Source organism: Balaenoptera physalus, assembly GCF_965194825.1.
Source record: "Balaenoptera physalus genome assembly, chromosome: 20".
Lineage (NCBI taxonomy): Eukaryota > Metazoa > Chordata > Mammalia > Artiodactyla > Balaenopteridae > Balaenoptera > Balaenoptera physalus.
Window position 1 is genome coordinate 63,722,719 of NC_138901.1, and position 242,990 is coordinate 63,965,708.

A 242,990-nucleotide genomic window follows, 5' to 3' on the forward strand; every position below is an offset into this window, starting at 1 on the left:
GCTATGTATATCTTATCACAATAACTAATAAATTAATTTTTTTAACTGAAATAAAATTGTAAATGGTGTGGGGTGAATTAAAACTGGCAGTCCATCACTGGGTCATGGGTGAAGGTTATGGGGTTCTCCACTCTCTTCTGCCAAGGGGAGAATGGGCTAGAGAGAGGGTTCAGTCCCAAGAATAAGGTGGGGTCTGACCACCTGTTCCTTTACAAACAATTGTGCCCTTGTGGAATTAGGAAATCACCTGTAGCTCCCAGAAGGGGCTGATCCTATAGACATTAAAGCTCATGGTAATCCTTTCATCCAGGGGAGGCTGGCCGATTTCCCCAGTGAGGGAGAGCGGGGGGCTAGCCTGCGGGCCCCGTGCCACACCTGGCGGGAGAGCCTGCCCTGAGCTAACGTGGCCCACCTGGGTGGCCCGGAGAGCCGCAGTGGTGGCTGTGGACTTGGGGGCCTGCCCGGAGTGGAGCTGTGTGTGAGCCGTCCAGGGCTGTGGCCAGCACGGCCTGCCCTTCCCCACTGCCTGGACCACGTTGCCAGCTGCCCGGCTCTGCTCAGCCCACACCGGGGGAGAGGTATGTGGACCACGGGCGCCGGGCCGGCTGAGTGCGGACAGCAGCCTTCCTGGCCCGCCATGGTCCTCTTACGGGGCCTGAATTAGTTTGGTGTCCTGGGAAGACTGGCAAGTCTTGAGCTGTGGTTGGAATAATTTAGGACACGGACAGGTAAGGGCAGTAACAGTCACCATCTGTTATCTTTTGTTATTTTGGGGCCTCTTCTCATTATTGCTCAACAAGCCCCCTTTGAGATAGAACGTTCCTGTGTTTTGCATACGGGGAAACCAAGGCACAGAGAATGGCAGTGAGTGGACAGGGGAGCGTAGCAGGTAAGTGGCAGAGGGGAACCCTGGCCGCACCTGCTCCACAGGCCTGGCACTTGTGGGCGCATCCACTGCCCGCTGCCCTTCAGCCAGTGCGCCAGGGACATACGTGTAAGTGACCACGTTGGCATTTCACTGGCCGGAGGGAAGGAAGATGCAGACGGTGGGCAGCAGGGGAGGGCTGGTGGGAGGGTGCGAGGAAGAACCTGTTACAGGACTGGGCATCAGGCAGGTGGTTTGGTGCAGCATCTAAGGAAGCCTGGCTTTGCTCTGGCTGGAGTGCTCCCAGGAAGCAGGGACGGTTCTACGATTGGGTGCTTTGTGGGTGACCTCATTTATGTCTTGTCTTAGACAAAACTATGAAGCAGCCTTGTCTTGTCTCATTTCATCCTGGTCTCTGAGTAACCACAGCAACCTCTGAGGTTGATTGTCTGTGAGGGTTTTTATGTCCCGCAGAACAAAACGGCCTGGTTGTGAGCCTCAGGCAGCCTGTGATCATACAGAGATCTAGCTGTAAGTGTCAGATCAGTTCCAGATGTCAGGGGCTGCTTTTTTTCTCTCTCGATTCCTCTTTTGGCCAGACGGGTGACATCAGGCAGCAGGACATTAATTCATGATGTCCAGATTTTTACCCTTGTCAAGATTCTGCTGATTAAGATCAGAAGCATGTGTATTACACATACTCTCTGGTTGATTTAAGGTTAATCTCTTTTTTCTTTCTGTTGTAGGATGCATTGTTGAAACATCTAATGTTCCAATGGCTGTGCAGTAGCATTTAAAACTCTGGACACACATGTATCACAGCAAAGGAAAGCACTAACAAAACGAAAAGACAACCTACTGAATGGGAGAAAATATTTGCAAATGATGCGACAGACCAGGGGTTAATCTCCAAAATTTACAAACAGCTCACACAACTCAATATTGAAAAAACAAACAACCCAATTAAAAAAATGGACAGAAGGCCTAAATACACATCTCTCCAAAGAAGATACACAGGTGGCCAACAGGCACATGAAAAGATGCTCAACATCACTAATCATTAGAGAAATGCAAATCAAAACTACAATGAGGTGTCCCCTCACACCGGTCAGAATGGCCATCATTAAAAAGTCTACAAATAACGAATGCTGGAGGGGGTATGGAGAAAAGGGAACCCTCTTGCACTGTTGGTGGGAATGTAAATTGTGCAGCCACTATGGAGAACAGCATGGAGGTTCCTTAAAAAACTAAAACTAGAGCTACCATATGATCCAGCAATCCCATCCCTGAGTATACAACTGGAAGAGACAAAAACTCTAATCTGAAAAGATACATGCACCCCAATGTTCATAGCCGCACTATTTACAATAGCCAATACATGGAAACAACCCAAGTGCCCATCAACAGATGACTGGCTTAAGAAGATGTGGTATGTGTGTGTGTGTGTGTGTGTGTGTATATACACACACACACATATACACACACACACACACACACAATGGAGTACTAGTCATAAAAAAGAATGAAATATTTCCATTTGCAGCAACATGGATGGACCTAGAGATTATTATACTTAGTGAAGTCAGAGAAAGACAAAAGCTATTTGATATCACTTATATGTGGAATCTAAAAAATAATACAAATGAATCTATATACAAAACAGAAACTGACTCACAGACATAGAAAACAAACTTATGATTACCAAAGGTGGGGGGAGGGATAAATTAGGATTATGAGAATAACAAACTACTATACATAAAATCAAGAAGCAACAGGGATTTACTATATAGCACAGGGAACTCTATTTAATATCTTGTAATAACCTATAATTGAAAATAATCTGAAAAAAAATATATATAACTGAATCACTTTGCTATAAACCTGAAACTAACACAATATTGTAAATCAACTATATTCCAGTTGAAAAAAAAATCTCTGGACAGGACATGTAAACCAACAGTAAAATAGGCAATTAACACAAACAAAATGACTTTTAATGCTTCCTATAGGTCTCAAAGCCAATAGGGCCCAGAATTTAGTTGGGTTTGCTTTAGACAGTCAGGTCCATTTCCTTCCAGGTTTGTCGCACACTGTTCTGTCTGCCCTGTTGTACTTATGTAGGCATCACAAGCAGTATTTGCTACAGCAGGCTAAGGGCAAATCAAAGGCTATCCCATCGTCCGTGACTGCTTTAGCGAATGCATTTAGATTAGTCTGTTGGTTCTTCAGAATACATGTGGCATCATTTATGACCTTCGTGAAGGTTAGAGAAAAGTCTGAACCACTTTTTCTAGTTGTTTTATTCCCTTCGTGGGAATTGTATTCTGTGGAGTGTGCATGAAAGGGGAATCAATTATCCTTTCTGGAAGTTTTTCTTAAATGACTTGTATAAATTTTGTTTTAGAAGCTTCCAGATATTCTTTTTAGGACATATGATTGACTGGAGGGGTGGTTGTTTTAAGTGTCTGGATACCTCTAACAATTACTCAGAATACACAGGATAAGTTAGAATATCCACATGAGATATAACATCCCAGCAGAGCCTGGATTATATCGGGAGTATAAACAGCATTTATTATAATAGGAGTGAGTCCATTGGACTTGTGTGTTTTTAGATTTATGGTTTTCAGGCTTCACTGATACCAATATGGTATTTCAAATTGATCTTTGGCTTAGTGCCTCTGAGATTTTTCACCCAGCAATCTGATCTGGAACTTGTAGACTGAACAATTATTGGCACTCAGGGTGAGAAGAATTCCAGCATGGAAAAACCTTGTAATATATGAGGCTGAATACTGTCTTCCCTGAAAGACTGTTGCATTTTTTCTGGAACACAGTTAAGCTTCTAGGGATCAGTTTGATCCTTTTAAGCTATTTGTTCGCAGAAAACTCCACACTCTTTAAAGGAATTAAACAACATCTTGGACCCAAAGACATAAAAGTTACAGTGTCAAGCATCCAACTAAAAATCAATAGGCATGACTAAAAAAGGAAGGGAATTCGGAAATGTGCTACAACATGGATGAACCTTGAAAACATTATGCCCCATGGAATAAGCCAGTTACAAAAGGACAAATACTGGGCTTCCCTGGTGGCGCAGTGGTTAAGAATCCACCTGCCAATGCAGGGGACATGGGTTCGAGCCCTGGTCCGGGAAGATCCCACATGCCACGGAGCAACTAAGCCTGTGCGCCACAGCTACTGAGCCTGTGCTCTAGAGCCCGCGAGCCGCAACTACTGAGCCCACATGCTGCAACTGCTGGGCCTGTGTGCCTAGAGCCCGTGCTCCGCAACAAGAGAAGCCACCGGAACGAGAAGCCCGCGCACCGCAACAAAGAGTAGCCCCTGCTCGCCGCAACTAGAGAAAGCCTGCGCACAGCAACGAAGACTCAACACAGCCAAAAAATAAATAAATAAAATTTAAAAATAAAAAATAAAAATTGTCCCAGTTGCGGCCCACAGGCTCTAGAGCGCAGGCTCAGTAGCTGTGGCACACGGGCTTAGTTGCTCCGCAGCATGTGGGATCTTCCCGGACCAGGGCTCGAACCCGTGTCCCCTGCATTAGCAGGCGGACTCTTAAACACTGTGCCACCAGGGAAGTCCCAAGGGACAATTTTTAAAAGGATCCTCATGCTGTCACACTCCCACACTTCCATAGTCAGCAGGGGAGGTAAATTTGAGAGCGAGGTTTGGCCACCATGGAGATTTGCACCAGGCCTTAGTGAGGCAAGTGAATTCGCTATTCTGCTCACCCCTGTTGCCCATCCCTAACTCTGCAATATTTATTTATTTATTTATTCATTCATTCATTCATTCATGCACGCATGTGTACACACATGCATGCTGGGTCTTAGTTGCGGCACGTGGGATCGAGTTCCCCAACAAGGGATTGAACCCGGGCCCCCTGCATTGGGAGCACAGAATCTTAACGGCTCGACCACCAGGGAAGTTCCTCTGCAACTTTTCTGACTTGATTCTGTCGTCTGCAAACTTTTTCTTTGCTGCAGTGGACGTGTGTTTTTCTTTTTTCTTTTTTTCCTGTCCCTCTGAGTCCAAATTTTCATTTGCTTTTACCTGAGAAGGAGTCCAGTGTTTATAGCAAAACACTGGACTCGGGAGTTTTTCAGGACTCCTACTATTTTGTCTCACCTGTCACAACAAATCTTAGGGAAATCTGTCCTGCCGGAGGGATCTAAAACTATTCAAGTGCAGATGATTTGCTGGCAGCCTCAGAAGCTAAAGAGTAATGCAAATACTTCGGTTTGCTACGTTCCCTCCCCGGGCAGAGGGAGCAGGATTCTCCGACTGAGATCAGATGGGCAGTCAGGGCAGTCACCGTGGAAGGCCACAGAGGGTTAGCACCTAGGAGCTGGTCAGCTCTGCAGATGAAATGACCTATGACAGAAAACGCAACTTAGAGAATTTGGGGACTAGTAGGATATTTTCCACGGCGGATTCCAGCGTTTACAAGAACAGGCGAAAAGCTCTGATGGAGCAACTGACTGATAATAGTCTAGACCCTCTGATTCCATTCCTAGAATCTGAAGAAGCTTCTGAACGACTGAAGTTGGCTGGAGTCTCTCCCCAGCTGTGAGGATTCCTAATTTTTTTTTTAATTAATTAATTTATTTATTTATTTTTGGCTGTGTTGGGTCTTCGTTTCTGTGCAAGGGCTTTCTCTAGGTGTGGCAAGCGGGGGCCTCTCACTATCGCGGCCTCTCTCGTTGCGGAGCACAGGCTCCAGACGCACAGGCTCAGTAGTTGTGGCTCACGGGCCTAGCCGCTCCACGGCATGCGGGATCCTCCCAGACCAGGGCTCGAACCCGTGTCCCCTGCACCGGCAGGCAGATTCTCAACCACTGCGCCACCAGGGAAGCCCCAGGATTCCCAGTTTTGAAAAAACATTCTGCGTGATCTTCCATGAAGACAAAGGCAGCACTACTAGCAGAATTTAAGTCCGAAATCGTCATCAGACTCCAGGCCCACAGCCTGCTTCCCGGTGCTTCTGGGTTTATCCTCAGAGCTGTGGTGGCAGTAGACACATGAAAGGGCTCAAGCCCTCTTTGGGTCACTGGACTTATCTGCATGTCCCACGTGCCCCGACAGCCCGCTTTCAAGCGCATGACACCCAGCACCGCAGGCGTGCCGTCCGCTAGCTGTGGACGAGCATTATTATCCAGCCCCGATGCTCTCTAACCAGACCCTGGTCGGCAGCCAGGCAGGTGACACAATGGCAACCGGGGAAGATGATAGGCCTCGTCTGACTCACCTGACTCACTTGAACCTTCCAAGTTCAGATTTGATCACGTCCCCAGCCGGGTCAGTTGTCGGGATGAAAAAGGCTGAGTTAAGACTTCTGTGAGGTGGTGTGTGGCCAGCAGCTCTCAGAAGCTTAGGTTTTGCCTGGAATTAAATCAGCACAAGCCGAGTTAACTACTAGCGGTCACTGGGGCCACCATTCTCAGTTCAAGACCTAAAGCAGGGGGCTTCCCTGGTGGCGCAGTGGGTAAGACTCTGCGCTCCCAATGCAGGGGGCCCGGGTTCGATCCCTGGTCAGGGAACTAGATCCCACATGCATGCCGCAACTAAGAGTTCGCATGCCACAGCTAAGGAGCCCTGGAGCCGCAACTAAGGAGCCCATGTGCCGCAACTAAGGAGCCGGCGAGCCACAACTAAGGAGCCCGCCTGCCGCAACTAAGACCCAGTGCAACCAAATAAATAATAAAAATAAATATGAAAAAAAAGACTTAAAGCAAATCTACAGACAGTAAATATCTGTAAACATCTGCTTAGGGCCTGTTTTGCAACAGGGAAAATTTGGGAAAACGGGGCATTCCCGACCGTGGTGGGAACTAAAATATGTCACAGGAAATTAAGCGCTGAGTTGTTCGGGGCTTCACGGCTCGTGTATCAGCAGATGTGGCAGCATCCACGTGAGGCTGACGACGGTTTCTAGGGGAAGCTGTTTGGCTGACCCAGTTGCAGAAGCCCCTGCTGAATCGTGGACGTTCCCCCTTGTAATTCAAGAGGTAACTGCTGTTCGTTTTCAAAAATACGCTTCATGAAAGGAAACGGACGAATGCGTTGAGAAAGGGGCCAAGATAAAAGTGACCAAACTCTGGTTATCAGCCAACAAAACAACTGCTGTGCCACACCTCCCATCTGCCTGGTGAGATGTGTCATCGCAGGGTCATGTGAGTCCGCCGTCCGAGAGGAACTTGACGGGCCCCACGCTCTTACCAAACAGATGCCAGTGTCCGCCACGTACCAGAGACGTGCTGCTTGTCAGGCTGCTGCCAGGAAAGCACAGGACGTTTCCTGGACCCGCTTCGTCAGGCTGTGGATTCCGTAGAATCAAGGCCTGTGGCAGGTGAGAGGTTTCGTCACGTGGTTTGCAGGATGTCCAGCTGGCCTGACGTCCACCGTCGTTCGTGAATCGTGCTGCGTACGCCCTGTCCCCCTGGCCCTCCAAGGTGGAGCAGATGAGACCAGCTCTGGAAGCTTCGTCCTGCCATCTCCCGGGTGGGACCGGCCTGGAGCGTCCTTCCCAGCAGCACCACTGCCCCCTCTGAACTTACAAACTGGAGTTTGGCGGGCCTGTGACCTTGGATCTGAGATCATATCCCGTGGGCACGGGCTCTTGTGCCAGCTCCTCTCATAACCAGGTCCAACGCCAAAAAGGGTTGCTCTCCCTGAAAACCCTGAGACCTCAGGTCGCAGGACCTGGAGGGACCGGCCAGAGGAAGTTTCACATGCACTCGGGCGCTGTCAACCCTGGGAGGGACCTTTTCATGTGCCCTGACCTGGCTCTCCAGCTGGATCCGTGCTTCCGAGGTGAAGGAGGTTCCCACAAGGACCGGACTCAAGTTTCCTTGAATGACCGACATTGTTCTGAACTCAACAGAGGAGAGCTTTTCCAGGGCAGTTATCACGGCAGGGAGCCCCACCGTCCTGTTCACAGCAGCAATGCCTCAGCTGCTCCAAGACTCTCAATTCACCGGCCACAAACGTGTTGTCACACTGCCGTTTCTCTCTGTCCCAGTGATGGTCTCCTCGGTTTTCCCAAATAGACACGGTCCGGGCGCAGAAGTCCAGCAATCCAATTATCCGCAAAGCGAAGTGGGGACCCTCTTTGTGAGTAATTTGTGATAATACTAAAGTGAAAGTAACTGACATGCGTCTTGCTACTCTTGAAGAAAAACACTCTCATGGCCCTTGGTAAAGAACCACAAGGCCGCCTGTCCTCCAGGGGACATCGAGGTAGGGGTGGGAGACTTGCAGTGGAGGTGAGATTGGGCTCAACTCCAAACACAGCAAGGAAAAGTGGGAGCAGGGGGGAGGCGGTCAGTGGACAGAAACTTATTAAGAGGAAACAGCAGGGAACGGGGGGGGGGATCCTGGCTGAACCAAGCTCACTGGATTCTTGCTGAAGGCTGGCCGGGGTGATGGGACATCGCCTGGGGGTTGCGGGGAGGAACACGATCAGATATCCGGGGTGGTCAGATACCAAGAGAGGGGATTCCTGCTAAACTGACTTATGCTAAAAGTGGACAATGCAGAGAGAAACACGGAAGCCGAAAAGTCAGGGCCTGGTTGAGAAGAGTTCAGAGGCTCCTGGGTTTGGTCAAGGAGCGGATCCTTGTGAACACTCAAACCCCAGATGTGATGCCCAGTGTCTGAGGCTGAGCCTTTATAAGCGGAATCGTGTCCCCCCGGGCCTGCCCGCTATGGCATCTGTTTATTAAGGGGTCTGTTTGGGGCCATCCAAGGACAAAAAGAGACCTGTGAGAGCCAATCCTTGGAGGAATAGGACAGGCAAGTTCTAGCTGATGCTTTTTTTTTTTTTTTTTTTTTGGCCGCACCATGCGGCTTGCAGGATATTAATTCCCTGACCAGGGATTGAACCTGCACCCTCGGCAGTGAGAGCACCAGGTCCTAACTGCTGGACTGCCAGGGAAGTCCCTAGCTGATGCTTTTTTGATGTTAATACTTTGACTAGTGAACTTAGTGCTTGGAGGCAATTACGAAAACATATAAACACAATTGCAATGGAAATAGGGGAAATGTGGAATTGGACTGTTGGGAATAATTTAAGGCTGGAACAAAAACACCCCACAAGGTCTCAGAGGCCTCTCAGCAATAAGGTAGCTGAGCTTTAGTACCACGCAGCTCCGAGACACCATCGCTAGCTCAGCTGACACACCCGCTGCAATCATACAACTATTGATCTGCACGGATGTGGAAAATGGCCTCTAGGGGGGGTTGTCCTTGACACTTAGAGCCTCCAGAGCCATGGAAGCTGAATCTGAACCTCCCAAGGGCACCTCACAAGGTGCTTTTTTTTAATATATAATTTTTAAAAATTAATTAATTTTTAGCTACGTTGGATCTTTGTTGCTGCGCGTGGGCTTTATTTGCGGTGAGCGGGGGCCACTCTTCGGTGCAGCGCGCAGGCTTCTCATTTCGGTGGCTTCTCTTGTTGCAGAAAACGGGCTCTAGGCACACGGGCTTCAGTAGTTGTGGCGTGTGGGCTCAGTAGTTGTGGCTCGCGGGCTCTAGAGCACAGCCTCAGTAGTTGCGGCGCACGGGCTTAGTTGCTCTGCAGTATGTGGGATCTTCCTGGACCAGGGCTCGAACCCATGTTCCCTGCATTGGCAGGCGGATTCTTAACCACTGCGCCACCAGGGAAGCCCTCACAAGGTGCTTTGATACTAGATAACAGCCATGGGTGCCTTTGCCTTTTGTGTCTGGGAAATATTATTTAGGATGGTAGAACAATTACTGAAGGGCCTAAGTTATCACGTAAGTGTGAGGCTACTTGTGTGATTGGAGGGAACTCAGGACAAATGCGTTGGGTCTTACAAGAAAAACTCTTAGAACGTTTGATTATTGGGCCCTGGAGATATTCTATCCCTCAGGTTAAGGCTGGGTGAGTCTTTGTGAGCAACAAAATGATACTCCAATAGTTCATCATATGAAAGTGCAAGCAACAAAGTGAACACAGTTTGTAAAATTAATGTATGGCAGGAGGGGAATTTTTGCACGTTGCTTGTCAGTGAGGTTTGGGACACACTGCCCCAAAATTTGATGCCTTGGCATGCTAATTTTTTGTTTGTTTGTTTTGGCTGTGCCGTGTGGCTTATGGGATCTTAGTTCCCCAACCAAGGATCGAACCTGCGCCCCCTGAAGTGGCAGCTCGGAGTCCTAACCACTGGACTGCCAGGGAAGTCCCTGAATATTTTAAGCTGAAGGAATTTGAGAAATGGGAGGTTTAGGAAGAACTTTGACTTTCCCCTGAAACCAGTCATAAAACTGTCATGTGAGAGGTGACCCCCTTCCATACCCGGAGGAAAGAAGCATCTCTATCTCCAAGGATGGAGGGAGGAGGGAAGAAAACTGCACGGACAGGCCTTGCCAAGTTCCCCCGTTCACTCCACGTAGCTCATACCCTTCCTGTTCTAGAACATTTCCACACGACTTCCCACTTGTTATCAAGCCCAGCATGAAAACGCGCAGGTGAAACCACCTCTTCAGGCCTTCATTTCCTTACCAAGGCTCCCATGTCACAGACAACTTACATTAAATAAATCTGTGTGCTTTTCTCTTGTTAATCTGGCTTTTGTTACATGGGCCCCAGCTGAGAATTTAGAAGAGCATGTTAAAAAAACAAAATTCAGCTGAGTAAATTTCAAAGCTCTTACTGGCTCTGTTCAATGATTCATGAATCCGGCAGCATCCCACCTAGCACACAGAGAGGAGCTCCAAGGAGCTGTGCAAAGTGAAAGACTTTTACAGTCAGAAGGAGAGGGAACAGGAAGTTATACTCCGCAAAAAAAGTGGGTTGGTTACTGCAAGGTCACTTCCCTTTAGGGGATGCAGGGGTCCACCAGGCAAGGTGACCTCACTGGTGCTGATTAGGGGATTCCTGATTCCCTGGCTTAAGAGCCTATTTCTGGGAGAGGCTGAAACTGTAATTAAGTGAAGTTTGGTGACGTGGGGCTCAGCGTCAGTGACCCCATTTTGGGGACCGTTGTCTTTGACATTGGTATGCATCTAAAGATTTCTCCCCACATCACGACTGTACTGAATTTTCTAATTCATCCCATTGTATTCTGATAATTCTTTACTATAGAATCACTGAATATTTCCAATGGCTGCAAAATACTAAGAGAAAGGTAGAAACAGCAAAGGAGATCATTAGAAATTGTAGCGTTACTGTTACCGACCCAGGTCCTTGGACTCTTTTTAATCAGTAGGTTAATTTTTTAAAGTCCTACTAAGTATCCCAAGGCTGGAGTCTCAGGCAACAGGGACTGTGTGTGTATTTCAAGGCTTAAGTGCTTGGCCTGTGCCCGGCAGAGATTCGCAGACGCGGCTGGACAGACAAAACCACGTAAAACATAGATCCTTTAAAATTCACTTTAAAATTCAACATGTACCAACGACAGAAATTTAAAGACTCAGACAAGAAACAAAGAAATGGTGTCACCACGAGGTGGCCTCCTGCCAGCTGGAGTTGGGAACAGAGAACAGAAAAGTACTGGAGGGAGGGGGGGAGCTGTGAAAAAGGTGACCTAAGAGGAAGTCTCCAAGATGAAACGCACGGGAGCGTAGGTGTGAGGACCAAGGGAGAGGGAAAGAGGAGGGACAGAAAACACTGAAAAAGAGAAAGGGAGACAGAGGTTGCCGTGTCAACCCGCCCCTGCGGGTGTCTATTCAGGCACCAGTCAATCTGCAGCCAGAAACGGCCAAGCACCCCGTCCACTGCCCCCGGGGGTGCTCGAGCCCAGAAACCAGCCGGTTGTACATCTCCCACCTGTTTGTCACCTGTCAAGGTGACTGCTGCCAGCCAGAGGGAGCAGGTCTCACAGCTGAGAGGAGGGATGCTGTAGCTGCCCAACATCCGCTCGCTCGGAAGGAGAGGACAGAAGGAGGAGAGGGCAGAGAGAAGAGAAGTAGAGAGATCAAGAGAGGGAAGGGACCAACGGGAGGGGGAAGCGATGCCTGAGTAAGGGTGCTGAGGCCCTCGGGGTGACGAAGGCAGACTTACCAAACGCGGAGAAGCTGAAGCAAGAGGTCTAGGCCGCTGCTCATCACCCGCAGGGAAGCTGCGTTTGGTGGTCCCGGAGGGGCCTACATCCTCTCCTGGGGGTGCTGTAAAAGGCCCCAAGGACTTCCCGCCAGAGTCATCACAAAGTATAATACTGACCCGGGTCCTTGGACTCTTAAATCAATAGAAATTGATAAGCGGCCAGACGAGGAACTCAGACAAGGCTTTACTGGCGCTTGTGCTGCAGCAGGAGGGAGCGAGAACAAGTAACAGGTGCTGCTCCCTAGGTGGGCGGGCTGGTCCCGTAAATGGGGTGGGGGGCGGGGCCGGAGGGGCGGCTCAGGTGGGCTGCCCACCCCCTTGCTGGTGCCGTGTGCAGGGTGCATGCGCAGTTCCCTGCTTTTGCTCCCGGCACCTCAGCACTGGCAGTTGGTTTGTGGCCTTTTTGTATCTTATTGCTCAGAATTGCCCCCAGCTGAGCATGCACACAGTTATTTTTAGTCCGGTGTAGATTCTCTGTATCTGCTGCTCAAGGAGACCTTTATCCAGGTGCAAGCTCTTCACTAGAGTCCCAGGTCCCAGCCTATCACACTACTATAAAATAGCAACAAGGGCTTCCTTGGTGGCGCAGTGGTCAGGAATCCGCCTGCCAATGCAGGGGACACGGGTTCAAGCCCTGGTCCAGGAAGACCCCACATGCCGCGGAGCAACTAAGCCTGTGCGTCACACCTACTGAGCCTGCGCTGTACAGCCCGTGAGCCACAACTACTGAAGCCCGTGCGCCTAGAGCCCCTGCTCTGCAACAAGAGAAGCCACCACAATGAGAAGCTCGTGCACCGCAACGAAGAGTAGCCCTTGCTCGACGCAACTAGAGAAAGCCCACACACAGCAACAAAGACCCAACGCAGCCAAAAACAAACAAACAAATAAATAAATAAATTCATAAAATAAAATAGCAACAAAAGGGAAAATTGTGAGGGTAAATAAAAATAAGATTGAATTTTCCCTTGTTATTTAAAGGAAAGAGATCTTTTCTTCCCCCTCCTTTGTCTTAGGACTTTTCCTAGAGAAAACTATTTGTAAATTCTCCCTCTGTCAGGGGCTACTGTAACAAAATCCACAGATGGGGCAGCTTGTAAACAACAACATTTATTTCTCATGGTTCAGGAGGTTGGAAGTCCAAGATTATGGGGACAGCAGACGCGCTGTAGTGGCTGGTGAGGGCCCACTTTCTGGTGCATAGCTGGCTGGGTCCTCACACGTGGAAGAGGGTAGTGGGCTCTGTGGGGTCTCTAATCTCTAACAAGGGCACTAATCCCATACACAAGGGCTGCACCCTCAAGACCTAATTACCTCCCAAAGGTCCCACCCCCTAGTCCCATCACATTGGGCACTAGGATTTCGACATATGAACTGGGGCATGGGGTGGGGGGGGAAGGGGGCAGGGGTGATACACTTCAGCCCATGGCGGGGAAAGGATGCAGCTTCCCTTGCGTCGTGTCACTGCCATTTTCAGTGCCACGGAGGCCTCAGAAGCAGGAACCACAGGCTAAGTCACCAGATCTCTAACCCGGACCTTGGAGTCTGTGACCTTCGCCAGAGAGGAGAGTCACCAGCCGGGCTGCAAGGCCTCGGCACAGTCACCTGGGCTCTCGTGAACTACAGAACCAGTGTCGGAAGCATCAGGTTTGGGACCCAGAGGCCTGTTCTCGGGATCTGGGAGGCTGTGGGGTGACGGCTCACCCGAGCAAGGAATTGGGCATCAGAGACCGTGTGTTCAAGTCCCAGCTCACCCCTGCCTAGTTTTTTTCAGTGGAGACACATCATTTCTCTGAGCTTCTGTTAAAAACGGGTACTCGATGTACTGCACGGGGTGGTTTCCAGGCTTTAGGGAGGTGCTGTTTGGGAAGGTGATTTGAGAGCTGTGAGGCACAAGACAAATACTACTTAACATGGCTCCTCTGGCCTCTGCAGAGCACTCGCCCGCCGGGCCAGTCTCCCCTTCTGTCCAGAGCAGGGGAAGCAGCGCACCGCAGCCCCTTCCAGCGCTGGCAGCGGGGGGGGGGGGGGGTGGCGGTGCGGGCTCTAGCTCGACAGCACCCTCCCTCCCTGGCTCCTCTGAGGCTCCGCCACATTCCTGAGCCTGCCAGCCCCAAAGTCTGGGAGCTTCTATAGCTCATGTGTCCGCCAGATGGCAAGGGAACAACCCAGAGAGACGATTCCAAACACACAAAGTCTGGGCCCTGTCCCCACCTCTAACCTCAACCCCAGAAGTTCAACAGTCACCCTCAGCCCTCCGTCTCCACCCCACCCATCCCCAGCCTGGCTTTGGGATTTCTCTGCATCGTTATTTTGTCCCCAGCTTGTGGGCTGCAGCTTCTACTGCTGACCCGTGTGTCCCAGACCACGTCCTTCTGCCTCTGTCTCCCGACACGGCTTCCCAGAGCTGGACCTGGAGGGGAGCGTCTCAATTTCAGCACAACTGACCCTGCGGGGGACACCATCTGGGGGATCGGGAGTTCGAGGCTCCCCTTCTGCCATCAGCCAGCTGGGCAGCATCAGCTGAGACTTCCCCTCTCTGGGTTTGCGTCTGTAATGCTGAGATGGCGACCTGGGGTCGGGGCAGAGCCGCAGGTGCTTGCCCGGCTGCGAGCCCGTGGGAGTGGTCTGGGCCCCTCCTGCTTCCGGCTCCCCAGCCACCCCCCATCAACCTCCAGCCTCTCCTTCTGCTGGGACAGATGCCAGGTGGCAACCTCTCACGGGGTCAGCTGAGGCAGGAGAGACCAGGGGAGCAGGACCCCAGGTCCTAGTGGACAAGCCTGCGCAGATGGCCGTGCCCTCAGCCTCGGGCCTGAGCCCTCCTGCGCTCGGATCCCACATCTCTGGAATTTCGGTCCCTCGTCCTGTCCACAGGTCCCCGTCACGGAGCGCCTTGGCTCACCGCCCGTCCCCAAAGCCCTGGGTAGGCTGATTCAGGAGATGTTTCAATAATTTACTGGGAAGCGGACACTCACGCACACACATTTTATTTTTCGTATGATGCACCCATTAATCCTTTGTAGTTTAATAGCCTAGAAGCCTTCCTTGTGGGGCTTTCCTGTCCTCCTGGGGGCTGCATCCAGGTCTCCTGCTAACATGGATGGAGGTGTCTCCCCTAGGCTGAGGGGGACGAGAATGTTCCATGGATGTGTCCCCCCAGGACTTTCATAGAATCTGCTATGAGGGCTGTCGATGTAGCTCAGAATGCAACTACAGGTGTTTTTCTTTGGCTTTTGACCCGTTTTTGGGATGGCATTCCACAAAGAACGTGGGCACTGACCAGGCTGGACAAAGGGCACAACCACGAGGGACACGTAAGGGAACCCCATTCACGGTGCACATGTGGGCTCCCCGGGGCTGCGGGAGAAGGGGGTGGCCCCTGTCCTGCTGGGGTAGCTTTGGAAAGTCTCCACTCGGGGGGTTAGGCCACCGTGCACCACCCGGACTCTTTGGCTTTGCCCGGTGGCCCCTCCTGTTCCTTCCCCAGACTCTTATCAGGGCTCCCAATCTTGAACACCTAGGTCACCCGTCCTGGGGCTGCTCCCGACTCTGAAGGGGGGACTTCCAGGATGGCGCCCGCTCAGCCTCCCTACCATCCCGGGAAATAAGCCAGGGCGGGGAGGGTGGGCCCCAATCTTGGCAGGAGACCCTGGGGCCCAGTTTATCTGGGAAGAGAGGCAGGTTAGCAGTCGTCTGCAACAGAAACGCCCCAGACTGTTCAGGCTCACACTCTGCCGCCGGCCCTGAGGCCTCCTCGATTCTCGGTCACCACCCGGATGGGGCGTTCAACCAGGGTGGTGTGGCACACAGGGGCCCTTGGAACAGCGGCCCCCATCCCTCCCCTCCCCCCGGCAGCTCTCCTTCCCTGGAGCATCTGGCGGGCGGTCACTCCTCCTGCAGCAGGGGCTCCCGGTCTCCCTCCTGCACTCCCTCGCCCTCCTCCTTCTCCATGCAGCCCACCGTGGCCGCCAACCCGGCACCCACGCCTCCCCCGACCACGGCCGCCCCCGTGGCCCCCACCGCAGCTCCTGCGGCCACCATCCCCGCTTCTGCGGCCAGCGCCGCGGCGGCCATGCCGGCGCCCACCACGCCCCCCGCCAGGCCCATGAGCCCCGCGCCCACGGCGCCGCCCACGGCGGCCAGGTGGCCGCAGAAGCGCACGGTGTAGGAGTCCATGAAGGCCTTGGCCTCGGCCTGCAGCTCGGCCTCCAGGGCCTCTAAGGTCTGCTCCCTCCCCGTGCACTGCAAGGCCGCCCCGTGCCGAGCCAGGAGCGCGTCCTTCTGGGCCGACAGGAGGTTCCGCATGGTGTCTGGCAGCACCCGGAGCGCAGAGAATATGCGCTTGGTGGCCACGTCCTGTGATGGGCGAGAAAGAAGGGGCCCTGACCTGGAGCCCAGGTGCCTCCCACCGGACGCTGGCCCCCCCCACCGCCCAAAGACCGGCCGCGCTTCTGCAGGGCACCCGGCCTCCCGGGGCCCGAGGCTCACCTGCTGCCGCAAGTACTCCTCAAACTCCTTCTTGGCAGCTTCCACCGTCCGAAGGTCGCGCAGCTGGGCAGCCATCTGTCCACAGCAGAACCCGGCTGCCTCCCTCCTTTCCCCCGCCGGGCGCCGCCGCATCCCCCGCTCCATCTCGGGGCGCCCAGCTCGCCTCCCACCCGCGTCCTCCCCGTAGCCCCATACCTCATCCGGAGAGGCGCACCCAGGCCCCGTCCTGCCCATCCAGCCCGAGAGGTTCTGCGGAGACAGCGTCGGGGGGTCAGGGGGCGCGGGGGCCAGCGGGTCTCCTGGGGCTCCGGGGAGCTTTCACACCTTGATTTCCTGAGCCAGCTGCTGCCCCGTGAGCAGGCGTCTGTCCCACCGGGCCGCGGGGCGCCCCTCGCTCCAGTAGCCCTGGCAGCGGCTCTTGGCGTGCAGGGGGGCCGCGCTCAGCACGTCGGCCACGTAGGCGCGGAGGTGGCCAGCATCGTCACCTGTGTCTGAGGAAGAGAGTCCTCATGCAGAGGTGCCTGGGAAGCAGGACCGGCTTCAGGAGGAGAAAGGGGTGTCGGGAGAGGAGGAGGAGAAGGAGGAGGGGGAGGAGGACGGGGAGGAGGAGGGGGGAGGGGGGAGGAGGAGGGCAGGCTGGGGAGGCTTTGCTCCTGGGACACTCACCTCCCGGGCTTCCGTGGCCTTTGCTCGCCCACCGCCCCCTGGGAGCTGGCAGGAGGCAGCAGCGGGCTCGCCTTCCTTGGAGCAGCCCCTGAACCTTGGGGTATTTGCCAGACGACTTCTAGAGAGGAGTGGGGATGCGCTCTGAGTGGGCTCGCTGACAGGACCCCTCCCCGGCTAACTGACCTTCTGCCCCGTCTACACCCCCGCCCCATCCCCTCCCTCACCTTGATGATGTCGCCTACATGCCCCTGCCCCGCCTTGCTGGGGTGGGATGAGTCACGAACTAAGAGGTCCAGGTGCTGGAAGAGAAGAGGTGCTGATAGCAGCAGCCGGGGTGTCGGAGTCTGGAGTGACGAGTCCAGAAACGGGCATCTCACCTGGATTGGCACCATCCCATAATGCCTGCCCATCACCTCGGCCACGTGGACAAACATCTGGGGACGGGGCACAGGGGTCATGGCTGGGCCACTCCAAGGGCTGTGCCTCCCCTCCCCCTGGGCCACTGGAGGACACCCTCCCGGCTCCTGGCCCCAGGACCCTCCTACCTCTCCCCGACCAGGCATGTCCTGGTTTACCCTCTGCCCCCAGCCCCCCAGTCCTGCTCCAGGTCACAAAATCCTGGGCCAGAGCTGAAAGGCACCGCTGGCCTCACGGTCAGGACAGGGACAGGGTGCAGCCCCAACAGCAGCTGTCTCCTCACCTCCAGATATTCCAGGTCTGTATCCTTCAGCTCCTGGAAGGCCGTGAGGATCTGGAACCAAGGAGAACAAGGTGGAAGAGGGTCTGTGAAGGCAAAGAGACACTGGCAAGACCCCGGTGAGGAAGGAGCCCCAGGCAGACCGTGGGGCTCAGGATGTGCAAGCGACCAGCCTGGGGGTCCGCCGGCAGCCTGCAGGGCAGGGCTGGCCTGGCCGCGAGGGGTGGAGGGCAGGCAGGGGAACGGTCCACAGACCTTCAGCTGCCCCAGGGATCTCCGACCCACCTTTAGGACCTTCACGCTGACTGTGGGCACCCCCTTGCAGGGGCACCCCCAGAACCTGCGGGGACCCCAGACACAGGAGCCTCTGGGATAAAGGGGACAGTCCCCGGGGCTTGGAGGGCCAGACCGGGCTGGGATGGCCCTGGTGTGGGTGGCGAGAGCGGAGCAGGGCAGGCAGAGGGGCTGGGGGGCCTCACCTGGTAGGAGCTCAGCATGGAGGTGAGGGCGCAAAGCCGGGTCCTCGTTTCCCTGCTCAGTTCAGGGCTCATGGCGTCCCCCGTGTCCACCAGGAACACGGCCACCTGTGTGGAGGCAGGGGTGCACACTGAGGGGTCGGCCTGCCGCGCCCCCCAGGTGTCTCTGCCCGCCCCATCTTCTCGTCCCGGCCCCCAGAGCTTTCCTGCCCAATTCCCTTCTCCGTGAGCCGGTCTGGACTCCTCTGCCCCTTCCCCCCTCACCTTCCTCCCCTCCTTCCCCAGCAGGAAGGGGTGGCTCCACATCCAGAGGCCCCTGGTGAGGCTGTTGGCTCCCCACCGGAAGCCCTGCCCGGAGCCCCCTCCCCTCGGCCAGCCGCCCTCGCCGGGCTCCTGTGGGGCAGAGAAGCAGAGCATCCGTTGGCCCATCTGGCCCCCTCCCCTCCCCAAGCCAGGCTGGGTCCCTGCCCCAGCCCCCAGCCCCCGTCCCAGCCCCGCCCTCACCAGGCCGGGCAGGCCCTGAAGCAGGTGGTTTAGGAGGAAGGTCTTCCCTGAGTACCGCTCTCCCAGGACAGCAAGGAGGCAGACGGGGGTGTCCCTGGCCAGCGGGTGCTTCAGGCAGCGGTTGATGGCCCCCATCCTCAGGATGAGGCCCCCGGAGGCGTTGACGCGCACCAGCAGCAGCGGCTCGGCCCTCACCGCGCAGGTCTCCTGGGCCCGGAGACAGGGCTCCCTGAGCACCCAGGCTGGGGCGCGTCCACCCGAGCCCCGCCTCCCTCCCGGACACCCCGATGTGAGGTCAAAGCCCCCGGTGGGGACGAGGCCTGCGCACCTGCAGCGCGGTGGGCAGCGGCCTCCGCGGCAGGAGCCGCATCCTCTCCCCCAGGCCCCGGAGGCCCTTCTTCTGCTTGCAGGTCTTGCGGCACTCGGGGCAGCAGGGCGGCCCGCAGCCGGGGACACGGTGGGTGCTGAAGCACCGCGGGCAGAAGTCGTGGCCACAGTCCAGAGAGATGGGCTCGCGCGGCCTCTCCAGGCAGATGGAGCAGGCGGGCGGCTCCCGGGGCGCCACAGGCCGGGACCCCAGCCCCAGCTCCAACTTGGGGAACGGTGCGTGGGACCTGGGGGCGGTGTGCGGGGCGCGGGGACCCCAGAGCAGCAGTCAGAGGGAGCCTGAGACGGGGAAGCCTGGATGGAGCCGTCGTGGGCAAGTTCCCGCCCGGGTCTGCCCCGTTTCTAACGGTCCAGGAGGGAAGGATGGGGTGAACAGACAAGATGGTGCACCCTGCCCGGAGCCTGGCACAGACGCCCACGGAAATCCTCCCCCATGGCCTCCTGCTGCGAGGGGAGGGGTCCCTCCAGGGGCCACTGACCTCTCCAGACCCCAAGGGGATCCCTTCTACTACCTCCCTTGGGCAGCGGGGACCATAAGGAGAGGCCTCCCGTGGGGCGGCAGGTGGCTCTTGGAAGATTCCAGCTCTGAGCTGGCATCTGCCTCGCTGCAGCACCCACCTGATTTTCCCGTCCCTCCCTCCACAGCCTGGCAGCCCCAACCTCGCGCTGCCTCCCCTGGGGCAGGCCTCCAGGCCCCAGTCCCGCCGCCAGGCCCTGCCACTTACCAACTGTTCCTGCTGTTGCCCATGAAGCTCTGTTTTCTCTCCTTGGGGAGAAATTGGGGAGAAAAAAAATCCCAAAAATGTTATTTAGAAGGGAATCCAGACTTCTATCTTCATCCTGGATTCCAGGCGCCCCCACCCTCCCTCTGCAGACCCAGTCCCCACCCCCCAGGTCTCAGGACCAAAGACTCGCCTGTTTGCCAAGCCGGTGACAAAAGGAAATGACTGACAAGGCAGACCTCGGCATGGGAGGCTGGCGTGGGGAGAGGGTCCGGGAGAGGGTCCGGGAGCAGGGAGGACACCCAGGAGACCTTTGGCGGCGCTGAGGATGGCTTTCCTCCCGGAAGGGCTGGCGGAGCTGTGGCCAGTGGAGGCTGGGGGGGTCTCCCCAGAGGACACAAGTCGGCAGGGCTGGAAAATGGATGTGACAGTCGGGAGAGAGGAGGCTGCCTCTGGACTCACCCCAGGGGGAGGAGACAGGACTGCGGGAACCAGGGCTCCGGAGGGAGGGACGGAGCCGGGCCCAGAATCCCTGGCAGAGGCTGGGATGCAGGCAAGCCGGGGTGGTGAGTCGCCATGGAGACGGAAGGGAAAGATAAGGACAGGGAGGGGGAGGGTGGATGGGGAGGAAGCCACATGGGTGCGCGGTAGACACGGGACTAGGCTGGCACTGCCCCTGCTGGCCCAGCGGGGTTCTTCTGGGGCCACCGGGCAGGGGGTGCAGAAGGCAGGGCTGTGGGAACGGGGAGAGAGCATGACCTGTGCTGACCTAGAGCCACGATGGCCTCCTTCCTCCCATGGATGGTCTCTGTACTGGGCACCTGCCAAGTGCGGGGCCCGTGATGCCACCCCACTGCGTGTGGCCTGCACGTCCCTCCCTCAGGTTGTCCCAGCTGCGGCTTTCCTCAGCACCCTGGGCTGCTCTGACGTCGGCTGTGTGTCCCCTGGTGTCTTCCTCCTCCAGTGACTTTCACCCTCCTTCAAGCTTGTGACAGTTACCCCTGGCCCTTCTAACTGCCTCTCACCCGGGCTCCTCCCATCCACCCCCCAGTTCGCTGCCAGCCCAGACCCCTGGGCACAGCTGACCCCTTGCTGCTCAAACACCTGCCATGGCTCCCTACTCCCATCGGATCGAAAGCCGAAGTTCCTGGTCTGCATCCGAGGGCCTGAACCTTCCTCGGCAGCCCTCCCTCCCCCACCTCCACACCTTCGCTCAGTGGGGCCCCCATCCCTCCTGAGACCCTCGCAGGCCCAGCTCAGGGGCCACCCCTCCCGCCTGGACGTGATCTTGCCCTCAGGTGGCCTGTGGCTTGTGGACCTGACCCGTGACGGGCTCTGGAGCTGGGCTGAGCCGGCTCAACTCCCAGCTGACCCCTGCGAGCCGGGGCCCCAGGTGCTGCCTCTCACTTCTCTGAGCTCTGAGGGGTCACGATTACATATGGAAAACCACTTGCCGGGGGCTAAGAGTTATTCTTAAACCAGGACGCAGCGGGGTGGGGTGGGACTCCTACCCTGGAGGCGGTCAGGCGAGACCACCCTCAGCAGGCGGGGATGTCCCTGCAGCCCAGGCTGGGCCTTGCTTGCCGGGGACCGGAGCGCCTCTTAATCAAAGCAGAGACTCGAGCCCTCGAGGGGTTGAGAGCAAAGCCTCACTGGGCGGGGTTCAGGGCCGTGTCCACTGCTCTCCTTCGAGGCCAAGTGGGTTTCCTCGGTCACGCGGCCCCACATCCCTGGCAGACAGATGCGGGGAGAGAGCCTGGGCGCCTGACTCACGTGCACTCCGACCCCTGCCCTGTCCCAGCGTGAGACCCGGGAAGGGACCGTCCTCTGGGAGCCTCCGTTTTCTCATCGCCAGGCAGAGATGTGGTAAAGCAGACAGCCACCCAGCCTTCCCCCAGCAACACTCCCTGGGCACCCGGCCCTCAGGGCATGTGTCCCACTGTGGGACAGGCCCCTGGTGGCCTGGCTCCAGCCCCTGACCTCCTGACCTCTGTTCCAGCTTCTGGGCTGAGAGGAGGGGGCTGGGGTGGAGCCAAAAATCCAGTCTCCAGACGGGGCCCCTGTTTGGGGTGACTCTGGGTCCCCGGATGCAGGCAGGAGCTGCTTCACCGACCCCGGTGCACACGCACACACACATATACATGCACACACACATACACATGCACACACACCGTCACACGTGCCCTTCACGTCAATTCACACACACGCACACGGTCGGCACGCTCCCCCTCACCTGCGCTGCGCACACGTGCCTTCACTGCCCTCCCTCGCCTGTGGACCCCAAACAATCATGCACACACGTGAACACGCCACACTTAGACTCACAACTGCACGCGAACCTCCGCACACATGCATATGCGCACTCATGAATGCTTACGCAAACACATTCGCGTGTGCACCAAGGCCTTCACGCTCAGGCACACTTACACTCGAGCTCACAGGGACACACACACCCTCTTACCCACAGGCACACAACCTCACCCTCAACCTCACAACCTATGAGGAGGTACCGTTTCACTCTCATTTTACAGATGACGAAACTGAGGCCAGAGAGGCTAAGTCTCTTTCCAAGGTCACACGGCTGTGAGTGACGGTGCTGGAATTCCGACCCAGGCCATCAGTCCCCCCCACCCAGCCACCCAGCCACCCCTGTACCCATCCGTCTTCTCATCCCTCAGCCTCCAGCGCGTCTGCCCATCCAGTCACCCGTCCTTACGCTTCTCCGTCCAGAGGACAGGTATTTACTGAGCACGTCACACCCGGCAGGACGCTGGCCCTGAGTACAGGCTGGTGAACACCTGGGGTGCCTCCAGTCGAGCAGGGGAGGAAGAAGGGTCTCTAGACGACTCCTGAGTGATACGCTCTCTGCCGAGGGCTGTGGAAAGAGGCGGCTGTGAGCACAGAGCCAAGGCAGGGCACTCGGATCTGGACACGTGGGGAGGCTGGGCCTGACGGATGAACAGGAGTGGCAGGCAAAGGTGTGGCGGGTGGGAGGACAACGTTTCTGGCAGGGGGACCGGAGAGGTGGAGGAGGAGAGGCCGGGGGGGCGGGGCACGCGGGCCCCCCGCCTGCGGTCTCAACCCCCAGTCCCTGCCCCGCAGCGCTCTCTCACTGGGCCCAGGAGGCCACCGCCCTGTCGAGCCACAGGCCTCAGGGTGCTGTCAGGTGTGCTGAGCCCCAGACTTAGCTGCCTTCATGCCCAGGACCCTCCACCCCTGCTCTCACCCAGGCCTCACCAAGGCGCGCCTGTGCCAGGCCGCCTCGTGTGAACATCAGAGACCCGGTCGGGCCACGTCGGGGGAAGGAGGAGCAGGTCCCGGAGCAGTGGGATGACAGAGCTGGAGGGAGGTGCCCTGTTTGGCTGCCATCTTCTAGCTTCGAATAAAGACCAAGTTGAAGCCAAGCATGGTGTGGAATTCCTGCTTTTGTGGAGAGAAAACAAGGTTTCTACTTCCTGGATGGTCCCTCCCAGGGCCACCAGTCCCCTCCCATCAAGGTGGCCCCCGCCCTGCCCTGAGACAGCCGCTGGGATTGAAAGGCCCCCTCCACGCCCCACCTCCCACCGCTGGCCATGGTTACACGTGGTGTGTAGTTTCCACCTCTGTGTTCAGAGCCGGTGGGGGGCAGTCAGCAGAGGGGCGCCCAGGCCAGCCCTGAACCCTAGGCTGGGCAGGACACAGTCCAGGCACTGGCGAGGCCAGGCCCACTGTGGCTGCCCAGGACCCGGACCCTGACCCTGACCCTGGCTCCACTCCCTCTCCTGCCAGCTGCCAGGGACTTCCCATCGCAGCAGGAAAGTCCCGAGTCCCTAGCCTCCCGTTCGGAGCCCCCAGCGTCAGTTCATCCCCGGCTTCCTGAAATAATTTTCATAATAGAACAACCATCCGGCACCTGCTTAGCAACTTAGGGTCACGATGTCTTGCCAAGAGCTGCCTTCACTGATTCCCACAGCACAGAGACAGCCCTGGCATCTTCAGCTGGGAAACAGGCTTGGGCGCGGGGCGACCGTCCAACTGGGTGAGGCCCCAAGTCTGGGCCTCACCCAGACTTGGGGCCGCTGGGGCTCAGTCTTGCAGGATGGGTGGGAGTTAACCCCCTTCGTGAAAGGTGCTGGGTGAGGGTGGGTGTTCCAGGCACGGGGAGCAGCCTGTGCAGAGGCCGGGCTGGGCTCAGTGCTGGGGAGTAGGGCAGCGTCCGGGGACCGAGGTGGCGGTCAGCAGAGCACAGACATCGGAGGGACATGGGGCAGATTTCAGGCTTTCCTTGCATGACAATGGAAACCGTAAATGATTCGAAGCAGGAGGTGTGTGAGCGGATTTGTGTTCCGGAACCATCGCTTTGCCCACACAGACAGACTGCAGGAGACGTGGCTGCTCGGGGCGGCACTTAACTGGGCCTGCAACCCGTCCCCGAGGGACAGCCGTCCAGAGCATCGCTGAGTTTTGCTGTCACAGACAGCAGTCAGAGTCACACGGCCTCCTCACACAGAAGCTTCCACGGCCTGGGGCGGCCCAATGACATGTGCTGAAGGTCAGGAAAGGAGTAGAGAAGCCAAAATTCCAACACGGGGGACAGGAAGGCGGGCTGCAGGGGCAGGACACACAAGACGGGGGCACTCATAGATGTGGTGACAGCAGGAGACAGCGGTGAAGCTGGAAGCCCCCTCAGCGCCTTTCTGAGGTTCGCACCAGTGGGTGGGCGGTCCTTGGTGGCTGGCGGCCAACCAGCCCTCACGCACCATCTCCCCCCAAACCCGAGCCCAGACCTGGCTCCCGGCCCCGCCCCCCGTGCCACCCCGTTCAGACTCCCAGCCGCCCACCAGGTCTGGAGCATCCAGGGACTGGGCCAGGACGCTGAGGGACAAGGCCACCTGGCCCCTGAGGAGCAGACGCCCCACCAGACTCCGCCCAGCTGGAGCCGGCCCCCCAGACCCCGCCACGGTGAGAGGCAGCGCCTCGCAGCTGCACAGCCAGCCAGACTGAATGGGGCCGGGGCCCCTGCATCCAAACCTCTACCGGCCAGGTGGCCTACACCAAGGCCACCCCCCAGATGGGCCGGACCAGCTGGAGGGCCCTGGACAGCACCCAGGCCTCGGCTCAAACACCAACCCTGCCCAGCTCCCCGGGCCCCGTCACTCCCCTCACTCAAGCTCAGTGTCCCGTGCGGGGTTATTGTGGAGAGCCCGGCATGCAGCTGGTGCTCAATAAATGCCAGCTGCTGATGAGCCGTGGAGGCGAGCCTGGGCTCACCTCACTGTGCCTGCGTCTCCCCAGGCGCCTGCCCCCTGCCTGGGCTCTCAGGCCTCCCTCCTGGGGCCTGACCCCTCCTCTGTGAACTAAAGAGCCGAGAGATTCTTACAGAAGCAGCACCTTCTGGGGTACTTAGGTCATGAGGATGATGCCCACAGATAAAGTACTGTTTCAGCAGTTTATTGCTGATAAGAATGATCGCACATATTTACTGGGCTCCTAAAATATGCTGAGTCCTTTAAACAACAGACTCTCCAGTTCTCCCCGATTTCCTCTAAAGGTGGAGACATTGCTCCACTTTACAGATGAGGAAACTGAGGCTACCCAGGTGCTCATAGCCACGGCCGCCTTCTGCTGGCCTCCCTCCCTGACTCTCTTTCTCTCTCACACACACAACGTTCCTCCTTCCTCTCTCAACCCCCGCCCCCCCGCGGGCAGAAGCAGCAGCTCGGAGCTCAGCAATCCACCACGTAGCCTGTTTGCTGACAAGATGAGTGTGGAGTGAGATTAGGTAACAGGGAACGACCAGCTGACCCTGAGGTCAGGAAGGAGGGTGTCCAAAGGCTGGAGTTTGCTTCTGCTTTCTGACAATGACTCTGGCAGCAGAAAGAGCAGGAGTCCCCACCCAGATCGGAGCAGCTGGTCCAGGCTGCTCGGTCCCAGTGGCCATCCTGCTGCCAGAGGCGTGGAGGTGGTCAGCTGAGAGGCCTGAGCAGGCTTGGGAGCCGCCCATGGAGCTCGGGCCAGCCCTGCCCATCCACAGAGGCCACCAGGGACAGACCAGGGCCTGAGAGCCTCAACCACCCCTCCCTCCCCCACCTCTCACATACCCACCCCTCCACCCCCAGCCAGGCCGGTTTCGGGGTTTTTTTAAATCTATCTATCTATTTATTTATTTTTGGCTGCGTTGGGTCTTCGTTGCTGCGCGTGGGCTTTAGCCGGGGGGAACATAAAATGGTGTAGCCACTCTGGAGAACAGTCTGGCAGTTTCTTAAAAAACTAAACATGCAACGACCTTATGACCCAGCCATTGCACTCCTGGGCGTTTTCCCCAGAGAAATGCTCCCACAAAATGTTCACACAAAAACCTGTACATGAATGTTTATAACAGCTTTATAAACAAAGTTTATGGCAAAACACTGGAAACCACCCAGCTGTCCTTCAACAGGTAAACGATTAAACAGAGCAGCAGGTCCAAATGGAGAGCGCAGCTCGGCAATAGAGGGGAAGGAACCAGTGACACACACAGTGACCTGGATGAATCGCCAGGGAATCATGTTGGATGAAAAAAGCCAAGCCCGAAAGGTTAGATGTTGTATGATTCCATTTATATGACAGTCTTGAAGTGACAAAATTACAGAAATGGAGACCAATTCGTGGTTGCTGGGAGGGTTAAGGAGGGGGTAGGGGTGGAGGGAAGTGAGTGTGGCCGTCATGGGGCCACAGGACGGACCCTGCTGTCCTGGAAACGTCCTGCATCTGACTGCATCCATGTGGTTACCCAGGTTGTGATACTGAAGGACAATTTTACCAGATGTTCCCATTGGGGGAAACTGGGTACAAGATACCTGGGCTCTCTCTGTATCAGTTTGTACAACTGTATGTGAATCTACCATTATCTCAGGATTAAAAGTCTAAGTTAAAAATAAAAGTAGGGCTTCCCTGGTGGCGCAGTGGTTGAGAATCTGCCTGCCAATGCAGGGGACACGGGTTCGAGCCCTGGTCTGGGAAGATCCCACATGCCGCGGAGCAACTAGGCCCGTGAGCCACAATTACTGAGCCTGCGCGTCTGGAGCCTGTGCTCCGCAACAAGAGAGGCCGCGATAGTGAGAGGCCCGCGCACCGCGATGAAGAGTGGCCCCCGCTCGCCGCAACTAGAGAAAGCCCTCGCACAGAAACGAAGACCCAACACAGCCAAAAATAAATAAATAAATAAATAAAATTTAAAAAAAAAAAAAAAAGTAAATAACAATCTAAAGGAAGGGTGTCCCTTCCTGCTTAAAATTGGACACCGGCTTTCTGTTGCCTGTAGCGTAGTCTAATGCTCCCTCCCCACGTGGCCTGCTCACCACCTCGAGTTCCCCCCGCCCCAGCCCTCCCCTCCTCCAGCCCCTCGCTCACTCCTCCCAAGCTCGGGGCCACCTTGCCCGAATCTCAACCACGGCGAGTGGCCCAGAGAGGCCCCTCAGCTGACCACGCTCCCTCCGCCGTCCAGCCGCTCTGTCTCATCCTCAGGGCTCTGCCTGGACCCCCGGCCCCCCGCGTGGCCCTCCCGGGGAAGCGGTCCCCTTGCTTGCCCAGCACGCGGCCCCTCAGGGGCCACACGCTGGGCCTGCACGGAAGGCTGCCGCCGCATGTGTTGGTGGGACCCCAGGACGATCCCGCGAAAGAGCCCCTGTCTGCAGAGACGCCCTGACTCAGTGTGGTCACCAAGCCCAGAGGGCCACCAGCCCAGCCCCCAGGCAACACACACCTAGGGGGAGTGGGGCTTTGTCCACGAACGTCCACAATGAGCCAGGCTGGAAACGACCCAAGTGCCCACCACGGGACAGGGGGTAAGCAAAGGCGGGGGGTGGGGGGAGGCCCGCACGCAGCGAGACGCCAGGGAGCACAGCTCAGACGTGAGGGTCCCCGTGGTCTCCAAGGAGCGCACGGAGCTTCATCTCTGCGGTCACGTCCACGGTCACATCCACTGACTCTGACCAGCTTAGAAAGGAAAACCGACATCCAAAAATGTGTATTTGGGGCCTCCCTGGTGGCGCAGTGCTTAAGACTCCGCGCTCCCAACACAAGGGGCCCGGGTTCGATCCCTGGTCCGAGAACTAGATCCCACATGCGTGCCGCAACTAAGGAGCCCGCCTGCCGCAACTAAGGTCCGACACAACCAAATAACAAAAATAAATAAATAAATGAAATAAAATAGTATCCTTACTACAAGACAAAATTTTTTTAAAAAACACAAAAACATGTATTCATCAATTCGCTTAAAATAACAATAACAAATCATCATGTGCTTACATAAATAACGTATTTCCATAAAAATAACCATATTTCCCAACACAGAAAAACAGTGAGAAGGACGGTGCCAGCTCGCCTGTCTGCGAGTCTCTGCACCCTGGCTGCACTGGAGCGGCCGGGCTCTCGCGTCTTGTTCTTTGTTCGGTCTTGAGAAGCCTCATGTCGCAGGCTCTGCAAACTCGATCCCACTCCCCGGAAAACCAGGGCAGAGAGTGCAGATAACACACTAGCATTTTTACTGCAAAAATCCTTCCGATCTCTCAGACACCCTGAAGGGGCCTGGGAGACCCTCAGGGACCCGAAATGACACTCTTGAGAACCACTACATAGAACTAGAAAACAACAACAACAAGCTATTGTGTTGAGCGAAAAACCAGACGCCGAAGAATATGTGCTGAATTATGCCATTCATAGGAGGTTTGGGAACAAGCAAAACCACTGCAAGATGAGAGCAGTCAGAATAGTGTCTCCCTCGGGCTGGGGAGGGGGACGCACAAACGGGACCTTCTGGGGGCTGGAAACCTTCTGTCTCCCGACCTGGGGGCGGTGACACAGCGGTTCACCCAGGTAAGACTTGGTCGAGCTGCACCCCTGCCCACATGATCGCTAACCTCAATAAAAAGAAAAACTGTAACAGTGGGCTGATACGCCTTGGACTCGGCTTCAGTTTCATTAGAAATGCCAGGACGTGCCCACCCTTCAGTTTGTAAGGATCAGAGGCCACCTGTGGGGGTCCCAGTCCCCAAGGGCATGCCCACTCCCCATTAGAGCCAAGATCACCCTGGTGCAGCCAGGGCAGACCTGGGAGGTCACGGGACACCCACTGGCAAGGCCACCGCGGGACCAGGGAGACCGGGGGCCCGGGTGACACAGCCCTTCCCCACCCCTCCTGGCCCCACTCTGCTGGGTGCTGGGCAGGGCACCTGTCCTGCACTCTCACCGGGTCTGGATCGGGCAGGGGCATGACAACCAGCTGGGGATTTTCTTCGCCCAGTGAGTCTGTCTTTTGACTCAAGACCAGCTCTCTCTGTAGGAAAAAAGAAGAACGTGCTCTTATTTCTGCCTCAGGCAGGAAGCAGACTTGGTGCAACCACCACGGAAAGACAATTAGGAACTGGGCCTTGGAATTCTCCACGGCCCTCCCTTCCCACTGTTTACTATTACACAAGCCAAAGTCCGTCCTGCATCGACACTCCTCTGACCCTCTCCTGCGTCCCCACTTGTCCTCTCTGCCTGGCCGGCCAGCTGGCACCCGTCCGGTCAGCTGGCGCCCGTCCCTCAAATGCAGCTGCACACTCCCACCCCAGGGCCTTTGCACGTGCTGCCTCTTTCACTCAGACTGCTCTTCACTCGAATATCCTCACAGTTCCCTCCCTCTGCCCCCCCCAACCCCGCGGTCGGCGCTCCAATTGGCCCCTCTCCCCAGCATCTGTCAGTGAGTCTCTATCGGGGCCCACCCATCTCGTGTCTATAGATAGCCTCGGGGGCAGAGCAGAAGACTCGCGTCTGAGCCCACATGGCTCCAGAAGCCTGAAATGTTTCGTGTCTGGTCGTTTACAGAACAAAGCTGCCGACCCAGCCTTAGTCCCTCCTGGCCTCTCACTGAGCCCTCCCGGCCCCAACTTCCCTGCCTTCAATCACCAGTTCAAGTGTGTCTTGTTTTCCCTCATTACGTCCGTCCCCACCCAGCAGGCTGCCAGGCGACCCCTGCATCCTGCTTGTCGTCTTGTGCGTCCCCTCCCCGACATGGGCAGGTGGCCCACCGGGTCTGCTCCTGGGTGCATCCCGGTCACCCCGGGGCGGAAGTGCACCAGGCACTGGAGACAGATGCCGAGAGCGCGGGTGTCCACTTCCGTCCCCCTAAACTTCCCGCATCGTGAGCGCCGGGAAGGGGCACACTGTTCCGCGTGGTGACTGGCGTGGAGCAGACGCCCCGTAAACACTGAGGGAGGCAGGGGTGCACATGCGCGAGGACGTGCGTGTGTGTGTGTGTCTGTGCTTGTTCAGAACTGACAGTGGTGACGAGGACCCTTGCTAGACAGAATTCTGTGCCCATCGGTCCTTCCCGTCAGGAGGAATGACACATGGGACAAGAGTCCGGGATTCCAACCCCACGCTCCTCCACTCTGCGGTTTTTACTAAATCATCTCCAGGAAGGAGTGTGAAGTACAGGGTGCTTCCAGAAAGCAACACCACCCTTGTTCCAGCCTGCCGGCCTCCCCGTGCTGTGTGCAGACCCCCTGCACCTGCCCTGCCTCTCCCCCTGCCATCGCCCCCCAGCGGCACCCCCTCTGGGGTGCTGGGCCCCAGAACCCAGGCTTCTTCCCTCCAGCGGGGGCCAGCACCTGGGCAGACAGCTGCTCCCGCCCCGGCACCAGCACCTCAAGGTGGCTGCTGGGGGGGGGGGCGGGGGGTGAATCAGGGGAGCGCGGAGGACCTCTGGGGTGGGAAGACTATTCTAGACGATGCTTCAATGGCGGATACGCGTCATTATACGTTCATCTAAGCCCACGGAGTGTACAGCACCGGGAGTGAACCCTCACGTCAACTACGGACTCTGGGCGAGGATGACGAGGTGTGGGTGCAGGTCCCGTCTGGTGGGGTCGTTGCTGGGGGGCCGTGTGCGTGTCAGGGCGGGGGTACGCGGGAAACCCCTATGCCTTCCTCTTGGTTTTGCTGTGACCCTAAAAGTACTCTAAAAAACAAACTCTGGTATTTTTAAAGGAGCAATTGTTGAACTGTGTGCTTACAGCGCGTGGATTTTACGACCTGTAAATTATACCCCTGCAACCGAGCAGGAAGGACCCTATGGGGCCTTCCCAGGAAAGACCGTCCCAGACCATGACCTCTGCCTGCCTCTTGTTTGCAGAAAAACTTTAGCCTCCTGGGCTTTCCCTGAATTCCAAAGAATAAATTTAATCAGAGAAGTGAGAAAATGCAGAAACAAAGGAAAAAAGTCAAGCAAGACGAAATAATATTAGTTTAGCCATAAAACAAAGTCAAGGACCTTTAGTTCCTCCTCAAGGGCAATAGATAACATCCTGAGCCGTATCCTTGAGCTGTTCTGCAGATACTGAAACCCCCCCCCCCCACCAGGTGGAAGAAGTTAACTGCATGCTGACCACCAACACGGAGACCCCAGACAGGTTGGAACCTGGAGGTTGACTGAGATGCCGGAAACATCACCCTGTTATCTCACCACCAACCAATCAGAAGAATGTCCAAGAGCTGATCACACACCCTCGACCCCCTCCCTCACTCTGTCTTCATAAACCCTCCGTGAAAGCCCGGAGGGAGTTCGGGTTCTCCTTGTGGCCCTGAAGTTAACGCTGCACTTTCCTTCACCACAACCTGGTGTCAGCAGGTTGGCTTTAACACTCGTGGGCGAGCACACCTGGGTTTGGTTCAGTACCACCCCCATAAGCCATTTGTAGACTTAAAAACGCAGATGGAAAATGTCAGAGAAAAGATGAGAACAAGTAAGGATCCATTTGGGAGGCCCAGTATCAACTAATAAAATAATCGGGAAGAGAACAGAGAAAACACAGGGGAAGGAAACAGGAATGAAGAGGTGACAGAGAAAAACTTTCCCAGGAGGAGGACACAAGCCTCCCCGCGTGGAGGGGCCACCAAGTGGCCACACGGCGAAACAGGAGGAACCACCGGACTCCTCTGACATCAGGGTGGGCACTGCTGCTCTCCAAAAAGGGCCTTCAAGCACCCTTTTCCCCCGAAGATGTGCACCCATTCATTCCATTACGTTAAAACCAAAACCCCAAAACCTCCATCTGTGTTTCCTTCCCAGCACGCAGCGTCCACACAATTCACACACCGAAATGAAGCCACGCTCCTAAGTTACGTGAGCCCCAGACACCCCAACCCCAAGGGCCTCCGGGTCCACCTCGAAGGTCTGAGCCCAGCACCAATCCGCCCCCCGCCCCCATGCGTCTTCTCTCGGCCACATTCTGAGCTCCGTCCGCTGAACTTGCCCCAAACCAGAACAAGGTGGGGGGTGGGGGGAACGACACCAAATCCCTCCTAATTTCCCCCCTTTCAAGAAGGAAAACACGGGAGGGAAGGAGCCCACACCCCACACGGCCCCCATCAGTCGGGACCCATGCTGGCGACACCTCTCCCGCGTGGCCCCCTCCCTGCCCCCCTGCCCACCACACACCTGTCATCACGGCACCTTCTCAGGTTCTCCCCTCTGGCTCCAGGACGGCTGAGGTTGTGTGTCTGTTCACCGCTGCCTTCACGGGGGTATGCGCTGGCCTGTGTCCCCCCGAAAGTCACCTGCTGAAGCCGACCCCAGGGCGGGCCTGATGCGGTCCGACCTGACACCCCAAGGGACACCACACCCTTGTCCTGCGGTAACCACCAGGGCCCTGCCCCTTCCCACGGCCTCTGGGGAGGGGCCCGGGGCCGGCAGCTCAGCCAGACCCCTCCTTCCTTCCGACAGGCAGCCCCGTCTCCCTCGGAGCGCGGCTCATTCTGCCTGGGTTGGAGGACATACCCTCTGCTGCGGGAGATGTGGGCGTCTCGTCCTCAGCTGTGGTCTGAGACACTCCACAGGCTGCTGGGCTTTCAGGACAAAACCAAAGACCTTGTGTCAACCAGGGTCCTGGCTGGAAACAAAGGCAGACTCAGCTGTTTTGTAGAGTATTTCATGAAGGCACGGTCACCCGGATGTGGGCCTTAAGGAAACCAGCATGGGGGGCGTCGAGGCGCCCGGGGCCCTCCCGGGCTGCAGGGATAAGGGGAAGAGATGGGTTGTCAGGGCCAGTGAGGCGGTTACGGGGGGGAGCCGTCCCTGGGGGTGCGAGGGAGCACAGCCACGAGCAGACTGCGGTCCTGGGCAGGACAGGGCCTGGGGGGACACCCGAACCCCTCTCCCCCCACGTCCTGCCAGGGCCTCCCACTGGCCGAATCCTGCTGGAAGCTGGGGCCACAGAACAGTGGCGCCCTGGGGACAGAGCAGGACGGAGAAAGGTGGAGCGGAGAGGCGAACGCCAAGGGGGTGGGCAAGAGACCCATGCAAGGCCCATGGGATGGGAGCCCTCACCTCCGGGAACCGGCTCTGCAGCAGACGGGCTGTCCAGCGGGCAGCAGCGTCCTGACAGACCGTCCCCTCCGTGCCCACCACTCCGCAGCCTCGGAGCCCCCTCACTGCCACCCACCCCCACTCAGGCAGCCGCCTCCCCCAACAACGCCGGTCAGAGAAGCCCCTCACCTACCGCAGGGGCGTCTTCCTCAGACACCTAACAATGGGCAGAGCAAACCAGGCGCCAGGAGGGCCGAGACCCAAGCTCAGGGCTTGCGGCCCCAGCGGAGCCAACATGACTCAGCACCTCGCCTGCAAAGTCACGGCCAACCAGCCTGGGACCCGGGACCAGAGGCCTCCGGGTGACCCGCACCCCAAGAACAGAGTCCCCCCTGCCCCTGCTCGAGTTAGCCCCTCCCAAAGTGGAGCCCTGGGCCGTGCATTAGATCAGCTAAACCAACCAACTGCACCCTCATTCCAGGCAGGGGGACCCCCAGACACGGGAAGAAATTTCCATGCTGGGCAGCCAATAAACGTGCCCACTGATACGGGCCCCTTTCCGTGCGTCCAAGGGTTTCCCTCAGACACTGTCTTCAGAGGGAGGACTGACTCACGGTACCTGTGGCCAAATTTCTTTCCCTGAAGAGTTAAACCAAGCCTCAACCACACCCAGCAAGCACAGTGCCTGCTTTGCACACCCACATACATTAAGTTTTTAAGAAAAAACTAATAGGCAAAATATGATTGATACTACATCATTGCTTAATTCTTTCTCTTTCCTTTTTTGTTTCTGGTTTGTGTTCTTTCGGTTTTGGCGGGGGAGGGGTTCCTATGTTTATTAGTTGTACTCAGCAGAAGTCTGATACTTGACTTAGGACATGTTTTATTATTTGTTTTGATGACTGACTTTTCATTATTTTCCTTTCTGTAGCCTGTGCTAAAATTAGCTGGCATTTGCTGAAAAGAGAGATGTTTTAGGATTAGATTCAGCTGTGTGTAACAGGAAACAACCAAAGAGGCCTAAACTAGATAGAAGTTTCTTTCTCTGCCACATAAAAGAGGGCTAGAGAAGGGCAGTCCAGAGCTGGCTTTGGACCTGCTCCACGAATCCTCCCTGATCACCTCCCGCCACCCCCTGAAGGGGCCTCCTCCTCACTGTCCAAGGTGGCAGCTGGAGTGCCAGCCATCATGCCCAGGAACAGGACAGAGGGCTGGAAGAAGAGGGAATAGCTGCTGCCTTTGCCCCACATCTGTTTGCATCTTCTTGGCCAAAATTCAGACATGTGGCCTCACCAAGGGAAGCTGGACAATCAGGCCAGCTAAGAATCAGGACCTCACTACTCAGGACTAAGGGAAGAATGGCTGTCGAGAGGAAGGCTACCATCTCTTCCACAGACAAGGATAAAAATCACACTTAAGGCGATCCGTTCATGGAAGAACAATCGCTACATTCATGATGATGACAGCACACGTTTACTGAACAGTTACCGACTGTGGGCCCCGTGCTAGGCACCTGATGCCCAGCCCTCACACAGGCCTCTGAAGGACAGACCATGACCACGCTTGCTCTACAGAGGAGCAAACCGAGGCACAGAGAGGCTAGGTGACTTGTCCGAGGTCACCCAGCCAACAGGTGGGACAGCTTGGATCTGAATGCAGGCAGCTGGCTCCAGACCCCCCAGGACACGCACCTACGAAGAGACAACTCTCACCAGCACCTACAGAACCGGGGCCAGCGGGGCGCACCCAAGGGGCCGCGGACTCAGGAGTGAGGAGGGGGCCCGGGGCCAGAGCTGCTCTCTCACCCTGAGCCTCTGCACATCTCATCCACTCTACAAACGCTCGTCCCCGACATTCGTGACGTGTGCGATGAACTGTCTGGTGCCTGTGTTTGCGGCTCCGTGGGCAGCCAGCACACGGCAGCTGCTCCGAAGACACCTGACCTGTGGGCGGACGCAGGCTCCACGCGGGGTCGAGACGCAGCCCCTGCCCTCCGGCGCTCGAGGCCAAGTAAGGAGATGGCAGGCGGCCCCGCGGGGAACAGAGCCGGCTCAGGCGGGGCCTCCATGCGACGAGCCTGGTGTGGCCGGGCTGTACTTTGTGAGTCACGAGCAGTCAGGGGTAAGGCCCTCGACATAGGCCTCAGCCACACTTCACATTCCTCTCAACTCCAAGGTGAGAAGTGTAGGCTCAGCCCTGAGGCCACAGGGGGGCTCGAAGCAGGGGGTGGCAGAGCAGCCCCCAGGGGAGACTGTCCTGGCAGCCTATGCCGAGACTGGGGCAGGGAAAGGGTGGCTGGAGGCTGAGGGGGCCGGACAGGAGGAGGTGGTCTTTCAGGGCTGAGGAAACTGGCTGAGAGGGGCCGAGGGGAGACTGAGGTGGGATGGGAGCCGAGTGAAGGCATTTGGAAGAAGGGGCTGTGGCACGGGGAAGAAAAACAAAGGAGGCCTCTGGGGGAGGGGGAAGGAGGGGGCCTGAGGGGTGCTGGAAGGGGCCCTGGCTCAGGCTGGCGGAGAGCACTTGGATGCCTGCAGGCTGTGCTCACGGCTCAGCAATGTCCCGGGCCTGCCAGGATAGTCTGGCCGCTGCCCCTGCCCCCCAGCCCCAGCCCCGGGTCCCACATCAGGAGCTCTGGAGCTGCCCCCCACCCCACCTTCCGCTCCCCCAGAATAGGCCTCCCCTCCCCAGAACCCAGACATACCCCCCCAACCTCAGCTTTTCCCCAGCGACGACGGCTAATGAAACCCAGGCCAGGGAAGGAGAGGGAGAAAATAAACAGACGTGGGCAGGGGGGCCGTCGGGACGCGGGGCAGGGGCTGGGGGTGCCGGGCGGGGGGAGTCCCGGGCCGGTCTGAGCCCTGGGGCGTGGACTTCCGCCCGCTTTGCCCCGCAGGCCTAATGAGGCCCAGGTGGTCCCTTGGCCGGGGCCCACCTCCCGGCGCCACTGACAGTGTAAGTGGATGCTGGTTCCCTGCGGGGGGAGGGGGAGAGGGGGCTCTGCAGCCACAGGGGCGGGGCCGGAGCGGCTGGCCGGGGGCCCAGCACATAACTCTGGGCCGGCGCAGTCTGGGGCGCAGTCTGGGGCAGCAGACACCCAGCCGCTCGGAGCCCAGCTGGCAGCATGAAGGTACCGGGCCGGGGCGGGGGCCTCAGGGCCACAGGGGACTGAGCCCACCCTGCAGACAGGGCCCTCGCCAGGCGGGGGGCTGTGAAGGGACGGGGCGCTCACGAGCCTGCCCCAGGGGAGGTGTGGAGGCAGAGGCGCAGACCAGGGGCTCCTGGCAGGGCTGGTTCGTCTGAGGGGCAAATGCAGAGGGGGCGGGGGCTCTGGGGCTGGGCGGGTGACCCTGTTCTCCTGTCGCCAGGCCCTTCTGGCTCTGCCGCTGCTGCTGCTTCTCTGCACTGGCCCCTGCGTCTCCCAGGTCTTGGGGATCCGGGGAGATGGTAAGCTGCCGCACTCCCACGGCCCACAGGCTGGGCGAGGGGGCTGTCCCGAGCATCGCAGCTGGGAGTCGGGCCCCAGGGCTGAGCCTGTAAGAGGGGGCAGGTGGGCCAGACAGTACGCGCCCCCAGCTCGGGGAAGGAGGTGAAGGGGAAGCCGGGGGGGCGGAGGTGGCTGGCGTGCCTCAGGCCCCTTCTCCTCACCCCGCCCCCAGCTCTGGAGAGGTCGTGCCTACAGCAGCCCCTGGACTGCGACGACATCTACGCCCAGGGCTACCAGGAGGACGGCGTGTACCTCATCTACCCCTCGGGCCCCAGCGTGCCTGTGCCCGTCTTCTGTGACATGACCACCGAGGGTGGAAAGTGGACGGTGAGTGGAGGGGGGGGCGCGGAGGCCAAGCCGCACGGCTGTGAGCCTGTGACTTCGTCTCTAAAGCAGGGACGATACCGCACAGTTTGTGAGCCTCTGCCACCAAAGACTCCTAGATGCTTAAGGTAGGTTAGTGCCTGCAATCCTCACAATAATCCTGGGAGCAAGGATACAAATGAGGAACCAAAACCCAGAGAGGTGCAGTAACTTGCCCAAAGTCACACAGCCGGCGCCAGACTCAAGCCCAGGCATCTCAATTCTAGAACGCCCCCTTCACCTCTTCCTGCTCTCGGTGCCAGCACGCGCCTCATCTCGGCCCCCGGCTCGGTCCTCTCACGAGCCGCCTCAGCCTCACAGGGTCCGTGCCCGGGTGAGGCCCCAGCCCCCGGCCCCTCGAGCGTCCAGGCCCATCCTCTCTGCTCCAGGTTTTCCAGAAGAGATTCAACGGCTCAGTGAGCTTCTTCCGGGGCTGGAACGACTACAAGCTGGGCTTTGGCCGCGCCGATGGGGAGTACTGGCTGGGTAAGGTGGGGCCCGGCAGGCTGGGCGCCCCCAGAGCCAGGTCCCCGCTGACCGGCACGCCCCCCGCCCCCTCCCAGGGCTGCAGAACCTGCACCTCCTGACACTGAAGCAGAAGTATGAGCTGCGGGTGGACCTGGAGGACTTCGAGAACAACACGGCCTTCGCCAAGTACGCCGACTTCTCCATCTCGCCCCACGCAGTCAGCGCCGAGGAGGACGGCTACAGCCTCCACGTGGCGGGCTTCGAGGACGGCGGGGCAGGTACCCGCTCCCGCCAGCCGCGGAGGGGCCGGGGGGAGGCCGGGCTGCCCCCGCGCCCAGGCGGCCCCGCGAGCTGCGGACGCACAGCTACCCCGCGTCTGGCTCGGAAGAGGCCCCGTCCCCAGGCTGCCCCTCCCCTCCGCCAGGCGACTCCCTGTCCTACCACAGCGGCCAGAAGTTCTCCACCTTCGACCGGGACCAGGACCTCTTCGTGCAGAACTGCGCGGCCCTCTCGTCGGGCGCCTTCTGGTTCCGCAGCTGCCACTTCGCCAACCTCAACGGCTTCTACCTCGGCGGCTCCCACCTCTCCTACGCCAACGGCATCAACTGGGCCCAGTGGAAGGGCTTCTACTACTCCCTCAAGCGCACCGAGATGAAGATCCGCCGGGCCTGAGGCGCCGGCCCGCCTCGAGACCCCGCCCCCCGCTCTGCCGCCCCGCCTCGCGGCCCCGCCCCCGCCCTGTCGCCCCGCCCCCCTCAGCGCCCGCCTCTCCCGGGGGCCCTGTGGCTCCAGCCCAACCGCTCCCCTCACACCCTCGACGCCCACCTCTCGGCCGGGCCTGCGCTCCCCTCCACCGGCTACACGCCGGCGGCCTCCCAGACCTCCGGAAGGCACCGCCACCCGGCCTGGACTCGGACCCCGTCCGGAAGGCTGCGGGCCGGTGTCCCACCTCAGCCGGCTTCCCGACTGCGGACTCCGCCAGGGCCCCGCGCCGGGAGCCCGGCGGCGCAGTCCGACCCACTCGCGGCACACGCCAGGCCACCCGCGTGTGGCCGCCACCGCCACGCCCTAGCAGTCCCGCCAGCCAGCAGAGAAGCTCCCGTCCTTCACCTCCCTCCCAGCGGCGAGCACCACGGGCCCCAGCCCCGTCTCACGCTCACGCTCAGCTTCCCCCGCCTGCCCGTCCCAGGCACCCGAAGCTCGACACCCAAACCGTATCTCACCCCGGCTACCGCAAGCTACACTAGAACAGCCGCAGCCAAGGTAGGCACAGATTGTGAGGTCCCCCCACCCGCCCCGGGGGTGCGTCTGACCATGCGAGGTGGCAGAGGGCAACCTCTGTGGGGCCGGGAGCAAGTGGGGAGTGGAGGTCTTAATAAACCTCAGGACCTGAATGAACTGGCCTTGGCTGTTGTGCACGCAGATGCGTTAGCTTGGCCCCCAAGCGCTGGTTCCCCGACTGATGGCACCCTGCCCTCAACTCCAGAAACACGCCCTGGAGACAGGCACTAAAGGGAACCTTATATTTCACAGGCTTCGTTTCGATGGCAAAAAAAATTGTGTAATAATAATAATGTAATAATAATAATAATAAAAATACAATACTGAAAATTATCGCTCGGGGGGGTAGGGGTCACCCCTCCTGCCGTGGCTCGTGCTGGCTCAGGTGGCCGCTTAAGGCCGCAGGGTGGGTCTGAGATGAACCTGCAGAATAACCCGAGCTGAGCTTCCGCTGTCAGGCCCGGGGCTCCAGCCCTCGGGAACGGTCCTGCGGATCTTGGAGCTGGGTCTGCCCCTGGCAGCAAGGCACAGCCTGCGGGCCTCAGGGCTCCTGGAGGTCAGGCAGGTCAGCCAGCAGCATGGGGGAGCCCATCTGGATCTCACGCTGCAGGGACTCGATGTCGGCAGGGTTTATGCCGTGGCCCTCGAGCCAGTCGGCGAGCAGGGAGGCTGAGAGCGAGGCTGAGTCGGCCTGGCTGAGGGCGGCAAGGGGGAGAGTGGGGTGAGGGGCTCCTCCTGTGCTGGGAGCCCCTAGCCACAGCTCATTTTGGAGTCCCGGCCCAGCTCTTACCCGTCCTGTGGCCCGTCAGCCACGCCCATGTCGAAAGACTGGTTTAGGAATTCCTCCAGGTCAAAGCCAACGCCATAGCCCGCTCCACTGCCCTTTGGGGTGCCGGAGAACACGGGGGGCAAGGGGTCCTCCACCTGCAGGGGATGATGGCAGCTTACAACGCGGGAACCACCCAGAGCCAACTGAGGTCTGCAGGGCACCCCACCCTGACACTGCCCTCGCGTGGGCCTGGACACCTGTGGTGACACGGCCCTCGCGTGGGCCTGGACACCAGCCTCGACAAACGCTGAGTGCGGGCTGGGGTCTCCAACGGCCGGCTCGTCAGCGCTACGCTCCTTCTGCGAGTGAGCAGGCAGGCTAAGAGAGCTCGAGCCCCGTCTGCCGCTCCGCTCCGTGGGACCAGGACACACCACAGCCTCTCCTGCCCCCAACGACCTCCCAGGCCCGCCTCCCCTGGGCTCAGATCCAGGCATCCCCACGGCCGGGCCTCTCCCCTCACCTGCGACTTGGACAGCTGCTGGGTCACCAGGGTGACGTCGGGTGATTCGGAGGTGGAGGGCTGAGGGGCCCCCCCGGGGTCTGGAGGGGGTGGGCCAGAGGGGAAGTAAGGCAGAACGCTCAGGGCACTGGGGCCAGGCAGCCCAGGGGGTGGCCCCAGCGACTGGGGGGCCAGGAGGCCGGAGGAGGCGGTGGTCTGGGGTGCAGCAGGCGCAGGCCCAGCAGGCGGGCAGGCAGGCTGCGGCGGGGGGCCCGTGGGCTGGGCTGCAGGGCCTGCCGGCGGGCTGCGGGGCCGGGCTGCGGGGGGCGTGGGAGCGGGGGCCGGGGGCCGGGCCATGCGAGTCCAGCGCTCCAGCAGGCTGCGGTCATTGTCGCTGAGCACCAGCCCGGCCAGGGGGTCGGCGGAGGGGCCCCCGGAGGCCCCGGCCCCCCGCTCCTTGCGCTCCCGCTCCTGCCGCCGCTTCTCCCGCTCCTTGGCTCGCTCCTGCCGTCGCCGCCGCTTCTCCTCCCGCTCCCGCTGGCGCTCCTGGGCTGTCACTGGCTTCCGAGGCTCGGGAGCTTCCAGGGGGGCGCTGGGGCCATCTGCGGAGAAGACGGGAGGGTGAAGGTAAGAGCCTGTCCAGGCCTGGGGCCCCTCTGCCTCTTTCTCCCCAGCCAGCCGCGGCCTCTGCCAGGCACCTCGGAGCCGGCTCCGCAAGGACTTGAGCAGGGCGGCCTTGAGGGCAGCCTTGGTGTTGTCTGAGATGGCTCCCTCCCTCTTTGGAGGGGCTGGTTCACTGGCCGGTGGGGGCGGCTGCAAGGTCAGATCGATGGTGTCGGGCGCAGGGCCAGGGCATGGCAGTGGGGCCGGCGGAGGGGACTCCATGGCACAGTCCCCGCTGGGAGCCCAGGGACTGGGCATCTCAACATCGGGGCAGCCGGGCTCACTGGCCACAGGCTGTAGGGAAGGCTGGAAGCGGATCTGCTGGCGGATGCCCTCGCGCCGTGCGTGGAAGTCTTCGATCTCGGCCACGATGGCCTCCTTAATGCGTTCCCGTGTAAGGGCTTCACGGTCAAAGGCAAAGTCAAAGGGCGGGGCGCAGTCAGGCTCATCATCGGGGTCGTGGTACTTGGCCAGGAAGGGGTGGCGAAGGGCGGCAGCTGCTGAGATGCGGGCACTGGGCTCAAAACGCAGCATGCGCCCCAGCAGGGAGAGGGCCTGGCGGTCGGCACCCGGGTACACCGTCTCCCAGGGCACAGGCTGGCGTGGCGGCAGGCTCTGGATGTAGGCCCGCACCCGCTCAGCCCCCACGGCCTGAATCACGGCCGGCGACGGGGTACCCAGCACCATCATGATCAGCTGCAGCTGGTGCACATAGTTTTTGCCTGGGAAGAGCTGGCGGCGGGCCAGCATCTCCCCAAAGATGCAGCCCACGGACCACAGGTCAATAGCCTGTGTGTACTCGTGCAGCGAGAGCATGAGTTCGGGGGCACGGTACCAGCGCGTGGCCACGTACTCGGTCATGAAGTACTGGTGCTCGGCGGGCGAGGTGCACAAGCCTCGGGCCATGCCAAAGTCCCCGATCTTGAGCTCACAGTTCTCATTCACCAGCAGGTTGGAGGGCTTGAGGTCGCGGTGGATGACCTGAGCCGAGTGCATGTACTTGAGGCCCCGCAGCAGCTGGTACAGGAAGTAGCGCACGTGCTCCAGCGTCAACGGCTGCGAGGAGTGGATGATCTGGTGCAGGTCACTCTCCATCAGGTCCAGAACCACATAGCTGAGGGGCAGGGGAGACAGGCAAGGGCTGTCTTGCCCACCCTCCAGCCCCATCCTCACCACGCCCTCCCGCTCCAGACAGGTCATGGCCTTACTCTCAGACTCTGTAGGGGCCACCCACAGGGTATGAAAATTCTAGATTCTCTACAACTTGTCCATTAACTTAATTGAAGTGAAATCGCTTTTCTCTCCAGATCTAGTTTCACCATCAGAGCAAAGGTCGGGTTGGACTAAACCAGGCTGGCCAACGTGTTTAGTTTGGGAGCCCTCTCCATCGTTTGGTAGTGGCTGCTTGAAAAACTATGATGAAAACTGTAAAGCCTTCTCCATTTTCTGTAGGACAGTGTTCTGTGATTGACTAGTGATGTCTGCTATGGGAATAGAAAGGTACAGATATAGAATGAACGTCCTACATTTGCCACGCTACATACCGAGGTCCTATAAAACTGTTACTTCTGCACTTTTCTAGAGGAATCACATGTATCCCTGGCAAAGCCCTAAGGGAGCACTGATCCTGGAATCGCAGGAATTTTCCCAGCCTGCCCTCCATTAGGTTCAGCTACCCTTCTAGAACTTCAGCAATATGGCCCCAGCCTTCAGAAAAGGTCCCTGCTCGGTCTCCCTCTTCCATCCCCACTCCTTACACAGATTTGAACTCGCCATAGGGCACAGTGGGCCTCAGGATGTCCTTGATGGCAATGATGTTGTCGTGCTTGAAGTGTTTGAGGATCTTCAGCTCCCTGAGGGTCCGCTTGGCATTGGTCACCACGTCAAAAGCATTAGGGATCTTCTTAATGGCCACCTGCTGGCCTGGGGAACAGGGGAAAAGCAGATGCCACAAGGTACCTTGGTTAGCTGCAGAGTAGCAAAAGGCCCCTTTCAATACCTCCCTTTGCGGATACAAGTGACAACAGCTACCACTTACAGAGCACCTACTTTGTGCCAGGCTCTGTGCTAAGCATAGTACATACGTTATCAGATTTCCCCGTCACCTCCTTCCTGAGGCAGGTACTCATAGCTCAAAGTTACAGATGCGGAGGCCTGGGCTCAGCAGCTTGCTGGGCGTTGCACAGCTAGTTAGTGGTAGACTCTAGACTCTCACACCTGTGCTCACTCTACCTCCCTACACTCTGCATCTCAGACCTCATCCATCCCACCACCAACCCCGAGCACCAGTCTCTGGCTCCAGAACACACTCTGCAGAACCTCCATTCGGGTCTAACCCGGACTGTCACCTAAGGAGGAAGTAGGCTGATGTGCTGGCAAAGCCACCAAAGTTTCAGAGACCCGAGCCCGATACAGAGGCCGGCCCCCAGAGGCACCCAACCCATGCCTGCTGACTTGACCCAGAATTCACATCCCAGCGGCCCCGCTGGCTGCTTGGGACGGGGCGGGTCTCAGCCCCGGGGAACCGGTTTCCACACGTGCGAGCAAGGCCGGGCGGGTCGCTCACCGGTGAGGCGGCGGCGCGCGGAGGACACCACCCCGTAGGCCCCGTTGCCGATGGTCTCGATGATCTCGTACTCGTCCCCCACGTCAAAGGTCACGTCGAAGGAGCGCGCCTTCAGCAGGGCCAGGTTCTTGGCCGCCACGGAGGCGGCGGGGCCGGTGGGTTCCGCCTTCCCCGGCCCGGGGGGCTCTCCGGAGCCGTCCTCGCCGTCGTCCTCCTTCAGGGGCTCAGCCATGGCGTCTGCGTGGGGACGCGGGCGAGGAGGGGCCCGGCCCCGGACTCAGGGGACCCCCCGGAGCCTCCAGGCCCGCAGGCCGAGCGGCGCACGCAGCCCGCGTCCCGCACCCGCGGGAGCCCGGAGCTCAGGCCCGCGCGGGACGCGGGGTCGGCGGTGGGGGAGGCGCAGCGAGGCGCGGTCCAGGAAGAAAGCGAGGGGCGGGGCGCCCGCTCTCTTCGGTCCGCACTCGGCGGATGGCGCCTCACCCCGACGCCTCCCGGGACCTCGGAGGTCCCGGCTCCCCGGTTCCCCGGCGTCGCCGGCTTTCAGTCCCCGGCTCGGGGTTGGGGGTGGGACCCGAAGACCCGCTCGCTCACCGGGTCGGGCGGCCGCCACCACCACCACCTCAGCAGCGCGCTGTCTCCCGCCCCGCCCCCCAAGACCACGCCTCCGCAGGCTCTGGCCAATCCCTGGACGGTCTCCGCGGAGGTGCCCACCCCTTCCACTTGCTGCGTCCAATCCGCGCCCACCGGCCAAGGAAGCCGCGCCTCCACCCGCGCCCGCGCTGCTGTCCAGTCCCCCGGCGGGAGCCGCCCAACCCGCGCTCGGCTTTCGCAGGGTCTCTGCGGCCTGGTGCCCTCCTCGGACGCATGCGCGCTGGCAGCCCCGGGCGCCGCGAGACTGGAAAGCACCGCCCCTGCGCGCGCGCGTCCACTCCGATCGGCCAGGTCTCCACAGGTCTGTTGCTACTGGTCCCGGGAGACTGGAGGGTTGAGGTGACTAGATGTTACCTTGGCGGCCGCATCACGCAGTCCCCCTCCTTCAGCCCCCTCTTCCCTTATCAGCCCCTATCGCCCCGGGGATTGCGCCCCCATTTTCCCGATGGGCCCCGGGAGCCCGGCGCTGGGAAAGCGTCATCCCAGGTAGACGGTGATCCGTCACATCCAACCACAGAGATCCCGGTCCTCCGGGTTATAGAGCGTCGGCCCGAAGCCAGCCTCCACTGACTTCCGTTGGCTGGTCCTCTCCTCTCAGCTTCCGGCGTCGCCGGGCCTCGGCTCGCAGTTTCCCGGTCTCGGGCGTGACGCCTCCGTGGGGCGGCTCCGTCCAGCGACTCCCGCGCCTTGCCTGCGGGGCAGCGGGCGGGGCCGCGGGGTCAGCTACGCCCGCTCGCTGAAGGCCGCGTGTCCACCAGCGTCGGGGGAGGAAGGGGCCGGGGTCGGGGAGGCCAGGAGTTAGGCCTGAGCGCCTCGGCGAGGGTCCATCCCTTCCGTCCCAACTGGTGGCCAAAGAGCAGATCCAGACCAGAAAGGAATTTTGTTTACATTACCCACTGTTGTGGTTGTTCATTTTTTACTAAAACATACATAAAGTTCCACGTAAGTGTATCAATCAGTTTTCACAAACCTAACACCTCAGTGTATAGAATTAAAATGGAGAAACCCAGAAAAACAGAACGTTGCCAGCCCTTCAGAAGCCCCTTCTGTTTTCTTGTGGTGACAGTTTCTTTCTGTTAACTCTTCCATACTTTGTGGGGTTTTTTGCACTGAATTTTAAGAGGTTCACTAGGATCCATACATTAAGATGGAAAAGTAGAGACTGCGTTCTTAAAAACACGACATAAGGAAAAACGTCTAGGAGTATGAGGTCAGCCCCAGAACAAACAGATACCTCGTATTTAGACATGGAAAAATCACATGGGCCTCCTGAGTTAGTTGAACTTACAGTTGTTTCTGATTTTCCTGACAGCACAGCAAAAAGCCAAATTCTCTCTTACTTGATTAGCCTTGAACATTAATAAACCACATTCATGGGAAGTGGACCTTTTCTGCCCTGAGTTCTGAAAATATTTCCACGATGGCCTTTCCTTAGGTGACAGTATACAGCCTTCCCTAACTCTGAAATATGTGCAGGATAAGTTCTGCGGTGCCCGTCAGTGAAAAGAGAGGGCATAAAACGGCAGGACCCATAAATGCGTCTTCTCAGGGAACCTGATGGCCAGCTCTTTGATGGTCCCATCTGCTGTGGGAATAAAGCATAAAATAGCAGAAGAGACCCATAAATTGCGAATCCTTTAAATACTTCTCTATAAATATTCCAGCTAGGATCAGTATACAAGTTACAGACATTTCAACTTCCTTGGCAAAAAATCCCTGATTCTCATTTACTTTTGAATACACCATGAGCTGCTTTACTCCTGCCCCTACCAGGCCCTGACTCCGTCCTGGAATAGTCATCAATTATCTAACATTCTTCAGCCTTGCCTTATGACCTTGCTGCATTTGACACAACTGACTACTTCAAGAAAAAGTTGTTTCATATGGCTCAAAGCTCAAATCTTAATTAAAAAGTTCAAGTGAGGGGCTTCCCTGGTGGTGCAGTGGTTGAGAATCTGCCTGCTAATGCAGGGGACACGGGTTCGAGCCCTGGTCTGGGAAGATCCCACATGCCGCGGAGCAACTAGGCCCGTGAGCCACAACTGAGCCTGCGCGTCTGTAGCTTGTGCTCCGCAACAAGAGAGGCCGCGACAGTGAGAGGCCCGCGCGCCGCGATGAAGAGTGGCCCCCGCTTGCCACAACTGAAGAAAGCCCTCGCACAGAAACGAAGACCCAACACAGCCAAAAATAAATTAAAAAAAAAAAAAAAAAAAGTTCAAGTGAAAAATCTTGGTCTCACGCCAGGTGGCGGATTTTCTAGTTTCCTACTGGAAGTAAGAAAAAACAATATAAATTCAACACAAGCAAATACTAATACACACTATTACCCACCTCCCCTTTACTCTACAAAAAGGTAACAAATTCTTTACAATTTTCCTGCAGATCATGCAGTATCAAAAGCCAGAGGGACCTCTCATTCTTTTTTTGTTATAACAGCGTTTTTGAGATATAATTTACATAAAACATTTACAGTGTACAATTCTGTACATGAATTTAGTTCGTTCACAGAGTTGTGCAACCATCACCACTGCCTAATTTTAGAACATTTTCATCACCCCCAAAAGAAAGCCATTAGTCACTCCTCATTTCCCCTCAACAGCCCCTGGCAACCACTAATTTGTATGGATTTGCCTATTCTGGACGTTTCAGATCAATGGAATCATACACTGTGTGACCTTTTGTGCCTGACTTCCTTCTCTCAGAATAATGTTTTCCGGGTTCATCCTTGTGGCATGTGTCAGAACTTCATTCTTTCTTAAGGCTGAATATATTACACTGTATAGATAGACCACATTTTGTTTATCCCATCATCAGTTGATGGACATTTGGGTTGTTTCTACTTTTTTGGCTATTGTGAATAATGATGCTCTGGACATTCACTCACGGACGAGGTTTGTGTGGACCTAGGCTTTCCGGTCTCTTGGGTACAGACCTAAGGGTGGGATTGCTGGGTCATATGGTAAACTTTTTAAACTTTTTGAGGAGCTGCCAAACTGTTTACTTCAGTGGCTGCACCACTTTACAATCTCACCAGCATATATTTTTTTTAATTTTTAAAAAAATTTTTATTATTTTTTTAAATTTATTTATTTTTGGCTGTGTTGGGTCTTCGTTCCTTCACACGGGCTTTCTCTTGTTGCATGAGAGGGGGCTACCCTTGGTTGTGGTGCACGAGCTTCTCCTTGCAGTGGCCTCTCTTGTTGCGGAGCACGGGCTCCAGGTGCGCGGGCTTCAGTAGTTGTGGCACATGGGCTTCAGTAGTTGTGGCTCGCGGGCTCTAGAGCGCAGGCTCAGTAGTTGTGGCGCATGGGCTTAGTTGCTCCATGGCATGTGGGATCTTCCCGGACCAGGGCTCGAACCCGTGTTCCCGGCATTGGCAGGTGGATTCTTAACCACTGTGCCACCAGGGAAGCTCTCACCAGTATATTTGAGGGTTCCAATTGCTCCACATCCTCACCAACACTTGTTATTTTCCCTTTTTTTTTTCTTTTTTAAATTGTAGTCATCCTGGTGGGTGTGAAGTGGTATGTCATTGTGGCTTTGATCTGCATTACTCTCATGACTAATGATGTTTAACATCTTTTCATGTGCTTATTGGCCATTTTTCTTCTTTGGGGAAATGTCTGTTCAGTGTCTATTCAGTTCCTTTTCTGTTTTGAATTGTGTGATTTTCCTTTTTATTGTTGAGTTGCAGAGTTCTTTATATAGTCTGGATATAAGCTCCTTATTAGACGTATGATTTACATATTTATTCCCATTCTGTGGGTTGTCTTATCAGTTTCTTGGTGGTATCATTTGAGGCACAAAAGTTTTTAATTGCAATTAACTCTGATTTATCTATTTTGCCTTTTGTCACTTGTGCTTTTGATGTCATGCCTAAGAAACCATCTCTTTTTTTTTTTTTAAGTTTTTCATTTTTCATTTTTACTTATTTATTTTTTTGGTGGTCACATTGCGCAGCTTGCGGTATCTTAGTTCTTGGACCAAGGACCAAACCCAGGCCCTCAGCAGTGAAAGCACGGAGACCTAACCACTGGACCGCTAGGAAATTCCCATCTCATTCTTTTTTACAGCTGCATAGTACCACTTTACAGATATAATATATTTAACCAAGACCCTATAGGTGGACACTTTTTGCTATTGCAAACGATGTAGCGCTAAAGTATCTTGAACACATCGTTTCGTGCGCTGTGAGTCTAAGCCACCCAGAAGCAGGCGTGTGCCAAGTTGAAGAGCACTGCACTCGTGACTCTAACAGGGTGTCAAATCCCTGTCCTTACAGATTATGTCACTTTAGCCTCCCACCGGCAGTGTGAGAGGAGGAGTCACACGGTGCGATTCATCACGTGCTTGTACCAGCGTAGAAACACCTTAGTAAAAGCAGGGAAATGAAAGAGGCCCAGGGGACATGTCTCCAAAAGAAGAAGGGGGAGGGGGAGGGGAGGGCAGGGGGTAGGGGGAGGGGAGGGCAGGGGAGAAGGGGGAGGGGAGGGGAAGGAGGGGGATGGGAGGGAGCGGGGAGGAGGAGGAGAAGCAGCAACTAAGCTGTGGGAATGAAGAGGGTCTCGTGACACAGACCACCGCTCAGCCCTCCTGGCCGTGCCTCCTGCCTGGCCACATGCGCATCCAAGTTCACCATTCCTGGTTTAGGCCACTGTGAGCCTCCTAAGAGGTTTGAGTAGAACGCCCTTCAGAATTGCCATCCTGAGAAATTTTTCTGGCAAACTGTGTGGAATGCATACTTGAGAAGAGGCTGGAGAAAAGGAGATTATTATGCCGTCCAGGTGACAGCCCTCACGGGGCTCTGGACCAAGCAGTGGCAGTGGATCCCTGAAGACGGATGTGGAGGGAGGTGAGAGCAGGAAGCGTGGGTTGTGTCAGAGTTTCTGGGGAGACAATGGGGGTGTCACCAAGATCCAGACCCCTGAGCTGCATGGTGGATGGGGGTGAGGCCGTTCAGCTACGTCCAAGCACCTGGTGAGCCCCGTCTCTGATCCCAGCCCTGGAGGCCCTCCTGGGCTGCAGAGCCTTAACCCTCGTCATGTTGGGGGTATCGGGGAGCCCCGGATGGTGGACTCCTTCCAACAACCTCCAGGGACCCCCCCCCTTTGTCGATAGTCCCAGCAAATGTTCGGGGTGGCCTCTCATTGGACAGGCTAGTGGGGGGCGTGGGAGGAAGCATGCTGATTGGCCAGACCTGAGTCACCTGCCCACCTCTGGAAGGGGGAGCGGCCGAGGGCCATTTTCCCAAAGGAAACCTGGGCTTTAAGGAAGGACGGATGGATGCCAGTAGGAATGAGATGTGCCCCACTCATCTGCACCCCTCTGCCGCCAGAGGAAGTGCAGGGGAAGTTTGAGGAGCAGAGAGCGGGGTCTCCGTCCGGGAAGCTGCTATACCGACATGACTGGCTCCCCTCCAACCCCAAAGCCCCTTAGTTTTCAGAAGACACACTTTGGGATCAGGAACACCTGAGTTTGAATCCTGCTCTGCCACATCGCAGCCAAGGCATTCTTTACTGTGTATTTCTGTGTCACAACCAGGGACACGTGGTCCCGGCCCCTCTCTCACCAGGGAGACCAACCCTCACCCGGCAGTGGCTGCCGCTGTGGTCGGCGCTGAGGAGGGGATGCTCAGGCACCGGAGGTGAGGAGGGGACACTTGCTCAGGTGGAGAAGTCACAGAGGGACATCCAGGTTGGGACCAGCCCGGTGAAAGGACCAGGAGGAGGGAGGAGGAGGGAAGGGTTAAAAAGAGGCAGCAGCAGGTGCGAGTGAGCTCGGCACACATCTAGGCACAGAGAGACCCGCGTGGAGGTGGCAGGGGGAGGGGCACACAGAGACGGGCCGGAGAGGTGGGCAGAGGACCACTGTGCGGGACCCCTGGGGCCCTGACCTCAGTGTCCCCGTCTGCAAAGTGGGGATGTTCAGACCTCCCTGGTTGGGTTGTTTTCTGGGTTTGAGAAATGACAGCCCAGCCAGGAGAGCCCCAGGCATGGGCCTGGCCCTCTGGAGGTGCTGGACCCGACGTGGTCACTCAGGCGGACACCCCCAGGCCCAGGGGCATTCGAGCCGCGTCTTGGGTGTGTAAACAGTTCTACCCTCACCTTCTTCCAGAGGGAGCCGCTGTCCCTGTTAACAGCTGAGAAATGGGCTCAGCAGGGGAGGGGGTGAGTGACCTAGGGCCACGTGCAGGGTGGGGGTGAGTGACCTAGGGCCACGTGCAGGGTGGGGGTGAGTGACCTAGGGCCACGTGCAGGGTGGGGGTGAGTGACCTAGGGACACGTGCAGGGTGGGGGTGAGTGACCTAGGGACACGTGCAGGGTGGGGGTGTGCCAGGAGGGGACTGCCTCCACCTCTGGGACTCCCGGTACCCAGCTCCACTCTCCCCGCACAGACACGCCTCTGTGGCTAAGGCCGTCAGCCTTGAGTCACCCGGTGAGCGGCTGGGGCCCCCGGGGAGGAAGCCCGCGAAGCTCACACCCCTGTCTGCAGAGGCCAAGGCAGCTGCGCCAGGACCCACTGGTCAGCCTGCGGCCCCTTCCCCCTTCTCCTTCCCCACTTTCCTCAGCTGGCCCTCCTGCTCCTGCTCCTAGCAGAGAGGGTGGCCTGTGGGCCCTGTGGACAGAACACCCTTCCTAAGAAGGGGGCCAGCTTAATGGATGAACCTGCAAAGGACGCTGCCTGCTCTCAATGGGCCCCTCAGCACCAGTGGGACAGGTTGGTGAGGGGAATTTGGGGGCCAGAACTCCTTCCGTGAGCCCTCAGGACCCACCACAGAGGTAACAACTGAGTTAAGACCCCCTCGGCTGGTGACTTCAGAAAGCCTCAGTCTCCCCTTCTGCGTAGTGAGGGTCGTGATTAAAAGAACATGAAGAGCTGGTCTAAATTACAACTGGTTCCTGGCCTGCTGTTAACCACGTAAACGGCAGAGGCTGGGGGCAGACAGGACTCTGGGCAGGCTGGAGGGAGGGCCCCCAGTCAGGGGACAGGGCAAGCCAGGGCAGCTGGTTCTCCCAGCCTTCAATCTGAGACGATCAGTTAAGATTGCATCAGGCTGCAAATAACAGGAAACCACCAACCATGGCCTAAACACATGAAGATTTGTTTTTCTTTCATCACAAGAAATCCAAAGGACTTTGTTGACCTCAGTTTAGTGGCTCAATAACACCTCAGGGACTGAGGCTCCACCCTTCCGATTGGCTGTCATCCTCATGACATTTTGCCTCTCTTAACTCATGGCTGCAAAATGGCTGCTGCACTCCAGCCATCACATTCATGCTCCAGGCAGGATAAAGGATGAAAGGAGAAGGATATGGCACTACATCTGTCCCCTGTCATCACAAGAGCAAACACCTTCCTGGTAGCCCTCAGCAGATGTGCACCTACATCTCCTTAGACAGAACTGCGTCACATGGCCACCCCTACCTGCAAGGGAGGCTCAGAAATCAAGTGCTTAGATAGGCACACTGCTGCCCCCCAAATCAGGGTTTGTTAGAAGTGGAGAACAGATATTGAGTAGGTAGCTCACAGGTGGAAGGGGCAAAGCCACATCTACTGATCAAGAGGGCAGGTGGGCGGTGCCCTAGTGCCCAAGACCAAGACAGGCCTCTTCTCGGGGACACTGGAGGCTGGGGGGCTGGATTCCCCCACTCAGGGTCCATGGCCTCCCGGTACAGACCACCCTCATCTCTCCCGGCCCTGGGCGCTCCACGCTCCTTCCCAAAGGTGGCGGGTGCCAAGGCCCCCCTTGGCCCAGAGCCCGTATTGCAGGTGATGAGCAGTGCGGCAGGGGTGGGGATGAGGCAGGTGCTGGGCGGCAGCTTCAGCTGCCCCTCCCATCTCCTGCAGTGCTGCCGAGCCCTCCGGGCCACACAGTCACACTGTGACACGCACACGCTGGCACAGTCACGGCACAGTGCTCGTGTGTACACGCGGTCCACTTAGGTTGCCGGATCACAGACACGCTCATGCCCACCCAGGACGCACACAATGCGGGGCACCACTGTGCACACACATTCACACACAGGGACGCACACGCAACAGCGTCCACGTACGCACAGATCTGCACACGCGGGCACGCAGGGACACACACAGATACACGGCCCACTGGGACGTACGCTCCGGGCACACGCACACTCGCTCCTCCCTCGCTCCCTCCGTGTACATGCCGGGCCTGTTCTGCCTCAGCGCCCAGAACAGCCAGGCCAGCTCCGTCCCCACAGGTTGTAGGGGAGAGGAGGGAACATTTCTGCCTGAACGTGCCCGCCCCTTGGGAGAGCTGAGCCTGGGGGGCTGCCGAGGGGAGCCAGGACGGGCAGGCAGGGGGCTGCTGCGGGGGCCCGGCGGCAAGGCCGGTGGCCGGAGGGCAGGGCAGACCTGCCCACAGGACGCGGAGCCGGGCAGGGGTCGGTGCCGTGGCTCAGTCCCCCGAGGCGGTGGATACTCCCCAAGGTCAGCCTGTGGGTGCGTGGAGGCAGCAGCAGGAAGCCTGCGTGCGTGGGCTGACCTCAGGGCCCGGTGGCTCTGCCTTGGGCCGTTTGCGACTCCTCAGCACCCTCTCCTCAGCCCTGCTTCCACCACCTGCACACCCAGGCCGACCAGGACCCTGGGGGCGGGTCCATGCTGTCCCAGCACCTGTGGCTGCGCCGTCAGGGTGCCGTCCTTGTGGTCCCGAGGGCCCAGTGGCTGGGCAAACGCTGGACGGCCTTGCCCCTCCCCGAGCATTCCCGAGGCCTGCACTGGGCCTGCCTGGGTGGGAGGGTGGAGCCAGGTCTGTTCTCTGTCCTCTGTGAGCGGGGATGACTGTCACCAGGATGCCACCCTCACCGCACACGCCTCTCCCGGCCCCTCCTTCTGGTGGCTTGGCCCAGGGCCCTCTCCTCAACCAGAACTCCTCCCCAAGCTCTGCACCGAGCACTGTCAACCCTGCTCCAGCCTGGCCCTCCCTCCCTCTCCTGAGCGCCCATCCAACACCTGGTGCTCCCCAAACATCTCCAGGGGACGCCCCACAAGCCCCCAAGACCTGTGACCACTATCACGCTCACCAACGCCCCACCCAGGCCCCCCATCTCACCCTCACGCTGATCGACCTCTTGCACAGCAGCAGCCCCGAGTCCAAAACCTGTCACTCACCCCACCTCACTGAGCACCTACTCTGTGCCAGACAGTATCCTGGGTGCTGGGGAGTTGGCAGTGAACACGACAGGTGCGAATCCCCCCCCCCCCGTGAGGAATGTGGATTTGGGCTGGGAGAGAGCAACAAAGCCACTCAATTACAGTGCGTCTCAGGTGACAGGCCCCAGGCGTGGACTTGGGAAGTGCTGACGGTGGGAGGAGGTGGTGATTTTACATGGATGGTCAGGGAAGGCCAGTGGAGATGGTGACATTGGAGCAAGGACTTGAAGGGGGAGAGGGAACGAGCCCTGTGGAGATCGGGCAGCGGGAACAGCATTTTGGGCAGAAGGAACAGCAAGTGCAAAGGCCCTGAGGCAGGGTGTGCCTGGCCTGTTTGGGAATGAGCGAGGAAGCTGCAGCTGGAGCAGCCTGAGTAGGGGCGACAGGGTAGGAGAAGCACCGTTTCCCCTGCTAACTGCCTGGTCCCTGCCGCCACCATTTCTCGCCAGGAGCCTTGCTGTCATCTCCGAGTCACTCTCCCCTTGGTCTCCTCTCGCTCCTGTAACCGAGTCCCTGCACAGCAGCCAGGGTGATCTTTCGAGAAACACAGACAGGTTGTGTCCCAACGTCCCCGTCTTGTGGGATAAGGCCCTGCTCATGGAAAGTGGGGGGCAGATGGAGGAGGTGGCCGTCTAGAAGGGACCAGCTGCCCTGAGGCCGAGTGCAGGGCGTGGCGGCAGCCCCAGCTGTCTGGTTCCTGTGAGGTCATCCCCTGCATTCATCTGCCTGATTTCCTCTCTCAGATCTGCTGGAAAAGCCCCGTGGAAACAGCTGACAGGTGTGTGCAGGCCCAGGGATGGCCGGGGTGTGGGCTGGTGGGGAGGGAGTGGTCAGGATCACCGCAGGAGGAAGGAATGGCCCTCAGCGAACCCCTCAGAAGCAGCTGTGGCCCTCCACCTCCTCTGGCCTGGCACCTATGGGTGGGCTGCACATGAAACACAGGATGCCCAGCTGTGTTTGAATTTCAGATACACAACGAATGGTTCTTTAGTTGTGGATGTCCAGTATTTTCATTTGCTAAACCTGGCAGCACCAGCCTCCCAGCTTCCCTGGTCCCAAGTCTCAGCCCCACATGGTGGCCAGACAGCCCAGTTAAAACCCCAGTCGCTTCACATCCCCCCTCGGCTTGAAACCCTCCAGGACTCTGAGGCCCTGAGTGATCTGGGCCCGGGGCACTCTCAACCCATCTCCTACCCCAGTGCTGTGCTGGGAAAGTGCTCCCTGAAAAAACAAATGTCAATAAAACATAAAGCACTGAAAGCCCTAATTTTAGCATTTGCCAATTTCTGTGGCTGACTTCAAGCCCCCAGCACATCGCTGGGGGCAGAGTTGCATGAGTGTCTCTGGTGTGTCAGCACGAGGCCGTGCAAGCAGGCGCCAGTCTGCCTCTCTGTTCCTCAAGCACATTCTGCCCAGGGCCTGTGCACTTACTGTGCTCTCACTGTGCTGTGGAAATGCCTACCCCACATCCGTGCATGCTTCTTTCGGGACTTTGCTCAGAGATGCTTCCTTGTGCATCTACCATCTACCATAACCCTCCCCCATCACTCTCCAGCCCTTTTCTCTGCTTTATTTTTTTCTTCATAGCACTTACCACTGTCCCGAATTATCACAAACACGCTTACTTGTGTCCCCACCAGAAAGTCAAGTGCACTAGGGCAAGGGCTGTGCCTGTCTTGTCTTCCACTTTACTCCAAGCACCTAGCCCAGGGCCTGGTACACAGTAGGTGCTCAGTAAATACCTGTTGAGCGAGCGATAACTCTTGGCTCAGCGAGCTTGGTCCCCATGACCTTGGTGCTCATTTTGATGCTTGGTTGGAGCAATTCAATCCGCCCCCAGCGGCCCATCGGAGGTGTTCCTTCCTTCTGCCCCGACCCCCTCGTGGCCACACACCCCCACAGGAGCCGGCTGGACGCAGACAGATTCCAGTCCAGCTCCACTCCCGATCTTGAGCCTCCCTCAGCCTTGGTGCGGCTCTCTCCATCTCTGAGCCTCGTGGTTTTGTCCCCTGTGAGGGAGCATTTAACTTCCACCTCCTGAGCTACTGTGGGGACCATAGTGGCTGAATGGATGGGAAAGCACTTCGCAACCTACAGCCCCTAAAATTCAGGAACCCCCATCCACCCCACTATTCCTCAGAGGGGAAGAAATTTTGTAGTTATTAGAAACATCCCAGAACTATCACAAGTCCTTACAATCAGCTACACATGATGTAAAAGCATAACTCACTCAGCAACAGCATTTTAAAAAATCACCCATTTTCATCAAGTAGAAAACTGAGGAAGTGACTTTAACAATGCCATCTCCACTTCTCGACCGCCACGTGGAGACACTTACGTTGCTCTGTCTCATCTGGGACACTTTTTAAAAAAATCATCCTTCCATTGTCCCTTCCCCACCCTTGGGGACTTCAATCCATTTAAAAATGATGTCATTCTAAATGCTCCTAGCTCTCAGCTGTTACTCTTCCTAGGGAGCCTCTTTTACCATCCCCTGGACCCCCTTTCTCCCTTCCCTCAACCACCTGTCTCTCTCCTGGGTGCCTGGGAAGGAATGATGTCCCAGAGGAAAGCACCATCTGTCCAGGAGCACAGAGAGTGGCCGGCACATGCCACCCCCGCCCCTCGAGCCCGTCAGGCCACGCCTCTGCCCCCGTGAGACCCAAAGATGAGGGATCAGATACCAACGCCACAAATGGGCTTTCTTTGTCCTACATGACGTCATCTAAAAATTCACCCAACATGACAAAATTAGGAGATCTCGAGAAAACAGAGATTTCCCAGCTGTGGACCCCAACGCCTACAAGGGCTGGCACCTGCTGGTGGGTGTGGCTTCCGGCCCATCAGCAGGCATCTGTGAGCAGGGCTGGGCATATGTTTTGATCAACTGGGCATCTGATCAGATCGGTGGAGGCCTGTGCCATGTGAGTTATTCAGTATTGTGAATGCCACCTCACCCTCACCAACTGCCTGGGACTAAGTGCGCCTCATTATCCCCTGGATTATCTCCATGCCTGAACTCTTTCAGCACAGGAGGAAAACAAAAGCTAGACGTGGAGATGCGCTTGTTGAGATCAACAGAAGCAGGCATGGTTCTTCGTGGGAGTGAAGAATGTGCAGCTCCGCGCCTATTCTAACTGCGTCTCCCCTTCCTACCTTACCTGAGCTCAAGCTCCCAGACTCCCTTGCGGCTAGAAGAGGCCCTGAGACCCAGTTCTCGCTACTGGGGTGTGTAGGAGGTCCCGTCCTACGCCAAGTCTTGCTGGGGATGCACAGCTTCTCCCCCTGCTCCACCTAGAACATAGCCCTGTACCTGGAGCTGAATCAGCGGTCTTGTTGTGAGGACAAAATCCACATGCTAAGCAGGTGGGGCGGGAAGATGGGGAGAAACCGGGTCCCTGGTGGTGCGGCCAAGCCAGCGTCAGTTCTGGACTGTCTTGATGTTTGAGACAAACGAGCCTTATGTATTTAAGCCCTAATTGGCTTTTCCATCACACGCAGCCTGTCATGCCACGTGCCCAACATGTAAACTCCTGGCAAGCTTCACTAATCTGCCTGGCTTTGGCTGACACTGAGTTTATATCCAATGGATTGAAAATGAAGGGTTTTTAAAGACCTACAGTACTTTCCAGAATTTGGCCAACGATTCAACTTGCCTGTCTCCAAGCAAGCTGGACTCCGACGGCATTACTGCCTTCACCGTGGAGACCACTGCTCCCATTTGCTGAGCCCTGTGAGGTCAAGGTCTTATGATCCCCAGTTTCCTGTAAGCTGAGACCCAGAGAAGTTGAGCCACCAGCCCAAGGTCACACAGCTAGCGAGGGGCAGAGCTTAGATTGGAACCCAGCTCCCCCTGCTGGTTAACCCTTGGAATAAGCTGCCCCTGGCACTTGCCCCTTGAACTTCAGGGTAAAGGGAGCAAGCCGGCTCCTGGGGCTGATTTGGAGAGGCCAGGGATTCCCCCAGCCCTTCAAGTGACTCAGTGGGAAAAGGACAGTCCAGGCCATGCCCTCATCTTCCTAGTGAGACACTGGGGCCCGGAGAGGGGCAATGACCTGCCTGGGACCACACTGCAAGTCGGGGACAGGCTGGAGACAGAGGCACCCTGCCTTGGGCAGCTGCCCCGACCCAGACCGGGTGATTCTGTTGTGCTGCTAGAAGCTGGGGTCCCCTCCTGCCCGACTCTAGAGCCTCCCTCTGGCTAGAACCTGAGGGCTCAGCCCTGGCCCACAAGGTCCCAGCGCCAACGCCCCCCAAAGTCCTCTGCGCACTTGTTCACTCACTCACACAGTCATTCGACAAGCGCTTACTGAGTGGGCGCTCGGGGAGTTGAGTGTGGTCCAGGAGACCCGGTCAGGCCACAGCCCCTCCATGGTGGAGAATGCCCCTGCCCAGCGAGGGCTTGTCTGGAGGACAGGATGGTCCTCTGGAGCTCGAAGCTCAACAGGAAGGTCAGGCAGAAAGGGTGGAAGGAACAGCACGTGCAAAGACGCCGTGATACACTGAATTATGCCCTTAAAAGGGGTTGGTTTGAATTTCTGTGAATTCTACCTCAATACAAAGGAGGCACTCGTAACTTTAAAGAAGCTGGGGGGCTTCCCTGGTGGCGCAGTGGTTGAGAGTCTGCCTGCCAATGCAGGGGACACGGGTTCGAGCCCTGGTCTGGGAAGATCCCACATGCCGCGGAGCAACTAGGCCCGTGAGCCACAACTACTGAGCCTGCGCATCTGGAGCCTGTGCCCCGCAACAAGAGAGGCTGCGATAGTGAGAGGCCCGCACACTGCGATGAAGCGTGGCCCCCGCTTGCCGCAACTAGAGAAAGCCCTCGCACAGAAACGAAGACCCAACACAGCCATAAATTAAAAAAAAAAAATTAAAAAAAAAAAAAAAAAAAAGAAAAGAAGCTGGGGGGCTTCCCTGGTGGCGCAGTGGTTAAGAATCCGCCTGCTAATGCAGAGGACACGGGTTCGAGCCCTGGTCTGGGAAGATCCCACATGCCGCGAAGCAACTAAGCCCGTGCGCCACAACTACTGAGCCTGCGCTCTAGAGCCCACGAGCCACAACTACTGAAGCCCAAGCGCCTAGTACCCGTGCTCCCCAACAAGAGAAGCCACCGCAATGAGAAGCCCGCACACCGCAACCAAGAGTAGCCCCCACTCGCTGCAACTAGAGGAAGCCCGCGCGCAGCAACGCAGACCCAACGCAGCCACAAATAAATTTATAGAAAAATAAATAAATAAAGAAGGAGGTGTATGTGTGCGGGCATCCAGTACCGCGAGGCTGAGGGGTGCGGGAGGCAGGCAGCGGCGGGGGGCCCAGAGGGACTCGACAGCCCACAGAGGACCTGGACTTTGTCCCCAGTGACATTCAGCTGTGGGCCTGGCCTGTGCCCCCTTCTGCACGGAGCTGACAGGCGCCCTCCACTGAGAACTGTGAGGTGGGCTGGGAAGGAAGACCTACGAGGGCTGTGAGAGGAAGTGACCCCCCCGGTTCAGACCGCAGCCCTGCTGCTACTCCCCGCGATCCTGGGAAGCCCGGCCTCCCCCCGGAGGAGGAGCGGCGCTGCTCTCCCGGAGTCGCTATGACGTGGGTGCCGCAGAGCTTCGTGGGGTGTTCGGTGGGGGAGGGGGAGGATGACCGTGGGTGCCGGCGGCGCCGCTGGCCTCTGCTTCTCACCTGAGACGGGGGCAGGGCGGGGCTAGGGGTTCCCCCGCGCCGCAGGGGCCAAGGGCTGTCAGCAGCGCACCCAGGGGCAGGCCCTGCCCCGCGCTTCCTCTTCCCCAGGCCAGCTCCCCTTTGCCCCGACGTGGGCCTCAGGGCAGTGGTGGGGAGGGGCTGCTGCAGAGGTTAAATGTCCTGGGCTGACAGGGAGCTGCGGGCAGGGCGGGAGCTGTTGCAGGGGGGACACCCACCCCTCAAGGGCCGAGAGTCCAGACTCGGGTTCAAGTAACGGGAAGCTGTGCAGGACAGAGATGGTGACAGGTGGCAGGGGGGCCTGCGCGAGGGTGGAACCAAGCTACCAGAGCAGGGTGCTAGAGCCCAGCTGCCTTGGTCAGTAGCCAGCTAACCCTGTCCTAACAGAAATGCAAACAGAGCTGGGCACACACCTATAGTGAGTTTCTGGGCAGGGCAAGGGAGGAAGCCTCCCCCGGGGCAGACTGATCAAGGGATCAAGGGACGGGGAGAGGAGATCACAATTAGTGGGGCACAGAGAGCAGACGTCAGCGCTCTGGGACCCAGAGCTCAGCTGTGACGCCTCATTCCCAGCGTGCAGGGCCCAGGCCGGCAAACGCCACAACAGGGAGGGCCCAGCCAGGTGGCCTTGGCAGGCCGGCATCTTTCTGGACAGCCGGTACCTCTGCGAGGGGGCCCTCATCTCCCAAGAGTGGGCACTCACAGGTGCCAACTGCTCTGGCGGGTGGGTGCAGTGGCCAGGGAGGGTGATGGAGAGGGTCCCCAGGAGGGGGCGCCCAGCCTCTTCACCCCCACTTTCCACAGCTGCCCCAGTCCCACTTCAGCGTGACCCTGGGCCCAGACTGACTGGCGCTGGACACTCGTGAGAGCAAGGCCAGCGTGGAGGAGATGCTGCTGGACCCAGGAGGGCCCAGGGCCTCCAGGTCCGGGGGCCTGGTTCTGGCCCGGCTGGCAAGCCCACCATCTCTCAGCAGTGCTGTTCAGCCCGTCCCTCTGGCTACCCGGTCCTGGCGTTTTTTCCAGTGGCAGCCCTGTTGGACGCAGGGGTTTGAGCCTGAGATGGTTGAGGGTGGGCCGGGCAGACAGCTGGGATGGAGCTGGGGCCCTGCAGAGGCGGAAATCCCCAGAGCCCCTGAGCCCCGAGCACAGCCCAGCTCTGGCCTGCCGCTGGCTGCCACGTGGACACGGGCCTCGGGGCAGAGGGTGGCACTGGCGCCTGCTTCGCCCGGGTCAGCTTCCAGACACACCCAGCCTGGAGGGCAGCCCTGGGCACTCTCCTCGCCCCCTCCCTTGGGCCGCAGTGTGTCCCCAGTTTCCGTGGGCGTGGCCCTGAGGAGACTGTGAGAGTCCAACGGATGACGGAGCTGCACTGAGGGGGACCTGGGGGTCCACTAAGAGAGGACGGGGAGGACTGGATGCCCAGGAGGGCGGGAAGTTTTGCGGCCAGACTGGTGCCAACCTGCTGAGGGCCCCCTCCCGCCCCACCTCGCAGACCCCTACATCCCGCCCCCAGAGCTGTGCAGCACCCCACTGAGGCTGCTGCACGCCAGCACCTGCCGAGACGCCTTCTGCCTCCAGTCTGACTGTCCTGACCCAAAGGCCAGCCTGCCCAAGGGCGCCCAGTGGGCCAGACCCACGCCAGCCCACCCCACCTGGTGGTGCGGGTTCCAGCCTGGCCCTGCACAGGCCCGGAGAGGTGCCCCACCCGTCCCCACGGTCCCTCCTAAGGCCACTAAGCCTGGTCGCCTCCCACACTCCCGAGGGACCACTGATCTGCACCCAGATGGCCATCCCAGAGACCCCGCCCCCTGGGGAGACTCCCCCTTTAGGTTCTGTGCGGACGTGGGGCAGCCTTGGACATGGTCAGGTTTGCAGTTACAGGGGGCCCCTGGTTATTTGATAATAGAAAGCATTTTGTTGAAAACTGTCTTTTGTGTAATACTGAGCCACAAGGAGGAAAGAGCTGGGCGAGAGTGGTATCATCTGTGAAGACGCATTTTAAGTGGGAGGGTGTGAGGGGTGGGGGAAGGGATATGGCCAAGGCCTGGTGGAGGCCAACTCCCACCTGAGCCGGCCTCCCGAGCCTTCAGCCTCTCTTGCCAGAGGTGTGAACACTGGCTGCCCAAGCCCCCTCCGCTGTCAAGTATCTTTGCTCACCTGAGGGGGGTGGGGGGACGGTCGGTGGGCCCAGGCTGGCTGTGACCCCTCCTTCCTTCTCCCGCACAGGTGTCCCGTGGGACCACCCTGGTCTGCTCCCAAGCTGGCAGCTGGCTGCTGCAGGGTGTGATGACCTGCGGGCCCTGCTGGGTGCTCAGCCGCCCTGAAGTCTTCACACCTGTCCATCCCTTCATTTTCTGGATCCGGGATAAGGTCTCCAACGCCACCTTTGACACCCCGGCCAAGAGGCACCCTTGGCGCTGGGCCAGGACCAGGCAAGGAAGCAGTGAGGGTTGCAAGCCCGCGGAGTCCTGGGTTTGAATCCCGGCTCAGCTCCTTACCAGCTGCTGTGACTGTGTCCCAGTCACCTCGCCTCTGAATCTGCTTCCTCTTTTGTGCACCGGAGACGTACTCAATTATTCCTCCACTCCACAGGCTGCCACCAGTGCTCACTTGTGCCAGGCAACTGGGACACGGGGTGGGCGCGGCCCCTGTGCTCATGGCGTCTGGGGGTCGGGAGAGGCGAGCATTGGCCGGAGCTGTGACAGTAATAAATGTGCAAATGCGAACCGTGCTGAGAGCTAAGAGCAGGCGGACGACCCGCTCCGGCGGCCAAGCAGTGACGTCCTGAGGCCAGTGTCCTGGCGGGGCCGCGCTCGGGCTCGCCCCTCCGCGACTGGGGGTGCTCGGGCGGCCGGGGGCGGGCCCTCCGCAGCCTGTTTCCCGCCTCACGCGGAGGAGCGCCGGCACGGGTTTAAGGATTCTCCAGACCCCTCCCAGGTTTGTCTAATAAACTTTTGGGAGGCGAGGGTCTCAGAAGGCCCGAGGGAGCATCCGTTGACCCCACGCAAGCAGCTGCTGGCCCCACGCGGACTCTCGGAACCGGGGCCGGACCCCGACTGTCGGGGGCCTCGCTCTTGAGCCCCACGAGCGGTGGTCGTCGCCTCCGGGCTCAGGACCTCCCACGGACCTGGCGGGGCCGGGTCTGAGTGGACACACACTTCCCGCGGGGTAACCGGATCCAGGGGTGTGCTGGGTCCCGCACCACCAGACACACTCTAGCCACGGATTTCGCGCCGACAGTCCCCGCGAAGCCCCGCCTCCCGCCGCCCCGCCTCCCGCCGCGCCGCCCCCGACTACGCCTGCGCGCCGCCGCACGCATGCGCGCGCTTTCCCCAAGATCCCGCTTCCCAGAAACTTGTCCCGCGTGCCACGCCGTCCGTCTCCAGGGCAACCCGGCTCCTCCTAGCAACCGCGCAGCCTTGCTATGGCGGCCGCGGGTCCCAGTGTCTTCCTGCTCATGGTCAACGGGCAGGTGGAGAGCGCCCAGGTGAGCGGCCGTGGACCCCGCGGGGCCGCACCCGTGCCCCCAGGGCCGAGCCTCGCGGGAGGGAGCCAGCGTCTGAGAGGCTTGGCGCGAGGTCGCGCGAACCCTCCGCCCCATGTGCGGTGTGGAAACAGGCCTGGGGGGTGGAGCGAGGCCGAGGCCACAGTCGGCCGAGCCCGCGTGGAGTCACGGGCAGGGGCCTCCACCCAACGCGACCAGCGCGGGTCCGCGCGCAGCGAGGCCCCGCGCCCGCGACTCTCAGGCCCTCGGGCGCGGGTTGGAAGGGAAGTGATCTGCTTGATCTGATGCAGCGATGGTGGCGGCTGCCCCGGCCGGGGGGGGGTGGGGGGGAGGCGGGGCGGGGGCGGGGTCTGCTGGACGGAAGGGGACGCTACCCTCCAGTCCCCAGCACGTCCAAAGAACCGTTTGTTATTAATGTGTATAAGGCATAGTATATGCCAGACTCCATGCCCAGCCCCGCTCAGTCAGTCCTCACAACCACCTGTGAAGTAGGTATTACTGGCACCCTCATTTTACAGATGGGAAAACTTGCCCACAAGCAGTGGCAGAACTGGAATTTGAAACCTGGTCTGATGTCAGAGCTTTGCTAGACTTGCCCTTCCAGGCTGTTTTTAAAATATTATGAGTATATTGTGAGGACTAACTGAGATGGTTTAGGTAAAGCTCTGCCGGGGCCTGACTCTTAGTGGGCATCTCCCGCCTTCCTGTTTCATCAGGGACGCTGCCCCAGTCTCCCACTCTGTCCACCTCCCCCTTGACCTAGTGCCCAAGACCCGCGTCCCCGCCTCTGCTCTATCCCATCAGGGCCCTCAGCTGGGCTGGGTCACATGTGTCTGTGCTCTCAGCAGCCACCTCATCCCCACTCTTCCTCCCCCTCTGCTCGGGGCCCCTCCTCTCGCAGGCCAAGCATATGCTGCTCTGTGTCCTAATAGCACCCTGCCTTCTCAGACCTTTCACTTCAGCACCATTTCCTTAGAGCTGCTCCTGTGCCTGCCCCTGTGCCGGGTGCTGGGGACACAGAAAGCTCGCACACCTGTCCCTTGCTCACAGTCTAATGGGGTTGAGAGAAATAAACAGTCAGTGCTGTGATGGAGGGAAGCACCAGGGGCTGCGGGAGCTAGGAAGTGGCCCCAAGACGGCCCGGAAGTTAGGGCAGGCTCCCTGAAGGATCAGTTTTGAAGGGTGAGCAGGAAAGCTCCAGGTGAAGGAATGGGAAGGGTATGTCATACAGGAGGCAGAGCCTGAGCAAAGGCCCGGGGGCAGTAGCGGTCCTGGACTCGCCCACATCTTGGGCCCCAGACCCTCCGCTGAGCTCCATGTCCACAGCCCCTGCTGTCTCTTAGCCCCCGCCCCCCCCCCACCGGGTCCCTCATGTGCGGAGTTACTGGTGGCCGCACCTGCCTGGCCAGCAGCCAGCCTCAGCCTGAGTCCCTGTGAGCAGAAGCTGTGTGTGCTTATTTCCTCAGTTTCCTGAGTATGACGATCTCTACTGCAAGTACTGTTTCGTGTACGGCCAGGACTGGGCCCCCACGGCGGTAAGCTGGGCCCTTTGGCCTCCCAGACTCTCAGCCTTCGTGACTGGGGTGGGGGGGGGTCTCTGAAGGCTCCATCACACCCTTTCCCCTCCCAGTTCAGAACCAGTTGAAAGGTGGACACTGAGTTCAGGGGGGACCCGCATGCGAGTTTGTTCCCGGTGAAGCCGGGGCAGAGAATGCAGCGCCGCGGTGCTCCCTGACCCTCCCCCGAGGCCGTGCTCGCTCGCGCGCCCTGTCCTGGGAGCTGGCGCGTGGCAGCAAGTAGGGATGTTTGGGCAGCGCGGGTGGGCAGACCCCAGAGAGCCGGCCTGGAGGCGGCCGAAGTGCAGACACCCTGGGCTGGCCCCTTCACTGCTCTGCCGGTCTCCTCGGCCTGTGGGGAGACTCTGGAACCCTCCTTCCAAGACTCCCCGAGGAATGGTCTGTCTCCAGGAGAGGGACGATGACGTCCCTTCAGCCCACACCACGTTACCGCCTGCGGGGCGCTGGGGTGACCCTCACGGCCGCTCTGAGCCTGGCCCCTCCTCTGTGCAGCTGAGACCATAGTGCTGTCCTCCAGGCGCCCGCTAAGCGATGACTGCCGAGTCTCCTGGTGATGGGGACGCAGTGGTGAACAAAGCCAGTCAAGCCCTGGTCCTGCTGGGTGCACGTTCTTGAGGGGAAGACAGACACGGGGTAGTAAACACTCCACGCTGTTGGCTGGTGACACGCTGGGGGAAAGCAGAGGCAAGAAGAGGAGGGATGAGAGGCCAGAAAAGGCCTCATGGAGACGGTAGCTGAGCACAGAGCTGAAGGAGGCAAGGGGACAAGCTGTGTGGAAGACTGTGGAAAGAACTAGGCAGGCAGAAGGTGCGGAGCGTGCAAAGGCCCTGAGGCGGGGGGTGTGCCTGGCATGTTTGACCTGGGAGGCGGGGGCCAGTGAAATGGGGACAGAGAAGGGACCACATCACAGCCAGCCGAGCCACTGGTGACTTGACAGGAACACTTTGGTAGAGTGGGGGCCAGAGGTCAGATTGGGGTGGGTTCAGGGATGCAAAGTGAGAAGGAATTGGAGCTGGTGAGTGTCGACATGTCTTTTAAGAAGCTTGGCTGGGAACAAAGGGTGGGGGGGGCATAGGGCCAAGGAGCGTTGCTTTGTGACCAAGAAAGTGACACGCACACGCGTGCCGATGGTGACAGGGGAGAGGGCGACACCGTCCCCTCAGTGAGGCCAAGGCGCAGGTGGAGCTCGGGCGCCGGGGGAGGGCTGGGGCCTCGAGGTTTCAGGCCCTCATGGATGAGAACCCTCAGAGACCTGGGAGCCCCTCCATTACGTCTCAGGTCCCTTCGTTTGGCAGCAGATGGTGAAGGAAACAGCTCTCCCAGCTGCTGCCCAGAGAGGGGAGGGGCGTGGTAGCCCGGAACTGGGACACTGGCCGTCACTGTCGTCCTCGCAGGGGCTGGAGGAGGGCATCTCACAGATCACGTCCAAGAGCCAGGATGCGCGGCGCGCGCTGGTGTGGAACTTCCCCATCGACGTCACTTTTAAGAGCACCAACCCCTACGGCTGTGAGTCCGCGGGCCTCGTCCTGCCCCCGTGTCCACACACGGACCTTCCCTGCCCGTCCCCTGGGCCCTCGACCAGCCTTGTCACGTGCTCTCAGCCACCTGGCTGCTTCCCCCTCCTCCCCGCCCCCTTCCTGCTCATCTGTGTGCACTTGACCTTTCTGAGGTTCTGACGGAGCCGGTGAGGCCCGGCCTGAAGCCTTGGGTAGCGCCTGCCTGCGTAGGCCAGAGCCTGGCTCAGCAGTCTGGCCAGGAGGCCTGCCCTGACAGCTCTCCCCTGTCCATCACAGCTGTGCTTCTGCCAGACCCGAGCGCCCTGCTCCTCCTCCAAGTCCCTGCCCTTCTCTCTGCCCGGGGTACCTGGCCCTCATCCTACCTCTGGCCTTCCCAAAGCCCTCCTCGCCTGCAGTGTTTGCTTTCTACCTTACCTGGCAGTTATCAGTCACTCTCACTTAATAAGTGCCAACTGTGTGCAAAGCCTGGGGTTCGCCCCACAGGGGCCGTGAATACTTTCCCTAGGTGGGCTTGGCCAGGCTTTGTAACCCTATCTGGTAGGTAGATTCTTCTCCACTTCTAGGAAACTGAGACTCAAAAAAGTGACATCATTTGCCTTCAGCTTTACACTGAGTAGCTGAGCATGGATTTGATTTCAGGTCCGTCTGATTTCACGGTCCAGGCCTTACGCTGCGTGTGCCGGGGGCTCAGGCTCACCGGGCGCAGCGGGTCTGGAGCAGAGGCTTCCTGGCTGTCCCCCTGGGTGGGGACTGCAGTCCTGCTGTCATCGTCCATGAGAAACTTCCACAGGCTTCCTAGAACAGGGCACTAGGTAAAGGACTGATCTCCTCCTGCTGAGGACAGCTAGGAAAGGTGAATAAAATATTAAAAAGCGAAACCAGAAAAACTACTTGAAGGCATCAGACAGGTAGCAAAGTAGTGGCGCTTTAGCAGGCCAAGACCCAGGAAAAAAGCAGAGCTCCAGAGACACCCCCAGCCACAGCTCCCCTGGGAGTATTTGCTGATTCCAGCAGAGGTGATCGAGATGCTGATCGAGACTTTTGTCGGCCGCTCTGGGCTGGGGACCCAGGAGCCAGGAAGATCCTGCCACCTCAGAGCTCTGAGAGAACAGCCCGCCCTGGCCTGTGGCCCGGCTGCCCTCATCCCCGCCCGGGACGTGGTGCCAGACATCCACAAACTGCGCCTAACAGGACGCCAGAAGGGTGACCTATCGTGAGCAAGGAGGGTTTAATTCAGAAATAAGAAGTTCGTGCAACATCTAAAATCAACCAGCGAGACTCACTACGTTAAAAAGAAAGTCGCCATCATACCCATCGATGAAGAAGATGTGATAAAATTCAACATGCGTTCATGACAAACCTGTAGCAAACCAGGAGTAGAGGAAAACTTCCTTAATCTGATAAAGGCTAGCCACAAAAACTTAGAGCAGACATCACTTATTTTAGTGAGATGTTGAAAGATTTCTCTCTCAGGATGCTTGTTATGACCACCAACATTGTACAATTCAAAGGTATAAGAATTAGAATCATGTCACCTGTCATTATTCACAGGTGACATGATTATGTAGCATTTCCAAAATAACCTACAGTAAATTATTAATAAGGGGGCATGACTGCCGAATATAAGATCAGTATACAAAAATCAGTTGCGGGCTTCCCTGGTGGCGCAGTGGTTAAGAATTCGCCTGCCAATGCGGGGGACACAGGTTCAATCCCTGGTCCGAGAAGATCCCACATGCTGCAGAGCAGCTAAGCCCGAGCACCATAACTACTGAGCCTGCGCTCTAGAGCCTGCGAACACAGCGACTGAGCCCGCCTGCTGCAACTACTGAAGCCTGCACATCTAGAGCCCGTGCTCCGCAACAAGAGAAGCCTGCGTGCAACAACGAAGACCCAATGCAGCCAAAAATAAATAAGTAAATAAATTTATAAAAAAAATCAGTTGCTTTCTGTATAAAAATAAATAGAATGTGTTTTCTATTCTGTATAAAAAGTAGAAATCGATATTTTAAAAATAAATTCTTTACAGTAATATCAAATATAACCTGTTCTACCAGATATCAAGCTGTTATTATAAGGCACAATCACAAGAGCAGCTTTGACACCAGGACAGACAGATCTGTAGGGAGCCCAGGGCAGAACTGAACATGTGCAGTTGATTCATGACAAAGGGGCAGAGCAGGAGGGGAAGGGCGTCTTGAGAAGGAGCCCTGGGGCAGCTGGATACGAGCAGGAAGAAGAGTGCAGCCCGACTGGTCCCTGCTTTGTATCAGGCACACAAAGGCCATCCCGGATGGATACACGCACGGAAATGTGGACAGCACGGTGACACAGCTTCAGGAAGGTTCCACGGAGGCGGGAACCGCGGCAGGACTCCTCACAGGAGCAGATCCACGGGTTCCACTGTTAAATTTAGGGCTTCTGTTCGTCCAAAGACATCATTAAGGGTGAGAAACCAAGCCTTGGAGTCCACACACACACTACAAATCAGTGAGGAGAAGACCATCCGGTTGAAAACTGGGCAAGAGGCTTGAGCGAGGCACCGCACAAAAGAGGACGTCCGAGTGACCAGGAGACAGGACGAGGTCTCAACTTTATTTTAGGAAGAACAATTACAATTAGGAAAATGCAAATTAAAGCTAAAGTGAGCGGCCATGATTCAGGACCAGAACAGCCCAGTTAGGAAGCCTGAGGACGCCAGGCTCTGGTGCGGTGCCGAGGCTCAGGATGGGAATGAGGTGGGCGTGTGGGTGCGGTGCCCCCAGGGAAGCAGCTTGAGGGAATGCGCGGCCCTGGGCAGACACGGGAGCGCCTGTGACGAGAGGTCGCACCATCCCAAGAAGGAGACACAGCCCAGGCGTCCATGGGCTCCAGACGGGACCGAGTTCTCCTGCCCTGGAGACGTGACTCCGTTTGGATGCGTCTCATAAAGACTGAATCCACGAAGCTGGATGCAGGAATCTACGTACCATACGATTCCACTCATACAAAGTTCACAACATGAGCAGAACCAAAGGACCACATGTGGGATGCATTCTTTGGCAGTGAAACCTTACGGAAAAGGAGTGATGACCTTTGAGGCGGTGACAGGGACGGAACAGACATCCCCCAGCACCGGGGAGCGCTTCCTCTGCATCAGGCCCGAGCCCGGGCGTCTGGAGGACGAGGAAACCGAGGCCTGTCCTGTGGCCGCGGGTCCGAGCAGGGCAGGCCGGCTCTGGGCCTCCCCGCCTCCCAAGGATGTATCCCAGTGGAGCTGCCAACAGGGGGCGGTGGGAACTGGCAGCACTGGAGAGGAAGGGGGTGCGGGGCCTCCCTGAGCCACACGCAGACACCCCCGGTCCCGGCCGGGTCCCTGTGCGCTCCCTGGGCCTGTCCAGTGGCAGGATCGGGCAGCACGGGGCCCAGCCAGCAGGCTCGCTCCCCCACCTCCCTGCAGGCCCACACCTGGGGGCTCCCGGGCCGCTGCCCTGCTCTCCACCCTGCACCTCCCCCGGGCTTGCCTGCGGGCTGACCCCTGCCTTGTCCTTCACAAGGGCCGCAGATCGTGCTTAGCGTATATGGGCCGGACGTGTTCGGGAACGACGTGGTCCGAGGCTACGGGGCGGTGCACGTGCCCTTCTCACCCGGACGGTAGGTCTTCCCTCCGACCTGGTCCCTCGCCGGGCCACGCTGGCTCGGGACCCGAGGACCCTCCACGAGGCTCTCCCCGGGGCGTGTGCGGAGTCCCCAGGGCGGGGGCGTGGCCCACACCTGGGAGGGGGTGTCCTGGGGCATCGAGAGGGGCGGGTCCAGCCAGAGTTCCCGGGCAGCTGGGGTCGGAGTTCAGACACTCATTCCCTTGCTGCTGGCCTGAGGACACAGATGTGTCAGACACGTGTGACCACAGGACCCTGCCCTCGGCAGCCCCCCGAGTAGTGGGCACAGATGGAGAGACGCAGCTCTCGTCAAGCACGGTGACAGGGTATAGACACAGTGTTCCAGGCACGGGGTGCGTGGCCAGGGTCAGCCGACCCTAAGCGGCGAGGACTCCGTCAGAGCAGGTGGAGGGAGGAGGCCCAGCGGGCGAACCTCTGAGGGGTGCTGAGACGGGAAGTGCAAGGCGCGAGGGGAGGGCGGAGGGGGGATGGGCGACCACAGCCGGGTGCGGTCCAGGGGACTGTCAGGGGCTTCCTGGAGGATGCCAGCGCGTTCGGGTATTTGGAGAAGGACAAGGGCCCTGTGAGGGGCACAGCTGAGCCAGGGTTGGTGTTTGTAGCCCTCGGCATCCTCCCCACCCTTCAAAGGAAACAAGGCTCTCAGGGGACTCAGCCCTGGGGGCGGGGCTCCGGCTCTGACTTGGCACTGCCTGACCTCTGGGCGCTCCTGCTTGCCGCCCCTCGCTGGAGGCTCGGAAGTCTCCGCCGCTTTTCCGTGACTCAGCACAGCTGTCTGTGAAAACATTTGTTTCAGGCACAAAAAGACCATCCCCATGTTTGTCCCAGAATCTGTGTCTAAACTGCAAAAGTTTACCAGGTGAGTCTCTTGCACATCCATCCCCCCAGCCACTCCTGGCCTCAGTGGCCGGGCGGAGGGCTGTCACGTCCCCCGCTGCCATGTCGTGCTGGACGCCTTCACACGAGGGCCCTCTGCCAGGAGGTGACAGCTGATCAGGGACTAGAGCAGAGGGCGGGGCCGGTGGGGCTCGGGGCGCAGGGAGCAACACGGTCTCGAGGAGGTGGTGACCTTGGTGGGGCAGCCGGCGGGGCCCGGACACGGGCCTGCAGGGAGACCAAGCCCGAGGCTTCTGGCCCCTTCCCTCATCCGAGTAGGAGCTGGAGGGCTGGTTGGGCCTGGCTGACCGACTCGGGTTGGGTCAGCTCAGCTCCCCGGTGGTGGGCCAGGCCGAGGGGAACGTGTAGCACCGCCTGGGCCCCCTGGCCGGCACCCTGCTCGGGGGAGGACACTTCCTGGGCTCTGCGGCGCCTGCCTGCTGCCCTTGGGAGCCCTCCAGAAGCCACCGTGATGGGAAGGGCCAGCGTCGGCTGGAGGTGACACCACCACCCCAGGGTCCACGCTGCTCCATGGCCCACAGGGGGAGGCCTGCGGCCCCCGTGTGAGGTCTCCCTGGGGAAGGGAGTCCCTGCTGGGAAAGCCGCCTCCCGCCCTTCGGAGGGGCTCTCGCCTGGGCCAGGCCGTGTGTGCTTGGGTCACGGAGATGGGGGAAGGCAGCTGGATGGACAGTCGTCCCAGGAGAGGGGTCCGTGTTCCAGCAGCCTCTCCTCTCGTCCCCTCTGCTGGGCCTCCGCCTCCGGGGTCCTTCCTCGGCCTGCTGGCTGCCCGCTCCCCTGCGGCCACTTCCTCTGGCCGCCGCAACCAGTTACCACGGACTTGGTGGCTTAAAACCACAGCAATTAACTTCCTCACAGTGGGACCCAGTCTCTTTGGGGCCATCACGCAGAGCCTCCAAGCCGCTCTTCACACGGCACAAGGGTTCCCTGAGACACCGCTGCACGAGCGACTCGGGCACATCTCCGCCTCAAGGCGCCTGCGGGGCCCCTGCGGCAGCGTCCAGGCTGGCGGGGTGGAGCCGGCCCTTGGGGGCTGCTTCCCGGCTGGTCCTCAGCGCAGCCGGGGGCAGGTGCCGCGTAGCCCTGCTCCTCCGATGGGGAAACCGAGGTGCAGGGAGGTGGCGAGGCTCCCCCCGCTGCCCCCCTCCCGCCCCCCTCCCTGCCCCCCGAGCCCCTCGCTGGCTCACTGCGTGTCCGTGGCCTGCTCTGAGGTGCGGAGAACCCTCTGCCTGGGTGGGAAGCTCAGACGTCAAGAGGTTAATGCTTTATGGCCTGGAGCCCCATGGGGTAGGGGCCATTATCACGTCCCCATTAAGGTGAGAACACCAGCGCTCAGAAAAGGAAGTGACATCCTGGGTCCTGCTCTGTTAAGAGGACAGTGGAGAGCCCAGATCTGGCCCCTCTGCCCACCCCAAGGCTGGCTGTTGGGCTCTGGGGTGGGGCCCTCCTTCCCCAGGAGGGTGGGAGGATCGCACTGTCCCAGGGCCCCCCCTTCCCCACCTCGGCTGCTGTCACCTGTCTGGGATTTCTGTCTGGGTTCAGGCTGTGCACCCTTCCCAGCCCCAGATCTCCCTCCGCTTTCATCTGCAGTGAATCCCAGCTGTGGAGGACTCGATGGGAAAGCCTGGCGTCCGGCCTAGGAGGAGGGTGGTGTGGGAAGGGCTGGAGGGGACAGCCCACGCCTAGTTCCCGCGGGACCCCAGGCGGGCCCTTGCTCAGCCGGGTCTCCTGTCTTCCCAGCTGGTTCATGGGACGGCGGCCCGAGTACACAGACCCCAAGGTGGTGGCTCAGGGGGAAGGCCGGGAAGGTAAAGCTTGACCCCCTATCCCCGGGGCAGGTGGGACCAGGTGGGCCCCCCACAGTCAGATGGCTGGATGCCAGGGACCCGCCAGCACACAGATGCGGGGGCAGGGCCCAGCCTGGAGGGGTGGCCACGTCCATCCGTCCCCTTGTCCCCACTGCAGCCCCTTCTCCCGGTGAGGGGCACGGGCCCAGCTAACGCTGCCCTTCTGTCCTCAGTGACCCGCGTCCGCTCCCAGGGCTTCGTCACTCTCCTCTTCAACGTGGTGACCAAGGACATGAGGAAGCTGGGCTATGACACCGGGCCTCCGGACACACAGGGGGTCTCGGGGCCCAGCACGCCCCAGGGCCTCCCCCGGTGAAGGCATCGGCCCCCTGGGACAGCCCAGCGACCCACCTGCCTGACTTGCTTCGAGGGTGGCGGGTGTTTGTGTAATAAAGTGTCACCTTTTCACAGAGCCCAGGCTGGGGCAGCTCCTCTCCCCACAGCAACTCCCCTGGGAGCAGGGCCCCGGGGCCGGCGCGGGCCTTGGTGGCACCGGCCGGGGTGGAAGCTGCACCAGGACAAGACCCAGCAGCTGAGCTTTGCCTCAGCCTGACCCCGGCTCACGGCTGGCGGCCCTCACACCCCGACACGCTCGGCCCTAAAACCAGCGTGTTCACCAAACAGGCGAGCCGGGCAGAACCTCCCTTGAATGGAGAGGCCCGCGGCAGCCCAGACGACGGGCTGCAAGCCTCCCCGAGGTGGGCGGCATCACAGCGGGAGAGCCCCGCCTGCCCTCGGCCCCGCTGGGCCGCCTGACCCCCACTGGCGGCTTCGGGGAGCCCTCTGGCCAGAACGCAGGGCTCGCTCAGCGTCCTCCCCTCAGCAGGTTGTGAGGGGAGCCCCGCAGCCTGAAGAGCCCACCTTAGCCGCCACCCACTGCCCGGCTGTCACGGGGACCTGCCTTTGTCCCAGTTCCCCCATAAACTCAGGGCCCCCAGCTCACCGCGCGCTCTGGAACCGTCCACCACCCCCCCGTATCCTGACCCTCTTTACGTGGAACCTCCCCTCCCCCTCTGGCCCCTCTGCTCTGCAGGAGCCTCTCCCGCGTCCCCGCCCCAGCTCCCTGGACGCCCCGCCGTCAGACCACACCGCGTCCACCACAGACTCCACCGCCTGTCTTTGTCCAGCGGCCCCGGCATGTCACCCACCGCACGGACAGCCCTCCCCGAGACGTGGCCTCTTCCTCAGCCCCCTCCCTCTCCCTTGTAATGATCTTGGCCTGTGCCCCCGGCAGCCCCCAGCCCCCTCCTTCCCCGACGCTCAGGCTCACACAGGCACCGAGGCCGGGTCGGTGGCCTTGTGAACCGCAGGCCAAGCTGGACTCCAGGCAGGGAGCGCGCCTCTCCCGATGCCTCGGGATTGGTAAGGGTGGGGGCGGGGGAAGGACACAGCCAGAAACCGCATCGTGATACAAATGATAAATTATATTTATACAGTGAATAAGTATCAACAGTCAACACGAGTTCCAAACCGGCCACCCGCCCCTGGGACTGAGAACACGGCTGGGCAACACCCCTACCACGGTGCCTGGCAGGAGGGAGCTTGATGGCACGTGTCCCACACGCGTGGCAGCACCAGTGGCTTCATGATCAGTGCAACGGGCAACACGGACGAGGCGCCTGGGGGTGGGCCTGAGCCGGGAGCTGGCGCGGGAGTCTGCCTGGGCCTGGGTGGCCCACTGGCTGTAACATCGGGGCCTTAAAGTCCCATCGGCAAGGGCTCCTCACTCACGAGAAATCACTGACCCCAGTAGCGTGGTCCTGTGCCCCGTGAGGGGGTCGGCCCCTACCTCCCAGGGGGAGCACCTTGCCCCGAGCCCCGCCCTGCCCCACCCTCCTCCAGGCTGCTGGGAGAGGCCGGACCGGCCTTCGTGGGTGACTCTGGAGCCCATGGTCCAGCCCCAGGTCTCAGGGGCTGGGCAGGAGGTCTGGGCCGGAGGTAGCCCCAGGGAGGAGCATGGGTGAGCTCTTCTACGTGGCAACAGGAGTGGCCTGAGCAGGCAGTTCTGAGTCAGCCTCCCGTGCCCAGCGCTAAGGCTCAGAGCTCCCGGAACCAGAGAGGGGTGGAGGGGCCCTATCCCCCCAGGAGAGACCCCCAGCTGTCAGCTGCCCTTGGTGCTAGAGGTGAGACGTCCGCCACACAGAGTGAGACTGAGGTGCCCGCCAGGCCGGCTGACCAGACAGACACAGGACTCGGGGGAAATGGCCCTTCCCTGGGGAGAAGCAAGTCTCTTCTGGTCTTTAATTTGTGACTTACCTAATACTTTTTTATAGTGGTGGGTGGGGCGAGGAAAGCAGGGTAGAGGGAGGTAAGATTAGTGCACGTTCGCTAAAAATCTCTTCTGGGTGAGAATGATTTTTCTTCCTCTGCCAAGTAAGAGATGATTACTTCTATGTTGCAACGGGTGTCTGGAGGGCAGGTGCGTAGGTCGGGGCCAGCCCTGGGCCCTCACTCACCCTGTCAGCCTGGGCTGCCCCCGACATGCGCCGCCCCCCACACTGTCCCCACCTCTACCCTGAGTGTGGAGTAAGACAGAGAGGGTCACAGACACAGGGTTCCAGAAGTCTCCTCCATCCCACGTTCCCACTGTAAACGAAGTCTTGTTAACTGTGCATGCCTTCAGTCACAAAAAGGAGTTAGCTGATAAAACCTGGTGAGTCACATTCATATGTTAGATTTTTGTCTTTAACTTTCTTCACGTTGGTTCATCAGTAAGAAAAATAGCCTCTCTCTTAGGATCTAGCCAAAAAGGCTGAAAGTCAATCAGTTTGGTAATCCACCAAAAAAAGGAGTTAAAAGAAAAGGCAACTGGAGGCTACGATTTTTTGTTACTGTTGTAGTTTCTTTTTTTTTTCTTTTAAATAAACATCATCTTTTATGCATAATCAAATTCCCATATGTTTTCCTATAAAGAATTTGCTTTAGTTTTTCCATAAGGCATTTTTTTGTCTCTTCCTAGTTAAATTTTCTTACAGAGTTAAAACCATAAATAAGAGAATTTACACCACTAACATGACACTGCCAGTATCTTAATTCAGCCAGACCTGGTAAATTCTATCAAAACTAGACAGTTAAATAAGAACGACGTTATAAAAATATTAGCCAAAAAAGACTATTCGATAATTCTGCAAACTCAAATATGAAACTGTACTAAACAAAATCTGTGCAAACGTGTACAAGCATGGAGCACGTGGCGGGGTTATGCTCAGGTTAGTTTAAAGCTTGCTCTAGTGGATTTAATTCAAGAGTTGTTCCACGGTGGTGGCGTTTACTTTGAACTCACACACGAGTCAAAGAAAAGTAAAATATGCACAACCGTGTCCCCCAAAGGTCAGTGTCTGAGGGAGCCAGCACTCCATCCCATCCACGCCTGGGGGGTCGCCAGGGCTGGGGGTGGGCGCCAGGTCCCGGGCAGGGGGGCTCCCAGAGGCCCGGGGCTGAGGCTGGGCCAGCACTGAGCACTGCCGCCTCCCCATCCAAGGCCCCCGAGGGCCGGCGGATCTCCACGGGGGCTGGGCCCGCACTGCGAGGAGGTGGGGGGGGCGGCGGCCAGGCTGGGTCAGGGGCCCTCCCTCCCGACACAGGCTCGGGGACCCATGTGCCGCATGACGACGCCTCAGTAAGCCCGCCACCTCTCGACCCTCAGGCTGAGGGCCAGGACCGCAAAGACACCCTCTGCACACCCACCCTGCTCTCAGACCCCATCCCACAGGCGAGAGCCCCTGTCCGGCGTCCTCGGCACGCATGCTCTGCGGCGGGTCCCGGCGCGGGCACTAGAGGAGGAACGGGTTGGTTGTGCCGGTGGCCTGAGCCGCCGACGGGGGGACGCCCAGGCTGCCCACCATGTTCATCGCGGCGGGGCCCAGCGGCGGCAGGGAGGAGCCGCCAGCCCCCAGAGCTGGGTGGGAGGCTGCGGGCGTCATGGAGGCCACAGCCACGGGCTCCACAGCCGGGCCGGGCCCGAAGGACGCGCTGCTCCCCAGCACCGGGCTCCCCCGCAGCTGGTTCAGCGTCAGCGGCTGCGGCTGGTTCACCTGGAAGGGGTTGACCGGGGCTGAGGCCGCGGCGGCACCTGGGGAGAGAGCGGGCGGGGTGGCCGCGGTCAGAGCAGCAGCGTCCCCGGGCCTGGACGGCCACGGCACAGCGGCCACCGGGGCGGCCCGCCCACCCCTCTGGGCCCGGTGCTGGGACGAGGAGACTCAGCCGTGAGGAGCCCAGCGAGGGGCCAGGCTCGCGGAGCCCAGCTCCTCCTCCGGGCTGGCACCCCGGGCGCCCTCCCTCGTTCTCTCAGCCAGCCAGCCAGCCAGCCGAGCTCTGCGACCACAGGTGCGGGGAGAGAGGGGAGCCACGGGAGAGGCGGGAAGCGCGGGGCGGCCCGCACCTGGGGACCCTGGCATAATAAAGGCTCTGAGAAGTCCTGCAGTCTAGAAGCAGATGCAGCTCCGTCCTGCCCAGTGTTTCCCGAATTTCTCTCATACCAGAAAGCCTTGCCCCGCGTTCAGCAGAAACATCTACTGATACCCTGGCCAAAAACCACGGGCGCTGCCGGCACTGAGTCTCCAACTTGGCCCAGCCCCTGCTCACAAAGGCTGCCAGGAGGGCACCCCAGGCCACCAGAGAAGATGCCGCCTGTTCCCCACGAGGGCACCCCAGCGCTCTTGCATCGGTCGCTCCTCGTAGCCTAGGAAGGGGGCTGTGCAGATCAGAGCACCCCGGCTAGAGATGAGCAGACCAGACTACAGAGCAGGGCCAGGAAGGCGCAGAGCCAAGGAGGATGGCCCTGGAGGGCCGGGGGGCTGCCGGAACCTCCTGTGTCTTGGCTGCAGCCCCCAGGCCCTGACCGGCCCCCCACGGCCTGGCAGTGGAGCTCCTGCGGGGGCCCTCGGGGCAGACCCCCGGCTGTCGGCCAGCTCTGCCCTGGAGCCACCCCTGCTGGGGCAACCACATCCCTCACCCACCTCAGGAGCGCACGGCTGGGCAGGACCCAGGCACAGCACACACCCCGCTTCTGCCAGAGGGTCCCCGACCTCAGCCTGCCAAGTCCTCAGGCCTGAGGCCAAACACCTTGAACGTGACCTGTTCCTGCCCTTGGGGAGCCCAAGGCCTTTCTGGGAAAACTCTGGGGAAGGGCGGGGGCTTCCTCAAGGAAGAGGGTTGCCTGGACTGAGAACCGAAGGGTGGGTCCACGTCCCCACCCCCGGAGAAGAGGAGGGAGATGTCCCGGCAGAGGGAACAGGACGTGTAGCGGGGGACAGCGTGTAGCGGGGGACAGCGTGAGCAGCGCACGAAACTGAGGGTCTGAGCACACGGGGCGCTGGGGTGGGCGGTGGCCCTGGCCACTCACTCGAGGGCCGGGGCTTGTCCTGCAGCCCACGTGGAGCTCCCGAGGGTGGAGAGCCCACCAGCAGGGAGGAGGGGCTTGGGGGCAAGGGTGAGTTCCAGCCCCAGATAAGGCAGAATCCAGCAGCAGGGGCAAAGTGAGGGTTCTTGGGGTCCCTGGAGCACGGCCCAGCAGAGGGCCCAGTTACCCTCAACCCGAAAAGGGGGCTGCTGGGCACCAAACCCAGGCTCCTCCTCCTCAGCCCCAGCACTATCCGCCTCCAGCTGGCCTAAAACTGGCGCCCGCTAGAGGGTCTCCCTGGCTGGGGCACCAAGTCAGGGGCAGCTTCTGCTCAGTGGTCTCAACTGAGAGGACAGGGTCCGTTTTCCAGCCCCCCACGAGTCCCGGAGAGGCGCAAGTGCTGGTTCAGGACACCGGGCGCTCCGCTACTGCTCAGCCGGGGCCAGCACGCCCCTGAGCCTGGTCCCCGCCTGTGGTCCCCGAGGGAAGAGTCCCCCGCAGAGGTGGAGGGGAGGTCAGCGCCCAGAGGCCTGCCCCAGAGCTGCTCTCAGTAAGGGCAGACGGCCAGAGGAAGGCCGGGAAGCAAGCATACCTGGTGCCAGGAAGGGGTTGAGGGACTGTGCCGGCGGGGCTGGCCTGGTCACCAGCGAGTCCAGGTTCACCAGGGCCGCGTTGGGGCCCAGGAAGGACTCGGGGGTTTTCCGGGTGCCGCTGGGCTTGCTTGAGGCCACGGTCGGGGGCTGGGACTCAAAGGGGTCGGGGCTGGTAGTTCCATTGTTCTGGGCCGGCGGAGAGGCCGCCTTGGCTGCAAGACAAGGACACACACGGGCTGGTGAGCCTGGAGGGCTCATCCAACCCCGAAGCGTCCAGAGCAAACCCCGATGTTCCCGGACGCCGACTCGCCAGGGACGCGCGCGGCTGCCCAAGGAATGGGGCGCTCGTTGCAGTGCTGTTTCCAACAGCCCCAACCTGGAGCCACGGTCAGCCACAGGGCAGGGCACGTACAACCAGACCTGAGTCCAGGGACGGAAGGCGCGATGAGGAAGGAGCAGGGACAGAAGAGTGCAGCACGATCTCCACAAATATTAAGATGGCATTTTGGGTTGGTGGCTACACGTGAGTAGTTCACATTTTTTAAAATGTTTTCATTTTCTAAATTTTCTACAGTGAACATGAATTGCTTGACAGCAAGAAGAAAGCAAATGACTTTTAAAATTTCAGCCAACAGAGGGTGTGCTGAGGCAGGCCGGCGGGAATGTGGTTGCTCTGCTAGGGTGTGAGATGGTGATGGGGACACGGGTCCCGAAGAACCGGCGATTCTGCACTCAGCAGCCCCACGCCCAGGAACCCAGCCTCGGGAAATAATGCAAAGTGTGAGCAGGGGTTTAAGCACAGAGATGTTCACTACAGCATTATTTACTTTAGCACAACTTGAAATCAACCTAAAATGCCCTCCCCAAAATTAACGATTAAATATTGGGTTGGCCAAAAAGTTCAGGTTTTTCTGTAACATCTTACGGAACCCAGTAACTTGTCGCTGAGCCCTACAAAGAGATACTACAAAGCTATTTCTAAAGAATTTGTAATGTTGCAAGAAAATGTTCTCAATCCACTTTTCCATAAAAGTGGTGGGGGCAGGATTCGACTCTCTCCGGCAAGTACGAGCTCAACAACAAAGGCTGTCCGTAAGAGCTCAGAAAAAGTGCTGGGAGGGAGCACAGTGGCCACGTGTAGATGGAAGAAATACAGATGATTTTCATTGTCTTCCATAAACTTTCCCACACTTTCTACAATGGGAACACCTCCAGAGTTGGCGTAAATACTTCACAGGCCCAGGGAAGGGTGCTTAGGCTTCTCCCTGAGGGGTGGGGAGCGGGCAAGGACAGTTATGCTGTACCTTGGCCTGTGCAAGAGACACACGGAATCTTGTTGCTTTTTTAATGCGGCAAAAGAAACCCCGGAAGCAGCAGCTCTAAGTTGCTTCTGGGCTCCTGGAGCTGAGAGGGCCCGGGGGGTGGTGAGGGGTGCGAGGCTGCTCCTACCTTAGGCCAGCCCAGCCCGGCCTGCTGGGGGAGGCGGCAGTGGGAAACTGGGAGCAGGGAAGCCGGGAGAGGAGAGAGAAAGGAGAAAAGCTGCTCGGTGCAGCTGGGAGGGGGCCGTGCAGCTGGGAGGGGTGGCCCCCGAGGAAGGCAGGCGCCACCTGGCTCTGTCCCCTGCCCCACAGGGCTGTGTGAAGAGGGCATCCAGCTCCCTCCCTCTGCCCCCCGGGGCCCAGTCTCTCTCCCCGAACCCGACCCTGACCCCTCCCAGCCCAGGGGCACTCGGGGAGGAGCAGGGTCTTCTGCAGATCGTGCACGTGCGTGCGTTGGAGATACCTGCCCACACAGAGACCGGGTGGTCTGGAAAAGGGGGAGCCTTTAGGGAGCCGGGAAGAGGAAGGCGGGTGGAGATGGGGCAGGGCCGCGCTGGGCCGGCCAGGGAGCCAGGGCAGTGGGCTTCCGCCAGCGGCCACAGGGCCCAGGGCGCGAGGCCGAGGAACAGAGGTGGCTGGAGGAGAGGAGAGGGTGACAGAAAGCTCGAGGGCATTCCTGCCGCCGCCGCCCCGTGAATCCCTGAGTCAGACCCCCGGCTCCCAGGTCAGACACGTGCACATGCGTGGAGGCGCCAGGTCCCTGACTATGATGCCCGCAGCGACGGGGCTGGTCAGGGGCACAGGACGGCCCGGAAACCACCACCACCACCACCGCTACGTACCTGCTTTTTCTGAAGTTCGGAGGTTGTCAAATTCAGAAAAGTCATCTTTAATTGTACCATTCAAATTGCTGAAGAGATCAAAAGCCCCTGGGGAGAGAGCGGCAGTGACTGTGCGGTGTCCCCACTTCTCTGCCTTGTGCTTCCCCATGGGGGGGGCCAGAGGTGGGCTGGCGTCCGTAGCCCTCACGGGGGAGAACTGGGAGAGTCGGGGGGCAGCGGGGGTGTGGGGTCCCTGGGTGGGCAAGGAGGGCACCGGGAGGGGCCTCCCCACGCAGAGCAGGGCTTTCGGCTGCCCCTGCCCCGCCTCCCCCTCCCCAAACCGAAGCCGAGGGGCCGGGGGTGGGGGGGGGCGCTCACCAGAGGGGGACGCGGGCTTGGCGGCCGACGCTGCGGCCCAGGGGTCAGCGGCTTTCCCGGCACTGGGGGCTGGCTGCTGCGGGGCGGCCCAGGGGTCGGAGCCCCTGGGGACGGAGTGTGTGCCGGCTCCGGTGGGCACCCCCCATGGGTCGACAGAGGTGGCTGGCTTGGCACCTGTGGGAAGGCGGGGTCGGCTCAGAGATGCTCCCAGAAAGGGCTGGGCAGCCGGGGTGACAGGGAGAGGACCCGGGGAAGGGAGCGCGGAGCCCCCGCGGCCTCCGCCTCGGCAGAGCTTGCCCGCCAGCGTCCTCCCCGCCTGCACGCAGCAGACGCGCGGTGCGTAACGGAGAGGCAGCAAACACACACCTGTGCGCTCACACATCCACCCCTAAAGGGTGGGACAGACTCCAGTGCCCGGGCCTGTGCCGGGTGGGGGGTGGGTCGTGCGTGCACCCCTGCATCCGTCCGTGTGCACAGAGCACGCACCCACCCGCTCCCCCTGCGGAGCACCTCGGGCGAGCACTACGTGGCCCCCGCGCCCCACCCCAATCGTCCACACCACGGAGGGGGCGAGGGGGCGAGCGGTGCCGGGCCCCTGAGCCGTGTGCTACCAGACGCACCGTCGGCGTGCTCTCGGGGGCGGCTGTGCTCACGCAGAGGTTTATCCGGGAGACTGAGCTGCGTTGGCGTGCAGCTGAAACGTGCTGTTTACTGCTGTCTACTACTTCATCCTGTGACAGAAGGCACGGCTGGTGTAGCTGTCGCTGTGCTGCACACGCGGCCCTTCACCGCAGACACGGGCATCCGCTCGCTCCTTCCCAGGCCCCTCACGCCTCCTCTCCCACCAGGGGCCTGGTCCCCTCTCTACCCGCCTCCCTTGGGTTTTTTGTTTTCATTGATTTGACGGGTTCCTTCCACGTCTGGATGCTGATTCCCTTCCTTGAGTTACAAACACCTTCTCCTAACTTGTGGCCTTTCCCTTCACTCTCCTTATGGAATCTTTTGATGAACAGAGAACTTCTCGCTTGGACGGAGTAGAACGCAGCAGGATTTTCCTCTAATTTGTGCTTTTTGGGACATGCAGGAACTCCACCTCCATACGCCCTCGCATGTGCCCTGGATAATACTTTTTACTTTATCCTTTATTTCCATAAGGGATTTATACAACTTTAGGGACCGGCATATTTTTAAAACTTCAGTTTCTAGTTACTTATTACCATGCAGAGAAACAATTTAATTTCGTATACTAATTTTTGTATTCAGCAATCTTGCTAAACTCTTAATTCTAATCATTGAAATTCATCCTATTTATTCTTTTTTTCTTTTTTAACATCTTTATTGGAGTGTAATTGCTTTACACTATTGTGTTAGTTGCATCCTATTTATTCTTACAGTAATTCTAATAACTCTTAATTCCAATCACCTCATTTGCAGAAATTCTTTGGGAGTCTATGTACATCTATGTCATCTTGAAAACGATGACAGCTTAGTTCTTCCAAGTCCCTCATTTTCCCGTCTCGCTGTGTTGGCCGGGACCACCCGCCCCAACGCAGAGCAGGGGAACGGACTGCGTCCACATCTTGCTCTTAAACGTTTACCATTAAATGGCACCATTTACCATAATAGGCTTTTTTCCTTTCAGAAGCTCTTTATCAGGTTATGGAACTTCCCCCTTATTCCAAGTTTGCTAAGACTTCTGCAATAAAGAGCTGGTGAATTTTGTCAACCTGTTTCTGCCTCTACTAGGATGATCACATGATTTTTCTCCTTGGGCCTGTTAATATGGTACATGAATACATTTCCTAGTGATTTGGTCCTTGCAAACAATGTTTTTCATGATGTACTGTATCATTTTTATATTCTTCTCATTCTGGTTTTGCCGTTGCTTCTTTGCTTAGGGTTTTTGCACCTATATTCCTAAGTGGGCCTGGCCCGACATGTTTGTTCTCACACTGTGCATCTTCTGTCTGGTTTTGGTGTTAAGGTTATGCTAGCCCATAAAACGAGTAGGAATACTCCCTTTTCCCACCCCCGAAGGAGTCTGTATAAAGTGGAGTTGTTTCTTTCTTTGTTTTTAATATTTATTTACTTATTTTGGCTGCGCCGGGTCTTAGTTACGGCATGTGGGATCTTCGTTGCAGCACGCCGCATCTTTTAGTCGCGGCACGCGGGATCTAGTTCCCTGACCAGGGATCAAAGCCGGTCCCCCTGCATGGGGAGTGCAGAGTCCTAACCGCTGGACCACCAGGGAAGTCCCCGGAGTTGTTTCTTGAATGGCGTGAGAACTTCCAGCAAAGCCCTCTGGGTGATTTAGGGGGCGAGAGGGAGGTGAGTGACTTACTCGGTTCCTTCAATGATTATAGGACTATCCCTATTTACAGGTGTCCTACTGTTCTTCCGCCAGCTTTGCTGAGTCTTCTTTTTTAGTTTATCCATGTTATCTAAGTTCTCAGCTCTGTCAGCACAGAGTTGATCAAGCACCTCTTACTCTATGTGGAATCTCGGCAGGACCTGCACCTACACTGTTGGGCCTTTTCTCTTTATTGTTCAGAACTACTCTTGCCAGAGATTTCTCCATTTTATTACTCTTTTCAGTGACCAACCTCTGTGTTTGTGGATGTTATTCTGTCTGTGTTCTAACTTGCTAGCTTCTGTCCTCCTCACTGTTCCGTCCCTTCCACTTGACTTGGGTGCGGCACCATCCGAGCCTCAGCACCTCAACAATCTTGTGCCTTTCTTCTGGACTAATGCAAACATTTAAAGCTCTAAATTTTCCTCTTACTATCACTTCCATTGTCCTATGTATTCTGATGTGAAAATATCTACATTATTATTTGGTTCTAAATATTTCTGTCACTGTAATTTCTTATTTGACTCAAGAACGTAGAAGTGTTTTTAAAATGTCAGGTGTATGGAGTTTTCTACCTATCTTTTTGCTACCGACTTTAAACTTGAGTGTACTATGGTCAGAAGGTGCGTTCTATGTGATCCAATTTTCTGACGCGGCAGAGGCTTTTTGCCTAGCACGCAATCGATGCTTTGCATCGATTTGCATAAGCCTGTGAATCACGCTGCTCCAGCTTTCTTATATTCTTATCACTTTAAACAACTTCTCCCGCCTGGTTTTGTATTCCTGATATTCTCCATTCCTTCCTGAGATCTGAGTTTCCGTCCGGTTGTCTTCCCTGTCAGCTGGAACAGCTTCTCTTGGCAGTTTTTGTGGGGCTGGAAATGGTACCCTTTCACCTTCATTCCTGAAGGATACCTTTACCGGATGCAGGATTCTGGTGGGTGAGGGTTTCGGTGGTTTCTCTGTCTCACCGTCGTTCTCAGGAGAAGGATGTCCTCCCGGTGGGCCCTGAGGACGTCATCCCACCGCCCCGACGTTCTCGTCACTGCTGGGACTCGGCCGCCGGCCTGACTGCCGTTCTTCTCTGCTCCCGGGGCGTCATCTCTGATGTCCTCTCCCTGTGCTGTTCCCAGTCTCCTGACTGCACGTCTGGGTGTGGGTTTCTCTGCTTACCCTGTGTAGGGCTCACTAGGCTCCCCAGCTCTGAGAGGAAGCCCCCCGCCACAATTCTTGAAAGCCCTCTGTCACCATCTTTTCAAACATTACTTTCCTGGAACTCCAAAAAGCTGTGTCCGCATTCTGCCTGCACGCGCCCCCAACTCCTCCGCAGCACTCTCCAGACAGCTCCGTGGCTACTCGTTTACCAGGGGTCTCCCTGAACAGCGAGCTCCTGGGGGCACCAGACGGGGTGAGAAGACTGGGCACTGCTCCCTGACCCCTGTGGACTCAGCGCCCGGGGCCCGGCCGTGAAAGGGGCTCCTTGGCTTTGAAGAAGACGCAGCGCCGCCGGCCGGCCCCCCCCAGGCTTGCCACGGCGACCACGACGGACGAGCCGGGGCAGCCTCCCACCTGCAAGCTTCATTCCCGCCAGCCCCTGGAGACTCACGCCTGTCACCCACTGGCGGCTGGCCAGCTCTGGTGTGGACTTGGGGCTTCTCCAGCCGCCGCCCCCAAGCCCACAACCCTCCTGAGGCTTCCAGAAGCTCCTCCGACCTTTCACTCCTGTCTGCCCAGTGTCTCACGCAGAACAACCTCCCCCGGGACTGACCCCACTCTCCCGGGCCCACTTCGGCCAGCGGGACACCTGGTCCCGGCTGGAGTCACACAGCCGGGGTGCGCCCTTGCTCTGCCCGCAGCACAGCACCTCGGGGGCCTTGGTTTCCCGTCTCAACTGCAGGGAGCTGCCGGGGTGGACGCTGCGTCAGGGAGGGCACCGGACTGCAGGTTAGAGCTGGGACGCGTCTGCAGAGCTGCCAAGACGCAACGGAGAGGACGCAGGATGGGGAGGTCGCAGAGGACCCGGACCCGGTGCCAGGCTGCTTCCGGCTCCCGTGGGGCCTCAACCTCGCCCGCTCAGCAGCGCCCACGAGGACCGAGGGCTCACGGTTCATGCCCCGGCGCGCTGGTGCCCAGGGGCTCGGACTGGCAGCCCTGCACTCCACCCCCGCGCCTGGCCGCTGGGCAGACGAGCGGCCGTGTCCTCTCCTGCTCGCCCCCATCAGGAGACGCTCCCCGGTCACCTTCCAGCACCCGCCTCCTCTTCTCTGGAGGGATCCCCTGACCTTCCTCGGGAGAACTGTCCCCTCACCACTCCCTAGTCCCGCTCTGAGTGGGCGGACCCTGCGCTGGAACAGGGGAGGGTCTTCACCAGCCCCCACCCAGTCCCAGCTCCCCACTCCTGCATCCCAGAGAGGTCCAGGAGGTCCAGGGAGCTCCTCTCCATCCCCGGGCTGTGAGCACCCAGAGCCGCCAGCCAGGCCTTGAGCTTCTGAGGCCAAAGGGAGAGGGGAGGGGCCCACTGGGTGGGGGCCGAGCAGGGGGCCTGGGTCTTGGTGACGCCGGCTCGGCCACTGGGTCAAGCTGGCCTGAGGGCAGAGCTACCCGTCTCCACTGGGTACAACACGGCGTCCTGTCCATCAGACGGCCTCCGCGGCCTGCTCGGGGGCACGGTCCCCACCCTGCAGCCCCCTCACCCTCTCTTCACGCAGCCCGGAGCCCCGCACAGGCACCTGCTCACGGGGGCTGCGCTCACGCCGCTCTCCCGGGCCGCAGAGAGGACCTGACACACGAAGGTGCTGGCAACTGATGGGGCCTGAGGGACCCACAGCGTCTCAGGGCTGCGGGGGCCCTGCGGTCACCCCGACTCCCGCCATGGGCACTGTCGACGCTGGAGAGCACTTCTGGAAGGTTCCGGTAAATGTCTGATTCGGGCGTAGAAACACACAGCTAGAGCCGCCCCGACTCTGCACAGCCCACGCAGAGAGTCTGCAAACGCCTCTGATTCAGAGGGATTCACTCACCACGCAGCTCAGGGGGCACCAGGTCAGCGGTTCTCAGCTGTGGCCCTTGGGAATCCCCTGGGGGTGTGAGTAGAATACTGACCCCCGCACACACAGATGCCAGGGAGGGCCTGGGCATTCGCATTTTTAGAGGCTCCCCGAGCGGCTAGGATGGGCAGCAGGTGCGGGAGAACCACCCAGCTCCTGGGCCGCTCGGATCACAGGCTGGATGGACAGACGGACGTCTGGTGGGGCCGGACCCTGCCACAGACAGGCGGCCCCCGGCACCACCTCGCCCCTCTGAGCGTCGTCTGGCCCGCACGGCCCAGGCCCAGGCCCTGCCCTGCAAGAGAAACACGGCCCTGGCGACTGTACCTAGCATGCGGGTCACGGGCAGCCGGCGACCACGGGGAAGGAGGGGTCCTGAGGACAGGGTGACCCCGTCTCCCCGAGCAGGACACCCGAGCCATGTTTTCAAGCACAGCCAGGCGTTCACTAGCCAAACAGCAGGACACAGCATCACGTGAGGAGCCGGCATTTAAGGGGGTCCAGGCTGCCCTGCCAGGCAGAGGCCGTCTTGGAACTCCTTGGCCTCCCACCGCCCCGGGCCTCGGGCACTGCCCTCCTGACCGCACGTGGGACACGACGGACCCCGCTGTGCTCCGCCCACCACAGCCCCGGCAGGCCCGGCCGGGCCACACACCCGACAAATAGGCGCTTGTTGAGTGACGAGAGGAGGGGAGGCTAGGACCGAGGGCCCATTCACAGGGAGCGTGCCCGGCTCCCCCCGCCCGGCTCCCCCCGAGCCCCACGAGGAGTCTCCATGGGACAGGGAAGCAGTCACATGGCGGGTCATGGAGTGAGCCGGGCCGGGGGCTGAGCCGGCCAAGGCCGTCGGAATCACAGGCCGTGAGCCCTGCTGTCCCAGGTGGCTGCTTTGTGTCTGGCAGGTGCAGGAAGTGCCCCGCTGACCTGGCAGGCGCCGCTCTCCCTCCTCCCAGCCCCCAGCATTTCCTCCCGAGGCCCCTTGGCACAAGCTGGTAAAGGCAGGGCTCGCTACCAAGGGCGGCTTTCACAACAGCGCTTCTTTCATCCAGAGGGAGCATCCAACAGTGCTGGGGAAGAGACTCTGATCTTTCTAGCTGTTTCGGGGTGGTGGGGTGGTCCCCAAACACACACTGGCAGATTCTACCACTGACTAAGCAGTAAACCCGACACTGTCTCACTCCGGAGCGGCGTCTCGGAAGAAGGAAGCAAGTTCACGGTCACCACGGTCCAGTGAGCTTGGGAGCAGGGCTGAGGCCGCGTCCTGCAGCGCTGCTGAGGGCAGAGCGCTAGCACTGCCCACGGGAGCCGACGTCTAGAGCTTCGACTGACGCCTGGAAAGGTTCCCCATGTACGGAAGAAAGAAATGTCTACACGTACCCACGATGTGACCCCAACCACGTGAAAACACACGGGCCCAGGGGACACAGGAAGCAGACAAGCTAACATTTTAACACGAGTTCTCGCTCCCTGTTGCAGTCTAAGGGGACTTTTCGTGGACACGAGCAGCCACAGAAGGCCTTAGCGGCAGTCCAGGATGGCGTGACGACTCCAGGACTGGGGGCCGTGAGCACTGAGCCTGCCCCTCGCTTGCTGTGTGACCTCAGAGGAATGAACAGCCTCTCTGGGCTTTGACGCTCTGTTTTCCCCAAGTCACTGGTAAAAATGCCAAGTGCATCAGAACCAAGGAGACGGCCCTGGGTTGGGCAAGTAGCAAAAGATGGCAAAGTGGCAGTCCATGAACCAACCACACGTGGCCACTGCAGCTGCATTTTGATTAGCTCCAACCATGATCTTAAGTTTTAAAATTCACTGTCAACATTTAAAAATCTGATTTCAAAATTTCAGGTTTCAACCTTCTCTTACTGCTCAATGGTTATACAAAATGTGGTATGTCTATAAAATGGAATATTATTCAGCCATTAAAAAGGAATGAAGTAGGGACGTGTGCTATCACGTGGACGAACTCTGAAAACATGTTAATTGGGAGTCACAAGGGCCACGTGTCGTGTGATCCCGTGACATAGGAAACACCGGGACAGGCAACTCCAGAGACAGGAAGCAGACTGTTGGTGGGGGAGGGGCAACGGGGAGTGACTGCCTAATGGGAAGGGGTTTCCTTCTGGGGTGATGGAAAGTCCTGGATCAGTACTGATAACCGCATGCTATCGTGAAGGGCTACGAACCACTGAACTGTCCACTTGAAAATGAGTAAGATGGTGAATTTTATGTCGCGTAAGTTTTATCTTGATTAAAAAAAATTTAGAAGAGCAGAACCACGTGGGCAGAACTCCCACGTGATGTTCAGCTGCCTCTGGGCACCAGCCGCCTCTCCCCAGCTGCTGGCTTCCGCTGCCTGCAGGTTTGAGAACCCCAATCACTGGAGGTGGTCCTGCCCCACCTGCAGGAGACCCCCCAGCTCCCCGCGAGGGTCAGGTGCCTGGTCAGTCAGGACACCCAGCTCCAGGGCCCAGGCCTGTCCACCAGCCAATGGGAGGGCTGGGCAAACGTGCTGGTTGAAAAATATGTATTCCCTCTCTCCTGACCAGATAGTACTTACCCCTGGTAAATAAGTCAAACAGTTAAAGAAAAAAAAAGGTAGAGAGGGAAAAGTCTGTCTCTCTCCCACCACTGCGATCCCCACACCCCTCCCCAAAGCAGCCACCGACGGGACTCAGTGCTCCTCAAGCTCGCTGGCCTCACGCAGCTCCTGGAGGGACCACGCTCTCCCCCGGGCACTGAGGAGGCCGCCCGTCTGCTTACTGACCCCATACGACTTAGAAAGAGATGGAGAGTCTCTCCTGAAGAACACCCCACCCGTAACTTTACACAAGAACTGTTTTCAGATTTAAAGAAAAGTCCGAGCCGCTGCCTGGAAGGGCCCGTGTCCCCATGGGCAGAGCCGAGGGGCGGCGTTTCCAGCAGACCTGCCTCGTGTGGCCACGCGTGCTCCCGGGGGGGCACGGCACACAGGCGGGGCTGCTGTGGCCTCCGGTGAGCGACAGCTCTGGGACACTGGCCTGGGTCTGCCCCAAGGCACAGAGGGCTCCCACCAAAGCGGGTGTGGGGCTCTCTGCCCAGCCCTAGGCCAACAGCATCCCCCAAGGACAAGTCCAGGGACGCCCGCCTGGCCCTCCCCTTCCCCACCCCCACCCCTGCTGCCTGTTTCACACCGGCAGGGCCCGAGCCCTGGGCCCACTACAGCACCGCACGGCCTCACGCCTGTCACGAGCCAAGCCTTCTGCGGGAACACCCACGCCTCCTCGGGGCCCGGCCACTCCTGCTCCTCCTTGAAGCCTCCTCCAAGACGCACGCCTCACGCCCGCTGGACTCCTGCCCCAGGATGGACGCAAAGACAGCCCCCGGGGCCCTGCCCACATAGCACTGCTACTAGGCTGGCGGCCTGACTCGCCCACACCTGCCAGGGCCTGGAGGGCAGGGCCATTACCTGCTCCTGTCTGGGTCCCCGCACGGCAGGACAGAGCCTGGCATTCGGTGCACTTTGGCAAACGTCCAGGGAACCGAGCCGAATACAAAAGATGGTTCTGGTTTGGGGAAACAGAGGCCCCAAGAGACACGAACAAACTGGCACAAAATATACATTCGAGGTTGCAAGACAGAAAGCCCACGGATCAGCCATGGGCAGCAGGGTTGATGGAGCACACGGGGGGCCTCCCAGAGCGGCAGGCTCGGTGGGAAACCATCCCAAAGCCTGCAGGCCAAGCCCTGTGCCCAGTGATCCAGAAGCCCATGTGCCCAAGATCTCAGCCCAAATTAAACAGAGGGCGCCACACTCCTGTCTGAATCACCTATCACAAGTTCACCTTACATTTGGCATTAAACAGAACTTTAAGATATCCATTTAGCCTCGTAAACTGATTTGCTATTGCTTAAATGACAGGTAAGAAGAATTACAGTAAACGTGTCCCCTTTTCACTAGCGATCACTTAAGCACGCTGTAATTTCTGGCTAATTACAGCACGGTGATTTAGATGTTTCATGCTGTGTATTACAGTTTCTTAACCTGGGGTGCAATTCTGAGGCTGAGAGAGTTGACGCGTGTCCCAGAGGAGGGACAAGCCCTCTCCGAGGCGTGTGGGCAGCGGACAAGAAATCTCCCAAAGCAGAAAACCACTCACAAGAGGACGAAGCGGAGCCCTGAACCGCAGTCCTCAGGGGAGCGCTGCGGGGGGCTGCGGAGGTCTGGGCACCCACCCCCACCACCCAGACCCACTCCCACCGCTGCCATGTGAGAGGGAGCCGTGCGCCCTGCAGCCGCTCCCCCGTCCAGCAGGCGGGCAGGGGAGACGCACGAGGGAGGTCTTTACCGAACGACGGCCAGGGGTCCGAAGTGCTGCCGGGGGCTGCCGGAGCACCCCAGGGGTTGGTCTGGCTGGCTGAAGCGGAAGGGCCCCAGGGCTCCGCCTTCGGGGCAGCAGGGCCCGCACTGGGCAGGGCGTCCATCAGGTCCAACAGCGTGGTCTGCTGCGGGTGGGAGCCATGCTGTTGAGACAAGGACCGAAGAAAGAGGACAGGTTTACCCTGCTGCCCTTGCGGCCAATGTCCGCCCGTGCCCCTCCCAGTGCAGAGGCCTTCTGGGGGGCCCAGAGGACCCGGGACTGCGCCGCCCCACATCACCGCTTCCCAGTAAGGACCAGGTTCCACCCACACCGGCTATTTGCCGCGTGCCCGCCGTCTGTCGACAGGTCCTCGGGGCTTCCCAGGAGAACAGGGGTTTTGCCTCCCTCCGAGACGCGGTCCCCCGACCCACCCGGCCCGCCAGCTGCCAGCGTCATCCAGGGCTCTCTCCCGGGGCCGCCTCACCACCCTGCTCCCACAGCCAGCCCGGCTGCCCTCAGGGACCCCGCAGCAGTGGAACAGGGAGGCCACTGGAGCCCTGGCCCTGCGGGAGGGTCTGTCTCCCGACGGGATGACGAGGTTGTCAGGGGCAGAGCCACGTCCAGTTCACCTTTAGGTCCGGGGTAGGAAGCCCAGTACAGAGTAAGGAGGACGCCGGCTTACCCTGGGCCAGGAAACTGTCCCAAAGCACTTGACACTTAGCAGCTTACAGAGGAGCTGCCGGAGCTGCGCGGGGCGGGGGTCGGGAAGACGTCACCGTGCTCAGCTGCCGGGGGACGGAACTGCGGCGGGGTCGGGGAGGGCCCAGCCCCTCGGGCGGATGTGTGTGTCACCCGCCCTCTCCTCACTGCCGCTGGCTGTGACAGCCGCTGGGGGTTGGGCTCAGGAGGGTCTCACACACTGACTTGCCCCCCACGCCCGGCCTGTGAAGCACTCACCTCTTTTTTTCTTGGAACTTTAACTGTGTCTCTGCGGCTTTCTTCCAAGGCCATCTGCAACCTGAGGTCATCTCCCCGCCTGAGGCGCTCTTCCTGTAGAGGACAATGGGCCCTGAAGCTGGTGGTCACGGCGACAGCATCGCCACGAGCCAGGTCCTCCCGGCCAGAGCCGGAAGCCAAAGCCGTGTCGCACGTCACTTCAAAGGAGGGTCCGGGGACGAGGTGCACATCGAGCCCCTCCCACCCCAAGGTGCGCCCGGGGGGGGCCCCCCACCCGGATGGGGGAAGGGAAATACTTGTAAAATACTTTTTCTCAAAATGAAAATGACTTCAAAATTCTTTCTAATTATAGAAGCAATATGTCTCCTTATAAAACACAAACAACCCACAAAGGGATTAGAAAGAAGACAGAAATCACAGGTCATTCCACCCTGCCCGCACTGTGTGTGCTTCCAGAAAATGAGTGCGTGTTTATATTTTATGATTTCTAACAGAAATGATTCGTTATACTTAATTTATATTTATTCGAGGCACAGTCAGCATATATAAAAAGACTGGGCTGACCTAGCTTTTTTATACAATATAATGATTAAATATAAGTAAACACACTCACTGCGTCTTCTTTACCGTAAGACAGGAGTGAGGAACTACAAGGGGATGGCCCGTCCATCTGCCCCATTTTCCCCGTGAGTGCTCTGCACCTCCCGTCGATGGCAGGCCGCACGTCCTGAGTGGACAGAGGGGCCCTGCCGGGAGCTGGCCGCTACACGGACCTCTGGGATATTCCAGTCACCGCGGGACCCACACCTGCCTCTTCCATCCGACCCCCCACTGTCTCTCAACAGCACTGCCAAGCGAGAGGGGCCGCGGGCCTCGCTGCACTCCTTCGCCTTTTTTAACCAAAGGGCAGCAAGTCCGGCCTGAAAGCGGCAGCCAAGGGCCGACCCCTTTGAAGGCTGCTCCTTTCCCTTCTTCTCCATCTTTTTTGTAAAAACCTGTATTTTTTAAAAATTTATTATTTATCTATTCATTCATTCATTTATTTGGACGCTCTGCGCAGCATGCATGTGGGATCTACTTCCCTGACCAGGGATCAAACCCAGGCCCCCTGCACGGGGAGCGTGGGGTCCTAACCACTGGACCATCAGGGAAGACCCTCTCCTTCTCCATCTTAACGTAGCGTGTGCTTATAAAAGAAAAACTGCACACATGCCCATCTCTGAATGTCAGACTCTCATCTCCTGGGCATTTCCTCCCAGCCTCTGTCTCATCCTTTTCTGGGTCCAGATGCTCTTGACCCACCGTGCAGATCATGGTCCGCACTCGGCGCTGAGGGGCTGTGGACACTTGGCTTGGAGCCCAGCCAAGCAGGCGGGAGCGTTTCCAGGAAGCACCTCTGACCGACGCGTCCCCAGGACCAACTAGCGAGAGCCCTTCCTCCGTGTGAGTGTGCCCGGGCCCCTCCCCACGGGGGCGCGCATCCCTGCTGGCACCCACCTGCTCGGCCACCTCTCTGCTCATGGCCAGCGCCAGCTGCAGCTGCAGCTCCTCTTCCCCGCTCGTTTGCGGCCGCGCCTGCTCCAGCTCCGAGGACACCCGTGGGGAGGTGGCTGCGGGGGAGGCAAAGTCAGCGTGAAGGACCAGCGCTCCCTGGCCAGCCGCCCGCTCCCGTCTCGCACCCACAGGGCCACCCTGGCCGGGAGAGGGGGCTCTGCGAATACGCTGCGGGCACAGCCAAGGAACCTCACAACTACGCCAGCCACGCAGCGCTCGCCAGGACAAACGCCCTGGGCGGCCAGTTCGGGCCTCTCGGGGGTCAGAGCCTGTCTCCACTGATGGCTTCAAAGAGGGGGGCTGAGTTTTTACAACATCGAGAGCACCGTTCTTGAAAAGCTGGGTCAAAGATCATTCAAGGAAGTACAAGGCCTGCGTGGACTAAGGGCTCCTCTCAAGAACCCCCCTCGCATGTGTAAGAATCTCACTGTATCTCCCGGCCCTAAGGACATGGAAAATGAAGACCAAACATTTCTGCAGTAACCCTGAAAATTTTTGTTTTTTAAGTAAAACTGCACGTTGACTTGAAAAAAAAAAAAACATACATAGCCATTGTTTGCCGAAGTACTTAGCTAGTTTAAACATCTGAAGCAGCACCTGCTTTGATGAAGCAGTTCTGATGAAGGGATGACATGTGAATTCCCAGCTGATTCCCAAAGAAAGGGGTCCTCGCACAACCCCACTGTGGCCAGGCTGGGCCCCCCACGCGGAAAACGCCGGGCTTTCGCACCATCACGCTTCCTGCGTCGGGGAGCCTGGGTGCCCGCAGAAACCAGACGTGAAGCTTCGGGAGCAACAGCCCAAGAGTGCGCCACCCCTGCCCGCCGCCCCCCAGGAGAGGAACTCTCAGCGCGAGGCCTGCCACCCGGAGAGGTGTGGAGCCACCGCCTTGGGTGCCTCTGCCCCGTCCTCCCTCGGGGCCTCTGTGCCAGCCGCTCCTCCCCCGTTCTCCAGCTCGGCTTCCCTGGCCGGTGCTCCGGGGCCGGCCTCCCGCTCTCCCAGCAGCCCGGTCCTGCAGTTCGGTGGGTCCCGTCAGGAGCTGCTCCTAGGGGCGGGCCCAGGCTCGTCTTCCCACCATCACGTCCTCCCGCAAAGTCTGACAAAGCAGCTGGCAAACACCCGCCGCGTGGATAAATGGACAGACGGACGGACAGGCAGATGGAGGGTCCCACTGCACGGCCGAGGGGTAGTTGTTAAAGAGGCTCTGACTTGTATATGCGTCTGCCCCCTTCTTCCGTTACATCCCTTCCAGCAAACCCAGCCCCCGGCACTCACGCAAATGCTGCCTCTGCCTACATCTCCAACCTAAGCTTGCCTCCTAGGATCTGCCTCTTTGGGAGAAAGTAAACGGTGGGGAATGATGCCTGATGTTGAGGTTTTTAGATGGCTGGGCTCTGGCTACAGTGAGTAAAACGGGAGAAGAGGCGAGATGCAGTTAGGGTCCTGGAAAAACCCACAGAAGAACGGGCGAGGCTGCGGGGGCAGTGCAGGGTCGGGGCTGTAACCGGCATCACTCTGTCCTGCAGTTTAGGAAAGACACGTAAAACACACGGCAGTGAGACTTCATCTGGCACAATCACGTGGCCTGAAGCATGGTGTGCTCACTGTGATTTACTGTCAACCAAGAGAAACATTAAAAAAAAAAAAAAAAGCCAGCAACCAATTGCCTCATGTCTACTCTAAGCTAGTGAACAGGTCAAACAGCAAAATGCTGCAGTTATCCAGAAAACACAAACACATCCTTCTAAATAAAATCAAGTCAAATCCCAGCCTAGTGCATCGCCCCAATTATATTTTCCAAAGCATTTCTTTAGAAATAAAGCTAGATGGTAACAGAATGTCCTCAAATCTACCTTAATAATTTGATTTCTTAACAACACACCAAAACAAAAGCGCATTTTTGGTTGGTGTGTTTCCACACTTCACCTCTGCCCGTCACAGGCGGCAGCTCTGGCCTCCTCGTGCTCTAGAAGCAACATCGCCACCCAGACCGGTGGGAACAAAGGAAGCTGGCCAGTCGTGGCGGACAGTGTGGGGGGACTCCTGTGATGCACGTGGCCCTCCCGTCCAGGTTACAGCCACTCAGGCCGCCCGTTCCCAGCCTCCCTCCTGCTAAGAGTCTCTGAGGCTGCTTCACAAAACCCTCAGCGTAGAGCAAGCACGGCACATCTGACACCCTTCGTTTACTCCCAGATGGGAACCAGGAGTGAAGAAAGGGGAAGACCTCAGACCCCATCCCACACCCCAAAAAGCCCCCTGAACAGAGAGCCCCATCTTGGCAGGGAAAGCTGAACCCGGCCTAACCTGGCGGGACCGGGAGGAACGGGCCGGGCTCTGCGCAGGGCCTGCCGGAGACCTGAGGCCTCCCTGCCCTCCAAGCCTCTCAGCACAGCTGCGAGACCGGCCCAGCTTCAAATGCAAACGTGCACGTCTGCACCCCACAGCTGACGCTGCTGGGATAGTGTGTGGCCGGCACACACGGAAACAGCTCACCACATCAGTATGGAAATTAGACAAAGGGTATTCCCCTGAACGCTGCGGTTTGCATAGGAGGAGGCACGGCTCTCGGTCACGCAGACGGAAGAATTCACAGCCACCAGCCCAGAGCATCAGCTGAGCTGCACACGGCGGTCTCAGCTGCGAGGGAGGCGTCCGGCGGAGACGTTCCTGCCTTAGTGACAGCATCTCGTCCCCACAAAGGGCCTCTTGTGCCCGAGGACAGAGGTGGTGGTGAGACGGGCCTGAATGGGCCCTTCTGACCCCCAGAGCCTGGCCCTCGCCCCACTCTGACGATCTGAGGGTCTGAGGGTCCACAACTCACGGGGACAGTGGAAGAAGCGGGGGTTCAAGGGGCCGGCCGCTCTCGGGTCTCAGGCTGCTTTCTGACCCAGCACCCTCTCGAGGGAAGACCGGCACCGTGCGCACAAGCAAACCACTCCACGAGCAAGCGTGTCACCACCCTTCTCCTGCAGCTGAGACGGGCCCGCGGGGAGGAGCACAAAGCCTTCACCTGCTCGGGGGCCCCCCGTTCACCCTGTCCAGTCCGCTACCCTGGCTGAGAAAGCTCGGGGCAGGGGAGGCTGAACAGGGAGCCTACACACGCCCAACAGTTCCCGCAAAATACAGGCTAAGAGGAGAACCAGAAACACGGCTGGCGTCTCCTGCGGGGCCTCCCGACCTCACCCTGCTCGCCTGCTCCAGGGACCGGCCAACCCACACCGGTCCCCAAACGCGCCCCTAAAACAAAGGCGCTTCAGATGGGCAAGGTCGGGGAATTTCGAAAGAAGAAAGCAAAGCAGTCAAGGTAACAGAAAAACAGGAAATTGCTTCTTCTCACTGGCTACGTTTTGCAGTGTTCCTAGAAAGCACGTAAGCGGTGTCTGCAGTCACGGACGCCGAGTGAAGGGCACAGACTCTGCAGACCCAGCTGGCCCAGGGGCGGCTCTGCACAGGGACTTCTCGTAAAGCCCTAGCACGCAGGCTGTCGCCGGGTACACGAGGCACGTCTGACAACCTGGCAAGAATGCAAGGTCGCCAGGCAGCGGGGCTCCAAGAACACCCCATCTGGGTCCAAACACTGCCGCCACCCTAACAACCCCGTGCCCGCCAGCTGACGGGGATGCCAGGGCTCCTGTCCCGTCCCCACCCTATAGCAGCAGGGGGACCGCACACGAATGGCCACCTCTCTGGGCTTCTGCTTCCACGTCTATGAAGTGTGTGTGGGGGGGGAGGGGTCAGGAGGACCCGAGACACAGCGGCCCCCCAACCTGGGGGCCAGGCCTTGCCCAGGTCACTGCTCTCCACTCTGCCCACAGCCACCAGACGCCCCCCTCCATCTCCCACGGCAGAAACCAGGGACTGGTACCCGCTCTGGCCCCGGGCCTCCATGGGCAGAGGACTGCGGCTCTGGCGGCCGGGGCCTCCGCCCTCCTCTTTCTGCCGGTCTCTGAAGGAGGGGCTGGGGAGCCGGCACTGAGCCCAGGGCCAGCTTCTGCCCCCCAGTGACCAGCTTCCCGGTCCAGCTAAGTTCCTTCCTCGTTACTGAACTGCAGCGAAGTGCTTACTGGGTCTTCCTCAATGTGGCGACAACTCCCTGTGTTCCACCAGCCGTTTCCTGAGTCACCGATGACCCTCGGCCACCAAGGACACTCCCACGCAGAGCTGAGCCTTTTGAGCCCGTTCCCCAGGGAGACCCTCCAGGGCCCTCCCTCTCCCAGCTCACAGGCAGTAGAGGAAAGACTGCTTTTAGTCAAGCAAGGCAAATTAGGAGAAAATAAGCTCAGATCACCCCAGGTAACATTGAAAGAGAAAAAAACCATAAATACATTGTGGAAAAGCCAAAGAGCTGCAAGATGTGAAGAGCCGAAAGTACCACCACAGCCAGGTGACCTTCAGGACGAGAGGGGGGTGTGACTTCATAACGGAGGGTGGGCCGTGGCGCAGCCCTGCCCGTCGCCCACCACCTGGCGGCCCCGGCGAAACCCCCAACTTGACTGCAGTGCAGACCTCCCATCTGATTTCAGTTCACAGAGGTACCGGGCGAGGACTGAGGCAGCAGCTGAGCGAACCCAGACCTCGGGCCGCTCTCCCTGCAAGACGGCCGGCCCGGCGTCTCAGCACATCAGGGTCGCGAGCACAGCAAGACTGCAGGGACGGGACCTCCGAGCGACCGTGCTGCTGGCGGTCTCGGTGTAGACAGTCGGCTCTAAGCCGCTGTCAGGACAGTGGGCAGGCAGGCACGCGGGCTGGGGTGAGACGGGCCCGACGGCTGCTGTGCGCTCTGCCAGGTACGATGACAGCCTGTCCTCACCGCCACGTTGATGGGGGAAGGGGGAGACGCCAGAGCCTGTTTTAAATACTTCAGCGTAAAAGGAAGTGAGGGCCACCCCTCTTTTCCTGCCCCCACTCCTCTCCCCAGAGGAAACAGCTGTTGACATTTTCTTGCGATTCCACCCAGAAAACATAAACACGTGCTTTTTCCTGGCACGCACCCACGGGGCCCGTCTACTCACTGCTGTGCCTGGGCCCCACCCAGGCTGGTGTTTCGGCCCCAGGGGAGGGGGCGTCTGCGAGCATGGGCCCGGATCCAGGCCCTGCCGCTGCTCAACCCTCCACCTCGGCCTCGGCAGGGCGTCCTCCACACCTGGGCTTCCTCACCTGCAGGACGGAGACAGAGTCCCCGCCGCCTCGGGCTGTCGTGAGGATCAGACCAGTTCCTGTGGGAGCGCCTGGCACGTGACAGGTGTACCACACCTGGCGCCTCGCCGGACCCTCAGTCCAGGCGGGGTCCTGCCCCCCAACCCCCCGAAGGCCAGGGCTGAGGCCCGGAAGTGAGGTGGCTCGCCAGGGTGCCCCAGCCACGAGGGACGAAGGATGACCTAAGGCCTTGCTCTGCATCATCAGTCCCTCCCACAGAGGAGGGAACCGGGGCCCAGAGAGGTCACAGGGCCACTCACAGCAGGAGAACTCAGAGCCAGTCTCAGAGCCCATGCCACGCCCTCCCAGAGCCCTGAGGTGCCCTGAGCACTCGGTCCTTGACACTCGCACACGCCACGCCTGGTGCTTCTCCAGGCCCGAGGCCAGTCCCTGCTCTCCTGCAGCTTGTGTCCCAGTGAGGGGGGACAAGACACACACACACACGGGAGGTGGCCCGGGGTGGGGAGAGCCTGCCCTGTGCTCAGGTCTGACAGAGACACTGCAGAGGAGCCTGGGCGGCAGCAAGGACACCAGGCAGAGAGCAGGTGGGGGCTTCGCCTGGGTGCAGGGGGTGAGGCTGGCATAGGCAGAGCGCCCAGAGGGCCATGACGGAAGGGCCCTGGCGGTTCCGGGGGCTCTCGGAGGGCCTTCAGGAGGGTGCAAGCCGAGCAGCGACGCCACCTGACCGGTCCAGGGAGGATGGTGGGAGCTTGGGCCAGGATGGCGGCTGTGAAGGAGGTGAGAAGCGGCTGGTTTCTGGATGGGCTTAACTGAAATGCTATTACACCTGGCAACGTTCCTGGACCATCCGGCCCGAGGTCACAAGAGAACGTCTGGGGCCCGGCCTGGCCTGGAAGATGCCGACCCTCGGCAGCCCAAGCTCACCCTCCCGGCACGAATGGCCTGTGCTGCCGCCCAAGCGGAGACTCAGCCCACGGGGAGCGTCCCCCTGACCGGGGGCTGGGGCACAGCTGGGCCCCAAAGCTGTGAAGCCCTGACCCCCGGCTTCGGAACGAGAGCTTCTTCGGAAACAGGGCTGCTGCAGATTCACTTGTTAACGGTTAAGCTGAGGTCACACTGGAGCCGGTGGGCCCGACATCCAACGTGACAGGTGTCCTTACAAGCAGAGAAGAGACACAGAGTGGACACAAGGGGGGGTGCCAGCAGCGAGGCCATGGGACACCAAGGAGGGTCACCACCAGCGGAAGCAGGGAAGCCACAAGGCAGGACGCTCCCCTGCGGGTTTCAGAGGAAACAGCCCTGCGGACACCCTGATTTGGGGCTTCCGGCCCCCAAAGCTGACACGACCCACTTCTGGCGCTGAAGCCCTGGTGGGCGGCTCCCAGGTCAGGGCCTCTCCCAGCGTCAAGTCTCAGGCCCCGCCTCCCCGCACACACGCCTCCACTCCCCAGGGCGGCTCACCAGCCCCTCCCCCGCACCTGGCACCTGCTCCGCTGGCCGCAGAGGGCCCTAGAGTCCTCCAGTTCCTTCCTGCCTTCAGACCACACTCCCACTCCCGCCGCCCCTGCCCCGCCCTCAGGGAGGAAAGAGAGCCTGGGTCTCCCCGAGCGAGGGTCCCAGCTCGCCCTCCCCAGCGGGACGCTCTGTGGGCAGGGGTTCTTCTTGGACGCCTAGAGCAGGGCAGGTGCTCTGTGGCCCCCAAGGCCCGCGTCCGCAGCCCGCAGAATGGGGACCTATGCCTTCTCCACCCCAGACCCGCCTGTGGCCAGGAACCTCCCCACCCTGGCTTGTTCCAGGTTCATTTTCTAGTTTAGTTTCCAGCGAGCACAAAGCTGCAACTCCCAAGGGCACAGCTCACACACGCGTCACCACCACCCTGAGATACGGGTGCTGCCACCGCAGCCCACGGACGCGGAAGCCGAAGCCCAGGGAGGAAGGAGCCAGCGCAGGAGACAGTGGGGACAGACGGGGCGGGCGGAGCAGAGACAAAAGCTGCCCTGTCATCTGCTGGCAGGACTCAAGGCCCATCCTCTGCCTGAGAGAAAAGAGCGAGTCTGTGCTGCTCTCTCTGGGCTGCAGGTGAAACCCTCTCCGTTACGAGATCACCAGCTGGCGAGGTGGGGAAGGGAGGGCTTGTCCAAAACAGGAAGGGATTGTTTCTCCTCGCCCTTTTCCCGGGGGTCCCCATGGTTCCTGGTGCTCTGTCTACACCCGTGGGAAAGTCGACCTTCGGGGGAGCACTGGGGCGAGGGCTGCACCCACAACTCCCCAGGCAGGCGCTCGGGACGGAGGAGAGGGCTTGGGACACCGGAACTTCAACAAAGACGTAACTTCTCTCTTATTAATTCAATCATAAATAAACTGAGATTAAATGCCTACATCAGTTTCTTAGGGTAATACAGACAGGAAACTCACTTTTAAAATGAGTGTTTTGACGGAAATTTCCATCTATTAAACTAGAAATGATCTTTCAAAAAATTTCAGTACCCATTTTGGGCTCAGGGGCTATCACCTGAGCACGGTCAGCCCCCCGGCTGGCGGCACTGCACCTGGACCTGGTCCGATGGGGAAACATCTGCCAATTTCAAGAGACAGAATGATGTTCATACATTTTCCCCACTACTCTCACTTCTGGGAACTCTACATTGAAGACAATAAAGAATCCTCAGAAAAGCAGGCTTTCTGCCCAAAGACGCTTACCACGTGGTTATTTATGCCGTGAGAACCTGGAAACAACTGTGACTGGGGTGGGAATGGTGAGCGACTCCTTTGAGCAGCGGCTCCCTCAGGCACGGCAGCGTGTGCAGTGCCCACATTAGCACAGGGGACACCCAAGAGCCCAGAGAGAGCACTGCCCCGTCCCCACCGTGTGGACGTCTAACCTACCCAAACTTTAACCTTTAAAGCCACACGGAAAATGCACGCAGGAAGTGAGGTGAGAAAAATCAGGGACTGCAGTATTTCTCCTGGGAATCTGGTGGTAAGGAGTCGGCTAAGGGGTGACCTCTGGGCCACGCACCCCGTCCCACTGCACGCAGGGTTAGAACAGCCCTGGACCTGCCTGCCCGGCCCCCTCGGAGCGCTACACGTGTCGCACCGTGAAGGCGTCCGCCTCTCCCGAACCGGAAGCCCGCGGAGCGCCCGGCCTCAGCTGCCGACCGTGAGCCCCCCCTGCCCAGCGCCGGCCCCGGCGCCCTCGGGCTTACGAAGTGAGCGAATGAACGCACTCACCTTCTGAGAAATGTGCTTTGAAAAGGTCACGTGGGTATGAACGACACGTGTGTAACACTTCTCTACTGTCTGCACGGTAGGAAACATGAGATTCCTCCTGCTCTCGTGGAACACACTTCAGACCTGTGATCCAGATCTGTCCACACAGCTGCCTCCGGGGGTGTGGGTCTTGATCTGGCCTTCGCTTCCTCTTCAGAGTAAGAACCCACTGGCTTTGCTCGCAGACAGACGGCCGTGACAAAGCCGGACCACCCCCCGCTCCCAAAGGCCAGGCAGCTGGGGGATGACGACATCATGATACAGAAAGCAGGGACGCAAAGCTGCATTTACAACACATCTGCAACCCTAGAAAAGAAAATGCTTAGAAAAAATGTCCAGAAGGACATACACCCACATGGGAACAACAGCTGCCTGTGTGACAAGATTACGGCGTGTGTCCGTCTTCTTTTTGCATTTTCTACACCATCGGGAATGGACGGGCACTACCTTTATAATGAAAAATCTAGCAGAGCTTCTTATGTGCCGCCCAAGCCACGCTTACCAGTTAGACCTGGAGAAGTGGGCCATAGGGGCACTGGCCCGACGGGCTGGTCACCACCCCACCAGCTGGACCCTGCTCCCCACAGGGGCACTGGCCGGACGGGCTGGTCACCACCCCGCCAGCTGGACCCCGCTCCCCACGGGGGCACTGGCCCGACAGGCTGGTCACCACCCCGCCAGCTGGACCCCGCTCCCCACGGGGGCACTGGCCCACGGGCTGGTCACCACCCCGCCAGCTAGACCCCGCTCCCCACGGGGGCGCTGGCCCGACGGGCTGGTCACCACCCCGCCCCCCACGGGGGCGCTGGCCCGACGGGCTGGTCACCACCCCGCCAGCTGGACCCCGCTCCCCACCAGCAGGCCACGCGAGGAGGCTCATCCCGCTGCAAGAGCCATTTCGAGCCGCTGGAAGTCGGCGAGTCGCCTGCTGACCGTGACTCTCTGAAAGGGCGTGGCCGCCGGTGGTCAGCGGAAGCGACGGGAGGAAGGGCCCGCACTGACCAGGCCCAGAGCCCCCAGGGAGCTTCGGCGCCACGCTGCCCGCGCCCGCCCCGAGGCTCCGACCTGTCAGATGTGTGCCGGGGCTCTGGGACACCTCGGGAGATTTAAAAGCTCCCGGGGCAGTCAGCTGGAGCCAGTGGCTTAGGGAACAGAGAAAGGGCAGCTGGCAAAATCGGGAACAGCATTTTATTACCAAACAAAATCTAACAACTAGGAATCACACTGTTCTAAACTCAAAGTCTGAAGATACGGTACAACATTTCCACATTTCTGGAAAAGCCCACAAAGTGTATTCGCAAAAGGCTAACAGGGGCAGACACCAATGGAGGTAAGCACGTCACGTCAAACCACCACCAAGAAAAAGAGAATTCAGGTCGATTTAGCATGCGTTCGTTCACTGCTTACTGAGCACCTCGTGGGTCAGGCACTCGGCACTGAGCACAGGCTCCTGCTCCGTCAGTGCGAGGAGACAGAAGATAAAAGAGAAAAGTACTCTGAAGACAAACACAGAATACGTGATATACAGAGATTATCCATAAATTATGTGGTCTACTTTCCAACACAAAGAAAAATTATTCTTAGACCTTCCCTCTTATTTTTATTTATACTATAATTTTAAATGCCCCCTTCCTTCAAGCTGGCCATTGGAATCTGGCCACCAAGCAGCCATGAATCAGACATGGCCCTGCTGTGTAACTCTTACTGAGCCTGACTCAACACCCCCTTTGCTTTTTTCACATCCACTACTGACAGTCTATAAAACGACAGTTTGTGTACCTACACTTTTACGAAGGATGCTTTAAAGACAAACGGACAGGTGTAGCTATTGCAGCCACACCTTCCGTCTCCCCTGGCACACGGCAACATCAATCGCCTAACTGACAACCCCCATCAGCAGCTCTGACAGCTGTTTCAACCTCACCCTCTCTGACAGCCAGAGGGCCCCGTGGAGTAACCAGCGTTACACGAGGTGGACCACACAACCATAAAATTGCCAGGGCTCTGGGTGCAGATCCTGGCCTCACTGCTACGACCGAGCGGATCTGGGGGAGCGAGTCCACCTCAGTGTCCTCGCCAACGACCCCCGCCCCGCCGCCTCCTACAGGAAGTGAACGGGGACCGCCAGCCTCCGGCTGTTGCAGGCACTGCAGCCCCGAGCAGCCCAGCCACGCGGAGGCCTTGCCACGGCACACTGAGACACCGCTGGGGGCCCAAGCCCAAGAGGCAAGAACGAACACCTTTGACATTTGCCGCCTGGACAGACGTGTCACTAAAACTGCCACCTCCCAGGGTCTGCTGGCACTACCAACCAGCCTCTTGATTCGATTTCCCACCTGAAGACATGACAGCCAGCGCCGGCCTCTGCCAGACACTCGCTGCCACCGAAGATCAGGGCTCCCGCGACGTGCAGAACATACCGGCTCCGGCGAGACGGGCTCCCAAGTGAGTCCCGTCTCCCGCCAAATTCCTCGCCCAGCCCCTTTGGGAGCAATCAGCCGACATGGGGCCCAAAGCCGGGTGGAAGGCCCCGGAGGTCCGGGCACACTCCCCGCCAGCTGGCTGGCCCTGCCTTCCCGATAGCGGGGACCACTGGCCGGCAGTCACCACCTCTCAGCCCTGGGCGCACCCACCCCGTTCCTTTAAAGTGTGCCCAGGCCTCCTCCGCCCCATCAGGTCCAGCACCGTCATCTCCCACCTGGGGAAAGGCAGGGGTCTCCCACCAGCCTCCCTGGGCCCGCCTGGCCCCCCACACAGCCAGAGGGTCCTCGTGAGCCTTCTCACCCTTCAGCAGGATCCAATCCCTCCTCGGTTCCAAACCCTGCCCTGCTCCCAGCTAACTGAGTAAAAGCCAAAGGGCTTTGGATGACCCGGAGGCCCTCCAGCCATCTACCAACATGTGGCCGCTCCCCGTCCCTCGGGCCCAGCCTTGCCCACCGGTCCAGCCCTCCGCCCTCCACCTGCCTGGGATGCCCTTCCAGACCTTCCACAGTCCAGCCCTCCTCCTCCAGTCCAGGCTTGTTGTGGGCCTTCCCAGCACTCGGACCACCCTCCCCACTCCTCGCACGCTGGGCGGTGTTGGGTTTGGGGTTTCCAGAGCATCCATGGTGCAGCGTGCAGTACAACACCGACCATTCACTGTCTCTCTCCCCGTTAGTGGGAAGGGGGCACACGACAGGGGCACACGGTGGGAGCTCAAAACGAGGGACTGTGGGCGCCCAAGGCCGGCAGCAGCACGGCTAACCCGGCAGGGGGACCTGTCTGTGCGTCCAGGGCTCTGCGCCGGACCCTGCGGGGACCCCTGGGACGGACGGGCGCTCTCCACGAGCCGGGATCAGGGCGTCACTTCTAAGAGGGGGGTGGGTAAGAGCACGGAAAGCAATCTGAAAGCGGGCACTGAATTGCAGCCATGCGCTACAGAGGAAGGAAAGAACTCTGCAGCTGTGCACGGGAGACCGGAAGGAGTGAGGAGACCCGGAGAGGAGCCGACGGGCGCAGCTCACGACAGGAAGCCCTCCTCAAACACGATCACGGTGGGCAGAGCAGCAGCCGCGGCCAAGAGTCGGCACCGCGCCCACCAGGCCTCCCCTGTGGGGCCTGGGGTCCGACTTGCGCCCCTCACGAAAGTCTGCCCTGAATCACAGCCCGCACTTCACGAGACCAGTTTCCGACAGCCAGGTCAGTGGGACTCCTCGTGCTGGATTCCAAGCCAGTGTGTTCAAAGCAGACCCACCGTGTGCCCACGTCAAGCCCGCACCTTACGCGTGGCACTCAGCTGAGGGCTCGGCAAGGAGTCACGGGACAGCCCCGGCAGCCCCGCAATGCGGAGGGTGTGAGATACCGAGAGGAAAGCACTCAAAAGGGTGACACCGCGTGGCACGTGTTTGCCTAAAACTCATCCAGGGTTTGAGAAACTGTCTAAAAACAAACTCGCTCACCCATTTTACCCTTAGTTTCTCCAGAGCTGAAGGAAAAGAGAACTCCGTGTGGGCTGCGGGCGGAGCAACTTGCCGGACGTGCGTATGCGAGGGCGCCGAGTGGGGGGACCCGCGGGCCCAGGCGCGGGGCGGCCCGGGCCTGGGCTTCACGTGCAAGCGTCCCAGGAGAGCTGGGGGCCAGGGGGACACAAACAGACCCCCCAGTTACTCAACGGGTAGGCCCCGGGGGCACTGGGAACCTGCGGGCGCACCAGCGGGCCTTCCGGGGAGCCTGTGAAACACGCCTCCCGACACTGCAAAGCTGGTCCTCCCTGCGGAGTCCAGTACAGACCGTGAGGGGAGCACAGGCGCGAAGGAGACATCCCAGAGCTCAACAAGGCGATCACACGGGCACCTGGGGGCGGTGGGGGGGGGCTGGGGATGGGTATGAGGCACGATGAGCGGAACCGTTTTCAGGTCGTCGGGAAGCGGCACAGAGGCGCTTCGCTGGCACTCCTTCCAGTAAGAACAGAAGAGAAGGGAAGACTTTCTTCTCTGAGGCGGGGCCCCTGGGGACTGAAGGCAGATCAGACTGAGAGCACTTCCTCGTGGGCAACCCTGAGAACTGTTTTCAGTTTAACCTGCCCCAGCTGGAGACTGTCCAGGATACACCATTAATCAATCCAAAGAGAAGCCTCATTTTCGTTACCCATTGAGTTAGGGACCTTCAAACACCGTGACCTAGAATCGCAGCACAGCTAACTCTGTTCCCCACAGTCACGGGGATCTCAGGAAGGACGGCAGTTCGCTGAGAAGCAAAAGCCATCCCATCCCATTTTCAGGTCCTCCACCTGGCACGTGTCCCCGCAATGCAGAGATGGCTCCCGGCCACCGGCGCCGAGGCCCGGGTGTGCCTGGCGGGGCGAGGCTGGAACCACACACTGCGGCCAGGCGTCCCGGTCTTCCCCACACCCGGGTCTGCGGCCAGCATGACCCCCTCCAATTCCTCAGAGAGCGGGACGCAGGGAGCGCCCAGCGGTCTCCCAGGCCTTAGGTGAACAGCAGCCCCCTGAGGCCCTGGCAGGACTCCGGGCGGGTGAGGGGCAAGGGAGTGTGGGGCCGGGCTCCGGGGAGAGGGGAGGACACGGGGCCTCGAGAGGCGGGGAGAGCACCGGCTGCACTGAGCGACCGCGAGCGCACACAGCCGCAGGCCAGGCTACCGGGCCCAAGCGAGGCAGGGCTGGGCCCGGGCGCCAGCGCAGCAGGAGGGCAGCCCCGGGACGGGCGTGCAGGGCAGGAAGGGCGGGCGCTGGCTCAGCAGCAGCAGCTCCTTGCTCTGACCCAGCGGGGCCCCTGTGCGGTGCTGGGGACACAGCAAGGCCTCCGGTGCTGTGGGGCAGGGACACACACACACACAGTGAGTGACAGGCTGTTAGAGGGACAGGCAGCGGCAGAGGCCGGGCCCCGCGAATGGACCCTGAACGTGCAGCTCGAGCTCAGGGTCTCAGGGGATGAGCCGGGACCACAGCAGCGCCGGGCAAGGCGGGGGAGGCCAAGGCCGGCAGGACCGGACCCGAGGCCCCACCCACTCCTCCCTGCCCCGGAACACCCTCGGACCGATGGACGGGCCGCCGCCTCGCCCAGACGACAATGACCGCAAAAGGCAGGCCAGAGGAGCAGCCCCCAGCGCCCATACGTGGCCACTCCCCCAAGAGGAGGCTGGGGGCCCGGGACTCAGCCCACCTGCAGGGGCCTTTCTCGGGTGGAGAGGGGCTCCCTGAGGGAAACACACAACTTCGCTTCTTAAGGGCAATCTTCCTTTTATGGTGCAACCTAGCGCAGGGGCAGCCCCTAGAGCCCCTGGGGTGCAGGTTCCATTTCTTTCACGAAGGTCACAGACTTTGCCTCAGCAGAGCCATTCAGCTAAGTGGGAAAACAACAGGAGCTGCAAATGGGACAAGCAACGCGGACCTCTCTGAGCTCGACAATCCCTGAGAATTCTCAGAGGCGGGCAGTCTGACCTTACTATGCAAATCTCCTATTGCCACTTCTCGAAATGCTACTGAAACCTGCTGAACTAAGCAAGGTCGACAGCGGTTTGTCAAACTGCAAACAACTGCCTTAGAAAGTAAAAAAGTTTTATGCTGACAGTGTTACTTATTCCAAAAACAAAGGGTACGGTGACCTGCACTTTTGTTTTCACAGCCGGAAGAGACAGTTTCTGCATCCCCCAGCCCGCAGGCCGCAAGGACCCCCGCCTCGCCACCACACTGCGAAAGCAGAGAGGCGCCATTCCAGGGACCACGTCGGCAAATGACAAGGATGCCAATGCGGCTCCCGGACCAGCTTCCGTCAGGCCTGAACCCCACTTCTATTTTCTGAGGTCTCTTCCAAACGCTGGGCAAAGACCCAGAGTCATCGACATGCAAAACAAGAGAACAGAGCAGCCCCAGCCAGCACGGACCCAGGACCCAGCCGTGCGACCGAACCACTCTGGACCACAGCTGGGGAAGGCCTCGCCCACGCCGGCTACTGCAGAGGCTTCTGCCCGCTCCCTCTACAAGTGAGGCAGACACACGCCATCTCACCCCAAGATGCTCAAGCAGAACAGACACTGAGCCAGTCAGGAGACCCACAGCCCAGTCATTAGAAAGACACTGCATATGAGATGAAACAAAGCAGATTATCCAGAACAGCCAACCCCCATTGCCAGGCAGCAGGAGCAGGCCAGGCCCTTCGCTGCAGACCCGCCCCAGGAGGAAGCAGGCGACTCGGCCTCCACACCCACCTTCTCCACCCGCCCCCCTCGCCCCGGGCCAGCCCTGCCCACGCATCCAGAGTCAGACCCCAGAGCAGCAGAGGGTCTCAGGACCCCCGAGCCAGAGCGGCCCGGGGGCCAAAAGCGCCTCTGGGACCATAACCCCAGGAAGACTGAGGGCGCTGCCGTCGCCTGCCGGCAGCGAGAACGCAGCGAGCATGGAGGGGCCGCGAGCTCTGGCTCAGCCCCGGTGCCCAGCGCTCGGCCACTACTCACAGCCGTGGTAGGAGGCCGGCGACCCCCCGGCCTTGCCGTGCTCCTGCTCCGAGTAGCTGGTGGAGAGGTTGGGCTGGCTGGAGCCCCGGCCAAAGGTGAGCTGGCTGCTGCCCATGCCCGTGGCCACCTGGGCCATGCGCTCCTTGGTCTTGAGCGCCTGGGCCCGCTCGGCCTTCAGCCGCTCCTCGTCCTTCAGCAGGGCCACCAGCTGCTTGGCCTTCTCGCGCACGTTGACGCCCTGGTCCTTGCCGTCGCGGTCGACGTACTGGAAGTCCTTCAGGGTCTGGATGGCGAAGATGTTCTCGCGGCACTGCTGGGCCACGCGCTCCGAGCCCGTCTTGATGAGGTAGTCGAGCAGCGTCAGCGCCTTGTACACGTGCCGCCAGTTCTTGCCGTGGTCGTTGAGCCGCCTCCACACCATGCTCATGATCTCCGAGAAGGCCACCACGTTGTAGGTCAGGTCCGCGACCTCCGTCATCAGGGAGCTGGACGGGCCCCACGGGTCGTTGGAGGTGGCTTCCCGGACCTTTATTTCGGCTTCCGAGTAATTGTTCACGATGTTTTTCATCTGCCGTCTGATAGACGAAGTCGTCATCTTTACTTTCTCTGCGACAAATGTAAAGCCCTTCAAAGAGAGAAGCTTCCCTGTCCCAGGCAGGTTCGCACCCCGTGAAGGTTCAGTCTCCGTAATGGGTCTGGAGCAGGGTCCCTGATGGTCATTTCCTCTGTTGGAGCCTCAGGTCCAAGAAGCCGGAAGCCATGACCTAGAGAAAGAAGACAAACGTTACTGTGCACGAGCCCCCCACCCCCGGGACGGCAAGCATCTTGCAAACAGCAGGCACTGGTCAGCCGGGGCGGTGAGTAGACGTCCTCCAGCCCCCAAGGACAAAAGAGATGCCATCTTCCCTTCAAAACTAAGATAAGATCAATATTACAAGTTAAAAACGAATAAAGTTTGGCACTTCCCTGGTGGCGCAGTGGTTAAGAATCCGCCTGCCAATGCAGGGGACACGGGTTTGAGCCCTGGTCCGGGAAGATCCCACATGCCGCGGAGCAACTAAGCCCGTGCGCCACAACTACTGAGCCGGCGCTCTAGAGCCCACGAGCCACAACTACTGAGCCCGTGAGCCACAACTACTGAAGCCCACACGCCTCAACGAAGAGTAGCCCCTGCTCACCACAACTAGAGAAAGCCCACATGCAAAGAAGACCCGACGCAGCAAAAATAAATAAATTTACAAAATGGTTAACTTTAAAAAAAAAAAAAAGGAATAAAGCTTAAACTCAAGTTTAAGCCTCTGGAAGGAAAGCAGTAACATTAACTACTGTTGTATTTTCAAAACACTTCCACTGGATCGGCTCTGCTGCGATTGTGTTTTTTTTAATAAATTTATTTATTTATTTTATTTTATTTATTTTTGGCTGCATTGGGTCTTCGTTGCTACGCGCGGGTTTTCTCTAGTTGTGGAGAGGGCGGGCTACTCTTCATTGCAGTGCGTGGGCTTCTCATTGCGGTGGCTTCTCAGGAAAGTCCCCGATTGTATTTTGATTGTATTTTTCTTTCACCGCCGGGCAAAAGCCAGCTAGAACAATCTAATGCTTGTCTACACCGGCTTGGGCACCACGCTTCTAACTACGGGGGATTCTCCGTGACCACCTCTTCTGACTTCTTATAAAGGCTCCCAACTCCCCTTCTAGAGCAGGGCTCAGGCCCTCCACTGGGCTTTCAAAAGCCTCTGGCATCTGGCCCGAGCTGTGCACTACTACCTTACAAATAATCTGGTTCTACCCCAATTTCCTCACTTCACAGAGGAGAAAACTGAGGGTTACACATGAACAGGTCCACCCAGCCCTTCGCCCCAAACACATCTCTCCAGGGAAGAAACTTCTGCGGAGCTGGAGTGAGGGCCACGCCTCTGACCACGGGCTCTGGTCCAGAGTGTGGGGACCCACGTGGCTTGGTCACCAGCAAGCACCCAGCACTGTGCCTGACGTGGATAATAAACACTGCTGATAGATTTATGAAACAGGTGAGAAACAGCGTCCCTTCCCTCAGGAAGGCGCAGTCTGGCAGGGGACAGAGGATGCAAATCCAGAACAACTCAGCTGGCTGCTGGGGGCCACAAAGGCAGGCACGGAAAGCACCTTCTGCAGAAATAACCTTCAGGGAGGTCTTCAAAGGGGGAGACTTCCGGGAGGCGGAAGGGGAGTGGCTGCTAGGTGATTCCTCTCCTGGAGAAGGAGGAGACAGCCCAGAGCCCACAGGGGCCGCCAAGGACAGAGCAGTGCAGCCGGGCCCGGGGACAAAGCCAGCAGCTGCCCCACACTCCACCCCCCCCCCCAGCCGCCTCTGGGCCTCTGGCCTGGGAAGGAGCCGGGTGGCCTCGGGCCCGGCTGTCCACAAAAAGCCTTCCAGGGAAGGATCATTCCGGCCCTGGTGCAGACGGGGAGCCCGGGCCCCCAGGGAGGACCCGCCGCCTCGCCGCGGACCCTACGCTGGGCTGCTCCTGAAAGAGGGACGACGGACGGCCCCCCCGGCCCCATCCACAGCCTCAGAAGTGAGGGAACAGTGTCAGGAGGGGAAGCCGCAGGAAACGCCCACTCCGCACAGGGAGCCAGCGGACGGGGGGGCACCGAAGCCCACCCTAGTGACAGTCGCACACGTGGCCCTCAGCAGGCCAGGAGGGCTGCTTCCTTTTGAAGCCACAGAGCGCACAGGCTTCCGCGTGGGTGGGCACAGCCTGCCCCCTCCCTGACCGACCGGCTCTCACAAGCCCTCTACCGTGTGTCCCAGGACCAGGGCCAGGCGCTCTGATGGGGACCTGCGTGCGTGATGTGACCAGGCTGGCCGTCCACGCTGGCGAGAGAGGACGGGCCTCCAAGGGGAAGGGCTCCGACGTCCCAGGGCGAACGCTCGCCAGCGTCACCAGTCACACCCGAGGTCCCCAGGGCCCGCGCCCCCCCGGCACTTGGTCTGTCACCCACTGGGGGCTCGGCAGGCACGAGCGCCCTGCTCCTCGGAGAAGCAGGTGGGCTGGAGGGACCCCGGCCACCTTCCTCCAGGTCAGGAGGCACTCGGAGGAAGCACGAGAGCAACGGTCCTGGGAAACAGGCCTCAAATGGTGAAAGATGTAATGAAAAGAAACCACTTCCTGGGGGAGAGATGCTGCGTCGGGCTCTGCCGCCCGTCCTCTAGGCTGGTGCCCTCCCGGGGGAGGCCGCGAGGCCCGGCCAGGGCACCCCCCGAGCCTCCCAGGCCTTTGGTGGCAGAGAAAAGGCAGCCGTTCTCGCGAGCGAGGGCTGGGTGCCTCCGCCCTCCCGGACCCAGGCTGGGAAAGGAACCCGGACAGCTGAGAAAGAGGGACTACGGCCCAACTTGCAAGGACACCTGGTAGCAGTCTCTCCGAAATACTTCGGCTCTGAGAGGGGAAAAGCTAATGAAATACTTGTTACAGTCAGAGAAAGCACAGGAGTGTACTGCGAGCAGCTGCGTGCAGTTTTCCTAAAGCTACAGAAAGGGCGAGATGGGGGTAAGCAACTCCCGAAGGGGAAGGGGCCCCAAAGGTGCCTCCGAGGAACCACCCTCAGGGCCCACCTGCTCCGCGCCTGCCTCACCTGAGACTGCAGGTGAGTCTCTGGCGCTGTGAGGGGCCTCCTGGGCCCTCAACGGAGGAGGCGGGCACTGTGGGTCCATCCCACTCGCCCCGCAGACCTCAGACCTCGTTTTCCCATTTTAAAACCTCCCCCCTCAACCCCAGGATTGACTGTAAACGCCCAGACATCTTCCTGCCAGCAAACACCCGCCGGGGCTCCCCTCAAAGCCCCGACACTCCCCAAGTGCACACCCAGACCTGAGTTCTGGTCTGTTCTCGCTCTTTTCTGAATAGCTTGCAGGCTCCACTGTCCGAACCTTCCTCCTCGATTCGCCTTCCGTTTCCAGCTTGCTGAGCCCGCACAGCAGCAAGCTGGGGCCAAGGATGGAGCCGGAGCAGGACAGGACACTGCCCGAACCCGTGGGCCACCTGTGCCCGAAGCCCCTCACCCTGCACTTCACAGCTGCAGGAGCCCCCGCGGCCACGTGTCACCTGCAGCCTGTGCGCTCCGTCCTGGGCAACAGCCGAAGAGCGCGCTCAGAGCCTCCAGGACAGGCGCGGGGACTCCAACCAGGCCCCCAGCCACAGCTGACCCGCAGCCCAGGCCGACCGCGGAGCTGCATCCCTTAGTCGACACGCAGGCATCCCAGCCGAACTCCCAGATCATCACCCTTTTTCTAGAGCAGCTCGTAATGGTGACCATAAAGTAACCGCGGGATCACATTTGCCGAGGACAGGCTAGGGCAGAAAAATTCTGGCATATCTGAAAACACAACCAGAATTCTACCGACAGTGGAGACTAGAAATAGACGGAATAAAACAGCAAATAGAACAAAACTAAAAAAAACAAACAAAAAATTCCAAGGCTGGAGTGATGCCCCTGGGGGCAAGAAGAATTCCATAAAAACATGCTCCGAGGGCCTGCAGAGCGGGGTGGGGAAATTCCTTCCAAATCTAGAGTCCCCGACCCCGACCGTGGGAGGGAGAAGCTCTCCGTGGTCCCGCAGCCCAGGTGGGTCCCTGGTCAAAGCCCACGTGTGCCTCGGCTATCGCGCTTCTGTGATGGGGCAAGGCTGGCCAGGCGCGGAGAAGATGCAGTCGGTCGGGGTTTCCACCAAACCCCCACGGAGATTCTGGGGGCTTTTCAGGGATCAGGGATCATTATCAGGGACCAGGACCAGCTATGAGGGAAAGGCGGCAAACGCCTCTCGCCTCCCCAGACCTAACAGTCGCGGGCCAGGCCAGTCACAAGCAGTAGATCCCACTGAATGAACGTACCCCAGACGGCAGCTCACACTATCTGCATCTGGCAGCCTCCTGTGACTTTCTCAAGGCAGGTGACAGCCTTCACACCCACGGGGTGGGGGGAGCGGAGGGCCAGCCAGAAAAGGAAATGTCCTCCTCACTCACTGAACACGGCATCCATATCCCAACGACTCCTCGTTGGGTAGAGAAATCAAATTTTATATCTCTATCCCAAAAGTGGGCTTAAAGAAGACTTTGCATTCATATACTGAAAGAATTGCAAAAACGAACATGAGACTTAACTTCTAGATGACAAAGCAGGTACAGTGAAACCGCCCACACAGGAAGAGCCCCGGGGTGCCAGTTAACTGGCTGTAGTGGGGTCTGACGGCACTGCCCCCATGCTGGATGACCCCTGCCCCCTCTAACCACCCCCTCACAGAGCCACCTGGGGGCTTCTCCCAAGACACGACAGTCGTGGAACAAGCACAGGAAAATTCAATGTCAGACATCCTCCTATGACTTTACCTGTTCTTGATTTTTCTAAAAGTAGAACTCAGTACTGAAAACACACATGAGGAATTTCGTTTTTCTTTACCAATGCGGCCAATCATTCAGTCTCTGGGAAGAGCAGCCCTGGGTGCAGATTACACAGGTGTTGAAATGTGGTCATTTTAAAAGATGATGTGAAGCAAGGACCAGGGTCGGGAGACATGGTTCTGGCCATCCGACAGCGCAGTCACTTAGAAATGGGGGTGTGACAAGCTGCACCTCCCTCCCGGGGTCGAGGATCAAACACCCTGACGGCTGGGCCAAGTGGATGCACAAACGTGCCACAGACGACAAAGAATTCCGTAACGCTCCCTCACCTCTGCCACTCCTCAGAGCACTTTTGCAAATGACCAACCACGGACAACATTCTTAAAAAACCCGGCCAGCGTGTCTCCTTCCTGACTGTCCTCTGTGGTTTGTCTGTGAGAACTGCTGAGAGCAATAAGTCTTCAAGAAATGCCAAAATCGGGCACAGTGCCCCCCAGTTCAAAGCAACTGCTGTAATGCCAGATGGTCAGTTCAAAGATATCAGCCTATCTGACTACAAAGGAAAATATGTTGTGTTCTTCTTTTACCCTCTTGACTTCACCTTTGTGTGCCCCATGGAGATCACTGCTTTCAGTGATGGGGCAGAAGAATTTAAGAAACTCAACTGCCAAGTGATTGGTGCTTCTGTGGATTCGCACTTCTGTCACCTGGCATGGGTCAACACACCCAAGAAACAAGGAGGACTGGGACCCAAGAACATTCCGTTGATATCAGACCCCAAGCGCACCATTGCTCAGGACCATGGGGTCTTAAAGGCCGATGAAGGCATCTCATTCAGGGGTCTTTTTATTATTGATGATAAAGGTATCCTTCGACAGATCACCATAAATGACCTTCCTGTTGGCCATTCTGTGGATGAGACACTGAGACTAGTTCAGGCCTTCCAGTCTACTGACAAACATGGGGAAGTGTGCCCAGCTGGCTGGAAGCCTGGCAGCGATACCATCAAGCCTGATGTCCAGAAGAGCCAAGAATGTTTCTCTAAGCAGAAGTGAGCGCTGGGCCACTTTAGGGCCAGGCTGCGGTAGGTGGCCATGAGAACAAAACCTCTTCTGTACCACTGTCATGCTTCAAACACAAGACCTTACACTCAGCCCAGATGTGCTGTGGGACAGGACAGGCCTTTCCGGCAGGGGTTGGGGAGGCCAGCCTTGCTTCGTCTGGAGGGAATGGACTGAGCAGTATTATGGGGCAGGCAAACTGATGTATATAGTAGTAGGGTATCACTTTTGGTCTTTTGTAGTTTTACTAAACTTGAGCCGAGGAGGAAAGAAAAAAAAAAAAAAAAAGTCCGGCCAGAAAGCAATCAGCGTGGAGCTGTAGAGCACACAGAAGCAGGAGCCGGGCGAGCGGGGACCAGGCCAGGCCCAGCCTCCCGCTCCTCAAGTGACGGGGCAGGCCAGACCGGACGACCTGCCCAAGCCTCCCGTCCCCAGGCCCTTTCCGACAAGTGGCTCAATTCCCTGCCGTCTCCGTGGTGTCACGGGCAGCCCCTGCCCCAGGTCAGCCACAGAGAGGCTGGAATTCCGGCAAGAAGCCTAGCGGTGGATGTTTCTTTGGCCTGTGCGGCTTCCCGGGGGCCGTGGAGTATGAAGAGCGGCCCTCGCAACGCGGCCCCCCCCCAAGGAAGGCAGCTGGCACACGTGTGACCCCCGGGCCAGAGTCTCCATTCTAACATGCTGTGACTCTGCTGCCAGAAATGCCCACTAATGGTAGGTGGCAATGCCACCCAGAGACTGGGGGGGGCAACCGACGGCTTCATACCCACCCCACCGGGTAGGCCCAGCGATGGATTACAGTTTGATCAGTAGAATTTTCCAGCTTGAGACATTTGGGGGAAAAAAAGAGCTACATGGGAAAATTTAGAATTCCCATGATTTCATGCTTAATTTAGACCTGGCTGGTCACTGTGGTGGCGCTAAGTGCTGAGCTGTCGCCATGTCCTGAGGAGCCCGCGGGAGAGCGGAAGCCAAAGGGGGGGGCTGTGGACCCCGCAGCCAGAATCCCACAGACCCGGTTTCAGGCTCAGCAGCAACCTGACACTGTTCTCAAAAGGAGCTCAAGATGCTCGCCCAGAGGAAGCCCGCGTGCGGGTAAGGAACAGGTGCCTGCATGCCGTGTAAGTGCAAACCAAGGCCGTGAGAAGAAGGGGCAGTTGCTCACCTCGGCCCTTAAACCAGCAGGGCCGGGAGGTCACATCCAACTCTCCCCACGCGGCCATGCAGGAAGGGGGCTCCCACGGCTTCAGGGAGTGACGGCTTATGTCCACGGTTCCTCACAGGCCCAGCCCAGGCCGCGCGGGGGGTGCACCAGAGCCCCAGAGACCAGAAGACGGGCGCACTGGGAAGGTGAGCTCTTCGTGTGCCACCCACGTGCTGCGCCCTCTTCCCCGTCACGTCCCTGGTCCCTGGAACGACCTGCCTGCACCTGCTGTCTCCTCCGCCTGCCACCTCCCGGCACTGCCGCTACACCGGCTCTTTCCTGTCAGCTTAGACCTCGCCTCCTCGGGACCACGCGTCACTCTCTCAAGTCACCACTTTCCACGTGCGGCAGAGCCCCTCTCTCTGTTGGACAGCTTCCTGCTTATGCCCCGTTTGTCTGCTTCCCCCGCGAGCGCCGGGCCCTGCCCCTCCTCACCGCTGTGTCCTCGGCGCCGAGGACAGAGCCCGACCCCGGGAGCGCTCTGACGTGCGCTGAGTGAATGAACACAGAGGGAAAGAAAGGAAAACAGCACCCCCGCCCCCCCTACTCAGACACCGGGGTTCACACCTCGGGCCAGTCTCCCACTCAGTCTCCCTCGGGATCTCTGTCACTCGGGGCAGAACAGCTGCTCCGCTCACCAAACACGTAACACCAAACTACGTGGTTGAAAGCTCACGACGCCAGAGCCGAGGACAGGGATGGACAAGCCTGCGCTGAGCACACCCCGAGGGGAGTGGAGGCCCCGAAGCCCCGCCAGCCTGGGCTCAGGAGCAGCAGCCTGGGCAGCGTGCGAGGCGAGGACGGACGCCTCCTGTCTAGCCACAGGGACCTACACCCTGCCTTTCCAGCGTGACCGGAGGCCAGGGGACGCAGCGAGGACGGCCGCTGCTCAGCGCTGCGTGACAGGGGTCCAGACACCTGCTTGCTCCCGGCTGTGCCAAGGTGAGTGTGTCTCTGAGGGTGTTTCTCAGCAGCCCCCCGAGGACAGCCTGGAGACAACGTCCACGGCAGGGGGACGAGCCTACAGAAGCACCAAGGGCCCAGGGAGAAGGCGCTGGGCAGAAGGTGCCTGACCACACGCACAACCTTTCAACACGGGCGCCGGCTCCAGCTCTTCTCCTGTGCGGCTGGCATTTCCAAGCAAGGTCTCAGATGTGCTAACCCTCTGATACTAGCAGTCATCGTAAGAGGACAGGCTTAGAATAGAAACCGAAAATAGAAGAGGCTCTCTAAACAGAAACTGGAGAATCCTGACTGAGCCCCGACTGTATGCCAGGCGTATCCACTCACTGAACCATGTAAGAATTCTACGGGGAGTAATTCTTCTTCTTACCCTCATTTCATGGGCGAGGAAGTCGAGGCACAGAGAGGTAAGTAATTGGCCTAAGCTACAGGCCAGCAAGTGGCAGGACCAGGATTTGATCCCAGACCTCTGGCTTCTGGTCCCACCCTCTTCATCTCTATTCTTATTCTGTTTAGCTTCAGACAAATCCAATGCTCAAAGTCATAAGAACAATGAATTTTTCCTCACTGAATCCGGAGGCCTAGAAGGGCCCCTCCTGTCTAGGTGCTGAAGAGGCCAAAAGATGGCAGAGAAGCAACTGTTTTCCTACCCCCTGTTCACCTGGCCACAGGACATCCTGTCCAGCTCACCAAACCAAGCGGGCAGGAGCAAAGATGCCGCAACTGGAAGGGGCCCAGCCCCGGCCGCGTGCGGACGTGAGTTCTGAGCGGTGTGGTGCTGTCGCGGGATCGGACCCTGGCGTTCCCAGCTCTTTCCAGTGCAGCCCACAAAGAAGGGGGCCTTTAACGCTCTCCCAAGAAAGCTTCACCTTGGGACATGTCAGGTCCCACAGATGGCAACACGACGAAAGCCGGCAGGGTGGGAGCCTCAGGTACCAGAAACTCCAAAATGATTTAAAAATGAGCCCTCCTGGAGGACTTCCCTGGTGGCACAGTGGTTAAGAATCCGCCTGCCAGTGCACAGGTCACGGGTTCGAGTCCTGGTGCGGGAGGATCCCGCATGCCGCGGAGCAACTAAGCCCATGCGCCACAACTACTGAGCCTGCGTGCCTAGAGCCCATGCTCAGCAAGAAACAGAAGCCACCGCAGTGAGAAGCCCGCGCCCCTCAACGAAGAGTAGCCCCCGCTCACCGCAACTAGAGAAAGCCCGCGCGCAGCAACAAAGACCCAATGCAGCCAAAAATAAATAAATAAATAAATTTATTTTTTAAAAAATTAGCCCTTCAGAACTCACACCCTTAAGAAACAGTACCTCTTTGGCTATAACCGTGTCTTCTGCTAAATCAGCCACACGGCTGTAACAACCCGAGAACGCTGATTATTCCTTTAAAACAGCCGTCATCTGAAACACCACCAGGAAAAACCGGGTCTCGGTGATGAAAGGTAAGCTTCCTCTTTTGGTTCAGAATAAAAGTGCAACTTCCCTCCTTCCCCTCTGCTGGAGACCTGCCCAGGGTGTTACTCTGCAACACTCACTGGGCTCTCAAATGTCACGGTCGGCCCAGAAAAGGCGCACCCGCCCGAAGCTCTTCCTGCCCCTCCTCTGTCCTCTTAAGTGTTTGTGACATGCTGTTGGGCATATACAAAAGCAGAAGCGCCAACCCCATGTGGGGCACAGACGAGGCACCCCTGTCCCCCAGGCCCCTTCCCCCTCCCAGCAAACAGCTCAGGTTCTGAGTTCCTCTGTCCCCTGCTTTTTAAAAAAGAAAATGATCTTACCACACATGTTGTACCACTTCCACAACCTGCTCCGGTGTCGATACTACGTCTCTGAGGCTTGTCCACGTGTGTGGCTGCGTGTCTGGGTGGCTCATCCATGTCCCTGCCGTATGGCAGCTGCCTGTGCTCATGTGTAAGTCTCCCCACTCCCTCTCCTGTCCGTGGACACCTAGACGGAGTTCACCTTTTCACCATCGTGAACAGTGCTGGTGTGTGCACGTGTGTCCCCTGGGACTCGTGTACCAAGTGTTCTAGACCACGTTCCTGGGAGCAGAACTACTCCACAGGGTGTACAAGTGTCCTCTGAACTGTATTTTAAAAATACTTTTGCTCTTATAACATCATTTCATCATCACAGCGCAGAGAGAGATGAACGGTTTAGCTGATACTAGATTCAACAAGTACTTTTCACACACTCGGTGCTTAAAGAACGGTGCTCACGGGGAAACAAACATACGCCGCGGCTCGTCTGGGTTGGGACATCCACGCAACCGAGGCAGAGCCGCGGGAGGATGGGGGGACGGCAGGGCACGAGGGAGGCGGTGACCAGGCGTGGGGACGTCTGCGGGCCTCACTCGGCGCGCTAAGGAATCTGGACCTGCCGACCTTGGTCACTCACCTTCCAGATTTTTGCCAAATCCTCCAAGTAACAGTAATAATGGTTAACACTCACAGGGCGTCTCCAACGTGCCAGGTGCCGTCTTAGGAATTCTCTCCTTCATTCTTATTGTAAGCTGCACTATTGTTTGCTTAATATTTTTCTTCAAATCAATTTTTTTTTTTTTTGGTCATGCCTTACAGCTTGTGGGATCTTAGCTCGCGGACTAGGGATCGAACCCAGGCTCTCGGCAGTGAAAGTGCTGGGTCCTAACCACTGGACCGCCAGGGTAGTCCCTAAATCAATTTACTTTTATTTTTTATTTTTTTTTCCCTATCCCACAGTCTTTTTTTTTTTAATATCTTTATTGGAGTATAATTGCTTTACAATGGTGTGTTAGTTTCCGCTTTACAACAAAGTGCATCAGTTATACATATACATATGTTCCCATATCTCTTCCCTCTTGCATCTCCCTCCCTCCCACCCTCCCTATCCCACCCCTCTAGGTGATCACAAAGCACCGAGCTGATCTCCCTGTGCTATGCGGCTGCTTCCCACTAGCTATCTATTTTACGTTTGGTAGTGTATATATGTCCACGCCACTCTCTCACTTTGTCACAGCTTACCCTTCCCCCTCCCCATATCCTCAAGTCCATTCTCTAGTAGGTCTGTGTCTTTATTCCCGTCTTACCACTAGGTTCTTCATGACTTTTTTTTTTTTTTCCTTAGATTCCATATATATGTGTTAGCATACTGTATTTGTTTTTCTCTTTCTGGACTTACTTCACTCTGTATGACAGACTCTAACTCCATCCACTTCACTACAAATAACTCAATTTCGTTTCTTTTTATGGCTGAGTAATATTCCATTGTATATATGTGCCACCTCTTCAATTTACTTTTAAACTCAAATACCTGCATTAAGTAATAACGTACATGAAATCAGGTATCACTGTTACGGCATTTGGGGGAGGGGTTGTTTTTCTATTGTTTTGTTTTTATAGAGATAAAATTCACCATTTTAAAGTGTACAATTCACACTCAATTTAGCACCCTCACTGTGTTGGGTAACCGTGGCCGTGGTGGGCGTTCTCATATCTCCAAGGAGACCCTGCGTGTCGTCAGTCACCGCCCACTCCTCCTTCCACCCAGCCCCCGGCAGGCAACCAGCAGCCTGCCTTCTGTCTCTGTGGATTCACCTATTCTGGACGTTTCACGTACATGAAATCACACAGTATGTGGCCTTTGTGTCTGGCTCCTTTCACTTAGCATATTTTAAAGGTTCATTTACACTGCACTATCTATCAGTACTTCACTCTTTTTTATGGAGGAGTAATTTTCCATCGTATGGATAGACCACGTTTTATTTACCCACTTGTCAGCTGGAGGGCACCTGGGTTGTTTCCATTTCCTGGCCGTTACGCATAACGCTGCTGTGAACTTTGCGTACAAGTTTTTGTGTGGACGCGCGTGTTCAGTTCTCCCGGGCAGATACCAAGGAGCAGGGCTGCTGGGTCACGTGGCAGCTCTCTGTTTAACTTTCTGAGGAACCGCCAAAGGCACCATGGCATTTTGTAGATAAAAAACTATTAAGATGAGTAACGTTCAACTGCTACCACTTAAAATTATTTTAAGATACACTGCTGCAGTCAAAGCTACTGGAGTGGGTTTGCGTGTCGGGGGCAGAGAGGTGGCGCCGCCGAGGCGGGGCTTCTGCAGTCCCGATGGAGCCGCGGCAGGCAGACTGCGGGGCGGGGGCGGCAGGAAGCACGCGGAGCCCACACCAGAGGCCGGCGGGAATGGCAGGGACACAGAGGCACCTTTAACAGGATGTCAAGGTGCGGAGGGTGAGCCGGTTTCAGGAGAAGGAAAGAGGCAGAACAAGTAGTTTTATTTCAGGCGAACGTAGCTGGAGGTGCTAGCAGGACAGGCATGGAGGATGGAGACGGCCAAGGGGCAGCTGGTGCCGAGGGCTGGGAGGGGCGCTGGAGGAGCCCAGGAGAGCAGGGACGAGGGCACAAGTCAGAGGAGGCGAGTGGCCATCAGTGAAGTCCAAGAAGGGCCAGGAGCGGGGCAGAGACACAGGAGAACCATCCAGCGCAGGGAAGGCGAGAGCCGAGGGTCTCAGGGGGCGACGCTAACTGACAGGGGCGCGGGGAGTCCAGAGGATGTGGCACGAAGCCAGCCTCAGGCTGGAAGAGCCGCACGCGTCCTGTTACGCCGACCAACAGCTCAGACACCCTTGTGTGGGAGCGCACGGCCCGCCCAGGCCTGCTGCATGGAGGCCCAGGCCCCCGTGGCACGACACTGAGCCCATCGCCACCACCTCCCCCTCCCGGAGCGCCCCCCCGCCTGCCGCGGCCGGCTTCCAGCCCTCCCCCGCCTCTCCCTCCTTCCTCCCCCGACCTCTGGACTGCGGGCTCTCGGGGGACAGAGGCCCCGACTGTCTGCACGCTGGGCTGCCTCACAGGGCCTGGCGCGGAGCCGGGCACACATCTGCCGCGGGAAGGAACGACTCGATCCCACCTGCTCACACGCCGCCCCCGATCTCGGCGGCTCTCCCCACCCTCACCTGACGCCCAAGTCCAGGACCCACAGACGTCTTGCGGAGCAGGACACACGGCCTACGATACTGCTGCGGTTTAAAAACAACAGCCGGTCGGAGTGGAAAGATGGCTGGCCCCAGCGTCACGGGTGGTCACCTCCTCCAGGAAGCGCAGTGGCGGCCTTCGAGGCCCCACAGATGCCGACCTCAAAGAGCCGCGTGGACGGAGGTGGAGCCCTCCGACCCTCCTACGGGGTCCGCAGCGCGCCTCTGCCGGACCCTCCTCGGCCCTGCGGTCCCCCGCCACACGCTCCAGGAGAGGCCGAGGTCGGGCAAGGCGGGCGCTGAGTCCGTTTCACACTAAGTGAACACGCAGAAACAAACCGCGGTTTCCACAACCTGTGATTTTTTCAAATTCTTAAAAGATTAGAAGTACGCTGCTAAATGTCAAAACACAAAAGCCAGAAAGAAATTAAAGTTGTTATTTTCCTTTTGGTTTTATCTCCATTAGCCAAATGCTTTTGTTCAAACAATGTTTACATTGCCTTTGTGCTACTTTGTTTAGAAAAATAATAATAAAGGAGTGCGCTTCCAGCACGGACGAGGGCGCATACGCAGGTCTGTCCAGAAAACACTGCATTTTATGGGAGAGCTGTCTACTTGCCCCAGAATACTCACTGGCCACCAGCCTCCTCCTCCCTCAGCCAGCCCGGGGTCACCAGGGGGAGGGCAGGGCGGTCCTTCGGCACATCCGTGCTTCCCAGGGAAGATGGACCAAGACCTGGGGAGGCCAGGCCCATTCACTCCGTGACCGCAGGCTCCACTGCTGCTGGCCAAACTCACCAAGGTGACAGCTGCCTTTCACAACAGCCCACTGTGTGCCACATCCCGCAAAGGAGGCATTTTACAGGCGAGAAGAGATGGTGGGTGAGCTCTGCTCTCCCTCTGCTGAGCCCCGGCGCCTGCCAGGAAAGCTCAGGGAGCCCGGTCCTCAGCCCCGGAGCTCAACGTTCCTTCCATGAGGCTGCCCTTGTCCTCTCCAAGACCGCCACACACTTCTAAGCTGCTCCTTGGAAGACTCAAGGTCTCTCCACCAACCAGCTTTCAAGGCGGACCCATCAGTGGCAGGTAATTCTCACCCTGGAGCTCCACCTTGCTAGTGACCCCTCCAGACAGGATCCTTCCCCTGGGCCCCCGGATGCCCACTTCCCCTCTCTGCAGTCATTAGTTCTGTGCACCAAACATTTCTAGTCCGCGGCTTCCAGGGCCTGGGACAGAACTGCGTTCCCCACCCCCCACTCTGGGTCAGCCACGGCCCCGGCCAGTAAAATGTGGCAGAAGTGACGTGTGTCGCTTTGCGTCCAGCACTTTAGAGGCCAGTGTGCCGTTCTCCACGTTCCTTGCCCAGCATGGGGGTGGTGCAGGCCCGTGTCTCTACCCAAGAGAAAGGACACGGTGCCCACGGAGCCCACAGCAACATCGCTTATAACAGCCAGAAAGCGGAAAGGGCTTCCCTTCAACAGAGGAACGGGTAAACAGAATAATAAAACGTGGTGTATCCATACAGCGGAACAGCATTCAGCCTGAACGCGTAAGGAGGTGCAGGCACCTGCTTGCACACAGTGAACTGTGACAACACGCCGAGGGAAGCACACACGCAAGGCCACACGCTGCTCCATTTCTACGAGTCGTCCAGGACAGGCAAGTCCAGAGACAGAAAGCAGACCGACAGTGGCCAGAGGCTGGGGGGCGAGGGGGAAGGGGGTGACTGCTTCATGGGTACGGGGCTTCTTTTGGGGCTGATGAAATGTTCCAAAGTAAGAGTACACGGATGGTCGCACAACGCTAAATGTACTAAAAGCTTTTGATATATTTCAAGTGAGTGAACCTTATTGTGTGGTACATAAATCACGTATCTCTAAGGCTGTGAATAACAACCAAAAAAAAAAAGAAAAACGGCCTTCCATCAGCCTGCTCCACAAATGACGATGGTGACCACACACCCTGGACACGCAGCCTCCGCTGCCAGAGGGCCACTGTCACCGAAGGAGGGGCTGGCCGTTGTCACCACCCACGCCCACACAGATGCAAACACGCCCACACCACTGTATGCTCATGCAGAAAACCTGCCTGCGGCCCGTTAACTTAAAGTCCTGGAAGGAAGCCAAGGTCACGGTTCTGTCCCAATAGGACCATACTCCATCCCAAGGCCACAGTCTGAATCTTTAAGAGGAGATGGGGGGAGGGGTACTTAAAAGAATCTGGCTAGATTAGAATAATTCCTAGCCTGAAAAAATATGTACATGGACTTCCCTGGTGGTCCAGTGGTAAAGAACACGCGCACCACGACTCCAGAGCCCACGTGCCCTGGAGCCTGTGTGCCACAACTAGAGAAGAGAAAAACCTGCACGCCACAGCTAGAGAGAAGCCCAAGCGCCCCAACAAAGAGCCCGTGCACTGCAATGAAAGACCCTGCATGCCGCAACTAAGAGCCAACGCAGCCAAAAACAAACAAATAAATAATAAAATTTAAAAAAATATTTACAGCTCATTACACAAGGAACCAACCTTCCAGAAATATAAAGAACTCACAGAAATTGAGAAGCAAGCAACCAATAACTCAAGAGAAAAGTGGGAAAAGAACTGTCCACCAAAAAATGTAAGTGGTCCCTAAGCATATGAAATGATCAGCTCACATTTCAGAAAAATGCAAATTAAAGCTACATCCATCGAGGGCTTCCCTGGTGGCGCAGTGGTTAAGAATCCACCTGCCAATGCAGGGGACACAGGTTCCAGCCCTGGTCCGGGAAGATCCCACATGCCGCAGAGCAACTAAGCTCATGTGCCACAACTACTGAGCCTGCGCTCTAGAGCCTGCAAGCCACAACTACTGAGCCCAGGGGCCACAACTACTGAAGCCCGCGTGCCTAGAGCCTGTGCTCCACAACAAGAGAAACCACCGCAGTGAGAAGCCCGCGCACCGCAACGAAGAGTAGCCCCCGCTCGCTGCAACTAGAGAAAGCCCGCGCACAGCAACAAAGACCCAATGCAGCCAAAAATAAATAAATAAAAATAAATCAATAAAAAAAAAACACAAAACTACATTGAGATACTCTTTACACCCGTCAGGTTGGCAAAAATCCAAATGTTTGACTCTACCTTCTGCTGGTGAGGCCGAGGGGAAACAGGCTGGTGGGAGGGCAGGGCGCGATAACCCCCGCGGCCGGCTTTCGCAAAATCTGTCAAAATGACAACTGTGTATTACCCTCGGACCCAGCACTGTCCCTGGGGAATGCTACCTGCAAATCCACCTGCTTACATGGGGAAGGACACGTAGGTACGATTGATCCTCTCAGGAATGTTATGAAACAGCACGTGGGGAACAGCCGGAAGCTGCTGTATAGGGGATGGGATTTAAAACAGTACAGGAGGAGAGCATCAGGGCACTACGCTCACAGAGAGGACGTGGCTCTCCATGTAGTGACATGGAAAGTCTCTAGACTATGCTGCAAGTAAACAAGCAAGGGGCAGAATGTGTACAGGGTGCTACAAAGGGAGAAATAAGAATATAAATTTGCTTTTGCTTTATTTGCATAAAAAACACTGGAAGGCTATTCAGATACTAAAAGGGGTTGCTATTAGGGAGAAGGGGGTGGGGCAGGGGAGGTCAGAGGTAAAGGGTAGGATTGCTCAGAATGTACCTTAACACCTTCTCAGTTCAGAACTATGTGGATGTATCGTCCATTCAAAAGCACATATATTTAAGAAAAATAAGTCCCATCCTCATTTGGCCAACAGGTCCCTTGGCCAGCGCTGGGACAGCACCAGCGTAGGCATCAGCCCGGGCTGCGCCCTCCCCCGTGAGCTGTCAGCCCTCCACCGCCAGCCGGGGCAGCTGGAGGCCACACAGGCTCGCGTCTCCCCCTTCCCACCCTCAGCGTCCACAAGCCCACCCGACCCGCTCCCCCCCGTCCGGCTGGTTGGAGTGGGCCTTCTCCCCACTCTCCCCAGCGTGGCCCAGTCTGGCCTCGCCCACCACCAGGTGCGGCACCTGTGTCCTCCGCACCTGCCACCTGCCGGGCGCCGCCAGATGCAGCCCCTGGCTGCAAAGTGCTCGCGTGGACACAGATGGACGGTGCCCTGGGCAGGAGCCTCCGGGCCAGGCAGGGGCGGCGTGCGGGCAGAGCCCGCTCCCAGCAGGACAGCTCTGACCACAGCCCCCAAGCACAGAGAGGGACACTCGGGGCCGGCCCTGGAGGCCAGCGACAGAACTGCACCCTCCCACAGGGCCCTCCCTCGGCCTCAGTGAAACTGAGAGAGACACAGGGCTGCGGGGAGAAGGAGAGGCCCTCAGAGGATGACAGCACTGGTCTGGGAACTTCCTCTGAAGTGACCTGATGCCCAGAAGATGCCACATCAGTGGGTGCCATGCCCCTTCCACATCACCTCCTGCAAGGAGAGGCACCTTAGGGTGACCAATTCCAGATTACATTCTATGAGCCTCACGGGGCAGTTTCTTTTCTTTTAAATCTCATTTGAGAGCTTGATTCAGAAGCAGTGTGCTAAAGAAGCGTTTTTTCTTTTGAAGAAGACAGTATTTGTTTCCCTCTTCCTAGTTTGAAACCAATTTTCTTTTTCTTCCCTTGCAGCGGCCTTTAAATTTCTACTGCAAGGATTTCTTCACCATCCACCGGCTGGCAGAGCACTGCAGCACTCAAATCGACGCGCACCTCCGTGTGACAAGCGCGCCAGGCTGCCCCCCGCCCGGCGCTGCGCTGGCCCTCATGCGGCAGGCCCGCCGCCCTCCCGGGACGGGCGGCCTCGGGGGCAGGCTGACATCTCCTTCCCGCGGTGACTCTGTGACCAGCCAGGCGGGCAGGGAAGTGGGGACCTCTCCCCAGCGCGGCAGAGCTGCTCACGGGGCCTCTGGCTGGGCACCAGCTGCGTCCACGCCACGGGCCCCAGAGGGAACTCACTTGGCACTGACTCGTCCCGGGCCACCCTGAAGTGACCCGTGGACACACAGCCTGCACTGGAGCAGAGGGAGCCGGTGAGCCTCGGGCGAACACGCTCCTGAGGAACTGGCCTGTTTTCTCGCCTGGAGACTCCGGAAAGGAGATGCATGAGGAGGTTCATTCAGAAACGCCGGAACGACAGCGGCCCGGAAGTTGCTCTCAAAGACACAGCACCCGGCATTCGGGCCCTGGAGGTCACACAGTCCCACTCCCTGATCTACATCATAAAGGGGAACCTGGGCCCAGAGAGCAGCAGGTGACTGCCCAGGGGGGGCCGAAACGCCGGTGTTGGGCTCCTTTGTCCAGCCCTGAAGTCCTCCTCCCCACCAGGCCGCCCTGCCTACACGCCCCATCCCTCCCTCCCTCCCTCCCCCCCTCCCCGTCAGGGTGCCCTCCTCCCCGCAACATCCGACTGCTGAATAAGCCCCTCGTTCCCTACAGCCTCTCCCTCCCGCCCTCCAGACCCCACCACCCACGGCAAGGGAGGAGGGGACAAACCACAGGGGGCAGCTGGCCTCTTCCCAGCGTGGCCATTTGAGGGTAAGCTCTGTACCACCCCGTGATGGTCACACAGGCCACAGAGACCCCTGGGCACTAAACAAAGAGCGGCTCAGAGAAAATAAACCAGAATATTAATAGCGATCACAGTGACAAGGCTAGTTCTAGTTTGATCCTTCCTACTTATACGAACTTTCCAAATTTTCCTCCATGACCATTAAAACAGGCGTCCTAAACATTCCCCCTGAGACTTGGTACAGAAGAGACACCCCGCTTGGAAATCCTACAGTGCATCATCTATTTCGGTCGAGCTCACTTTAGTCTTTGGAAACTATTGACAATCAGATGGTAAAGAGGAAAAAAAGTTACCAAGATTTTTGTTCAAAGTTAAAAGAACTAAATGAAAAAAACCTGGGTTTTTTTGGAGGGCAGGGGAAGAAATAATAAAAGGTTTGGTTTGGTTTGTTTAAAGAAACATTTGTTTCTCTTCCTTCAAATGTTAAAACCTACTTAACATCTTGCAGTCAGGTTAGATAGTGATTTCTTGTGCTACTTACTTTATTCTTTCCTTCTGCCAATAAATTATACTTTTTAAATCAAGAAAGAATGCATTTTCTCTCATAGTTTCTTGTTTCTCTTTGAAGCAGGGAGAGGGCTCCTCTAACACACAGGTGGGGTCAGATGAGTTGCGAAGACCATGTTTCAAGTGCTCTCCTTATCCACTGGGTCTTTTCTAGAACTACATTCTATAGCAAATGGTGTTAAGCGTGACTGGGTCCCATGCACGGGCTTGTGTCCTGAACGGCCCGTAGACGCTGTCACAAGGCCGTGCTCCCACCAGGCAGGCCCAAGGCCCTCAGAGCAAGATCTCCAGTCGCTCATCCCCAGCCTGTCCAGGAGTTGAGGCTTCTGCAGCGCTGGCCAAGGAGAGCTTTCCCACTGGTTCCACTGGCAAGACAACGACATAATCCACTTGACTCGGCTTCTCTGAGCTCAGACCACCACCTCTGGGTTGGCTCTCCTCCCCGACTCCATCCTTTTTGTCTATTTATCCTGCCTTGTTGCTAAAAAGATGTGAAACGGACAACAGCGGTGGCCCCCAAGCCCAGCCACATGCTTGAATCTCTGGGGAGCTTTGGAAACACACTTATGCTCAGGGCCCATCCAGCACAGTTAAAACAGAAGGCGGTGGGGATCCAGCATTTGAGAAATACTGGCTGAGAGAAAGCCAGGGAACATAGTGAAAAGCGAGTAAATGAAGAAACCCAGGCAATAGGGAAATAGAAGGGGAGGGAAAAAAAGCTGGGCCAGAAGGCAAGGTTAGAAGCCAAAGTGCAGACCACACCAGAGCTGGGACAAATGACTGGCTCTGAGCTGAGCTTCCTGGTGGCCAGAGCAAAAATGATTCACCCTGCCCACAAGATAGAAAGAAACCAGATTCACAGGAGAAGCTTCTCCTTGTCCTGGGACCTGAGATGAACACCTCCCTCACGTCCTCCAAAAGCAGACACACAGCATGACGCACATGAAGGCGTGCTCCCAACACCAGGACCAGAACCACCTGTGAAGTGGCCAAGGGTTCCTCTGCACCCAACACAGCAGCCCTTGACCCACACTCTGCAGCTGGGCTGCCCACTGACTCCTCGCCGGAAATAACCTCCTACCAGGAATCAGCGCCCACATATACACCATGCTACCGAATCACTGCATCGTCTAGCCGACCGCCAGGTATGTAACCAGCCATCCTGAGCTCAGCACGTGGTCACGAAGACGCAAGGGCACCGACTCTGACCATCTCACTGAGGAACACGAGGAAAGGCACCGAGCCCCGTGGCAGTGGCTCTCGTGAGAACACCCAGTCTGTCCCCGTCACTCGGGGGCAAGTCCCGCGCCTGCCCAGCACTCCCCTCACTGCTGTGCTCAGAGAGGCCACCGTCCAGCCCCAGACCCGCTGCTGTGGCCACTCAGGTCGGGAGGGGCAGGGCCAGTCCTCGGACGGCAGCCTGCTGAGCGGGCCTCGAGGCCACCGGAAGCGGAAGACGGCCACGCGGGCCTGGGCGCCCCGAGCACGACGCTGCGTGCGGTGCGCTTCCCCGATCCGTGTGTCGCGCTCAGCAGTGAGCGCCTTTAAACGTGCGTGTTAAAATCAGCGGAGTCAAGAGTAAGTCACCCTCCTGCCCCCTCATAGATGACATTTTCTTTCTGATCCACACACCACATCACCACATTTCAAATTAAGTACTGACAAGTTAAAGCAGCAACTATGCACCACTGCCAAAGGTGGAAACAAACCAAGCGTCCATCGACAGACGAACGGACAAACAAATCGTGGTCTACCCACACGACGGGATATCATCCAGCCATAAAAGGCATGAAGCCACTGACACTGGACCACAGGGGTGACCCCGGAAGACACGACACTGAGTGAAAAGGAGCCAGACGCAGAGGGCCACGTGCTGCGTGGCTCCAAAGAGGTGAACCGTCCAGCACAGGCAAGTCCACGGGTGCCGGGTGGGGGCGGGGAGGGAGAGGGAGTGACTGCTGATGGGCACAGGTTTCCTTGGGGTGACGGAAAACTCAGGAACTAGATGGTGGTGAGGACTGCACGACACGGAGAACGTGCCTAATGCCACTGAGTTTTTACACTTTAAAATGGTGACCGTAGTACATTTTATGTTATATGTATTTTGCAAAAAAAAAAAAAAAACTAAAATAGCAAAATTCTCATTGTTTTGCCTCAACAGAAGTGCTAATAAAATTCAACCCACATCAAGATTTTGTATAAAGATGATCGTTATTCTACAACTGAAAAAAGCAGCTTCAAACTCACAGAGTAGCAACATCAGAACTAGGATGGCTGGTGGTCAGTCCTCACTTAAAAGCAAGTGGCCAAAGAGTCCACGTCTGTGAGCGATCCACACTGAGGCACTTATCAATGAAGTCAAGTCTGGGATTTGCTCTGAAATAATCTGGGGGCGGTGGAGAGGGGGAAGAGCCTAGATCAAAACAGTCAAAGCTGAGTGATGGGGGTTCACTGAACTATTCTATTTTTATAAGTTGGAAATCCTCCGTAACGATAAGTCTTGCTTTGTTTTCAAGCAAGTTTCCAAAGACCTCTGACCTGCTGGATCATATTCTGTGTAGACAAAAGCACTAGATGCCCCTAAGCTGTCAAACCCCAGGGGCTCAACCCGGTGCCCCCCACCTGGGCCCCACAGCATGGGGTCACCTGGGGGCAGGCCCGGCCACAAGAGGCCACACAAAGGGCTCCCCGAAAACCACCAGAGCCCCAGGTCAGACCACCGGGCAGCAGCACACGGAGGCGTCCGTTCTGGTCCTTCACACTGCCACCCAACATGCCCTCTGGGCCTCCGAAATGCCTGCCCCAATTCCGCTGTCAGCTGGGGTCCAGGCGCCGCCTGCAAACACGGGGAGCTTTCACTGAAATGCCTTTGCCAGAGCCCCAGCACCTCGCAGCACTGCGGACGGAGCTCGCCTCCAGGCCAGGGCCCGAGCAGGAAGCTGCCAGACCTCCCTCCTGAGACGCAGGAGGAGGCTGATACTTGTCTCTCCTTCTCCCTCTTCTAGAACTAGGTCTGCAGGGGAGGCAAGGCAGGTGTCTCCCTCCGCCTCATCCCCCATCGTATTCCCAGTGTCTAGGAAAGCACGGGGCACACAGCAGATGTTCAACTAAATGCTGCTGGGTCGTCCTGACTCGATGGATACGGCTCTGAAGGTGCACTGCAAAGACTTGCTTTTCACAAACGCCAATGCAAGAGATAGGATGGAAGGCACCAGGATGTACCAGCGTTGGGCGCCAGAAAAGCAGGGGACAGGAGACGAGGAGTTACGGTACAAACAATACCACCTAAAATAGCACCAGAGATGCTCTGGAATGTAGAGCCTGGGGGGGCCGGGCATGGAGAGGAGGGAGGGGGCTGTGCCGGGCAGAGGAGGGTGCGGGACAAGGTCTGGAGGTGGGGGAGGGGAGTCTCGCAGGGACAAGGAAGAGGACACGGCAGAGGGAGGTAGGAAGCTCCACCACCCTGAGTACGGGCCTGCCATGACGGGACTCTGTGTGAGGCCTTGGGTCCCCAGAACAGGGCCCAGGCAACGAAGGGAGACGAGTGGGCACCACGGGAGGGGCGGGGGCTGCAAAGAGCTGGCGCACGCAACCCCATCCAGAGATGGCGCCGACCCTGGCACTGACCCAGTGTTGCCAGGCAACAGTGCAGGCCCCCGGCTGCCAAGTGTTCTGATTTGTCAATGAAGCCGCAAGTCTGGACTGCTATGCAAGATCTCCTGATTTTCACGTTAGCATCTGGGGTAGACAGAATAATGGCCTCCCAAAGATGCCCAATCCTGATCCCAGGTACATGGCAAAGGGGAGTTACAGGAGCAGATGCGATTAAGGTTTCTAATCAGCTGACCTTAAAACAGGCGGAGGATCCTGTATGATCCGGGGGCTCAGCGTAACCACAAGGGACCTTAAAGTACAAGTGGGAGGCAGAAGAGCCCGTGTCAGAGTGACGCGCTGTGAGAGGGACAGGACTGGCTGCTGCTGGCTTTGAAGAGAGAAGGGACCACGGGGCACAGACGGTGGACGGCCTCGGGAGCTGCAAAAAGGCAGGGGAACAGGGCTCCCCTAGAGCCTCCAGAAGCAGCTAGCCCTGCCTACACCGTGACTTTAGCCCCCTAAGAGCCGTGTGGACCTCTGACGCATACAACCGTGTTGCTTTAAGCCACTGCGTGTGTGGTAGTTTGTTACAGCAGCCATAGGAAACCAATACAGCAACCAAGTTTAATTTTTAACAAGAGGCACAGTACGACCCAGACAGAAAGCATTGGTGGGCTGGATCGGGCCCAGGGACCACTTTTGCCGAGCGCACACTGGGAGGGCTGAGGGCCGGGCCATCCCTGGGTACCCAGCACCAAGCCTGACACACAGCAGCCTCTCACACGCACCCCAAGGTACGGCCGGGGTCCCTCACCTTGACAATCTGGTCACAAAGGTCTCCAGGGGCTTCTGGAAAACACAGCTGCTTGGCTGTCAGGAGGCCTTTCCCCAGGGGACCTGCTCACCACGGCGTGAGGGCGCTGCCTCGGCCGCCCCCCCCCCACCCCGCCCCCCACCCTGGGACCTGAGGAACCAGCCTCCAGTACAGGTGGGGTGGCTGAGGACCCTCTCCAGCCCCACCTGCTGCGGCAAAAGAAAGGAGTGTGGACGTTCCGGGTCCCCAGCCCGCCCCGGCACCACAGCCATGACATCACCTTCGCCTGTCTCAAACCACAGAGGACCTCTGCTCACAGGAGCCTTTTCAGCTCCCCAGGCGCGGACAGAGCAGAGCTGCTCTGAGCCCCCAGGGCCCGGCCGGCCGCTCACTGCCAAGACTGTGTGAGAAGCACGGCGGGTTCCCAGCCCACTCCCGCCGCCTGGGGCCCTCTGTCCCCCAGAACTCCCGCTCTTCTTTCAAGACTCTACTTATGTACCATTTCCTCTCCGACACCCAGGTGCATTCTCAGCGTCTGACACCACTTTCTAACCGTCTCTCTCTCGGGGCTGACACTACTTGTCCCATGTCAGGAGCCACTCTCTGCAGACCATCAGCTACATGAAGGCAGGAACTTACTTTTTTTTTTTAATTGAAGTATAGCTGATTTACAATATCGTGTTAGTTTCAGGTGGACAGCACAGTGATTCAGTTATATGTGTGTGTGTGTGTGTGTATGTACTTTTTCAGATTATTTTCCCTTATAGGTTATTACAAAATATTGAGTATAGTTCCCTGTGCTGCAAAGTAGGTCCTTGTTGGTTATTTATTTTATATATGGTCGTGTGCATATGTTAATCCCAAACTCCTAATTTATCCCTCCCAGGAACTTACATCTTGTATGTATTCCCAACCTATAGTGCATAATATATATGTGTTCAATAAACATTGAATAAAGACTGAATGAACTGGACTCTAAACTATTCTTTTCTGGAAACACCATAAATGATGATATTGTGGTATGTGTTAAATACACCAGGTAAAACCTCACTTCTGATCTTTAATCAATAAAGTGAATCTACCTAAATTAGGAGCCCTAAGTTACAACTGTCTTTACTGTAGTTACTTTAAAGAAATGTAGTCTTATATTTTACAAGTAGTGTCTGTTGCAGTCATTACAATCAGGGGTGCAGGAAGGAACCTGGCTCCCAGGCTGGACCGGGCAGCTAAGGACCTGCTCCACAGACGTGGCTAAGAGCCAGCCTGAGGGAGGTCACCAGACTGGTGGGCCACAGTCTCTTCTCCTGCCCTCACCTTGCTGACACTCTGCTAACCCAGCCCCGCCTTCCCAAGGTGGCTCAAAGGCAAACCTCTGCAGGCAGCCTGCTGGTCACCCGCCCATCCTCCTCTGGCACATTCCACCTAACCTGGCCCCTCCCCTCCCCAGCAGCTCGACAGTAGCTCAGGGCCCCAGCGCCCCACACCTCATGACTGCGAAGGCCTCCTGCTCTCTCTGGCTCCAGCCTCCTCCCACCTCCTAATCCCTGACACTCCCAGAAGCTCCCTGAGCACACAGTTCAGCCTCTCAGCCCACACAAAGCATCAGAATCAGCTGAAGCACTTCTAAAAAACGACTGGCTCCCACTCCACGGTCTGGGGTGGGGCCCCATCACAGGCATTTTGAGAAAGCTTTCCAGGCCACGCGATCTGCAGGTGCAGTCAAGGACACGATACGAACCGCAGGCTTGAAGGGCGTCGCGTCCACCTTCCCGGCCGGCAGGGAGGCCCCGAGGTCCTTGCCTCCCCCGCTCGCTCTGACACACACCCTGGGGCTGGCTCCGGGGCTGGGGCCCATCCAGCCCCAGGAAGCCAGCCTGGCCAGGCCCTCACCCACGGGAGCTATGCCACGCGGCAGGCCCCGCCAGAGGCCCCCTCGCTCGGGTCCCTACTGCCGCCGCACCCCCCAGGCCCAGGGCCGCGGCCTCGTCACAGCCAGTGGCCGCGTGGCCGCCGGGCCGCCTCGGTGCTCGCTGCTCTCAGCAGGCACTCGCCCAGCAGAGCTGCTTCTGAAGCCTGCGCCGCCCCCCCCCGCCCCCCCCCAGGCACCCACCCACGCCCGCGCCCTCTGCCTTCTTCTCCCGGACGCGGCTCCCGGTCCTGCCAGGTCCAGCTTCAATCCTACCTTCTCCCTGACTCTTCCAGACTTTTCTCCATTCCTCATTTCCTGACCAAGAATCAAAATCACAACTCAACAGACCACCAGCTTCTGTCTCACTAACGTTAACTGTCTTCTCAGTTAGACTGAGTTCCTGGTGGCGAGAGCCATGGCACCTCACGAACACCCAGCCCTCTGACCCTAGAGACTACTGCCGCATACCCCCAAGGCTGACGCTGATCTCAAATGTCAGCCCTATTGTCAAGGAACTGCCCTTGATTTGATGCCCATACTTCTACATCGACCGACTGCCTCTCATAAAGTGGCCCCAAAATTATTTCTCTGACCATCCATTTCCCAAATTTTTGGATCCAAAGTACACTCGTTATACCCCATGACAGCTCTGGGTATCAAACGGGCACTCAGGGAGGACGTACTTTCAAATAAAAATGTGATTTCTCAGCCCGTCAGTATTCCTTTATTGCCATGACTTTGGGGGAGGGGGACACAGAGAAGGGGACAGACTCTGGATAGCAACTTTTCGCTCTCATGATTTAGTCACCTCAGAGTCTTAAAGAGCTTACAGAACAACAAATTCAAGTCCAAACCTCCCGGGCCTCCCAAGAGCGCAGGGCAGGTACTGACACACAGCTGTCTCTCACCCCTTGACTTGGGAGCTGCAGGCAATTTTCAAACCTTGGGAAAGTGATCACACCCCAGCCTCCTCACCCATGGTACGACCAGAAAAATGACCCATTTGCTGTAAGTCATGCATTAACTGCCTGCTGAGTAAGGAGATACTTCATATTTTTACTTATACATAACGTTTTAAAACTATCGAGTTCTTCAGCATGAATTTGATCACATTTTAACAACAGCATTACCAGACCATTTTTTAGTCCTAAATTCCCATGTGTCATGTTTACAGAACAAATGTGCAGAGCTTCACGATTACAAAGTAAAAAGAAAGAGCCCCTTCTCTCAAAGAGCAATTTGGGCAATGATTTTAACACAGCTTTGCAAACACAGAAACCCTTACCAGCCACAAAGACTTCCTCCCGCAAGCCCAGCTGGGGCTCCCCCAGGGCCGTGCTCTACAAGCACACCCAGGCAGCTTCGGGTCTTAGAACTGACTTCTGCAGCCCTGGGCAGGGAGGGGAGGTGTTGCCATAGAAACAGCTTCCCGAGCTCCAAACTCAGGCAGGCATGGGACTGAATTCAGGTCCTGCCGGACACTGGGTGGGGGCATGTGAACAAGCCCGACCCCTCCGAGCCCCAGCTCTGCTCCCCCGCGAAATGCCTGCGGGGTTGCCGTGAGCGTACACTGAGGTAGTGAGAGCACCTGAAACGGCTGCGGGCCGAGGCCATGGAAATAGTGTGGTTTTCCATCTGACACTGGTGGCGGCAAATACCAGCTGGGGCGCTGACTGGCTGTGTGGCCTGAGGCAGGCTGCTGAACCTCTCTGAGACTTAGTTTTTGCATAGGCAAAAAGAGCAGTGGTGACAGGCCTTGGAGGATCACAATGAAAATTAAATTAACTACTGGGCATAAAAGGAGTCGCACAGGGCCTGGCACAAAGGAGACACTCAAAGACCATCAGGGCTCACACACACCCACGTGTTTGGTTTTGATGGACTAGCTGATAATTACCTACTGGAGGAAAATAATTTTTTTTCCAAACTCTAAACACCAAAGAATATGAAATCACTCAGAATTGTTGGAGGGAGGAGTGACTTCCATTAACACCAGTGGCCGCCCCAGTGGCCCCGTGGGAGTCTGCTCCATGCCCAACGCCACACCCCCTGCCCTTTCCCAACTGCATTTCTAAAGGGCCTTGACAGTGAACATCTCGCTTGATGTGTGGGAATGAAGAACCGGCTTTTCAAACAGGATCCTGGATTTACTGCCTCTTTGAAAGGCGCTGACATCTTAAGTTCCCTTCATGAAGGAAAACATCCCAACTAACCCAGAGGGTCACCACGCCTGTGACCACAGCCCAATTACAATCACATAAGAACAAGTGAAAACATCGCTTTGAGAAACCAAATTCCCTTTGCAAGGGTCATGCCATCATCTGAGCGATATACAGAAGCACCTGGGGGGCAGAACAAGTGAAAACATCGTTTTGAGAGAACCAAATTCCCTTCCCAAGGGTGATGCCGTCATCTGAGCGATATACAGAAGCACCTGGCGGGCAGAACAAGTGAAAACATCGCTTTGAGAGAACCAAATTCCCTTCCCAAGGGTCATGCCGTCATCTGAGCCATATACAGAAGCACCTGGGGGGCAGAACAAGTGAAAACATCGCTTTGAGAAACCAAATTCCCTTCCCAAGGGTCATGCCATCATCTGAGCGATATACAGAAGCACCTGGGGGGCAGAACAAGTGAAAATATCGCTTTGAGAGAACCAAATTCCCTTCCCAAGGGTCATGCCATCATCTGAGCGATATACAGAAGCACCTGGGGGGCAGAAGGGAGCCGCTGTCGGTGAGCCTCCGGCACAGCCGGCCCTCGCAGGCTCCCCACACGCCTTCTCACTCTGTCCTCTGGGCCTCGGTTCCCAAATCTGGCCCCGGAACCAGCAGCATCAGTAACACCCGGTAACTGGCTGCAAATGCCCATTTTCGGGCCTCACTCCAGACCCACTGAATCAGAAACTCTGGGGGAGGGGCCCGCGCTCTGAGCAGTGCTGATGCGCACCAGTGTCTGAGAAAGACCATTAGTCTATCCGCAAAGCGGTTATTATTGGCCCTCTTTAGAGACAAGGAAACCAAAGCTCAGTGATTAAAGTGCCCGAAGCCACCCAGCCAGGAGGCCCCTTTGTGCCCACATCTGATTCCAAAGCTACTTGTCACACGGCCTTTGTAGCCAAACTATCTGTACCATTTGGTGTCCTCAGCTACAGAGCCACCGAGATGTGACGATGACACTTCCTTAAGAGGGGAGGGTGGGAGTGAGAGGCGGGACGAAGCTTGCGCTCAGAAGTGATGAATTATAGATGCTTTTAAATCCACATCACGCATCAGCCCCGGATGGTGAGCCACCCCGCAGGGCAAGCCTGCCTCTCCCTGCTCCACTTGTTAGCTGGGTGCCATGAAGAGGACACCGGGGTCCCTCCACTGACCTCTGTGCCCCAATTCCTACCACTGCTTCGACCAGAGAGAGCAAGAAGCTACCCTCTCCGTCTCTAGCGGGCTGGCGCGTTCCGCCCAGACCAGGACCAACAGGAAGGCACAAAGCAGCTCCAGCACCTGGGTGGGCCGGGGCCGAGTCACCAGAAGGAATCCCATGCGCTCGCAGGGGGTATTATAACGGTGCCACAGATCTGCTTCAAAGGAGCCAGGCCAATTTTTAAAACCAAACCCTAAATTTTGCCTCGATCAAGCAGTCCATGAAACTCTTGATATGCGAACCTCAGTACCTTCACAGATCCTAAAGTTAGGAAAAAGACAGACATCGCCTCATTCACAACTCCCAACCTTCTAAATGAACTTGATGACTTTCAGATCACAAGTTTATCCTACAATTTAAATGACTACTCATCATCACTGCTTTCTGCAGTGGCTGGTGGAGCAGCAGGGACCCAGGTTTGGTAATCACACAGACCTGAGTGTGACTCTTGGCTGGGTCAGTTCCTCAAAGGTTACTTAACCTCTCTGGGCCTCAGTTTTTCCATTCATGGATGGGTTACAATCCCTGTGTTACACATGGATGTAAAGACAAAATGAAATTATGTTCAACAGCAACAACAAAGTCTGCTCAAACAGCTTTGTATTTCAAGACATCAAAAACCTGGAAGATAGGTGTGGTCAAACAGCCCGTGGACAGAGGCTACTCAACACACCCTCTCAGCTTCACAGACACTTCACTGTGTTTCTTTGTCTAAGTTTCTATTTTTAGACACCTTGAACAAGCTAACTAAGACCAAAGAAAATTCCATTGACAAACTTATCAGAAAGCTTGTCAATTTTCAAAAACTCAACAGATGGGGATAAACAGTCACTTCACAATGCATCTGACAAAAGCAAAACCTGCTCTCTCCCACCTCAGCAATCTTAATCAGGTCACCCCACGGTATTCCGTCCTCCTCCAACTCACAGCTGGGCTTAGAGAGAGTCTCTTCACCCCAGTACTCAGTTTCTCAGATGAGGTAACAGGTATCATAATATTTGGGGATCCAACAGACCTGTGTGAATCCCAGCCCCATCACCTATTGGCTGTGTGACCTTGAGCACAGGACTTACGCTCCTGGGCCTCGGTTTCCTCACCTGTAGAAGGGAGATAATACCCACGTGACTGACATAGGACTGCTGGACCAACAGCAGCAGTTTAAGCAAGAGCAAGACAGAACAACGGAGCCTGCAGCAGGGATGGGTAAGCGTGTTCCCTGCCCGCCCCCAGGACTCCTTACACACCTCACATCTTCAGCGAGTGCCTGCCATGCACCAGAGACTGAGCTGGCGCTGGGGAAGGAAAGGCAGGGTGATCATCGGCCTCAAAGACGTCACAGTGTCACAGTGTCACCCCAGATACACAGACAGCGTGCTAAGTGCTCCAAAAGAATGCCTGGGGTGGTGAGGCTCAGGGAGCAGAGCTGGAGGGGCCCAGACGCTGGCGGAGCTGGCTGGCGAAGGCTGGACAGAAGATCTGTTTAAACAGAATGCTTGAGTGGAAAGCCCAGCAGACAAATGGGGGAGTAGGACTAGATAATTCCTCATATCCTCCCCGACTTCACTCCCCCAAATCCAAGCCCTTTGATTTCTCCAAGGCTCGGGGTCAACAGGTCCTCATGCCATATAATGTCAACAACCACATTCATCCACGCCCCGCCAATCCAACAGGAAGGTTCTGGGGAACAGTGAGAACAGCTCTCAGAAAGCTTTGAAAACTTTAACACTCTTCACAAGAGTCTGACAATGGGGACTTCCCTGGGGGCGCAGTGGTTGAGAATCCACCTGCCAATGCAGGGGACACGGCTTCGAGCCCTGGTCTGGGAAGATCCCACATGCCGCGGAGCAACTAGGCCCGTGAGCCACAGCTACTGAGCCTGCGCGTCTGGAGCCTGTGCTTCACAACAAGAGAGGCCACGATAGTGAAAGGCCTGCGCACCGCGATGAAGAGTGGCCCCCGCTTGCCACAACTAGAGAAAGCCCTCGCATAGAAACGAAGACCCAACACAGCCAAAAAAATAAAATAAATAAGTCAGGAGCTCTTAAAAAAAAAATGTAAAATAAAAATACAGATATTAAAAAAAAATACAGATAAATATGAGAAGATCCTGGCAACTTCTCCGACACAATCACCTGTCCCAAACACAATCGCTGGAACAAGTACCATTCAGAAACCTGCAGGCCCTTTGGGTGTTCATTTAAATAAGATGAAAACTTAATTATCAGCGCAAATTCAATCACTGCTGTGTGGGATTGGGTATATGATTGGTCAGCGCCTACCATCCGTATCTAGAGCTACAAGAGACACACGTTTTCTGCCAAATCTTCATTATCCTACATAACTGGGGGAGGGCATGGACAACTAAAAACTAAAATTCACCTTTTCAATCATTGTAACCTCCTGTTCCAATCCCTTCTTTCACAGGGCATTTCCTGGAGGTGGAAAGGAAGAACTCACACTTCTCCTCTTTTCCTGTCCATTTTCTTACGTGAACGTGGAAAAGAAGAAGGGGATAACCCTGAACATCTCTCTAAAGAAAATTCTGAAACATCGCGGAGAGAGCCCTGGAACCCAAGCATCGAGCTCTGGCACTGACACTGTATCGGTGCGCGACCTTGGGCCAATCTCTCTGGGCCTCAGTTTCCCCCATCTGAACCCTCACGATGGTTAAGCCCCATCCTCCTTCCAGCACAGACTCAGATGCGTCCGCAGGTCAGCAAAACAGTGAAGGGCCCCAGACGGAGCCCGTGGGCGGAGGAATGGGTTTCCACAGGCCCCTGCCGGGGTTTCTTGGGGAGCGAACTGCACCTCCCCCGCCAAGCCACCGGACCAACTCCGGTCGCAAACAAAAACCTGTTGGCACGGACTCCTCTAGGAAGGGCCGGCCTCTCCCAAGGCGCTGGGCTCCTGGGGAGCCGCCCCACGGGGAGAGAGAGGAAGGGTCTCCTGGAAGACGCGGCCCCGCGCACCCAGTCACCCACCCGACCAGGCCGGCAGAATCGCCGGGCGGGGTCTCTGCCATCCCACGCGGAACAAAAGGCAGCTGGAGCCTGGCTCTGCCGCCCCCGTCCCCGCTGGGCTGTGGGGCGGGGGCGGGGAGGGAGAACCTGGTCCCTGGGGAAGGGAGGGGACCCGCGGCAGCCCAGAGAGGGACGGCCGGCATCCTGGACGGGGGATCCCTCCCCCGACTCCCGGAGGGAAGGGCCGCCTGGCCCGGGGAGGGGAGCAAAGTGCCCCGGGGAGGAGGCGCGGGGTTGTTCTAGGCTTAAAGGTAGACGGTGAGGCCTGGAGGGGCTCCCGGATCTCGGGTGGGAGGAGGGGGAGCCCCAGGCTCCGAGGATATGAAAGGAAGAGCTCCCCGAGGGGAAATGGGGGGGGGGTCCCTGCAGCGGAACGAGGGATCCAGACGGGGAGGGGGCCGTGCTCCACCTGGTGGGGCGGGTAAGAAGGGGTTCCGCCTGAGGTGGAGACCCGGCTGGGACTGCGGGGGTGCATGCTCTGGGGGACGGCTGGTGGGGCAGCGCTCTGGGGGCGTCCGCCTGGGAAGGGGCAGGGTCCGCGCCCTGGGCCCGCTCCGGCCCCCAAGCCCCGTGGCCCCAGCTCACCTGCGCTCCTCCGGGCCGACCCGGATGCGCGGCTGCGGCCGCCACTAGCGTTGAGGAGGCGGGAGCGACGGGAGCCAGCGGAGCCGCCGCCGCTTCTAGCTCCGTTTGACACCCACACACCAGCCAACATGGCGGCCGGGAGGGGGCGCGCCGACTGCGTGCGCGCGCCCGCCGGCCCCGCCCCTCCGCCAGCTCAGGCCCCGCCCCACGCCTTTAGGCCCCGCCCCGCGCGCCCGAGGCCCCTCCGTCCAGCCCCGCCGCTCCGCCTAGCCCAGGCCCCGCCGAGGCCCCGCCCCATGTTCCCGGCGCCCCGCCCCTCCGTCCAGCCCAGGCCACGCAAGGTCCCGCCCCGCGCCCGCTGGCATCCCACCCCGGCCCAGCCCGCGCAGACCCCTCGTTCCCCGACCCCAGGGCCTCCACCCGGGTACCCACGACCCCACGGAGACTACCCAGCCCTCCCACCGCGCCCCACAGCCTACGCCCCAATACTCTGTAAATAACCCCCAAACCCCACACACGCGTCCCAACGACCCCAAACCACCACACAAACCCTGGCAGATTCATACCTGAACCCACGCACACGGCAAACTTCACTCAGACCCCACAAATCTCCCCACGCCTCAGGCACGTCCCACAGCTCCACACACCCTCTCCACCCCCCACACATGCACAGAGCACCCAGCCTGAGCTAAAACACGCTTCTCCTTGCAGTGTGCACTTGTAAACATCACCAGGTCCAGGAGGTGGAGCTGGACGAGCGGGGGCTGCTGGGGCGCTGGGTGCTGGGGTAAGTGTGTTCCCTTTGTGAAAATTCACTGATGTACACTTTAGATGTGTCACTTTAACATACGTGTTCTACTTCAATAAAACACCTCAAAAATTATTCTGAGGATGGTACACAGGCTTTGCTAGACTGCTAAAGGCGTTGTGGCACTAAAAAGGTAGGGCTCTGGGGTCACCATCCTCCCGTGAGGGGCTTATAGACCCCCTGATCGGGCTAACCCCTCCACAGGGCCTTGGGCTCTCACACAGGATCCACCTGTTCCCTTTGGTTCAACCAGTGCCCACGAGACACCTACTATGTCCCGAGCACCATGCTGGAGGAGGGGCAGACACTGGAGAGGTGCCCAGGACCTCACAGCTGCCCAACCTGCTCCAGTCAGGGTGGGGTCAGCAGAGACCCCCTCACAGCAGGGTCTGGGGACAGATCAGGGCTTGCTAGGTTGGCAGACAGCACCATCCCTGTGGCCTGTGTTCCAAGGAGGCCCTGTTTCAGGGAGGCTGTTTCCAGAAGTCCCACTCTGCCCTCACTTACAAAGACACCTAAGGCAAGTCACTGCACTTCTCTAAGCCTCGTGTTCCTGCTCCCTGTGAGGGAGCCAGATGCAGGAAGGCATCCTCTGTTCTCCAAGCTGGGATCTAGACTTCCCTTCTCTGGCAACAAGATAAGAGGGAGAGAAGATGGGGGGAAGGAGAGAGGAAAGGGGAGGGGAGAGGAGAGACAGAGAGAGACACTAACACGTGTGCAAACCCATGGCCATTATTCCTTTGAAAAGTCCAATGCTGGTCGTTCTAAAGGCTAGAAACCCCTTCCTGCAGTCTGCTGCCCCATCCCAGTGCTCGGTGCCCCTTCTCCACCAGGACAGTGAATTAAGCCCTACGTGTCTGCCTTGAGGCAGGAACCTGAGCTCCCAATTTTGAACTTGGTCCACCCCCATCCCGGAGAAGCCCCTCTACCAATCCAACCCTCCTTGTGAGCCCCAGCTCTCTGCTAGAACTTCCTGGGTCTGCAGGAGAGCAGAACTTTCCCTGAAATCACGGCCCCTGCCCTCAAAGAGTTTGCAGCTCCAGATGAACTTATGCCAACATGTGCCTGGTGCAGGCTTGAGTGCTTTCCATAGATTGTGCAAACCAGAGCTGCCGCTAGAACTTCCTGGGATGATGGAAGTGTTGTCCAGCTGCACCGTCCACATGTAAGCACTTGAAATGTGGCCAGTGCACCCGAGGAGCTGCTTTTTTATGACCTTATTTAGCTTTAATTGATGAATTTAAATAGCCACATGTGGCTAGATGCTGCCACATGGAACAGCACTGGCCCCAAACCTCACCATAACCCCTCAAGGTGAGTCTTCTTACTGTTCGCATTTTACAGGAAGAAACTGAGGTTTGGAGAGATGCTGGGCTGGGTCACCCAGACAGAGCCCAATCCCTTCCCCACCCAGCTTGCAAGTCTGTGCCGCCACAGAGATAAGATTCGGGTTTAGGAACGAGAACTGATTACAGATAAAGAGATGATGAGCCAACCACAGCCCAGGAAGTGAGTTGGAGAGCAATTCAGGGGATCGAGCCAGGCTGGGGAGTAGGGGAGGGCCTCCTGAGGCCGGAAGACCATCTCCCGCGTGCAAGGTCAGAGGGGACATTCCTGCATTCCTCGAAGACATTTCTCCTTCCTGCACCCCCTTGGAAGCCTATCACCCTCTTGCACTTCCCTCTCTCGATTCATCCCCATGAGGAGCCCTTGAGGCCAGCAGCGCTATTCCCATTTTACAGATGAGGAAACAGAGGCAGGACACAGCAGTGCTGGGATTCAAACCCAGGTTCTGCCGAATCCACAGCATGTAAGCTGTCTTGCAGAGGAGGATGCAGGATAAGCCATATGCTTTGTCCAAGACCAAAGCTGTCCCAGGGCACAGGCACAGGAGGAGGCACGCTCATCTGCCCTTCCTAGGGTTTGCAGGTCGGTTTCAGATGCCTGATGAGGCACAGTGATGGGGGCTGGTCAGGGTGGTGTGTTTCAGAAGCGGAAAGAGATGGCTGTGCAGACGGGGATGTCTCTGGGGTTGGGGAAGGAGGGCTTCAAGGGGGAGGCACTACGGGCAGGGAGAGATGGCATGCTGTGAAGACAGCATGCACCTTCTCCTAGCGAAGATGCAGCGGGTCTCAGGGATCTTCCACCAAGGTTTGAACTCTAGATTCAAAACCATTTGTCCAGGAGGAAGAGCCTATGCTGGGAGCCCCTCAACAGCTAACTCCCTGTCCGCCAGTTCGTTGCTTGACCTTGGCCTGTCACTGCTCCCTCCGGTCCTCAGGTTCCCCATCTGTGAAGAGTAATAATCCCTCCCACCTTGAGGGATTGCATTAAGGTTCATAATGAAAAAGCAGAGTAGGAAATGCTTTGGAAACTGTAGATGGGCGTTAGCAGTGGTTCTTATTAAGATACAGAGATAAAGCTATCCTGGTCCCTCCAGGCGCTGGAAGTCTAAAAGAGCAGAGGAGTCATGCACACAAACTGAAACTAAAACACTAAAGTCACATAGGAAATCATAAGAAAAAGGGCTGTGAGAGCTGAAAAGGAAACTTCCTTCTCTCTTGCAGAGAAGGAGTGATCAAGGCAGACTTCCTGAAGTAGAGGTACTGGAGCTAGGAAATAGTAATAATGATAACAATAACACCAAAGCAGCAAGCACTGTGCAAATGCTTTGCATGGATTATCTCATTTCCTGTTCATAACAACCCTGAGTTTTAGACCATCGTTATCCTTAATTTACAGTTGAGGCTCAGAGACATTCAGCAATTTGCCCATAATCACACAGCTAAAAAGTGGCAATGCTAGAAAAGTCAGGCCTGATTCGAAACCCAAACTCTTGAGAGGAATTTGAGTAGACTGAAGGGAGAGATCCCCTCTCCCCTCCAGCTCCAGGTACATTATCAAGGCCAAGCCAATCAGAGCATCTCTCCTGGTCGTAGTGATTGATTCAGCAATGGGCACATGACTTAAGATGGGCCAGTGAGACTCAAGCCCTGGACTTCCACAGAAACCATTGAAAAAGAGAAGGCTGTTCTCCCCCCCCACCACCGCCCGCCATCGCCCCCACCCCCGTCAGGTTGCTGAACTAGTGTGATGTAAGCTTGGAGCAGCTTCCCACTGGGAGAGCCAGGCTGAGAATGAAGCCAACACAGAGGGGGTGAGGGAGGAGAGAAAAGACAGATTTCTGCTGACATTGTTTGAACACCTTGAACCAGCCATGCCTGAAGCTTTAACCCTGGACTTTTTAGCACATAAGCCAATACATCAGTTACAACTATTTCAAAAGAAAACCCAGCTCAAGCTGGCTTAAATGATAATTGGATTTAATTGGCTCATTTAACGAAAATCTCCAGCTTCAGGTGATCAAGGTTCTGGCTCCATTTCTTTGACATATACCTCCTAGGCATGTCATAATTTTCCTGGGCTGGTGTCTTGACTGGCTGTAAATTGGCTGTAGCAGATCCATGCCTCACATCCGTAGCCAGGGTTAAGACAGTGTCTCTCTCTCCAAACCAGGAAACTGATACCTGAGCCTTGCTCTGATTGGAAGAACTTGGATCACCTGCCCATCCCTGAGCCAGCTGTGGGGAGTTCGATGAGGAATCAGGGTGACTGGCTTAGGCCCATCAGGGCTCCCCCCTGGAGGTGGGGGGGCAGTTACGGGAGGGGAACACACACTGGGGAGGTGGACAGCACGACCACCACTCGGCTGGATTCTCTTTTCTCCCTCAGCCAGTTGACTTGGTACCCAGATTCCTGACAATAAGTCATCAACCCCATTTCCAAAGAGTTTTCATTTAATTTTTTGACGACTCCAGGCTTTTTTTTTTTTTTTTTTTTGGCTATGCCACACGTGGCATGTGGGATCTTAGTTCCCCGACCAGGAATCGAACCTGCGCCCCCTGCATTGGAAGCACGGAGTCTTAACCACTGGACCACCAGGGAAGTCCCTCCAGGCTTTTATATTTGCAGCATTTACTGATAATTCTGTTGAGATTTGCATAACACCTTTCTTCCAAACCTCTCATCATGGCTCAAAAACAAGTTTCTATTGACCTTCCTCAGATTTCCTCCCAAGGGCATGAAGTGTAACAGTAAAAAACAGCATCAGCTTAATATATAGTTTTCAATCTATGACCCAACATTTGTAGTTTTTATTGGCCATTACTCTTCAGGCTTTTTCCCCTATAGTGGTGAACACTGCAAACAAGACAGGCTTTTTTTTTTTTTTTTTTTGGGCACGCTCCGCAGTATGTGGGATCCTAGCTCCCCAACCAGGGATCGAACCTGCACCCCCTGCATTGGAAGCGAAGAGTCTTAACCACTGGACGGCCAGGAAAGTCCAAGGCAGGCCATTTTTTTTTGGTGGTGGGGGGCGTGCTGCCTTGGGACTTCATTGCTGCCCTGGGTCTTCATTGCTGCCCTTGGGCTTTCTCTAGTTGCAGCGAGCGGAGGCTACTCTTGGTTGCGGTGCGCGGGCTTCTCATTGCAGTGGCTTCTCTTGTTGCGGAGCACGAGGTCTAGGTGCACGGGCTTCAGTAGTTGGGGCATGCGGGCTCAGCAGTTGTGGCGCGCGGGCTCTAGAGCACAGGCTCAGTAGTCGTGGCGCACGGGCTTAGCTGTTCCGCGGCATGTGGGATCTTCCCGGACCGGGGCTCGAACCCGTGTCCCCTGCGTTGGCAGGTGGATTCTTAACCACTGCGCCACCAGGGAAGTCCCAACAGACCATTTTAAATTGTTTTCTTGAATCTACATGGACTGAAACGTCTTACACGCATTATTTCAGCAAACAGTCACCACTGCCCTGTGAGATAGGTAGGCACTCCTGTTATCACCATTTTACAGAAGAAAAAAGTGAGGCACAGAGAGGGGAAAAATAGCTGCTGGCCCAGCTGCGGAGCGGCAGGGCTGAGATTTTCACCCAAGTCCAAGGGAGTCAGGGACTGGCATCTCCTACACAGCACCCCTTCCTTGGAAATGTGCACGATATCTTTCTGCCAGAGACTGGCTGAGTGCCCTGGAGAGGCCACAGCACTTCTCTGGCCTCAGAAAGGTGCTGGTTTTCCTTCCTCAGAAAATTTCTGGATGAGTCAGGTGCCCTCCACCTTCATAAAGCTTTCAGCTTGGGTCAAGATTTGAAACATAATCACCCAAAGCTATAACTCAAAGACATCTGCCCAGCCAGCAGCATTTGAGCTGGGACTTTAAGGGTGGCTAATTATTGGTTATGCAGAGAGCGAGGAGAGCAACCCTGGCAGGGGGCAGGCTGAGCAAAAGACCAGGAGGCAGGAAATCATGGACCAGTGGTGCCATTTAGCTGGACCACAGGATGCACAGAAGAAAGAAGCAGGGGGTGAGTCAGGAGAGAATGGCTGGAACGAGCCTGGTCTCGTGTATTTCTGCTAACTCTGCAGCTGCTGAGAGCAGCCTTCTCCATTAACAGTCAGGGGCAGGCATATCCCTGGCTGGCCAATGAGAATTCGCATCTCCATGGCCACATTCATTGGTTCAGGGCTGGGCATGTGACCCAAGCCCAGCCAATAAGAGCCATCCCCAGGATTTTAGCTAAAACCATCAGAAAAGTGGCCCTCTCTGCTTCTGAGATTGTGGGCACCAGGAACCATAAAAGCTGGAGATGCAAGGAGCCCTCTTTGTCACCTCACAGACACAATTCTTAATTGTTCAGACCAGTTCAGACCAGCCCAGAAAAAAGTCAGAGCTGTTGAGTCAGGCTGGCGTCATTCTAGCTTTCTTAAAGGACATCTCCACTGTTGCCTCAAGCAAAGTTTTCTTTTGACAGAAACCTCAAAGTCTTTCATTCCTTTTTCTCTTCTTTCACTTATTCTCACCCTCTCTTTCTTCTCTCCTTCCTTCCTTTCTCTTTCTTTTCACATCTCTTTTTCTCTTTGTTCCTCTCTTTCTTCATTATTATTATTTTTTATTTAATAAACATCTTTTAAAATAATCCTTTAAAAATGCATGCACACATTCTACAAATACCTGGCCAGTACTTTTCAAAACTGCCAAGGTTGTGAAACACAAGAAAGACTAAGAAGACAGACTTGAGGAGACTAAGAACACAGGACAACTCAATGCAATGTGGTGCCCACTCATACCTGCTTCACAGTACTGAGATGATGGACAGAAAGCATTTAGTCCAGGGCCACATGCAGAGTGGGTCCTCATACGCTCAGGCTCAGGACTCAGCATTGCTGGAAGAATGTCAAGAGGGCTGGCCTTGGCTCTGGAAGGGGCCCTGGGCCAGGGCTGATGGGAGTGGAGTATCAGGATCTACCAGTCTGTCCAGAGACCTGGGAACACATCTCCAGACTGGTTCTCCCTTCACCCTCTCCTCCGACTCACCTCTGCTCATTCATACAACCGTCCTTTTCTGAGCTCCTCCTAGTGAAGCTGGGACTGGAGCTGAAGTAGGCTTGTGCCAGGGCTGCCAGGCTGTGGAGAGGCTGACACAGACACAGCAGTTAAGAGGCCAGGACAGAGGGGTCCCAAAAAAGAGGGCAGGAGGCCAGTGACTCCAAAGGGTGAGACAATGCAAATGTAGGGGCCATCTAGACCAGAAAAAGGCCAAAAAAAAAAAAAAAAAAAAAATTCTCCCAATCCTTTTCTTTCTTCTGCTTCTTTCTCTCCTTCCTTATTTTCTTCCTCCCCTCCTTTCCTCCCTCCCTCCCTCCCTCCCTCCCTTCTTTCCTTCCTTCCACTTTTTTCTTTAATTTCTTATAAGAAAAAAAAAAGGCGGGTACATAAAGCAACTTTGTTATCAATTTTTGTAAATGTGCGTGTCTAAGAGGTACTGAGCGGAAAGATGAGAATAAAATTGCATCTTCATTCTCCTCAACTGAGCGGCCGGTTGTGACCGCCCACACACCCAGACAAGGGCAGGAGGGACACCAGCCCGGGCCCTCCCAGGCCTCTCCCCATCGCTGGTCTCTCTGCTTCCTTGTGCTCCCCACTGGGTGGATGAGGGGCTGCTCTCTCCAGGCTCCTCTGTGGGCACGCCTCCCCCGATCCTGCACTGCAGCCCCACCCATCACCCGGGGTTCCCCAGATGGCCTGCATATGCTGGCCTCTGAGCATCCGTGCGTGCTGTTCCCTCTGCCTGGAGCCCCCTCTCCACCTTTCGGGATCCTTCTAGAAGTCAGCCTGGCTGAGTGCCCACAGGCTTTTAGGATCCAGTGGTCATCCTGCCCTGGGAGCCTTCCTGGATGCCACGGGCATCCTGGCACCTGCCTCCTGGATGGTGACAGTGTAGGTTCTGCACCCCGTGGTCCAGCAGCTTCTTGGAGAGGGGGAGCTGGGACTGGCCTTCCTTACCTGTGTCTCCTCCCCCTGCACGGTTCTGGCATAATTATGCTCACACGGAGCATAATGTCTGAGTATGTTTGTTGAGAGTAAACGATGGAAGACAGGCCGTCTCTGGGGGAAGGCGCTCCGCAAGCCCAGGGGTATCCGACTGTGGTCAGGGGGTGGGGGACGCTTGTAGCCGCACCCGGCACCCCACACAAAGAGCGGTTTTGGGAGCCAGGGTCCAGCCGCTGCTCTGTGCTGGTGACCCCGGACCACGGCAGCACACAGGGACCCTCAGAGCCTCAGCTTCCTCAACGCAATTCGGGGGCGGGGCCGCCGTGCCTTGCTGGCGGGCTGCTGGGGAGACCGAATAGCGTCACCGGTCCCAAGCCCTCCAAGGACTTTGCACCACACTTAGAATCAAATCCACAGCCCCGCCCCACCGCGGCTAGAAGGCCTGCCCACCCTGCCCCTGCCCCGTTCTCCCCTCACTGTGCCAGGAATGCCCTCCCCCACACATCCGGACGCCCCGTGCCCCATCCCCTCCAGTCCGTCTCCCCAGCGGGCTTCCCCGACCACTAAAATGGGGCCCCCTCCTCCCCCCCAACCCCGAAGCCCGCTTACCCTACACGCCTGCCCACGCTCCTGCAGACTTGAGTCACAGCCTGCCCTGTCCATGGGGGGACTCCAGGGCTGTCTGAATCAGCCTGGCCTGGGTTCCGGTCCCAACACCACCCCTCACCAGCTGTGAGACTCTGGGCGACCTCCAAACCCACCCTGCGCGTCTCCCATCTGTGAAGTGAGGTGTGAAGCACCTGCCTGGCAGGGTGACTGCAAGGATGGAGCAGGTCTGGGAGGTCACCTTCTCTGGGCAGGATCACTGCACACAGTAGGTGTGACACCCACACGGACATCACCACGGCGGGCCCCTCTCCTAAGCACTTCCCTATGATCTCCTTCAAACTTCACATCAATCCAACTGGAAGTCACCCTCATGATCACATTTCGCCAATGAGGAAACTGAGGCACAGGAAGGCGAAGTGACACAGGTAAGAGGTGGCAGCCTGGGGCTTGGAACCCAGAGTCTGTGCCCTTACCCACTCCCTCCACAAATGGGGGCTGTAAACAGCACTTAGAGTCTGTCCTGTGTGCATGGGAACTGTGCTCAGGGCAGAAGCTCAGTCACATTTGAAGACTCACTACCAAATGTCTGCATCTGGCGCCCCAGAAGCCCAGCTAGAACAAGGATTCAAATGGAAGTTGTTTGTTTGGATGTGACCCCAGGAATCACCTTTAGGGGTGTGGGGAAATGAGACAGGGACGGGGAGGAGCCCACAGCTGTGGGTGCCTGACACAGCCCTTTGCTGTGTGGTCCTGGACCAGCCACCATCCCTCTCTGAACCCGTTTCCTCTTCTATAAAGGAGGCCTCAGCTACCCAGGAGATAAAGAGTGGGAGGTCTCCCGGGACTGAGAAGGGGCCCGGCTGGGCTCCCAGCCGCAGTCCGAGCTCCAGGAAACAGAGGCTGCCCCAGCGAGGGCTCTGTGTGGGCGCAGAAGCCACAGGAGGGCAGGCACAGTGCCCGGGCTGTTACCACAGGGGCTGCAGAGAAACCACATCACAGCCGCCACAGCCTCCACCATCCCACAGCGACTTCCGCTGCTGCCTCTCTCAGGGAGCGTCTCCTCCCGGCAGTCAGCTGTCCCCTCCCGGCAGTTAGCTGTCCCCTCCATCAGCACCTGCCCCAGGTGGCCCGGCAGCCTTACCAAGGGAGGCTGGCCACTGTTCCGGAGGCTGTGCAGCTGCAGGCCCGCTTTAAAAAGTTACGGACACTCCTGCGGTTGAGCTCACGTCCCTGCGTTCCAGCACTTGTGACCTCGGGCCAGTCACTTCCCTGCCCTCATCCTCAGAGCCCTCCTGATCTAGTCCACTGTCCGGCAGCCGAGCCTCCTGCATCCTCTCGACTTTCAGCCTTTGCACTTGCTGTTTCCTCGTCAGTCGTGCAATGCCCTTGAGGGGCGGGGGGGTAAGCCCCCACTGGCCACCCTCCTCAGACTATCACGGCACCTTTCGCCTCCCATCACCTACCCTCCCTCAGTAGCTCTGAGCCCAGGTTGTGAGGTAGTGCTTATCCCTTCGCAGCCTCCTCTGACTCCCCCACTGCAAAGCCCATGAGAGCACAAACTTATCTTGCCTCCTGTCAGACCTCAGGGCCTAGCACAGGGACTGGCATACAGCAAGTGCTCAATAAATGCTTGTCGAGTAAGTGATTTACTGTCTGAAACACTTATCCTTGGTCAATGGCTTGGTCTTCCAGGACCAGACTTAAATGTCACCTTCTCCAGGCAGCCTTCCCTGATTGCTTCCCTGATTCCTATTCTAGGTTTTCAGAATCCCCCGAACCTTTTTCCAAATCACAGTCGCCTAGCCTGTCAGGCGTCGCCGCCCAGTTACCAGGACCCCAGACCGCCCCCCACCCCCCCTTCTCCAAGCAAGGAAGAGAGAGCTCGAGGGAGAGGAAGGAGGAGGCGCAGACTGTGTAGGAGGTGGCGCGGGTAGCCAGGCACTGCCCAGGGCGGAGAAGTGAGCAAGGCCCGCGGCCGGAAGGAGGTGGGGGAGGGGCGGGGAGGTCGGTGGTGGCGTCAGGCCTGCGGACAGCGTTGGGGGGGGGGTGCTGGTATTTCCTGAGGCCGCCCGGAAATGCCTGGGGCCGACCTGGGGCCCCAAGAGGGGGCGGCCGGGGAGGTCCACACCCTCCCTCCACGCCCCGCCGGGCTTAGGTCACTGCGAGCCTTGCAAGCCTTCCGAGCAGCCGCGGGCGTGTTGCGGGCGTGTTGTTCGGTGCCCGTCACAGACGAGAATGTGACGAGAAAACCGAAGCCCAGAGGCCCAGGCTGCGCCCTCCAGGCACCGCCACCACCCACCCCCCCCACACCCCGTCAGGGCTGCGTCAGTCCCAGCCCCTTCATCCCACCAGCGGGGAGGGACCAGACATGGAGGTGGAAGGGGCGGTGGTTGCCTGGCTGACCCCGGGCCTGCTGGGCCAGCAGAGGCCAGCTCCTCGCGCTGGTACATCTCCGCCCCCGCCGGGACCACAGAACGACAGGCTCCCGGCGCGCCCCATTTCACACGGAGACTGAGGCCCCAAGAGGGACAGGTGGAGGAGTCAGAGCCCATCCTGGGCTGGACAGCTTCTACCTGAGTTCAAATCCTGCCGCACCTCCTGTAGCCGTAGGGCCGGACACGCTGCTTTGCTTCTCTGAGCAGCAGTTCCCTCCCCTATGGTGGGGATATAGCCGGGCCTGGCTCAGAGGACTGCAGTGAGAAATAAGTTGATCTGTGTAAATCACTGTGTAGAGCACATAGTGTGTTTTCAATAAATGCTGGTTATTATCATAGAAACATGATCAGGCCTCCCCCACCTCCAAACAAAAAGCCTCTCCCCTTGACCTGTACCCTCCACAGACTCCTGCCTAGCCTCTCCTTTTCCCACATCTTCTGAGCTCTATCAAATACACATCTTCTATAAAGTTAAGCATGTGTTTGACTACAAAAAATAGAAAACAGATCAGAGTGGCTCAGACAAATAGGAGTGCATTTTCCCCCATCCCAATGAGCTTGGAGATCAGCTATGGCTGGCATTGCTTTACCAGGCCAGTGATGTCAGGGTTCATAACTCTGCAATTTCTTGGCTTTTCCCTCTTGTTTGCAAGATGGCTGCTACTGCACCTGGTGTTGCATCTGCATTCACATTTAAGACAGGAAGGAAGAGGAATGGTTAAGTTTAGGGTGAATTGAAAGCATTTGTCCCTTTTATCATGAAGAGAAATAATTTCCCAGAACCTACCCCTACCCCCCAACCCCACCCACTTCTTAGATCTAATCAGCCAGAACTGTGTCACATGACCACTCCTAACTGCAAGGGAGACTGGGAAAGTGAGTCATTTCTCCTCTCCAGTCTCTTAAGTGGAAGGCAGCAGGGGAGGGGGGGCTGGGGATGGCAGATAGATAGGTCAGTCAGCCGATGTGGCTGCCACACTTTCCCTCAATCTCCCTCTAGCTCGACCACTCCCTAGGCCGTGCTCTCCTAGTCACCCTGACCGTCTTCCTCATCCAGTGGCCACCCCATTTCCATTTCTCTTTGGAAATCGGAAGCTCTGACAACTCTGGGTCTGCCTGCACTTCTGCAGGGCAGCAATCTGCTGATGCTGAGCAGGGCTGCCCCGTTAGGTAGGACATGACTGTTCACCTCAGTCTCTACCACTCCCTAATGTCTCACATGTATTCATATTTCTTGTCTAGCTCTAGTTGGTGTTGGAATTTGCACCCCTGAATTAATGTATTCATTTTCCCCTCCCTGACCTTATTTCAGGGAAATAACACACAAAAACATCCTTTTAGGTATTTCATGGGTGTGTAGCAAAAAGTTTCCTTTCCATCACAGACCCCAGGCACCCAGTTCCTCTCCTTAGGGGTAAATAATCAATACCTTGTTTAAAACTTTAGAGATATTTTATACACATACAGGCAAATCTACCTATATTTCCCATCCCCCAACCCCTTTTTCGCTCAAATGTGAGCATATACTACACATTGTTCTGCACTTGGTTTCCCCCCAATTTACAGTATCTAACAATATCACTTACACATCACTTCCTGGGACTTCCCTGGTGGTCCAGTGGTTAAGACCCTGTGCTTCCACTGCAGAGGGCACAGGTTTGATCCCTGGTCGGGGAACTAAGATCCTACATGCCAAGCAGCAGGGCCAAAAAAAAAAGAAAAAAGAGAGATCACTTCCTATCCACACACAGACACCCTCCTCATTCCTTTTTCTGGCTGCAGAGCAAGTCCCCCTCCCCCTTCTTTGAGCCTCTGTTTCTTCCTTCCTAGAGGGGGTCTGATAAACAATACCAACCCCAGAGGACCAGTGGGAGAATCCAGAAACATCGGTTTACGACGTCTCTGAGTCTGGGAGACCAGGTTTATTGCCCCCCCTGCTGAATGTGAGGTGAGAGTTTCCAGAACCAGGAGAGTCAGAGGCACCCAAGGGGAGCCCATGGAAAACCAGCAGTCAAGTGCTTTATGTGTATTGTTTTATCTAATCCTCACAGCAGTCTTCTAAAGGAGGTGCTATGATCATGTCCATTCTACAGAAGGGGAAACGGAGGCACAGAGCAGCTAGGTGACTTGCCTGGAATCACACAGCAGAGAGTGGTACAGTTAGGATTTTAACCCACAGCTGCCCTTCCAGTGCCAGCACCAGGCAGCTGGGCACCATCCCCTGACCCAGGGCTGACCACCCACATCCAGATGAGCAGTCCCCAGGCTGAAGGCGGCCCTCCAGGTCACTCTGCCTGGGGGGAGACGTCTGGAGCCACATTTGTCTCTGTGCTCAGAGCAGGCGAGATTCAGGGTCTCTTTATCCGTGGTATGGGGCTGGGTCACTCAAGTGACCTTGGGGACCCAGAGGCTCTGGAGCCAGACTGCTCCATCCCAGCTGCGTGGCTTTGGACAAGTCACCTCCCTCTCAGAGTCTCAGTTTTTTCATCTGTAAAAGGGGACCAAAAATTGCTCTTCAGTCATGGTATTGTTGGGGGATAACTTAACTAATAAATATATACATCACTTAGGAAAGTTCCTGGAATATAGAAACATCAAAAAAAAAGTTATTATTATTATTATCATTGACAACACTGTCCCTGGAAGCTCTTGCAGCAGAAAGTGGGAGGGTCACCCAAGGAGCCAATCCTTTCTGCTGGCCTTGGACCCAGGACCTGGAAGGGGCTTCAGGCCACCCCCCGACACCCCGTGGGGCCTGAGCGCGCATCAGCTCCGGGGGCCACGCCTGCCGTCCGCCCAGATCGCCGCGCTGCGCCAGCTGCGCGCTTCCCCAGTCTCGGGGGGCCTCCCGGGCCTTCCCGCCCCTCCACCGGCTCCACCGGCACCCCCGGCCCTGCTCCAGCCCGCCGCCCACTCATTTTGCAGGACAGTTAAAAAGTCACCTCCTGGGAAGCCTGCCCTCATCCTGCTTCCCTCCTCAGGCTGGTAAAGGTCTTCCGGCTCCGGGAAGCCCGCTCGGCCGGATCTCCCCGCCCCACCCGGTGCGGACCCTCTGGCCCTTTCCCGCGGGGTCAGCCCTCCAGCCCCGGGCGCCCTCTGGCGGCGACTCTCAGATCGCAGCGCCCGCCGCCCGCCGGGGACGCAGCCTCGGCGCCTCGGGGTGCGGGTGCTGAGCTGGGCCCTGGGATTCGGCAGATCCGGGGATGAGCAAAGTCACCGCCCCAGGACGCAGACAGGGCCTAACGACAGTCAAGCCGCACAGGGTGCGCTCTAAAGAAAGGAGGGGGACCGAGCGTGGCCGAGGAGGGGCTTCGGGCGGGGCATGCTGGGGGCGGCCTCAGAGGGAGGGGAGGACAGCGGTGTCCCCGCCTCGGGCTGTCGTGGACGGCAGTGTGTACCACACGCGTCCCTCCCCGCCTGCAGCCTCTCTCCTCCCAGTTCTCCGGGCTCCTCGGCTGGTTCCTCCTCCTCTTGCTGGTCTGTTCATGTCGGGGCGCCCCTGGCGCACCCGGGGCCTTTTCTCTGTCTACCCTAACTCCCCGGGGAGTCCAGAGGCTCTAAGCACCAGCTATGCCCTGACAGTTCCTAAAATATCATCCTCGGACCTGGCCTCTACCCTGGACTCCAGGCTCACGCATCCGACACCCCCGCATCTGGAAACAAGCTCCCGTCTTTCCACCCACCAGCTGCTCCGTCTCTAAGACCTCTGTCCTGCCCGTGGCTCAGGGCAAGAACTCTCTCTCTCTCATTCCCTGCGTCGGGTCCACCAGCGAATCCCATTGGCTACCAGTAGAGGGTACCTGGAATCTGACCCTGGCCCCCTCCCCACCCCCCAACGCCGGTCACCTGGACTACACAGTGCCCTCCTCACCTGCCTCCTGTCCTCCACCCGTGACCCCAGTCTGATCCCCACCCCTAAGTCGGACCTCATCCCTCCGCGTCTCAGGACCCTGTCTGGGCTCCCAGCTTGCCTGGAGTCTTACTGTGGTCTGTGAACCACCCTCAGGGCAGGGCCAGGTTTTGTGGGGCCTGAAGGTTCTGTAATACAGGAGGCCCTCTCTAAGAAAAAGAACACAGCCTTACAAATACAAAACGAGGGAACCTGGGAGGAAGGGGGAGTCAGAGTGGCAGAGAGTGGTCTTAACCAGTTGTGATGAAGATAGCTCGCTTGTCTGGTACAGGCTCTTCGGAAAGCAGAATCTGCATTGTGAGGAGTGAGGAGGCTGGTCACCCAGGGGACATGCTGGCAGAAGCAGGAGGCGGGCAGGGAGCTGGGCCTCTGTGGACACCCCTCGAGCCCCTCGTTTCTGACGTGGGCCCTTTCCCGTAGGCATATGCTACTTCTGTAGAAACGTTTCCTAAGAGGATAAAATGAATTAAATACAGGAAATTAATGAAATATTATCAAAGGAAACATACTACATCTCCAACCTGGGTTTCTTGCAAAATGTTTAAATTGCCTTTTTTAATGGTTTGCTATGAACTACCCGGAGCTCCAGGAAAGGCACTTGCACATTTTACAAAAGCTGTGACCACGTGAGCTCATTGCAAGGTCCCTGCCAGTGCCTTGGACACCTGGGCAGCTGAGGGGACTGCAGCTTAAGCCCTGTTAGCTTCTCGGTGAATTTGCCCCCGTCCCCCTGCCTGTCGCCTCCTGGCTTCATCCCCCACCCCTCACCCAGCTCCTGCCACACTGGCCTCCTCGCTGCTCCTCAAACCCCCGGCACGCTCCCACCTCAGGGCCTTTGCACCTGCTCTTCCCTTTGCCTGGAATGCTCCTCCCCCAGGTCTTCCTGTGGCTCCCTCGCCTCCTTCAGGTTTCTGCTCAAGTATCACCTCTTCAGTGAGGCCTTCCCTCACCACCTTATCTAAGGTGATACCCTTCCCCTCTCCTACTCACCTCCCCACGACCCTGCCCTCTGAGATGGAAGCAGTGCAGGTGATCAAATGAGGGCCTCCTGGGAGGCCACCGAGCCTGGGGCAGGAGCCGCACTGGGACCTGAGACTGGGAAGTGGTGATTACGAGGACGAGGTGTTCAAGGCATAAGGAACAGCAGTGAAAAGCCGCAGGGGACTGAGGTTCTGCAAGCCTCAGTTGCTCCATCTGTAAAATCAACTTAGTGACACCTCAGAGGCAGGTGAGAAAATACATCTTGAGCATGTATGCAGTAAGTGCTCAATAAATGTTAGCTGTGATTGTTACATTCAGTTTGCTTCCCTCCGCTGTGAGAGAAACTGTGAGTGAATAATTATAGCTATTATGATAGTTAACCCTGGCTGAGCTCTACTGTCTCAGTTTGGGTCTCCTAAAACAGACCCTGAGACAAGAATTTGGGAGCAAGGAGTTTCTTTGGAGGTGACCCTCGGGAGTCCCTGCAGGGAGATGGGAAGTGAGATGGGGGTAGGAGGAGAGCAAAGGAGCAGGTCCTGCTGCAGGCAGCTGCTCCTCAGAGCCACGGGGGGCTCGGGGGATGGGTAGAGCTCACCCCAGAGTCATCCGCCAGGGGCTGGGAAAGGTGGCATTTGTCCTCGTCGGATGACGTTTGCTGCTTTGCCCTTCACCTTGGCTGAGTGTTCTCTGGCAGCCAGAGAAAGCCCTCAGGTGCTCGAGGTGTAGGGTTGCTGACTGCAGCAAATAAAAATACAAGCTTCCCAGTTAAATCTGAACTACAGATTAACAATGAATGGTTTTTAGTATAAGTATTTCCCGTGCAATATTTGAGACATACTGAAAAAGGACTCATTGTTTATCTGAAAATCAAATTTATCTGGTGTCCTGGGTTTTAGCTGGCAACCTTTTGAGGTGGGAAGCCAAGGGCTTGTACAGGAAATTCGTGGCTGGCTTGGCGCTAGCGGGGCTGTTAGCTGGAGACTCGGCTCTCCTCCACGTGGGTCTTCCCATTACTGCGCTTCCTCACAACATGGGAGCTCATTCCAAGCAATAGGAATCAGAAGGTTCTGGTTCTCTGGATGTCTGGACTCAGAAGTCCCAGAACATTACTTCTGGTGCGTTCTACTGGTCTGGGCCAGCCCCGATTCAAGGGGTGGGGAAATAGGCTTCACCTCTTGATGTGGGAATGACGGGTGTCTACAGGGAGGAGAGACATTGGTGATGGCCATCGTGGGGACAGTCAACTGCAGTGGGAAAGCATTTCCTTCTTTCCGTCTGTCGATTACGTCCAGGTGAATTCTCTGCACGGTGTTAGGGCAATTCAGATTTTTCCAGTTATGGGCTGTGACCCCTTAGCGAGTTGTAAAATCAATGTACCAAATCCAAACCTGTCAGTGTTAAAATATTCTTTTAATTTGCAGTTTCTGAACATGCACAAAAATAGAAAATATGAGCCCCCTGTACCATCACTCAGCTTCAATCTCCACCAACATTTTTTACACATGTGCATCTACCTGCCTTTGAACACTTTTTAAAAATAAAATAAAGTGGGGTGAGATAAATTAGGAGTTTGGGATTAACATATACACACTACTATATATAAAATAGATAACCAACAAGGACCTTCTGTATAGCACAGGGAACTATACTCAGTATCTTGTGATAACCTATAATGGAAAATAATCTGAAAAAGAACATATATATATATATAGAACTGAATCACTTTGCAGTATACCTGAAACTAACACAACATTGTAAATTAACTATATTTCATTTTTTGTTTGTTTTTAGATTTTTTTTGATGTGGACCATTTTTAAAGTCTTTATTGAATTTGCTACAATATTGCTTCTGTTCTGTGTTTTGGTTTTTTGGCTGCAAGGCATGTGGGATCCTAGCTCCAGGACCAGGGATCAAACCCGCACCCCTCGCACTGGAAGATGAAGTCTTAACCACTGGACCGCCAGGGAAGTCCCTACTTCAAGTTTAAAAAAAGAGGGAAAAAATAAAGTAGATTGAATAAAATAGAATAGAAAATATCCGAAAAATAAGGGTATTATTTTGTGAAATTGTTGTTTCATTTTTATGTATCTCCTGGGTCGGAATGTTAAAATGTGTTTGAAAAAACGCTTTTCTGTTACTTAGCTAATATCCGATTTGAGCAAAGAGCGGGCCGTGCACGGTTTTTGTAAGAATCAGTATCCAACAGCATTTCATAACATTGTCTTGGTTTTATCGTAGTTTCCTTGTTATTACGTGTAAAGCGACACTAATTTTCCACTTAAGAGTATCGATGTGCAAGTTCCCCCTTTCAATACATTTACTGACATTTTAAAAGACGTCCTCAAAAAAAAGTCATCTGTTCATGGAACCGTTTTCAGTTTTATTAAGTAGTATTAATTCAGGGAGGTGGGGTGCAAGTCCGAGAGTTGCACGAATGACGTGAGGGAAAGGCCGCCGGCCCTGGCCTGGCCCAGGCCCCAGCCTGGACCCCCCGCCCCGGTGGCTCGGCCCCCGTGGGACCCCAGACCCCGCCTCACTTCTCAGACAGGAAGGCGGCCTGCAGTTCCGAGAGACGCCGCGGGAGGGCAGACGCGGCCGCCGACCGAGGGATGCAGGCAGAAAAGCTGCGGCGCCCTGAGACCCGGGTTCGATCCCCGGTTCCTCCGCTACCCAGGCTGCTCCTTAATCCCTCCCCCGGTAAAACGGGTTCCTGTAAAGGTTAAATACCGTGAATATAACATATAGTTTCTGAACCCGTTTTCCCCGCAACTTCATCTCAAATCGGAACTGTGGACCTCCCGCAAGAGCTGGGGGAGGCCATTTAATGAGCTGGAAGAATTTAAGGAATTTTTATTTAACTGGTGTGTGTTACAGGAGAGCGTGGGAGCAGAGGAATGACGTGATTAAACAATGCAGAAAAAAGAAAAGAGAGAAAGAAAAAGAAAAAAAGAGAAACTACACTTAAAGAAAGCTACCTATAATCCTATTTCTCATCAGTAAGCATAAGGATATTGGTATAAAGCTTTGCGGTCTTTTTAATTTTTTAAACTGCAAACACACATACACAATTATAAATATATGAATATTTGCCCACAAACTCAGGGGTGCAAGAAATGTCACATTAGTTCACTAAAATTTTTTCTTTACTTTAAATAATGACTTGTTTTTATAAAAGTAATACACGCTCAACAGAAAGAAATCCAAGCAATTTAGAAAGTACAAAGAAAATAAGCAGTAGAACTTCATCACAAGTGGGACTGTATATTTCATGAGTATGTTATAGAGTTCTCCCTACCCAAGAAGCTGCACTCACTTCTACAGGATGAATGAATAGACAAATGTGACTATTAAGAGTGGGGGTCATGGGGCTTCCGTGGTGGCGCAGTGGTTGAGAATCTGCCTGCCAATGCAGGGGACACGTGTTCGAGCCCTGGTCTGGGAAGATCCCACATGCCGCGGAGCAACTAGGCCCGTGTGCCACAACTACTGAGCCTGCGCGTCTGGAGCCTGTGCTCCGCAACAAGAGAGGCAGCGATAGTGAGAGGCCCGCGCACCGCGATGAAGAGTGGCCCCCGCTTGCCGCAAGTAGAGAAAGCCCTCGCACAGAAACGAAGAAAAAAGACTGGGGTCATGACCCATGTTTTTTTTTTTTTTTTGGGCGCACCACCGTATGTGGAACTTCCCCCACCAGGGATCCAGCCCGCGCCCCAGGCAGTGGAAGCTCACAGTCGTAACCACTGGACCGCTCAGGAGCAGTTCTCGAATGAACAGGTTTTCTCTCCATTCTCCTGGTAAACCATCCCCCCCACCCCCGCAGGATGGAGCCCAGGGAGGTCCCTCGGGTGTTTCAGTCAGTGTCTGATAACAAAAGCTCCCACCAAGCCTCCCTGGAGCGTCCGAGGGTCTGGTCCAGTCTCATAACTCCTGAGCCCCAACTTCACTGGACTGCGGTCCCCCCGAGCCGCCACCCCAGCTCTGGGCCTGGAATGGGAGGGGGCGGTCAGTTCCTGCCCTCTGTCCTCGTGGCCTGGTCTCAAGCTTCCATTTCTGACTCAGCCCGGACTAGCGCGAGGGACGGGGGTGTGTTTGCTGCGGCTGCCGTGATGGGTCACCACAAGCTTCAGTGGCTTCGCAACACAAGATTATTCTCTACCTTTCTGGAGGCCAGAAGCCCCGGCTCCGCACCACTGGGCCCAGGAGAAGGCGTGGGCAGGGCTGGCTCCTCCTGGAGCCCCGGGGCAGAGACCCTTCCCTGCCTTTTCAGCCTCCTGAGCTGCACTCCTTGCAGCCCTCGGCTCCCGGCCCGTCCTGCGTCTCCCAGCCAGCAGCCGGGCATCCTGCTTCGGCCACGGAACCTGCTGCTTCTGCCTGCCTCTCACGGGACACTTGAGATCACATTTCGGGCTCACCTGGGTAACCCGGGCCCACCTCCCCATCTCGAGATTCTCAACATAATCGCGTCTGCGAAGTGCCTTTGTCATCCGTGGGAACGCTCACAGGCCCAGGGGTCCGGCCCTGCGGGTCTTTGGGCCGTAATCAGCCTGCCACAGGGGGTTAGGGCCTAAGGACTGAGATAGTCTTATGTGGCCGGTCCCACCATGGACTGGCGTGGCCAGCGGCTAACAATGATTTCTCCTCCTGGGGGCGGCTTTTGAGGGGCCTCCCATGGAGACCCAGCTGCAGCCCGTGATGGGGCTCGATGCTCTCCCAGCTGCCAGCTCTGCCACCCCCTCATTCTAGGCCCCAGCATCCACCCTCAGTTGGGGTGCCAAACCCATCAGGGGTCCTCCCAGTCAAGCCCCACTTGCGGGGTCCTGGGTGGTCTTGGGGAGTTGGGCGCACGTGCCCTCCTACCGAGATTTGCTGCTCACCGCCCACCCCGGCCCCGCGGCTCTCCTGACCCCCTGCAGCGGCTCTGGGCCACGTTGCACAGGGATTCTGGCGCAGGCCAGCTCAGCTCTGCCGCCTGCGAGCCGCAGCCCCTAGGGAGAGCTACTCACCTTCTTGTACCTGACTCGGCACAGAATAAGTACTTTGAAAAGCAGAAAATGAGCCAGTCCCCAGGCCCTCAGGCCCCAGAGGACACACACTCAGCTTCAGAAGGGGAGCCCTCCCCCCTCTTGCCTCCAGGCACCTCAGATTTGGGGTGGGGTGGATCCCCCCCCCCCCTCACTGCACCATTCTGAGGCTTTGAAACCTCAGCTGAAACAGAGCCGGAAAGAAGCGCCTTCTAACATCCTGTCATCCTGGGGTCTGGGCTGACAGAGCAGGGGGTGCTGGGGGAGAGGTAAGGATGGGCCCTGGGCTGAGCCTTGGCTGCTACCGCCCCTGCCCCTGGCCCTCGGGGGGCTCCAGGAAGGCGACGGCTTCTGCAGTCTTCCCCTTATTTTCCCTCAACTTGTTTTTTTTTGTTTTAACTAAACCTTTAATTTTGAGATCTCTGTAGGGTCACGTCTATCTTACCAACTTTGTACATGGAAAACTTTCAAACCCTAAAAAAAGCTGTGAGAATGGCATGACACCCACAGGCCCCCCACCTGCATTCACCGATTCATATCTGACGGAGTTCATGGTTTTTAATCTACTAATCTAATCTAAAATTATCCGTAGCTATATAGATACACATAGAGATAAACACAGAAATATGGACTCACTCTGTCCACTAGGAGATAGGAGATATATTTATTATTATTATTTTTTAATGGGAGTATAGTTGCTTTACAATATTCTGTTAGTTTATACTGTACAGCAAAGTGAGTCAGCTATACGTATACATATAGCCCCTCTTTTTTGGATTTCCTTCTCATTTAGGTCACCACAGAGCACTGAGTAGAGTTCCCTGTGCTGTACAGTAGGTTCTCATTAGTTATCTGTTTTATATAGAACATCGATACTATATACACATCCATCCCAACTCCCAATTCATCCCACCCACCCCTTTTCCCCTTGGTAGCCATACGTTTGTTCTCTACGTCTGTGTCTCTATTTCCCCTTTGTAAATAAGATCGTCTATACCAATTTTTTCAGATTCCACATATATGCGTCAATATATGATATGTGTTTTTCTCTTTCTGACCGACTTCACTCTGTATGACAGTCTCTAGGTCCATCCATGTCTCTACAAATGACCCAATTTCGTTCCTGTTTATGGCCGAGTATACAGGAAATATATTTCTAAAAATACAAATACATATATATATATAATGAGTTTATACATATATAATGAATTTGTGTGTGTATATATATATATATAATGAATGTGTGATCTATATATAATGAATGTGTGTATATATATATATATAATGAATGTGCGTATATATATATATAATTTTATTTTATTATTTTCTTCCTGCCTCTGCCTGTGGAGAGGGCCTGGAAACAATGACACCCCCGTACTGAGGCGCACACCCAATACCAACTCAGTCCTGGCTTCTAAACACCATCCCCCACTGAAAGTACCACCTTCCACCCCTCAGAGACGCCTGGTGCCAGGGCTGCGGCAGAAGTCCTGGCAGAGCGTGAACGTGCCGTCAGAGAGATGGGAAGAGCTCAGAGAACGGTGGGGATGAGTCAAGAGGACAAGGGGACATCTCGAAGGGGGGTCCCACTGGCCAAATCCGGGACAATGTAAGCATCAAAATTAAATAATAATAGTAATAGATCATAATCCATTGACTAAAATCTGAAAGCATGATGTAACCCTATTGATATAAATGAAGGAAGAAAAACTCTTTTTTTTTTTACAGAAAAAACCCAATCTGACTTCACGCTGATTCATCCAATACCCGTCCAACAACACAGGGCTCTTCCTCGCCTTCCCCTTCCAGGTCCAGGTCTCCCTCCTTCCCTGGAGAGAACCCTGGTTCCAAAGAGCTTTGCTGTATTTAGTCGTTTATGGTGTTTCCCACGATACTCACACACCTGTCCCAGAATTACCACACTGATTCCACTGCCCATAGCAAACCTAAGCAAAGGTCAAGATTATTTGCAGTCCTTGTTGACCTTAGGATTGCCATCCCGCTGAAGGTGCCCGCTGTTTAAATCAGAAGAGGCACCTTCTGAACTGGGCTTTGATGGATGAATAGGAGTCTCCTGGGAAGAGAAAGGGGAAGAGAGCACCAGGCAGAGGGCCTCGCAGGTGGAAAGGCTGGAGGACGAAATGGACATGTGGGGTGTCCCTCGGCTGTGGCTGGAGCCCGTGTTTGTTCAGACGGTAGGGGAGTAGCAAAGGATGAGTCTGGAGAGCTGGGGGTGGGGGTAGCGGCTTGGAAGGGCCCTGGTTGTCAGGCAAGGAGCTTGGGGTCGATGCAGCAGGCAGTGGGAAGTCACAGGAGGCATCGGAGCTTAGAAACTGTGGAGGAGACATCGGCAAATGCAGGGGGGTGGCTGGGACCGCAAGACACAGTGTCTGAGCTGGGGAGGGCTTTGCAGCCTTTCTGCCCTGGATCCTCAGTTTTATCATCTGTAACGTGGGTGCAGGAGGACGACCCACTCCCAGGGCTGCCCGGGGACTCCCTGGGGTCTGAGGTGGGGCTGCGGCTCACACCCCCTGTTCTGGGACATCTCTGCTTCCTGTTTCTCCTGTCAGGGGAAGTCTCAGTCTCAGCTTCAAAAGCACAAACACGCTCTCAAAACAAAGGAAGACGGTCCTCGACTGCAGAGGAAGCAGGAAGCTGCTGGCCCTGCTCAGAGCCCAGCTGCCGGGGCTCGGGGACAGCGGCATGGAGTCCGTGGCCCTGTACAGCTTCCAGGCCACAGAGAGCGACGAGCTGGCCTTCAACAAGGGGGACACACTCAAGGTAGGGTGGCCAGAGCCGGCTCAGCTGGCCTCGCATGGGATGGGGGGTGCTTAAAACCAGGGCCCGGACAGCCCCCCAAACAGAGTCCAGTCTCTGGAGGAAGACGGGCCCGGCTTCTCCAGTTATCGAGTCTGTGACTCTGGACAATCCACCTCCACCCTCTGAGCCTCAGTTTCCCCATTTGGGAAATGGGGAGATAGTTAGTGATCCCTCCTTTGGGGGCCATTGTGAGGATTTAAGGAGACATTAGCATAGTGCCTGGCAGGGGTTGATTCAACACCGTTTCCCAGGAAAGAATTTGAAAAGACAGCTGGGGAAAGAGAGAGAGGAAGAGGCAGAGACGGATGCAGAGAGACAGAGAGAGGGTCTTGGGAATTAAGTACACACACTAACCTATCGGGGCTAAAACAACAATGATTAGGGGTCCAGACGAGCTTCCCTGCAGGCAAGAAAGGGGAAGATAAGCCTCAACACCGCTCAGGTCCCTTGTGTGGCCTCTTGAGGAACACACGCCTTCCGGGGCGACCCAGGCAGATGGGCTCCCGGGCTCTGGCTCTCGGGAAATGTCCCTGCTTACAAGTCTGCATCTGGAAGCAGAGCTCAGGGCCCTGATTTGGGAGGGGCCGTGCCACAAGTCGGGCGCTGGAGCTGCCACCAAGTCACGCTCAGGAAGCCCCTGCCCTTCGCTGGGCCTCGGTCTCTGCACCGGCGCAGTGGTCATGAGGCTTCCAGTCTGAGCCGGGGCCCAGGGAGGGGCAGGGCCCCCGTGTGCTGACCCCGTACAGAGCCCCAGGTCCGAGCTCGGTGGTGCACATCAACGTCCATTTAAGCTGCTGAGGCCCCATTTCACAGGTGACTAAATGGGGCACAGGCAGGCGCCACAGCTTGCCTGGTGTGGGGTCAGAGGTGAACCCCTGTCCTTTGACTCTGGAACCTGTGTTCTGAACCCCGTGACACTGAACAGCTGGGCTAGGTCAGGAGGTGGACGGTTCCAAGAAGAACCGCATCTTTTTGAGGGTGTCCCCCTTCCTCTGTGCTGGGATGCCAGCCCTGGGCCACCCTGAGTGGCTGGTGGGGGGACCTGTGGACGTGTGGCCAGCTGGGGATGGGGCAGGCTTGACACCAGCACCATCTAGCACGAGACTCTTGAGATCCAGGTCTGTTTGCCAATCCGAGAGCAGTTTGGAGTCTCTAGTTCCAGACTTTGGGGCTTGAGAGGCAGTGGAACAGTGGGGAACTTGGAATGGGGTGACCGGTGGGTTCTACCTGAGGCTCAGAGGGATGCACCAGGGTGGAGGGAGTAGATCCGTGGGGTCCCCCAAGGCAAGTGTTGTAAAGACGGTGACATCCCCGCTTCCCTCCTGGATGCCTGCACTCACCCCTGCCCAGCCAAGATCGGCCAAGTTTCCCACTAAGCTTTGACAGAGCGTTGGCCGACTCCTGCTGTGTTTGCTTCTAACCGAGGCTCCTGAGGGCAGGGACATAAAACAGTGCCCGGCACAGGGCAGGCCCTCAGCAAGACACGGGGGTGTCGAAGGAAGGAAGGAAGGAAGCATTGAAATGTTAGCCGAGACCCCGGCTAAGACCCCAATGGGACTTGCTCCTTGTGTCCGTGGAGACCCAGGAGGGGACCTTTCAAGGAATGACAGGCCACCGGAGGGGCTGCCTTTTCCTTCCTTCATTCAACAAACCCTTGTCAAGCTCTCGAACACCTGCTCAGCACCAGGCATTGTCCTAAGTGCTGAGGACACAGCAGTGGACAAAGCCCAGGCCCTGCCCTCCCGGAGCGGACATTCCAGAGGGTGAGTGCCGTCAGGAGGTGACAAATGGGTGGAAGAAATCACCTGGGGAGATGGAATGGAGAGGGTGGGTGGGAGGGAGGGGCAGGGGGACAGCTTTAGATGGGGGGGGGGTGGCCAGGGCAGTCTCTCAAAAGAGATGACACCTGAGCTGAGATCTGAAGGACGAGCAGGACCTGGCCACGCAAAGAGCCGGGGGAGGGGAGTGGATGGAGAAAATGCAGCAGGCGGGGCTGGGGGCCGTGGGTGGGTCTGCAGTGTGGACTCGCCCTAGCTACCTGCCCAGGGGTGGCACAAAATATCACACAGCCCCTAAGAATGCTCTTTGGGGAGGCGGGTGTTTAACGACGTAAAAATGCTCGTGAAGCAATGTTAAGTGGCAAAAAAGCAAAATGCAAAGGAACATGCACAGAGAGTCAACTGACCGATAATCAATAGATATTAGTTTTAGGGATGGGAAACTGACATTCATGCGTTGGATTTGTGCCTAGAAAAAAACACCAGAAAGAATGTCTTGAGGAGCTAGCGGTCAATCCTGGGAGGCATGCTGTGAGCAAGTCACGCTTCCTTGTTCGCACCTCTGCCTTTCCTCACAGGACGGAGATGGGCAAGTGATCCTTCCAGGGCCAGACGTGGAGTTAGGGTCCTTCCTCTCACAGCTGTACAGGGGCCAGGTCAAAGCCTGCCTTGATTTAAGATTTTTCTTTTAATTTAAAAAAATATTAAAAACTTTTGGCCATGCTGCATGGCATGCAGGATCTTAGTTCCCCAACCAGGGCTCGAACCCGTGTCCCCTGCATTGGCAGGTGGACTCTTAACCACTGTGCCACCAGGGAAGTTCCTAAATAGGCTCTTTTCAGAACAGTTTGAAATTTACAGAAAAAGTGAGAAGATGGTACAGAGGAATTCCAATCTGACACCCTGCCCCCCCCCCCCCGCCCACACACACTCACACACACCCACACGCACACCCTTGGTAACATTTTATATTATTAACCTGGTACATTTGTTACATTAATGGAGCAATATGGATACATTATGATTAACTAATGACCATATTCAGAAATTTTGATTAATTTTGATTTTTTAACATATTCCTTTAAAATATTCTTTATCTTGATCCCTGACTTTTTTGGAGCTCCCTTAAATTTTGTACCCAAAGTGCCTCCTCACCCATCTCAGACTAGCCCAGGGTCTGATTTCTGTAACCATGAAAATGTGGCTGCGATGTCGCCCCGTGTCCCCTCTCCCTCCCCCGGGCCGGGGACAGCGGGTGGGGCTGGTGGCTGAGCTCCACGACCTGTCCCTTCGTCCCTTCGTGAGCATGTTTCCTGCGCACTGGCTGTGGGCCAGGCCCGGCCCGGCCCAGCAGTGACCGGCGGACACGCAGATCCCGGCCTCTGGGAGCCGGTAAGCTCTTCCAGTCTGAGCTCTGCTCTTAGACGAAAGCCCGGTGGCACGTGGACGCACTCTGGACAAGGGGCCCCAAATGTCACTTCCCTGGAACAAAGCCCCCCTCGCCGACGGGCAGGCGTTTCTGGGTGCACAGGACCCTGCTGCGCCCCACTGGAGGAAAGGTGTGGGTGGTGGCTTCACCTCCACCTCCTCACACACAGCCTGGCCCCCAGGACCCAGACTCGGGGAGTCCACGGCCTCTTGGCATTTCCACGGCGATGGCCGGTGCGCCTCAGGCCCGACCCAGCCACCCTGAGCTTCCCCACCTCCTCCCGCAGCTGTTCCGCAGCAGCTGGCGGTCACGACTGCCTGCCCGCGCTCAGGCCCAGAGCCTGGGGTTGTCTCGTGTATCCCGCCTGTCAGCCGCTCTGCCAAAACCTACCCCAGATCTGACCACGTCTCAGCAGCCCCAATCCGGGCCCGTTCACCGCTCACCTGGGCCTGCTCCTCACGGCCCCCTTGTCCCCTCCCCCCAATCCCGGAGTACAAGACGTTCAAGCTCTCACCCTCCCCATTCAACTCACAGCACTGCCCCCCCTCAACCGCAGACACAGGGGCCTCCTTTCTGTTCCAGGCACAGAGCTTGCTCCCACCTTAGGGCCTTTGCACTGGCTGTTCCCTCTGCCTTGGACACTGTTCTCCACATCGTCTCATGTCTCATTCCTTCCTGTAATTCGGGCCTCAGCTCATGTGCCACCTCCTCAGAGAGGCCTTTCTTGCCCACCCCCACCTGTCCCCTGTTGACAATCCCCCTGCCCCCAACCAGGCACCTTCCATCTATGTCATCCTGATGTATATTTTCAGACTACATAGCAGAACATTAAATTACCTTGTTTACTTGTGTCCTTCCTGTTTCTTGTCTGCCTCTGCCCACTAAAATGTGACCTCCTGCTTCCTGCTATATCACTGGGCTGGGCACAGCGCCTGGCACGCAGGAGGTGCTCCGTGGCCGCACTGGCCAGGGGACGGCGGTGCAAGACAGCACCCAGGAGAAGGGCACTGCAGGGGCAAAGCAGGGGCAGGCCGAGGTGTGAGCTTCACCAGGGAGGGTCGGGGATTCCCATGTCTCAGAGGGTCTGGGGGCTTTGAACAATGTTAACAGCAAGAATTCAGCTAATACAACCAATCAGAACACTTCTGGGTCTTTCCTTGGAGTGGAGGTGACAGGAAAACAAAACCAAAACAAAACTGGGATAGATTAGATACGTCACATCCACATGTCCATGCAGGATTTTGCAGGTCACAAAACACTGCCATGTGCCGTGTAGGCCGTAGATGTGCCCGTTTTACAGATGTGGAAACTGAGGCCAGGGCTGTGGAGAGAGTCAGAGGCAGGCAGAGTGGTCTAGAGCCCGAGGCTCCCAAGAATCTTCACTGAGTCTGTGACCCGCAGGCCCTAATTTTCTCATTAAGTTGGGGGAGTTTTTTGTTTTGTTTAGTTTTCAGCAAAAGTTATCCTGAGTCAGCCACCTGCTTCCGGCTGTCCCTGGGGACGCTGGTCTGGCCCAGACTGCAGGGGCAGGAAGGAGGGGCTCAAGGGACCTGGCAGACAGACGAGGGAGGAGCCAGGCCTGGGCCCAGGGGGCAAATCTCAGCTCCTCTTGGTAAAACCAAACCATCTGAGCTGCTGTCCCAGCCTTTGCTCCCATGGTGCTCCCTGCTTGGGCTGCTGATCTGCGTCTGATTTTTTGTCGCAACCAATATCCCCACTGGGGTTGACCTGACGTAGGGACCTGTTCTGGGACTTAGAGGAGAGATGGCCCCCGGGTTGGGGTCCAGAGACAATGTGGGAGGAGGCATGGGGTGAAGACTGGGGTTGGGGGGCCCCGGTCCTAAGACCCCTGCCGTGTGGCCCTGCTCCCCTCCCCTGTCTGGGCCTGTGTCCTCCTCTGTGAAGTAGCCTTTGTTGAAGGCGGCCTCGGGGGCCGGTGTGAGAAGGGGTGACACATGGCGAGCCTGCCCAGGGAGTGGGGAGGGAGCCCAAGCGTCCTGCTGGCCGCCCTCCCCGCGGCCTCTGCCACCCGCCCGCCCGTAGCGGCCCCCCGCCCCGCCCAGGTTTCGGTTCCCCTCGGCCCACCTGCAAGGCGACGGGGAGTCTGCGACCCGAGCAGCCAGGCCTCGGCCTTGCACAGCCCAGAGGCCTCTCGTTTGCTCCCCGGTGTCTGAAGCCCCCGCCTGATCGTCACCCCTGAGCTCAGACGTGAGGCTTGTAAATGCGAGTGACCCCCGTGACCACCGCTTGGCGGGGCCTCTGCAAACCTACCCCCGACCCCTGGCTCCGTGCCTCGTATCAAATGCTGTGGGCCCCCCATGCTCAGGGCCACAGCTCAGGGACTGAGGGGCCCCGGATCTGTCCCCCAGCTCCCGGGGGTCTGGGTGGCACGAACTGAGAGTCCAGCCCCAGCTCCCCGCCCAAAGCTCAACCCACCAACCAAATTCTCCTCTGTGACCCCTGGACCGTGGAATCACCCTGCGACCTCGCTCCCCTCTTGGAAGTGGGCCCCAGGGCTGGTGTGGGCCTTCAGCAGGGGACAGCCGTCGCTACTAGGTGACCAGGTGACCGTGTCTCTCCCGCCCGCAGATTCTGAACATGGAAGACGACCAGAACTGGTACAAGGCCGAGCTCCGGGGTGCAGAGGGGTTCGTCCCCAAGAACTACATCCGCGTCAAGCCCCACCCGTGAGTGGCCGGCCCCACCCCCGCATGTCTGCAGGGCCCCCACCCCGGCCCTGAAGCCAAACGTCCACACCCAGCCTGGCCCAGGCTGAGCTGAGCTGCCTGCAAGTCCTCAGCCCCGCCTCCCGCCATCTGTCTGGGGACCCCCGTCCCTTCCCCGAGCAGAGGTGGGGGACAGACATGTGGGGACTTGTCCCAAGTGGTGGCAGTCGGGGCCAGCCCAGGCCACGACACTGAGGACCTGGGACACTGGAGAGCATCCTGGTAGGGGCCCTGGGCGCTCAGCCGGCGGGGCCCCTGGCTGCTGTGTGGCCTCAGGCAGACCCCCGCTCTCTCTGTTCCTCAGTTTCCCTATCTGCAACACAAGGAGGGCCGAGGCTCCTCTAAGAGGCTGACTCAGCCCTGTGCCGGGGTGGGGAGTGAAGGGCCATGGAGGGGCGGGAAGGAGGCAGACCTGTGGGCAGGAGAGCTGGACATGGGCCGAGCAGAGTCTGGGACAGGGCAGAGCGGGAGTCACGAGGAGCCCAGGTGTCCTTGGGCTTGGGACCAGCTGGCCCAGGGAAGCCCCCGCGTCAGGCTTCCAACGCTGAAAGCCCTGTTCTCAACCCCGGAACAGGCCTAAGTGGCCAAGAATCTGGGAAAAACCAACTGGATATTCATGGAGTGGTGGCTGAAGTAGCCCCAAGTCACAGTCGCTCACTCGGTCATTCGCCAGACACTGGCCACTGCCTGAGGGGACCCACCTGGGTGATGCTGGGGACACGTGATGAGATGCTGGGGTCAGAGAAGTCGTGTCCTGTGGGAGAGACAGGACATAAAGAAACTATGACAAGGGAAGGCAGTCAGCATCGAGATAATTAACCAGGGAGGGCTTCTCAGAAGAGGTGGCAACAAGTGAGGTTTTGAAGCATGTGTGTAGGAGTTAGCTAAGGAGAAAAAGAGAAGGGCACTCCTGGGAGCGCGAACAACGAGAACTCCTGGCAGTGGGACGGGCAGGAGGGCCTCAAACGCCCGGCGGAGGGTGGTGGGAGCCATGGAGGCATTTGAGCCAGGTGGGGAGTGGTACTCCTGCAGAGGTGAAGGCAGGTCAGGGCCCGTGTATGGCTGTGGGGTGGAGGGGAGGGAGGTGCAGGGCCTGGAGGTCATTTCCTCTTTATCTGTCTTCAAATTATTTCCAAAGCTGCCACCACCTCGCACTTCCTGTGGTGGGCAAGGGCCCGACCCACCCAGGTCCCCTGCCTGGTCTCCAGGCCCGCAGGGTCCCTCTGGGCTGTGTGACCTTGGGCAGGGGCCTGTCCTCCGGCCTTAAAGACTTTCTGCCATAAAGGGAGAGAGACAGCGAGAACCTGGCCAGGGCCAGGCCAGCGGAGGACCCGGGGGGAGCGGGAGCCTCCAGGTGGAGGCTGTGAGTCGGTGAAGGCCAGGAGGTTGGGAGGTGGGAGGCCGCTGAGAAGCCTAAGCAGAGGCTTCTGTTTGCTCAGGAGGAAAGAAAAGCTGATAGATTTTGGGGCCACGCCTGTCGGGGAATGCTGGTGGTTCAGGCAAGCCTCCACCAGGGCAGCTGGGAGCCATGGAGGGTTCCAGTGTCCGATGGCCCTGGGCTCCCTGGGGCTGGCTCTGGCCACTTGTGTCTGAGACAGAGTAGGGATGGGGGACAGGCCCCATGCCCACCTGCCTGAGGCCGTGCCCAGATGCATCCTCGGCTAACCTCAGCCCCTGCCCTGGCCCCGAAATAGCAGTGGGGAAAGTCCAGCTCTGTGCCTGACTCAGCCCGTTGGGCTCCAGGGTGTGGGGCGGGGGCAGGGCAGGGGTCCCAGGGGGCCTCGTGTCTACACCAGGCCACTCCTTCCCTGAGCTCCACCGTCACCTCCGCCTGCCCAGGGAGCCCGTGGAGGGGGTGGCGTGATGCAGACCAGCTGCTCCCAGAGCCTCTGGGCCTCATGGGCAGGGGTCACCAAGGCACCTGACGCAGCCACGTGGCCGGTGGGCGTTAAGAAGGGCTTCCTGGAGGAGGGCGCGGTCTGCTGGGCCTGGGAGGTAGAGTAGAAGTTTGCTGGGAGGGCCGCAGACAGGCTAATGGGTGACACATGGGAGGAGTTCACAGCAGCGGCGGTGAACACCTGCAGGCGGCAGCGCCCTCCTCCTCCCAAGGGCCCTGCGAGCTGGGTGTTCTCTTCACGGTCTTGTGGGCAAGGAGGTGGCGGCACAGAGAGGTTGAGTGGCTTGTCCGGGGTCACGCAGCTGGCAAGAGGCAGGGTGAGCTTTGCCGCCAGTGCTGTGGGCCCCGGCTGTGCTCACTGGGAGGGGACGGGGAACCGTAAGAGCAGCTGGGGGAGGGGGGTGGGCTGGGGGAGAGTCGGAGGCCAGAGACTGGCGGAGCAACTTTTGGGGATCCCTGCCCTTCCCTGGGCCTCAATTTCCACGTCATTACAATGGGGGCTAATTGAGGCGTCCACGCGCGGAGCGAGCTGTGCTCTGGGACGTCGGGAGTGCTGTTCTCCCGCACTCTGTCCCCGAGCCACCGAGGACCTGGTAGGGGCAGGGCGGGCCTCCTCGAGGCTGCTGTTGCAAAATCCTTTGAGGGTGACAGCCGCCCACACGCTGATGCCTCCTGTGGAGTTTTGTGGGTTCTGTGGAAACTCCCATGCAGGGCCCTGTTGGACCCCTGCTCCTGCGGCAGCACTGCACCTGGGTCCTGCCGGGGGCTCCCCGGAGGAGCATCCTTCCGGGGCCCCCTGAGCTCAGCCTCGGCTTCGAGGCCTCATCCGGGACTCCCAGACTCCAGAGACCCAGGCCGAGCTCTCGGAGGTTCCCTGGAGCCCCGCCTTCGGCCCCCACCTCCACTGCCTCCCCTCACCCGCCCAGAGATGGGCCCAGGGTCCCCCCCATGCTGGGGGGCAGCGATGGGCTAGAACCTCACTTCTGGGTTGGGGGGGGCTCTGAGACACCATGTCAGGACCAGGACTTTATTTCGGACTGGAAAGCGGGCAGAGAGGGAGCCGGTGGCACTGCCACTACTGGCGGCCCCGGGCGACGGGCTCTCCCTGTGGCCAGAACCCGGGAGCCGGCACCCGAGCTGAGCTGCGTGTTTGTCCTCCTCCACTCAGTCATCACTTGAGAACATCCGGGGCCCAACCTGCCCCGCACACAGGCCAAGCACGTTAGTAAAAAGCCCTCGGAGGAACTGCAAGGGCTCACACGTGGCTGGCGGGTGGGGTTACCGGCAGGACCCTGTCTGTGTGCACCTGAGCCTCTGTGCTGGGCCTGGAGGACTCGCTGTCAACATCCTGATACAACAGGAAAAGTTCTGCCTCACATCCGCCCGGGGCCACGCTCAGACTCAGGAAGCTCGGTTGAAGGAGGGAAGGGAAATTGTACAAGGAAGGGAGGCTCCGGCGGCCCTCAGCACCAAGGTCCCACCGTTGAGACTCCACCTGCTCTGGGCCTCAGTTCCCCCACCCGAACCATTAAGGGACTGGGCTCAAATCCGGGGACCGAGAAGCCAGCCAGAGACCACCTGGACCCTCCGAGGGTGGGCGAGCCCCAAAGAGCACAGTGGGCAGGGCTGGAAGAGAAGCTGGATCCCAGCCTCTCACCCCTAGGCCCTGCCAGACTCTCAGCATTTACAAGGCACCTTCTGTATACCCAGTTCTGTTTGGTCAGAGAGAAAAGGGACTTGAACCTGTGAGAAAAAGTCCAGGTGGCCTCAGTTTGTGCATCTGTGAAACGGGTACAGGGAGAGACCCTTCCTCACCAGATCAAAGCTGCTATTTTTGGGGGGGGGGTCATCTTTTAAAATATTTTTTTACTTTTAAGAATCTGAAATGGAAAAGCCCAGCTGGGGTTGGCTGGGTTGGGGTTCACCGAGGTGTGTGTTTGGCTGGTGTGGTGGGAAATGCTTGGGCTCAGGAGCCAGAATGCTGGGACTGGGCCCAACTCCTGCCTTTCACAGCGCATGACCTTGGGTGCGTGACCTTGGGCGCATGACCTTGGCCTCTCTGGGTAAAGTGGGTGCCGTCGTATTTCCTGTGTCTCGGGACTGCGGTGAGGACTTGGCAGTGCTGGGTGCCTGGCATAGGGGCAGGGTAGCCTGGCCTCCCCCGCCCTCACCTGCCCCCTCTCTGCAGGTGGTACTCGGGCAGGATTTCCCGGCAGCTGGCAGAAGAAATTCTGATGAAGCGGAACCACCCGGGAGCCTTCCTGATTCGGGAGAGCGAGAGCTCCCCAGGGGAGTTCTCTGTCTCTGTGAAGTGAGTTCTGACCCAGGGTGTGTGGAGGAGGGTGGCCAGGGACAGGCCTGCAGGGTGTGGAGGGAACGACAGATGCCTGGAAGCAGGCGCCCCTCTGGGGGTCGGGGATGATGCAGACCCCAGGGTGTGGCCCGGAGCTGGAGGATTCGACGCAGCTTGGGCTGGCTGCGAGGCCTCGAGCGCCGGGCCTAAGGGTCGGCCATTGTTCCATGAGCAGCAAGTCACCAGGGGAGGTTGATGTGGTGGGACTGGGGGTGGGAGAGCAGCAGGGCACCCAGGGCAGGTGTCCAGGATGTGCTCCGGACAGGGTTCCCCTGTGTGCTACGTAGTTGACAGGTTGGACCCTGGCGCCAGGCTGCTTGGGTTCAGATTCTGGCTCTGCCATTTCCTGACTGTGTGACTTTGGGCAAGTCCCTTAACCTCTCTGTGCCTGTTTCCTCACATGTAAAATGGGTTATTGCAAAGAACATATGAGTCATTCTATTTAGAGCCATTAGAGTAGTGGCTGGCACGGAAGCAGGGTGGCAGCCTCTGGGCAGCTCAGAACCCAATCCCAAAGGTCACAATCGGGCAGTGGAGGAATCCAGGCTGGAAGGAAGGGGCAGGAACCGGGGTCAGGGGTGAAGGGGTCAGGGCCCCAGCTGGTCTCTGTCCTTCCTACTCCCAGAGCCTGGAACAGTAGGATCTAGGTGCAGCAATTCAAGGAATTGTCACTGAGCTACATGCCACGTGCCAGGCTGTTCTAGGGACTTGGGAAATGACAGTGAAAAAAAAACAAAGTCGCTGCCCTTTGGGGTTTATGTCTTAGTGGGGGAGACAGACTGAACAAATGAAAAAAGGAGACAAATGAATATAGCAGGAGCCAGTGGGCAGGGATCTGAACCTGGTGGTGGAGGCCGCCTGGGGCCTGGGAGTGAGGATCTGGGAGGAGAGGCTTCCAGGCAGAGGGAACAGAAATTGCAAAGGCCCTGGGGTGGGAATGAGCCTGGGGTGAGTGGGGCAGAGCCAGCAACGGGGGGTCACAGCCAGAGAGATGGGCCTGACAGGTCCCGATGGGAAACCCCAGGGCAACAGGGCCCTGCAGAGGGTCCCGAGCAGGGGAGATGGGTTTGACGCCTCTGGCTGCGGGGTGGGGGGAGGCCCTGGGAGGAGCCGGGCGGAGCCGATGGCGCTGGGACTGGGGTGGGGAGGCGGCGTGGGTCTGTGAAGCGGGACCACCGGCAGCACCACCGTCGGGTCGCTGTGGGCACTGGCGCGGCGAGGCTGCCGGCCGGCCGGAAGGGGCGGGGTGCGCTCGGGGCAGCGTGGCCTCTGGGAAGCAGTGGCTGCTCGGGGTGCTGTGTGGCCCCGCTCGCGTGTCCCCTTTCCTGGAACTGGAATGCTTCACAGCCAGTGGCTGGCTGATTTTCTAAAGGATAAATGAACACAGGGTGGCTTTGATGGGTAAGGTGGGGAAAGTCCAGAGCCGGGCTCAGGGGGATCCCCACAAGGCAGCCACGGACTGGGGGGTGGGGGGGGGAGGGGGAGGGCTCCTGGCTCCAACCAGGCTGGGCCTGGAGGCTCCTGGCTGCAGAAACGTATCCCAGGGGAGGCCTTGCCCGTCCTTTCTGTGAAGAGCTCGTGGTGTGTGGTCAGCACACCAGAGCCCTGGGAGGTGGGCGTCTCCCCTTCCGGGCCAGGAGGCACCTCGTTGGGGGGACCACCAAGGTCAGGAGGGCTGCTGGGGGTGGGTGATCCCACATCCCGGGGGTCACAGCCCTCACCCGCTCCTCTCCAAGCTTTGTCATCAGCCATGGCTTTTCTCACTTCCGTTTCCCCTGGGAACAGGCTGCCATCCTGACCGACGGCAATGGCTCTCCTCCTCTTTGAGCCCCTCTTCCTCCATCTTAAAAATGGGGGCGCTGCTAGTGGGGGCGGTGGGAGACACCAGTTCATGGCCCTGACCTCCCACCCCGATGGTTGATGGTCGTGGGCGTCTGGAGCCCCTAGCTCGCCCCTCCCTCCACAGCCCAGCGGGTCGCCCACAGAAGCAGGAAGTGGCGGTTTTCCCTGTGCCGGATCCCAGGGCCTGGCATCTCCTGGGAATGGTGCCAGCCGGGCGGGCTGTTCTGGCCTCTAGTGGCTCCTGGAATCAGCTCCAAAGCCCAAGGTCACCCAGCATGGCCAGCGAGCCGATCCCATGGCCTGAACGTCCGTCCACCATGGGTGCCCCGGCGCCCTGCCCTCTCCTGGCGTCTCCCTGAGCGTGCAGCCCCGCCGCGCCCCGCACAGGGTCAGCCCAGCCAGCTCAACGTGTGTGTGTGTGTGTGTGTGTGTGTGTGTGTGTGTGTGTGTGTGTGTGTGTGTGTGTGTGTGTGTGTGTGTGTGTGTGTGTGTGTGTGCAGGACAGGGGAAGAGTCCCCGAGGGAGCGGGGGCCCGGGGTCTCCACGATGCCTGACTGAGGGAAGTTCAGTGGCAGCAGACACTCCACAGGGTGGAGGAAGTGACATCTGAGCTGGGCCCTGAAGCATGAGTAGGAGTTTGGTGCACAAAGAGGGGAGAGGGGATGCCAGGCCCAGGGAACAGCATGTGCAAAGACCCAGAGGTGGGGCGGAGAGAGGTGGGCTTGGACAGCAAGGCATTTGTCTGACCAGGAGGGGAGATAGGCAGTTCTGGGGAGCCAGCTCCAATGCTACCTTGGGAGGGGGTCTGGGAGTGTCCCTCTGAGAAACCCCAGCACATGCCCCCTCCCCCCCACACCCCAGGCATCCTGGCCAAGCCCCCTCCCCCAGCTCAGAACCGGAACCTTGGGCCCCAGGGCTGTGGTGTGCACACAGGACCACCAGGTGGCGCCCTCCAGCCTCGGTTTCGTCCCCCAGGGCCGGGACCGGGTCCTGCCCCGACTCTGATCCATCGTCTCTTAGGGGGGCCTTTCAGGGCCCTTGGAGGACCACTGGGCAGGGATCAGAGCAGGAAACAGACTCAGGGCAGCTAGGAGGGAGGCTTTTGAGCAAGAATCTCAGCTCTGGTACTTCTCCTGTATAACCCCGGGCAAGGTACCCCAGCCTGTTTCCTCGTCTGTAGAATGAACATCTATGTAAGGTGCTTAGTGTGATGCTGGCACACAGTGAGTCTTCCCCAAATGCCAGCTATGTAATCATCATCACGTTGACCCTCCCAGGGCCACACCGTGCCTCCTGGCCCACGCCCCAGGGTCCCGGGCTCTTAGAGAAGGGCCAGTGGCCACACGGGGGCGGGGAGCCCGGTTCTCGTCCTGGCCTTGCCCTGGACCTGCTGCATAACCTCAGCAGATTCCGTCCCCCTCGGCTGTAACATCCTCATCTGCCACGTGGAGATAGTAGCCCTGGAGATCATGAAGTCCAGTGACCCGATGGCCACCCTTCTGGGTGACGGTCACGCAGACCTGTGTGTGAGAGCATTTCTGTCCTCGCTGGCTGCGCTCCTGGGGACTCTGACCCCGTATGCGTGGCATCTCCTGCACGCTCATGCCAAGCCTCATAAAGCTGTCAGAGGTGGGGTTTACGGGCCTTGTTCCGCCTCACGGAGTGATGGTGGCCACGTCTGGCTGCCCTTTACGAGTTTACAGGGGGCTGTCCCCCTCCACCTCTGAGAGCATGTCTGAGCTGGTGGCCAGCGGGCCGCGGCAGGGGCGCACCGCCTGGGCTGTGTTACTTTTGTGCCACACTCTGCTCCAGGCTGCTGTGGGCTTCTTTGTCAGAAATGATGGTTTACTCCCAAGTGAGATGTTTTACTTCTTTTCAGGCCAGGGGTGCCCTGGAGTCAATGGTGTGTTTGCTCTGCTGCCCTGGTCGCTGAGCCCCTACTGTGCGCCAGGCCCTGTGCCTGGTGCTGGGGATTCAACCACCACCAAATCGGACGAAGCTCCCTGTCCTTTAGGCACTCACGTTCTACTGGGGTGACTGACAATTTTATACATGTATGTATGTATGTGTGTATGTATGTGTATATATATAATTTTCTAAACGATTAGTAAAATATATAAAATCTTTGAAGATGATAAAGGCTCTTGGGAAAATGAAGCAGGAAAGAATGGGAGGGGCACAACTTTATGCCCTCAAAGACAGGGAGGAAGTGACCCTGGAAGCCCAGTGTGCAGGTAAGGAAACAAAAGCTCAGAGACGTGCAGTAACTTGCCCAAGGTCACACAGCCAGAAACAGTGGAGCTAGAGCCCACTGACCCTCTGTGACCTGAAAGACCAGGTCTACCCTTCCACTCTTCTTCCCTGAGGCCTAAAGACCCAGGAGGAGTCTGTCTCCACTGGCAGTCCCAAGGTCAGTTGGAATCTATCTCATGTCGGTTGCTGGACAGGGAATCCACCCCCTCCCTTTTCACAGACGGGAAAACTGAGTCTAGAGAAGGGCCATGCCTAACGGAGATCATCCAGCGGGCAGTTAGCACCCTGGCCTCCACCCGGGGGTCCACAGGCCCTGATTGGGGATGGGGGGTGGGGTGCTGGGGCTCCTGACCTTACCCCAGCCTTGTTTATCCTCCCTGGGCTGCCACTGTCACCTCTGCTGCTGCCGCCACCAAGCCAGAAAAACCTGCTGGGCAGGACCGGTGGCTGCTAGCATCAGGCCTTTCATCCTTGGGGTCTTCTGACAGCCCAGGGGCCAGGCCCAGCCCTCATCCCCCTGGGTAGGTGGACATGGGGGTCACACACAGAGACAAACACACCCATGGCGGCTCAGAGAGGGATGTACACGTCCGGTCCCTCCCACAGAGCAGGGAGGGACACACGCACACACCCCAGGCTCTGCCCACTGTGGTGCACCAGCTCCAGGTGCCCCCTCTTCTGGCCGCACCCGGGCCAGCCCACCGCCCCGTGCCCAGGTCTGCCCTTCCCTCCAGCTCAGGAGGGCTCACCCCACAGGGCCGTCCCTCCTCGCTCAGGGGCCATCTGGACTCAGACTCAGGCCTGGGGAGGCGGGAGACAGGCTGGCTGGGAGAGAGAGAGACTGCCCAAGTGCTGGGTCCTCAGGCCTGTCACATGGAGGCGGGTCACTGGTCAGGCCAGGGGCTGGCGCAGCAGGACGGCCACACCCGCTCACAGATGCAGCAGCCCAGCTGGGCCCCGCTCTCCCACCACGAGCCACGCACAGGCTGGGGGGCTGGACCACGAGAGCGTCCCAGGTTTGAGAATCTGCCGATTGTCAGGCTGCAAGGTTCTAGACCTCCTGGGTCCCTCGCCCCCTTCCCAGGTCTCGCCCCCTGACCTGGGTGTGATCAGGGAATGCTCCGTTCCGGGTGACCCTCTGGGTAAGATAAGCTTTTGAAGATAAACTTCAAACACCAAAGTGTTCAGGGTTTGCTCATTTGGGGCTGAGATCTTTTCAAGCCTCCCACACTCTCGTCCGCCTCTTACCCAGAGGACGGGGGCCGCCCGCACCCCGGGCTTCTTCTCGGGGCCGGCACGGAGTCAGGGCCTTCTGCCTCCCAGAATACGGTCCAGGGACCGGAAGAACCCGGAGCCCGCCGGAACAGGGCACTAGGGAGACCCAGGCTCGGGGGCGGCCTCAAGGGCCGAGGCTGCAGCAGGCCAGACGGGGCGGGAGGCGCCTGCCTGCCCATCCTCCTCCCATCCCGGGACACGGACACGCACATCCCACAGCCAACAGCGTGGCGGCCTAGTCACCTGGGAACAATGCCTGCTGACGGCACACGAGCGGCTTTGTCTCGGGCTGGGGATGATGGCTGTGCCTGGTCACAGAGTCTCAGGCCTTCTCTGGCCTCAGTTCTGTGGATGGAGCTTGCTGCCCTGAGAGTGGACGCGAGTTAGAGGGGCTGGGACCACAGCTCAGAGCCGGGAGGGGAGGGTCCAGGAAAAGTGCAGCCCATGAGCACTGACCCCTCGGGCCATGCTGCTTCGCCCCTGAGCCCAGCCTCTCCCGACTGGGCTAGAGCTGGGCCGCCTCCCATCTCCCTGCCTTTGGGTGTCTGTGAGCAGCGGGCTACAGGCAGGCTGTACAAGGGGCCAAGGAACCCAAGGAGTCCCCGGACTCTGACTGAGGGCATCTGAGGCAGCTCGCAGAGGTTGGGCCATTTTACGCGGGCCTTGAAGCATGAGTAGGAGTTTGATTCAAGAAGAATTTGGAAGAAAGTGTATGCAGAAGCCTGGAGGCATGCTTGAAAGTGGAGAGAGAGGTTCTGTGTGGTTTGGATTCTTGACTTGGGCAGGGTGGGAGAATTCCCCCCTCCTCCCATCCCAGACACACACACAGAACAGAAGGTATTTACCTGGAACAAATCTCTCTCTATCTTAAATCTTGCATCTTAACCTTTAACAAGGCAGCACACCAGCCCCAGGGCTGACAGGTGGAGGAAGTGAGCCACAGGCAGGGATGGGCAACTGGGGGGATGGACACCATACTCCTGTCCACGCCCTAGAAACACTTGGACTGTGGGCCTGCAGGAACACAGGCTGCCCCAAGCCTGCACAGCCCGTCCTGGCCTGGAACGTGCCGCGTGTTCCACGCAGGTCCCTCTGCCCTGCTGGCCAGCCTGGCAGATGAAGGCTATCCCTTCTGCTGGGCTGGAAGGCACTTGGTGGTGGTGGGTTGCAAGGCTGGGCAAAGGCTGGGAGAGGAGGCATCAGAGAGTATTTGAAGGAAATGAGGTTGGACGTGTCATCAGAGCCAGAACTGGAGACTGAGGTGTTAAGATTTTGCCCTGAGGGCAATGGGGAGCCATAGAAGGTTCTTGAGGTGGGAGTGGATGTGGGGCAGGGAAGGACAGGAGGCATCCCACAGGCCTGATCTCCTCTGACACCGGCAGGATGGTCTTAGGACTCACCCCTCAAGGGACTGTAAGGGCTGGGAGGGGACGAGGTGGGGGAGGGAGAGGAGTGTTGAGGCTGGGGGACGTTGGAGAGAAGAGATGCTGTCTGACCACCTCTCTCAGAGGAACCATTTAATGCTGCCAGTACACGAGCACTTCCCCAGAAGGGAGGTATTATGAGGAAACGGAGGTTCAGAGAAGTTAAGTGATTTGCTTAAGGTCACACAGCAAGAAAGTGGCCTGGTCCAAGGCCCACATCCTTTACTCCACACTCCACTGCCAGGTGGGGACTCACCGCGTCTTTCACGGAGCCGGTCAATGGGGCCTGGGATCCCCCCCTCCCCACCTCCTCTCCTGACTCCAAGCCTCACCTGGAGAGCAAAAGGCCTGGTTCCGGGGGGCAGGGATGCGGGGAGGGCCCAGCCGCCGTGGGCCCCTCTGAGGTGGTCTGTGTCCTCCCCCCTAGCTACGGGGACCAGGTGCAGCATTTCAAGGTGCTGCGTGAGGCCTCGGGGAAGTACTACCTGTGGGAGGAGAAGTTCAACTCTCTGAATGAGCTGGTCGCCTTCTACCGGACCAGCACCATCGCCAAGAAGCGGCAGGTCTTCCTGCGGGACGAGGAGCCCCTGGCCAAGGTGGGTGAGTGGGGCGGGCAGGCGAGGGGGCCTCTCCGCAGGGGCCCGACGCCCCCTTCCCACGTGGCAGGAGGTGGGTCCAGCCCCGCTTCTAAAATTCTGTCCTGGGCACTGCAGGAGACAAGCAGGGCTGGGAAAGGGGAGGCGGAGAAGGAAGGGAAGGAGCAGGTGGAAACTCCCCGGGCAAACTGAGCCAGCCCGTTCTCAGCCAGGAGCAGTGCGGGCGCCCGGCAGGTGCTCAGTGGTTGTTTGTTGAATGAGTGAAGGTACTGACACCGGCTGAGCCCCCTGGGAGCCTCCTGGTCCCCACCGTACAGGTAGGACACTGAGGCTCAGGGAGTGACGTGACTACCCGAGGCCACCTGCCGGATGGGGTCCGCGCGGGCTTCTGCTCCGGAGGAGTCGGCCTGGGGTGGGGCGCGGGGCAGCGTGAGCGCTCGTGGGCAAGGTCCTGGCCGGGTGGAGCGGGGTCCGGCCGCCCCTGGTCCTCATAATAACAGCGATTTGCCAGCCAGCTCTTTCGTCCAGGGGCCCCGGGGACCAGCTCTCACTCTCATTAGGATGACGACACCAGCCAGTGGGCTTATTGGCCCCGACGTGCTGTTTTGCTTGGGAGGGGGTGTCGGCAAGGCCTGGGGCTGGAGGTCGGGACCCTGGACAGCCCAGTGAGCTTGAGCTCTGCAGAGGACGGGGAGCACGGCCGTGGCCAGGGCCTGGGGAGGGGCTGCCGGACTGCGGCCTCAGTCCTGCCCGTTCCTAGACTCTGCCGCCTCGCCGTGTGTGGCCTTAGGGCCAGTTCATCCCTCTCCTGGGCCTCAGTTTCCTCTCGGTCCAGTAGGGTGAACCCTGGGATCTGATATGTCGGGGAGTAAACAGTGTCTCAGGAGGAGCCCCTGCCCCTGCCACGCACCCTCCGTCCCATCAGCGCACTCGGCCTGCCCCTGGGGGCCGGGCCGGCTCTGAGCTCAGTCTCAGGGACTCTTCGCCCCAGTCCCCGCTGGGCCTGCCTCTCAGACCTCCATCCCCTCCCGTCGCTGCCTGGGCCAGCTCTGCCCTTGGAAAGTGTGAGGGAGCCAGGATGGAGCTGGGGGCTGCCGGAGGGCTCCCCAACACCCACCGCCTCGCTCTGGCCTGGCCCTGGGGTCACCGGCCCTGCAGGGCGACTCCAGAGCTGGCTCAGTCCCCTGGGACCCACGCCCCCTCTTCCTTCCTGGGCAGAGAACTGCTAATTAGCCTGTCCGTGATCCTATGGCCCGTGCCGGATAAGATTCCGCAGGCTTGGGGCAGAGAGCCTGGTGGGCAGGCAGGCCCGGGGCGCTGGGTGTGATCCTCATGGCGCCAGGCTCACGTGCCAGCAAGGGGCCCTCGTCCAGCTGCCACCCGAAGGGGGGTGGGTGGGCAGGGAGCCAAGTCCCCCAGAGGGCAGGGGCTCACCCAAGGTCACCCTGGGGCATAGATGAGACTGGAACCAGGCCTGAGAGAGGTAAGCAGTGTAAAGTGACATCCTTGCCCTCGAAGCCTGGCCAAGGGCAACAGCAGTGAACTGCTCGTAGCTACACGTCACTTTATAGTTTATAAGGCCTGTTCCTGTGGTTCTAGGGCCTGGGGTCAGAAGTTACCATGGCTGCTGCAGAGTCAGGAAAGAGACCCCAAGGCGAGCAGGGACCTAACCAAAGTCCCATGCTGAGGCCCAGGACTCAGGTCCCTTGACCACTGGCCCTGTGGTCCCGACTGGGCCGCCAGGACACTGGCTGTGCCCTGTGTAGACACAGGGTCTGTGCCGCAGACATGCAGGGGGAGGCCCACGGGTGGGGTGGCCGCAGACATGCAGCGGGAGGCCCACGGGTGGGGTGGCCGCAGACATGCAGCGGGAGGCCCACGGGTGGGGTGGCCATCGTCTGGACCTGGATACAGAGCTGAGTTCAACCCCAGTTCTGCCCGAAAGACCCCTCTCCACCTGTGGGAAATCGCTTATCTTGGGGCCTCCGTGGGGACAGCCCGGCGGGGGCTCCTGAGGAGCCCCACTGACGGCTCCCTCTCCTCGCAGCCGCCCCGGGCCTGCTTTGCCCAGGCCCAGTTTGACTTCTCAGCCCAGGACCCCTCCCAGCTCAGCTTCCGCCGTGGTGACATCATCGAGGTCCTGGAGCGCCTTGACCCCTGCTGGTGGCGAGGCCGTCTCTGCGGGCGCATCGGCTTCTTCCCGCGGAGCTACGTCCAGCCGGTGCACCTGTGACCCAAGTGGGCCCAGGGGCAGAGCCAGTGGACCGGCCATCCACCGGGCACTGAGGTCCAGAGAGAGGACACGGGCACCCCCAGCCCAGGGCCTTGGACTGGAACGTGGGCCTCCTGACTGTCCGGCCGGCCTCCTGTGCTTCATGTCAACTGGGATGGGCCCAGCACCCTGGAAAGACCGCCGCATTCAGGGCCCGTAGGCTAGGGGAGCTCCGGGGCCTCCGCCGGCCTCTTCCCATCGGCTATCAGCTGTGTGATGTCACAGGGTGGCCGGCAGGGCCTGCCCACTCCAAACACCAATGGCACCACCCCTAGGGAGGGCTGAGGACCCCTGGGTTCCACCCGCTGGGGGCTCAAGCCAAGGAACCACGGGCTGAGTGGGTGACCACCTGCTGGGCCTGCCCTCCCCTCCATCCAAAAGCCCCAAAGGCTGGCTACTGGGGAGGTGGCCAGGGCCCCGCACACCTGTGCCTGGACTTGCTGGACAGACTCAGAGACTCTGGGCTCCACCTGGGATCCAACGCCCCTGCCCACCACAGACACTTCGGGGGAGGCTGGAGGCCCTGAGGGAGGGCGGGCAAGGGTGCACGAAACGGAGGCTGCTGCTCTTCCGCTGGCCCCGCGGGACGGACGAGCTCTGAGGGGCCAGTCCTGGATGTGGCCACCTGGGAGACATAGCTGCACCTGCCCTTACTCGTTCAGGCCCAGGTTCTGCCCAGACCAGGGCCTCGGGAAGCGTGGGGGACTACAGGCCAGGTGGGGAGTTGGGGCCAGAGCTGGGCTCTGAGGGCCAGCGGCATCCAGAACGGGGCGGGCAGCCTCGGTGGAGCCCCAGCTTGAGGAAAGGCAGGGTGTCCACAGGGAAGGTGCCGTCAGCGCGGTCCTAAGCAGGGCAGCCTGAGGCCCTTGGGGAGCAGGCGGACTGAGGGGGCTCGGAAAGGGCTTTGAATGCCAGGCCGGTGGTGGAGGGGCGGTGAGCAGGGAGAGGGGAGCAGGTGGGATGGGGGTGGAGCCAAGGGAGGGGGCGGTGAGGGGCTCCCTCTGCCCAGCGCTGGCCCGAGACCCTTGGAGCCCTGAGCTCTGGCAGATTCGCTGCTCACGACCTGGGCCCGTGAACTCAAAATAAAAACAGTAGAAGAGCAGAAGGATGTTCATCAGAAATCTCATTTTCTTTCCAATTACGACTACTATTTTTGAAGTATCACACATTCTTTTCTCCCATTTCCTCCCTAATTTTTCAGAGCTCCTGCTTTGCTGGCTCAGCCAGCCCCTGGGCACTAACCTGCCCTGTGGCCACGAGGGGCGCACCCTCCTCTGGGCCTCCGTATCCTTGGTGGGGAAGGGGGGTGTCTGGGGACAGTGTCAGGCGAAGTAGGCGTAGAAGAAGATGTTGACGCACATGAGGAGGATGGCGTTGAAGCCACAGACGCGGGCCCAGAAGGCATGTTTCTGGGATGCTCGGTGGTCACCTGGAGGGGGCGGGAGGAGGGGACAGATGAGGGCCACAGGGTCCCAGCCGGGGCCCTTGCCTCCAGCCCCACCGTGGGTGGGAGTGAGGGGGAGCGCCTTAGGGTCACACACACACCTGTTTTGGCTCCCGAGGGCAGGTCCTGAGCCAGGGTCCACCAGGTAAGGTTCTCGATCTGCAGGGAAGGGTGAGGGTGAGGGTGGCGGGACGGGGGTGGGCCCAGACGGGATCAGGGGTCCATGATGGAAAGGGGGCAGCCAAGTTCAAAAAGGGCCAGGAACCAGGACCAGATGGGGTTACGGGTCAAGAGCTAGAAAATTCCTGAGTCAGAGAGGGTCAGGGGTCAGGACAGGCTCACCTGGACGCCCTGCGGGGGTGGCGTCAGCAGGCTCCCAGCCACCACCGCAGCCCCGCTGAGCACGAAGAGAGCTACGGCGAAGTGCAGGTAGTGGACGCTGCGGAGGATGGCAGGCCGCTGCTCGGGGCGGCCGCAGGGCGGGGCCGGGTGCAGGAACTCCAGCACCAGCCTGGTGGCACCCACCGCCAGCCCCGCCATCAGGCCCCAGAAGGCCCCCTGGGGGGAGAAGGCAGGGCAGCTGGGGCCTTGGGAGGAAGGCCAGGGCTCCCCTGCACCCAGGCACACGGGCGGCGGGGGGAGACGTGCGCCCAGCCCCACCCCAGCTCTCCGCATCCCCACCTGCTCGTTGGCCCGCCGCCAGAAGATGCCCAAGACGAAGACCGCGGTCACCGGGGGGGCCAGGGAGCTGGTCACCGACTGCATGTAGATGAAGAGCTGCCCACCGTTGGAGCCCTGCAGGACCGGGATCCAGGCCACACTCACGCCGACCAGCACCGCGATGACCAGCCTGCGGGCGGCAGCAGGCGGGCCGTCCCTCGAGGCCTCGCCTCAGCCCTCCCTCGCCTCCCCCTGGCCCCGGAGGCTTGCTCTCCATCTGTCCCCTGCGGCTCCAGCTCCGGCCTCCTCCCTGGCCCCTGTCCACTCCTCCAGGGACGGGGCCGATCTTGCCCTCTCCGGACCCTTCCATGGCTCCCTGCCGCTGGCAGGAACCGCCCCTGACTCAGCCTGTGTTCTCCCGCTCATCCCTGGGGTCTCACAGTGGCCCCCGCGCCCCCCGCTTCTCCTGCCCACCTTGAAGGCACCGTCCCACCCTCTCTGTGCTTGCCGTCCGTCTCCCACTCGCGGCGGCGGCAGCCTCACGCTGTTAGATCACTGCTGCATCTCCCGGCACACAGCAGGTGCTCAATACACATCCTTGACGGCACGAATGACCCCCTGCCCTCACATTCAGGCCAGACTGACCTCCCTGCGTTCCTCTAACCCTGGTGGGCCTTTGAAGGAGCCGTGGCCTCTGGCTGGCACCCCCACCCCACCCCCTACAGCCCTTGGCTGTAGCCTCACATCCACTACTGGACGACCTCCAGCCCGAGTGCAAGGTTTGGAGCCCAGCGGTCTCAGCTGTGAAGCCCCTTCCCTGCCCCACCCTGCGTGGAATCCTCCTCTCAGCTCCTGCCTGCCCCCCACTGGGCGTGCCCCCCTCCCCCGCAGCAGGGACACCCTTCACTCGTTCCTCCACAAGGCATGCATGAGGAGCCCACCGGAGAGCAGGGCGCTGGGTTAGGGACCCGGACGTGGTGACGAGCAGGCCTGGTCCCTGCCCAGCACCCAGAGTGGAGCAAAGAAAACATGAGCCTGTTATCCTGCGCTCAGGGCTGTGCTGAAGGAGCCCAGAGGAAGCATCCATCCAGGAAGGCTTCCAGGAGGAGGGGACCCTGCAGCTTTGAAGGGGTGTGGAACCTGGCTAAGGGGACAGAGCTGGGGCGAGGTGTCCGTATGCTCCTCCCTCGGCTGTGTCCTGGGTCAGCTGGACGCCCCCCACCCCCAGAGGTGGGTGATGCGTGAGAGCCCCTGGAACCCCAGACAGCACAATAGGAGTGACAGAGGCCATGTGTGCAGCTGGGGCGGGCCCGCCTGCCTCCTGTCCTTCCCTTCCAGGCCTGAGGGAGAGGGTGGAGGAAGGAGGCGGCCCCTTGATTAAGGCTAATTAACCCTCCGCCTGGCAGGCGGCCAGCGCTGCCCTCTTCAAAGGCACAGGCAGGCTCCACCCCGCCCTCCTCCAACAGGCCCCGTGTCCAACCCCAGACCCAGCACCTCTTGCAGGGCTGGTCCCCTCCAGCCCGGCCTGGAGCGGGACCCTGGCCCTCTGACTGCCCTCTTGGGTTTGGTCTGATGACTCAGCCACCAGCAGGCTGTCAGAGGGACCCCAAACCCAGAGGCTGTTCCTTCTGCCTGGAATGCCTCTCGCAACTCCTCCCCCAGCAAAACCCCTTTGTCCACCAAGGCCCAGCTCAAGACCCTCCTCCTCCAGGAAGTCTTCCTGACACCCTGCCCCCCAACCACCACTCTGCCGTCAGGATGACTGGCCCCCTCCATTGCCCCTGGGCTGCAGCCATGGTTGCAGGGGAGCCCCTCAAGGGCTGGGGGGGCTCTGAGGCCTCTCTGGGTCCCCTATGTTGCCCAGTTTGATGCAGGGTCCCAGGGAGGGCCAGCAGTAGTGGACTGAATAACAGAGAAGGGTGGACAGAAGGGGCTGCAGGGGAGGACCAGGGAGTGGGGCTGGGGGCTGGCAAAGATCGGGGCCCCAGGCATGAGGTGGTCACGCCCCCAGGCTTATGATAGCTCCTCTGGCCCCCCCAACCTGAGGAGACCTGGGTGAGGGGGTCCCCAGCATCCCCATGATGGCCTCATCCCGGGCTCAGGGTGCCCTCTGCTGCCCTGCGCTCTGGGAGTCCCATCTCTCCTTGGACTGAGGCTCCAAAAAATCCAGACCCCACACAGCTGGAAACACAGCTTGAACAGTGCTGTTAGGCAGGAAGCAGGCTGGAGGTGCTGGGGGACGTCCTGGTGCTGCAAGACGGAGGGATGGTAGGGCTAAGCCCTGGCCGCACACCCAGCACTGGGCCCTTTCCACTCCACCGACCTGGCAGCTGAGATAACTGGGGCCCAGAGAGGGTGAGCAGCCCGGCCCACATCACACAGCCAGGTGCCCACAGGCAGGCTGGCAGGGCCCGGGGCGGGCTTGCCTGGGTGGATGGGTGAGAAGGAGGGTCAAGGGTGCCATGTGAGGGGTGAGCTGGCATAGAGGGGAGACCGGCTCAGGACTCTGGCTTCAGGTGGGAGCGGGAGGCTGGGAAGTAGCAGGCAGGGGACGTGGAGCCACCAAGGGGGGACTGAGGCTACCAGTGTCCAGGCTAGGGGCGCCGAGGCACACCCTGGGCGGCAGGAGGACGTCCGGGTCCCAGTTCCCGGGAAGCCGGAGCTGGAGGGGCTCAGGGAGGAGCCGGTCAAACAGGGGCTGGGAGAGGTGGTCCAGGTGCTGACACAGAAGCCGCCTGTGAGCGGAGGGAGAGGCTCCCTGTTCTGGAGGAGGAGGTCTGAGCTGCACAAGAGCTCACACCTGCCAGCTGGCATGTCCCGACAGAGTCCGGCTGTTTTGCATCACTGGGATGACTGCCCGGAGCTCCAGGAGACCCCACCCTGAGGATGGGCGCCACAGGCTCCCGGCTGGAGGGGCCACTGCTGGCCAAGCCCAGCACCAGAGCGCCGGGTCCCCCTCGACCGGCACAGTGGGGGCTGCATGGCTTGGAGGGAGACAGGCAGGGTGGGACCCCTGAGAGGGCATCGACTCCTCTTCATCCATCACTGAGTTTCACCCCTAAAGGACTCCTGGGTACTCGGCCAAGCTTGGGGATGGAGGGCTGTGCCAGGCACAGCCCCCCCCCTCCCCCCATGGGGAGGGGCATCGGGACACCAGTGGGACCGACAAGGCCTACATGTGCTATGGGAGTGAGGCTATAGTTCCTGTGGGAGGCTTTGAGGGGAGGGGGCTCATTCCTTGGTCAGAGGTATCAGGGAGGGCTGCCTGGAGGAGGGGCACTTGAGCAGAGTCTAGAAAGATCAGGTAAGTCATCAAGGTAATAAGGAGGGGACAAGTGGGGCTTGGAGGAAGTGGGCAGAAGGTCAGTGCGGCCAGGGGCACAGGGGCCAGAGGGACAGCTATGGTGTGAGTGTGGCCACACCTGAGTGCTGGCTCTGGCCTTCTCTGGGGCAGCTAGGAACCATCAGGGGAGCTAGGGGCTCAGACCTGGGGAAGGCAGATCTCTGCGTGGTTAGGGAAGGGGACTCTCCCTGGCAGATTCCCTCAGAGAGTCCGCTTGGGGTAAGAGATGCATCCAAGATGGGGGTTGTGGCCGTGAAGGGGTGGCCAGGAGAGCGAAGTGGAACGTGGGAGGGGTAGAATGTTCTGGTCTCTTCTCTCCTCTCCTTCCTGGTGTCGTCCTTTCTCCAGTTGGCAAACTTCTACTCATCCCTCAAAGCCCAGCTCTGCTGGGGCCTCATGGGCTGGTGATGGGGCTGGGGAAGCCCTCCTCCCAGTGCCTCCCCCATACCGTCCCACCAGCAGCAGCTCCCGCTCCCCGGCGCCGGGCCGCAGCCACTTCCAGATGTCCATGGTGAACAGCGTGCTGCTGCTGTTGAAGATGGAGGTCAGCGATGACATGAGAGCGGCCATCATCACAGCGATCATCAGCCCCCGCAGGCCTGGGGGGACAGGGCCTGCTGTGACCCTGCCCGGGCCGCGCCCCCGCCCCCGGGAGCCCTCCTGCCCAGGCCCCACCGTCTGAGGCCCCTCCAAGTCCCTGCAAGTAGAGGCCCAGGAGGGAGGAGGTGGGGGGGTTGGAGGTGGTGGGAGAGAGACCCTGACATGGGAGGCTGGGGACAACAGCGGGGCTCCCGCGTCTGCTGCCCGAGCCTGCGGGCTGCTGGCAACGGGGATCTACTTCTACAGAGCTTCCCGTTGACAGAGCACTTTCACACCCAGACTTCATTTGACGGTGAGGAGGTGGAAACTCAGAGAGGGGAAGAGAGTTGCCCAGGGATGCACAGCAGGCCAGAGGCAGAACTTAGGGATGGGGTGGGGGAGTGAGGACAGCCTGGACGGGACCCTCAGCCTGGAGGCCCCGCCCTGGGCAGGGCCCAGAGGCCCAGGGGCCCAGGGCCTGGGGTTTCCTGCTACTTCCTGTGCGTGGCCACCCTGTCTTGTTGGCTCTGTGAGAGAGGAGATGTGGTTGCCCAAAGAGGAGAGAAAAGCCGCCCTGCTCATGGGCTGAAAACGAATGAGGGGCCCCCATCGAGGTGGGTGAGGCCCTGCTGTGCAAAGCCTGCTGGGGGTCATGGGCTTGAGAGGGGCTGCGTGTGCAGAGGACTCAGTGATGTGTGGCTTCAGGCTGGTCGCCTCCCCTCTCTGGGCTTCAGTTCAAGTCTGTCTCCAAGGCTTCCTGTGCTTTTTCTTCAAGTGTCTAAGCACCTCCTCCACCTCTGCAGATTCCCTGTCTGTCCTCCACACCCGCTTCCCCCACCCCAGGATAAGCCACCTCCCCTGAGGGCTCAGCCTAGCAGGTGCCATTGCTTGCCTGGCCCTGGTTCTGCGTCTGACCTGCTGTGTGACTTCCAGGCATCCCATTGCCCTCTCTGTTCACTTAGGCTGACTTAGATGGGGCCCAGAGGAAAGTGAGTTAAATCATGGTTTTCCCCCAGACATTTCTCCAACCTCCTTCCCTTGCTCGGGGAGGTGGATTAACTTGGGGCTTATTCTCCTCCCATTTCTCACACAGGGAGCTCAAGGCCTGGAGAGGGGTTATGGCCCAACAACGGCTGGGTGTCAGCCAGCCCCCAGAACAGAAGGGGCAGGCGAGGCCCCGGGGTGGGAAGCCACAGTGCGGCCAAGCCCTGTGCCGGTCAGTTTCCCTGTGCGGCTGCGTTTAATCCCAGCAACCATGCTGAGGGGTGGGAAAGTGCCATTATCCCCAACTTACACGCGAGGACACTGAAACCGAGAGCAGGGAAGGGACTTGCCCCAAGTATCTCAGCCAGCAAGTGGCAGAGCCCAGGTTGGGTCCGGAGGGAGGGAGGGAGGAGCAAGGTGGGGCCAGGAAGCGCCCACGGGGGCGTGGGGGGGGAGGGGGACACGGAGAATCCGGAGGTGAAACCAGGCTGCAGAGGAAAGCCGGATCTTCTTTCTGCTTAGGTGGGACCACACCCCTTGCCATGTGTTCGGCTTGCACACCTCCTGTGACTGGGACCTCACCACCCCATATCAGACTGGCAGGGAAAGTAGAAAGGGCCAAAATCTGCCCCATGTTCTCTGGCCCGCAGGGTCTCAGGGGTCGGCAGGCTCGAGGTGGGCCTGGGGCTCCTGGGTCCCCAGCAGAGTCAGCAGTGGGTTTGGGGCCAGAGAGACTCGGGTTTGTGTCTCAGCCACAAGCTACAAACCCGGGACAAGTCACTTTCCTCTCTCTGTGCCTCAGTCTCCCCACCTGTAAACCGCAGCTAGGAACTCTGCCTCATAACCTTACAAAAGAAGCAGTTTGTGATAGGGCCTAACACCCAGCAGGCCTGCAAGAGGAGACAGTGGCAGCCTTTCTGGAGGGACAGGCCAGCACCGGCTAAGAGGATGAGCCCTGGGGGCAGACCGCCCGAGTTCAGAACCCAGCTTTGCAGCTCACTTGCCACGTGACCTTGGCCAGGGCACCCTGGGTCTCAGTGTCCCCATCTCTAAAGTGGGGATGATGAGGGACTTCCCTGCTGGTCCTGTGGTTAAAACTCCACGCTTCCACTGCAGGAGGCACGGGTCTGATCCCTGGTTGGGGAGCTAAGACACCGCATGCCGTGCAGCGTGACAAAAAAAAAAAAAAAAAATTAAAGTGGGAATGATGATCACAGCACCCAGGGTTCCTGAGAAGAGGACGTGAGTTAGCCCCACGTGACGCCCCGGGCACGGTGCCTGGCGCACGGCGGGTGCCCTGTGTGTTTTCTATTAGTATTACTTTCCTCATGCTCTGCTCATCCCACCTGGGTGTCACACAGAGCCACGCTGGACCCAGAGCGGGCTCCACCGCCCCAGGGCTCCTCCCCGGACCCAGCTGGGGCCTCACCTGTGGGCATCAGCTCCATGACCAGCTTGGGGTAGGCGATGTTGGAGCAGCCAATCTCGGTCCCGCAGGCCCGCAGGCACTCGGACGGCACCACACAGCCCACGTCATCTGCGCGAGAGGGAGGCCTAGTGTCCCCCGCCCGCCCTCCCTGGGGTAGACAAGCCCCGGGCTGAGGACAGGAGCCGGGCCGCACCTGCTCTGTCACCATCTGCCACCAGCTGCTGCTCGGCCCTGGGCCTCAGTTTCCCAGCCTGGGTGACGAGGCGGGGGCTGGCCTCAGAGACTACTCTGGCCCTTGACACCCTCTCCTCCTGCCTGCTGCCCATCCCATGACCCCCGCTCCCTGTCCCACACCAGGCCGGCTCCCCTGCAGGGCGGCCCCGCCCAGGTGAGCAGTCCGTCCACCGTCCAAGCCCCTCTGGGCGCTGGTCTCCCTCTGCCCACCTCCTGCCCCCAGCCCTCCTCCCCAGAGAGGCAGGTGGAGGCCCCCCACCCGGGCTGGCCCCTCAAACAAGAAGGGAGCCCAGAGCTCTGCACAAGACCCTCCAGACTCCCAGCTCCTGGGGCCGGTCTCCTTCCCGGCCCCTCTCCCCGCACCCCAGCCTCCTCCCACCCGAGCCTCTGCGCTGTGTGCTGCTCTCCCAGGCCTTCCCAGGGGCGGCTCAGAAGTCATCGCCTCCATCTGAAATAGCCCCCCTCCCCCACGACCCCTCCCCCCTCATCACTCGTTTTCATCGCTTCACCTCCCCTGGAGGTGGTTCTGCTGCAGACCCTCCCCCGCGGCGGGGGCAGCACCCACTGCTCGCCCTCTGAGTGAACGAGGAATGAGTGGGTGGCCCAGACCGGGCCCGAATCCGAAATCCCAGACTCCCTGCCAGCCGCTGGAGCCGGACCCTGTTCAGGGCCTGAGGGCGGGGGGCCTGGCTCCCGGAGCGGGCGGAGGTAGCAGACCTAGGGTCGACCCCACGTGCTCTTGTTCCTCTGGGAAACACTCTTTAAACACCTTTGACCCCTGCCCCACTGGATTCTCAGCAGGGCCCGCAGAGGAATGCGCAGAGCAAGCAAACGCAGAGATGCGATTATGGGGAAAGTTCAGAAACAGCAGCCATCGCTCAGCCGCTCGGGCACAGGGGCCTGTTTGGGGGGTAACGTTTCCACGCCTGGGCATTGATGTTCCCGTGACTTGGAGCCCCTGCGCGGACCGGGCACTCCTGGGCTAACGCCCCACCTTAGATGCCCAACCCACCGTGGAGGGTCTCAGGCCCCCTCCCCGGGGCCAGAGGGCCTGGAGCGGCATCACCCCCTCCCCCATGACCCGCGTCCCTGAGCGCCAGGCCCCCACCCCTGGCACCTCCGGCTCAGTGTGTCCCACTGTCCTCCCTCCTGCCACAAGGTGGGCACCAGCTCCTCACGGCCTCCCTTCCATCCTCTCCATCCTTCCAAAGTCACCGCTTTGCTCACATCACTTACTTCTCAGGAACCCCCTCCCCACCTCCACCCCCAGAGCCCACGGCTTCCTGGAAGAAAGTCCTTTCCATGACATTCGAGGCCCTGGACAACTGGTCCCAGGTCCCGTCATCCCAGCACCGCGCGCTGGCCACCCTGACCTGCTTGTATTTTTTCACACACGCCCAGCATGCTGGCGCCTCTGTGCCTTTGCAGACGCGGCCTCCTCCTCCTGCTGCTCTGTCCCTACCCTTATTCACCTCCCGCTTCATGGCCTGCTGCAAAGGGCTAGCTCTCCCACGCCTTCCACAGCTCGTCCCCACCCCCTAAGGCAGAATAGCTTCCTCCCAAGGGCTCCTAAAGCCCAGGGTTGAATCACAATAGTTTGTTTGCATATTTTACGTCCTCCACCAGACTGAGAGCTCCCCAAGGGCGGACACTGGCTTTGAATCATCTCCTCTCCCAGGTATCACCCTGTCCAGGGCTGGGCCCAGAGGAGATGCTCTGTGAACATGTGTGAATAAATAAATGAGTAAACAAGTGAATGGTTGGGAAGAAGGGGAAAGGCACAGAAGGAGAGGAGGAAAGGGAGAAAGGACCCCACAAAGAGCTATGGAGGAGTTCAGGCACTGTTTGATCCAGCTGCCCTACCCTACCACCTCCCACCCACAGCTATGCATACGAGAGAATTCAGGAGCAGAAAGGGCATAGCTTGCCCAGGACACATAGTCAGACCCGGGACAGAGCCTGGGGTCCCACGGCGGGACTCTGGGGCCACTGGGGTTCAGGTGGGGGCAGGTGACAGGTCCCTCGTGACAGGTTCTGGGCTTGGACTGGCTCGCTCTGGCACATGGAGGACTCAGCCCTCCTGGGAGGGACAGGTGATGCGTCACGGCCACATAATGGCTCAAAAAGCCCAAGTCAGGAGATTCTGGCTGAGTTTATTCAGCCTGTTGCAGCCCATTCCAGGCTGCCAGGATGGGGCCCCGCCTTTGGGCACCTCGGGCTTGCCTGCCTAAGCAGCAAGCAAGAACCACCTCTCCTTTGTGACAGCAGCAGAGGTGCTGCCACCTAAACAAAGTCTCCCATTTGTGCCAACTCAGGAGTGAGCAGCCCCAGGCCAGGGGGACCAGGGGACTGGGCAAGGGGCCTGGCCTTGCCTGAGTACCGGATTCTACGGGCCTGGGAGCTCCCCGCTGGGCTCCACCTTGACATCAGCACCCCTATCCAGCTGGGGCCCACGCCAGAAGCCTGAGGGCTGCCTCTCTCCTTGCCCCCCACGTCCTCCCTCCCTGCAGCCAATGCCAAGTCCAGCCACTGGGCTTGGGGACCAGGGGAGCTGCACCACCTCCCCCCTCTAATCCACCTCCCCTAAAACCGTGACTCTGCCCACTATCCTCCCTGCTCACAGCCTCCTGTGGCCTCCATCCCCTGCAGGAGGGATCGTGGGACCCTAACTGTGCACTACAGCCTCTGCCCCCTTGGCCACCCCAACCACCGCCAAAATTTCACCCTCGACTCCGGGCCTCTGTGTCTGCTGTTCCCTCTCCCTGGAACACCCTTCTCAAACCCAGGGAGCTCATACTGATTCCTCCCAGCTCGTTGTGGATGTCTGGGCTCTACAGGCTTTGAGGAAACACCCTCCATGGCACCAATAACTCTGTGACTTGTGTCCTTCCTGCCTCTCGATAGACTGTGACCATGAGGCCCATGGAGGAGCCCGGATTCCAACAGCGCACAGCACAAGCCAATGGGTGGCAGGTTCTGCCTGTGTTTGTTGACTGACTAAATGACCCTCTTCCAAGCTGGTCATTGGACACACCACCCCGAGGGGTAATCAAGGTGCTCCCCACTCCCAAGCAGGCCTGGCTTATCCCTGGGAGCCAGTTCAGATGCTGATATCACAGGAGGGCGAACACAGACCTGGCTCTGAATCCAGTTCTCCCAATCTCTTACTATGTGATCCTGGGTATTTATTCTCTGGGGCTATTTCTTTCTCTGTAAAACCCTTCTGGGGACATCCATAGGCCAACAAATCAACTTCAATCTAAATTTCATACCTTACACAAAAAAATTAACTCAAAATAGATCACAGATTTAAATGTAAAACTATCAGACTTCTAGGAAAAAAGTAGGAGAATATCTTCAGAACCTAGGGCAAGGTGAAGAGTTTTTAGGCTTAACATCAAAAGCATAATCCCTTAAATGAGAATTTGATAAAATAGAGCTCATCAAAACTAAAGCTTTGGTACTTCCCTGGTGGTCCAGTGGGTAAGACTCCACACCCCCAATGCAGGGGGCCCGGGTTCGATCCCTGGTCGGGGACCTAAATCCTCCACGCGTGCCGCAACTAAGAGTTCACACGCTGCAACTGAGAAGTCTGCATGCTTCAACTAAAAGATCCCGTGTGCCGCAACTAAGACCCAGCACAGCCAAAATATAAATAAATAAATACATATTTTTTAAAAAAACAACTAAAGCTTTTGCTCTGTATAAAACACCTGTGGGAAGGATGAAAAGAAAAGCTGCAGAAACAAATTCAGTAAAGTCGCAGGAAACAAGATCCATACACAAAACCAGTATACACTAACAATGAACTATCAGAAAAGGAATTAAGAAAACAATCCCATTTACAGTAGCACAAAAAAGAATAAAATACCTAGGAAAAAATTTAACCCAAGGAGGTGAAAGGTCTGTACACTGAAAACCGTAAGAAACTGAAAGAAATTGAAAAAGACACAAAAAAATGGAAAGATATTCCATGCTCATGGATTAGCAGAATTAATATTGTTAAAACGTCCAAAGTGATCTACAGATTCCGCGCAATCGCTATCAAAATACCAATGATATTTTTCACAGAGATAGCAAAAACCATCCTAAAATATTTGTATGGAGCCATAAAAGATCCTGAGTAGCCATAAAAGATCTGGAACTTTAAGAAAGAAAAACAAAGCTGGAGGCATCACACTCCCTGATTTCAAACCAAATCACAAAGCTATAGTAATCAAAATAGTGTGGTATTGGCACAAAAACAGACACACAGATCAATAGAACAGAACAGAAATAAACCCCTCACATATATGGTCAACTGATTTACGACAAAGGAGCCAAGAATATACAATGGGGAAAGGACAGTCTCTGCAATAAATGGGTGTTGGGAAAACTGGACAGCCACAGGCAAAAGAATGAAACTGGACCCCTATCTCACACCACATGCAGAAATCAACTCAAAATGGCTTAAAGATTTGAAAAAAGACCAGGAACTGTGAAACACCTAGAAGAAAACATAGGTGGTAGCTCCTTGACATCAGTCTTGGCAATGATTCTTTTGGATTTGACACTAAAAGCAAATGCAAAGAAAGCCAAAAACAAACAAACAAAAAACCCCAAAAACAAACAAGTAAAAAACAAGTGGGACCTCATCAAACTAAAAAGCTTCTGCACATCAAACGAAACAATCAACAAAACGAAAGGGCAACATACAGAATGGGAGAAAATATTTGCGAATTGTGTATCTGATAAAAGGTTAATATCCAGAATATGTAAAGAACTCATACAACTCAATAGCAAAAACAAAAACCCACAAACAGACCCCAGAAATCTGATTTAAAGATGGGCAGAGGAACTGAACAGACATTTTTCCAAAGGAGACGTACAAATGGCCAACAGGTACATGAAAAATACTTGTACAACATCGCTAATCATCAGGGAAATCATCACACCTGCAAGAATGGCTATTATCAAAAAGATAAGAGACAACAAGAGTTGGCCAGGATGTGAAGAAAAGGGAACACTTGTACATTGTTGGTGGGAGTGTAAATGGGTGCAGCTACTATGGAAACAGCATGGAGGTTCCTTAAAAAATTATAAATAGAACTACCATATGATCCAGCAATCCCGCATCTAGGTTACATATTTTAAGGAAATGAAATCACCACCTCAAAGAGACATCTGCACTCTCGTTCACTTCAGCATTATTCACTATAGCCAAGATATGGAAACAATCTAAGTGTCCTTCAGTACTTATGATAAACGGATAAAGAAACTGTGACGTTTATATATATAAGAAAATATTATTCAGCCATGAGAAGGAAAGACATCCTGCCATTTGCAACAACGTGGATGGACCTCGAGGGTGTTATGCTAAGTGAAATAAGTCAGAGAAAGATAAATACTGTATGATATCCCTTATATGTGGAAGCTAAAAATGCCAAACTCATAGAAACAGAGACTAGAATACCATGGAGTACCAGGCAGCAACAGAAAGGAACACAGCCACACACAATCACAGAGATCACAATCTCTGGTGATCCTCTGGATGAATCACCAGAGAACAGATCGGTGGCAGCCAGGGTTAGGGAGGGAGGTGTGGGTTTGGCTGCAGAGGGACAGCTCTGGATCTTGATTGTGATAGTGGTTACACAAACGTACACATGTGATAAGGTTGCACACATCTACACACACGCACATAAACGAGCACACGTAAACTGGTGAAATCTGAACGAGGTTTCTGGCTGTGGTATTACTGCACTATGGTTATGCAAGATGACACCATTGGGGGAAACTGGGTGAAGGGTGCATGCAAGCTCTCTGTTGTTGTTTTTTAACAGCTTCCTGTGAATCTATAATTACGGGCAGGTAGCTGGAGGGCTGGAGGCCCTTCAGCCCTGAGAGCCAGGACTCCCTTCATGAGCCCCAGGGCCTCCGTGCAGGGGAAGAAAAAAAGGAGAAGCTGAGGCCAGAGAAGGTCTTGTCTGGATCCCCAGTGGCAGAGGCTGTAAGTCAGGCTTCAGGACTCCCAGGGCAGTGCTCGGCCCTGGGACCACCTTCCTCCCCCTTCTGACCATGTGCAGGGGCGGGGGCGGGGGGGATGCAGGTGTGTGTGCATGTACCTGGGAAGGGCTGGGGGCACTTGAAGGGGCACCATGTTCAGACACAGTGTGAAGCCCCCGGGCCAGGGTGGAGTGCGGGACTAGAGCGGTCAGCGATGGGGGCCACAGGCATGCTGGGGCTGGGACACCGCATCACTGCTCGGGGCAGCAGACCCAGGGAAGACGCTGACAGGCAGATGGATGGTGGTGAGGGTCCTGGGGGAGGGGGGTTCATGGGCCCAGGCCCAGTGACATCAACAGCTGGCTCTCAGCAGCAAGAGCAGTGTCCTCGGGGCCCCAATCCCAGCTGAGCACAAAGCAGCTCCATGCAGGGCGGGCGAGGTGATGGTGGTGGCAGGGCTGGGCCAGGTGCCTGGCTGACTGCCTGTGGCATGCAGCGGGATGCGGGCCGTTGTCAGGCCAGGTTTCATGGGCTTTGCTGTCCCGACCCTGGCAGCCTGCTTTCAGATGTGGTCCCCACACGCCCCCAGAACCGGGATCCCAAGCCCCAGGACGCAGGGCAGAGGGCTGGGCCTGACCCCAGCCCACAGCCGCCCTCTGAGGCCCTCCCTGCCCCCGGGCTCATCATGCAGGACTGGTCCTGAGCGGGCGGGGCTCCCAGAAGGGAGCAGGGCTGGGACCTAGAACTGGGTACCTGCTCTATCCACACCAGGCTCTGTGCAGGCTCCTGAGGTCGGGTCAGACCTGCCCTACCCCTGCCTTGGCGGCTCCCAGCCGGGTCCCGACCCTACTTCCACAACTGGACAGCTGAGCATCTGCATGGACTTCCGTCCCACCTGGGAAACCACACAGTTCGGGTGGGACCAGGGTTACCAACAGGCTGGGGGCGGGGTGTGCTAAGGCTGTTCACTTGCTGTGTGTCCTCAGGAAGAACACTGCCCCTCTCTGGGCTGCAATGTTCCAGGAGCTCTTGGACTTCCGTCCCTGAGCCGTTCAGAATTCGGCTACCAGGGGCTGGTGGCAGCGGAGGAGACAGACACACACCGCCCGACGTCTGTGTCCGTCGCGGGTAGGGGTGAATCGGTTTCCGGCTCCGCCCCCGGTCTCACGTCACCGCAGGTGGCGGCAGCGGGGTGGGCGAGGCGGCACTGAGTCACAGGCCGCCTATGCACCCGCTCCGCCCGCGCCGCCCGGTAAGCGAGACCTGACCCGCGCCCCCGACCCCGGGCCCCCCCGGCGACCCGCCCGGCCGCCCGCCCGCGCGCTGCCCCGAGCCTCCTCCGCGCAGGCCCCTCGGGCTGCCAATCGCGGCGCCGGGGGCTTTCGAGACCCCATCCCATCCCGGAAGCCCTCGGGATGCGGGGCGCCGCCGAGCAGGGCCAGAGGTCGTCGGAGAGCGGACTCCAGCCTGCCCCTCTAGGAACCTTCTGGGAAGTCCCCTGCCTGGCCTAGTTCCCCCCAGAGGTCGCCCAGGACCTCTGGCAGCTCCAGAAATCCTCTGGGATGCTGGCCCCCGTCCCCTGCAGGTACCGGCACCCGGGGCGCGAGGCGTGCCGCCCACACCCCCCGCCCCCCGCCGGCCCCTCCTCCGCGCGGCCGCCCCTCCCCGGCCCCGCCTGCACTCTGACCCGACCCTGCGGCCCGCCCCTCCCGCAGGCTCCCGGGGGCAGAGGATCTGCGGCGGCGGCGGCGGCGGCGGCGGCGGCGGCGGGAGGCTCCAGAACGCGCTGCGCCAGCCCGGCGACCGGACTCCCGACCTGCTGAGCGTGCGTCCAGCCCGCGGCAGAGGCGCCCGCCATGGCCTTCTCCCAGGTGCAGTGCTTGGACGACAGCCACGTCAACTGGCGCTCCAGCGAGGCCAAACCCGAGTTCTTCTACAGCGAGGAGCAGCGGCTGGCGCTGGAGGCCCTGGTGGCCCGCGGCCCCGACGCCTTCTATGAGGTGCTGAAGCGGGAGAACATCCGCGACTTCCTCTCGGAGCTGGAGCTCAGGCGCATCGTGGAGACCATCGAGGTGTATGACCCCGGCTCCGAGGACCCCCGGGCCAGCGGCCAGCCCCGGGGGCCCGAGGACGGCGGGGTCGGTGACGGCGAGGAGGGCAGCGGGGAAGGGGGGGCCCGCACCGAGGCCGAGCCGCTGCCCTCGCTGGAGTACTGGCCCCAGAAGTCTGACCGCTCCATCCCGCAGCTGGACCTGGGCTGGCCGGACACCATCGCCTACCGGGGTGTGACCCGGGCCAGCGTCTACATGCAGCCCCCCATCGACGGGCAGGCCCACATCAAGGAGGTGGTGCGCAAGATGATCAGCCAGGCCCAGAAGGTGAGCCCGCGTGAGTCCCCGGAGAGGAAGCGGCCCGGCCTGGCCCGGCGGGCCTGACCCGCCCCGGCCTCTCCTGCGCCGAACACACTCACTCGGAGCCCAGCCTGGTCTCTTGGCTGCCTCCCCTCCTGCCTTCACGGGGCTCCGTGGTTTCTTTGCAGAGGGGTAGGGTCCCTGGGTCCTGTGGCAGGTGACAGCGGCTGCCCCGTCTCAAAGGGCCTTTGTGCATTGTTGGGGGGTGTTGCTGACTTCCCCAGACCTGGCGAGCAGGTTCCCCAGAAGAAGGTGCTGCGATGGGGTGGGGCGGGGAGGATCACGCGGCTTTCTCTCACTGCCCCTCGGGATGGCTCTTATTCACACCTGAGAAGCAGGAGGCTCCCAGGCCCACAGGCCCACATGCCGGGAGCTTTCTGGCGATGCTTTTGTGGGGCGGCGGAGAGAGGCTGGGGCAGGAGGTGGGCATGGAGACTGAGAGGTAGTCTGAGTCCGTCTGAGGCTGGCTTGGAGATCCAAGTTCAAGCGTGCCTGTTTCCTGGCCGCGCTGGGTGACCCTCCCTGAGCCTCTCGGTGAGCTTTGCAATGGCAGAACCTTTCCAGGCTGGGATGTGAGGGATGGCAATGGTGTGGTCCCCGGGGTGGGAGCGGAGCGAGTCCAGATGAGGGTCGTTTGCCTGGGCCGGAGGAGCCTCAGGCGTCGTCCGGACCTCCCCTGGAGCGACCCCTGCCGAGCTGTGCAGTGTGCCGGCGTGGGCAGCCACTCGGCTGGCACACGGACACGCATTCTGAGAAGGGGTCTCGCCACTGGCAGACAGCCAGGCCACGGCTGGTGAGCCGGTGCTTCTTCACGCTTCCATGGTTTCAAGGCACATTCTGAGATGACTGATAAGGCCTGCCTCGTGAGCTGTGTTGAGGAGGATTCTGAAGCCAGGTCTGGGCTCAGTAGAGAGCAGTGAGTGCTCAGCAGTTCTGTCCTGGCCTTGGCTTGTGGGGCGAGGTATTTCTAGAGGAATCTAACCCTTTCACTCTTCTGGGTCCGCTCAAGACCCGAACGGTGGCTTTGGGGACCGTCCTGGCGGACAGACAGGGACCAGGGGAGCTCTTGGGCACAGAGCACAGAAGTGGGTAGGAGCTGACAAGGTGGCCATGGCTTAAGTTTCCAGAAAGGTGGAGTCCCTGTCCCCCGAGGGGGCTGGCCGGGTCGGATAGCCTGTGTTGGGGGGCCTGGCTCTTGGCCTGGTCCCAGGCAGCTCTGGGGCTTCGGGTTTCTGTTCTGTAAAATGGAGGTGGCGAGGATGAAAGCTGTGAGGATGGAGTCCGGTGACTGAGTGAGGAAGAGGTGGAGGAAGGGGGGGAGGGGCCTTCCCAGTTTTCAGGCTGAATAACCCACACACTGCTGTGGGGGAGGAGGGTGCTGCTGACGTGGGCGCCTGGCTGGAGGTCATGGGACCCAGTCCCCCGGGGGGGCCTGGTGGGATCCCATTACCCAGCCTCCTCTTCCTTTTTAAAAATGGGGAAATTGAGGCCCTGGGTGGGGACTTGACCTGCTGTGCTTGGGCTCCTCCCCGCGCCCCCATGGCCCTGCTCCCCACCAGGAGTAGGACAGAGGCAGATCCCACATCCCAGACTGCACGGGAACCGCTGGAGAGTCTAATCTCCCCCAGACAGAAAGACAGACGGCCTGGCCCAGTGATGGGGCCAGAGAGGGGAGCCTGGGGCCAGGCTGGGCACCGGGGCCGCCTCCCTGCGTCTCTCATCTCTACGGCCGGAGCTGAGACCCAGCCACCCCCTGCAGTCCCATGCCCCCCCGTAACCTAATATGCTCCCCACGAGAGCCCCCCAGGATTATCGGCATCACCTGTGTAAGGAGACAGCCAGGAGGAAGTCCGTCCCAGGCCTGAACCCCGGTCTGTGTGGTCCCAGTTGGTGCTGTCCTGCAGCCCCCAACAGGTGGGACAGGTGGGCACTGCCCCCTGCTTTCATTCCTCCTAGACGGAGCTCACTGATGCCACCCCTGCCCACGCTCAGACAGCAGGGAGCCACAGGCCCAACAGGAGGGGCCTCAGAGGCCAAGTGCCTCCTCTCAGACGGGGACACCAAGGGCGGAGGACGGGGATTTGTTCACATCTGACAGCACCGAGGGGAGCCAGTCCCCTGCCTTCCAGCCTGCATCTTCCCTGCCATGTTCATCCTGGGGCCCACGGCCAGTGTGGGGTGTGTGTGTGCGCGGGCTGCCCTGATGACCGTAGGTGCTGTTTATTGAGTGCCAGGCACTATATAATCTCGTGTAGTGTCACCTGTTCCATTTTTAAGATGTAGTAACTGAGGCCGCACTAGTTAACCCCTGCCCAGGTCACCTGCTTAGCTCTCGGGTGGAGGGGTGGGGAAGGGACCAGACCTGTGTTGTCCTCAGACTCTAAGACAGGTCCCCTGCCTGTCCTGCCCTGGCCTTGGCAGGATGCAGTAAGAGGCAGGGCAGGGAGGGGCAGCTCATCCAAGCCACCTGCAACCCTCCCATCTCCCCTGCTCTGCTGCTTCTCAGGCTCGCAGGGGCCGGGCTGTGACGCTGACGGATGCTGACAGGGTGCTTTGCCTGGGCTGCCCGCCCGTCTGCCGGGAGCTCTCCCTACCTTATCTCTCCCCGTGAATCACCTCCTTCCCCCTCACCCCCGCGTCCTCCTCTCACCCCCAGTACCAATGCAGGGACAGTGGCCCCTCGCACCCCCTGGGATGGGGATCCCGCTGTCCAGCTGCCTGGACAAGACGCTGGCCCCCTGCCCACCAGGGCGCCTGGGCTGGGACTGGTGGTGCTGAGTCAGGGCGGCCCAGCCCACTGCCTCCTCAGCCTGACCTGTCGTCAGCACAGCGGGCCGACCCTGGGGCAGGGAAGTGACACAACACACATTCAGCCCGTCCCGCCGGGAGCGTCTGGGTTCCCGTCAAGGCTAACGCTGAGTCCCCCCATTTCCCAGGAGATTAGAATGGAACTAATGGGCCACAGTGCCAGGAGCCAGGGGTGCTGGGGTCAGGTCCCTGCTCTGCCTCCACGGCTGTGTGACCTGGCACAAGCCCCAGTCATCCCATCTGTAAAATGGGTATAGGCATTGAAGCCTCTTAAGGATCCCTTCAGCTCTGACACCCTGCTGCCCTGTCCTTCTGGACTCCTCTGGGACAAAGACCAGTGGGTCCAGGGTCCAACTCCACCGGCTGGGTGGCCCTGAGCAGGCCCCAGAGGTGGAAGGTCATCTGCTTGCCCCTCCCCCAGCCCCCGGGAGCCAGTGATTTATCCAGGGAAAAACCTGCCGTGGGGTTCCAACTGCATACCAGAGGCCGGGCCTGTAGCATCACGCCTAGGCTGCTGCAGCCTCTGCAAGACAGGGGTGAGGCTGGACTGGGTTGGGCTGGGACTGGGGAGGGCCTGCCTCGGCCAGAAAAGGGGGTAGATGCTCTAGCAAGTTGTTCATGCAGGAGATGCTAAGCAACCCCCCCAGGACCCCTTCACCAGGGACCCCAGGGGCGGGGGTGGATCGTGTGCGCGTGAGGAAACTGGGGGAGCACGAAGGAGAGTGAGTGGTGAAGGCTGGACCAGAACCCGGATCTCGTGCCTGCCAGGCCAGGGGCACTAAGTTTCTTGCCCAGGGCCACACAGCAGGAAGGGACTGGAAGCAGGTTCCACAATGCCCGACTGACCCCACGTCTCTCCTGTCAGGCCCCTGCCTTCCCGCACTGCAGTCCTGGCTCACGGCTTGGCCCCAGGAGAATAAAAGAGCTTAATGAGGCACTTATTAAATACCAGCTGTGCATCAGGTGCTGAGCGGGCACTTTATCTGCCTGGATCCTCCCAGCTCCATGGTGTAGGTACCGTCCCTTCCGTGCAGATGAGGAAACTGAGGCTTAGAGGGGCTCACAGAGGGCAAATAACCTGTCACCGAGCCGATCACTGGAGGAGCTGGCCCAGAGCCCAGCTCTGAGGTCTCTGAGCCCCCGTTTCTCTGGAGAAGCGGCGCCTTGGATGTTCTTTCTGAGCCCTGCCCGTCTTGGGAGCCCTGGAGCCTTGCTGCGGGCCCCCAGCTTGACTCAGGGCAGTAAAAGCATTTTCACGAGGCTCCTAGACTCTGGGCTCTGGCAGGGGCACAAGTCTGACCACACCAAGGCCTGGTGAGCACAGGGTGATGGGGAGCCAAGTCCCCTGGGGCCAGGAGGGGGGCTCTTGCTGTCCCCAAGCAGGCGGTACCAGCACAGCCTCGACGCCGTGAGAGGCCCCAGGGGCGGCCCAGTGGGCTGTTCCCAGGGACACACTGGAGCCCAGAGGGGCAGCACCCGCCCAGCCTCATGCAGCGGGTCTGGGGAGCACTTCCCAGCCCGGGGCCCCACCTGCCAGGTGGCGAACCGTCTGATAACATAATCCCAGGGGTCGGCTCCCGTCCTCTCCCAAGGCTTCCTACCAGCGGTGTTTGCGTCTTAATTGAGTCTGGGGAGTCAGGAGCGGCTCTGCCAGCAAGGAGGGCTGGCACCTCTGGGCTGGGTGCACGCCAGGCTCCTGGGGCGCCCGGGCAGTAGCCCCAGCCCGGCCGGCACTGCCCCCCCTCCCACGACCCCGGGAGGCAGGGCCTGTCGTCACACTCGTGTCACCGACGATGATACCGAGGTTCAAAGTGGGCCAGGGCCTGCTGAAGGTCACACCAGAGTCTTGGGCGGCGGGTCTAGACTGAGCTCCTGGTCTCCTTGGTCCGGCAGGCTCGCCCGCAGCCGAGGCTCCTCCCCCGGGACCAGCAGAGGCGGGCCGTCCTCTCAGAGGCCCCGGGCTCACCCGGCCCCTTGCCGCGTGACCTCGGGCCTCACGATCTTCATTTGTAAAACGGGGATTGGGCACTTGTCTTAATTAAGGCAGTAACAGTCATGAGAATGCTCAGCGCGGGGGCAGGAGCGCGCCCTATTGGGACCACGCCCCACGTCCAGGCAGGCCCAGCTGGTGGGCCGCACCAGCCTTCTTCGTGAGGTCCCGGTGGTCCCCAGGCTCACGCCCTTCCCGGATTAAATGTCACGTGGGGCGGTGGTGGGAAGACAGTCTTTGGAATCACAGGACCCCGGCCTGAGCCCCAGCCCCGTTGCCCAAGTTAGCCACTCCGCCTCTCTGACCCTCCGTCCTTTCCTCCTCAGTGCCACGTGATGCCAACACCTGCCCCAAAGTTGCGGTGGGGTTTACATGGAAAAAAAGCGTGGTGTCTGGCATGGGTTCAGTTCTCTTCCCTCTGCCCCCATCCATAGCCCCGTCCTGACAGCCTCTCCCTGGGAGTAGTCTGGCTGGAGAAGTGGTGAGCCCCCCCATCCTGGAGGGGTTCAAGCAGGGGCTCGGGGGAACGCAGCAGAGAGCACGTGGGGCTCCAATGACCCAGCAGCCTCTGCCCTGCCGGGCTGGCTCTGTGACCTCGGTCAAGTCCTCTCCAGGCCAGTCCCTGGGGGTTTACGATGCTCCATGACCCCACAGCGTCTGTTGCTCTTGGATCCTGGAGAAGCTGAGCTTTCAAACATTTTCGAATTTGTGATTCTGCGATTTTCCAGTTTGAAAATCCTTGGCTTGTGCCATCCTCTGAGACTGTGGGGTGGTCCGGATCCTGCGCCTGGGAGCTTGGAGGACTCCGAGGCCCCTGGGGGCTGGCAGGAAGAGGGAGGGGCTTCTCTTGTCTCATCCGCCGGGCACAGCCCTGGTCAGCTGACCCCATGCTCTGCGGCCTCTGGTCTCTGCAGCATTCCTGAGCTGTGGTGAGGAGGCTGCAGTGTATCTGGGGAAGGCCAGAGACTCCGGGCAGGGCCAACGCCACTGGGCTGGGTGGGACCCGCTTGTGCTTCTTGACCCCTTCCCACTGCGGCTCCTTTAATTGGCCTTAATGAGGCTTCTGTCTTAGTGCAGAGGGAAGGTGCCAGAGCTGATGACTGTCAGAGGGGTGGGACTGCAGGTCTTCCAATCTAACTCCCCCGTGACTGAGGAGAAGGGAGGTGCTTTGCCACGGACCTCGCCGCCCGTAAGATGGGGCAGAGCCCCGGGCACTGACTCTCCGGGCAGTGCTGATGGCCAGGGCTTAGTTTCAGGACCCAGGACGGGCTCTGGGAGGTGGTGGGTGGAGTCACAGCTAGAACCCCCTCCGAGAGAGGAGCCCAGGAACAGGAGGCCTCTGCCACCAGCGGATTGTGTGGCTCTGGGACGGTGACGGCCCCCCCCCCCCGGAAAAGGGACAGCTGTACGAGCGTCAGCAAGCTGGTCCTGGCTTGGGTCGGCATGGTTACCACGAACACAGACTCCCTCCCCGTCTACCCGGGGGGCTGGGGCTCCCAGGAGGCCTCCTCCCCAGACCTTTCAGGTCCTGCTAGCACCAGGGTGGGGTGGGGAGTGGGGCCATGTCTCAGTGTGGGAAACTGAGGCACAGCAGCCAGGTCTGCCCAGCCCTGCTGCTGGAGGAGGGGGCTGGGGGCAGGAGGGGTGCTGTCCCTGTCTCCGCCGCACACCCCAGTGAGCAAGGCGCAGCCTGAGCCTCGCTGCACCCTGGGGGCAGGTGCAGCCCCTGGGGCCTCAGCCTCCGTCTGTGCAGGGGTGGTGACAACTCCAGTGCAGGTCGGCCTGTGTAAATTCTCTCAGCATTTGTGTCCCTGAGGAAGTCCTTATTTTCGTCTTTGGTTTTGAAAGCTATTTTCACTGGGTAGGGAATTCTGGGTTAATCGTTCCTCCGTTTAGTTGCTCCGGTGTCCTCTGGCTTGTGTTGATTCTGAGACGTCTGCTTATCTTTGTTGCTCAATATTTGATCATCTTTTCCCTTCTGGCTGCTTTTAAGATTTTCTCTTTGTCACTGATTTTAAGTGATGTGATTATGATGTGCCGTGGTCTGTTTTCTTCATGTCTCCTCTGCTTGGAATTCATCGAATATCCTGGACTTGGGGATGAACAGTTTCCATCAAATGTGGAAGTGTTATGGCCATTTTTTTCAAATGTTTTTCTGTCCCCTCTCCCCCACCCTCTGCCTCAGGACCTTCTGAGACTCCAGTTACACATACTCTAGACCTGTGAAGTTGACCCAAGTTCACTGATGCTCTGGTCTTGGTTGTTCAGTCTTTTTTTCTCTGTGTGTCGTTTTGGATCATTTCTACTGACAGGTCTTCAGGTTCACTAATCTTTTCTTCTATAGTGTCTAATCTGCTGTTAATCCCATCCAATGTATTTGTCATCTTAAATGCTGAATTGTTTCACTTCTTGAGTTTCAATTTGGTGTTTATTTTAAAAAATCTTCCATGTCTCTAAGTAACTTTTTGAACATATAGAATACAGTTATAACTGTTTACCCTTCTTTGTCTGCCAGTTCTAACATCTGTATCCATTCTGGGTCCACTTTGGTAGACTTTTTTCCTCATGTGGATCATTGATTTCCTGTTTCTTTGTGTGTCTGGTAATTTTTGATTGGATACCAGACGTGATGAAAATTTTATGTTGTGGGAGTTTTGTTTTTTCCTTTAAACATTTTGGAGCTTTGTTCTGGGATGCAGTTCTTGGAAACAATGTAACACTTTTGAGGCTTGCTGTTAAGCTTTATTAGGTGGGACCAAAGCGTATTTGGTTCAGGGTAGGAGTTGGCAAAGGATGGACCGAATCTGGTCTATGCCTGCTTTTGTAAAGAATGGAATGGAGATGTGTGCATTTGTTTATTAGCTGTCTGTGGCTGTTTTCAGAGTTGAGGGGTGTGTCAGAGACACGTGGCCTGCAAAGCCTGAGACATTTGCTCTCTGGCCTTTATAGAAGAAGCTCACTGGCCCCTGGTCCAGGGCCCGTTTGCCCACCGTGTAGGTCGTATCCTTCTGAGGATCCTCCTGTGTGCCCTGACCGTTCGAGGGGCCTGCGCGCTGGCCGCGGGGATGTAAACGACTCCTGGTCCTGTGTGAGCGTCGGCCGTTGTTCCCGCTGCTCCTTTCCAGCGGGCCTGTCCCAGCCTCGGTGGTTTCTTCCTGTTCATGTGCTGCTCGGTCTCCAGCTGAAGCCTCAAGAGGCAGCTCCCTGTAGGTCTCTGGCCTTTGCTCTGTGCAGCCCTTTTCTCTCCTCTGTCCTGAAAATTCTGGCTGCCAGGCTCTGAGCAAACTTCGTCTCCTCAACTCAGGGAGCCCACTGGACTCGGCCGTGGCCTGGAGATGGCTGGGGCAGTCCTACAGCTGACCTCGCTCGTCTCCCTTCTGCCAGGGGTCACTGCACTTGCTGTGCTGCCTGTTGGCCGTGGCTTCATAGATTCTGCCTGGTGTTTATTGCTAAGGCAGGTGGGTAAGTGTAGGCTCCGTTATTCCGTCATGGCTGGAAGTGGGATCCCAGGTCTTGAAGGCACTGTCCCCACCTTAGGACAGTGTGCAGCATGCCCCATGTGTTCCTGTGCGTCACTGCCCTCCAGCTGGCACAGAGGGAAGCAGGAGACGCTGAGGGGATGACCCCCGGCCTGTCCACCCCGAAGGCACTGTGGGTCAGTGAGGAGGCAGGAAAGCCACCGCTGCTGTCTGCTGAGCACGGCTCCCGGGAGGGCAGTCTGGAGCCCATGCTGCCACCGTCCTGTGTCCATCTGAGCCTTAGGGTCAGACAGACCCAGAGATGCGGACCCACTTCCTGCTTTTCCAGGTGGTGAAAGTGGCCCAGTGAGTGCCAGGGACTTGCCTGCTGTGCACTGTGTCTGCGGTGACCTCTGGGCTCCAGGGCGGGTGGGGTGTGTCTCTCTCCCCTTCCTCTGGGGAGCACTGTGAGGGGAGAGACCCCGGCCGGCTCCCTCTGGGCCTCCTGCAGGCATCTCCGTGGCCTTGGAGGGTGGGGCAGGCAGGACAGGTACAGAGGGAAACTGCCCACGCCGACCTGGGTCTCAGGGTCCGGGCCTTGGGGAGACGGCATGCCACTCGGTGGGTTGCTGCCGTTTTTCCAGAAACACAGACGCGGCACTTGCTCGTGGCAGCATTTGAGTCAGGGTTTGGAGGATGGGAAGGAGTTACTGGCGTGGAGGAGGAGAGGAAGGCGCCCGGCCAGGAGGACTGTGTGTGCGGCTGAGGCAGGGTGTGGGGTGTGTAGGGAGGGGCCGTAGGGTCAGAGCCCCTGTGGGGTCAGGGCCACCGGGGCGAGATGCTGCTGCAGATGCTGGGCCCGTGGCCAGCGGTCTTCCAGCTGCGTGCAGACCCCTGGCCACCTCACCCCTGCGCCTCGTCCCCCAGCCCTGCTCTACCCACTGGTCCTGTGAGTACGCCTCTGCTCCAGGACGGATTCTGTGGTCATGGGGGAGGGGTGCCTCTAAAGCAGCTGTAGGGGCGCCGGAAGCCTCAGGCTGAGCGTCAGCCTGGCGAGGCGGGAGCCCCGGGTTGGTGGTGCAGAGAGAGGTGGGGCGTGGTGGTCAGAACTGCCTCTCCCAGACCCCTAGACACAGCCAGGTGCTCCAGCCGGCCCAGACAGGCTGTGCGGGGCACCCGGGCAGGGCACATGGACTCAGGGTTCCCTTGGCAGGGACAGCCTTGGGTATCACGTCCACCTTCCTCCCCATTTCACAGATGAGAAAACCGAGACCCAGAGAGGATGCAGCTCACCCAAAGCCAGACCCCAGCCTGGAGCCCGGAGCTCCAACTCTGTCCTTGCCTGGGCCCCGGGGAGGATGGGGGCGCCCACTCCGGTGCCCCTGACCCCTCCACCAGCACCAGCAGCAGGTGTTACAGGGCTTCAGGCTGTGTCTGCTGGGGCGGCAGCCACAGGTGGGGGGGTGCTGCCCCATGCGCTGGAGCCCCCCAGGAAGCCCCTGGGTGATAGAGGTGCGCGTGGCGGGGCATCACCACGAGTCCGTCACCTCACTGCCATCACCTGGGGCCGGTCCCCTCCCCTCTCTGTGCCAGCATCTGTGTCTCTCACGGTTGGGGGGTGGGTGTCCACCATCCCAAGGAGATTTGGGGGATTCTGGAACCATCAGCGGGAGGATCGGTGGGAGGACGCGAGGAGGCCACAGAGCAGCCCCGGCTGCACAGAGCGAGGCGGGGGTTCGGGACCCACGCAGGAGGCAGGGTGCAGAGGCCGCGGAGCTGTTGGTGGCGGCGGGGGGAAGGGAAACGGAGGTGTGGGCGCCGCTGGAGGGGCACGTTTTGGGGGCCTGCGCATCCAGCACACCCCCGAGGGACACACGGGGAGGCCTTTGGGTCCAAGGCACGTTGAGCTCAGTGCCGACGCCAGTCCCTGCCTGGGCCCCTCTGCTCCGGCGCCACCCGGCCCCGCGCTGTCGGCCCCCTCCCGGCACGGCCGCCCTCCCATAGCCCCCCAACCCTGCAGCTCTGTGCGGTGAGAACCAGGAGGGTTGTCGCGGGTGTGTGGCCCCTCCTGGTTCTCTGGCTGCACCTTTGAGAGGGCTTTCACATCAGTCACGCACAGGGACCACTGGACTCCCTCCTTCCCTCGGGAACCGGGCTGGGGGGCTGGTGCTGTGACGCCGGGCCTGGAGTTTGGGACACACACCTGCCTGCCGCGCCGCCCCTGGGAACCGGGCATTTGGTCCGGGCGCTCACACGGACAGAGCTGGTTCCTGCGGTGACGAGGAGCGAGCCTCAGGCTGCCCACCTCTTGCCCGGTGCGGTCTCCTGACCCACACGGGGTGGGGACATCCCCCGATGCCAGCCTCCCCGCCGTCTTTCCCGTAGTCTTGGCCCTGGCCTTGCCCGGGGCCTCCGCGGGATACGTGTGGGCTGGCGTTGTCCTCCGGGCGGGACTAGTGTCTTTGTGCTCAAGCCGCGGATGTGTGAGCTGGACAGACCACAGGAGCGGGCCAGGCGGACACCCCATTTGGCAGATGGGGAAAGTGAGGGTCTAGGAGGGGCTGAGGCTTGTCCCAGGCCATTTGGCACACTCTGAGTTGACAAGCACTCCCAAGGCCGCCTTAGGCCGGGCCACGCGCTGGGCCAGGGCGGGGGTGCTGTCTTGGACGACCTTGCGGAGTCACGGGCGAGCGGGGCCACCCAAACAGGTAATCAGGCAAGGGAGTGAATCCCTCCGTGCCTCAGTGTCCTCGTCCGTAAAATGGGAGTAACAACCGGTGCCTCGCAGCGTTTTTGAGGACTGGAAGAGGTGGCGGTTGTCGGGCGGAAGGCTCTGCGGGTGGGGCGCAGGGCCCTGGGTTCTAGCCTGGAGTCTCTGGCCCCAGGGACGGGCATGCAGGGCTCGAGGCCTCTGAGAGACCCTGTGGCCCCCGTGGACAAGCTGCGGGGGCCCCCCTGGGAGCCCCCAGCCCCCTCCTGCCCCAGCTCAGCTGGCACCTGTACAAGCCCTCCTTTGACCCTCAGCACCGAGCCCAATGCCTGGGACCCTGTGGGGCTCCACCGTGGGGGGCAGGCCCCGGCAGACCCAGCCCAACAACGGGCGGCCTGGGCTGGGCACCCTGCCTGCCTGGGCGCCGCAGGGAAGGCTCACGTGGGGTGGGTCTCGCTGGGGCACGTCCCCCAGCCTGGGCCCAGGGCAAGTCCCCGTCTGCCACGGTGGGCAGAGCCTGGAACGAGGCCTGCTCCCACGAGAAGCGTGTCGGCTGAGCCGTCTCCAGGCTGGCACGTGAGGCTGTGGCCTGCAGGAGGGCTGGAGTGGCTGTGGGCTTGTGAGGTCCAGACAAGAGGGTCTCTGCTGTCACCCCTCCCCTACCTCGGGGTCCCAACACCCTCTACCGGTGGAGCCCAACGGTGTTGTGAGCCCACCAGCTCTGATACTGTGTCTCATCTGTCCTCTCGTCCACCACCTCAAGCAAGCTCTGGCCTTTGCACATGTCCTGGGACACGGAGCTCACTTCCTCGCAAGACCCGGCCGATTTGGGGTCAGAGAGCGTACCCCCTGCCCTAGTGCTGCCGTCCACCTCCCTGCGGCCCCTCTGCCACCGCAGCCGCTGCACAGACTGTACCTGCTCCCCCTGCCCTGCCTGAAACATCCCTCAGAGACTCAGACAGCGAGCTATTTTTCCCCAGGGGCCAGAGAAGACCCTGGGCCTCACCACCGGGGAGCCCTGGCTGGTCCCACATGAGAAAGTTGGGCCTGGAAAAGCTAGGTGTCTGCTGAGGGTCACACAGAGACCCCGTCCGTGGAGGGCAGGGCAGGGAGGAACCCCCAGAAGTACCCGCTTTGGTGCCAGATGTGTGACCGGCGCCAGCAGGGGCCAGCTGGGTGAGCTCACGGGAGTGTGCAGGCACGTTCCCAGCAAGCCCCAGGCCACCCGCCAGGTCACACTCCTGGCAGGGGTGGGGGTAACCCTGGCTCCCTGGCGGGCCTGGGTAGGTTCTAGCCTGACTGTCCCCAGCTTGCTGTGTGGCCCAGCGCACGACCCCTACCCGCCTCTCTGGGTAACGCTCCTCTAGGGGGTTCTCAGACCCAGGATGGGGCCCTGGCGCCGGCTTTGGCGGGGGGGAGGGCTGGACGTCTGTTCGGGTCAGCAGCGTTGGGCCCTGGTCTGCTGTGTTCCCCTTTGCTGCCCAGTGGGACGGGGAGGGGAGGGGAGGAGCGACACTGAGGGCCAGGGCCTGCCGGCCACTGAGCTCTGCCAGGCCCCAGCGCCCGCTGACTACCCCACTCCCTGGCCCTGTGCTACGTGTGCCCCTTCCCTCCTCGTGCCTTGGCTCAGGCCAGGGCCCTTGCCCGCCAGGCCTGGGCATATCACTGCCCGTGCTAGGCAGTGGCTGGGCTGGGCTGGGGTAGATGTACTCTGACCTCTGGGGCCCCACCCTGAGCCAGTGCACAGGCTGAGGGCAGCTGTTGTGGCCCAGGTGTGGTCAGATGACAAGAAGAGCACATGTAGCGGTCTGGGGTGTGTCCAAACCAGAAGGAGAGGTGGCAGCGAGGGAGCCTGTCCAGGGACCCAGGGGTGACCTCGGTGGGCAGCCCGGCTTCTGCCTTCCTCCCTGCCGTGGACACATCTGGTCCATCTCAGCATCCTGGGGTAGCAGGCGGAGGGCATGGTGTGGCTTGCCCGGCTCGGGAATGCAACCCAGGAATAGAAACAGGGCACCTGGCCAAGCCCTGAGCCCCGGGAGGGGCGAGGGCTGCCCGGGGGCTGGGGGCGGGGGCAGGCGCTCAGATCTCAGGACGCGCACCCTTCCCACTCCTCCCGCGCGCCTCCTGCAGCTTCCCCTACACATTCCTCGCCTGGGTTTTGTTTTCTGCGGTCTTGTGTTACGGAAACAGCAGCCCGCGAACTGTGCCTCTCTCCATTCCCTGCTGCCGGAGAGTCCAGCCTGTGCCACCCACTGGGCATTTCTACCCTGAGTGTCGATCCTACGCCTGCAGCTTCAGGGCCAGGAGAGCCGGCACTTCCGTCCCAGTCCCGAGGCCGCAGGGAGCAGGGCCAGGGTGGGCACCCGAAGAGGGTGGCGGGCGCGGGAGGGCCAGGCGTCCCGGCGAGGCACCTGTCTCCCCGGCCACGTGCCCTGACGGCCCCGGTCTCCCTTCCTGCTCACAGGTGATCGCTGTGGTCATGGACATGTTCACCGATGTGGACATCTTCAAGGACCTGCTGGATGCCAGCTTCAAGAGGAAGGTGGCCGTGTACGTCATCGTGGACGAGAGTAGCGTCAAGCACTTCCTGCACATGTGTGCGCGGGCCCGCATGCACCTGGGGCACCTCAAGGTGAGCCGGTTCCTCATTCAGTCGGTTGACAAACACCTGGAGCGCCTGCCTTGTCGGTCCGGATCTGGGAGCCTAGAGTTCAGTGTCCTAGAGCCGCCTGCCAAGTGGTCACGCGGCCTCTGCCTCAGTGCCCCAAGGGACAGGACACTACCTGTGACCAGGTGCTGAAGCCCACGTGAGGTGCTCCTTCACAGGTGTTTCGAAGCAGCCCATGCCGCAGTGGTTACCTGTCTTGGCTTGCTCGCCTCCAGTGATAGGGTGTGCAACCCCCGGCTCTGGCAGCAAGCCCCAGCTGGCCAGCTCCAACTCCCAGGAAGTCCTTTCTTGGTTTTAAACCTAAATCTGTTTCTGTATAATGTCCATGCACGGGCTTTAGGATCCGGCTCCAACGGAGGAAGCTCCCTTGGGCTGAGGTCGGGGAGGGTTTCTTTGGTGGCTGCAGAGTTGAAATGGACTTGAGGAGTGAGCAGAGTAGAAAAGGGCTTCCAGGGAGGGACACCGGGGACAGAGGTCGAGTCGTCAGGTTGGGCCTGGGTTCTCAGCATTGCTTTGCTGTGTGTCCTAGAGCACGTCACCTCCCCTCTCTGGACTCCGGGATCTCATTGGTCCAACAGAGGGGCCGAAGACCCGTGTGACTGGGCTCTTCTGCTCAGACACCCTGGCATTTGGTGCCTTGCTTGGGGGTGGAGGGAGCCCTCCTTCCGCCCAGCCATTGCTTGTCACCTACTTTGTGCAGCTCACTCCCCAGAGTACAGATCAGTATGCGTAACGACAGCTAATACTTCCACAGCTCCCGTCCCAGGCATGTGACGTGGTTAACTTAGGTACGCTCACGGCAGCCAGTGGGAGGGGGCAGCTGTTCCACTTTACAGATCAGGGGATGCAGGCACTTGCCAGGTGTCACTCAATGTTAGTCAGTGAGGATAAGCGGGGTGGGGGCCAGCACCGAGCGCTCTGGCTGAGCACGGCCTCCGACGGGTCAGAATTCCTCAGGGCAACGCCAGCCTGGTTAACAAGGGGCTGGGCTCCCGCGCCTGTTAAGTTGTCGGCATCGTCAAGTGATGCCCAGCCCAGCTGAGACCTTTCAAGTGGGTGTGAGCTCTCTGGGCTGCGAGTCTCTGGCTGTTGGGACATTTTTATGTGGCCTCTCTGGTGGGTTGACCCCAAGCCCCGTGCTCGCCCGCTGTGCTGCCCTGCCTACCGTGCAACTAGCACCGAGAGCCAACTCCTGGGGCAGACAGCTCAGGCCGGGAGGCCCAGAGTGTGGAAGAGGCATCTTTTCAAAGGTGACTGCAGGGGCCTCAGCCGTGTGGGCAGCAGATCACAGAAACTCAGGGCTCTCCATCCAGCCCTCTGCCGTGCTCAGGAAGAGGCTGACGGGCCCACTCCCCCTGAGCCCCTGCCCCATGCCCGGTGGGGACCCTGCACACCTCGCGTGCCTCTGCCCACACGCATCCCCCCGCGTGCGGACGAAGAGGCAGGGAGGGGGCTTGTCTGTGCTGAGCGGGGATCTAAACCCTGCGTGGCCGCTCCAGAGGCCTCTTCTTAGTGGGGAAGCCCAGATGCCAGGCTCCTGGGAGGGTTCCACCAAGTCAGGGCTGAGCCTAAAAGCCCGCGACGGGAAGCTGGCACGGACAGGGCCACACACCCTTGGTGCCCAGTGCCCTTGGCTGAGGCCACATCTAACAGCGGGGCCGCCCTGGTGCTGCCCGCACAGGCTTCCCGGCTGCCAACCCCCTGACGCCGGGCCTACCTCTCTGGGCCTCCAGGGCTTTGTGACCACAAGGACACCTCACCAGGTTGTTTGAGGATGAAAGCAGAGGAGACAGTGGCTGTAAAAGTGCTCTGAGCTAAGGAGAGGCACACAGTTGCGGCAATAACAAGAGTTATAAACCCCGGGCCCTGGGCGGAGGGCTTGAAATGAGGCTACAGCTCGGGGCATGGAGGGGGTTTCTGGCCCAGCCTGCCCTTCTCGCCACCTCCCTGCTCTGGTGAAGGTGGCAGGTCCGCAGGGTGAAGTGCCCAGGAGCCTGACGCTGTGGGATGGCCAGGCGTCTTCATGGGAAGGAATGTGTGACCCTGGCCACCTCATTCTCACCTCCGAGCCCGCCCACTCCCAGCCTGGGCAGGTGGCCAGAGGCTCCTGTGGGCCCAGTCCTGGCCAAGTGTCACCTTGTCTAGAGCCTGCCTCCCTGCCTGCAGGCAGGCTGGGCCCAGACCTGTCTCGGGAGCACTTCCTTTGCTGGTAATCCCTGGGCCCGCCCTCGGCGTCCACTGCCCCTGCCCAGCTCTGCAGCAACCTGCCCTCAGGTCGTGTGGGCCCAGGGTGTAGGTTGTGCCTGGTGGGGTCATACTTGTGACCAAGGGGGTGCCGGGCGCCAGGAGCCAGGCCTCGGCCCCAGCTCTGCCCCTGCACTGTAACCTTAGGCAGAGACACTGAGGTTTCTGGGCCTCAGCCTTCTTGTCTGAAAAATGGGAATATCGTCATTTATTTGGCAGGGCTGCCGTGAAGAGTCAAGGAGGCCATGTGGGGGCAGGGCACTCAGTCACGAGCTCCCTTCCTGTCCTACCTGCGGTTGGGGCAGCTGCGGCCCCTCCCATGAACCCCCAGCTCTGGTCTGAGTGCCAGGGGGCTTCCCTTCCCTCTCTGAGCAGTGGTCTGGCTGGGGACGCCCCCAGTCTCCCCATCCGGGCAGCCCCCCAGCCTGAACCCCTGAGCTCACACAACACATTCTGGAAACAGCTGCAGTATCGCTTGGGTCCCTCCCAGTTTCCAGGTGAGGCGGGAAGACAGGCACCAGCACCTCCCCGGCGCGAGGTCCCCAGCCGTCCCGAGCGTCCCCACCTGCCGGCTCAGCTGGGCCCTGACTCCCCCAGGCAGGGAACGTGGGAGCGAGTGCCCGTACTACACACGGGAACGGGCCTTGAGAAGACGACCCAACCCTCATCCCAGGGCCCAGGGCAAGCCACACTTGGGGGTGACACTGGGTGCTGAGGGATGCCCAGGGCCGGTGGGAGCCAGGCCTCGAGGCTCGCAGCTTAGCACGGGCCCGGAGCTGTGAGCTGCCTGGCTGATGTGAAAAGCTAGTCTGCTTTGTGCAGCTGAACTGGAAAAACCAGCAGCCACTTGGGCGAAGGCTGGACCCATTGCTGATGAACAAAGAACCCCCAGGCAGTGTGGCCACGGGAAGGCGCTGGGTGAGTGAGGGTGTGCGGATTCCGGCTCATGCTGGACAGGCCAGCACTGGCTCCGTTCTGGTGCCCGGGCCTCCTCCTCTCCCGACCTGCCTTCTCTGAGCCTGGCCTGGCTCTGTAATGGACTCAGGGCACTGCTTCTCAACATCTGGCAACGTCCAGAGATGTTTTTAATGGCCGTGACTACGAAGGTACTACTGGCATCTGGTGGGTGGCGGCCAGGGATGCTGTTCACAGCCTACAATGCACAGGACGGCCGCTAACAGAGAACCACCTGGCCCAGAACGCCACAGAGCCAAGCGGCCTGGCCCAGGGGGAGAGCCAGGAGCCCCCCAGCCCTGCCCTGTCCCCTGCCCCCAGGGGTGCTTCCCATCTCAGCTTCACAACAGCCCGGGGCAGGCCAGGGTGAGTATTGGTCCCCCCACCCCATTACAGAGAGTGAAACAGGCCCTTTAGAAGAGAGCAGAGGTTGGCTGGCACACGGGGACACGGCTCTCTGTCCCTGACCTGGCGTGATCTTGCTGTCACCGCTCAGGCCTGCTCAGGATGGTCTCTGGGCCTCCCCACTCCTCCTCCGGCCCAGAAGGTGCCAGCAGACCCCTGGAGGGTGAAAGAGCCGCCAGGGTGCAGCTGCAGTCTGTCCTCAGTCCCAGGGGGCCGGACCCTGTCCACTGGGAGGCCCTGGGGCAGGTCACTCCTCTCCCTGAGCCGCCTGACCATTGCATACGGCCGACAGTCCTGGCCTCCCCGGGCCCGAGTCCACACCATTCCAGATGTTCTCCTGTCCTCGGTGTCGGTCCCTCATTGGCCCCCCACCAGCCCCCCGAGAGGAAGGGATCACACCCCCGTCCCACTGCACGGCACAGCCCCCTCGTCCCCTCTAGTCTAGGGAGCAGCCGCTGAGTGCTGGGCCTTTTCCGGGCCCCTCCCCCAATGCACTGAGTCTTCACAGCAGCCCTGAGGCCGGGGGTGGGCAGGCCCATTTCACAGACGAGAACCCTGAGGCGTGGGGAGGCCAGGTTGCGTCCGTTTGCACCAGGACTGGAGCCGTGTTTGACCAGAGCTTGAGAGCGACCCACCCGCTCCAGTGGGGGCCTGGGCTTGTCCCCCCGGCTCCCGCCAGCCCGGTGTGAGCACAGGAGGCCCCGTGGAGGTGGGGGGTGTGGTGCTGAGGCTAACCCAGCCCTCGTGCCCACCACGGCCTGCCCTGTACACGCTTGGGGCAGAAGCACCCGTGGAGCAGATGAAGCTCTGCCATCCTCCCCAGATGTCCCCTCAGGGGCGATCACTGCGCCCCTCACATGTGAGGACATGAGGCTCCAGAGGATCTGGGGACTCGCCCAGGGGGCCCCACTCGCCCTCCCCCTGCCTGCCGCGTGCTCTGCTTCGGGCGCTCCAGGCTCAGAGAGAGTGCGGCTTTGTGGGATTCTCCACCTCCGCTGGCCCGAGCCCTGGCTCCTGAGACGTTACCTCATCTGGGCCAGGCCCCACGGGGCGGTGCCACCCACGAATAAACAGAAGCTGCAGAGCTGGGCTGCGGTCGGGCACAGGTGACAGGGGAAGGCCTCACAGGATCTTCGCTCAGAATTCTGGTCCCCAAGCGTGCTCCGCATTCAGTACAGTCACAGACACTAATTGTCCTGGGCCTCAGCCAGCTTCCTGCTGCGCAGGCTGTGTGCAGACAGGCGGCTGGGGGAAGGGCGGGCAGGGGAGCCAGCCTGGGAGCAGAGGCTTTATCTGCCTTCTGGGCCAGGCCCCACGGCCAGGCGGGCATCCGTGGGACCTGCCCCTCATCCTCTGTGGGTACTGCCCTGAGGCTGCCCCAGCTGAAAGGTCCGGGACCCGTCACAGACGGGACGGGCGCAGGAGCACCCAGGGCTGTGGGCTGGAGTGGAGATGGCCTCCAGTCCTCTCTTTTCTCCCCTCTGCCCCTGCCCGGACTCAGGCCCACGTCCCTCACGTGCAGAAGCCCTCCCTGTCCTCTTCCTCTGCCCCCTGTGCGTTGCACGCACATTCCCCGCGGGACGCTGGAACTGGACAGCTCCGAGCCCTCACTCCCTGCCCTAAGCCCTCTGTGGCTCCCTGCTGCCCCCGGGCCCCACCAGGCCCCTCAGCGGCCGTAGGGTCTTTGATCGGCATCTGTCTGGGCCCGCTCTGCTGGCTCCTTTGCCCGCCCCCCTCCCCTGTCTGAATCAGGCCTCTGTAGTCCTGGGTCTGGGGTGCTGCGTCCTCTTCCCACCCGACCCGCTCTTCCTTGTCTTTCACACGTCAGCCCAGACGCCAGCCTTCCCGGGAGGCGCCCCACAGCTGGGGTCGTTACTCATCTGCTTCCCCCTCTCTGCCAACGAGGCATCCGCGTCACAGGCATGTCTGTGTCTGCGCTGGGGACCTCGGCAGGGGTCAGTGAACAAGTTAATAAGCTGGGGCCGGTGAGTGGGTGAGGGTCAGGGTTAGGGGATGTCGCAGAAGATGTAACAGACCAGCACCCCCTGTCGGCACGGACCCCTCCGGAGGGAGTGAGGCTCCCGTCACCGGGGCCTACAAGGGGTCTCTGTCCTGGGCAGGCGTCAGATTCACTGGGGCTTGTGTTAAAAATGGAATTCCTGACCCCAGTCCCCCTGAGTCGAACCTGGGGCAGCTGCGAGCTTGCGTTTCTAACACACTGTCTGGGAGATGCTTGCACCCCATGAGCCCAAGTCTGCTTCCTGCCCTGAGGGTCTACGCTGGGGTGCCCTCAGCCGTCCCCTCGACTCTTGGGGGTCAGCCAGGCTTGCCCCGCCCATCCTGGGGTCCCTCCGCCACAGGCTTTTCCCACCTGCCCCTCCCTCGGAACGAGAAGCTCTCCTGATGAAAGGGGAGCCAGCCCCTGGCCCACACACATCCACAGGCTTGTGCAGAGAGGGAGGGCCCTGATGTCCAGAGAAAGGCAGGAGGGGCCCAGCCTTGACACGGGCCGCGCTGGGTCTGCGTATGACGCCTGGGAGACCCCCTCCGCCTCCTGGCTCTCGGCTCCCCTTCCGTGGTTTCTCAGGGCCTTTCTAGCCTGCTCTTGAGCCAACAGTGCCAGCACAGGGAGGAGGGATGTGGCCATTTCCTGAACTGCTCCTGGGTCCCAGGCAGGGGGCTGGCCCATGGGGAAGTAGGGGAGTTTGCCGGGATCCCTGCCCACGGTGCACAGGGCTTAGGGGGACAGAGAGACAGCGGTGCGGGGGAGACCGGGGGAGAGGCCCGGCTGGTCACCCGTCCTGGCAAGGCCACCGATCTGCCCAAGTGCAAGACCCAGATTCCCTCAGGGCAGCCCCCTCCCCTTCCCAAGCTGCACAGCCCCCAGCCATCAGGGGGACCTTCCTAAAATGTGTCCGCATCCCCCTCCTGCTCGGGACCCTGCAGTAGCGTTCTCCAAGCTGGCCCGCACATGGGGCCTGACCGGCTGGGCTGCCCTGTGGACCCCCTTCAGGCCACACCGAGACCATCCTGCAGCCCTTCATCTCCAGCCCCCGCCCTCCTCCCACCCCTTCCCACCTCGGCGCGTCCCCACGTGCACCGCCCCTTTCCCCAGGCCCGTCGGCGCTCCCCCAAATCCCTCCCTGAGCCCGGGCAGGGTGGTCAGTGCTGGGTCGTGTAACTCCGCCCCCTGTCCCCCGACACAGAATCTCAGGGTGCGGAGCAGCGGAGGGACCGAATTCTTCACGCGGTCGGCCACCAAGTTCAAGGGTGCCCTGGCCCAGAAGTTCATGTTCGTGGATGGAGACCGGGCCATCTGCGGCTCCTACAGGTGACTCTGGCTTTCTGGGGGCCGGGGGAGGGGCGGCTCCAGTTTCCAGCTGGTTTCTGCCCTTAATCCTGCCTTGTGACACCCCGGTTATTCCGGTTCACTGGTCCCCAAACTGCTGAGGTGTGAGTGGGGCTGGGCATGCCCGCACGCTGCCCACCCGTCTCGGAAGCAGGCAGAGCGAGGCTTTTATCCGTGAGACTGTTGTTCCTGCCTCGAGGTGTCAGCAGCCAGAGGCGGGGTGTGGGCCAGGCTGGCTGTGTCCTCCCAGGCCCACAGGGCGGTCACTCGGAGAGCTGCTCTCAGGGAGGGGCCAGGATGAGGACCGTGCGGTCTAGCTCTGCCAGCCCTGCCACGCAGGGGGCAGCAAGGCGGGGGCCATCCACGGCCACACGGGGTGGGCACAAGTCACTGTGCCGACGACCCCCGATGTCCAGGCTGCAAACCCACAAGGAGCTTGCCGCACAGGCGCTGCCCGAGGTCCCACACCAGGCCTGATGCTGGGGCTCGGGCCCCGTCCTCTGCCCCTGCTCGCTTCTCTTTAATCCCTTCTGTGGCCACGGTCTGATGAACGCTGGCCTGTGCGTGCACGCGGGTGGCGGGCTTGGGGCTGGGGGCTGCTCCCTCGTCCCAGGGCCCTGGGCCCTGCGCCTGACCAGGCTGCCGCCCTTTGTTGCAGCTTCACATGGTCGGCTGCAAGGACGGACAGGAACGTGATCTCCGTGCTGTCGGGCCAGGTGGTGGAGATGTTCGACCGGCAGTTCCAGGAGCTGTACCTCACGTCACACGGCGTCAGCCTCAATGGCATCCCCATGGAAAAGGAGCCCGAGTCTGAGCCCATCGTGCTGCACTCTGTGGTCCCGCAGGTGCCCTCGGGCACCATGGCCAAGAAGCTCGTCAACCCCAAGTACGCGCTGGTCAAGGCCAAGAGCGCTGACGAGATCGCCAAGTTGTCCTCCGAGAAGCAGGAGGCCGCCAGGACCCTGGGGGTGCGGGACACGGCCCTAGCCGAGCTGCCAGGAGGCCTCCCCGAGCCGTCCCTGCCTATCCACCAGGGGCTGCTCAACCTGGAACGGGCCAACATGTTTGAATACCTGCCCACGTGGGTGGAGCCAGACCCGGAGCCCGGCAGCGACATTCTAGGCTACATCAACATCATTGACCCCAACATCTGGAACCCCCAGCCCAGCCAGATGAACCGCATCAAGATCCGGGACACGTCCCAGGCCGGGACCCAGCTGTGGAGGCAGAGCCAGGACTCCAGCCCCGCCCCCCCGCCCAGATCCCCCCAGGACGGGGTCCCAGCCGAGAACAGCCTGCCCCAGTGGGACGCCGAGCCATGTCCTCCTGTGCCCAAGCCCCGGACAGTCCCGGTGGCAGACCTGCTTGCCCAGGAGGGCGGCGGTGTTGGCTGGGCCCTGGAAACCCCAGAGGGGCGGGCACCCCATAACCGGACGGACCACGGTCTCCCCAGGACGGCAGGCCCAGGCCACGCCCCGCTTCAGCGCCAGCTTTCTGTGACCCAGGATGACCCCGAGAGCGGGGGGCCGGTGGTGCCCAATGGGCTAGAGGAGGAGGAGGAAGACGACGATGACTACGCGACCCTCAGTGACCAGGACAGCCTCTCGGGCAGCTCCGGCCGTGGCCCTGGCCCCCGGCGGCCCTCGGTGGCCCCCTCGTCCACGTTGGATGAGTGTTCTGAGGTGACGGAGCGCTCGGCCACCCTCCGGAGGTGCCGCTCAGAGCAGGTGGCCAACGGGCCAGCCCAGCACCCCCGCCGACAGCTGAGCGCTCCCCACGTGACCCGTGGGACCTTTGGTGGACCCCCGGGTGACTCCTCGTGGGCCCAGGGTCAGGAGAGAGAAGAGGCAGGCGCTCTGAGGAGGATGCAGGCCCCACACCGGGCAGACAAGGAGGCACAGGTGGGTCGGGGTCCCTGCGCACCAGGGTCCTGGGAGCGCCTCCCCCACGCCTGAGCACCCAAAGGGGCGGTCTGCTGGGCAGCCGCCTCCCCAGGTCATTACCCAGCATCCCACAAAGGCAACCCGAGCCAGCTACCAGGAGCCGGAAGGAAACACACTTAACACACCCAGAGGTGTCAGGGGTGTGGTGTTACGTGGGTGGTCTGCTCCCTAGTTTGTGGATGAGGCGACGGCGGCGGCACAGAGATGTTCCTTCACACCCTGAGATCACACAGCAGTAGGTAGTCTTTGCCCGGACCTTATGTCAAGCCACCTCCGTGTCGATCCCTTTGACTGTGGCCCTGGGGACCACTCCCCTCCCCGCTCCCCCAGGCCTGGAAACAGCTTGCCTCTGTCCTTGACCTCTCCTCCTGGTGACCTCTGCACCCTGCAGCCAGCCCAGCCCCCAGGGCCCGTCCTACCTGGGAACAGCACGCGGCTGATCATGCCCGGCATGATGATCAGGCCCATGGGCAGCATCTTGAGGTAGCTGGCCAGGATGGAGCCCCCCTTGGCGTGGTTCAGGTCCCTTGCGGACAGTGACCGCTGCACGATGACCTGGGGGCAGGGGGAGGGAGTGAGCCCCAGCCTCCTCGGGATTTCTCCCCCGTGGGCCTCAGGGAGCGCGTGAGATAGGCGCTGTCCCACTAGCCCGAGACCGGCCTGAGACAACCGCGCCCACCCTGACACCCAACAGCATCCCCGCCAGTTGTCTGAGCACCTGGGGCCAAGGTTCTCTCCGGGGACTCAGTCTCCCCATCTGTCGAGGAGGGAAGGTGTTGGTCCTGACCAGCCCATCACCCTGGCAATTGTCAGGGCGGGAGGAGACCCTGGGTGGGTCGGTATCAGGGACACCCTCCCCACCTCCTGCACCCTCACGAGAGGCTGGCAGGCTCACGCACGTGCCAAGAGCAGACGCTGGTTCCAACCGTGCTGTGTCCCTGGCAGAGGTCCGGAGTTTTAGGACCTGGGTTTGGGGAAGCTTGAGTTTCAGTAACGGAAGGAGCTAGAAGCTGCAGCATGAGGGCAACTCCTCATGTAGCCTCAGGCAGCTCCTACCTGGGTCTCAGTTTCCAGATCTGCAGAATGGGAGGGGGGTAGTCGGAACCGATGGCATCTGAGATCCCTCCCAGTTCTGACACCATGATTCTACTTCTTTTAAAAAAGAATGTGGGACTTTAAACAGCTTTACTGAGACATGATTCACACACAGTTCAGCCACATAAAGTGTGCACCTCCATGGTTTTTAGTATGTTCACAGAGTTGTGCAATCTATAACTTTTAAATACAAGTATTTTTCCTTCGGTGTTCTGCAGTTTAAATCACCTCCTGCAATTCAGAAGTAGGAATTCTTTGTGATTTTAACTTATTTTCCAAACATGCGAGTTTGACAGGGAGCTCCTAGCATTTCCCTCTAGACACACCTCTTGGTGAAGCATTAATTACAGGGTGCCAGGGCAGGGCAAGCTCTAAAACACATGTTTCTCTGGTAGAGCAGGCAGGGATGGAGTCATTTTCAAAGCTCTCAGGGTGCAGCCCTGAACTGAATCCACTAGAATATCCCTTGGTGTCCATTGGGGGAGACTCCACCCTCCCCAGCTCATCCTCCAGCACCTTTTCATCAACGGGAGAAAATAACCTGGGTTTACGTCAGAGCAAAGGGGCTGCCAGGGCATTCTGGGAAATAGTGGCTTGTAGCCTGTTCTTCATCAGAGGACCTCAGATGCTTTCTCTATGTGATCTTTTCCATCTTTTCCCGAGGTCTTAACTGGCTGAAGATAGTCAGTACTTAATAGCTGTGGACCTAGTGGGCCATGCTCGATCTAATGTCTGATGCATAGGGAACAGCTAACATCCAGCGGAACAAACGCAGACTCAACACGTCAGGCGTAGGAGTGGAAACAGCCTTTGTTTTAGGAGAAACCTGTTTCCACCGCTGTACTCGGACTCCCTCCACTTTCACAAAAGTGGTTTTTGTAAAGGCCAAAAATCGCGAGTGTCCATCTCAGAGGCCCTCAGTGCTCCTTTGTGTGTAGGGTCCTTAAGAGAAACTGTCGTGTGCTTCTTCAGAGGCCCATCTAAATGTCTCAGAGAAAATGAGATGAAAGTTGTACTCCTGTAAAGGAGCTCTGGATCAGGGGTGATTATCCCTCAAAATTTAGGCTTCGGCGCAGTTTGTCTGTGACATTCACCTCAAGATCCAACAGCGAAGGCACGCCCTTGGAGGTGTGTTCACTCGCACTTACTGTGGAGCGCGGCCCCACAGAGGCTCCCTAGCGCTTGGATGCTGGCTGGACCGCGTCTAAAAATAGAACTCTGGGACTTCCCTGGTGGTCCAGTGGTTAGGACTCTGTGCTTTCCCTGCCGAGGGCGCGGGTTCAATCCCTCGTCGGGGAACGAAGATTCCACAAGCCCCGTGATGCAGCCCAGGGGGGGAAAAAAAAAATAGAACTCTGACCTGCCCGGGAAGCCACCCCGTTATGCACAATAAACAGCTCTGAGAGCCGTGCGGGAAGGCTGACGGTCATCTCCAGGAACCGCTCAGGAGGCTGCACGAGCACTGCTCAGCCCCAGGCGGCCAGGACCTAATTAATAACTGACAGCATCTCTAACTTTTGTCCCCCACTCGCTTCCTACCCCCACCAATCACACGGTCGCCCCATCCCAGTCACCACCTCCCGCGTCCCCAGGCTGCGGCCTCCCATCAGGGCCTCCCATCAGAGCCTCTGCAGAGCTCCCCGACTTGTCTGCCTGCCTTTCGGCCTCTGCCAAATGCGAGGGACGGAAGCTGCCTCCCGTTTGCCGTAGCTCAGAATAAACTGCCTTTGCTTTTCTTTAAAAAAAAAAAAAAAAAAAAAAAATGACAGGGTGCCAGGGCTGGCGGCGTGGGGTCTGCAGGGCAAGCTGATTCCAATCCACGCCGGCTCCTGTGACATGCCATAAGTCCTTTCCTCACTTTGGGCCTCAGTCTCCCTGTCTAGACAGTGACGGGGTCAGACGTGCTTCTCTGTAGACCCTTCCCCTGTGATGTCCTGTGATTACAAGAGCCCAGGGCCGCGCTCCCCCCGGGAGAGAAGAGTTTCCCTAAATCCCTGCGCGTCTTCCCTTATTTTACTCCGTGCTCTGGGCGGCCAGCCCCGGGAGGTGGGCGGGACAGCCGTGGTCGCCCCATTCTACAGCTGGAGAAGCTGAGGCTCGGGCCCCCAGCAGGCAAGGCCGGGGCCTCCCCGGCAGCGTCCTCCCGGTGCCTCTCCGCACAGGCCCCGCCGGAGGCCAGCTCCCTCTCCCCGCCCGGCCACTGGACCTCCCCGAACCGCTCTGTCCTCGCCCACGAGATGTGACACGACCCCCGACCCGCAGGGTTGCTGCAAATCCTGGATGAGGCCGCGTGTGGACGGCCAAGCCCGTGCCTGGGTGTCTGGCCGCGAGTCACCAAGTTTAGGCGTCCGTCAGGGCCACCTCGGGGTCAGCTACGGCCCGGTGCCACCCAGGAGCATTTGGACCCCTTGGCTGTGAGATGGGGCCAAGAGAGCCCACGGGAACACGGGAGAAACGAGGTGACGGGGCCCATGCACTTGACACTGCGCCTGGCCTGCGCAGGAGCCTGGAAAGTGGTGGCCGCCGTGAGGACTGAGCCGGCTGCTGCCCGAAAGGCAGCCCGTCTGAAACTGCAGCAGCGGCAGGTGACGAGAGGAGCACCGGCACCACGGGTGCGGGCGGGCCCCAGGGACCCTCTGGTCTGTGCGCCTCCCAGGGGTGTAGACTGAGCGGCTGAGGTCAGGGAGGGGCGTGGCAGCTCCCTGCCCACCGGGCCTCTGCCTCCTGTTTTATTGGATTTGTTGGGTTCTGATCGTCACCTACGCACCGTGGCTGAGCTGGGAGATACTGAGAAGTCTAAAGAAAACGAAAAGCGCCCGTGGCCCCAGCACACACAGCTGCCGCTTGCCGCTGACCACACCGTGGGTGTCCCGGGGGCTGAGTAGAGTCCTGCCAAGCCCCCAGGACCCAGTGGGTCGGCACCTGCGTGGCAGGGGTTCTGGTCCAAGGCCCAGCAGTCGCCCAGGCAGACCCAGCCTGAGCAGGAGGAGGATGGGGAGGGAAGGCTGAGGCCAGGCGTGGGCCCCCAATGCTGGTGGCACTCTGGATCCCCTTGGGGTCAGCTGCCTCCTTGTGTGACCTTCTTATCCAGGAGGCAAGCCCAGTCCCGCCCTGACCTCCAGGCCACTCGCTCGGCCTTCATGTGAGCGCTGACTCACTTGGCCTTCATGGGAAAATCTCCTGAATGCTGTCCCACCCAGAGACGCCAGTGCCACGCCAGGCCATGCTGAGTGTGGAGGGAATGAGAGGTGCCCTGGGGTGGAGGGGCCCCGGCTGGCCCACAGGGCGGTCCAGACATCCCCCGCACGCCCTCCACCGCCGGCCTTCCAACCAGCCCCTCGTTCACCCAGGCCGGCAGCCCTCAGCCCTCCCAGGGGTGCTAGGCAGACACCTGTGGTGGGCGCAGCCTACAAGGGACTCTCTGGCACCATGGCACAGATGGGAAAACTGAGGCCCAGCCTCACAGGGTTTCTGGACCCTCCCAACCTAGATTGCTTGCCACTGTCACAGCCCAGGCAGGGTCTCCTAGCCCAGCGAGCGCACGAGACACCCACGCTCGGGAGACGCAGAGCGCTCCTCGCCGGGCAGGCGCTCCACCCTGGCCTCGGTGTCCTGGCCTGTGGACGGGGCCGCCAGGCCTGCCTCGCAGGAATGCTGCCCCCTTCACCCCACAGTGATGGGCTGGTTCACTCCTGGGTGGGGCCCTCGAGGCCATGGGTCCAGAGGCGAGGACGGTCATCAGGCCCGTGCCCGCTGAGGATCCGGTGCTCACGAGGCCCCTTCCCGCCCAAGTGCCACCTGGAGCTACCCGTGGCCCTCGAGGCAGGCAGGGCGGGGGCATCGTCTGCTTCTGCCCAGAGAGGGAGCAGGGCCGCCTGGTGCCCCCTGGTACATGCCCAACTTGGGAAGGACTAGAGTCAGACTCCGGAGGAAGACCTGGCCGCCACCCTCGCCAGACACGCGGGCCCAGGTGGAGGCACTGTCTCTGACGTCCCCGTCTGTCCCTCTCACAGAGGATGTGGAGGAGGAGGGCAGGGGCATGGGAAGGAGTGGGCGCTGGCCTTAATGCGACCACGCAGGCAGGACCATTCCCCTAGGACACGTGGGGAAACCGAGGCACGGAGGAGTGGAAGACACTTGTCTAGGACCACCAGTTGGTGAGTGGCAAGGCCAGGAAGCAAACCCAGGTGGGCCGGCTGCAGCCTGCCTGGCAAGGGCCCCTCGGGAAGGGGCAGAGCTGCCCCAGCCCCCGGTCTCACTCGCTCTGCTCTCTCTCTCCCAGGGCCAGCGGTTCCACCACTACGGAGTCCCAAGGGATAAAGATGGCTTCCCGCAGCCGTCGAGGACCCTGGGACCCCCGCGGTACCGCCCCGCCGCCGATGGCGCCCAGATCTCCAGCAGGAAAGCGGGCCCGGCTGTGGCAGGCCCCCAGCACTGGCAGGCCAAGGGTGGCCCGGGGCCCTGTGCGCGGCCGGGTCCTGGGACCCCAAGACTGGCCCGAAACGCCAGCCCCCAGGCCGACAGCAGGGCCACCAAGGAGCATCCCAGCCCCCTCGGAATCCCGTACTCCAAACTGTCCCAGTCGAAGCACCTGAAGGCCAGGATGGGTGGCGGCCAGTGGGCTTCATCCAACTCTAAACGGCAGCCCCAGGCCCCCCGGGACTGCAAGGACCCCTAACACCTTTTGCCCGGGCCTGAAGCCACGCCATCCACGGCTTCCACCCCAGCCCGGGCTCACCGTGTAGGTGTTCCCCGGCCGCCCTGACTTCCAGAGCCACCCTGGAAGGCAGGAAGGTAGGGAGGGCGGTGACCTCACCTGGTCGGTGCACCAGTACCAGGTGGCCATGATGGTCAGGCCGAAGGTCATCCCGGTCCACGGGAGGTCCCCCGTGTAGGGGTCTCGGAACATGTGCATGGCGTCCGCCCGCGGCATGTGGCAGGTCGTGTTGGAGATGATCCTGGATGGGACGGCCCGGGCGTAGGCCGCTGCCAGCTGCTCATACCCGCCGATCTGCTCGAAAGCTGGAGGGGGCGGGCGGGACAGGCACGGTTGGTGGCTGGTGGCCGTGACTCCCAGCCCCACTGCCCTCATCGCAAGTAACTTCTTGATGCATCAAACTCGACTTTTTCCCACTTCACTTTTTCCAGTGTCTGGAAAGGTATGGAGGTAGAGGGTTTAAAAAAAGGTGAATTCAAAGGACTATTTTATTTGTATTTAAAATAATAATATTAAACGAGCATTCCACACGAGGGCACCCCAGTGTCCTGCCGGCCTCTGGATGCCCACCAGCCTCAGGCGAGGAGCTCTCTGCCAGGCTGTCGACTCAAGGAAGCAAACGTGTCTTTTCTTGGCATTCTAGGACCTTCCTGAGGAATCTGAAGGGCTAACGTCCTGACCCAGGGGCTTCCAAAGGACATGACTTCGGCAGAGCTGAGAATGGCTGGGGGATGTGGCACTGAGAAGGGACACAGAGTCCCCAGAGGGGCAGGGGCGCCACCAAGGCTACACTGCCAGCCGGCCGGCGCGAGCCAACCACGTTCGCCCCCTCACTGCTCCTGTCTGCCTTGGGGTCTGGGCCCACCTGTGGCTTTTGCTTTGTCTGTGGTCACTCCCCCGCCCCCATCCAGACCAGGCCTGGCTGCCTGGGTGCCTCCTGCAGTGGGCTCCGGGCACACAGGCCCCTGGTCTGTGAGGAGGCTGGTACACAGAAGGCTGGGCAGCCACAGGTCCCACTCCCCCGCCTTCCCCAGCAGGCAGCCCGCTGCCCGGACTCTGGGCTCCCGGCATCAGTGCCACCTGTAGCCCAGGCCAGGCCAGGGTGAGTGCTCAGAGCGAACGGACGCACACTAGACACGGGTCGGAAACTGCCCAGCCACAGGGTCCTAGAGTCTGAGTCTGGAAGAGACCGTTTGCCCTCTATGGGATCCTCCTGGCTCTGCTTGCATACCTCCCGGGATGGGGATCTCACTACCTCTGGGGCAGCCCCCCGAGCTTCCTCCCTGTTCACAGACCAGGAGATCCAAACCCCCCTGCTCTCCACCTTGCCTTTGTCCCACTGGCTTCTTGAGATCTTGGACATGCTTTGAAACAAGGGGGGCAGATGTCCAGGCAGGTCTGTGGTCTCCCAACTGTGTCTGCACACCCACCCGCAGCCCCGCCCCCGTCGAGCCCCGAGCCCGCATGGGTGCAGACGGCCCTGCCTCCTGAGTCAGGTCCGCAGCCAGACACCAGCCGGCCCGGAGCTGGTGACAGAAGTGCTGCTGGGCAGCAGGGGTGGGAGGGGAGCAGGCCTCCGTCACCCAGGGGAGGCCGGCGGGGGGCTGATGGCCTTGTGGCTTGACCTCGTGAGGCCACCCACCCCCCGTGCGGACACCGGGGCCCCGACAGGGCGGCACCCAGACCCCAAAGGGCTCGCTGCTGTGACAGCCCCCACGGCCTCTCACCTTTGACCGTCAGGATCACGGCTCCCACCACCATGATGAGCGTTTGCAGGGCGTCTGTGTAGATCACAGCGGCCAGGCCCCCTGCGGATGGAGACAAGAGAGCTGGAGGGGCCCTGGCCTCGACGGGGGAGGGACAGGGAGGTGACCAGAGCTCCGGGAGGGACAGCTGTTCCACATCGACGTCCCCTGCCCTTGCACGGGTGGGTGAGCTGTGGACGCAGCAGCCGGGCCAGCGGAGCCAGCTGCAGAAGCCCGGGTGCCTGACACGAACTGGCCAGGTCCCAGGCTGTGGGAGGGGGCGGCCCCCTGCGCCCCGCCAGCCTCTCGGGTTCCCGTGTGTGTCCACAGGCCACAGCTGCCGCCCGCAGGCGCCGTACCTGCGATGGTGTACAGGGCCGTGATGGTGAGCGTGAGGATGGTGGACAGGTAGAAGCTCCAACCCAGGCAGATGTGCACGAAGAGGGCCCCCGCGTACAGGTCCATCTGGGGACGGGAAAGGGGTGTGTGCAGGGGCCCGAGGTAACCGCAGGGCCCGAAGCGCCCACACCCAACGTGTGGCCTTGGTGCCCCATAGAGGAAGAAGGGGAGACACCCCCCAACCTGCCAGGGACTGTCCTGAAGGGAAGTCCTGGCTGTGGGCAAGCAGTGTGCAGGGGACGTTGCTGCTGTTAATAAAGTCCTGAGCGGCCCCTGCCCACCAGGGAGCAGTGTTGCCGTTCAGTCTGGCCCCTGCCTGGGGATGGAAAAGGGGGAGTCCGGGAGGGCTTCCTGGAGGTGGGGGTCCCAAGAAGACGAGTGAGCCTCCATCTCCAGACCCACGTCTGTCTGGGTCCCCGTTCTCTGCTCCCTGTTAGGCAGGGCACCCCAAGAAGAAACCAGATGTGTGCCAGGGGTGGGCTGGGGGAACAGAGGGACCATCTTGCTTATTGACCCCCCATGGGGTTGACACTGAAGCCAGGACCACGTCTCAGGCCGAGGCTGCTTCCTAGGGCTGAACTGGACACAGTCCTGCCATCCCAGGCCCTGGGGCAGCACAGGGGCAGGAGTTGAAGCCCTGGGACGAGTCTTCCAGCCTCAGCACTGGAATGGGCCTTAGGGACCACAACCGCCCGGCCCCCTCCCAACCACTGCGCAGTGGGTGCCCGGGGAAGGAGGGAGGACCCCATCCTGTGGGACCTAGGGGCTGGGCCAGGGTCCCTCCCCCCACAAGTTTCCAAAACTGCCATTCTGGGCTTGCTTAATGGCAGGGAGATAACCCAAAATACAGCCTTTGGGGCCAAGAGGCTCCTCAGAGAGCTGGGCAAGCCCGCAGGTTAGCGGAGCTTGCCGAGTCGGGGACAGTCTGCCCGAGGCCCGGGGCACCGGCCCAGCTGGGAGCTGACCAGCCCCGCTCGGAGTCAGGCTTGTGGAACCCCTGCTTCCCCCAGGCTCCTCCCCTCCCCTCTCCTGGAGAGGGCACCCGCCAGCGTGGGCACTCAGACAAGGTGTTCTCCGGATGCGGCAGCCCCTCACTCTGGTCCCCCCACCCCCCGGCTGTGAGTGTGTGTGTCCACCTCCAGCCCAAGCTAAGAAGCCCAGAGCTGCTGAATATCAGAGCAGGAAGGACTCTCCAAGCCCCCTGCCCCATCGGACCAGGGACAAACTGAGGCCCACGGAGGGCAAGCGACCTCCCCAAGGCGACGCTCTGGCAGGTATCAGAGATGGAGGGGACAGGCGACGGAGCAGGGGGGCTCTAGAAAGCAGCAGCCCCTCGTCCCACCTGGCTGTCCTCCAGCCACTGCTCAAGACCACTCCCCGGACCCCATCTGCCTCAGAGGACAGCCCTGGTCTGTGTGCCCGGCCTTCAGGCTCTGGCCACGCATCCCTTTAAGCCCAGGTAAGTCCGGTCACACCAGACTGGCCGACAGTCCACGCCAGGCACTTTGCTGCCTCCAGGCTTTGGCTCGCCCAGGTCCCTCTGCCCTGGGGCCTCCCAGTCTCTGCATCTCATCGCTCAGGACTCAGCCCGCCCGACGCCCTGCTCCCCGACTGCTCTACTGCTCAGGGACTTCCTTCCAGGGCAGCGGATCTGAAGAGTGATGCGCGGGCAGCGGGAACAGCACGGGCACAGGTGTGGAGGTGGGACTTTAGCCGCAGTCCCCCCTGGGGACCCTACGCAGCCGCTGCTGGAGGCCAGCAAATGTGCGGTTGCCTGCCGGCTCTAAAGGAGACACCGCGAGGAGCCTCAGACGGCCCCCGGCAGGATCTGACCTCTCCTTCTGCCGACGGAGCTCCCTCTCCTGGGGCCCCATGTGAGCTGCAGCCTGCTAGAAGCTAAGAGCCCCGCTCGGACCTGGGCCTGTGTCCCTGGTGAGCACGTCGCCTTACCTCCTGAGCCTCTGGGTAAAGTGCGGGTGCAGATGTGGAGAAACACAGGCACTTGTGCTCGGCCCCCTCTGGCCCTGCTGGCTTCTGCAGGCCCTGCGCAGGGCAGGCCGGGGAGGCGCAGGCAGGACCCCTGAGGGAGCCGCTCCACTCCACAGAGCGGGGCACGGGCGCAGAGGCACGAAGCGACCGGCCCAAAGCTGCACGGTTGTGAGCAGGGCCGCGGGCTGCAGGGCTGACCCTCGGGGCCCCTGAGAGGGCGGCCCCCCTCCCTGCACCACCCCACGGGCTTGCAGGGGCCATGAGCCCCGGACGCGGGAGGGAGCTGGGCTGAGCTGACCTGAAGGCCAGGGCTGACCCGCTGGCTCCTCACAGCTCCCCACAGGCACGTGCCCCCTGGCTGGGCCCTGCCCTGCCCTGGCCACCTTCCTGCACGGGACCCTACTGCCCCCTCCCTTTGTGGGTAGCGGAGAAGCTGGGCAGGTCCCTGCACCGACATTTACCACGCGTTTACCCTAAATCATCCTGTGTCCCCGACCCCCAACCTCGCCCATCTCCACAGAGGCTGTCACTGTCCCTTCAGTGTTCTGGACACGTCTCACCTTTGCCACACTCCCTGCACCCAACCCACCGGCCACGGCTGTTGATTCTCCAAAGTACTCCTGCCCGCCTCCACTGTCCCCACCCCGGGCCCCATCCCTTTGAAATCCCCTCGCTGGTCCCTCCTGCACTCGGCTTGTTCAGAGGGAGCTCCGAGGTCTCTGCATCTCCACTCACGCAGAATGAAACCCACCGCCCGGCCCAGAGGCCCTGCACGCGCCCTCTCCCCAGCCCCACCGGCTTCCCTCAGCGGCTGCACCACCCTCTCCAAAGCAAGCCTGTCCCCTGCTCCTTCTCTTCCGTCCAGATTTCAGCCCTGCGTTTGCTGCACTGGTCACCCTTGTACCACTTAGTGTGGATGCACGGCTCTGTTTACTCTTCTCATCTGCCTGGAAGGAAAGGTCCTTGAGAACGAGAAATGGGTTCATCATGGGTGCCCACCCAGGGCCTGGCACACAGCAGGTACTCAATAAACAGGCACGTTTGCATAGACCAGGGGCTGGCACACTACAGCCCACAGGCCTGATCCCATCAGGCACACTGGTGTGTCTTTCAAACGCCAACAGCAAACTTCAGTGGTGTGTAAGTGGCGCGCAAAACTGAGCATACTTTCTATCTGGCCCCTCACGGAAAACCTAGCCGAGCCTGACATGGATGATTCCATTCAGTCCCATGGGGTGTGCCGGGCACCTAGTACCACTGGGGATACACCAACGAACAAAGAGAAAAAATGGGGGAGGCGGACCGTGGCCATTCTAATGAAATCATTCGGCGTAAGAAGGTAGCACGTGTGTGAAAGACAGGGGGCGCAGGTCTGCACCTACGGGGCAGCCGAGGGCCTCGCTGAGAGGGTGAGATGTGAAAGACCTGAGAGGCAGGAGCGTGAGCCACATGGATATCCAGGGGAAGAGGTTCCGGCCAGAGGACACAGCAGGTGCAAAGGCCCTGTGGCAGGGTTAGGCCTCGGGTGTGCTCGGTGTAGCTGGAGTGATGTGTGCGTCGGGAGAAGCAGGGGAGGTGAGGGTCGTGATGGCCACGGTTGGCCTTTACCCTGAGTGGCCTGGGGTGTCAGGCCGGGTTTCTCTATTTCCCAGAGCACATGGTGATGGAGCTCAGTTCCCCCCAAGCCCGTGTGAGGCCCCCTGCCACCCACGGCTTGCTCTCTCTGCAGGCCACTGTCCCCACCTGGGGGCTGGCGGCAGGCGGGCCCTGTGGTCTCTGGACAGGCTGCAGCTGGTGAGGGTCCTGGGTGTGCAGACATGTGGGGGCGTTCTTGGGGCTCCACCCAGTGAGGTCAGGGCCTCTGGGGACCGGCTGGGCACACACACCGCAAACAGCTTCAGCCCAAAGCATTAGCTGGGGGGCCCCAGTCCCTCCCAGACCCAGCCCGGCCATCCACATTCCTCCTGCTTCCCTGTCCGCTTCATCCAGGCAGCCCCAGCATTGGCACTGAAGCCCCAGCCTTGAGGTTCCCCATTTTACAGGTGGGCAAACTGAGTCATCCCATCACAAAGTGGAGTTTGAAGTGCCACGTCCTGGCTCCTTCAGCACCACAGGGCAGTGGTCGGGCCCACTGGGCTCTAACGGTTGTCTCTGCAAGTGGTGACCTTGAGCAAGTGGTGGCCACTCCCTAGGTCTCAATCGTCTTGTCTGTAAACAGGGCTGCGCACGAGGTGGCCTCTAAGGACCTCCCACTTTGCCCCCCAACCCCGCCATTCTGGACGTCCTGCCCAAGCTCTGAGTGTGAGGTGTGAGCTCTGCCTCAGAGCCACCAGCGGGACGAACAGGGGGGTGGGCGGGGAAGAAGCCCCTACGCCCAGGGGTTGGCCTCGCCAGACTGCCCCCCGCCCCCCGCGCAGTCCATCCTCCGGGGGTGCCGGTGGCACTAGCACAGACCGGACCTTGTCACCTCTGCTCAAAGCCCCCAGGGCCCCTTGGGCACTCCTCACTCATCTCTGACGGAGCCCCCTGGGCCAGGGCCCTGGGCCAGGGCGGGAACTGCCACCCAAGAGCCAGCTGCGGCCCTCAGGTCTGGCTCCTGTGATGGCTGCTCCGCCTCAGCCGCCACCGCTCCCTGTCACCTCCCTCCCAGCCCCTCCTCTGCTCCCGAGGCGCCTGGCCCCTGCAGTCCGGGCCTCCGGACAGGACCACCCCAGACGCGCCCCACGCCGCGCACCTCTCTCCTTGGCGTTTGCACCCCGCATGCCGTCCGTACCCCCTTCTCCACTAGACCCCAACCAAGGCCACCCCAGCAGGCGCCGCCAACCCCTCTTCTGGGTCCACACTGTCCCCCGCCCACCGTGACACACCTGCGTCCCCCTGTACTGAGGCCCTGCTGCCGGGAGGCGGCCGGGAGGCGGCCGGCACGGGGTGGGTGGGGGGAGGAGCCCGCGTGGGAACCGGGCCTGCAGGGCAGCGGCGCCGTCCGGTCAGCAGAGGGAAGGCCCAGGGGAGAACTCTTAGGACCCGTCCAGGGAAAAAGGCGGCGCCTTCTCTCTAACCACCCCGAGACCCACCCAGAACGAGCCGTGCAGCTCCGGTGGAGGCCCGGCCGGCCGAGGCTCCCGGGGCTGCAGCGGCCGCGGAGGAGGAAGCCCCGGCCACGCCCGCAGAAGCCCCGGGCCGGGCGGCCGGGCCTCACGGGGGAGGAACCAGGCCCGGGGCTGGGCGGGCTCGCTCGGCCGGAAGCAGGCCGCCCAGGACCCGCCGTCCACCTCTGAGCCCTCGCAGGAGCCGGAGCTGGAGCGGCTGGACGGCCTCGGGGGACCGGCAGGCACCCAGGACTCGGGAGGGAGAACCCGAGGCCTGGTGCTGCCGCGGAGTCCCCGCGCGCTGGGGACCAGCTCCCCGCCCTCCCGGCCTCCGTCTCCCTACCTGTGAAACCCAGGGTGCGGACAGGACGCGCCCCACGCTGGCCCTCCAGCGGGGCCAGGCCCCCAAGGGAAAGGGGGCGCCGCGGGGTCAGCCTAGCGGAGGACTGACCACCACCCGGCCTCACGGGCCAGAGACCTCGGGCTCTGGGCGCCCCCTAGTGGGCGGTCCCGGCTCACCCGGTGCCGGCCCTTAACCAGAACCCCTGACACTCCGTATCCAGAACCTGGGCAAAACAGGAGTCACAGGGCCTGCGTTCTGCCCCCAAATTCGCTGGCTGCTGAGCCCAGCCCCAGGGTGCTGGGCCAGCTGTGTGACCCTGGGCAAGTCAGTGTGCCTCTCTGGGCCTCAGTTTCCCCAGCTGTTAGACAAGGCAGAGACAGATCAAGGGATGTCAGGTCCCTTCAAGGGCCCCAGAGCAGGGATGTTCCAGCCAGAAGCTGGGGGTGAGGCAGCTCACCGATATCTTGGTGAAGACAGACAGCAGCAGCGACAGGACAGACAGGTACATACGTATCCGTTGGCCTCCATAGCGCTTCTGGATGTATTCAGGCATGGTGACAATCTGGCGGGGGCACAGGGGCAGGGGTTAAGCATGCTGTGAGACCACGGCCAGTGTTCAGGACCGGGAGCTTCTCACAGTCCCAACACCAGGCCTGGAATTCCAGGCTAAGCGTTCTGATCACATCCTGAGGGGCTCAGGCCGGGGCATGGCAGACTGAGACAGGAGGAATGGCTTCGGGGGACTGTGCCTGGGGGCACAGGGATGAGTTTGCAGGCCGTGGTGACAAATCCAGATGAGCTTCGGCTGGTTGGGGAAGCTGGCTGTGCCAGACTGAGACATCCAGGAAATGGGATCCCCTGGACTTAGTGACAGCCCAGCTGGGGCTGAAGGAGTGGCAGAGTCAAGGACAGTGTCTCCTGGGTGTGCCACCCAGGTGTGCAGCCCAGGTGTCTCACCCAGGTGTGTAGCCCAGTACACAGCCCAGGTGTGCAGCCCAGGTGTCTCACCCAGGTGTGCAGCCCAGGTGTCTCACCCAGGTGTGCAGCCCAGGTGTCTCACCCAGGTGTGTAGCCCAGTACACAGCCCAGGTGTGCAGCCCAGGTGTCTCACCCAGGTGTGTAACCCAGTACACAGCCCAGGTGTGCAGCCCAGGTGTCTCACCCAGGTGTGCAGCCCAGGTGTCTCACCCAGGTGTGTAGCCCAGTACACAGCCCAGGTGTGCAGCCCAGGTGTCTCACCCAGGTGTGTAACCCAGTACACAGCCCAGGTGTGCAGCCTGTGTGCTCGGGTAGATGCATCAGCCCCCAGAGGCAACACGCAGGTACAGGAGAGACCAACAGACGAGGCCCATGGGCTGAGGTCCGAGGGGACCTGTCTTCGTGGGCTGATGGGAATGATAGTTGGACTAACAACAAACCCAGAACTGAGAGTTGTGGGTTCACTCACCTCATGAGTGAAGCCAGGGGTCCTGCCCATCACCACCACCCACTCCAACCAAGGCCCGGACGCAGGTGAGGCTGTCCTGAGGCCCCAGGGGCAGACTCACCTCCGAGGAGATGTAGATGGGCACGAACACCCACGCCAGGGCCAGCAGCACGTATGTGGCCTGAGGGGGACAGAGGCAGAGTAAGGACAGCAGACACCAGGGGTCTGGAGGCCTGAGTTGCCATGAGAACCTGGGGCGGCCCGCCCCCGCCCCCCCGCAGCCCTATAAACAGATGGCCAGGCAAAGGCTCACGGCTTCCCGCTGCTCTTCAGCATTCTGAAGACCCAACGTCCCCAGGAACACCGCCTGCCTGGACGCTGGGAGCTGCCCCTCTGGCCACGGAGGGGTAGGCTCTGATGCAGCCCCATCCAGCGTCTCTCAAGGTTGCTGTGCTTCCTCCCACGGCCCTCCCCGGCCTGGGCCCGCCTTCCAGGAGCTCACGTGCCACTCGAAGCCTGCCACCGCCAGGCCTCCAGCTGCGCCCGAACCCGCCAGTCCGATGAAGAGGCCCGAGCCCTCGCTGCTGGCAAAGAGGGAGGCTCCCATCTGGAGGAGAGAGAGGAAAAGGATCTAGCAAGAGGCCCACCCCGACTCCGAGCCCCACCTTTTCCACGTTTTCCAGCACCCCAGCTTGGGGACCCCCTGCCAGTCTCAGCTTGCCCCATCACTGCCTGCTTGGGCTGGCCTGGGGGGTGACCTTGGGTGAAGAGGACACACATAGTGACCGCAGGGATGCAGATGAAGGCTGACCTAGAGGTCAGATGCGGCCCCACCGGAAGGAGGGGCGGGAGGAGTCAGGGTGCACTCACCGGCCCCCATGTCATGTCCCGGCCCGCCAGGAAGTAGCCGCTCACCGTGTTCCTGCTGGCCCGGCACGAGGACTGCAAGGACAGAGGTGGAAACTGGAGCCCTCGCGTGGCTCATGCCGCTGTTGCGGAAACAGTCCGCTGGCTCCGCAAAGAGTTAGACGCACAGATTGTCCCGGGACCCAGCAAATCCACTCCCAGGATACAGAGAACTGAAAACAGGTGCTCGAGCAGGTGTACTCGAATGTTCACAGCGGTGTTATTCACAACAGCCAAAGGGTGGAAACAGCCCAGATGCTCATCAGCTGCTGGCGTTAGGAGTAGACAGGAGGAGGCCCTCCCCTCTGTGCAGGGTCCTGGGGTTCACTGGGCAAGTCCCTGTCCCCTGAAGCCCCGGGGTTCACCTGTAAACGGGGCTGGCCTCTGGCCCGGGGCTGTGAGCGGGTTAGGGTGATGTGTACAGTGCCTGCATAGAAGGGGCCCCGCTGCAGCCTCTGATGACCTTAATCACTTCTCTCCTATCAAAGGTGGGAGAAACTGGCTTATGAACTAGGCTAGGCTGGTGAACACGGAGTTGTCAAAACAGAGACTCCCAGGTCCTGCGCGCTGCGCCCCGCCCTGCCTCTGGATCCTGGCCTAGCTGGTGTGGGTGCAGCTGAGAACCCCTGTGATTCTATCGTTCAGGGCGATGTTCGCCCTGTGAGTCCATCTGACATCGAAGGCGAGGCCAGGAAGACGGCATGCTGTGCCCGGGCCCCCAGCTTGTCAGCCGCATAGAAGGCCCGGAGCCTCCCACTCGGCCTGCCCTTAGAGAGACTTCCTATTCCTCACTTTAGAGACTGAGAAGCTGTTGCCAAAGAGCGAAAGGGGCTTGGTCAAGGTCTCCGACAAATCTCCCCCGGGGCTGGGAGGAGGACCCCGCAGGCACCAGGCCTCCAGGGAGAGGATGCAATGCCCAGGGGCGTGCCGGCCGGTTCCCGCACCCCACCGCCCACCCCAGCTGGTACCACCACCGTCCTCTCACCCAGATGCCCACGGCCACGTTCAGGGCAAAATACACGGTTATGATGGTGATGTCGACCACACTCAGCTGCGGCCCGGGGGCGCGGGGACCGCTGGTAGAGTTGTCCGCAGCCATCCTGCAGCAGGGCCAGCTCGAGCGAGAGGGACTGAGGCCAGACCAGGGCAGAAAGGGCTTCCCGGCAGGAAATAAATTGATGATTAAACCGAGCCGACGGTGCCGTCTCCTGCTCACGGTGTGGCCGCGTGCAGGGAAGCTGCTTCAAAGTGCAGCTACGTCTCCTCCACCCCCAGTGGGGATCGAGGGAGTGGGGAGCGCTCGGGGGAGGCTTGGGAAAAGTAAAGGGAGCCTAGTGGATCCAAAGGTAACCAGAATAGTCCCAGAAAGGGGTCGTCACTGAATGGGTGGCTGAACCTGTATGTAATTCGGATAAGAAGCACGGAGGGTTGGGGACAGATGCCCCACTTCTGGGGACACTGCCAGGATGGCAGCCACATCCTTCTGCAGCCAGCAGGCCGTGAGTGGACCGAGAGGGTCTTGGGATAGTGACTTGCGTCACGTGGTTCACTCCCAGCCACGGCAGTCCTAGTCCTAGAACATCCTTCGTTGGATAATAAAGGCCTCTCGCCAAATTTCCTGCTCCCTTTTCTAGACCAGTGATCAGGCCAAACCGTCCCATCCTGACCATCCTCTTGGGTCCCCAGGGTCTCCCAGGACCACAGATACTGGGTCCCAGTATCTAGCAAGCGTCTGCCAGGGGCTGAGAGCCACCATGCTTAGCTTTTCTGCACAGTCCCATTTTGTGCTCAGAGTAGGTGGTATGGGTCACAGTCAAGGAACGAAGGCAGGAGGCTGGCCACCTGTCCCTGCATGACCACTTGAGGGCCAGAGCTGGGCTTCAGCTCCACATCTGACCCCAGATGCTCCCCGTTGGTGGCAATGATGTCTCTGGTTCCACTGGGTCCTTCCTGCTCAGATGCTTGCTCACTCATTAAATCAGTGTGTACAGCCGGGTGGGTCTCAGTGTGTGACATTTGGAGTTTAACCAGGACACGCAGCCCCTCCAGAAGTGTTAATGAGTGAACGGCTGGCACTGGGAACACACTGGCCTGCAAAACCAACTGTGCCTGTTACTCGGTAACCAAGGCGGAGGGTTTAAAGATTAATCCCCTCACATGCAGGACTAGACAGGGAAGAAAAAGTAGGTCACTGCTTACAGTAAAGTCAGGCAAGCTCAGACCGCCCCTCCCCAACTACCCTCACCTTCAACAAACTAGCCTCTCAGGTGGTTTTGCTTCCCAAGCCATTGCTAGAAATGTATCATGAATCAAAAGATCACTTTGTACTGGTCAGAAGGACACAACGGGATAATGTCCAGATTTATGAAACTGGTCTCCTAAAGATGCAGTAGCTGAAAGAACAGTATTTGGTTCCCGCTCCTCAGCCTGGGTCTCGGAAGGAAATAAACCACTTAGAGACCACCCTGCCACCCCCTCCACCTTCTGAAAGGCCTGGGGAAAGGAGGCCAAGAAGAGCTGATGGATGGCGACAGAGAGAGGGCGGCAGTGGAGGAAATGAAGGGAGCCTTTATGTCCTGTTTACAAACACCACTTCTGACACCAAATGGGTGTGGGTTTTCTCCACTCCGGCCAATTCTCCATCCCTCTGGACACCAACTGGGTGTCCTGTGACTCAACTCAATTCTGACATTATCTGCGAGTTAGCGCAGACCCCACAGGCTAAGGGCTCAGTCCGGCAAAACTGCTCCCACTTCACATGCCAGGTGCAAGTCCTGGGCCTCCCGTACTTCTGCTGACCGTCTGTAAATTGGGAGCTCCCATACCCCTTCTTCAGGTTTGATAATTTGCTAGGATGGCTCACAGAACTCAGGGAAACACTCGATTACTTATGATTGTTATAAAGGATATTTACAAAGGATTCCGATGAAGAGGTCCATTGAGTGAAGTCCAGAAGAGTCCTAGCAGCAGTGTGTTCACCAGCCTGGGACAGTGTGTTCCCTTCATCGTGTGGGGCTTTTATGGAGGTGTTGTCACCTAGGCATGATGGATTAAATCACTGGCACTAATAATTAGCTCAAGATTGAA

General features: G+C 59.0%; 9 protein-coding genes, 2 long non-coding RNA genes and 1 pseudogene across 49 annotated transcripts; 7 read left to right on the top strand and 5 right to left on the bottom strand.

Annotated features, from left to right (window-relative positions):
* Positions 1-14,925: 14,925 nt before the first annotated feature.
* On the bottom strand, positions 14,926-23,265 carry RNF112 (ring finger protein 112). Of its 8 annotated transcripts, XM_082441110.1 has the most exons (15): positions 21,406-21,485; positions 20,088-20,305; positions 19,898-19,938; positions 19,114-19,399; positions 18,786-18,992; positions 18,546-18,674; positions 18,285-18,389; positions 17,809-17,859; positions 17,486-17,542; positions 17,333-17,407; positions 17,109-17,226; positions 16,767-16,933; positions 16,638-16,691; positions 16,443-16,517; positions 14,926-16,310 (listed from the first exon to the last, which is right to left on the bottom strand). In XM_082441110.1, the coding sequence occupies exons 2-15, from the start codon at positions 20,139-20,141 to the stop codon at positions 15,840-15,842; spliced, it is 1,890 nt and encodes a 629-aa protein (XP_082297236.1). In that variant the 5' UTR covers positions 20,142-20,305; positions 21,406-21,485; the 3' UTR covers positions 14,926-15,839. The 8 variants fall into 8 exon arrangements, with proteins under 8 accessions (XP_082297236.1, XP_082297232.1, XP_082297233.1 ...); XM_082441106.1 differs by lacking the exon at positions 21,406-21,485 and adding exons at positions 22,611-22,769; positions 23,132-23,265 and having other exon boundaries at positions 16,443-16,691; positions 17,333-17,542; XM_082441107.1 differs by having other exon boundaries at positions 16,443-16,691; positions 18,786-18,989.
* LOC309650143 lies at positions 17,809-23,298 on the top strand. Of its 5 annotated transcripts, XR_014257435.1 has the most exons (4): positions 20,467-21,287; positions 21,632-21,760; positions 22,426-22,631; positions 23,125-23,298. It is a non-coding gene; the product is annotated as an uncharacterized lncRNA (long non-coding RNA). The 5 variants fall into 5 exon arrangements; XR_014257432.1 differs by lacking the exons at positions 20,467-21,287; positions 21,632-21,760 and adding an exon at positions 17,809-17,924; XR_014257433.1 differs by lacking the exons at positions 20,467-21,287; positions 21,632-21,760 and adding an exon at positions 19,304-19,388.
* A 12,881-nt stretch (positions 23,299-36,179) lies between these two features.
* MFAP4 (microfibril associated protein 4) lies at positions 36,180-38,912 on the top strand. The gene is made up of 6 exons (XM_082441130.1): positions 36,180-36,330; positions 36,569-36,647; positions 36,860-37,014; positions 37,440-37,536; positions 37,614-37,796; positions 37,943-38,912. The coding sequence occupies exons 1-6, from the start codon at positions 36,325-36,327 to the stop codon at positions 38,188-38,190; spliced, it is 768 nt and encodes a 255-aa protein (XP_082297256.1). The 5' UTR covers positions 36,180-36,324; the 3' UTR covers positions 38,191-38,912.
* Positions 38,913-39,057: 145 nt separating this feature from the next.
* On the bottom strand, positions 39,058-44,574 carry MAPK7 (mitogen-activated protein kinase 7). The gene is made up of 6 exons (XM_082441104.1): positions 43,297-44,574; positions 42,488-42,653; positions 40,766-41,844; positions 40,089-40,669; positions 39,590-39,723; positions 39,058-39,494 (listed from the first exon to the last, which is right to left on the bottom strand). The coding sequence occupies exons 1-6, from the start codon at positions 43,526-43,528 to the stop codon at positions 39,341-39,343; spliced, it is 2,346 nt and encodes a 781-aa protein (XP_082297230.1). The 5' UTR covers positions 43,529-44,574; the 3' UTR covers positions 39,058-39,340.
* Positions 44,575-62,117: 17,543 nt separating this feature from the next.
* On the top strand, positions 62,118-72,223 carry B9D1 (B9 domain containing 1). 11 transcript variants are annotated; one of them, XM_082441121.1, is made up of 7 exons: positions 62,145-62,302; positions 63,787-63,855; positions 65,193-65,403; positions 68,951-69,047; positions 69,867-69,929; positions 71,705-71,772; positions 71,985-72,223. In XM_082441121.1, the coding sequence occupies exons 1-7, from the start codon at positions 62,240-62,242 to the stop codon at positions 72,125-72,127; spliced, it is 714 nt and encodes a 237-aa protein (XP_082297247.1). In that variant the 5' UTR covers positions 62,145-62,239; the 3' UTR covers positions 72,128-72,223. The 11 variants fall into 11 exon arrangements, with proteins under 11 accessions (XP_082297244.1, XP_082297243.1, XP_082297246.1 ...); XM_082441123.1 differs by having other exon boundaries at positions 65,196-65,403; XM_082441125.1 differs by having other exon boundaries at positions 62,146-62,302; positions 65,292-65,403.
* Positions 72,224-73,214: 991 nt separating this feature from the next.
* On the bottom strand, positions 73,215-140,987 carry EPN2 (epsin 2). 4 transcript variants are annotated; one of them, XM_082441116.1, is made up of 9 exons: positions 140,850-140,987; positions 107,887-108,650; positions 92,452-92,564; positions 90,955-91,047; positions 89,986-90,160; positions 80,264-80,437; positions 79,907-79,993; positions 77,745-77,957; positions 73,215-75,883 (listed from the first exon to the last, which is right to left on the bottom strand). In XM_082441116.1, exons 2-9 carry the CDS (start codon positions 108,479-108,481, stop codon positions 75,585-75,587), a joined length of 1,749 nt encoding a protein of 582 aa, XP_082297242.1. In that variant the 5' UTR covers positions 108,482-108,650; positions 140,850-140,987; the 3' UTR covers positions 73,215-75,584. The 4 variants fall into 4 exon arrangements, with proteins under 4 accessions (XP_082297242.1, XP_082297239.1, XP_082297240.1 ...); XM_082441113.1 differs by having other exon boundaries at positions 89,971-90,160; XM_082441114.1 differs by lacking the exon at positions 140,850-140,987 and adding an exon at positions 117,802-117,899 and having other exon boundaries at positions 89,971-90,160.
* LOC309650140 (uncharacterized protein) lies at positions 101,739-107,632 on the top strand. Its single transcript, XM_082441129.1, has 2 exons — positions 101,739-104,613; positions 107,058-107,632. Exons 1-2 carry the CDS (start codon positions 103,833-103,835, stop codon positions 107,417-107,419), a joined length of 1,143 nt encoding a protein of 380 aa, XP_082297255.1. The 5' UTR covers positions 101,739-103,832; the 3' UTR covers positions 107,420-107,632.
* LOC309650142 (peroxiredoxin-1 pseudogene) lies at positions 112,001-117,780 on the top strand (annotated as a pseudogene). Of its 4 annotated transcripts, none has more exons than XR_014268711.1 (2): positions 112,001-117,421; positions 117,514-117,780. The product of XR_014268711.1 is annotated as a peroxiredoxin-1 pseudogene (transcript). The 4 variants fall into 4 exon arrangements; XR_014268712.1 differs by having other exon boundaries at positions 112,001-116,896; positions 117,006-117,780; XR_014268713.1 differs by having other exon boundaries at positions 112,001-115,672; positions 115,813-117,780.
* Positions 140,988-145,615: 4,628 nt separating the features above from the next.
* On the bottom strand, positions 145,616-158,617 carry LOC309650071. 5 transcript variants are annotated; one of them, XR_014257392.1, is made up of 6 exons: positions 154,964-158,617; positions 153,608-153,706; positions 152,612-152,702; positions 152,160-152,276; positions 148,021-148,121; positions 145,616-147,869 (listed from the first exon to the last, which is right to left on the bottom strand). It is a non-coding gene; the product is annotated as an uncharacterized lncRNA (long non-coding RNA). The 5 variants fall into 5 exon arrangements; XR_014257393.1 differs by having other exon boundaries at positions 145,616-147,924; XR_014257394.1 differs by having other exon boundaries at positions 145,616-146,328; positions 147,774-148,121.
* Positions 158,618-161,418: 2,801 nt separating this feature from the next.
* GRAP (GRB2 related adaptor protein) lies at positions 161,419-184,684 on the top strand. 3 transcript variants are annotated; one of them, XM_082442433.1, is made up of 5 exons: positions 161,433-164,712; positions 170,548-170,645; positions 174,770-174,892; positions 182,156-182,324; positions 184,372-184,684. In XM_082442433.1, the coding sequence occupies exons 1-5, from the start codon at positions 164,635-164,637 to the stop codon at positions 184,555-184,557; spliced, it is 654 nt and encodes a 217-aa protein (XP_082298559.1). In that variant the 5' UTR covers positions 161,433-164,634; the 3' UTR covers positions 184,558-184,684. The 3 variants fall into 3 exon arrangements, with proteins under 3 accessions (XP_082298560.1, XP_082298558.1, XP_082298559.1); XM_082442432.1 differs by lacking the exon at positions 184,372-184,684 and having other exon boundaries at positions 161,425-164,712; positions 182,156-184,120; XM_082442434.1 differs by lacking the exons at positions 174,770-174,892; positions 184,372-184,684 and having other exon boundaries at positions 161,419-164,712; positions 182,156-184,120.
* Positions 184,685-185,702: 1,018 nt separating this feature from the next.
* Positions 185,703-241,070, bottom strand: SLC5A10 (solute carrier family 5 member 10). Of its 2 annotated transcripts, XM_082442424.1 has the most exons (15): positions 240,889-241,066; positions 239,868-239,939; positions 239,500-239,604; positions 239,119-239,178; positions 238,029-238,133; positions 232,111-232,216; positions 231,734-231,814; positions 230,106-230,311; positions 224,614-224,749; positions 193,036-193,143; positions 190,492-190,642; positions 186,722-186,890; positions 186,383-186,598; positions 186,142-186,199; positions 185,703-186,025 (listed from the first exon to the last, which is right to left on the bottom strand). In XM_082442424.1, exons 1-15 carry the CDS (start codon positions 241,000-241,002, stop codon positions 185,919-185,921), a joined length of 1,794 nt encoding a protein of 597 aa, XP_082298550.1. In that variant the 5' UTR covers positions 241,003-241,066; the 3' UTR covers positions 185,703-185,918. The 2 variants fall into 2 exon arrangements, with proteins under 2 accessions (XP_082298550.1, XP_082298551.1); XM_082442425.1 differs by lacking the exon at positions 193,036-193,143 and having other exon boundaries at positions 240,889-241,070.
* FAM83G (family with sequence similarity 83 member G) lies at positions 193,767-230,099 on the top strand. 4 transcript variants are annotated; one of them, XM_082442420.1, is made up of 6 exons: positions 193,768-200,839; positions 200,970-201,632; positions 215,096-215,263; positions 222,109-222,233; positions 222,910-224,152; positions 229,572-230,099. In XM_082442420.1, the coding sequence occupies exons 2-6, from the start codon at positions 201,111-201,113 to the stop codon at positions 229,965-229,967; spliced, it is 2,454 nt and encodes an 817-aa protein (XP_082298546.1). In that variant the 5' UTR covers positions 193,768-200,839; positions 200,970-201,110; the 3' UTR covers positions 229,968-230,099. The 4 variants fall into 4 exon arrangements, with proteins under 4 accessions (XP_082298549.1, XP_082298546.1, XP_082298547.1 ...); XM_082442421.1 differs by having other exon boundaries at positions 193,768-200,506; XM_082442423.1 differs by lacking the exon at positions 229,572-230,099 and adding an exon at positions 225,953-226,199 and having other exon boundaries at positions 193,767-201,632.
* Positions 241,071-242,990: the final 1,920 nt, after the last annotated feature.

Coding starts and splice junctions, on each gene's coding strand:
- MAPK7 (XM_082441104.1), bottom strand. CDS start 43,528: ATGGCTGAGCCCCTGAAGGAGGACGACGGCGAGGACGGCTCCGGAGAG. Junction 42,654..43,296: donor CGCGCGCCGCCGCCTCACCG/GTGAGCGACCCG, acceptor CCTGTTCCCCAG/GCCAGCAGGTGGCCATTAAG. Junction 41,845..42,487: donor TATGGCGAGTTCAAATCTGT/GTAAGGAGTGGG, acceptor CCTGCCCCTCAG/CTATGTGGTTCTGGACCTGA.
- LOC309650140 (XM_082441129.1), top strand. CDS start 103,833: ATGTGGCCGCTCCCCGTCCCTCGGGCCCAGCCTTGCCCACCGGTCCAG. Junction 104,614..107,057: donor GACCAGTTTCCGACAGCCAG/GTCAGTGGGACT, acceptor TTGTTTTCACAG/CCGGAAGAGACAGTTTCTGC.
- GRAP (XM_082442432.1), top strand. CDS start 164,635: ATGGAGTCCGTGGCCCTGTACAGCTTCCAGGCCACAGAGAGCGACGAG. Junction 164,713..170,547: donor ACAAGGGGGACACACTCAAG/GTAGGGTGGCCA, acceptor TCCCGCCCGCAG/ATTCTGAACATGGAAGACGA. Junction 170,646..174,769: donor ATCCGCGTCAAGCCCCACCC/GTGAGTGGCCGG, acceptor CCCTCTCTGCAG/GTGGTACTCGGGCAGGATTT.
- SLC5A10 (XM_082442424.1), bottom strand. CDS start 241,002: ATGGCTGCGGACAACTCTACCAGCGGTCCCCGCGCCCCCGGGCCGCAG. Junction 232,217..238,028: donor CTGTCTTCACCAAGATATCG/GTGAGCTGCCTC, acceptor TCCCGTCCCCAG/ATGGACCTGTACGCGGGGGC. Junction 224,750..230,105: donor GGTACTGGTGCACCGACCAG/GTGAGGTCACCG, acceptor CCCTGCCCCCAG/GTCATCGTGCAGCGGTCACT.
- RNF112 (XM_082441106.1), bottom strand. CDS start 20,141: ATGCCGAGGTCTGCCTTGTCAGTCATTTCCTTTTGTCACCGGCTTGGC. Junction 19,400..19,897: donor GGCAACAGCAGGAACAGTTG/GTAAGTGGCAGG, acceptor CACCGCCCCCAG/GTCCCACGCACCGTTCCCCA. Junction 18,675..18,785: donor TTCAGGGCCTGCCCGGCCTG/GTGAGGGCGGGG, acceptor TCTGCCCCACAG/GAGCCCGGCGAGGGCGGCTG.
- FAM83G (XM_082442420.1), top strand. CDS start 201,111: ATGGCCTTCTCCCAGGTGCAGTGCTTGGACGACAGCCACGTCAACTGG. Junction 215,264..222,108: donor TGCACCTGGGGCACCTCAAG/GTGAGCCGGTTC, acceptor CCCCCGACACAG/AATCTCAGGGTGCGGAGCAG. Junction 224,153..229,571: donor GGGCAGACAAGGAGGCACAG/GTGGGTCGGGGT, acceptor TCTCTCTCCCAG/GGCCAGCGGTTCCACCACTA.
- EPN2 (XM_082441113.1), bottom strand. CDS start 108,481: ATGACGACTTCGTCTATCAGACGGCAGATGAAAAACATCGTGAACAAT. Junction 79,994..80,263: donor CAAGCCCGCGTCCCCCTCTG/GTGAGCGCCCCC, acceptor CTCTCTCCCCAG/GGGCTTTTGATCTCTTCAGC. Junction 75,884..77,744: donor CAACCCCTTCCTGGCACCAG/GTATGCTTGCTT, acceptor CTCTCTCCCCAG/GTGCCGCCGCGGCCTCAGCC.
- B9D1 (XM_082441117.1), top strand. CDS start 62,133: ATGCGCGCGCTTTCCCCAAGATCCCGCTTCCCAGAAACTTGTCCCGCG. Junction 63,856..65,291: donor AGGACTGGGCCCCCACGGCG/GTAAGCTGGGCC, acceptor TCGTCCTCGCAG/GGGCTGGAGGAGGGCATCTC. Junction 69,048..69,866: donor GTGCCCTTCTCACCCGGACG/GTAGGTCTTCCC, acceptor CATTTGTTTCAG/GCACAAAAAGACCATCCCCA.
- MFAP4 (XM_082441130.1), top strand. Junction 36,648..36,859: donor CTTGGGGATCCGGGGAGATG/GTAAGCTGCCGC, acceptor CCCCGCCCCCAG/CTCTGGAGAGGTCGTGCCTA. Junction 37,797..37,942: donor CTTCGAGGACGGCGGGGCAG/GTACCCGCTCCC, acceptor CCCCTCCGCCAG/GCGACTCCCTGTCCTACCAC.